This window comes from Osmia bicornis, chromosome 10 (assembly GCF_907164935.1).
Source record: "Osmia bicornis bicornis chromosome 10, iOsmBic2.1, whole genome shotgun sequence".
In the NCBI taxonomy this organism is placed as follows: domain Eukaryota; kingdom Metazoa; phylum Arthropoda; class Insecta; order Hymenoptera; family Megachilidae; genus Osmia; species Osmia bicornis.
In genome coordinates, this window is record NC_060225.1 from 4460407 (window position 1) to 4666651 (window position 206245).

Below are 206245 nucleotides of genomic sequence, written 5' to 3' on the forward strand. Positions count from 1 at the left end.
CCGACCACTTAGACGCAGAAACGCATTTAATAAAATACAATAAATGGCTGGAGAAAGGAATTAAATTAATTGAAAATTACACTATTTTTTTTGCAAATTACTTTTAATGTTAATAGCGTTAAAATTAAGATTAACAAATAAAGATAATTTATACAGAGTTGCGAAAGGCATAACATATTACTAAGAAAAATTGTATGCTACTATATTACTATGAACTATATTTTTACCTTATTATTTTTCTCAACGTAAATATAAATTGTTTATAAAACTGAAATAAATACACTTTATAATATTTGTAACTTCTCAATATTTATGATTAAAATCTTTTCAATCTCATGTAACTAGGAATAGAAATATCACAAATATAAAGATTAAACTTAAAAATTACAATAAACCTATATTAGTTTACTAAGTTTCTTGAAATCGATAAATATTGTACGTTTAAAAATTTCTCTACATTATGTTATGTTAATTATATTACATTTATACTGTAATATGTCTATTGTATATCTATATTATATTTAACAATATTAATGATATATTTATTTCTACACTCTGTGCTTCATTTTTGCATCGTTATACATTAGTTACAGGAATGATATTCATTGTACTATTACAAAATTGATTTGAAAATATATTTTTCACCGATAAAGATACTTGTCTCATTATTTTTTAACTCTAATTAAAGCAATCAATTGAACCCTTAACACTATTAATCACAAAAACCATTGCATCAGTTGCATTATTAAACTTTCTCTGAACCCTACCACGGTCGCCACATAGGATCAGTTTCATCAACGCGTTCCACATCAATTTCTTCATCATCTTCAGCTCTGACTTCCGTTTTGATCCTCTTCGCAGCGCGCTGCTCTCTCGAATCTTTCATTTCAGAAACATCAGCCCTATCTATCGTTTCATTCTTATCAATCATTCCAACTGAGTTGCAAGTAGTCGGAAGATTGAACGTTCCATCGCGAACTGCACCAGGATAATTAATCGCGTTTTGATTCGTGGATGTTATTCTACTATCTTCCACAGGATTTCCCAGGGGTGGTGTTACCAGGTCGACCGTGAGGTTCAAGTTTGCTAAGATCTGCGTTAATATATTTGTTTTTAGCTGCAAATTAAATAAAAATTTATCAATATAACTACATTTGAAAAAGAAAAGAAAAAGGAAGAATCATTAGAAATGCAAAGCAATACTTAAGAAAAGAAAAATTATCGAAATCATTAAAAATATCTGAAATGAATACCGTGTATATGTTGAAGTGAAAGGGTTAAAGGATGCATAGGAAGGCGCGATCGAATCTCGAGTGACTGGTCTCAGTCAGAAGTAACTTTCGCCTCATTGTCTCACGATCATCGATGAAGAGATAATTACCGATGAATTCGTTTGTCGGCTCTTCTGAAGACCAGCTGCGAGGTGTCTTGCTAACCTTTCCGCACCTTCACCTGGAAGAGCCGAGAGAAATCTGTACGCCTCAGCTGCACAGTGGCCGAAACCGGACAGCCACCGACTTTCAGCCGATACCTCGTCGTTAGTCGCGATCGTACCGGAAGACTGTGATCCTTGAAGCCTTTGTAAATGGCGCACGGTCAGCTCCAGAATGTCCGCTTTCTCCAGTTTACTGATGTCCTCCCCCTCCGTCTGTAACATATAAATCCTCTTTGATTTTCCGTTCACGCGTTCGACATGATTTCAGGTCACGCCCGAGGAATTCGACGAGAGAAAGGGTGATCCTTTGGGATGTTACTGATGAAAACGTAACATGCTTGTCGTACTCGAGGATGTAGATTTTAAAAGTGTTTCAACACCGATAACTGTTGTCAAAAGTTTCATTTAGTGGCGATTAATGTCTCAAATTTGATACTCATTAAATTATTGGGAAAAGAGTAATTACTAAGGATGCCCACCCTTAATTGAACACCATGTATATTAAATAATATTTGAGAATTTTATTTATTATTAAATATACTAAGGTGATCTATAAAATGATTGATAGTTTTCCTAAAAAAGTAAAAAATATAATACAATGCATTTCTTAGCCCTCGGGCGGCGGACCATGGAGAAAGTCAGAATTTTAATTCTAATTATTACAATAAAATATCATTTTCTCCCATAACCCGAATAGAATTATAATTTATTGTGTAAGAAATGTACACATCAATAACTGTATAATTTAAAAAAAAAATGATAAATTTTCAAACATAAAATTTTTAAATTTAAAAAGGAAAGATATTTAGGTACTCTCCTTATGACGGCACTTTCTGTACATTAAAATAATGTCATAAGGAAATGATGTACTTTGGCAGAAGCTTACCCGTGGCGCGTTTATTTGCGAATGAGGAATTATGTTTGATATTTCGAGTAAAAATTCCTGGTGGTCGACGATTCATGACTGATGCGAAATTCGAGGGTAAACGTAAAGTGTAATTATCAACTCGTTTCGAATTTATTATCGATAAACATACCGCGTAAACGTGACAGGAAAAATGGCATGGTCAAGCATCGTGAATGAAATCGAAGCTGCAATCTTTTTGCTTTCTCATTTATCGCGATTGGATACACCTGTTCGAACCGTGACAAATCTTCCATTCAAACCTTCCGCCTATCAACATCTTTTAAAAGGAATTGTTATTAACATCGATGATGTCAAAGAATTATTTTTCATCGTTACTAAACCGAAGAATTTTGTGAAACAAATAACATGTAGGGTTGCTAAAATTCATCTAGATTATTACCATTATTATTTGAAATTTAAATGAATGTTAATTTTGAAATTTTTATTTTTGTCATTATATTTTTGTACTGGAAAAATAATAAAAATATTGTTAGTGTTTTTAATTTGATAATTATTCTTTCCTACGATACCTCGTCGAATCGATGATTCTTGATCAAACATTCCTCCGAGGGATAAGAAACCGAGTACTATAGCTTCACACTAATTTTCCCAGACTTTTTCCACACGAAGTAACCGCTGGTAGACAAGTAATGGCACGAAGTATTATCAAAGCGAGCAGCAATCTCACGATCCAGGCAAAAAGGAGAAAATGTATTTGTTTAACGCGATCATACCGACAGAAGAACCGAGACGAATTTGAATTTCAAAGGGGAGCACGTAGGCGTCTGAGCGTGTACAGTTCACGCTTCGTGATTCCATGGAACGATCAACGAGGAATCTGATTGACCTGGCACCATGGACATTAAATAATGTTGGTTTTCTCGATAACATGGTCTGATTGATAATAAAAATATCCCTTGCAATTTGAGACATTTTTGATCATTATGAGATAATGAATTCCTAAGAAAGTTGACAATTTTTTAATTACCATTTTCTGAATTTTAAATTAATTCTCTAGATATTATTTTAATTATTAATTACTTATTAGAATTAGAGTTAGAATAATAATTACTAATTGAAATACTTTTTAATTATCGTATCATGGTAATTAAATTATTATAAAAATATTGATCCTTCAAGAAATGAGAAATTTCTTCAATTAGTTTTGAATATGTTAAAAATCTTGTTCAAATAATTAAAGACTTTTTTAAATTCAATTTCAAATTTTTTTCTTGATATGTATCTTATGATGATAAAGTAGAAAGAAACTCTGTTAGTATAAAGGTTGCGCACATCATCCAAAGAGGGCTCAAAATTCACCTGCTACTTTTTCAAAAATAGAGATTCCATTTCTAAACGATTTTCAAATTAATAGAATCATTTACAAAATTTGTTGAAACACTTTGGAAGCAATTTTAAAATTCCAATTAACGTTCTAAAGTTTCAGCTCCGTACGGAAATGTTACGTTCACCCTCGTTATCTCATTAAAAATAAAATTGAAAACAAAAAACATCCCGAAGTCAGTCATTACTTTTTGCGTCAGCTCTCGTTTCGAGGATAAACTGATGTAGAACGAATAACAAGAACGCGTTGAAATTTATCTCGATTCCTGATCAAACTCATCTCCTTACTTTCGAACAGCATTATCGGTCAGAAGACATCGGCAATTACGCCACGCACCGGTTGTAATGAGCACGTTAAGGCTACCGCCTTTCATAATTGCACGGTGTTGAACGTTTGACACTCAACCAAGAGAGACGGTTCCCACGGTCTAGGAATATATTTAAGCAGCGAATCGATTCCACGGCTAGTTGCAGGCCGAGAATGCGTTTCCTGCTGCGAGCAGGACTCGTGAAATTACACCAGGGGAAACGTGGTATCGCAAACGACCCGCGTGCTTGCTTGTAAGCCGAGCAAGAAACCGTGGCTTCCTTTTGCTAAGGTTTCTCCGTTCAACCGGCAGAGAAAAAAGCATAGCACGTGCTCGTTCGAGCAGTGTAAACTTGATTTAACCAACGATGGATCGAGCTAGTAACCTTTACACTGATCCTATTGCTAAAGATTCAGAGAGTGTCTTTATTTTCAACGTTGATGCTGTCACATGTGTCACACTTGAATTGGAAGATATTGTGTCTTTGATTATATTAGATTTTGTTAGTAAAAAATTGAAAAGGTTCAGAATTAGGATCTATGTTGCTATGTAAGGGGAAACAATTTTTATTTTTCTAGAAAGAAGTTTCAAAAATTTCATGCAACAAAGGGTTGTATAATGTGACAGAGATTTTGGTAAGAATTTTAGAATTTTTGGAATTTTTTTGGAAGCCTAAAACAGTGTAATTAATGCAGGGAATTAGAGTAATTAGGTAGAAACTAAGTTGAGCTTGCAGACTCTTCATCACTAAAATAATTTTCTCTCAAGTTCTAAATAAATTATTTTGTGAAAATTGGAAGGAACTGTATTTCAGGAGAATCTTGCTAATGTTAATTAATTTTACAATTACTGTATAAACGTTGATGAATACATACCTCTAATGCATCAATCATTAGACTTTTCAACTCGTCGAGGCATTTGTTTATTCGTGCACGTCGTTTTCTTTCTAACAATGGTTTTGTTATCTAATATAAACAAACAAATTATATCAATCATAAATTAATAAAAAATCATGCAACTGATGTTCTGTAGAACTAAAGAAAACTATACATTAAGTTTCATTTAATTACTCAATCGAAAGAAACAATAGAATTGTTATTCACTTATTTAACAATTATAGAATTGTTATTAATTGTTGAAATATAAACAAATTATACCAATCATAAATTAATAAAAAATCATGAAACTGATGTGTAGAACTAAAGAAAACTATACATTAAGTTTCATTTAATTACTCAATCAAAAGAAATAATAGAATTGTTATTAACTTTCTATATTTTATTACTCACTTTTTTATATTGATACGTCCTGGAAACTGGGTGAGGGTATTCGTATGACATCATTGCAGGTGTCGCAGTGTCTATTCAGTTTTTCAAAACCTAAACAGCAACAATACAAATCAATGTTAATTAAATTAATAGCACTTTGATAAGATACAATAATTGTATTTAATAATTAAATTTACTATGGAAATAAATATTATTTAGAATTATTTGAAGTTTATCAATTTTTTAAAATAACCCATTACCATCTACCTGACACTAGATTCCAATAAATCAACTCTATATTAATTTATAATATTTCTAATTAATTTTAATTAACGTTTCTTCTACCTTTCTATCGTCCAAGTGTCTCCAAACTTGTTAATCATACACGGAAGCAAACAGAACTTCAAGTCACATGTTGTAATAAGTAAAAGAATCCAAAGGGGAAAACTTCATCAACACTTTCCGTGCACGTTGATGTGAGAAACGTGAGTTAAATTGTGACAGCAGAGCATGAAATTCACTGACATTAAACAAGCGAACGCACCGCGTGCAGTCCCTGAACAAACTGACTCTCCGCTGCCATTCAAGCGGCAGCTACCCTCACCAACATCGAACCCTCTGCAGAAGCTACTTCTTCGGCAGAAGGTCGCTCTAAAATGCTTTGATTGTGTTGCACCTACACCTTGAAGCGTCCCGACGCTCTACACCGGCACAAAACGATCCCAAATACCGATCAAAAATATCTAACTTTATTACAGTTTGAAATATTCTAATGAAATTTTAAGAAATTAAACCTGCATTATGATCTACAAGTTCTACTAAAATTACAAGAAAAGGAGCTTTAAAATAATACTAAACACTTCTATAAAAAAATTCTATCGCATTCTGAAACATTAATTCAAAAGTCATAAATAATTTTGAGACAATTTAAATGAAAATTAATGATTTCTTGATAATTTTCTAAATAGAAATACCAATCAAAAATATCTAACTTTATTACAGTTTGAAATATTCTAATGAAATTTTAAGAAATTAAACCTACATTATGATCTACAAGTTCTACTAAAATTACAAGAAAAGGAGCTTTAAAATAATACTAAACACTTCTATAAAAAAATTCTATCGCATTCTGAAACATTAATTCAAAAGTCATAAATAATTTTGAGACAATTTAAATGAAAATTAATAATTTCTTGATAATTTTCTAAATAGAAAATGTAACAGCTACTTAAATTTTAAAATTTTGTTAAAAAATAATTGGAATCCTCAAAATATTTAAAATGCAATAATTTATTGAAAATCTTGATAATTAAGGCATGCGTTCAATAATGTATGAATTAATATTCCATTATAAAATACAGTGATTTACAGAGAAGTATCAAATTAAACCAGCTAATTAATTAATAACTTATTAACCAAAAGCGTACATATAGAAATTATCTCGAGCAAGTTTTTAACATTTTAATGAACATTCAAAAAGAGGAGCACCGGTGGAGAACTTAAACAGGACATTTTTAAGATCTCGTTACGCGATTTAAAATCATTTAACCTGTCGAAAGATCGTTTGCTGCTCGACTTAAACACCATTAAGGGCCAAACCAGACACGTTTTAAAGGGCTTTTTTAGGGACAATCGTGGTATGAAACTCGACAGGTTGTAATCAGTGAGCTTGTAGTGCCCTTTAAGAATTCTTCTTTCCACGGTTAGGGCCCAGGTTGCAAGCAATTTTTGTCGCTCATTAGCGGAACTCTGAACATTTATAATGTTTCTTATGCATCGTGTAATCAATAATTTACTGTATTACCATACATACTGACAAAAAATGTTTTCTTCTTCGTTTACTTTAATTATACAATAGTATAAAGATAGAAATTAAATATTTAAAATAAAATTATTGATTTTAATTTGGCAAATTGGATAAAGAAAAATTATTAAATATCAATGATAGATTATTCATTATGAACTGAATGTAAAATAAAAATTCCATCTTTTTTTTTTTCAAAGAAGTTTCACAAACAAGTGCCCCTAGAAGACGAAATGTAGAGTTAAGAGAGTCGATTCGATTAACAGACGCGTCGAGATTGAACGGAGCCCTTTGTGAAGAACCTGGTCCCTTTATCGTCGAATTTTCGAGCGGGTCTCTTCGAGCCACGATAAACCGGCAGACGAATCCCTCCATTAACATTATCTCTTGTCAACCGACCAGATACAGCCACGTGAGCTACGCAGATGTAGCTCTCTACTTGAAATTGTTAGAACTATCCGCTCCGAACAGCTCGAGAGAGTGCTAAGTAGAAGATAAAAGCGTGTTCGCGAGTCGACGGCTTCTTTGAAACTCGTGGAAATGTGGGAAGTAACGATAGTTTCAAATATTTTCCTTTTTTTCTGTTTTCGCGATATTTTAATTTTTGTAATAAAAATAATCTACTGAAGGAAAAAGTGCATAATATGCATTTCTCATATGCATCCAAAATGCATCATTCGTTACCCTTATAAGGAAAAATTGATATTCTTATTTCATTAAAATTCGTTTCATCTCTAACCAAATTTTAGAAAAAGAATATTACTGAAGGAAAAAGTGCATCGAAGAAAAGTGCATAATATGCATTTCTCATATGCACCCAAAATGCATCATTCATTACCTTTATAAGGAAAAATGGATATTCTTATTTCATTAAACCTCGTTTTATCTCTAACCAAATTCTAGAAAAAGAATATTACTGAAGGAAAAAGTGCATCGAAGAAAAGTGCATAATATGCATTTCTCATCGTTGTCTTTGTAAGAAAAATAGAATCTTCCCATCCCATTAAACTTCGTTCTATCTTTAACCAGATTCTAGAAAAAATATATTACTGAAGGAAAAAGTGCAACGAAGAAAAAGTGCATAATATGCATTTCTCACATGCATCCAAGATGCAACGTTATCCTTGTAAGAAAAATTGAATCTTATTATCCAATTTCACTTCGTTTTATCCCTGACCAAATTCTAAAGAAGAAATATACCGTTCCACTAAAACAAAGTGCAAATGCATTTTATGGATGCATCGTTGCACTTGTAAAAAAATACTTTTGTATGCTCCTGTAAAATAATTATATCAGGCACGTACAATTATCCTCTGATTTAATTATATTTTCCTATCAGTACAACCAAAACATTCTTAGCAATCGAAACCGGAAACAGTTAATAAGAATGTATAGGTATCAATATTATCAATATCGAGAATTGAAATGGTGTGTCGTTTTCTATCAATTAAAGTGAATACGTCGATTCTTATTCGGTCTCACAGTACTCGACTGGCTTTTCGTGGTACCAGAGGAATTACCAGGAAGGAAAACAATAATCAATGATGTCACCGTCGGGTAGAAAGCGGCATGGTATCGTGATAGTTTATCGTTTGTGCCAGCACGCAAGACTGTTATCACTAGAATGAAACGTAGAGGCCGCGGTTGGAGCGTGCGAATGTTTACGACTCGTGTCCGATCTTTGATACCGTCAATGGAGCCGAGAGACACGTTCGTCAGCCAACTTTTATTAAATGACATTGCGCGCTCGTATTCTATTGATAAGCACACGTTCGTCTCGCGTGATCGAGCAACAAATTGCAAAGGGACTTGGCTTTCAATGATCCTGGATCGTTTGAAAAAATCTGACACGATTTGTATTAAAAATATTAATAAACCATTTCTATAGCCATTTTAGTTAAAGTCTAAGCTTCAATTTCATGTGCCACAAATCCTATTCTGTGATACTTTTCCGGCATGAAATTACGTCAGACTTTCTATAATTTGAAATCCTTGCATTGTTCGTTGCGATCCACAACCTATCATCTTGTATTAGCAATATTCTAGATACGTTTATATCATTATTTTCGTCATACTTTAAGCTTTAAATTGATATATTACAAGTACTATTCCGTGATACTTTTCTGTCATCAAATTGCATTAAACTTTCTATGTTTCGAAATCAACCACCTGATACACGATAAAAAGTATACGAACGTTTAAATACTTTTTACATTAATTCGAAGCATCAGTATCGCAATCTCTTAGAAAAATTTCTTTTTACCCTGTAAATCATTAGAATGCATCGACGTTAAGTAACTTTTTCACGATTTACGTAATCCTAGTTACGGCGTGTGCAATTTTAATTTGAAATAAATGATCCTGTTAATTTTGCTCGCTCCGGTGAGTAGAGTTATGCGCGGACCTTTGCATTTCGTAATCACCACCGAAGGTGTCAACGTCATCGGTAAAGAATGAACGTTGGCACGTGTGCAAATAAGTTAATCCAATTAACTCGATACCCTCCTCGTGGAACACGTTAATAAACACGAGAAAAGAATGAAAGATAAATATAAAATATTTCAAGTATTTTTGGAGGTAAATGGTAATCACAAAATTAAAAAAAAATTTAAAGAATCCTAACTATGCAAACTCCAAAATTTTCCAAATGATTGAAAATTGAAATTTTATTAAAGATTTTCACAGGGAGACAATTTGAGAAAATGGTACCCAAGATGAGGTGCCATTTTCTATAAATAATTACCCATGGTGTAATTATTAATTACACGAGATTGCAAGTAAAGAAGTCTCCCAGGATTGGATCGAAATCATGCAGTGTAATTTGACAAACAAGATTTCTTTTCGGTCCTTTTGAAAGTTCACTACCCATGGTACAAAATGGGTGCAAAAATCGGTGCTCGTTTCCTTTCTCCCCGGCCTCTCGAACGATTTTACGAGCGAAGTCTCGCTCGCGTGCACGTAAAAAGAGGCAGCCGTGTTTCCTTCGTTTCTTTTTTCATGTTTTATTGCAGCTGATTGCGGGGCCAAGACCCCGTGCAAGATTTTATAATACGCGAATCCGGATGCCCTTTCCACCTCCCGAGGGAAAACCAGGCGTTGGTAAATACCCCTTAGAAGCGACCACGTGAAATTGCGTCCAACAGAAAAGGGACATATCCCCACTAAATTACATCATTCGAGGATAGTATTGTTCACGGTGGAGAAAGTATGCCAGCAAGAAATTGGTTGACAATAATTTTCTGCCGTCTGGCTCGATGGTATGCCTTCAAAATGCTAAAGGTGTGTCGAATCGTACGAAAAAAGTGAGAAGATATCCGAGGCATTCTAAGGGTACCTTATTCTTTATTTGAAATTAAATAAATGAAATTTGTTTGGTGCGAAAAATGAATTGCAAAGTATCCCTTCTCTATGAACGAAAATAGGAGATTCTAATAGTCAAGAATTATTATAAATTAAAATTCTAATTTTCGAGATAGGGCGACGTATACAGTTATTAACCCTTTTCCTGAAAAAGTAAGTAATATAATATGAAATACAAAATTAAATTAAAATTGGCTCTCTTCATGGTCCGTCATCCGAGGATCAAAAAATGTATTATATTAATTTCCTACTTTTTTAGGATAAGGGCATCTGTATACGTTAATTCAGGAGAAATTAATATATTTTCGCGAAATGCCATAAACAATAATTTCCATCTTTCAATTCTTTCAAAAATTGTAACAAACCACAATTCAAATACTGGAAAAGAGTGTCTTCGCGAGCGGAATGAAGCGTCTTCGCGACACCATAGCCAGTAGCAATTAATTTCCAGGGTCTCCGGAGGAAGGTCCAAAGAAGAGACATCAATCATTCCTTCGCGGCGGAGACTGGTAGGAGAAGAGAGAAAGAGCAAGCTAGTTCAGTGAAGAAAAGAAAAGAAAAGGAAGAAAAAAAGAAGCGCGGTTTGCGATCGCGGCTCGGCTCAGGGCCTGGACGTGTGCTAGTCGCGTGTGAGGCTCGCGCCTATCGTCGTCTCTGTCGTGAGCACGGGCCCCGAATGGCTGCCCTGTGGCCGGGGCCCGACCTGTCGTTCTCTGTTCCCCTTCCTCTTCGCCGCGTCTCGCAAGCGCGGCGATCCTCGTCGGACCTCGTGCCGGTTGAGGGGTCCGTCTGGGACATAAGGCCTTGCCTCGTTCTCACGGTAGCCTCCGATAGGGCCCTCCCTGCCCCTCCGCTACCCTATCCGTCGCACTCGTTGCTTCTTCAGCCGACTGTGAACCGATTCTTCCTCTTTTCTTTTGGGACCGCGCGATCCGCTCGCGTGTAAGGAAGCGCGTGCGTACCGTGGCAAGCACGCGTCTTCCTCTGCTGCGATTTACCGGTCACTCTCAACCTTCTCCGCTTCGTGCGGTGACTTGATTTTCAGGAGGATCGAAAAGAATTCGTTTCAACAGAATTTCTTATATTTTTCGATAGATTAAAGAGTAACTTTACAACGCTACTGTAAAATGTATCCAGTTAAAATTAAATTTTCAACTTTCCCAAAACCTGTCATTAAATGTTAATTTTAATAATTTTCTTAAAATAGCATCGATACGTGTGAAAATTTTTTATATTCATGGTCACCCCTGTCATTTACCGGACACCGTACGTGTAATAAACTGAAGGTGTAAATGCATGCATAAATGTATAAAAGGTGTCACGGAAGACGTGGTGAAATGGAGATACGCGGGGGAAAGCTACCATAACGTTTTCTTTTTTATTTTTTAACGAAGCATCACAGTGAGAACATTTTCGTGTATTCGTGTTAAGGTTGTAGCCTGCCAATATGTTATGGCTTAATTGGTCGGTTTCGTTTCGTAGATAAGTGGTTGAATCGAAAAGTGGCAATTATGTCGGTCGGTTTACATGGTGAAAAGCGTTTTCTGTAATGTAGCTCGTTTTTAAACGCTTCCCCTTTACGGTTCACAATCGATCACCGAGGAACTGTAACGGGAACTGCATCACATCTGCCTGTTTCTTTGGACAGATTCGTTCCACAGTGGTATAAGAGAGAATAAATGCTGCGTACTCACTTTTAATTAATTATTTGATGTTTGGCGATGACTTTTAAATGGATCTTGGAGATTTATACAGAAATTTCTTGGTAACTTATTAAAATTTATATAACATATTATGGAAGATAATAAATAATAATATTGGCAGATAATTTTGCTACAGATTTTACTAATACTTTTCCATGGAGCTCCATTTAACAAAAAAGTGCATATGCACTTTGGTGCATTAGGTGCATCACTGCACTTACAGAAAAATGCATCTTGTGCCATTAAACTTCGTTTTATATTTAATTAAATTTTATATATTATCAATTACAATCCTCCTTTCCCCAAAAGGAGATGCAGTTCTATTAAAAGAAAAAGTGCATAATAATCATTTCTTAAGTGCATCATTGCACTTATAGAAAAGATGAATCTTCTTGTATCGTTTAACTTCTTTCTATTTCTAATCAAATTCTACAGAAGAAATGCAATTTTATTAAAAATAAGAGCGTAATGCATTTCTTGGATGCATGGAAGAAAAAGTGCATATGCATTTCTCAAGTGCATTGTTGCATTCATCGACAAATAAATTTTCTTATGCTATTCAACTCTGTTCTGTTTGGAACCACATTCTAGATATAAATTCAACTTAACATTTGGACAATTTTATCCCAATAAGGAAACATCAGTTGGTAAATAAATGTTTTATCCTTGAATGGCGTGAACGATTGTAAATTCAAGGATTTAAGTATTGAAAACACTTCCGTGAACAGTCGTTCGAAATTGCAAGCCAGGCATCAAAGGAGTGCATATTCTCACGCGAAATTTCAATTTCCGGTCCGGCAAGTCGCGAAAAGGACGACCTGGTCACGGACCAAGGCGTGCAATTGAATGCCGTATTCCTTTTCATCCGTGTGCCAATGAATGAAGGAGAATTTCGTGCTCTTGTTCGCCGTTTGTCAGTGATACCGGCTTGGGTCCTTCAAACACGTCATTGAAACAAGAATTATTGTAAATCGAAATTGCCACCGCCAGTATGCAAAGAGAAAATATCGTGTAAAGTCTCATTAAACCGAAACCCGTATCTGTTGTTTATATTTTCTGGTTTAGTATCTTGTTCCCTTTCAAGATAATGATTAAAGGATCTCGTTAACGTTCTCATCGTACAACCTTGATTGTATTAATGAAGATGTTGTATTCAGCAAGAAGACGTTAATTATTGAGTGGGTCTTGTTAACGTTTCACTTGTACATATTTCTTTCTTTATTATATCGATAAAGATAATACCTTAATTATATTCAATTTCTTGTTTAATAAAAATTAATTTTAAATTCAAAGAAAATGTACAAGTATTTATATTACAAATTTTTCCATTTCAAATATAATTCATTCGCAAAATAAAATTCAGTTTAAAATGACCTGAAACCTGACAGTATTCCTCAGCAAAAAAAAAGAAATAAGAAAAGAAACAAATGACCTAAATGATAAAATTAAAAAAAAAATGAACCTGTCCAACCCTAATTACACCTGCCAGTGTTCATGAAAAGAGGAGCTACCAAACTGCGTCAATCAGTAACACAGGGTTATCGCAATCATGCGAACCGTCATTTATTTAAAATATATTCCCTTCCGCGTACACCTCTTCCTGTTTACCCGTCTCTCGTCCATTCATAAGAATAAAATTATCGTGAATCACTAGGGGTGGTAGCGACTGAATTGGCAGAGGGAGGGTCGGCCACTTTGTGCGACCGATTCATGAATGAAACGCGCGCGTACGCACGAAAGCAGAAGGAAAAAAGGGAGCGAATTGACCAGGATATAAGCCAAATCGAATCTCATTGTTGTTTCATAAATATGCATGAACGTACGAGTCCACGTGTTACCATATCGTGGGAATTTCGAAACGGAAAGTCGGTTACAGGTGGTCTCTTCGAAAAATCACACCATATATGGATTTATTATCAATTACCATGAATGTACTTATACGGCAATATATACAGAGGCTGAGAAAATTGATCAGCTCGTTTTCACCAGACTTGTTAATTAATCCGCTCCAATTAACCGAACACAATCGCGACGCGTCTCTCTGGCAGGCATCAATGATCCTATTTGGCAGTGGAAAGGAACGATTATCCGAATCAGAAACCACTAATTTATTGAACGAATCAGCCTGGATAGAGGGGAAGAAAGCGGGGTAATTTCAATGATTACCACGGTCAATTTCGCGACCTTCACCTTTTGATCGTTACGCTTCTTAACAGAGATCTATGGGGATCTTTTACGTTAGCCGTCGGTCGGAAAATAAATTTCAGCCTCGGTTTATCTTTCGTGGCCGGGGAGTAACGCTACCGAGATCTTTGACCGTCCCGAGGAGATCCATGATTTCCGTCAAAGTGCCGACCACGAACCGGCAGGTGCACGTTGCTAAAGGATCATACATCAACTTCTGCGATACCCTCGCGCGCATCCGGTACACATTCGGGCTCGTAACTTATTCGCGAGACTCGTTTCGTGAAGATACTTTTCGAAAAATTTTGTTTGCGTACTTCGCGATACAAGGGGAGGAGGAATTCTCGAAATTTTAACCCTTAAATGCATAGTGTCTCAAAAACGAAACACTGTCTTTAACTCCTAATTAAAATATTAACCATAGTGAAAGTTTTACTTTTACCTGTATGCCATATTACATTGATCCATTCAATCGAAGTATGAAAAAAAAAAGAAAACAGTAAAAATTAAAAAATCATGCATTTAAGGGTTAATTTTGATAAATTAGATAATCAAGGGTATGTACGATGACAATTTTTTGATTTCAAAAGTTATAAAATTTGCATATAGCTGTGTTTCTCAATTATCAGACTAGATTATGCAGGCCGCGCTTTTAATTGCAGATTTCCCGACGCACCGTGTAGTAAGGCAGGTAATTACGTTTAATTGCATGATTTTGCGAGGTTCATCGGCGTGCGCGTAATTATAAGAAGATCACTGTCCTCGCGTGGCTTACACGCTTCGTTTCTTATCCTTTTGCACGCGTTGCACGCCTGAGACACGCGAATATGTCGTGCTGGCACGCGAATGTACACGCATTGGAATTGGAAGAAAAGCAGAAAGCTTTTCAATTTTTTTTTGTTCAGAATCGATAAATAAATTCATATGTATTTTTAAACAAATCCTATTTTCGATAAATAAGAAAAAGAAAAGAAAATGTGTTATTTTTCTAATTCAAAAACTTTTTAAAAAATTATTAATTTTCTTTTCTGTCTAGAGTCGAAGAAATCATCTTAATTTAATAATTAATTTTTAAATTCATCATTTAAATTGTACTCACATATTGTGGGACAGCCTGTATATAAGCAACTGGTATCTGCTTGTAGCGAGGCGATGCAATCAACGGCGGAAAGTAACTAATTAACGTGCGACGCGTATAAAAGTAACCGAACGACATTAGGAGCACGTAGGAGAGAAGGTTGTCGAGCAAGACAAGCTCCCATTTTCCCGGTGGCCGATCAGGAAGCCGATTGGAGCGTGGGCGTCGTCGAGCCACTCGAGCCGACGAAGAAGCGTCGGGGCGTCGGGACGGAGGTACACGGAGCTGTTAAGGACGCCCTGGTGACCGCGGGAGCGGAACACCGTCAGCTTCCTGAAACGCTTCAGCGCGGACGGCCGCTTCGTTCCCACGAGCTGATGATCCCCGGCCTCCCGCTACACGCGCCGACAGACTCTTGCTGATGGACGCGGATAGCGATGGGAATGATTTTCGACACACTTTATAATTGTATTTTTCGAATTTTGAAATATAAATTTCTAAAGCTACAGTATTTCTAAATTTCTAAATTTTCGAATTTCCAACTTTCCAAAGTTCGAAATTTCCAAATTTCTCAATCTCCAAATCTTCAAGTTTCCAAATTTCCAAGTTTCTAAATTCTAAATTTCCAAAGCTCCAAATCTCCAAATTTCTAAATCTCCAAATTTCTAAATCTCCAAATTTCCAAAGCTTCATTATTCCAAATTTGAAAATTAGAAAATTAAAAAACCTTACACTTTCTATATTTCTAAATTTCTATCTTCCCAAAGTCCCAAATTTTCAAATTTGATACTTTCCATTGTAACCCAGATGCCCATGAACTATTCACTATTCAGCGGTCAGTCGATCTGCCCATCACTGACACAATTGTTTGAAAATGATGAACTACGATCATTCCCATCGCTACATGCAAATATGACAAAGAAGAAGGACAGAGAATCAACAGAACCAATAAGACAGAAAAAGATAGGTACTTTTCTAATCGTCGCCTCGTCTGGAGAAACTCTTTCACGATCGCTTGATTCTACTAGCTCTTACCTGGTCTCTGATGGTGCTGATTTACGAGCGGTTCGAAGCGTGGCCGACACGTGGAAGACTTTTCTCTGATCGCTCGATTCTAGCCCGGAGACGTTTGACCGCAACGTGGTAATGGACTGATGATGACTGGGTCGGGTTTGAGAATGGGAGTCGATCTGGCTGGTTGTTGCAAGGTTCATGGAGTGGGCTTACGGTTGTTAGGAAACATAATGAAACACTCTGACGATGGCTCCAAATTTTGAATTCCAAAATTTATTTCTCTTCATTCCATAGTTTGTCCAGAGTACCTGAAAAAATGACAAAAATGTTAGAGAGAAAAATAAAATGCAAAACGTACCCATGGATTACATTGCCCTGCAGACGTCCAAATAACAGGTTACTTTAAAAATAATTTTCTGCAAAAGTATAAATGCTAGAGAAATTCTATTTATATGCATTTATTAAGCAACCCTTTGCCTATAATTTGTACCTTCAAGATGTGAAAAGGGAAGCAAAATGGCGACGCAGGAGCTAAAACAGCAGAACACTATCCTACGTATAAGAATTGCAATTGTGATCTTCTCAACAAATTTATTTTCCAAATGTCCAACCCAATTGAAAATATCCATTTTATTTTCTTTCTGCCTGCCATGTGGAATCCAGGTGTACGGAATACCTTTATTCATCTTTCGGGGTATTGTCCTTTGGTGAACGTTGAACGTACAGAAATTTGTTTACTTCTGGAAGGTAGGCTAACGGGTGTAGGGTAATGCGAGCGTGGCAGTCGCGTGGATAACAAGTGGGACGAATCTCGAATCCGCCTGCTGGCCCGTGAGTCGAATTTCCGATCGAGGCCTCGAAAAGATTCCCACGATTCGGTAACGAGCCACTTGACTTCGAGGCGTGATCTGCGTGCTGGCCAGTCGCGTGGCCCTTTCGTTTCTGGAAAATCCAGGTGTTCGAAATTCGCCCCCTTCCCCATGATTTTTCCCATGCCCAGAAATCGCAACAGCTTGGATCCTTCCATTGTTGCCTCGGTCCTTTGGAAATTCATTTCCTTTTCCCTATTTTCCTATTAGGAAGTACGATTAGGATGTTCCGTTATTGGGAGTGGTATATTTCATGATTTTTAAACGATTCGATGACCAACTACTTCCTTCGTCAATGCGATATCGCGGACTCTATCATTAATAATTAAAACCGACTCATCTCTAGAGCTTCATAACGAATGTGTTAATTATTGTATTTATTGATCACTTTGATGGTCCAGAGAAACCTTACGATAATCCTCGCTTCACACCAGCGATGTCCAGGACCGTTAATCATCGAGGTTCGAATAAAAAAGGAAAATGAAGAAAAAAAAAAGGAACCACCAGACACAAGGTGACGGGACCACAAAGTAGGGGAACAGAGAGTCGAATCTGGCCGTTACAACTGGAGGAGCGTGGGAAGGCAGAAGTCGCGAATCCTTGTAAGGAACCGTTGTACTTCCTGAAGGAGGTCCTGCACCTGACGTCCTTCTCATCCGTGAGAAAGATTCCGGCTCGATGCACCAAAGACCCCTCCTCTAACGGCCACGCGAGTAGCACGCTTTCAGCACGTTTCGTCGACGTGGGAAGGATCTCGTGCCTCTGCCATCCGACCCTATCCCTTATTCTTTTTTCTTTTCATTTTTTATACTCCACCTTCTCTGTATACCCGCCAGAAGTTCTACTTTTTCTTTATGGAGAATCCCAGTAAAATCGAGGCTATTTTAAAAAGGGGTGGTTGGGGAGGATGATCGTTGTCGTTTGGGAAATTTTATCTGATGGGGTAACGTGTACAGTTATTTACCCCTGATATAATGCAATTTGTATATAATAAATTATCATTCTATTTGGAACAAGTATTCGGGCTACGAAAGATAATTAATTATATTCTATTATTCAACCCTTTAATAGTGGAGTCTAGGTCAATCGTGATTCGAACAAGTACATTAATCTAAAGTTAAATGTATAATTTATAAATAAAAGAGTTTCATGTATTAGAAGGATAATTTTTAAAGGGACAGTGTAAAATTTAGAAAATTAAAATAATATAAAGTAGAGAATTAAATTATAATTAGAAACGTATTATATTATATTTTCTACTCTTTTATGAAAGGGGTGAAACATTGTTCACATGGGGATGTTTGATGTTTGAATTTTCAATATTTTATAAAATTATTTATACACAAATGTATTGAAAAGAATTTCCGAAAATGGTTAAAAAATATCAGAGCACGGAATTGGAAAGATTACCTTCAACCCTTTCACTTATCCCTGTAACACTAAACGCGAGACAACCTTTGGAAAGGCTAAAAAAGCGGGTCAATGACGTCACTTGGAGGAAAAAGAATAAAGGAATAAAACGACGCAAGCTCACAGTCGAATTTCTTTGAATGCTAAATTGTTGGTTTCATGGGAACGATCCCCCACAGTGGATCCACACGATTCTTTGACAAAAACGTGTCTGCGACGACCAAAATGTACAGACAAAATAAAACCATTTTAATGATCTTCTTCCTTATTAAATACAAACATTTTTTACCATAAGAACATTGTTGGACACTGACGACTAAAATTAGAATTAGAAATAGATAAATCTAACGATATTGTAAAAATAATATACAATATAGAATAAAAAGTTGCCTTATTAATTCAGATGCCATAATTCTCAATTTATCCAATTTATCATTCTTTCAAATCTTCTCTATAATTTTTCCTACTTTCACCCTCTACCAACTATTTTATCCAACAGAAAAATTCCTCACCCCCAACAACGTGACGGGTCGCACTGGGTCGACCAGGATAATCTCGTTTCCGAATCACTTGTAAAAGAATCCCATAGGATTTGTACGTACACGAGCACACATGGAAGCTGCGTGTTGAAAATAGTATTGGGACGGCGCCAGGGGGTTTACGATGAGGTTTACATCTATTTCGAGGGGTGAAGAAGGAAGGAGGATGCACGCACCCCACGCTAGCCACCTGACGCACCCCGCTCGTGGGAACCGAGAAACTGTAGGAATTTTCTAACTCTCGGGATGCACACGTGTGTGGTTATGGGGCTACTTTTAATGTCCCCTTAGTTTCATAGACCTTTACTATTACGTTGTTCCATACTAAATGGCTGATTTTGAAACGATAAATATCTGACCAGATTTAATGAAATAAAAATATGACAAAATAGCACTTGTTATATATTAAATTAAAGCATAAAGTTTGCTGAAAATGGCTATATAAATGCCTCGTTAATATTGTTAACACAAGATGAGTGGTCGTGGATCGCAACGAACAATGTTGCAATAGATGAAAAGTTTAATTGTTTAGACAAGTTCATGACATAAAAGTATTACAAAATGGCACTTGCGATACATCAAATTAAAGCTTATAATCTCACGAAAATAACTATGTAACTCCCCCGATAATATTCTCAACACAAAATGACTGGTGGTGAATTGTAACGAACACGATTAAAATCATCAGAGAAAAGGAAAGCTAAGAGGGATAATAATGAGGAAACGATGAGTATCGAAAGACTTTCGGTAAGATTTCCACAAAGATGATTACAAGAACGACCAGAAAGTTATGCTGCTTTAATGGCAGTTGATGGAACATCCGGTTTACAGTCGATTTCCAGGGAGCACGCGTGCCGTATGCACGCGCCGCTATACTGCCTCAGCGAGAGAAGGCTGTGCCACATATACATATGTACATACATGGGAATATTGTGCGTGACAATATTCACCGTCCCAGCCGAGAAAACGAGAGATGGTTTATGAACGAGTATGCCGCGTGAAAGTATGTGGGAAGTCAATTGCGATTCGAAGTAGCCACCAATTTCTTCGAAACGCTATTATAATCATCAGAAAAATATTTCAAATAATAAACTTGAAAATTGAACGAATCAAAATTTCTTCAATCTCAAATTACCCCTTTTAATATATGAGAAAGTTATTCGTTTGAAAATTCGAGTGTCTAGTTAACTATAATTTTAACTTCGAATAAGAAATATAATTAACGATGTAAAATACTTGTTTTAAAAAAATTCCAAGAATATGAGGCAATAAGAAGGGTGCATAGCGTTGAGAATGGTATACAAGAGGCGGGAAGTAAGGTATACGAGCAAGAAAGCTGAGAACAAAAGAGAAAAACGAGAAAGGGAAATAAGAGGCAAGAAGTCGGGAGCAAGATTATTGTAATGCTGAAACAATGGCCCACTCTGTATGTAGAAGAACGCGGTGTGCTGTTATGGGGGAGAGCGTGCCATGTCGCACGAGCGCAGCGTGCACGCGCGAATCTCGTGTACACACTCCTGCAAAAGTTATCACCTTGCCATTTCCAACTCTACCGAATCAATCTTTCGATATTCTACGTAAGCTGTAAATTTTTATTAGATCATAATTTCTGATGATTGAATATTTTCATAAGTCACAGAAACTAAACGATAAAAGATTCTCGGAGAATTTGATAACAGAAAAGTATCGCAAAATGACACTTATGTTATATCAAATTAAAGATTAAGGGCTGATTAAAATGGCTACATAAATGGCACAAATTTTCAGTTGCCTTCCTTGCAGATTTCTCCATCTGGAATTCAATGACGTAAGCATACTTTCTCAGAGGATACGATTACTGATTAAATCTTTATGAAAAATGATTGTTCCAAAAATATTGTACCATTTTTGTATCGCTCGTGATTCGACGATTAAAATGAGTACACACATGACCTATCGAAAATCTCGTCAAAAAGTTGCATTCTAATTACTATTATTTAATTAAGCTGTTAATTGAGCCATTCCCTGCCTATCATCCTCCTGTATATGAATGGCTATAAAATTTCAAAATTAAACGACAATACCAAAGTACCAGCCCACCCTAAAACAGCCCCCATGCCTTAATACAAAATGATCCAAGAGAATGAGCACCATCTCAGTAAATCACGCAATCACAGTGTGTGATCTCGAAAGCGATGAAACTTTCAAACCGTCCACGAAGCGAGGGTAATTTCCAGAGATAGGATGGAAAATGGTGGAATGATGGTCGGTACCGCGACCGCGAGAATACATCATGGGGCACGTTCGAGCGCGAAATCTGTGGCGCGCAACGAATTCGAAATCGTCGGCCGTGGCGGCGCGCGGAAGCGTGGGAACGGACGCCGTTAAGCCTTCTCAAAACAAAACACGAGCTAACTGCGTGCCAAGAGTAGGGGGCACGCGACGCACCTGACTACCGGCCTGCCGTCCCTTCGTTCCCCGCAGCCGCAGCCGCAACCGCGCGTTGTACACGTGCCTTACCGCCTCCCTCCATCCAGCACCGGAACCGCGCGCCCACACCCAACCCATCGGCCGAACCAACGGTTTATTAAGTCGTTACCCGGCCCACAGAACGCCCCCGCACGCCGCCGAATTCCGCGCCGACTTTCTGACTTGGACTCTTTTCAATGCCCTTCTTGGATGTTTGCTTTATTTTTGTTATTGTAAAATGGGAAATGGTACCAGAAATTGAATATTATCGCTGTGCTCTGATATTTGATTATAAGGGGTGCTTGATAATTTATCACCCTTGGAATTTTGGAGGGGGGAGGCTTTCTAAGAAATGGGGAATTATCGAATGTCAATGGTATATGGTAATTGCCTGATAATTCCCTGTTAGGAATGCACTTTGTTCACTTGAAGATTCCTACCCTTTTGAGTGGATTTATCTAATTGGGACCGAAGGTGTTAATTGATCAGCTGATCAATCAATACTGTTCGATACTCTTTTTAATTAGACACTTTTATCATTTTTTTTTTTTTATTTTAAGAAGAGACTGGTTAATTATATTGTAAAAATACTGTAATTTTTTTTTATTGAAATAAAACAAACTTGGTGTCTTTAGAACTCAATCCACGTTCCTTATAAAGATTCCTCACACCTTTTCCTGGCTGAATAATGCTGCAGTTCAAAAGTGACTTCTGTTAGATGCGTATCGTGGCTTCACAGAAATCCAGCGGGGATCAATATTCTCGTTATCCGATCTATCTGGCGCAGAAATATTACGAGGCTGGCGGTCGTAAAATCCATTGAGAAATGCATCACGATACCTCGATCTACAGCTGACTTCGACGCGTGCATAAACAGTGTACACTTTAAAGGCGAACGAATACTCAAATACCGTATGGCCAGTTGTCTTAAGGCTGCGAGGAAACTTTACGACGGTACCGTGAAATAAAAACGGTAGTCGATGCTATTCAAATTACTGTGCTTTTCAGCTTTCAACCTTGAGCTTGATCACCGATACTGCTGGAGAATTTTAACACCTTGCCTATCTGCTAGCAAATGGAACAGGCACTATCGTTTTATAGCTCAAAATTAGGAGGAGTAATTTGTATTATCTAATCTTTCTTAATTAACACCTTAATTGGTACTAGATGGAATTTTTATTTTTAACAAATCACAGTATTCTGTTATTTCAACTATCTATCACCAGTGTTTCCAATTAGATAAATTAAGGAATTTCTAATTATTATGGGGGTGGATTCCCTATGGAAATTTTAACGTCTAGAATTTTCATAAAATTTTCAAAATATTTTATTATATGTATCATCTATAATTCCAAGTATTTATCTGGAGTATTTATAATTAGGTAAATTAAAGAATTTCTAATTAATTCGATGGATTTTTCTGAAAATTCCAATCTCACTCTCATATGGAATTCCATAGATTGATTCATTTTTACTACACACCGTATATTGTGTCAATTATGAATACTCGATCGCATTCAATTATACATATTGCACGTTTCACACGTGCTTTCTACATCTTGCTACGACATACCTGAATTAACATACGCAATCCACTAATGAATATGAATATCTCTCATTAGTGGGTAAAAAAACTGTTTCCTGTACTCGAAGATTTTTCAATTTAAACGGATTTTTAAATGGACAGCTATGAGAAACGATAAATCAGATTTCTTAAACAAACCGTTTCTAGAGTTCATAAATAATATTCAGCATCTCTGATTCGGAGGAAATAAGATAAATATTATTTAACTGAATTTATTTGATATTAGTATTAAAAAAAAAAAGGAAGAGCAAGCAGACTTTCAGAACTTAATTGATCAATGAATCGGTTTCTACGATTCGTTTTGACTCACAATTTTTCGCGACTTTATATTACACGATGGTCATTTAATGAGTTTCTTTATAACTCAAATAAAATCCCGCGGTAGCGTTTCATTTCGCACTCCGTAATCTACGTCCCTCATCTGGTTTCATTAAAAATCGTTTCACGCGCCGTGGAAAGGGATTAATGTTGCATTCTCGTTCTCGCGAACCATAAATTTCGCTTCAAAGTGTGCCATTTGCCGACAAAAAAAAATGTACCGCTTTCCCTGGCAAAGTTCGTTCAGGTAATTGATCGCAAACGCGTTAATTTGACCGGTGACAATAATCCTGTCTGTATTACACGTAAGAAAGTTGTCTCGCGTGTTTTACAATGATACTGTCTACCGTATAGTAAAACCATGATAAATGATTACACAGTGAATCGTAAACGTGCGCAGAAAGGAAAAATTTATATAACGAATTTGAATTATGTTAACAAATTTAAGGATAATAATATGAAAATAAAGGATCACTTATTAGAAATAGAAAATTTTCTATTTCCTGTTCGACTAATTAGACTACCTCGCACTTTAATTTAAAATACAATTCGAAGCACGACAGAGATAAGCCTCGTGGATCTTCTTTTTTATTCACCCAAATCTTGTCTATTATTATCATCCAACGACATACAAATTTAAGGATAATAATATGAAAATAATGGATCACTTATTAGAAATAGAAAATTTTCTATTTCCTGTTCGACTAATTAGACCACCTCGCACTTTAATTTAAAATACAATTCGAAGCACGACAGAGATAAGCCTCGTGGATCTTCTTTTTTATTCACCCAAATCTTGTCTATTATTATCATCCAACGACATGTAATTCCGACGGTGAATTAGACTGGTCACTCTGCTTTTGTCTCTGCTTCCACGAAATCTACTTTCATTTAATGACACCTCCTTCGGTCAATTTGAACAAGTGACAAAGCGCGATCGTAGATGCATTAGAAGGCGGCCCAACTAATGGATCCGGCAAATTATTTCGGGGATCCGTTCAGAATTATGATAAAAGGATTTTTATAACCGTGACAATGGAAGGTTTCTTTTTTACTCGACTAAAATTGGGAATGATTAACGTGGGCTAAGAGAAGAAGAATTTAAATCGAATTTACTATACCAAATTGATTTGCTTAATTTTAGAAATTTTCAAAAAATTCACAGAATCGGTAATAGTATTTATTTAATACTATCTCTTGTCCCGGGTAATTATAAATTGAATCAGTCGAAATTTGAAGCGATCTTCCAGTGAAAGACGGGGTCCTTAGCCTTACACAGTGTGCTTTTGTATTGGTCGGGTAACACATACGCGCGACACGCATGAATGAATGCATTCATAAAGGCGGCGCGCATGTTACACGTACAGTGGGCTGCAATCTCAATAAGAAAATATGTCTATTATGTTGTTACAATAACGATATCAATTCATTGACTGTCCTGGCACTGTGCGAGCCCATTGTCTTCAAACGACTGTTGCCTGCCCGTATTTGACAGGCCACGCTACCCTCGTGTTTACTTTTCTTTTAATCATACCAGTGTATAAACTTGCTACGGAATTTATTATAAATAACATAACACCGTTTTAGATCGCTTCAGAACAATTTAGAAAAATTATTTCGAATAGAAATTTATTAATATTGCTTGGAATGAAGGTTTGTAAAAATGATGGATCTTTTTAAAAGACAAATAATTAATGGAAATATACAAAATTTGATGAAAGATTCTTGAAACGATATTATACTTTGTAATTGATTCCCTCGTTTGATCGCGGATCGCACTTCCTCCGGACAAAACTGATACACGATGTTTAAACCGGCGGTCTGGTAATTGAATTTAAAGGGCGGAAGCGAAGAAATCTGGTCCCCTTTCGTATTAACCTAATCAAGTTCAGTTTGCCGCTACTGTCGCCCGTCGCGATCACAATAGAGACATTAAATCGTCAGTACGGATTTATTAAACCCGCCGCTTTTATAGCCGTGAAACCGTTCAATTCGTCGAAGGTCTGCTTTCCTTCCAATTATTACCATTCGGAGATATAAACAATTGAATATGAAGAATGTGAATCTGATCCATCGTTTCCTTCAAAGAAAGATTAAATCATTTTTATTGCGAATATTTATGAAATGTTTAGGTAGTTATTTTTGTTACATTTTAAGCTTTAAATTGATATGCCACACGTGGTATTTTGTGATACTTTTATGTCCTGAAATTGAGTCTGATTTGACGTGTTTCGAAGTAGGTCATTTGATATGTGAAACTCTACTGTTTGTTGCAATCTAGCCATTTTCTACAAAGAGTATTTACGAAATGTCTATACAGTTATTTTCATTAGATTCTAAGCTTTAAATTGATGAGTTATTAATAAATTCTTAAGCATTCAAGCTCTTGCAGAAATATTTCACTTCTAATTATCAACTTCTCACATCTATCAACTATTCTATTTATTTGTTTCATTAGCAAATAGCTAATAATGGCAATAATGATAACTGATAATCTAAAGAATTCTATAGAAACTCATGAATAATACGAAATCTGTATGTACATTATATTTTACAAGATAAGAAAGATACATTTATTTCAACGATACACGCTAATCTATTATTACTAATTAACTCTATTATTACTTATTCGTTACCGTTTCAGATATATGTTTAACAGAAAATCGTATAGAGATATACCTTTCATTTATTGAAAATAGTATCCAGGATGTTCGGTTAGGGGTGGATATCCATTCAGAGGGTGGCAGCTAGGGTGAACTCGAATAACTTTTCCCTTCACCAAAACACTTGTCGAGGTACAGTGTTTAAATTATTAATGAAAAGCACTGTCCAATTAGAAGCCCGGGTTCACGGGAGTGTCGGCTACGAGAAGCGCACTCGACCGCAGTCGCGAACAAACTAACTCGGCTGCGCGTCGGTTCGAAGCCGACACTCTTGAGCATGCGCACTGTGCGCGCGGGGTTTCCATTAATAATTCAAAAACTAAGCCTCAACAAGCACTTTGGTAAATGAAAAAGGGGTGTTGTCTGATATGGGTCCCATGCATATTAGGTTAGGTTAGGTTATATGTGATTGAAATACATTTTCAAAGAAAATTTTTATGTATTATGAAAGTAAATATAATATTTGTCTTATAAAATCATCAATGTAATATATCAAACACTCAACTAAAAATTGTTTCAATCACATATAACCTAACCTAACCTAATATGCATGGGACCCATATCAGACAACACCCTGCAAAAGTTGTTCAGAATCACCCACGCTACCACCCCCTCGAAGAATGCCATCCTTACTCGAACACCCTGTATATTATATAATATTCAAATAATATTTTCTACTTTCTCATATTTTTAACAAAGACTTTTTATTCATAAGATTCATGAGTTCAGTTATTAAATTAAACTTTCAATACATTCAAATGTTTTTTTTATATTAAATGGTAATTAACGTTTTATACGGATATTATAAATTTATAATCAAGCACCTATGTTACAAATAGAAATATTCACAGTAGTCAAAATTTTTTATACTTCTTATGAACTATTAATGACAACAATGTTACTGTTTCGTTTTTAAGACAAGTGATACTTCCTCCTGCAAAGTTTCCTCAATTTTTGAATACCTACTGATCTATTCTGCCCGTATTCCTTTTCCCATGCATCTAGTAATAAATTATAATATCTTACCTTTTCGAAAAATCCTAAATACCTATAGGTCTCGCTGGTAGGAAAGATCTTCTCGAAATCACCTGTCTGAGAGATCTCATCCTCGTGTCTTATCAGCACCCTAACGTCGTCCGGGGTGAGGCGTTTCAATATCGTCTTCAAGTACGTCTTTCTGTTATTCATCTTCTCATGAATGTACTGTTTCCGTCTGTCCTTCCACGATACCAAATTAGAGTACAACTGTCGATCATAGCAGACACCATTTTGCTTGCAGATCATCCTGAGGATCTTCAACTCCTTACCATTCAGCAGATCAGGCACGTGAAAACCGACCAGATTCAAATAGTCCTTGGCTAACTGTCCTTTCACCAATTTACAGAGAGGAGTATCTGGCTCCATGGAAGGATAATCGTTTACTTCTAGGAGCCACGGTCTGTACTGTCCGTCCAGAAGAACGTCGAAGCCAAAAAGCTGATAGAAATTGTAGGATGACAGTGTCGTCTTCTTCGAGGCATTGACCAAAGCAGCCTCGGCTGATATCATGGTTTTGATTGTTAAGTCCTTGATTTTGTTCCACAGTTCCAGGATGTTCACACCTTCCATAGTGGACAGGTAGTTCCATAAGGATTTCAAGGACCACATGTTACCTTTGCACTCGTCTGGGCTATCGTTTGGTTGAAAATTGGGACTGAATTTATTTACACTCGTGTTTGTAAGGTGCATGAATCTATTGGTTAGGTGTCGCACGTCGTGGATGTATTTCACCGTTGCTAGTCTAACCAGACCTTCTTTGTACAGGTAGATTCGTAGGGGGTCGATGCTGGTTAGTAAGACGTACAGGCGGATGTCGAATTTGATACCATCCAGGAGGTGGGGTCTGGAATCGGAGAGGAGGAATGTAGTTTATTTTGCAATTTTGGTATTTTAAAATTTTGGAAATGTAGAACTTTAGAATTTTGTAAACTAAAAATTTTACATCTCTAAACTTTCAAAATTCTAAAATTCCATATTTGCAAAATTCCAAAATTCTAAAATTCTACGTTTTCCAAGTTCCAAGGTTCAAAAATTCCAAAATTCTAAAATTTTACGAGTTTTGGAATTTTTGGAACCTTGAAACTTGGGAAACGCAAAATTTTAGAATTTTGGGATTTTGCAAATATAGAATTTTTGAAAGTTTAGAGACGTAAAATTTTAGAACTTTAGGACATATACCACTCCAAAAAAAATGACTCATCCAATTATACGAATCTTCTACCTGGTGATATAACGTTGAGCAACAAGGGATCTGCGATCAGGAATCTCCTGCAACCGGGTTACCACCTTGATCCCGTGTCCAGCGCACGCTCCCGGTGGCTTAACGATCCAAACGCCATCGTTCCTTCTCATAAACTTCCTCAAACCGTTCCTCTCTTCCGGTAGAACGAAGGTCAAAGGAATATAATCAAAATTCTTGCTACCAAACTTCCTCCTCATCTTTCGAAAATTCGTCCACAACGATATCTTGTCACCCAATTGTATGCAGCTAGGGAAACAGCTCACTTTGGAGAAGAGATTGGTACTTTTCAGTTTGGAATAAGCGTGATTGTTACACCAGGTGCCGCACCAATTACTCGTCGACTTGTTGCTCGTTCTGAATCCCGATTTCAGCACCGTCGACACGATGATCCGTGGGGTGTAATTACCTGGCCGCCACCATAACAAGTGCCTGGTGATCTCTGCTGGCAATTTCGAGCTGTTCTTCTGGTTCTTGAAAATAATGAACGGCGGAACGTGGGCGAACAGGCTCTTACGCATCGGTTGCTTCATCTTTTTGTCCCCGTCGTCCGGTGGATCGATAATGATTCGTGGTTTTATTGATTCACACGGCTTTGCTCTGATCGTCATTAAATGTTCCATGAACTCGATGTACTCTTCCAATTCGTCGTTTTCAGGTTGATCGTACGATGACAATTTGCTGGAACAGGTACCAGTGCTGGCGTCTTGTTTCGTTGGGAAATACATGCTGCTTTTTGGGGATGGTTTTGGGTTGTTGCTGGTGAGTCGGAGGTTTGTCATTGTTGAAGAATTTTACTTGGAATTTGAAGTGTTTGGCCGAAAAATGGGAGATAGGTTAAAAGGTGAATGAATAGTGAAGTAGTCTGTGGTTCTGTTTAAAGCGACCAGAAGTTGTCGGTTTTGGAGGGTTCTTCAGGGTGGTGACATTTTGTCTAAAGCTGATTTCAAGTGAGAAGACTTATTCTGATTTATTCTGAGTTGGATCTTTATTTCTGACGAGAGCTTATATTCCAATTGGGTGAGTGATATTATTTTAATTATCACTCTTCTTTCATGAATTCTGCAAATTTCAAAATTTCCTCAGTGTCGTTTATTTCTTTTCTCTTCGCTTATTTTCTTCCAGGTTAAAATAATTCAGTAATTCTTCCGCAGCTTCTTTATTTCACTTTTCAGGGGTTGAAGAAAATGTAGATACACTGTTGAAAACAGTTAGAAAATCGCTTTATATAGCAAATTTTTTTTATAATAAACGTTACACACTAGCAACAAAACGAGATGTTGCATTTTGGATTACAGTTTTTGATAAATAACCAAACGATACATTTGAAATTTCTTATCTTTAGCTCCAGTCCTTAAATTTATCAATTTATGTTGTACATAAGGCATTTCGCTCAACGATTAGTTGATTAGTAACAATAATTATTACTTTCATTTCAAACCTACAGGAACAATAATTATCAACTAGTTTCATATATCTATTTCCTTAAACAGTAACTCGCTAAAGTGTTTATAAAATCTTTGCAACAACAAGGTTCAATAAACACTATCATACTAATCTGTCTTTTAATAGTATTTTTATTTCGCGATATGATCACTGTCGCATAAATTGTCAGGAACGATTCTCAAATTGAACAAATCGACAATTTAGTAAAAGAAAATGAAATTACGAAATAAATGAATAAATATCCATAGCAAAAATCAAAGATTCCAATCTACTATAAACCTGTAACTTCTTTTCAGATCGACGAAAACATTTAGCAAACTGATCAAAACGTAGACCCTGCAATGATCATTGTAAAATCATTTATTAAACCAAAAGATTCGATACAATAAAATTGCGTTTTTCACAACTTTGACGCAGCAGAACGTTCCTAACAATACTTTATATACGACGGGGTTGGGTGTACAATTGTATACAAATGAAAAAAAAGAAGAGGCTTCACACTTTGATCGTTAGGTCTCTGAATAGAGGTCCTGAAACTGAAGACCAGACCTAAGGCTCCAAATGATACTTGCTTTCACAGAGTTCCTGCAACCTAGATATCCCTTTCTCCCTATTATCACCGTACTTCATCTCCCACGCATCGAACAGCATATTATAGTACCTTGGAATATCAAAGTACTGCAGGTACTTGTGGCTACTGGACGTAGGAAAGATTTTCTCGAACCTATCAAGCTGTGTCAGTTCGTCTTCATAAATGATTAACTGTCGAACATCATCGGGAGTGAGATCCTCGATGATGTCCTCCAGATACTCATCCCTATCCCTAAGATTAGCATAGGACGACTGTTTGTCCCATTCCTGAAGACTGAGACCAGTCCTGTACAGCCTGCAGTCGTGGCACACCCTGTCCAACTGATAGTTCTTTGCTACCTTATCAGTGTCCTCAGAGGACAGTGTGTTTGGCAGTTGGAAGCTAGCTATATTGAACACATTCCTGATCAACGGTCCCTTGATAGCGGTGTCCAACGGCGATGAGGTCTGCAACGAGGGCGAGATGTTCACCTCCAGTAGCCAAGGCTTCAGATCCTCGTCTAAAAGGATATCAAACCCGAAGAGCTCGTAGCAACAGTATCTCGACATCACGTTGGCAGTGGTTAAATTACTGATGGACGATTCGCCAGCTATGATGGTTTTCACAACGATGTCCTTCATCGAGGCCCAGAGATTCGACACGTTCACGTGTTCCCTTTCGAGGTAGGACCAGAGTGTCTTAAGCGACCACTTGTGACCCGAACAAGAGTCGACGCAGTCGTTGCTGGTGTAGGTGGAATTAGTCTTGTTGATGCTGTAGTTGGTCAGATGCATGAACCGGTCGCTGAGGTAGTTGATGTCGTCGTTGTACTTGACCGAGGCGAATCGGACCAGACCGTCGGGATAGATGTACACCTTCAACGGATTGAAACTGGTGACCAAGACGTAGAGACGAAGGTCGAATTTCGCGCCGCTGATCAGTCTGGGTCTGGACAGGTATCTTTGAACGACCACGGCGCGTTTCTTTGGTATCTGGGACCAACGGTGCACCACCTTGATCCCGCTGCCCCTGGCAGAGGCTGGTGGCTTAAGGATCCACTTCTCTTTGTGGCCCGACTTCTTCCAAACTTGTTTGAAGTAGTAGAGATCCTGCGGCAGCACGTAGGTCATCGGAACGAAATCGAACTCTCTGATCTCGTGCTTCAACATCATCCTGCTTAGGTTACGCCAAAGCTTGTCCTTGCGGCCGATCTGGAAGGCGCCCGGGAAATGATTGATCTTCTGCGTTTCCTTCAGCTCCTTGAAGCACACCGACTTCATGTACTTGCCCCATGTCCCGCCCCACTCCTGGCACTTCTTCATCAGCCGATAACCTGAGTTGACCAAGGTACGACGTACAATTAATGGTGTGATCGTGCTCAGACGCCATTTCAGGTGTCTGGTTACTTCGTACGGCATTATTGGTCCCTTGCTCTCGAACGACTGAAAGATGATGTACGGCGGCACGTTCGAGAATAGGCTTCTCCTGAACGGCATCTTGCATCTTTTCTCACCGGCCGATACCAATTGATCGATCGTTAAGAGGTGGCGATCTATGTCGATGTACGGAAGGATTTTCTCCACCTCGTCGTCCTCGTCGTCGACGCTGCTCGAGATGCTCGCGATCTCGCGATGATTGTACGCGATTATGTCCATCCCGGACACTCTGTAACATCTGCGATTAAATTTGATATTTAATGCGACTGATGCCTCGCGAATCCTACGGGACGGTTTAATGGGCGACGGATTTACGATGATTATCTCACTTTTGTCACCTCGCATCGTTCGTGCGATTAGGTTAAGCCAAACTATGGGTGTCCATTCGACTGTCGACGGATCGAACCGTGAATTATATCGAAACTTTTAGGCTACATTCTGATTTTACCTGCACCCTCTTTCAATTTGTTTATCAACGATTAGTGTTTCAATGGAACATGACAAATTAATGGAAAATTCATTCTTCGGTGGACAACTCGAGTAGAAAAATTACATAGCATAATTATTTATAATATTTCCCGTAACGATCATTGACATACCTATTTAAATTCTGTAAACGGCAGCTGTCAGCATTCTGTGATCGGAGTCACGCTACCTGCAACAGAAATCAATCATTTTATGTGCAATTTGTTCAATGAACAAATTGCATCTGTTAAATAGACAGATAATTGTCAGATGGGAAATGAACATTTGTAAGAAATATTAAAACACTGGTAGCTTGAATTATTAATACATAGACTGATAGTAAAAAATAAAGCTGACTTTGAAATTTTTGAAGATCCTCAACCTACAAAATCATTTTTGTGAATCAACATTTCTAATATTTCCACAAATGAAAAAGACATCTAAGTATCCTACTTCTTGAGATTCACCCTGTATATTATAAATCATCTACCCCATCCTCTCAAAAAATTGCAAAAAGATTTATATAAAAACCAGATTTCACTTAGGCAACTAAATCTCTTAAAAACATCGAATCAAAGGGATTAACGTTCTCGGTATGATCGGGATCAATTTAAATGATCGATCGTGAACAGTGACGGTGATAAAAAGCGACATAAGAGGGTAGAAAAAGAGCGTGTCGCGTCGACTTCCGTGGCACGTACCGGCTACGTTCCAGTTACGTAAAAACAGCAACGTTGTTGCTGGAAAGCTTGAAGGAATAAAAAGAAGAGACTTATGATCGATCGTCGTTAACGAACAAACCTTCGATGATTGCTTGCAAATTCGACGCCGATCTTTTCCAACGGCGAAAACATCTGCGCACGTTATTACGGTTTTTAATCGGACGATCTCCATACAACGGGCGATCGATTATTTATGGTGCGAACGAACAACGATGTAAGGTGTAAATTAAAGTTATCTGGTGAATTTACTTTGATAGAGAGCTTCGGGTTAATGAAGCATTTAATGAAAAATGAAATTTGTTTACTTTTTCATAAATAAAATTAATGTAACTTTAGACTGTGTTTGCAGTTTGTATATTATATTATTTTCTAGATTTTCATTTGGAAAAGCTATGATTCCATATGGAAAATTGAAAGAGTTAAATATTTATTATCATAAAATGTATAATATAGTATTGTATTTTAATAAGCAGAGGTTATACCAATTAATTAATAATCTACTGCATATGACTATTACAAGACTCTAATGAATTTCAGAAAATGGAGGAATCTAAAACTAAGAAAAGGACAATGAATAATGAATCTTACTTGAGAAATTTCAAGGAAATAAAATAAACCAGAAACAAGCGGAAATTGTCTTTTGAACCTTGATCATATTAAATATGTAAACTTTCTGCTAATGAGTCTAGATAATGAAAACAATAATAATAAACAGGTTATTAATGAGACAAATGACTAGGAAACGAGGGAAAGGAGATAAACACTATAGGATACCAAATCGCCAAATTCGACCAAATAGAATTAAAACAATCTGTTTATTGAATATCGCTTGACGTGCGATCGGTTGTAACAAAAATCACCGAATGTTTCATTACGTCTAAAAAAGAAAAAAATGAAAAACTGTCTCTTAAACATAACAAATTATAATCTATATAATAATAATCATTTTACATTATGAGAACATAGTTATCTCAGGTACAGAATTGAACCCTATCACAGACAGTCACTTAAAGCTTCGTCACCTATATTATTTACATATTAAAGTGAAAAGAAGAATAGAGAGCTTCTCTGATAATTAGAAAAAAAAAAAAAAACTTTCATCTCTCTCGACTAAACCATCGAGGTTAAACAATTTTCAACATATGGAAGACAATGATTCGTCGTTTTCCCTCCGATTCGGAAATCTACTCCGTCGTCGATCAGAGTTACATATCACCAGGGAAGGAATAATAATAAGTCCAATTGAAAAATTTCAATGTTTAAACAAAAACTTCATCTTCATCGGATCACCAGGGTCTCCAGACAGCGTTAGACGACTCCGTGGACTCCCCGGAAGAGCTGGCGACACTGACAGGACTCTGGGGTGGCGTGTAAACGTTTTGCGGTACGTTGACCATGACACTGGTGGCGGGACTGACAGGGACCACCTTGTTGACAGGATTCACAGTATTGGAAGAACTGTTGGTACTTCCGACAGGACTGGCGGCTGGTCCTTCGAGTCTTCTCAAACATCCACCGAGGTGTCTCATCAACTGTGCACCGGCAGCTGGATGAACGGCAGCGGCCACAGGGGTTGAGAGGAACGAGGACACTTCCTGTGCGCACTGGGTGAATCCATCTCTGAATCTATCCGCGTAACTGTTCTCCGGCGTCAGGGTGAGTCTCCTGGCAGCTCTGAGTGTATGGAGATGACGAACGGTAAGCTCCAATATATCAGCCTTCTCCAATTTAGCAACGTTCTCCCCTTCGGCTTGCAAAGCCGTCACCATAAGGTCCTTCAACTCGTCCAGGCAACGATTGATCCTCGCTCGCCTCTTCCTCTCCAGCATCGGTTTCATTACCTTCCTGTACTGGTAAGTCCTCGACACTGGCTCTTCGTACTCCATACCACCGACCGGTGTGTAACTGGTTTGAGGTGCCATATCGTGATATCAGGTATGATTTATCCTTCTCACTTAGGCACTTAGGTCACAGTATATCAAGCCCGATTGCGTGAATTGTATGCGTGCGTTTAGGCAGTTAGGACTCGGAGTGCCGAGACTGCTTGCGCTACCGTGTTTGCGACGGTTCTGAGTCCCTGGTGGGGACCGACCGGCTACTTATATCTTCCACGGGTCCTCCCCACCCGTTCAGCCCTCGCGATGCCCCGTCCGACCACTCCGGGGACTTCTTTACGGGAGAAGGGTGTCGGCCACATGGCGAGGGGAGCTGCGCGGTGGGGAGGGAGAGGCAAACAGTGAACCCCGCGCAGCCAGCCAGCAGCCGGAGCGTATCGTGGGAAGCTCGCGGGCCGAACAGTTCCCACAGATCGGGGGCCTGTTGGGCCCGGCACAGGTTCCCTCCACGCGTTCCCCTCTATCTGTGTATGCTCAGTCGAGTGGCGCAGGGGGACTCTTCGTTGGTGTCGGCGCGCGGGAGAGGACCATTTCGTGCACACCTGCACGAAAGGAGAATGGGCATCTCGATGCTGCCGCTTCTGCTAACGCTCCTACTACTCTGCCCTCTTCCCTTCACGGGGAACACGGGGGGAAAAAAGAAGCGAGCACACGCCATGACGCGCGACCAGCACGAGGGCGAACCGCGCAATCCGCTCTGATCCTCGCGCGCTCTTCTACTCCTCCTCTTCTTCTTCTTCTTCTTCTTGCTTTTCCAGCCATTTCGCTGCCGTTTGATTATTATGGGTGGTTGGCAGATCAAATGTATAACGTCTATGATTTTTCTTCACCTATTTCAGCAAACGGCTCAATTTGCACGAGCGAAATGTATATCTTCGCACGAACGTTTCAAATCGTCAACCAGCCGCGTTGTTTTTACCATCGACGCCCATGAATAAAACATACCGGGGCTCCATATTGCCCGAGAGAAACTTGTGAAACGCATTTCTTTCCGCGCACTGAATCTGATAATGCTCGCGGCGCGTAGGAGTGACACGCGTGTGCGAGTCGCACGCAACATTCATTATCAACGATTTTTAACGAACACCGTGTGCGCGCGAGTTACAACAGCGTGATCGATAAAGGCGACAACGAGGTGAAACGAGCCTCACGGCGGCGTATCGGTAGCGAAATTGATTGGAAAGAAAAATACGGCTAATTTTTCGTGACTTTCACGAAAACGCTTTCGCCGAGGAGGTTAATTAAAAATATTTTCATATCGATTCGTAGGACGTTCGTTTCCTCCGGCCATTTCCGATCCGCGCAATAATTAACTCGTCAAATAGCCTATCGATCGAGTTTATTGATCGCAAGAGATACGGTGTTGATAAATACCAAGCTTTTTAATTTACACCTTGCTCGGGGCGGGTGTACGCTGCTCGATAATTGCCTCGATGGATGGGAGGATCATCTACATACACAGCGGTTCGAATATCTCAAATCTTCTTCAATTTTGATAGCGGTCCTTCTCATTAAGGGTCCAAAGTTGGTCAGATTTGACAGGAGGCATCGGGCAGCACGCGACGCTCACAGAAGCGCGCTCGCGTCGACATCGAATTTCCGATAAGAAAACAAGTTCTCTCGGATGGTTTTTTCGCGAGGCAACCCTTGGGTCCGCTTTGACCGGTTTATTGGAATCCAGTCGTTCGCTGGGTGCATCGATGCAACTAGACCCACGACACTTGTTGATTAACTGGAATACCATCGACGCGACGCCGAGTAGCACGTGTACAAAGCGCGTGTCGCCGCCGCTCGGCTTCTCGACACGCTGAATCACGATCTTGGCGTACGAGCCGGGCCAGATCCTATTCTCCTCGATGTAGAACAATTGAAATAGCGCGATACGCGTATCGTCCTCCTTTATACGAGTCGTTTGACGAAAATACGCGAAGATCGATGGTGGTGGTGGTGGTGGTGGTTCAAGTAGTTAAGCGGAAGACTTCTTGTACAGTCTGCTTGGTTACTTGTTACTTGTGCGATAGAAAATGTGATTTTTCGGAAAATTAACCCTTTGCGGATAGTAATTTATAATTCCATACAAAGATTTATAATATTTGCTTTGAAGAATAAAAATATTACTTCCTTTATTTTAAATTAATAATACTCTGTGCAAGGTGAAAAATACTCTGTCCCCAAAGGGTTAAATTCAAATGCTTCCCAAATTATAAGTGATACTATAATAATTGTGAAACGATTAATTACTCATTTGAGACATATCGGTCATCAGTGATGCTCATAGGAGTCGACGTGTTAACATTCAAAGTTTTTCATAATCTGAATTGACTGGAGCTTTCCTTCCAAGGAGCCAGGGTATTAGAAAAAGGTCCCGGGTTTGATGGCGGGACAACCGGTTTTCAGATTGTCGCGATCGTCAGCCGATTTCTCGAATTAAGCGTACGATGTTAATGGGGGCCAGCCATCCCTGGCGGACAGGTTTCGCTTTGCGGGACTTAACGAGGTGTTTAGCCCTTTTGGAAGCCGATAGGCCAAACAAGGGTCCTCAGTGGGCCGGTCCGAGTATTTACGAGGCTTCACGAGCAAACTGGCCGGACAATCTCTCGCGGATCGAGCAACGATGTGTTCCGTTCGTTAAAGAATTCGATCGTTTCGGTATACGAACGCCCTTAACTACCGATCGGCTTCTCTTTTACTCTCGTCTCTACGATCGCCGCTAGAAATCTCTTCGGGATTGTTCGACGACACCAGCCACAAGGATTCCGTGATGTCTCTTTAAAGCAACAGACACGCCGATAGGATCGCACCGCGAACCTTTTTTCGGCGCCGTTGATTATGGGCCTCGAATAGGAACCGATACCATCGACCAGGCTACCGTGTGGAATTTATTTAGATGGCGTTATAATTGTACTCGGAGACGGCTGCGCCTCGCATTCGTTCGATTTTATGTCTCTCTTTGCTTTCTCGTCTCGAAATTCAATTTCTGAAGAGTTCAGAGAGACCAAATTGAGATTTTGATTCCTTCTAACCGTGCTAAGTGGGATCGGTAATTTTTTTTTTTTTAATTTGTTGCTGAAATATAGTGCTTGAGATGTAATATTTAAATATTTTTAAGATACAGTAATTGGAGATAATTTAAATTATTTAGAATTAATATCTGAAGGTGTTGTTTGCAGAAAACATAAAGAGTAGCTTAATAATTACCAGAATTTTTCAAATTTGCTAGCCAATAATATCACAAAAATATTTCAAATTCTCCACTCATGGTAGTCAAATGATGAATCCATAAATAATAAAATCGAATTAAAATTAAATAAATTAACATTACTAGAAAACTAACAATTTGTTGAGAATAATTTATTTTTACCTGTCTCGTGTTCCTTCCTAAATGATCCTCACTCCTCAAATTACAAAGAATGTAAAATAAATAAAAAAAGATATCACTGTACCAACACAAATATTATCTTTTATAAACATCAACTTTTATAGACACGTACACACACGATATCACGTTTGGGCAGACACAGTCAAGTACTCGCGAAAGAGTAATTAAACATGCACGATTCGCACAAACTCTCTATCTCCAACTCTATTATCTATGAGACACGGCTACTTCGATACAATTGTGCCGGAGCCGCCACAATATATTTTCGCGTTCGTTTTGGCATTGTGCCGGACTCCTCGGTTACGTTGAAATAATTTCGTCAGCGACATACTGATGTGTCATCCATTTATTATTAATGCCTCGACTGCATCGATGACCGCCCACAATTGAGCAATTAATAACGGTGGAATGGAATGGCATTAATAGAAATCTTTCGATTGTTTATCAAGGCTCGATGATTCACTTTCGTCTCGATTTATTGTTAGATTTGACATTTAGATGAATTTAAATGTTTCTTTAGCGTTTGAATTATTGAAATTGAAAATTATAGAAATGAGAAGATAACTCGTGAATGGAATGTTACATTGTGCATGATTGGTACACGATGACCTCAACCTTCAGATGTCGAATGAGTTAGATTTTACACGAATTTACATCTTAAAATAGCAAATGAATAAGTTGCAACAGTTGCATGATGCATAAGTGCAGAATATAGAAATTAGAGGGCATCATATTTTATTATTAATCAATTGTGAGTATAATTTGTAATTTCTGACAAATAAATTTGTTTAAAGATGTAACTGAATTTCATAGACAGAAAATTATTTCGATTCCTTCTGTTAATTTCATTAATTAAGAATTAAGAATAAATTGCAAATTAAAAATTACAATCTTCACTTCTTGATTCATCCACCCAGAAGAAGATTTATTTATCTAATATCATAATGTTCCAAATAACCATAATATATAAACTATATAACCAAGAAGAAAAAACCATCAGATCACAGTTATAGCTACCTATAAAATTATTTCTAACATTTAAAAAAAAAAAACCGACCAATATCCGGTCGCATCGATCGAACCACTTAAATCGTAAGACGGTTGAAACTCAATTTTCTGAAACATGAAATCCTGCACTAAGAACAGTTGAAGAACTTTTATTTTCATATATTTTCCCACAGGAAATCATAGACTCGGTTCATCTATCATCGTTTATAACTGACGACAGCACGATTCCAATCGAGCTATCCGCTCGATGAAAGGGTTAAACGTTCCTGTCGCGATAAAGCGTGATTCTTTTTTCCAGGTCGTTTGGTATATATATGGTTTCCAACGTTGAAAACGAGGCATTAGCATCAGTGAAACGCCGGTAGAGACCGGTAGGATAATTACACTGATTGGTCGTCCGAGCCGGATGCATTTGCTTGCTTGCACTCGCGCGAGCGAGCGGACGCGCGTGCACGCGACCGTGTGCCTGTTGAGCTGAAACGAGCGTTATCCGCGCTGGCACGCCGCTATCATCGGGACACCGGCTGCGATATTATTAATCGCGTTAACGACCCTACACTGATACACTTCCCTTACGATAGATTCCAATTACTCTTTACATCACTTTTTAATGGTCAATTTTTGGTTCTGTTCGGCGATACATCCAATAGTCTGTCATGATTTATAATAGGTAGTAAGATAGTAAGGTAGGATTTGTACTGTTTTAATTTGGAGCTTTTTAATATTCTAAATAGGCAGATAATTTATAAGATACCTGGGTAGGTCGCGGGTACTCGGGTATCACCCCTAGATATTCTAATTTGAAAATTCTAAATATCCTCAGTTTCAAATTTCAAATATTTTAAATGAAAAATTATAAATATCCTAAATTTCAAATTCTAAATATTCTAAATTGAAAATTTGAAATTTCAAATATTCTAAATTGAGAATTCTGAATTTCCTAAGTTTCAAATTCCAAATATTCTAAACTAAAAATTCTAAATACCCTAAGTTTCAAATACCAATTATTCTAAATTACCTAAATTATAAAATATATCCATTTGAAATCGTAGCATTACATCATGCACGCGAGATTGCGCAGAGAGGAACCGAAGAAAGTTACCTGAAGAAGGCCAATCAATATCGTCCAACGAAGCCAGTAATCCATATCCGACGATACCAAATCATATTAACCGAGAAAAAAAAAAAAAAAGAATTAACGTGAGATCTTGTCTCAACGTAAGATCTCCTATTTTCTTTGTCTCTCAGAGCAGAACAATGAAACAGAGACACAAAATCACGGCAGAGAAGATTGAATAATCCAGTTCGGCGAGGCTAATTCGGAACGTGCCGGTATACGAAACGCTTCCGCACTGTGTTCCACGTATCCCTCTTCATCGTCGATTTCACCACTTCTCTTTCTCCGGGTTCTGTTTGGCCCCGTTGTCTATCCTGGTCACGCGAACCCCCGGCAAGGTTCACCGGTGGGTTCTGTTCTGGCGCAGAACACGGGTAGCCTCGCCACCAAATTCCTCCTCGCTGTTGTGGCTCGTGCTACGAGAAACGTGGGAAGATTCTCAGGCCTCGAAGCCGTTCGTGTCCCCACCATGTGCAACGAACACGCGTTGCAACCGGCTGCATGTGCATGCAGAAGCACACGTTCATATTACCGATCAAAAGTCTAGTTATTGTCTATCACATGATCAAATCCAGGTCATCTATTTTAATACAATTCTTAAATTGAGAACAAATTTTCATCAATTTTCTCCATGGTTCATTAAATAAACTGATATCTGTTGATTGGACTAATTAATAATTAAATCAATATTCTTCATTTGATTAGAAGACAAATTAGCGATACGTTGATCTTGTCGATTAAATGTTATTTTCTCCATGGTTCATTAAATGAACTGATATCTGTTGATTGCATTAATTAATAATTAAATCAATTTTCTCCGTTTCATTGTAAGACTAATTAGCAGCACGTCGATCTTGTCGATTAAATGTTATTGTGGATAGCGTTTCTGGAGAGTCTACGTGAAATTCGATAAGTGTCTTAAGACTTTTGAGCAGTAGTGTACACGCGAACGCGCCTTCATGTGGGAACATAGAGGCGTCGTGGTCTCCTCTCGTCTCCCGATCGCATTGTGCACCGAGCCGTGAGTCCTCTTTGTGAAGCAGAAGAGCTAACCTGGACGGTAATGTAACCTTAGCGGTGGCCCCATTGCCGCTTGTTGTGCACATAATACGAGGCTATTGTACCGAGCACGGGCCATATTGTTGCCCACGTCTCGATCGGCACCCTGCAGACGCCAACGGCACCAAGGATCCCTTGCTTCCTCTTTCTTCTTTTCGCAGATCCTCTTTCTTTTTCAACAAACTCTTCGCTGAACTTCCTGATTTCAATCGGTGCGGATTTTCAGATAGGTTTTTCGATATTTTTACAGAAAATAGGAGCTGTACTGTTATTTTAAATAAGTAGGTCTGATAAAAAAATGTATTTAAATAAAGTTCTGTTTTTATTAAAATTTATGTAGATTTAAAATTTTGTAAAATTTAGAGAAATTATTCTTTTTATACTGTTTGTGTTTACAGTGCAGTTATTTGAATATAAGAATATTGGGAAATAAGGTCTCGTGCGAAACGGGAAGAGTTAGTAACTTGAACCCTTAAAAGCCAAGCCAGTTGGCACCTGAGTGAAAATGGTAATCGATAACATCACAGATTTCTGCTACCGGTAGGAGAAGTTTCATGCAGTACTGCAGATGGTTAACGTGAGCCCGTCATTCAGGAAATTAAGTTTCGTGTTGCCCTAAATTAATACCTGCTTCCTTCTTATTCGCGCAGGAACCGATTCTAAACACTTCCATGCTTTCGCAATTCAATCAAGACTTTTAATTAATTCTCTTGTATACGCTTGGAGAGACCAATTTCTGAATGTTAAATATTTAGAATATTTTGATCATGGAACTTAGAATATTTAAAACATGAAATTTGAAAAATTGGACCATGAAATTTAGAATAGTTGAAATATGAAATTTGGAAAATTTGGGCTATGCAACCTACAATACTTAAAATGTGAAATTTGAAATATTTTGATTGTAGAACTTAGAATACTTGAAATAGGAAATTTGGAAAATTTGAGCTATGAAATCTAGAATACTTAAAAATTGAAATTTGGAATATTGAGACTACGGAACTTAGAATATTCAAAGCATGAAATTTGAAAAATTGGACCATGAAGTTTCGAATAGTTGAAATATGAAATTTGGAAAATTTTGGCTATGCAACCTACAATACTTAAAACGTGAAATTTGAAATATTGGGACTATGGAACTTAGAATACTTGAAATATGAAATTTGGAAAACTTGAACTATCGAACGTAGAATATTCAAAATATGAAATTTAGAATATTAATTCCAATTAACCCCAAACAAAATCTTACCACAATGGTAACGATAAAATTCCAAGACACCCAGTACAGAAACCTTCCCCCATGCAAAAGGCTGAAACAAAGCACGCAAATGTGATCCCCTAGCAATAACAGCAAGGTAGCGATAATTACGCATGGATTAAAAGAACACAGGCAAGGTCAGCGTTTTATTCGCCAGTTATTTACAAGCACTTATCGGACAAATATTTATACGTCCAGATTATCCAGCTGGCCGTGGTCTGTGAACACCCGTGGTCACAGAGAACCATCTGTACAAGAAATCTGCTCATTTTTCCACATCTTTATAAAGATAAGGGAACGCTGTGTATATTGCAACCATGCGGGTACTAATACCATTCTTACTACCAATAATTGCTATCACGTAAAATGCCTCCGTCTGTTCGGAGTACTAATTTTTGATTGGAAGAGCCTCCTTCAAGGATTTCCAACAACCATGGACGGAGAACGTCGGGATATCATTACAAACCGGGACAATTCATTGAGCTTATTTAACATGTAAAATATGGATTACGAAAGTAATCGACAGGGAATAATCAATTTCCTTGCCGTTGGCGGAGTTTTTCATTTCGAAACGTGTTATTACCGACATTTTGCTTTTGCACCACTCTACGAACGTCCACGAGCGAACACTTTCAATCCTGATGATAATAAATATTAGGTGGCATGATCCTTGATTTCCTTTCTTCATTTTATTACGAGAATTCTTTTAACACCATAGGATGGCTGGGATCGAAAATAAAATAAAATAAAATAAAACAATGTGTTTTAATCTTACAGCTGGAAGAAAGAGCGGTTTTTGATCATTTATAAATTAATCAAAAAGTTTAATTTTCTACTTTCTTAAATTCTGCATTATCATCTTTATTCACTTTCACTCGATATTTCCACCGAGTAATTGTTCATTTATTTAACAAAATTTGCCAAATCATTTCCTATAAAGCAAGTTTCGCTTTGGGATACAACGAAAGGGTTAATGGAGTCGAAGTTTTACGTAACGAAGTGACGGATGCACGCGCGTGTTACTAAAATTTATAAAGAAGAATCGTTCCGAACGTGATTAATTCGTCTCGTGCGACTAGCATCCACTCTCGGCTCGATTCCGTGTGCGTGTACGGTTACGTAAGGGGCTTAAATGGGCTTCACCTCTCAATCTGGGGAGCGGTGAAAGTCAACGGGGCTCGAACAAGTGAATTCGACGTGGTCGAAATCGAATGGACGGCCTTTGATAATTAATTCGAGATACGCACCTTGGTCCCACGGAAGTGGACCGGTTCGATGGATGAAAAATTTCCTCCTCGTTTGTCAACCATCGTTCGACAATGTCCAATGGTCGATGGTCAAGGGAAAAATGGTCCAAATGTTGGCCACCCGTTATTCATTTCTTTTGTATTTTTACGGGGCTCTCTCCATGGTCCGCCGTTCGAAAATTGATATTCTCTAGTTACATATATTTCATTTTTGCCACATTTTTTTCTTTCCTCCAATCATCATTTATTCTAGGACCAAGGGAAATCTACCATGTTCGCTGTTGTACGAATATTATTATAACCCTTTTCGTTCGAAATGACCTGCTTTCTTCGACCACACAAAAGCCTAAAATTACTTCGAAACACCGTTCTCGATGTCTGTCAAAGAACACATACCGAGGACGCGTCTCATTCAATCAGAAGTACCATCACGCGAGGCCCTTCGGTAAACATATGAAAACGACCGCGTGACCTGTTTAGCCGAGGAATTACACCTGCCAAAGCGAGAGAAGATTACCACCGGGTCTCGAATTTTCGTGTCTCGCACGGGAAAAAGGAGATCCAAGAGGTCAAGGAGGGCTGCAATTTTCGCGGTTCGAATTTTTCGTCCATCAGAGACTCGTACCGTTACTTCTCGGTAATCGTGTCTCATCCCTTTGCTCGGACCCGGTTCCAGAAGCCACCTGCTTCGTGTACCTCGACTCGAATTAACGTCGATGTTAACTGAAAGATTACTCGTGCAACGGTCCCCTGCCGGGCACCGTGTTCGAATTTTATTTCTTCATTTTTCGTAATGGTCACAAGTTGTTCCTGCCCTTACCAGTGCGACAGATTTTTCAATTTTCTTCGAGAAATGAAATTTAGATAAATTAATGAATTAATTAGTAAACTAGCGTCATCTAACCCTTGAAAAATGCTCCCATTTTGATTATAATTATTTTGATGCATAAATAAAACGTCTTTGTATAAGAATTTGAATATTGTAATAAAATCATGTAATATTTTGTGTTATCTTGTAATATTTTTCTGTCATCAAATTCCGTCGGTCAATTTTATATACAACAACACGATACACCGTGCGCTATTCTTTTTTGAAAATGATCTCATTAACGCACCGAGGCTACAAGAAAAATGGCACCTGATCGCATAAAACGTAACCCAAGGCGAGGAAACTAATTAATACCCCTATACCGGCGAACCTTGCGCGAGCATCGATCTCGCAACGCACTCTAACCGTCAATCGTTCGAACGATTAATTAATTGCAAATTGGCCAAGCGAGCGATAAAGTTTCATGCGAAGCGAAGACCGTTCGAGTTACACACGAAACAAGTTGTCCTTCGCCCCTCTCGAGTGCCGTTGCTCGAGGAACTCTCATAGAGTGGTTCGTGTTTTTCCCTTTTTTTCTTTCTCTCTTCCTTTTTACCAAACGATCGGCAAGCTTTAAACGAGCAGCGGCTAATTAACAACCGCTACCGGTTAACGTTCTCCGAGGACCATTTCAACCGCAGGCGTTTCTACGTCCAACGATATTTCTCTATTCTCCAACTGTGAACGGCGGCGCCATATCTTTTTTTCTTTTTTTTTTTCATTTTCTTATGCTTCAACAGAACACGTCGGCGTCCCTTTCTTGGCTCCCCTTATCCGTTAACGTTTAATTATACCCCGATTTTTTTTTTTTCTTTAGTCTCTCCATTAAAACAGCATCCACGAAGACGAACGAGCCTTGGTTTCATTTAAATTTGAAATTTTCTTGGATCTTGCTGAAGCTTCTCTTTTTAATTCAATATCATTGTAAAATGTAGTTTTTAATAGAATAATTCAGTTAAGTAGAGAAGCGTTTAATTTGTACATTGTATATTAAAATAACACTTGAACAATATTAATCGTATGAAAAATGAAATACTGTAAATTTAATTAATTATGGTATCAACCTAATGAAGTTGAGTGATGTTAATTATGTAAAAGAATGAAATTCTGTAAATTTGATTAATTATGGTAACTTAATAAAGTTACAATTTTTTGAAAGGTAAAATTGTGTTAATTTATTGTTCCTTGTAAACTACCCTCGACGACCTCAAATCAATCACGTCATCCCAAAATGGTCCCAAACAAATGAACCCTCCCCTCACGAAAACATTCCATCAAGAAAACTAAAGGATCTCGAAGAGTCAAATAAGACCCACCCCCGTCGATTGTCTCAATCAAAGAAAAATCCCTCGTGACAGGCACGATCCGGCAAATCATTTAACACCCCTCGACGGAGGTAGCGCCGGCTGCGCGGTTCCTCGATCTCCGAAATTAGGGTCGAAAATCATGACACGTCCCCTTTGCACGGGGCTGCTGAGCCTCGTTCCGACGCACAGGTGGTGTCTCTGCTCGTGGGAACTGCTCGAACGTAGTCTTCCCGTGTTGGAAGAGGCTGCACTCGAACGGTCTGCCCTTCTCCTCTTTTTTCGATCTACCCTGTGGCGAAGGGGCAGAAAAGCCCTCGTGTAGCCACCCTGAATCGAACCATTCTTCTCGTCCTCGTTTGCCTTAGTCCAGGTCTCTTCCTGATGCTTGCGGATCGAAAGGTGCGTGCTGGCGAAGTGTGCTGCTCGTGTGCTGCTCGTGTGCTTATGATGGACACCATGGAATCGTTTAACGCCCGCTGATCTTGCAGCCGTTCGTTTCCATCGGCATGCTGGGGGATGGTTTTCGAATACATTCATGGCAAAACGATGGAGAAAATTTATTTATTCTTTATCTTCTGATTTTTGATGATTATATCCAAGATTTTTATATTTTTAATGGAATTTTCATTTTAATATTCCCGATTGAATTACTGTCCTCGAAAAGCGAACATCGAATAATCACTCGTCCTATCGAAGTTAACGATCTTCGCAATTTCCTGTGTCCATAAAAATCCTGCTTTCGGACACGTTGCTCTGCTCGACGTCTCAAATTTCGTGCAACATTCTTGCCAAATTTGTTGTCTCAATCGAATCGTTTCTCGCTGATCATCGATAAGGAATTCGTTAAAAGGAAGACGAAGAAAAATACTGGTCAGAATGATTCGAAAAAGGTATCTACCAATCCAGTTGCTTGGTATCTTTCACCTTACTCCGTCCACGGTGATCCAACCGCAATTCCAACGTATGATTTACGTTGCCTTTGGCGAATGAAGGGAAGAGAAACAGAGAACGGACAATCACACGATCTCCCCCAAATTGCCAGTGAAAATGCAAAGTCCCGGGTAATATTTGCATACATTGTGTATGCTTATGACCGCTCGCATCGTGTAATAAACTTCCGTTTTTAAATTCGTCTCAATGTTTGAAGAAGCTTGTTAAACGTGATGATTTCGTGATGCACATTGGTAAAGTAGGTCATGAAATTGTTATCGAACTGGGTTTCTTCTTATGAAACTTGATACAGGTTTCTTGTTGGATAAATTAGCTGTACTGTTTTCTGCAGTCTTGTTATTCATTGTTGCATAGCAAATTATTTATTGCAATTTTTGATAACGTAATTGGGTTGTGAAGGCTTATGCAAATTTATATTTTTGAAGATTTTGCATATTAATAATTATTGTTAATTATTGGAAATTAAGAAATAAACGTTGAGATCGTTACACAAAATTTTTAAGGAAGACCTTTTTCATCCACCTGTGCCAAATGGAGGAACGAAACAAGGTAGATCACACGAGAAGATAATTTTCAACTTTCAGACCTTATTACGTAGTAATAACTGATGATTATATCGTAATTAACTTTCTTAAAAGTTTTAAGCAAGATTCTTTCCTTCCCGTTTAAGATACCCGTGTACGCGACACCAGCGCACGGCTAAGATTAAAGGCAAAGATAAGTAATCAATTTTATAAACACAAGTTATTCAACAGTCGTTTCAGAAACTATTTTTATTTTTATAACATTTCCGCGTTCAAATTCTTTCATTAATTAAAGCTTCATTTGCCGTGCTCGATTGAGAAATTCGCAGAATGTTTCATTGATTACTTAAACCAGAAACACGAACATAAATTACAATTGGGGCTCTCCCCATGGTCCGCCGTCCGAACAGTTTTCCCACGGATGCCTACTTTGCATTGAAGTGTAATTTTTTAAATTAAAAAATTCAGTGTAATAATATGAATGTAAATTTACAAAGTCAGAAATTATGAAAAGGATCCGTATCTGTAGAATTTAAAATTACCCTAAACTGAATATAAAAATGAATAATTGCAGAAATGATCAAACATGAATTCAGTTCAAAAATAAACGAAATAATGAATGGATCTACTGATTATCAAACTCCATTATCAACACCTTATATAAATTAACAAAATACCGATTATTTATGCTCCAGAACCTACCAACAATGTGTAGCAATAAATTTACAGAATCTAAATTTATAAAATTCGATCTGAAAATGAATCAGATCATGAGAATCATCAGAAATGAAAAGAAAAATGAATCAGATTCTCAGAAATTAATAGAAAATTCTCGTGTGAACGAAAAAATTCCTTACAGGAAGCGAAGATTGTCTGCACGAGATGTTTTATATAAATATTCATGACCGGTGTATATCTTTCTTTTGTATTCGCGCTGACGAACGGCTATAAAATTATTCGGGCCCTGTTTTTCGGTTAATTGACAACCATTTCATGTTCGTAATGACGGAGCTTCATGACGCTTTAAATGTATCGCGATCGGTTAAAGGAAACGATAAGAATCTCCGATAAATTAATGTGTATACCTTGTGAAATGTTCAACGTACGCGACGATATTACAATGTGAAACCTTATCTCGAGATACCAGTCACCCGAACGATTTATTAACCCTTATTTTCGTCGAATTGCTCTCTCTTATAAGCATAAACTTGTAGAACGATTTCATTCCATCGTGAAACATCATCACTGACAAATTATAAATTTTCTTCGATCAGGTTTTTAATTTACTTTGATGACAAATTTCGAACCCATGTATCTCTGAAGCTTCAAGCTTATCATCAACGTTAAATAAATGTTACATGTATTTTTAAATATGCATTTCTATTTATCATGAAGTGTTCTGACATATAAAATGAAAAAATTCTTCTTGGAAAGGGTTACGTATATTTTTAGTATTTTATTAAACAAGTTTCTATATTTCATTTTAGTCTATATTTTTTAATTTGCATTTTTTAAATCTTAAATTCGTCTGAGTTATAATTAACCCGTGATTAATTATTAACTAAGAGTGGAAATATACAGAAGTGAACCTTTTTGAAGAAAAAATGGCTGTTCCAAGAAATTCAATATTCTCTGATTCGAACGAACAATATGAATAAAAATTTCTCTAAAATGCATCGGTGTCCACGAGCCAGTCCCATGCATTCCATCAATTCAAATGAACCTTCTCGAAGGCGACACCGAAATCTGGTTGCTTTAACGAGCCGGTAAAAAAAAGGCAAGGCGAAAGAGCAAGATGAAAACAACTTATCGTGGTTAATATCAAAGGGGACCGCGGTCTAGAAAGCGAGTAATCCGAAGTGATCCTTAATCCCGAGATTTTCAAAGGGTTACACTCTGTTCCCGAAGGATTAGAATGGAGATTAGTCGGATCAAAGGGACCGGACAAGTTCGAACGGTTGAATTCCATGCGTACGTACACGCATCGTTGGGAATCCGGTTGGTCACGCATCCTGTCCACCATGGTGGTTTCCTTTTGCCAGGCAAATCGACGATGCGAGCCGCGACACGTCCTCCAACGGCCTCGAGAAAACAACACATGCCTTCACACCACGGGTTCCCATAGCCCCGCGGTGGCATTGTCCATGCGGCAGCTCGTGCCTTGACTCTCTCGCCTTGTCTTTTCTCTTCCGCTGTTGCCCTCTTCCTCTTTTATATCTTCATCTTCATTGCTTTCGTCTTAACCCTTTGTTCTATCAGTTTCCCTCTGACCAATATCAGATATATTTGACATGGACATTTGTATTTGTCCATAGTAAAAGTATTAATTCATATCATAATTCCATGGGTATAGGTAAATGAAACTGAAGATTAATTAACGAGCTGATTGGTACAGTAGAAATAACTATATCTAGTCAGACATAGATAAAATATTATAGATTATCAAAGATATAATTAATTTTTTTAAATAGTTCTATTTTACTTTCTTAATTTATTTTTTAATTACTTAACCTGATTAAATTTGTATTTATGGGCACTACAATATGATTTTTTCAATGTGAATAATTGAAATGTAATTTTAAATACGTAACATAATTAGTACCTGATCTATAATATTAATTTAATAACTATGTAATATGTCATAAGTGTTCAGTCATTGGTCTTGACATTTGGAAAATATAAAACAAAATTCTTGGAACACCGTATAGATCCATGACGTACGGCGGTGACGTATGCACATTTAATTCGTTATATTTCCGCTTGATGCCTATGAAAGAATCTCACGAATGCAAATCATTATCCTGCTGCTAAAAGCCACTGTCATCAATTGTATTTTATATATAGATATGATACTGTGTTGTGCCCGAAAATTTCCTTCAGAGAATACTATATTAGGCCACGTGTCCCCTTTTCTTTTTAAATTTATTCAAACAACTTTAATTTGTTTTGATTTCTGTACAGTCATTCGCACTGTTATTATTATTTCCTTATAAAATTCTGAGAATCCCCATCGATTGAGGAAACGACTCACTGGGAATCCCAAATTCTCTTCATTGCAATAAGTATTATATAAAGGTTAACCTTGAATATAAATTAAAGAAATGAAAGTGCAGAAGGTGTGACGTCTTTTCATTCAAATCTTAGACCATTTCAAGAATCTTCATTTTAGCAGCATATGGGGTAACGTGTAGGTACAATTATTGACCACTAAGTCTGCTAAGATAATCGATAGGAATACGAGTTTAATTGGTAGTGTCACACTTAAGTACTTTCGGCCGTAATATATTATTAGCTGAAGCAATCACCATCTACTAATTAGACTTGTGTCAAATTAAAATTAAAATTAAATTATTGTCCCTGTGCCGTCTGGGTGCAAGATCGTGGATAAAGATCCGCGGTGCACAAGGAGTCCTAAGTAGTATTACCGAAAGGGAGTTGAAAAATTTCTATAGGGTAGAAGAGGGGAAAAATTCATCTTAAAAAACGCGGATGACGTAAGGGTTGACTTAAATTGTAGCTCTCTCCATGGTCCGCCGTTCAATACAACAAAATTGTACTGAACAATAAATATCGAATCAAAATTCATTTCTAAATGTAGCATAATTAAAGAGAATCCTATAAATAATAATTTAGTAAAATCATAGAAAAAAAGATGCAGAAAACCGCGTTTATGCACGGTGAACGTTCCCACAGACCCGTGCATGACGATGTTTGACTTTCGATGAATCGATAGGACAAAAAGTCGAGAGATCGACGCCACGACCCTTCTTTTTCCATCAGACTTTTTCCTAGTACACCGAATGGATCCTCTTGATCTCTGTGCACGAACCGTGACAAACGGTTTTTTTATTTTCCGTGGTCGGCTCTCTTGTATAAATATTAATGCGATCACTGGTAACCTTAGCAACGAGTTTTTCAGACCGCGCACGGTATTTATGGAATATACTGTTTTTTGCTTTTTTTCGGAAACCAGTGACACACTGGCTTTTTCGAAAGTCTGTCCAACGTGCACCTCGACACGTGTACACTAGCGATTCGATCAGACTTTTTTGAAGACAATAGTGATCTAGGAGAAGCAGGAATTCTCCAAATCTTAATTTGTATTTGATTAAAGGAGTGATTTAGCGACGATTGTTGTTCCTCGATTTTAGAGTCGTAAAGGCTGTATATAGCGAACGCCTACTTTTGCAACTGCTTTCCTGGCCCGGAATTGTTCTCACGAATTTCAGGGACTCGTCATGGGAATAACAAGCAGCGGGCACACCGCATGACGCGCATACGTATGCCCCGACGCATTTTTGTACACTTGTAACGTCCACGTTTCGAAGAATCGTCGATGAACCCCTCTTGTAACTCTTTCATGCCTAGCTTTTCGACTCTGATGCAAACGTACCCACGTCACTGGACCTCTGTATACCAGGTGTCCCCAAAATACCTATCCACCTTCTCTCAAATATGCAACTTATTCGATTCTTGAAAAAATTTAGGCTTGAATTTTTAAAAAATTAATTTGGAAGAAAAAGAAAATGAGAATGAAAATTTTTATATTAAAAGATTTGAAATTTTCTCCCCAAGAAAAATAAAATAAGGAAATTAATTTTAATTATTTCTGATAAAAATTGTTATCGTTATTGAAGATATAGATATTCTTTCACATCGTTTCATTTTTCGGAGAAATCGTGTGAGACGATTTAATGGGAATCTAATTGCAGCCGAATCTCTTATTACGAACGGTAGCAAGTGGTCTGCCACTGTTCATCAGGATTATTGCAATCCGTAGCAACACTGTCGATTACATGAAATTAATAACAATCAGGCGAATAATGGAGTTGGTTGGTTCGGAACGATCGAACGCTTTCGGATAATTACGTAAGTGAAAGCCAGTGCGCGCTTTTCGGGCGAACGAGCGCTCCGTGTAAACAAATTGGACGTTGTAAACACTTTGTGACCAAATTCGCTGTGCGAGTGGTACAAACGCGGACCAGAAGTCAATTAAAATATATTAATAACGAATACTTTGGTAAAACCGTGCCGGCGGAGGTGAAAGTTCCGGTTAAATCGTCGAAATTACACAGGAAGCTGGGAATTCTCGCACGAATTTCGAGGGAACCGATGTAGAAACATCGCCGGGTCAGACACAAGTTTACTGGATATGAAAATAACGGTGGATGCAAGAGAATTGAAAGGACAATGATAGCAATCAGTTATTTATAGAACGAAATATTTGCATGAAACTTGCAAACAGTTATCTTCATAATTTCGTCACTTTTAATTATTGAATTTAAATATCAATTTTCTGTACTATCAATTTTTAACTTTACTTATTGGACACCTTGTATAAAAATGAAATAAAATGAAGAAGTGGTAGAGTTTAGTTTCGTTGAAATGTTTGTTCGTTGTAAGGCACAGTAGGGGTAAAAGTGGCTTTTAATCGTGAGGTAAATGGTGAATTATTAAAGTGGTCGCATGACCGGTCAGAGCCCCACGAGGAAGTCTCTATCCAGCTGATAGAAATTTCTACTCACGTGCTATGCGATTAGAATCACTGGGGCCGTCACATGACGTATGCCGTCGACGATCAGTGTTACTCGACACGTGACACACGCAGTCATTCTGAAAATCACGGCCTCCAACGACCTTCTGCACTACTTTTCAACAGCCGTCGCTATACTACTTGTTACGCGACGTTTACAATCCAATCTGAACATGAATACCTACAGTGGCCCTCATTAATATTCAAACGCAACGATATTTCGGACTTTGAAGCTATAATTATCAAAATTAACAAAACTTAATCAAGCTTCGACTTTAAACTATTATTGTAATAATAGTGCTATTCGATGTTTGCAATTATATTTATAAAATAAATTTTTAAATTTATCATTTTTTATATTGTCTCATTCGATCACGAATATTTTTCAGATATAAGATTAAATCGTATCGAGTAATGCATATTCTGGAACTAAATGTAAGGAAATGTATGCAATCTTGTACATCAGGGAAGTGCAATTGCACTTTCTTCTTAATGCAACCATGTACTTTTGGATGCATTAATTTTTTGTACTCTCTACAAAAAAAATACTGAAGTACCTGTGCTTGAAAGTTGTCACTTTAACAGTTATTGCATCTTGAAATTTGCTGCATTATTCTGGTGCATCGAAAAAGTGCAACTGCACTTTTTGTACGCAACCATGTAATTTTGACAAATTAAATTGCTCATCCTTTACAAAAAACTACTAAGATAATATTTATGCTTTAAAACTGTTACTTTAATAGTTATTGCAGTTTGAACTTCGTTGCATTGTTGTGGTGCATCAATAAAGTGCAGTTGCATCTTTTTCTTGATGCAACTCTACACTTGTGCGTACATTAAATTTACCATTTTCTACAAAGAAAATATTTATGACTTAAAACTATTAATTCAACAGTTATTTTAACTTTAACTTCGTTGCATTATTGTAGTACATCAACAGATGCATATTTTCATTCTGTTGCACCCTATACAGTTTTCAATTTTGTTCATTATTTATTTTGAGAATCCATACAAAGTGTTGTATATAGAGGAATAAAATAATGTTTGAAAAACACGTGGAGTTTTATGGGGTCACGTATTGTTTCGTGCAATTAACGCAGCACAACGTGTAACACCATAAAAACAATCCCCATTTCCAGAGGCCGACGATTATCCGTGAAACCGGTCCCATTTTTTGATCCGACCGTAATCATGCCGATCGACGATCCTTATCTGGCGATTAATTAAAACTTACTAATCGATAATCACCGGATGCCGACGGAAATCCGTGATCGCTTTGTCGGTTATTTTCTTTACTAACCGGCGAATCGTAGACAGGAGATCGAGTCATCGTTAACTTAAAAATGATTACACTGCACAAAAAACTAAAACTTTCGAATTCTGCATAATATTGCATAAGAAATCTATCAAACTCAATAACAACATTCATGATTGATAAAGAGCCAAAATTAAATTAAAAAAAAAAAGCCTATTTCTACATCAAACGAAATATAAAATAAAGAAAAATATAACAGAATAAGCAATCAGAGCAGCGAAAAAAGCAGAAGGCCATAAGGATAATAAATTATGCCCAAAGTATTAAGAGCATATTAGCTTTCCAAATGCAATTTCTCATCCCTGACAACTTCATCCCTGCATGATGGCTTGATTAGAATGCATTAAGAAGGAGAGAAATGAAAATAAAAATCGGTAGGGCCGCGGACAGGCGAGCATTAATCGATAAAATCATGGGACGAGGGACAGGCAGTCGTCGCCTTTCGAAATCAGCTACCGGATGCATATTCATGTCAACCGAAACGTTGCGACAGACAGCCGACAAAAAAGTAACGATGAATATTTGGATCGTCCTCGGGGAGTGTTCCATCCACGTTGCCAACCTTGATCTCCCCTCGATCTCGATCGAACCGATTGTTTCCGCTGGATCTCTGCTCGAGTAATGAACGTATATAGACGCACCTGCTGGAACTCGTGATAGTCGTTGATCGTTTTTGATCATGTTCTTACATTTGCATCCTTGTATCTTTTATCGCGTCCATATTTAGTCAACACGACTCGTGATTCACACGATTGGAAATTATAGTAATTTCTTTTCTTAATATTAATATTAGGAGGACATAGAAAATGATCATTTTTCAAAATAAAAAAAAATTATTAAATAAGTAGGGTGGAGAATATTTCAAGCTTCCAAATTTTCATTTAGAAGCAAAAAAGAAAATGAAAATTTATAATTTTCATAGTTTTCATTTTCAAGTATGCTTGAAAATCTTTGTAGGCCAAATCACTCACGTGGCAATATAACGAGAGTCTCCCAATTTCAATCAGTAAAGCATCGATTAAATTTTGTAATATCTAGATTTTCAAAAATGGAATCAGAATTATTTGAATCTGGTGCAAAGAATCTCACGATAGGTCATCGCGATGAACGACTTTCCGCGCGGAAACGCCGCGCCAGTTTCGTGTTGCGCGCGGTGTCATTGACGATTAACGCGCGCGCACGTCGCACACGCTCGTCGCACACGCGCGTAACCGAGCGCCTACCTTCGCCGCGATCACCGACACGATCGAATCGCTCGGCGGTACACGCGGCAAATCGGTCGAGCCACGCTTCTGCCGCGGAGCCGAGAGTAGCATGTACCAAGAGATGAAGAGAGGCAGAGGGGTTCGCGATGACGTCACGTCCGGCGTGAGGGCAACGAGTGTGGGAACTAGCGGCAGGTGCGCTCGAAGAGTCAGTCAAAGAGTGGAGGAGGGTTGGTCGGGGTAAGGGACGAGCAGGCGAAATGGCCAGGGAAGACACACGGCACGGGAGGAAAGAAACGAGAGATGAGGAGGGAAGAAGCGGGGAAAGGGAGCGGGAAATGAATGGAAATGAAATGGAAAAATTGATAAAAGCAAAGAGATCAAATGCGTCGACATGCACGATTTTTGATGCAAATTTTCATCTTCAATTAGGAATTTAATTTTAAACAAAATTCAATTAAAAAATAATTTTGTAATTTTGAATTTTGAAAAATTAAAGAATTGAAATTCCTTCATGTAACAGGGAATAAAATCAATGCTGAGAAATTGATAATAACTAAGAAATAAAATGCTTCAACAGGCACGATTTTTGAAGCAAATTTTCATCTTCAATTAGGAATTTAATTTTAAATGAAATTCAATTGAAAAATAATTTTGTAATTTTGAATTTTGAAAAATTAAAGAATTGAAATTCCTTCATGTAACAGGGAATAAAATCAATGCTGAGAAATTGATAATAACTAAGAAATAAAATGCTTCAACAGGCACGATTTTTGAAGCAAATTTTCATCTTCAATTAGGAATTTAATTTTAAATGAAATTCAATTGAAAAATAATTTTGTAATTTTGAATTTTGAAAAATTAAAGAATTGAAATTCCTTCAAGTAACAGGGAATAAAATCAATGCTGAGAAATTGATAATAACTAAGAAATAAAATGCTTCAACAGACATGATTTTTGATGCAAATTTTCATTTGCAATTAAGAATTAAATTTTACATGAAATTCCTTCAAGTAGCGAGAAATGAAATCAATGCTGATGCATATATTATCATTGACATTTGCATGAATAAATTATTCATGAAATAAGTAGCTTTTCCACTTTTTTTGAATTTTTTTCTACTTGAACAAGATTTTCTCTTTGAGCTTGAAACGCGAAGAAGCACACAGAAGATAAAAAGGGACCAAGAAGAAGGTGTTAAAAATCTGGGGACGAAGAGGGACAGGAAGCGATAAAGGAAAGAAGGAAAGCGTGACGTGTGGGAAACGGATGTCGTGAGGAAGGGAAAATATCGCGAGCCTTGTAGAACGTTGGATGCAAAGCAGGAAGGTAAATAACGTGACGATGATAACAGCAGAAAGGTGTTATGGGTCGTTGCTGTCTTAAGAAACATACGGGCTATATCTAGAAAATAACCAAACTGGTTATCCAACTAGTAGAACATTTTGCAGTTAAATGAATAATTGAATATAATTTTATCAATTTTCAGAATTTTGTTATATTTATATACCCTGACATTAATTATATTCAAAAAACATTTTTAATTCTTTAAATTTTATCAAATTTAAATTTCTATTGCATTTTCTATTCAATTTTAAAAGATTGCAAATTTTCATTTTATTATTAAATTTTCTGAAATGGTATTATTATATAATATTTATAATTATAGTAAAATAAGGAGAAGTATAAAAATTGTTGATAAATCTTTCTTATTCCACCTGCTCAATTTGTTATACCCCATCAAGATGAGAATTTTTCTGATTCCGTGATTTCCCAGCTGCACTGAGTAAGTGCAACTCTCGGGATCTGAAAAATGCAATGATTCACTGACTACATACGATTTGCATATAAATCAGCACGTGTGCTCGTCCGGACACATCCAGTTCTCGTGCAATCTGCCTCGCGTATAAGTGCAACATTACATCTTTTTAAAAATAAAAACACATGCCTCTTTCTTTTTCAATAATATCTACTAAGAACAGGCGTATATATTCTACAGGTTGTTGCACAAATAATAACATGCAATTAAACGAATAATTTTATAAATAAAGAATGAAATATTAAATTTGCAATCTTTTAATTTATTTCATTTCAAAATCACCCAAATGTTTAACTCTTCCAAAGTCTTTTTTTTAAATAAAAAATAATGACTGATTCAGTGATTAATTTACGAAAATGAAATACAAATTGTTTAAAATGTGTAAGATGTATAAAATACTTGAGAAATATTCGTAGTCTATTTATTATTCAACGGTGATCAGCCTACAACCGGCAAGCTTCCAAATAAGGGCTCGTGACGAATACGTAAGCGCGGCGACGAGGATGGAGGAAAAAGAAAATCATAAACATCAGCCTTAAAGTGTCAAGAAGGCTCACAGCTTTGGTCGTATGAAATTATCAGTTTCTCACGACGCGATTGACCGATATAACAAGCCAGTTTACCGAAATTCCTTGCGAGATACCATTCCTCGGGACATTTTCCCGCGCTCACGCAACCATCCGACACGCGTGCCAGGCCTTAATGTATGCCGACGAAGCGTGTTCGTGCGTGTGCGCGGCGTGCGGCCTCCACTTTTTCCCCTTTCTCCTGCCTCGGATCCCGAAGGACGAAGGGCAGGGGAAACTTCATCCTACCGATACTCGTCACCCTTGATTCAACTTCTTCTTCCTTTTTTCGCTTCAGCTTCTACACTCTCTCCTTTAATGGCTCGCTTTTTTACTCTCATCTTTTTCTTCCTCGACCTTTGTTTTTGTATTAGTTTTTGTGGGAGTGATCTTTGTTGCATGATGGATCGTGGAACATGGAAAGTTTAAGATCATTTCATGACGTAAAAGTGTTTCAAAATGGCACCTATGGTGTATCAATTTAAAATTTAAAGAATGTTGAAAATGGCTATATTAATGCACCATAAATATTCATAATACAAGATGAGTGATCATGAATCGCAATAAACAATATTGCATAAAATAAAGTAAAAAGTCTAAGAAAATTTCATGACATAGAAGGATTTCGAAATGGCACTTGTAATATACCAATTTAAAGCTTGAAGGATGCTGAAAATGGCTACATTAATGCCTCATAAATATTCATAATACAAGATGAGTGATCGTGAATCGCAATGAACAATGTTGCATAAAATCGAGTAAAAAGTCTAAGAAAATTTCATGAGATAAAAGAATTTCGAAATGGCACTTGTAATATATCAATTTAAAGCTTAAACTTTCACGAAAATGATTATGTAAACGCCTCTTTAATATTCTTAACACAAGCTGACTAATTATGGATCGCAACGTACAATGTTGCTGAACCGTACCAAATATTCACTTTCGAAATACAAAAAGTTTAAAATGAATTTATGACGTAAAAATATGAGAAAATACCACTTGTGGCATATGAAATTAAAGCTCAGAGTTCCAACAAGAAGATAACCTTGTTCACTGAACGAGGAGAGGCACCGATTTCGAGCGGGTTAAAACTATTCCGCGGGCGGACGGGTGGAGGGATACTTAGCTGCCTACCTGTCCACGTTCTAACTATAAAATTGATATCGCTTGTAATTTCGAGCGATTACAGTCGGCCAGCAGGAAGGAGGATACTAGATTATTACAAGTTCCATGATTACAGGCCCGAGGGCGTGATCGTAGCATTGTTAGCGATCGACGCCATCACGGACGCCTTTACGATCGCTGATGAACCACCTTCCATTCCCATTCTTCTTTAAAACCCATGATTGCTTAGAAAGTAAGTTACAAGCTTTCGAGAACTCGGCAAGAAATGAAATAAAATGACGTGAATATTTCGAAGCTGATCCGCGAGGCTAATTGGAAGAGGAGACGGTTCAAACGCGCGAGTCCAGGCTGATTTAAGCATTCAAATGAGGAGGCAAGCAGGGATTTCGTTCGCTGGACGCGGGACGAGTCGATATAAATTAGCGCCTTCGATGTCTCCTTTATTTTTGGCCCTCTTGGAAAAGGGACCCGCGAGAGATACGTTCTGCTCGACGGAGCATATTAAGTGGTTCAAATTGATTCCTCCTTTTTTAGGGAGAACTTTTACGTTCGTCCGATGTTATCTCAGACAATTTTTTATTTTTTTTTTATTTCAAGTGAAAGGAAGTCCGGTTTTCATTTAACCTTTTAGGTTTATTTTAAAGTGAAATCGAAAGTTTAAATTGCAAAGCGTTTGAGTTATTTTATAGATACGCGCGTCTACGCTCTCAAAGTGAATCCCGAGTCATCCTCCAAAAATATCCGTCTATTTCGATCCGCGCCGACGCTCGACGCGTTCAGCTGCCATCGCGCGTTGCCTCCTGTTCTCCCGGTTGGGCGTCGCGACGCCCGCGCTTTTTCGGCGACCGATCCGACGGCCTACGTCACGGCTCCGACCAAATGCAGCTTCCTGACAGCCTGATAACGGGGGCTGCTCGCAAGCAACCGCCTGGATGCTTCGTCTTATCGAAAGCTCCCTGAATCACCAGCTTTTCCTCCCTTTTTTCCTTAGGTTTACGAAGGAACATCGACGGGTTCCGTTTCTAAGGAACCCGCCGCGAGATGATACAACCACCCCCGTTTCGATTAAACGAAAACATACGAAAAATGGCTTCCTGTCGATGCGACCAATACCACTAACGCGTGTGTAACACAGGGCGATCGCAACGTATCGTTCCACCCTTCCCACCCCCATACTCGCGCCTCGTCCAACCTTTGTACCGTTTCATAACGTTCTCCTTCTCGTTTCGTTACGTTTTATTATTGGCACGTCGGCTCGATATCGCGCCACGTGCTCTCCTGATAGGTCGCGACACGCCCCGAACGACACCCCAATTTCCATGTTCGCGATGGATGGCACGTCAAGGATTCTGAATGATTGGTGGAATTAACTCGGAAGTAGTAGAGCCTGGGTCAATCGAGACCCGAACTTACAAAATTAACCTAAAGTTAAAAGTAATATTTTTAAATAAAAAGCTTCCATATATTAAAAGATGACAAATAATATGAATGACAAAATTAAATTAAAATTCGGGCTCTCTCCGTGGCCCGTCGTCTGAGAGTTAATCCTTTAAGTTGGATGCTTTTTGTGCCTAATTGTAATTTAGTTATCTCTTCAAAAAATTGAAAATATCAAAGGGTAAATTTTTTCAATTTTTAATATTTAAATTTCATGTTAAAGCTTTGAGAGAATTTTGTTAGAAAATTCGTGTGTCCGTACAGTGCACTGATATTACGTTGAAAGGGTTAAAAATATGAAAGTAATACTTCCAAAATTAGGGAATTAATTTTTCAAATTATCAGCGCGATAAAACATCCCTGAATCTTGATTTTGGTAGGGACTAAACTCGCAGAGGAATCGACTACTCCGCTCCGTCTGATCATGGCGTTCTTATTCTACTGCCTTCTTTATTCTTTGTTACTGCGGAAAGGCAGGAGCTCATAAGGCTACCGCAAACGATAAAGCGATTTCTTCCCTTCCGACTTCCTGTGAACACCCTGGATGCATTTCATAGGATCCTGATAAAAAATTCTTTACAACGGCGCCAATGGCAAAAATGTTGCCTTCAGTTCGACAGACGTACAATATACAAATTCCATCTTCCAATTGTATACATATTAAATTTTAAAATATTCTTTTAGAAAGACAATCTAAGAATTGCCAATTATTATTTTTATCATAAATTTGCAAATTTTTATTTGTTTTGTTTTATGCAAAATGAAGAAATGGAAGGTAAGGGCGCTGGGTCTGTATCTTACGGCCCTGAGAAAGGGGTAAGCGTCGAGACGCCGACGCGACATGATAGGCGCCTGGTGCGGCGCCAGCTCGTCTCTCGACCTGCGTAACCACGGACGCACAGGTGTGCCGACGCTTCCTTCGCCCCGCAGGACGTCGTTTCGACGCGCCAGGACGTCGCGACGCGGTCACTTGACGAGCGACGTCGCGGACCGTTTGAAGAGTACGACGTGTCGATGATCTCGATGAAAGCTGCCCACCTGTCGCTCACTGCTTGTCGCGGCTCGGTCACGATGAGCTTCGCGAACCGGCTACCAGAAACGCGATAGAGCTTGGTGAACCGGCGTCGCGACGCTCAACAACGTCCACGTGGGACGGGACGTTTCATGGCGCCAGTCCTCGCGCGTCGCGACGCTGTATTAGGACAGCAGATTTCCAAGAGGATCGAACGAGACTTGAATCGAGAATATTGATTGATTGACATTAATATTTGTGCAAATAAAAATGTTCATTTGTTCTTATTTTGTGGATTTTGTTATTAAATTGATTCAATGTTTTGTAAGAAAATACCTGGTGCAATAAATTAATTTTTTATATATCTTTCAAATGAGTGAAATTTATTTAAAACAACATAATTATGTTCTAAATTTGTTAATTTAAAAAATAATTTTTTAACCGTAAATTTAAAGACTATTTATCCCCTGAATGTGAATGTTTATGAATAAAATGAATATTTTAAAATAATGTAAAATAAATCAATTATTAAAAGAATTAAAATTAATATTGAACAGTAATTAGTTCCAGAGCAATCAGCAGAATAAATAAACAAAAGACAGTAATGCAATAAACATTTCATCAGTGAAAAATTCCATTATAATTCCAGTCAATAAATAATTTCTTAATTAAATAATTGTCTCTAATTATGTTTCTAATTAATGGAACAAACTAATACTAAAATAAGTAGATAATTTATGATTGAAAATTCCAATAACATCTACCACTAACAATTAATTCCCTGAATAAATAATTGTCTCAGAATCAGACCATCGAACAAATCAATACCCAATAGCAATCAGCTTCAATTATCAAAATAAATACTCCAATAAATGCGATAAATATTTCACCCCTCAAAATTCAATTAGCAACCACTGGTAATTAAATCCACAAATAAATACCATCGAGAATAAAAATGTTATCCGATCTGAAAAGCAAAGCAAACATCTGTTGCCGCAAACCCTATACACACCCCACTCTCTCAAATCCTCAAATAAAAGCGGAAAAAAACTGAATCAATCCGTCGCGATCGAACAGGAAAAAAAAAGGCAGGGTGAAAAATAAATAATAAAAACAAAATAATCACCGATACCCTGGAACCACCCTAAATCTTCCTGAGAGATGATCGAAGAAATTCATTCGGAGAAAGCGCCCCTGAGAAAGCTCAGCGGCGCCCTAGCCTCGCGACGCTTTATCCGGCGAGCATAAATGAAAGCGACGCCCCGCGTCTGCTTCGACGACGTCTGACAAAGCTGCCCGTCAAACGGAAGACGTCGTCTGACGTACCACGGGAACAGGGTAACACGCGGTGAACGGAGCTCGAGGGAGCTTTTCATCGAGCTTTCCACGTTCCGGGAAAGTTTCCGCGAGGTGATCGCGAGCGGAGAAGCAGACGAGGCGAAGCGTACGTTCAGAGGCCGCGCCGCGACGTCCACCACGGCCAGGAGACCAACAGCCCTCGGAAGGATCGCGACGTCTCCTACGAGCGTCGCGACGAGCGTCGTTGCGACGAGGAATCGCGACAGGAAAGTATACCGATGGTGGAGCTGTTCGGCGTCGCGACGCCTCGGGGTTAATTTTAGCTACGGATCGATGCGAGGGTGGCGGAATACGGGAACGCCCACGTTTCACGCGAGTGCGCGTTCAGGCTACGATTCAATGGCGATTCTGATTAAATTCAGTAGCTGATACAAGAAATAGTTTAGAAATTGAAATTATTTTTTAATTGAAAATAAATTAGTATCGAATAGAAATGATAAAAATTCTCCCTACGAATTGCTGCGACAAAGAGTTACATGTTGTAAAATTATTGTGGAATGGTATCGTTTATTTTTAATTATCATCTTCGTTAATTAAATGAATAATATCTACAAGAAATTTTTGATTGGAATGAAATGAATAGAATTTCACGGTTGGATTAAATTATGAATTATTAAAAGAATTTTGCTTCTTATCGATCAAGTTTTCTTCTGTCTGACCATTTACCGTGTTATCCACTTCAAAAGTTAGGAGAGCTTTCCACCTTCACTATTTTACTAGGGACGCATAACGAGGCCTAACTTCGAGACGAATGTCTCCAGGAAGTTGCGAGCTTTCTGAGCTTGCGGTCGGTAAGCGTCGCGACGCCGTAGCAGGGAAGCATATACACTAGGTGGGCGAGGGTAACGAGGGAAATATTGATTCGTCTGCTTTTCACCAGGACAGTATTACCACCTATTACACATCAGTTAATTCAAGGTAATCTTTCTCGAAATCAAAGAACCATTAATTTAAAATCAAATTTAAAAATAATTTATAAAAAAATATAATTTTTAAATAGTATACAGAAATATGAATAATAAATGAATATCAATTAAAATTTTATATGCAAGTGATGGGAGGTCACTGACATATGTATGGGGCCTTTTCCTTTACATTGTCATTTTCCCCAGGGATGCCTATGGGGAAGGACGAGAACCCTGGGCTTCGCCATTTTTCTGGGGAAGCCTGATTTAATCGCGGGTGTACATTCCAAGTGAAAAGCATTTGATCAGTAACTTACGTTCTCAAGTAACAGGGGAACACGAAAAATAGAAACATTTAGGTTTCAACCCTTATATAACAAGAGATAGAAATCAATTGTTTCGTACTACAAGAAGCATGAATCATCAAAAATATGAAGGATATTAATTTTTTAACGTAAAAATCCCATTTACTATTTCGAATTATTAATGAATTTACACCTGAGCCACTCATTTGCCAAATCAATTAACTCCAATAAAAAAAAGGTAGGGAAATTGATAAAATAAACAAAGTTAGGCATCAATCAAATGCGAAGCATCAAAATTTTTTAAAAATTCAGAAAGTGAAGTTAATTACTTTAGCCTGTAAACGGCTTAATTACTGGTATTTAAAACAATCTTTTTAATTATTTTTAACAAACTTTTAAATCGTACTATTCATCATACGTTACATAAAAGTGTTTCAAATGACCAACAAATGACCTGAACCACTTTTCAGAGTGTTTTAACGATCGCGCGACAAAGGGAACCGTGACCGGAAATTGCTTCGATCGGAAGTTTAGTCTTCTAAAAGCTCGACGCGCCCACTATTAGCGTGCTAAACTGACACGCTTATTTCACTTCTATTTCTATCGACTTACTATTCACACGACATCCGGTATTTAAATTCAAAGTAGGTAGTTCTAGTGGATAGTGACTAACGCAGTGGAAATGGACGTATAAAGTCAGACAAAAGAAATTTTAATTATTACTTTTCAAATTTAGGATTTTAATTTTCTAATAACATAGTGATGCTATTTAAAAATAACTAACATTTATTTTTTATTTTATTTTGATGCTTAAAACAGGAACTTGAATCGTGAGACAAGATCATTTATTTTTTCGAGATATATCGAACTGAGAGAAATAAAAAAAGAACATCTTGTATCTCGTTCCGTATTTTCAGCGTGGCTGTTAATTAATGACATCATTAATCATTTTAACGCTCGCTAATTTGCAAGTCTCACAAAGTATAAAGGAACATGTTCGCTACTTTATATGCAGTAAGAACCGTAGCTAATTTACGCCAAGCTTCGTGATAAAGAGATATTTAAAAACCTGACTCTATGGTTTTTGAACAGCTGAGAGGAAAACGTGTTCCAGAAATATTAGCGAGAGTTGGTAATTAACTTTTTTCAAGAACATAATCGATCACCTTGATTTTTCAGTGAAAATCAATCCTTGGAATATCAAAGGAATACTTTCTATCCGGACGAAACGAAATTATAATTATTATCATTATTGATAAAATTCTAAATAAATCATTGTCATGCACACAGTTGATTGTATAAAGTATGAAAAACAATTGCTCATTTTTATAAGCATTTAAGAAATTCTTGACTCACCCCCTTTAACAGCACTGGTGGCGGTTCACCATTCTCCTGCAACAAAAAAATAATTATTAATTAATATTACAATCCTATATAAGCAATAAATATCGAATTCACATAACTTTCATGTTTTTGAAAATGTATCTCTTGAATTAAATTAACCCTTTCTAAAATAAAATTTTAAAATTTATACAAGTATATCACATGTAATAAAATATTTTGAAACAGAAATTAAATAATTTTCGTTTAATAAATGTGTCTATGGAATATAAGAACATGTTCAATACGGGTAGGTAACTATCATTGCACCTGCTATACCTGTACCACCATAAATTTTGTGATGGGATTTGCGTGTACCCATGTTAACGTTTATGCCATAATCTTGCGAAGGCTTATACAAGCTTCGCACGCATATCACACGATATCTTTATTTTATAGACTCGTTCGTGTACCATCAACGTTTATTTTGTTTAGGTACACCATGTGTTTCGAATTTATAATCATAGAGGAGCTAATGAAGGAAGCCAGTGACATGTTAATAAATCGGCAAACTTATGAATTATTAACTATAAAATCAATTAAAAAATTAAGAAAAAATAAGGAAGACAAGCCTCAAGATTAAATGCAAAGAAAGTGAATGCCGGCACTGATTAAATAAAATAACAAATGCGAAGCTGAAAATAATTCTCACCTGTCTAATTTATAAGAAGCATATATAGAATAGAATTTCAATTAAATTTCGATCAAATTGAAAAATGTCCAACACAATATAGTATGCGTTCCAAATATTCTTTTCTTCAAGATCTCGCATACTCTCTCGATTTCTTCTCTTTTCTCTTTTGGCTGGTTGCCGTGGGACGATATTCACGTCCCCAGAGTCCGGGGGCTGCTTTTTCCTTTTAATCGTGCAAATTCGCCTCGTACGGGAGAGCCGTTGTGCCCATAAATTTAGTAAAAAGGAAAATAACCGCATGGCTCCGGTGTAACACGCGCCTTGGGAATTATCGCAACTCGAAACACGCTGTTGCACATTTTTTATCCAAGTCCTTTTTAAGTCTCGTCCTCGCTGCTGGCGAATTTCGCTCCCGTATCCTGGTCATTGTTTCTCCTCCGGGCGTTCTGTTAACTTTTATGGAATCTTCGCCGCTTTCCGATCCATCTTCGGACAGCCAGATCCTTTTTCGTCGCTGCACATTTACTTAATCATCGTTCCGATGCATCGATACCAACGATACTCGATTATTATATAAGTTTCTCCGAGATATTGAAATTAGATATGGTAGGTCTTGATATTCTGATAATTTCTATAATAGAGACTCGCAAATTGGGGTAGAAATTTAAATCAGATGATAATTTATATGATAAAGTAATTACTTTTTAATTTATCCAAATGTAAACTCATTTTTACTCGTCAATTAGATGAAACGATATTCAACGCTCGGATGGCGGACCATGGAGAGAGGACGAATTTAGAGAACAAAGATTAATCGAACTACTCACAAGGATATCGAAAATGACAAATCTGATTAATTAAAAATAATCAATCATCATTAAATTATAATCTTCTTCGAATTGTTTTGATGAAGCCGGAGGGCATCGAAAGTACAGAAGGACGTGCCAGGTAATTACGATGAAAATGACGAGGATCACGTTAGCGGGTTACCACGCGTCGTGGTCCAGGGAAATAATGACGAGCAGGATAATGATGATGAACGCGACGGAAAGAGAAAGGCAGTCGAGCAAAGCAGGGACGAGGCCAAAGCCCTGGTCAAACAGTTTCAAAGTCGAACAAATCGAAAGAAAAGTGGAGGGCAATAGAACGCGAGCCGAGACGAGGGAGCAGAAAAAGGAGGGGAACAAAGGAACACGGGGGGCCCTGAAAGGACCCAAGTGACCAGCCAATCCCGTCTAAGCAACGATCATCGGAGGTGTGGTGAAACGGCAAGCACCGAACCTCTCTTCTTTCGTTTCGACCAATCGCAACCTCGCTTCGATGGGGCCCCAATTGCGTCGTCTCTTTCACGAGGGATCACAATAGTTTGCTGGCAAATAAGACTGCCATTCTGATGGGATCGCTTGTAAACCTTCCTCGTCCTCGATTTTAACCACAGAACGTTTTCGTCGACAAATATGATTTAACCCTTTGCAATGGAATTTTTTTAACAACATCTGAACATAATGTTTCCAATATATCAATACCATTGTGTATGTTTTGTAAATTTGGGTCATTACCGACCCGAGCTATCAGGATGAGGTAAAATATTAAGATACGAGGAAGAAAAATGAAATCAGCCTTTGGCGAACTTTCGTTTAAAAACACGCCGCGAAAGCCGTCTCCCTTTCTCCCCATTTAAAAGGGCCTTAATTTTCCTACAGAGAGGGCTCCTTGTCCATCTGTGAACACAATTTACTCTATCTCTCTCTCTGTTCATCCTTCACTCCCCTTCTTCCATTCACCGTTTTACATTATGCACTTTACGCAGGTCTGCTGCACCTGTGCACCACGAGCTCCCCCCCTCGGAACGCACAATGCCACTTGTCATGGCGTACTACCCTCGCGTGGGGTTGACGAACCACAATAGGGGTGATGCGGGATTCCTGTACTGATTTCGACCCATCGTCCAAGGGGGAACACTAACCATGGACAATGGAATGCCTGAATACGTGGCTTGTAGTGATTTTGTTGGTCGAACGGAATGGAAAGGGGGACCATCAGTGATGGAAATGAAATTTTTGTTACTTCCTTTTTTCAGGCGTGAAAGTTCCCATCGACCATATGGAAAAATAAATAACTGTATATTTATATATTTAGGTCGATTAATTAGGAATTATTGTGTGTTCGGTGTTAGGCCTTGCATTGATGTTCATTGTTCGTTGCAATCCACAACTACTCATCTTGTATTAAGAATATTAACAGAGGATATACACAGTCTTTTTTGTGAAGTTTTTAGCTTTAAATTAATGTGCCATAAGTGCCATTTTGAGATACTTTTCTGTTATGAAATTGTACTTGACTTCGTACACTCGTAAATCAACTATTTGATATGTAAGAACGATTCCAGACGAGTTAATTCGTCCGGTTTGTTTTCAAATGAATTTATTATTGAAATAAGATGACGAAAAAGTGATTGTCCCTGTTTCCATCCTCAAGAATCCGGATTCGAATATCGGTCCCATTGGTGGTTGTACGTCAAACAAAACGATCGTTCGACCGCGACCAGACGTCGTCAAAGTATTGGATTTCTTCGACGAAAGAACCCGTCAGAATTCCTAACCAGACATCCCTGTGCGTCGAGGTGTTCGTTTTCTTCGTTCCACTTTGCTCGTTGTGCCCTTTTATTTCTCTCGGTTCGCGTGTTCCCCACCGTCCTCCTTTTTCCCTCCTCCCTTGCAATCCGTTTTAACGAAACGAACCTAACTGCCGAGTTGTTCGCAGAAATCGATGCGAGTGATAATTGATCATTTTCCGCGGAAGTGGCTTTATAAACGAGAAAATTCTACCTTATTGATTTATAACACGATCACTGGCGAAGGGATGATTCTCAGTGGTAAAAAGTTTCTATAGGATTCCGATGGCATGGAATTATATTTCTGAAAGTGACAGCATAATCAAGGAGAAATTATAGTGATCTGTAGATAAATATCAATGGCACCGAGGTGAAATTATGTTCCTGACAATTTGATGGACAGTTGATGACTATCATTTGACCAGCATGTAAATTTAAATATTTTACCGACTAGGATAACGTATATAATGATTGATCCTTGCTGTAAAAAAGTAAGAAATAGAATATACGCAACGCGTTTATTAACCCTCTGACGGCGGACCATGGAGAGACCCCCAAGACGACGCGGCGTGGCGGACTATGGAGAGAGCCACGATTCTATAATTTAATTCTCTGTACATCATAACGTAACTCTATGAATAATTTAAATTAATTTATCATTGTAGAAAAAGAAAAGAGCGTCCATCGGCCAAGTGTCCTCCATTTAAGCGGAGCTTCGTGGTTACTCTTCAGGGTGCGTATCTCGGTCCGAAAATATCTAAAAATAAATAAGCGTGCCCGTTTCCCCCTCGTAGCCCGTGGTGCACACGTGTGCCGGCGTTGACGAGAGGGTCGAACGGGCCAGAGGGGGAGAGAATCGTTGCTGAAGACGAAGCAGCAAAAGGAGGTGGAGGAGTGAAGGGAGAGAGAAAAGAGGACTCGAAGAGAGAAACGAAGGGAAAGGAGAGGTGAGGGAAGCACGAACAGAGGAAAGATGAGGCGAAGGTGAGTCCTCGGCGTGGGAATAAGCGGCAGGTGCGCGACGGCGCTACCGGGGAGCCACTTGTGGGGGCAAAGTCCCCCCTCGATGACCCCCTCTGTGGCATGGAAAGCCACGGCACCGAGAGACACAGAGGGAACCCCACCATCTACACCTTCCCTTCCTATAGCAATCAAAAAGTATTGCACGTGTAAAATCGATCCGTATGCTCGACAGGCATCGCGGTCGATCCACTTCACACCCCTCCTGGCCCTTCTTCGACAAATCGAATTTCTTCTGTGCCTCGTATCGTCATTCTCTTATGTTTCTTCCTGCTTTTTAACCGGACAACTACTTTCAAAGATGGGCCCCGGCGAACGGGTTCAGGGATCATTATTCGGGTGGCACCGATGGGTGGGGGGGGTTGATAGAAAGACATGGCTGTCCGGATGATGGAACTCGAACATCCAAAGCGTATTGGAAACGGGGAAGCTGGTTAAGAGAATTAATGGCTTTTCGGGTAAGGATGATGGTACCCGGTGAGACATGATGGAAGATGAAAAATGGAGGATTATTAACCCTTTCGGTGAAGAGGATACGTACACTCTCGTGTTAAATTGCTATCGTTAAGATACCATTGTTTTATACACATAAATAAGAATTTATAGTTGAAAAAAATGAATTTTAATTAAAAATTTCAACTAATAATTCTATTTCAGTTTTTTAAAGATAAATTATTAAGATAATTTATTAGAAATTTATATGGGAAATAAATAGTGTAATAATATTTTCAGTATTTTCGTTCAAGTCTCACCCTCTCACTCAATCAGTTTCGCAATTATTAAACCTTCCTTTTACTCATCAAACTCTTTCTCCTGCCGAACCTATCAACGCGTCAATCTCCCCTCCTCGATTACCAAAATAAAGTTATCAAAATACGCTGCAATCGAATATAGATGATTTGCAAAACAGAATGTTTGTTCTGGCCTCCCGAAAGAGCTGCATCAAAACAGACCCAAGTTTTTTTTTCACTTTAGAAAAATATTTTGATGCTGGTGAACCATTTGTATGTAAAACTTTCCAATCCAGCTACCTGCTTTCAACACAATTCTATTTTCTTTTACACAAGTTCCTAAGTTAATTTCTAATTCGTCTCTATGACCCTTCATAAACTAATTATGCATCCATCAAGTTTACAATTAAGAATTATTTTCAAAGAGATGAAAATTACTTTAATGATTCTATGGCTGAAGCAGCGAGAATATGGCGGTCGACAACCTTAACAGTTCGTGACGAATCACGAACCTGTCAGTTTTTTCGGAGACAGTGCCGAATCGGATTGGTTTCTTGAAAGTGCGATGACTCGTATGAAAAACAACAATTCAGACAGATTCTTTTATTTTGGCAAGCTTCTAAATCTTACTTTCACACCTCATCAATTTCATTATAATATTATTGAAAAGTGTAACAGGTGATAACATTAGTAATTTGGATATTTAGAAAATCAATCAAATAATTATTTCACTTATGATATCATTAATGTAATTATATAATTTACAATGAGAAACAAAGCTTCATAAGAAATAATATTCCTTATTTTCCATATAAAACCACCCCTTCTCTAATTTTACCACCAGCTACACGACATCCTCTGTACATATAAATTTGTCCAGAATAAGTTCAATTATTTTAAATACCTGAGATATACATTTCTATCTTGAAGGACGTCGACTTTCCCTTACGACCTAGGGGTCGTAATTAATTCCAATAATCAAGGCGCCTTTACACCTTGTCCTCGCGATTCGTTTTCGCGTCATGCAACGAAACGAGTTCTTGGTATTAAAAGAATGATGAAGCGATAACAGGCGGGGCTCGTAGATGAAAAATTCGCGATTGGAAATGGGGCGGATGAGAAAACGAGATGCTGACACGCACATCGACGACATTGTAGCCCTAAAACGATCGGCATTATCCTTTTTTAATAAATTTTCATCGCGTACACACCTGTGCGCACTCGCTCGATGCATTGCAACGCAATGCGGGCGCGAATTCCGTCGATTTCTTTCGCGTGCAACCGCGCTCACCACGGACAAGGGAGAAGAACGAAGAGAGGGAGGTCAAGGACACCCAGGGCATGGGGAGGCCTTTTAAAAAAGGGCATCAGGTGCAGGACGCGTTCTCCGCTCAAGGTGGAGTTTAATTGTTGGCGTAAATTTCGCAGCCAAGGACGTGTCCATACGTTTCCAGGCTGAACGTCCAAGGTCGTCGCCTTCGGACCATCGTTCGATCCTTCACAATCTCTGATACGAAGATTGAATCGGAAGCTAATCGATGAACGCTACTCTCCTTTCGGTAGCTTTCCTCTTATTGCTGATGTTTCTTTTTAAATGATTCACCCTTATAAATATGGGCACAGATATTTCAGTTCACAATTAACCCTTCGCCTTACAATTTGACCCTTTAGAAACTTTACAAAATGAAAATGATGTGGAAGATAGAAATAGATTAAAATTGGGGCTCTCTCCATGGTCCGCCGTCGGAGATTCAATTCGGCATTGTTTTAAAATCAAACTGTTTATACAAAATCGCGTTGCTAATACGGGAAAAAATACAAAATTGAGTGTTTTTCATGTGGGGTTAAATTTGTTAAGTTATTGCATATTAAGGAATATAAATTGAGGAAGATTACCCTGCCACGAATAAAACGTGTCAAAATAATAATTGATGAGAGTGCACAAAAAATACAGCTCGAAGCAAATATTTCCGATTCCTATCATTATCTAAGTACCTTTTAATCCCACCAATTAAGCTCCAACAAAATTCAGGTGTATCATTTCAAAACCACCCTTCGTCAATCAATCATAAAAGCAGGACCATAATTAAAATCTCAGAGCAGAGGAAGGTAAGGAAAACAGTTTTGATGGTGTTGGTTATGTGATGCAATTAGGGTTACAGCATCAACTAACGATCATCTTCACTTTTTCTTTTAAATCAAATGGTGGGTTTGACGTAACAAGGAGCGAACAGGGGGGAATAAGTAATTGTGGAATCTGGAAATCATGACGTCTTGTCAGAGAATTATTCCTTGATGGAGTGCTTCGTATTTTTATATGCCAGAAGGTATTTTATGATGATACTTCAAAATTCAAAATTCCTTTCCCACTGATTTTTCTTTTGAAAATTAAAGGATTTCAATTAGGAACATTGACAGTGGACCATGTCAATTATTGAATAGCAATATCATAGAGAATACTGTTAATAATAAAGGCAGATTATCAGCATGTTGACTACCAAACCCTCACCGATAATTATTTTATATTATACCATAATTAATATTAATTATCTATGGTACCAGTTAACAATGACTTTTACCTAATTCAAAGTGCAACACAAAATATTTTACAAATAATTTATAATAAAATTCCTACTAATATGAGCCAGAACTCCATCGTTTTCTTTATCTGTGTAACCAGAACTTATCTACTTCTGTTAAGTAAATGCCCACACCGAATGGTGGATTCAGAGTGAGTACCTTGCCTTCAGGATACGTTCTATCATTAATGATAAGAGAAGCCTGCCCCGATGGAAACGCAGATGCGAATCTCGAGTATTCGAGACATAAAACGTAGCGGTTAATGAAAAGTTTCCTTCCCTGGTAACTTGTCGATTCTCATCAACAGAACAAATCATAGCAGATAAATAACTGATTTCCATCTTTGGATCAATAATTAATTAATGCAACATTTTATACGTATCAGGGAGTAAGAATCAATTTTATGTTTCATTTACTGATCCTGATTTTGTGATAATGGAAATTGGTTGCATTGAGGTCAGAATAAAATTAAGTCTTTTGTAACAGATACGATACATTATTTATAAATTAAGAGAATTTATAAAGTAAAGTGATATGAGAATGATAGAAATAGTAACGTTGTGTAAATTATTAGCTGGGAAGTTTTATGAATTGTTAATTTATTGCATAATAAATAGTGAATTTTGAAACATAGAAAGCCTAATATTTTGAAACACGTTCAACCCTTTCAGGTGGAAAAAAGGGTTTCTAAAATATCGAATAACTTCACTAATTTCTCAAAGAAATTCTAGAAACTTTATTTATTATTTGTTGCAATCCTTCATTAACATTTTTACATTTGAAAACTTTCACGAGAACGGCTATATTAATGTTCCATTAATATTTCTACTTGCTATAATTCGTCTGTTGCACTTGATACATCCGGTGCATCAGAGTGCAGAAACGAGTGCAGAGACATACAAAGTTGAAACTCATTAATTAAATGTCGCTTTCAATCTCTTTTTTCTGCCACCAGATACACGCAGAATATCGGTGCCAAGCTGGAATGCGCAGCAGGAATATTGTATGTCATTTGCATCGTGAATGTAACGTACAACGGGTGCATTTTGATGCAGTCTTATCGATCTCCGATTCAACCTTGCGATAAATACACAGTGAAATTTACATCAGTAGGACAAGCAGAAATTTTGTTCCACTTTTGATTAACAAAACGATCATTTCAAATAATCCTTTCATTATACACAAAGTGTAGTTTCGCACCAAAGCATTAAAAAAAAACTACTATTTTTATTAAACCAAGATCATTTGATTGGGGGATGAAAACAGTCCTCGAAATTAGAAATAGTATATTTCATCCAGGGACCTGGTGTCCCTGATTCCATAACGTGACGTAAAACCAATCAACGGCAAAAGAGGAAGATAAGAGTGGAAGGATTTCCACCAGGTCGGACGAGTCAATTCCGCCGCCCCTGGCCGAGTCGATGCTTGTCAGAGAGCGAAAGGAGCCAAGGGTGGCCGAGGACGTCCGAGGAAGGAGTGGTGGCTGGGGGGCAAAGCGATCTCGTGGGAAAAAGGAGCAGGTGTGACTCGAGCGAGACTCCGTGCAGAGCGACGCTTCCACACAGCTCTACAAGCACGCACGCACGCACCAGCGTGTGGACGAAGCGTGTGGAACACGTGGTCATGGACGCGCGCGGTGGGCGTGCGTGAACGAAGCCTCCTGTGGACGAGGCGAAACGCCAGCTAGCACGCGGAATCAACAGATTGCGACATAGACAAACCGTCTAATCATCATTCTAATAGATCATTTCAAAAGCAATCTTATTTTTTATGCAGAAAAATTCATAAATTTTCTACATTTCTATTTTACACAAATTTTTACTAAATATTATAGTAAAACTGTATGTACATTTATATTATAGCAAATTTATGTATTTTGTACTGTTTAACAGTGGGCAGTACTATAATTAGCTTCATCAAGGGTCTGGAGATGCACTGGTGCATCCAAGTGCATCATGTGCATTGAGACCTATGTCCACATCCTTCTCAGTTTTTTTAGTATATACTATCATATAAAAAGGGTATTTTTTACACCTTTAAATAAAAAAAGAGAAGGATGAAGATCATCCACCCCAAAGTATTTCTACCCTAAAAGTGACTACAGTCAAATGTCAAATTTTGCAATGATTAATGGCTGCAAATTTTACAATATTAAAACTACTAATAAGGAGAGTTACAACCATTGATTTACACTATTTATTATAAAAAATTTTTAAACTCCTCTTAATATAAAATATTGAAACAGTTAAATGATTAACGAAAGGATTAAGGGTAGTAAAAATTTGTATTCTAAAAGCAATCAGTCAATTATTTCCAAACTTTCATACTATTAAACATTCATTATTCAGTCGTTTAAAAATTCCCTAAAAGGAGTAACGAGCGATCGGTTATTACCGATAATCATCGTCTACTGATCGATGTATCGTTGAACGATGCCATTTCATGCAGTCCCCTAATTACTCTTGTCTCCCTGTCTGTCCCTTATTTGTTAATGACTAATTTAATAACCGTCTCCGAACTGGTTTACCATGAATCAGCATCGAGATCCTCAATGTACTGGTTTGCGAGGTTTCGTTTCAAGGAAACAGAGGGTCCGTGAGGTTTTGCTTCAAGAAGAATGAGAAACGATTAATGATTCTCCAGAAAATTTATTTCGAAGAAATTTCATTCGTCTGAAAAGTCGTCACAGACCAAATATAAATAAAACGTAATTTTTTAGAACGTCATGTTTTAAAATTTATTTATCCTACATATCCTTAAAAATCAAATTAAAATTAAATGAAACAAAGCAGAACAAAAATCCAAATCAGCCATAAAAGACCTGAAATCTTTAAACCACTTGAATTATCTATTTGTATAAGAATGATATACATCAAATATTTCTTCTGACATGTTGAAACATGTATCAAACATGTTTCTTCAGTATATCCATAAATTATGCTTCGAAAACTTTCATGTACCAATGCAACGGTAATTAATCAAGATCGTCGGTAATTAACCAAGTGTTTCAACGTTAACAATGCATCCAAGTGAATTAAAAAAAAAAACCCGTAGAACAACTCGATAAACTGAACCAGTTATGTAATTGGCCTCGTTAAATTATATTTTTAAACAAAACATGTAATTTCTATGTTTCTTCAGATATCGATTTCATGTTCGAATTCTTCGGTAAAATTTATCGCTACTATCGATAATTAATCAAACCGTAATCGTAATTAAATGCGGGTAATTTCGTGTACATACAGCCGTTTCAATTAACATGATCAATCGTTGCGTATTTTAAAATCAGTTGAACAGAGTATCGTGGAACAGAATCTAAATTTATAATGTGCTGTTTGGAAGAAAAGAAATGCAAGTTATCAAAGTTTACGAGGCAATCTTTAATATATAATTATTGCTTGATACTCGTGCAATTATTAATCGTCGAACCGCGAGTATTGGATCAATCATGATCAATACTTCTTCAATTAAATTTTTTAATAAAAGATTCTCATATATTGAAGAAATGTTTAATTACGAGTTTGTCGAGCATGCAATGGAACTGCAGTATTTTTTTTGGAATCGTTTAAACGAAGAACTGTCAAAATAAAATATAAAGGATATAATATAAAATATTAAATTCCCAATACTTGCTGCAGCTGATATTATAAATAACCAGTCATTAATATTTCCGTGATTCATTATGAGTTTCTTTAATTAAGCGAAATGTATTCTAAGAAATTAATTTACGTAATATTCAATAAAGCAAAGGATGCTGGTATAATCATTACCACTATCAAAAATCTCTTACATAAAGGTAGAGCAACCGAATGTAATCAAATTATCTCGCCATACCCATCGAAAATAATATACCCTCTCTCTGATATACCCGTAAAAGGTGGAAATTAATTAACTGACCGGTAGAAAATGTTTGCTTATCAATTAAACTGGACGTTATCCAACCTGTGGATCTGATAACCCCAAGGTTACCAGGTATTTGATCCAATAACAGAAGAAAAAAAAAACTGAAGTTTCTATGAATATTAAAATTTTTATTTGGAATGGACCAAGTCTTTTAACTTTGAAAATTTTTTCCAAATAAATACTGAATGAAAAATTCTAATTTTCTCAAAAAATGTACATATAATTTTCAACTTTATATCGTAATTTGTAGAAACTAAAAATGTTACCAAATGGAGGAATTATTAAGAAGATTACCACTAATTTGAAATAAAAAAATTTTGTGATTTCTAAAAAAGAATCCATCATAATTTGAAAAATTATAATAATTATAGAAACGATGATAGAATATTTATGAACTGATAAATATTTACATAATTCCCGGCAGGGTGTAAAATGAGGGGGCCAGGCTGCCTTAGTTACACGAATGACGTTAGTAGAAAATAACAGCACGAAAGGGTGATATCGTTTCAACGACTTAATAACACGTTCCTCTTTTCCCTGGCTATTTATAGCGGAGCAACAGGTTAACGCCTACATTTCAGGAATACGCGTTTAATCGGGCAAGGGCGTTTATTCGTGATAGCCGGACCGATTACAAGTGGTGAACAGAGAAAGAAGAATTTTTCACGGTGCCCCGTTGCTATAATCACGGCTCGCCTAGAGCAAACTCTGTTCGAACGCCGTAATTTCGCTTCAACCCTTTCCTTTCGCAAGATTATAATAGTAGCTGCGAGCTAACTTATGTACAGCCTTTTAAACCAGTACAGTAAAATTATTATTGAAACACCTATTTCAACACGTCTAGGTGGGCTCAGACTAACTATATAATTTTTATCACAAATACTGACAAATAAAATTTAATATTAACACAGATTAACAATGTGGATCACACTGGAATTCCCATAAAAATTCATCACCTATATCATTAGGAATTTTTTTAATTAGAATTTACCACTTGGGTGGTGAAATAAAAAATAATTAACAATTTTTAAATCAACGTGTTAATAAAAGGCTCAGGGGTGAAAAATGAAATCCAACATTTGATATTAAGACATTGGAATCACCTATATCATTAGGAATTTTTTTAATTAGAATTTACCACTTGGGTGCTGAAATAAAAAATAATTAAAAATTTTAAATCAACGTGTTAATAAAAGGTCCAGGGGTGAAAAATGAAATTCAACAAAATTTGATATTAAGACATTGGAATCACCTATATCATTAGGAGCTTTTCAAACTAATTAATTAGAAACGTTACCACTCGGTTGGTGAAATAGAAGATTAAAAATTAAAAAATCAACGCGTTAATCTTTTGGTTAAAAAAGACTGAAGGGTTAAAGCAGCAAAATTACATAATATATATCTCGAAGGTTCCCATGCAGTTAAATGTTATTGCTCGCAGGCAATCGTTTTCTCAAGGAAATCTCATCGCAGATAGGAACGTGTCCCGCGGGTATTCAAGCGTCTCCGCTCGTTCATGAGAAGCGACATTATTCCCGTGGTGGCTTTAACACGCGATTCGTCAGGATGAGAGACACGCCGGCGTGTGACAGGTCGACACACGAGCCGATATCCCCGTGTCGTTTCTGTTCGTCGATGGAAATGATGGTACGCGGAGAAGACCGGTAGAACGAGCTTCGTCCATGCATGGAAGTCACAGCACGCGTGCATGCCTTTTCTGCCTCGATTTAATCGACTTAATCTCCGTTCGCGGACCGTGAAAAACCGGGATAGTTATGCTGTTAGACCGTACAGGATAATCTGCGTGTCGTCGCCGGTTTAATATCCCGTAATATCGATGGATCGAGAGTCCGACTCGAGCCTTGCAATTTACAGTTATTCCGCGTGCCGTGGATATTCACTTTTATTAGGCTGCTCGGTTGGCTTTTAAATTTTGTTTACTTCCCGGCGACTTCGGTTCCGTCGGTTTGATTGCTTTATCGTTTAATAAAACGACCGGGTGATGTGTTCGGAAACGCGAAGAAATTCGTATAAAAATGAAATTATTTTTCAACGCCGCAACCTTAAGCTTCGTATTCCTTGTTCTTGAAAAAATTAATCTTTGAAACTTTCTACATCCACTATACGTGTTAATTGCGAGCGCGCCTCTGTAGCAGGAGGCATCAACCTTTTTCCCGCGCTTTTTTCCCGCCCGTCAAGAAGTGCCACTCTCGTCGTGGAATCTTTTAAATCCACTTAACCCCTTCCCTATCGTTGACCTCAATGACTTGTCATTGGCGCGAGTTTACACAAGTGGACGTAGCCCGGGTGGATCCCGAGAAATTACCACATCCGCAGGTAATTTACGGTCTCTCTGCTCCGAAATTACAGCACGATACGCCTTCGGGCGAAGGCACAATTTCCGTTTCTTCGGGGCCAACTTCTCATTGTCAGTTTCGGCGACACTGGTCGGTCGGTACCACTTCTTTTTCCCCCTGGTCCTCTACGCTTCTTCGTCGACCGTTATGAGGCCCAATTTCATTCGATGGGCCCCGGTGAGGTCTGAGAAAAGAGGGAACCGGCCAGGGTGCAACGGGGGATGCTGACGTGAAAAAGGCGCACACGTTTCTCGCACACGACCACCACGTTCCATGCACGCTTACCATTTTCGGGACCCTCCGGCTGAAACTCGAGTAAAGACCCGGCCTGGGACAAATGTTTCCAATTGTCGACCTCGAAATTGCCTCCTCGCTCAACAAACTTAATGGAGGCAATTGAAGAAACGAAATACACCAAGGTAGTCGATAAGATGAAGGAGTAATTTTGTTTTGGGATACTTATCATACTGCTGTTAATACGTCCCTGAGTCATTCTTTACCATACGCTCGCATGGCGGACCATGGAGAGAGTTGCAATTTTAATTCCAAATTTTATACGGTTGTTTGAAAAATTATTCTTCCACTATATGAAACTCGTTTGCTTAAAAATTATACATTTAACTTTAGATTAATATTCTCTCCGCTATTTAAGGGTTAAGTACTTAACAAAATCCTTGTAAAAAAATCAGACAAAAATTTAATTACGAAGGCCATGATTCTCAACTTTAAATCTCTAATTATTTTTTATCTAAAATTATATATATTTGGTACAAATTTCCCTTGTAATTCAATTAACTAAATTTCAAGTTGGAGTGTAAGAAAAATCTGTTCCCTAATGAATTAATGAGTCCTAATGGGCAGAGTTGAAGAAAGGGTGGACGAGCTCCTATAATATGAGCAATTATTGGTGTCGAAGGTATTAAGAAAAAATTAATGTCGGGCAGGTGCAGAATTAGTTAGCTCATCTAGTACTTATGAATCTTGGAGACTGGAGATTCATTAAAACTAAGAGACACGTTAAGCTGTGATTTTACATAATTACATCACGTTCTGACCGACCATCGATTTTTTGGTACTTTATGAATTACAGAGTTGAAATGTAACCACCCATAGCAATGAATGTATCTGACATCAAAAGATGAAAAGTTCTTGAAACGCTAAGTATAATATTTTACTTTGGATTTTATGATTGTTTTACAAGTGAAAGCGAATAAAAAAGTCGTATAAAATGAAATTAACTTTTTCCTTGTAACGTATATTACAGAATACGTTTACAGAACATGCATGGAGAAGTTCAATTTATTATCCAATAATTCTTATTCAATGCGTTTATTTCAGGAAAATTGTTGAAATAAAATGATTACCCTTCTGATGACCCACTTCTTAAAGGCAATATCACTCGTCTCGTAAATGTATCAATTTTAAGATCAATTTATTGGTCCCATTCGATCATTTTCTTTTAACATACTACAAATTAAGTATCCCTAATAAATCTTCTTACGATTTAACAAGAATATAATTGAATCAGTTATACGCTCGTTATCATGAAATTTGTACAATTCAACTCTTAAAAAATGTATCAATTTCATTTACTCCTGATTGATACATTCTTTTCATTTTTTTAATAGCCTATGAACGGGTTAAGTTTTCCACAACTTTCTACAGTTTAACAATGATGTAACTGAGTCTTTAATCATAAAATTTTATGAACGGTTATTAAACATTGAAGCTTAATTGTTTATCAGGAACATTGACAATAATTATCTTTTAAGATACTGTTTTGTAATTCAAGAGGGATATATTTGAAGTCAGATTCCTGCTTTTAAAAAATTAATTTAATTCACTCGTGTACTTTGTAAATAAATAATTCATCAAATCTTATTTGCAATGTAGTATTTTTTATCATCAAATTCATATTTAATTATACAGGGCTGTATTGAACGACCCTAGTATACAGTGATGAAAGGGTTAATGGGGGTAATAAATAAATAAATTAATTTTAGATTATTATTATGGCTCTTAATAATTTTTGCAAATTATTCACATGAGAGTAATGCTATTCCATCTCTTTCTACTCTATTTTTTTTAAGTATTTAATGCATTACATTGCATTAAAGATACCACATTGCAAATATTTAAAAAAAATTAAGTAATTCTCCCCAGCTAATATCTGACCCATGAATTCTCTCCCGCAACGACCATCTCGGATCGAAGTCCCTAAAACAACGATACCGACCAAAGCGCACGATCGTCCTTGGCAAATGGCCATCGTCATTCATCCCGCTCCCTCTGTTCCGTGGAACGACACACACGTGGCATTAGCATAACGTCAAAACATGCCGATACTTTCTCCCGTGTCCGCCCCTCGGGCCTGACGAGGCGTGATTACATTTCGCGAAGGGTTGCAGCGGGCGAGGGAGGTGGAAGGCGAAGGGACGAAGCCGAAGGAAAAGGAGGACGATGGAAAGAGGGTTGGCGGTCGCCTCGAGAGAGCAACGCGAGGACAGGTGGCGACGAGAAACCAGGGAACCTCGGAGCCACCGAGTTCTCACGCGCGAAACCTCCAGCTGCCAGCTACAAGAGATATACACACGGTGTTGGGGCCGATGGCAGGCAAGCGAGCGAAGCCGATCAACACACCCTCGAAAAACGCACCCGCGCGTTACCTTGTGCTGGTGCGTGCGTGTACACGCGCTAAGTGGTGGCTAGATAGCTTTACACGCGCGCGCCTACTCCCCGTGCGTATGCGTCAGGGTGAAATGTAAATATACGATACGCGGCTGCGTTTCGATCGCCAGTTTAGCGAATCTCCATGCTAATGCATACGATACTCTAATTAGCTGATTGGAACGCTTTTATTAAGTACAGGGATGAAATCAAGTTGGTTATTTATTACTGCCACTTCATTGGAAATTTTAAACTCCATCAGGGATTACTTATTTAAATTTTAGATGAGAGATAATCAAAGGTGCAAAAGATTTGTCATTTTGAAATTGTGTACCGACTTAAGATATCAAGTCCAAAATTATTTTAACTTAACATTGGACTTGAAATTTTTTGGCCATGAAACTTTTTGCAAGCTACCAAGTGCTCTAACAAGATATGAACTTATTTTAATCATTTCTAAACTGTTATATTAAAAACTAAATGATTTAGAATGAAATAATTTTGACCATCAGGAAGATTGAAGAATTTGATAGAAGAAACATGTAAAATGTTATTTTTTCAAAAAAGTGGACTTGATACATTCTGGCTCTGGAGATTAACCAATAATCAGAGTCTACGGACCTACGGTAAATATGCAACTGCATTCATTTGCATTTCTACGTAAATGCATACATTGCAATGGAAAAGGAAGGGAAATATCGAAGGACCGACAGATGCGTGCGGTTGGTCAGGAATCTAAATATTGCGACTGCAGGGACCCACTGCACCCCTTTACCACCCTTCGCGTCCCATTCATCTTGGCGGAGACTCGACCATTAGCGGAATACCTTCTTCCAAGTCTTTATATTCACATGTCTCGCTATTTCAAGCGAGTAAAATACGGATGCGTTTCGCATTGAACGCATATTTTCCGGCGATTCAGTCGCGAGCTGAATCCCATTTATCTCGGGACTTGATCCCATTTATGTTTCAACTAATTACGAAGCTTTAAAAGATGTTCAGTAAATCAGAAGTTAAATTACCTTGAATAATCCTAGAATAATTCACAGTGAATATAAAATAATTTAACAACTAGGATATGATTAGATAATGTTGATTATAGAAATTTTACATTTTGATAAGTAAATTTTGCATTTATTTATAATTAAAAAATTGGCAATTTCTGAGTAATAATTTTCTTCATTAATATTTAAACAAATATGCCATTTTATAATTAACGCTACCATAAATTAAAAAAGAAGTTAGAAAATTTATTCCTAAATGGACCATGAAAGCTTAATAGTTGTCTAAAAGGAAATAGTTAGGAAATCCTATCAAACAGATAAATTAAAATTAAAGTTGGACGTCGAGGTCGATGAGGCGTTAATGATCGATATATCGAACCAGGGCTATTCGAACGGATTATCCGCGCAATCGGTCGATTTTACCACTCATTCCATCGATAGGGAATCTAATCGAGCCATGGTAATAGCTTCTGGCTACCAGTTGTAATTCGAAGTTCGATTTAAGTAAAATCGACTGACGTTGGCAATACTGTGTATAAGAGCATTATTCACGCGTTTCCTCGCGCCACTTGCATTTAATACAAGCAGCCCTCAGGCGTTTTATTATCATGCAAGCAAGTTCCTTTTTCCTACTCCCGCAGAAGCTGTCATGTACGGAATCGAATTTCTTGCAACATTTCAAAATGAAAGCATCTAGATATGACTGTTTAATTACACGTTCGAATGGACAGCTAACTGTTTTGATACAAATTAAAATATAAGAACTTAACCTCAAATACCGTACACGAGAACATAGTATTTTTAGTTATTTTTTGGAGCAATAGTAATTATTGATTTGAGAATACGATAAATGTGAGATTTGCAAAAGAAACTGGAAGAAGTAAATAAATCACAATGGGGTTGATGTTCCGTACCATGTTGAATGTAAGGTTAAGTTCGCGGCAATACGACCTTCTGTGCAACAAGTTATCCTTCTATCCCCACCCTTTTGTCAAATCGACACGTGTCTTTGTCCCACCTACATAATCCTTTTCTCTTCGCATTTCAACGCACAGACGTGCCAGTATATCGACTATCAGCTCGTCTCTTTTCTTTCTTAGAGATATTTCAGCTCTTTCACTCACCTTCACATACGATGCTCTCCATCCTTTGTTGCTTCTCGATGTCGGCGTCTGTGTCTTTCTTCCTTCAGCACGAACCACGCTACATGCTTCTCTCGCACTCGTGTTGCTGATCCGAGTCCAGGCATGTGCCGCGCATGCGCCAAGTGCTACCGTGCGCAGCTCGTGCTGCGCGTACGCCGGAAACGAGCGGTCTTCTCTTCCTTGCTCCCGCCACGTGTCTTTTTCTCCTTCATCGTTCACGCTGCTTCCTCCGACAGCTTTTTGCCTTTTCGTGTGCTCTCTATCTTCCTTTTATCGTGTCTGCATCTTTTTCTCTGTACCGTGCGCAGCTCGTGCTGCGCGTGCGCCACCAAGTACCTATTTTCCCTTCTTCCTTCTTCGGTCACTCGACGATTTCTGTCCTCTTCTTCATTCACTATCCTGTATTCTGTCGACTTCTTTCAATTCGACATTTCATCTTCGTCTGTTACACAAGGAGCAGCTCGTGCAACGCGTATGCCATGATAAAACACCTACTTTCCCTCTTCTTTCTTGATATTATCCGTCCTTCTCATTTAGGTTACCCGACTCGTTCTATCTCCCTACACGGGTTCCGTAATCTTTTTTCCCCTTTTATTTCCTTTTTTCTCTCCATCGCTTTACTTTCTTCTGCTAACTAAGCCTGTTTCTTCTCATACGCGCGGGTTTTTGTCTTTATGTTGTATCGTGCGCAGCTCGTGCTGCGCGTACGCCACGGCTAACCTTTCTTTTCTCTTTTGCTCTCGTTCGTCACCTCGCTAATCGTTCATTCTCCTCTCGCTTTATCCTTCTCGTGTGTACCTGAGCTTCTTATTTTCTTTTCCTTGGAACACTTTTTGTTCCTTTAACTCGTCTTCGTTACGATCCACCTTTCCTTTCGAGTCGCGCGTAATTCGAGCTGAACGCAAATGTCAGTCCCGTTTATTCTTCTCTCCCTGGTTCCCGCTTTTTGTTCTTTTCTCAATTTACATCTTTATTGCAAGCACGTTTTATTGCTTTCGAGATACGAAAATTAAACGATTTTCTGAAGGAACACCGAACACTTATGCAATACTTGAAATATAAATTAATCACTCGCGATAACAACCTCCCTCACACAATGCGCCATTGTTACTAAATTTTCCCTCGCTAATCGCTGCGCGCGCATGCGCGGTGAGTCGAAAGTACAATAGCGCGCCACTAGGTGGATATTTAAAATGCATACGTTGATATGTAATAGATCAATGAATTTTATTCTTCTAAAATTTTATACTTGCAAATACGAATAATCTCAATATCATTTCCTATGTTTTTCATATTATAATTTTACCCCGTTTCCCGCAATGGGGGAAACGTAACAATACAAAACAAAAGAGTTTACCAAAGGAATCCAGTGGCAACACGTGAAATGCAAATTACATAACCGCCGGTTGCTCGCCCTTTTTCCACAGGGTGGGCAAATACCGAAGGGGTGGAAAGTACCTGCCCTTCTGCGCACACGAGCCCACGCACGTACCTGTACGAAAGAACCTTGTCTCCACCCTCGGCTCTCCTCGGCACCGCGCATGCGCCGCCCTTCGGCTATATAAGAGGAAGACTCCTCATCCTAGCTCACATTCAATCACACCTACTCAAACGTGCGTTTCACAACGGATACAAGCGAATCCACCAGACTCGTCCACGTGTTCCGTTTCCGTTCTCCTCTCTCTCATTCCTGTGTTAGTACCGACACACAAGTACTACCCGTCTATACAAAAACCTATACACATACATATAGATCCGATGCGCATTGACGCGAAAGATCTTTGATAAACAACCACCAGTCCGGCGGAGAAACGTGAGGAATCGCGACCGGTTTTTCTACTTCTTCGGCGCCACCATGAAGAGACAGATCTCCAGAGTGACCGTCAGTTCGATGACTGATCGACGAATTGACAGTACGCTGATCACCAGGCGAACTATCAAGAGGGCCATTCGACTACTTTGCGCCAAGTTTCGTCGAAATGGCAGAACGGAGGGCAGCCGATTGCAATTGAACGAGGAGGAACTGAGGAACTTGAACAACGAGAATCTGGAGAACGAGCTGAGGGAAATGGCGATGAAAATGAGACAATGACGTCGTGATGGATCCTGATCGAAGACGACGTCGTTTCGTGAGATCGTTAGATAAATCAATACCGTCTTCCACTTTGTACGACGAGTTTAAGGTAGCTTTAAGTTTCAATGTCTTTCTCGTAAGTTAAGATCTTAAGGTTCACGTAACTCCTGGTTCGGAGCTTTAATTGCATTAGTATCGGGATAGATTAATCGTAGATCTAAGAGGATGTTTGCAATGATACTTTTAAGATTCTTTTAAGTTAGAGAGTAACGATGGACTGACTTAAAAGCTGTGATACTAGGTTTAAGTCTAACGACAGAATATCGTAGATTTAATATCATCGAACTTCGTTCGACGACATAGGCCGCCCAGTGCATATTCTATAATATGAACAACTGTGATACGCGACAGAAAGATTGTATATCATGTAAGCGTAGAAAATTGTGATGAATCATGAAAAACTGTGATAATTAAGGTAGTAAAGGAACTGTGATAAGTGCTTTAAACAGAGGAAATTATTGTAATGTATCATTGATCTCAATCAATGTCTTCCGGAAAAATTGCAATATTAGTTTCTAGAGAAACACTGTGATAAATGTAGATGTAAGATTGATTGTAAGTTAGGATAAAAATGATTAAATCACAGCTCGAGCGATAACTTGTGATACACTGAATAATTTTCCAAGCAGAATCGATCGAGTTCTGCCAATAGACCGACGAAGTTGAATTTTGTGTGCGAAATTTTTTAATTTTTCTTTGTTTGATCTCGAAATTTTGTGTTTCCTTCGATTTTTTTATTGTGCACCTTTTATTCTTAGATTTACTCGCACTTTTATAATGATTGTATGGCGTTTTCGTTTTGTCTCCTTTCGTATTTTTGGACAGCATGCTCCAATTTCTTTAGCTTTGCGTTTATAAACTGCTGTTTCTTATAAGTATATTCGATAAATAAACTGTGTGAACTTGAAATTTTATTTTTATTCTTAATATCCCTTCCAAATGACTTATTTAGAAAAGTAGAATTTAAGGCTATGCTTAGAGAATGAAGCTATTGCAAATATAACAATTTAATAATAGTTGTAAAGTTTTTTATAAAGTTCAAGAGTTCTATTTTTTTTTTAAATCTACTGAAAATTTCTATTTACTTCACTTCTGAATTAAAGAATAATTCTTTACTAAAGAATAATTTATACTTCACCTTTTAAATATGTTATAAATTTTTTATATTATATAAATAATCATATTAATATATTAATTTATAAAAATTGTTGCTGAAGTACAAATTATTGTGTACTGATGACCAAGTGGTTTCCCATTTTCAGTAGTAGAGATCAATAAAAAGTAGCACATATCTAAACACTTAAGTTCTATTTCTTTATCTGTTCCTTTCTAAATACATTTATCCAAAAGTAATAAAAAGGTGAAATAATACTAAATACAATAATATTTTCAAAAAAAATTTTGATCTTTACTGTTGATTGCTATATAATCATTTAATGAATACCTAATGACGAATTGCATCCTTGCGATGCAATTTCTGCAACGTTCCAATGCACCATCTATTATTTGCCCTTGTTACTTCCCTAAACTGCATGGTTTGGCCCTACATCGCTAGATGGCGACCTTTCGAAGGACCATGCCCTTCACCCTCAGGGACTCCATAAATATAGATATAAAAAAAATGGGACTTGCCTGTACTCTATAAAATAATCAATTTTGAAACATGCAACATCTGACAGTCTCTGTTAATTAAATTCAAATATGTTTTTGGAAATTTTTTGAAAATGACTTTAATTTCATGGCTTCTACAGATCTGTTGTTTTCAATTAAATTCCTGTGTAATCTATTTTTTGAATTATCGTATTATTATTACATTTTTTATAATTTGAAAAGGATCGTTCATTGTTCATTTTTCTCTGTCATCCCTCTCCCTCTTTGTTCCCGTTTATTCGATCTCCACCGTGATTGCGTGTCTTGTCATTTAATACCGCGATACCTTGCTCCCCTTTGTGGTCTGAAGGTCTGAATGTCGACCGATGAATCGTGAACACCTTTATTAATGACAGGATTTCGCGAATTAATCTTATTTTCCTGAAGAACTTGTATGACAGCATTCACCTCTGTTACTATACTACCCCTACCACGGTGTAAAGTTTTCGATTAAACTTAATTACACGAAGGTAATTAAAAACACTCAATTTTGTTGCATAGAAAATATCAAGAAAAACAGAGCATCTAAATATTTTCATTCTTTATAGATAAATGAAATTAATTTATTTATAAAAATTACATAGTACTGAAGGGGTCATAATATTCTTAAATGGTGGATTTTCAGAAATTTTAATGTTGATAAAAACATTAATTTTGAAAATTTTTCAAGAAAATAATAATTTTATTAGAGGTGCTCTATTTTTTGTTATATAATAAAGCAAATGATAGGATGGAATAAAAATTCTCAAAGATAGTTAATCTTCAATTTTTCAATGCGAAAACAGAGACACACGCGCAACAAAAGAGGAACGATGAAAGGTACATTTTCAAAGAGGATCGAAAAAAATAGCTGGCACGTTTCGAATTACGAGCATTAACTATCATTATACGGGTAGCCAACTACCTGAAAAACTTTCATTATGTTGCTGCTGATTCAATACAATTTTCCATTTAGATTATCGTGCTGATCAAGTCGCAGATCTAACCTGTTGCACGTCCCTCAGGAAACGGAACGTGATACGATCAGCCGTGGCAACCGAACAGAAAACGAGCCTCTATCAGACGGATTTTTACACCGCATAAAAGAATTCCATTGGGCCGACCCTAATCTCGGCCAAGAGTGGTGCAGTGTTGGGTTACGTTTTCGAAACTTTTGAAAATATTGTCAAATATTTGATGCCGCTTCATCAGGGTGGGGGAGGCTTTTCAACGCTGCGGCCAAGCTCTTCCACGCGGGGATTAGATATCCGATCCTAGACACACTTTTTCCTCCCTTCGAGGGCATCACAATTTGGCTCAAAAATACCAATGATCTTTCAGTTTTTCTTGAAAATTTTCAAATTTCATTAAATGATTCTATTTACTGCGAAAAATCACAATTATATAGCATAGAAGTCTAAATTTTAATTAATCATTAAATCATTAAGTCGACAACTAAGTACCATTCATTTTTCAAGCCCTGTGCCATTACATAAATCTGATTCTTTTTTAAATTGTAATCATTTCAATGAGCCTAATAAAAGTAATAAAAATAAGTCCAAGGAGCCATAAGTTTTTATTTGCAAAAATGAAAAGGAGGAAGTAGATATAAGGAACCTCTCGATCTTCCAAAACTGGTGTTATTTTCGCCAGGGAGATGAATACATTTGGACGTCCCTTCAGTCAGTCACGAAGTTCTTAAAGGGCCTTCTATTGTTGGGAATCCAGTATTATGGAGTGATTTTCGAGTTATTCCGACTTATTCTTCACAAAAGGCGGTCTACCCTGTGGATCTCTATTGTAACAGCTTCCATACAGTGGCGTAAAGCAACCAGAAATATTTGCATTATTTGCAATATTTTAAATTAATGTACAAATCATGAATTTTTCTTAATCAAACTTTTATATAAGAAGGTTTTATTTCTAAGCTATTTTTTATTCTTAAAACTATTTTTATAATCTCAAATATTATTCAGTGAATTTTTCTAATAACTCGTTTGATTATTTTGCCATTAATATCTATAGAAAAAAATTAATAGAAATTTTTAAAATTAATTAATAAAAATGATTTTTCTATGAAAAACTGATTTCTTGAAAAATATAGCCAAGATTCAAAATTGCCACGCCACTGGGATGTCCTGAATCCAGGACAAAACTGACTCGGGCCTCAACAAGCCATTTTTCGACTACAATATCACCGGTTAGACAAATTTCTTAAAAATGTACCTTTTCGACTCTTAAAAGGGACAATTATTGTATTATTTGACGCCGTTTAAGCCCGGCAAAACGAACTTAAAGACTTTCCATTCCGAGTGGATCGTGCACGTTCATAAAGGATCAAGCCGAACGGACGAAATTTCGCGTCGAGATGTTTATTCCTGTTCAGGAGGATGGAAATATTCTTCGAAATAAAAGAAGGATCCGAGGAAGGAACGGCCAGGTGGTCGCATGGCTTATTGCCTTTGATAATAGACATATTAAGTCACAGTGAACGTCAAACTTCGTCTTCTTTCATGAGAATCAGCCAGCTTGAAAGGCATCGAAAGCCGAGAAAGATTCAATCTCTCCGACAATTTCACCTTTATTCAAATAAATAATCTTTGGAATATTTCTAGCATTCATTTCTCTAAAGGAAACACACTTTTATTTGCACAAGTGAAATTTGAAAGGTGTGAAATATTGTCATTCATAAGATTCGAATGAGAGTCATCAGTGATTGTCATTATATATTTAATATAACTGATTAATCAAAAAAAAAAAAGAAAGAAATAATAAATATCAAAAAGAAATTTAAAAAAAAAACCACCCCCCTTGTCTTCAGTGTCCAAATAATTTTATGACATTGACACATCTTCCACCAAATCACAAATATACAATTGAAAATAAATTGATGACATCAAAATATCTAAAAATTGCTAAAATTTGCTAAAAATAACTACATAAGCGCTTTATTAATATTCTTAATTCAAATGAATTAATTACCAATTACATCAACCACCTACCACTTTCAACAAAAATAAAATTTATGACATAAAATTATCACAAAGTAGCACTTATAATATATCAAAATAAATAAATAAGAATCCTTCCAAAATTCCAATTACCATCCACCTATCAATTCTCCCAAAATTCCCCCATAAGCAACCATCGGGTCCTCCCATCGAATTTTCCAAACGCTCGGCGATATACGAAGGCACTTAATGTCGAAAGATACTGTCCAGTGGAAGAGAAACGTTTAGCCCGATCAAAGAGATCCCTCGCCACTTAGGTAACGATTTTTCTTGCGTTTCGTGACAATCGTCTCGAACAAGGGCTGGGCTCTCCTTACAGTCACCCTCCCACCTATTCGTAGGGACAATTCTAAGGGAAAGAAAGAAAGAAGACGAAGAAGAAAAAAAAAATGGGGAAGAATCGATGGTGCCGGTTGCAGCGGAACGCCGCTTTTTGAGGCGAGCCATACAGTCCTGATTCTTTTGTGAACACGTGCACGAGGAATCGTAAATCTTAACCGAAGGAAAAAAGCCCGTAGAAAATGAAGAAGGAGAGGAATAGGGCGCACCCATCTACGGAGGGCTCGTGGAAACCTATACTAAGTGGATAATGGGCCATAGGCGTAGCACAATCACGAAGAAATCTTCGACAGAAGGGTTCCGTCGAGTGTTCCGGGTATCTTCTAGGAAGAAATTACGACTATGAAGGGCCACTGAACTTACGAGTCTAAGGGCCTATTGTTAGCCCACCCGCTATTGTACAAAGCGGCTGAACGATAGAAATATTTGTAACTTCGCGCACCCAGACTCCTCGAGAGCCACTTTCGAGGAATGTGTCGGTTATCTTTACGTTTTGGTGTTTCGAGCACTACTTCAAGAAGGTAAGATGGTTCTTGAGAAGGGACTGAGGTTTCGTTGAGTCAGAGATATTAATTCTTGACGAGGTCGATAAAATAATTAATTACTGAGTGATTGAACTTTGAATTTTTTTGAAGGGTAGATTAAATCTTTGCACCCCATAGGCGTCAATATAGTAGCAACTATAATTAATTATTTCAATGATTTATAGACTTCTTTTATTTTATATAATAAAATTTGTTAATGTGCACCAAAAATGCCATAAAAATCCTGACAGTTCATATAATAAAATTAATTTTGGTGAAAAGGTAAAATTTTGGAATCACGTTTGAACCATAAATCTTAGAAATATTCAATATCGAGAAGAAATCCTGATTTTTCCTTGAAAATTGTTGAAAATAATATCCCTGTTGATGCGAACACGCATCGAACCCTACCATTAAAGACGTAAGCAATTTGGTGACCGATATACCATCCTTCAGTAGCATACTTCAGAAGTCTTGAAGAAACAACTGAGAAATTAAATTTCAATATTCCATAATAAATAAAAATTTCCCCTCGTTAATATTCAATTTTATGTCCCCATAAATTCTCACATGGTTTTCATTAAAGTGGAATAACACATAAACGGATCTCCCGAAGATTACAGTATTTTTTATTCCACATATGCATCGTGTATTTAACACGTTATATAAAATCCTCGAGCAACGCTTAATAAGCTGATGGGCACAGGAAGAATGCACCCTGTGGTTACGCCCCTGGTAATAAATCCCCAAAGTGATTGGAACTTTCTGCCACTGTTCCAGAACCTACAATATTCGACTTCGCTTGCAAATCATCTTCAGACCATTCACGAAACGCCTATTAATAAACAACAGACTCTGACAGGTGGTATTTACAAAAATAATAAAAGAAGAAAAAAATTAAACTGAATTCCATCAATCAAGCAGCTTTACGAGATATAAATAATATGTTTTTAATTCGAACAAAAACGTCCTCTTCATTAGCGACTGTACCTGGTTCCTTTCAAACGACACAGATGAATCTTCAAGTTAATGAACTTATGAAGACGTGTCCTTTTTAAAAGGTTTCGCGAAAAAAGATGTAATAAATTATAGCTGGGGTGGAGAAAATTTCAGGACACAAAGATACTCGAAAGTATAATTACCTTGGTCATTAATATTCGTTAAACGTGGAAGGAATCTTAAAAAATAAATTATGAAATTTGGGGGACCAGGATGTCCATCATAACAAGGAGGAATACTTAATGGTACTAATTGGAGAATTTTCACAGAAATAAATTAATATTTAAAAATTTTTAATTTTTAAAATTTCTGAAATTGATTATTGACAATCAATTGAATTTTCTACCCTTAGCTCTAACCACCTGTTAAAAATAATATTTATTGACTACGATGCTTGTAAAAATTGATGGATTTTATAATTCTTTGTTAAAATTAAAAGAGAAAACCCCCTGCAAGGAGAAGATGTCTGAAGCAGGAGCATCCATCATCACCCATCTAACACTCCCATTAATTATGGTAGCTTCAGACGACGCGCACCCTCCTCAGTGTCTATCAGGCGACAATGACGAAAAGCTGACTGGAAACACGATCTTTCGTTCAAGTTTCTCGCCCCAAATGTTTTCAACGACTGTTCTAAATATACGGACTACAAACCTACCACCTTGCGACAGATATTCGATGAATGTGTTGAAGACAGAACACATGTGTCAATAACAGACAGGGTGGCATGTAGTCAGTGACGTGAACGAAAGAAGAAAAATTTTCAAAAATTTTTCAAATTATTCGGGTTGGAACAATTCTTCAGAATTTTAAACTAAAAGCACGATTTCAATATAAAATAAATTTTAAGGTCGAAAAGCCTAAGGGAATATATTTTTTATTTTTGCTCAATCTTCTGCAAAAAAAAGCAACCCTTTTTATCCCGCACACGTCACGACAGACAGAAAGGTTGATCGATCGTGTAATTTCCGGCAGGATTGAACGTTCCGTGTAATTTTCACGGTGCCAGTAAACAGGAAGCGCAAAATCCCCGAAAAATGGCAAAAAATAAGGGAGTTGGGCGATCGTGTTTCGACGTTGAAGTAGTCACACGGTTCGAGGAGACGCGGTGACGAGGACCGGAAGTGGTCACTCGAGGCCGACGATAATTGGCCAGAAAGAAGCGGGCACACTCTCGACGCCAGTGTTCAGGCATGTGCGCAAAATTTCATGGTGGGGAGGGGAAAAAAGTTCCCCATGTCCGTAATGCGAGACACACGTGGTCGAAAGTTGAAACTGCACTTCGTTACTCTCTCCCTTTGTCGCCCTTTCCTCCCAGCCCTTGACAAATATACTATGCGTCGGACACTTGCGACCCCCTAACGACCCCATACAAACCTTCTCGTTTTCGGTAAAAGGTTTTTAGAAAAATCGACTCGATACGTTGTCTAAGGGGGTCATAATGAACGGTGCTTGAAATATAATGTAATTGAATAATTTGTAAAATAAAGAAGGAGGGAAAAATTTAAATACTATTAGTGTTGCACTGATAAAAAGTTTTTATAACATTATATAAAATGGGTTATGCAATTGGATTTGTATGCATTTGCAGAAATGCATTTTTCAGAAATGCAACGCAGTTGCATATTTTTCCTTTCGAGTTATTTACTTTTTTATTTAAAAATGATTATTTTAATTGAATAATGTTTATTTTTCAAATACTTTCTTGAAAGACAATTTGCAAAAATGATAAAAACAAATTTTTTCTTTTTTCTTTTTAATTCTAAATAACACCCTGTATGATTCTTGGAACAAGAGGTTTCTGAATGAGCAAGGGTAAACAGGAAGAATAAGAAAGGAAACCTTGGCATAACCCCGATCCAATCAAGTGAAGTATCAAACACGATCCACCTGTTTTTCTTTCTCTTTTTTTTCTTGACAAGGGTATTTCGTGCTTCCTTGTTATTGGTCTCGTAAGATTATTACAAAAAAACTGATCAGTATCTGACGCAAGTAATTGCGTTTTATTACGGTACCTCGACTGGTGTTATTATTGCGTTAAACCTTACTTGATATATTATATTCCAATGTAATTGCATTTGAAAATTCGTAACATTTTATCGGGGAAACAATCAGTAATCATAACACCAATTTTAGATGATTATGTTTTAAATCAAATCACCTGATTGGATTGCATAAAGTAAACACTCCATCAATTTCTTTAATAAGGTTCCAACCCTAATTCATATAATACTAATGATCATGTAATATTATTACTGGTGAATTAGGGTTGCTGCAATTTTTATTAAAGAAATTTAATTCCATAAATTAAATCATCAATTAGCCACTTATCTGATAAAGGAAATGAATCCTAAAATTAGGAAGAAGATACTTGAAAGCAGCTACAAAAAATTAAGAAAACACATAAGTGTTTTTGACCCAGTGACTCGTGTTGAGATTTTGGTGTATCTTTAGCCGGTGTACCAAATTCAAAAAAAAGAAGAAGATCCATAAAACGAGAGCACGCTCGCTTCTATTAATAGATAATCTCTTCCAGCTATGTGGATGATGAAAAAACCTTTAGGAAGAAGCCTCAAGTGTCCATAAAAAAGCGACTGACCACGTGCAGCCGTACACGTGACGTCGTGGGAAAAATGAAAATAGGATGGAAAAAAATGTCCAAAAAAAACCGAACTTTCATGGTATACCTTAACCATCGTCGCAGCCAAAAATCTTCAGATTAAATCGTATCATCCCTCTTTTTTGCCTCTGGGTCAACCCTCCTTTAACATTATTGTGTTTAAGACTCAATTGCAGGTGCATTCTTTTAGGGGAGGGATTTCATTTCATTTTTAAAAATTGAAATATTATTTTTAGGAATTTGATTCATTTTTAAAATTAAAAAATTATTTTTAGCAACTTGATTCACTTGAAAAATTAAAGAATTATTTTTAGGAATTTCATTCTTTTTAAAAATCACTACAAATTGACGATCATCGAAGTCAGTATCGATAAGGGTAGGTTTGCAGTTTGTTACACGATCGAAAACACCATGGACAGGGATTCGGTGCAATAAATCGCGAGTTGAGTTTCACGGGGTTACAACGTGAGGTTTCGTCTGATTAATAACTCCTGTAACGTGATATTTACCTGCCTATCGCAATTTGAGAACGGAAAGGTTTCTTCCAATTTAAGTTTTTAACGATGAAACTGGATATTCCAGATGAATTTACGGGCGGGCCGATTGCGTTCGAATTTCAAACCGCGTGTACCATGCAACGCTGACAACGATTCCATGGGGAAGCCCGTAATGGGAAATTTGCAACCCCTTCTCGGTCAACCTACCAAATCTCAACCCTCTTTGAGTCACCCTAGAAATACTGCTTCAACAAAATTTTCATGTATTGGACAAATATCAAATAAAATAATTTAAATTAAATAATAACTTTTCATTTCCTAAAAAGATTAACACATAATTCACAAAAAAATCCAACAACTTTTGGGTGGCGGACCATGGAGAGAGTCCCCATTTTAATTTAACCTCGTATTTCATATTATCTTCATTTTCTAAATATTCGAAACATTTTTGTCTAAGAATGATAAATTTAACTTCAACTTAATAATTTAAATCACGATTGATCCAAGGGTAAGGGTTAATCTTCCTGTCCACGTATTCGATTTCGATCTCTTCACGCTACATCCTTTATATACTCCTTTATTTCCCAAAAAAGTGGGCTCCCAGAAAATCCATTACTACCCGTCCAAACTTTAGAGGCGATAAAAAAAGAATCAATGCACCCACCATGATGGATCCACCTGTTGCGCCAACCCAGATCCTGGTCTTTCTAATCTGCCCTAAAAACACCGTAGATTCACGCATTAGCCCGGCTACCGCTGTTACACCTATCCAAAAGGGCCCTGGCTCTTTTTTTTCCTCTCATCTCGGTAATATTATACGCGGTCACACCTGCGAGACTCTGTCGCATGGAACGGAAGAGGTCGAGGAGAAAAGAAAAAAAGAAAAGAAGGATGATAGTGTGGCCTAAGCAGACGCGACCATTTCGACCAACCACTCGGATTACTATAATTTTTTCTACTAATCTTCCAACTCGGTTGCCTTTCGTTTCTCATTTTTAACACGGTATCGGTGGACAGGAAACGTTGCACAATGGGAGACGCGACTCTTTTTCTCCGCCCCCTAGGTTGTCTGTTTCGCGGTGTCCTCCTCGAGATCTCTCAGAAATCTGTAATCCCAGCATCCGGTTTCACGTTTCTCGACGCTTGTCCGAGTTTCTATTGTCCTCCGCGACTTAAGCAACGACAAATGACTCGAGCCAGATCGCCTGATGGCACCATCACGTTATATGCTACCAATGGATCGTTATGGCGTGTCTTTTAATTTCCAAGGTTCGTTAATGTAGAAATAATTTTATCGAAGGTTAGGCAGTTTTGAATAAGTTCTAATGAACCAGAGGGAAGCTTCTTTATGGCATCGATTTCTTATGGTATCGGCATCAATGACAGATCGAAGAATGAGCCCATGGGTTAACTGGCCATTTGTCCCTGCGGCCCTTTATCCCGTCACTAGTTTAAATGGATTCCCATTCGTACACATGTTCGCGAGCGAAATAGTTGTCAATGCCGGGGACAATGAGTGACTCCTCGAAGAGAAGCAGTCGAAGGAAATGAGGGTTCGTCTTCCAAGCCCCGAGACGCCCCTATGTTTGCTTGTGTTTGCTCGACCTCGCGGAAAATCCATTGAGCCGATGGGCCAACAGTGCTGCGTGCTCCCCATTGTGGCAGCCCATGGTGGTTGTTATGGTTACCCGTAGTATTCCCGACCCGACCTCTCCTCCTGTAAACGTGCAGTCGATTCCGTCGACCCTCCGCCCTCCTTTGTCGTTCCAAGGAATTTATGGGGGTGGGTTCTTCGAGAAATCCATGCATTCATCCCCTTGCCCCGTTAAACATCGATTAACGAGATAAATATCCGAGATTCTAAATTGGCTCAATTTGGTGGCAGCTGGGTGTAATTAATACTCCGATGACGGTGTCACTTATCGATGACTTTGATTGATTAGATGGTTTCAAAAGGGGGTAGATATTTTTATGTATAATTTCTAAGGTGATAAAGCAGAGTACTTGTAATCATACAGTTTACTCATTGAACCATGGTCACTAATGACCACTCTTCGATGTTTACAAAAGGGCCATAAATCTCATTATTGGGTAATTAAACGAAATTCCTTGGCTGTTCGTAATCAGAGCTCCTCCAGCTGCTCGAGAAATGTTACGCTTCCTTAAAAACCAATTAGCCGAATTGGATATTCGTCGATACCCCGGGACAGCCGTTATTCCGACGCCTCGTTAGGAAGTAGGCATCTCAGGATTCCAGATTTCACAGCTTTAATTATAGGAAGCTAATTATCCTACAGATATTAACACCTTTTTAATGAAATACTATTTCTTTCCCTGTTTCACATTAAATGAATTTGAACTGCTAATTAATCAATGCACAAATGAGCTATCTCCTAAATTGAACAAAATTATAGAAATTAGTATTTTCATTAACCCATCCTATGTAACGAACGCCAGAGACACAAAAGGGGGACAGAAACCCTCGGTACAAGCAATCGCTTGTTAAGAGAACATTAAAGGAATTTGAACAGCTAAATTAATCAAAGTAAAAATGATCCATCTCCTGAATTAAACAAAATTATAGAAATTAATATTTCCATTAACAACCCCTAATTTTAAATTTGCAATGAATCTTCCAAGCTTTTACGTCCTTTTTAGAACCCAGCCTACATAAACGTCAGAGGCACAAATCTAAGGGGACAGAAACCCTCGATACAAGCAATCGCCCCCACAGAGCAGCGTACAAACTGGCTGACACACAGCGCAGCATGTAAGGAAAAGGAAGAGAACGGACAATGAAATCGAGTCTGCTGAACGAGTCATCTGCTCTCGCTTCAAGAAAACACGAGCATAAGAAAGGAGGCTCGTCATGGACACACGGATTGGTCACTTTCGATCCGAGCATGAATGGCACCGATCGTGCGTGAAGTAACCCAGTCGGCCCATTTTGGCCTGTCTCCTTTTCATTGACTATTTTTGCGTGCCTCGAGCTGGTCAGTTTCACAGAGACGTCCATGGGGATGAAAATATTTGCTGCTGCTTATTGTTCGCCATAGGCTGGATGGTGGCTGGCGAGTACAATATTAACGCGTTCCTACTTTCTATGGGATTTAAGGATTTCATCGAAACCATGGAAAGGTGAACTAATGCTGGATGACTGTCTTACTGACGTCATAAGTTGTCGAGTTTAAATGAAGACGATGATTTATTTGGAAATTTATATTTTGCATAGTTTAGAATTTTGTAAAATTCGCTGTTGGTTATTTGACGACGTGGGCTCGATTGTCGACGCTTAACATCCGATCACGCGATATCGCGGGTCCATCCACCGACATTTCGACACTGAGGCACCCAGCTTCCTTCCTTTTTTCTCTGTTTATAATTTTCTAGAATCAAAATTTCAACGTCAGCACAATAATTTGTGAAGCTTTGTAGCGAAGAGCATCTGCTTCCAGAAGACCGTTCTCAAAAATCACAATAAGGTCGTAAACACGGCGAGACTCGTTCTAAATAATACATAACAAGTTTACGAATCGGAGACTGCGAAAGGAGCAGATTGGGCAAACTTTGGCCATGGAACAGCGTGAAGCTGGTAAAATTCGCAGTTGGAAAGACATTTCCAAGGAACACCGCGTGACACCCCTCGTTGTTGTTAAATATTTTCATCGACGTGGACGTCTTTTTGATGGCGACCCATGGTGGATACCTGAGTGAACACAGGTGGTCCGAAAGTAGCTCGTTATGTCAGAGCCTTTAGATTACTTCCTGACGCCGCAGCACCTCGAATCGATTTTAAATTTCTGTATTTCATAGTTCAGAATTTCGTACTGGAAAAACACTCCAGTATGGAATTTTTCTTAGAAATTCACGCCTGGATGGGGCGTAATCTTGAAACGATCCTGATGGTTAAAAGCAGACTGCTCGGGGATAGCAATAGCGGCGGTGTCATTTCCAACGCCTCTGAACTCGATCAACCGCGATAATTCTCGTCGAAACATGGGCTGCTTGTTACCCTGGAGCATCGAAAGCAAGCTTGGCCCTTTTCACGGCCGAAAACAAGCCGCCCTTCACCGTCTCCTTGCCACACCTCGATCTACCCACTGGAGAAACTCCAGGCGTTAATAAAAGTGTCCTCGTAAAAAGGCCAAGAGTGTCAAAAGAAGTTTCTACTGAAGCTTCTACTTATGCTTGGAAGGTTCAATTATTTGCTCAGGGTGACAATTTTTATTTTATATCATCTTGAAAGAAAATAAAAATTCCAAAAAGTTTTCATTATCTTCATTACCATTTATGTTTGAAGAAAACAGACAATTCCCAAAGGGTTAAATGTGTCTGTTTAATATCATCCTCAAAGGTTCAATTATTTGCATAGGGTGACAGTTTTTATTTTATACCATTTTGAAATAAAATAAAAATTCCAAAAATTTTTCATTTCAAAACAGACAATTCCCAAAGGGTTAAATATGTCTGTTTAACATCATCTTCGAAGGATGACAGAAGTGTTCGTGTCGAAGAGTATCAAGAGTGATCAAGTATCATTATAAGACGTCTGCGAAGGGAATAAAGCCGTGGCCCTTTGAAAACAGGCCGCCCTTCAGCCACCAAGGTGATCTCGCCCATAAAAGTCCGCAGGCGTTAAAGTCTCCCCGGTCGAAAAGGAACACGATGTTTCACTCGGGCGAAGATAGTGAAAGCAGATTCTGCTCTGCTTCTCTAGAGGCCCACTTATTTAGATGGGAAGTGTCGAGCGCCGAAATCAATAGAAGCGTGAACCCGCCACTTTAAGTGCGCCCTGGCTAACCTGGATAACGTCAGTCGACCGTTTCTTCTTTTTTCTTCACCGGGAGGAAAATGCATTTCACTCTTGACGGAGTGCGAGAAGAACCACGTGTTACGTTTAATGGTTACAGAGGACCATGAAAGTACGAGGGGTGAAGAGTACTTGGAAGAATATAGAAGAGTTGAAGAAGAATTGTTTGGGAAGAAGACTATAGAAAAATTTAAAAAGAAGACTATAGATAATTTTGAGAAGATGATTATAAACAAATTAAAAAAAAAGAAAATAATTTAATTAGCGCAATTTTGAAATCAGTCCACCCAATTAAATCATGATAAGTAGAAAATTAACTAGCACTTAAAAAAAATCATTATAGAACCAATTACCGAGACAAGTGACAGAAAATGATCGAGCGAACACCCACATGGCGGTTAAATAAAAAAGTCACGAACAGGATCGCTCAGTCACGTCATTTAACAGCGTAGGATCGCTAATTGGCATCGGCCAAGACCTGCTCGAGATCGACCCCTGAAAGTTCGAAAAACTACTTCCGGTGGACGGTGGTCCTGGAACCAGTCAAATTAGTTTCGAACGGTAACCTCGTCCTTTCCGCGTTGCGGGATGAGATCTGGCATCGGGTAAGATGAACGGAGAACGCCGAAGGAAGAGACGAAGAGAAAAAAAGGGAATAGGGAACCCGTAAATTGGGACCGCTGCACGATTTCTATGGGGGCCCCACGGACTTGTGGGCGGAGACCTGGCCCTGGCAACCGAGAAAAGGGATCGTATGCGGGATCGGGGCTAACTATGCCCGACGAGAGGGTGCAGGTGTTCGATCTTCTTCAACAACCCCCTATATCCTTCAGCAGATATTGCGTTTCTTCTGAAAGCGTTCGATGAATACCATGGATCAATTCTATGGCGTGTACGTGTACTTATGGCTTCGATATACATAAAGCAATTACATATTCTATTATTTACAATTTCTGTATTAATTTTAATGAAAATAAAAATGATATGAAATATAAAACTAAATAACCGAAATGAATCATCAAATTAACCTACAGTTAAATGTACAAGGTTTAATATATTGGGGCTCTCTCCATGGTCCGCCGTTTGAAAGTTCAGAGAAGCATTAAATTTTTCTGGGATAAAAAGTCTCCAAAATTCAAATGAATAAAATTCAGCTTCCTATTTAATCTATAATCCTTTACTACCTTCCATCGAAGTCTGCTCAAAGCAGAAATTGTCAGATTACCGAATCAGAGCGGACTAAATAAGACCCAGCTGTACGAACACCCTGAATCTCAAGCTCATCCTTGAATCTCTTTCCATTCCTTCGTCTATTGTACGAATTTGTTGATGTTTTTTTTACCTCCGTTGGCACGTATGAAAGAATTTTATTGTCACGTGGCCAGCCGTGCGTCAAAGTCCACACCTCAGCGTTAGAATTTACCAGGGGTAAATCTTTCGAAATCGTATCGTTAAATTTCTCCGGTGGCGCGTGAAGATTGCCTGGCTAGAACTCGTGTTTTCCAAATAGCCATTCTGCCCTCGGGGCTCAGAAACGATCCTGGAGGTTATAATCGGCCCTTGATCTCCGATCCACCCAAAAGGATCGAGAACCGGAGTGAGAGATCGTCTTTAAGGGGGTTAAGATGCATCCCACGCGTGACCGAGTTTCTCGTCGCGTTCTTTCTTCGAATTTGGCAAAACGTGTGCTAAAGCTTTGGATTAGCTGCACTTAGGCGTTCAATTTCTATCCACCATTTTGTAAATATTAAGTTGTTACATTTTGCATGACTGAAAATGGCTGAATAAAATATTCATAGAAGGCTTAAGAAATAATGGATTTTTGAAATCTAGAAAATCCGATACAATTTCATGACAGAAAAGTATCTCAAAATGGCACTTATGGCACATCAATTTCTAGCTTAAAGCTTCTAGAAAAAGACTATATAAATGCCCCGTGAATATTCCTAATATAAACTGACTGGTTGTGAATTGCAACAAACAGTGCTGCTGAACTATATCCAATTTCGAAACCTAAGAACTCTGGGATGATTTCATGACAGAAAAGTATCACAAAATGGCACTTATGATATATCAATTTAAAGCTTAAAATCTTGCAAAAAAGACTATATAAATACCCCTTTGATACTCTTAATAAAACCTGACTGGTTACGGATTGCAACATACAATGAATGCTCGACACCGACATCCGTCGAACCCAGAATAATTTCTAATTAATTGATTTATTTTTATTTCAAGTTTCCTTTACATTCAGCCCATTTTACGGTAACTCCAGTCCCATTTAACCGAACCGTGACGATGTAACAAGGCGAGATATCGTTCGAAGCAGCCTCTCAATTCGGCCCGCTGCTCTTCGATCAGCTTCGAACAAGCATGAACTCGAGATCGAATAAGAAGATTATTCAGTCTCGGTTCTAGATCGAAACAATTCTCTACGCCGAGTAGACACGGTGTCGCCGCAGAATTTTCGCGGCTGTTTTCCGCGCTGCTAAGACGACAGTGGCAGCTGCACACCCTCGATTCGTCGCGGTAGCGAGGCCGAGATCGCTTCGAGGATTTATATCTAAGCATTGTACGCGGAATCGAGGCGTTCGAGCGAGTGTAACGCGGCCGAGAAGAGGATTCGAAAAGACGATCGCGTCACGCCGATTTCCGCGGTATACATCCAGCCAGCCATCAGCAGGATCCTGAAGAGGAAAGGTAGTCGGCCAGCGAGTCTTCAGCAATGGGACCACCGTTACGCCGCGTTAAACCGGTCGTTTCCTCGGCGTTTCTGTCTTTCAAATCGGCCGATACGCCGATTTCGAGCCTCGTTCTCCTTTTCTTATTCCTCTTTTACTCCCCCGTTCTACTGGCTTCTTTTATTCTTAAGTCTCGCCATTCAACTTGCTGCACCACTTTTGTCGAACCGCGTTCAATGTTGGACTAAAGGTACGTTTTCAATCGCTACTTTCGCTTTTGTGAAAATCAGAAGTCGACGTGGCATGATAGTAGATTTCGTATTATTATTTTTAGAATGAGATTTTTAAAAGTACAAGTTGAACATTTTCAAATTAAAATTAACGAATAGGGTAATAGAGTCTCGGATGACGGACCATCGAGAGAGACCATACTTCAAATTACTTTCATTTTCTTAATTTTACACTGTCTATTTTGCAAAGATCATAAATGTTTTTTAAATAAATTTTAATACACGGAAAATTTAATTTTTCATTTTAAAAGAATTGTTCAGGTTTACTTTTGTCTTTTCTTTCCCTACCTACATACCTTTCAAAGACCCCATCCATTAGAACACGTGTATCTAACGGCGCAACAAGTGCCCCATGGACGCTACAAATCCCCATAGGGAAGACAAAAAAAGGCACATGGTCTATCGAGAAACACTCTTACATTTGAAACGGGCTAATGACTATCGTAGATTTCTCCAAAGTCCACGATAGTGTTCCTTTTATCTCACACCAAGAATTTCTTTCCAGCAGAGATCTTCCGTGTTATTAGAAGGAGCAGAAAAGGTTCCCAGAGTGTTATTAGAAAAACAGAGTCAATTTTCTTTTTTTTTTAATTACGTGTCTTTTTGTGCATCCCTGATAATTATGATATTTTTAGAAAAGAAAGGTGAAATTTTTTATGTAAGTGTTTGTGAATTAAAAATATTTGTTTCCAGCATCAAAATACATTAAAAAGATGATAGTAATACACGGCCCAAGACACACAATCATCCACTTCCGTTTCAAGATTACTCGAGCAGGCCTTTTTCTGCTGCTCGTGAACAAGCACTTTCAGTTTGCACAATAATTTCCAAGGATGCGTAATTCTGTTTCCGCCGTTTACCCCTCGAAATTCCTCTTTTTATTTTCCTCTTTCTTCAAGAATTTCCGCATGGAAGAAAACTAGGAAGCGGTTCATTTCACCGCGTTGTTCCGTCTTTAACGGTGAACTAACTCGAGGAAAATCGGTTTTCTAGTAACGTTAATAGGTTCACTGTGTTGGAAAGGAACCACCAAGGGAAGAAAAATCATTATTCGAATACTTGTTGCGGAAAAAGCGACGTTCTTCCGGAAATAAATACACTGAAGAAATTATTGAAAATACAAAGAAACTACCCCAAACTTTAAAACATCCTTAGTTCAAAACACAAGAATATTTATTAAATAAAATATTCTATCAAAAATTGCCCTAAATTTTATCTTAAAACTCCCTCAATAAAAAATACAAGAATATTCATTAAATAAAATATTCTATCAAAAATTGCCCCAAATTTTATCTTAAAACCTCCTCAGTTCAAAACAAAAATATTCTATTAAAAACTACCCCACATTTATCTCAAAATAATTCTACCACCCTGAGAGACTAAAATATCCATAAAAAATAAAAAATAAAATATTTCCATGGCTACTCAGTCCACTCTAGATCTCTTTATCTTTTTCAAAGATCTTCGAAAGACCGGTGTACCCCTGCATCGTCAACCCCCTCTGTGCCTGGTCCTCCCAAGTCACCGTTGCACGTGTTCGATTTCAGCCCCTTTGAAGGCTCCTCGCTGGTCACGAAGCTTCATCCTGCTCCTTTTCTCGGCAGACCGCTCCGCCCACAGGACCCTTCCAACCCGAGAAAAGTATCCAAGAAAGACCCATCAAACAGTTTCTTCTGGCGCTTCCACATTGTGCAGGAGAAAAACCGGCGAAGAACGACCAACGTTCTTCCTCGTCGCGAAAAAGTCATTGTACACTTGATGGGACTATCTCGGACGTTGAATACAGCAAACGGCTGGTTTTTCGTATAATTGTCGCAAAAGTCGTGGAAAAATTGGAGGCGTTACGACGTTTGAAGGCGAATTCGAGGGATGAATAAGGACGGGGGTTGCGTCGGGCGTTCTGTGGGCCTGACACTCGAATCAGCCATGTTTCAGAGAAATCTGACTCATAGAAGGATCATTTCTGACCCTTTATAAAATTTTCTTTAAATTCAAGAAAATCTTTTCAAGAAAAATAATTTATCTAGGACTAATCAATATATTATAAAATTCATGAATATTAAAATCAAGCTACGAATGTTTCCACCCTTCAAAAAGCACCCCCCAGTCCACTTTTCAAAGCCTAAGAAAAAAAAAAGGAAAAAGGGAATTCGTAACAGCCGGCCAGGGATCGTATTTCATCCCCAAAACGCGAACGATTTCCAGTCTCGTCCCATGGAGAAAAAAGGTTGAAAAAAAAAATGCGAGGTCCAAAAGGGTCGATCGCGTCCGATTCGAATAGACAGGAACCGCGATGACACGGTCCGCGTTAATCCAACGATAGAAATCTCTAAGCTGCTACCGGTCATCCAGCAGAATGCCGAAGAAGAGGAGCAAGGGAAATGTATAATTTATAACGATAATCCTTTAAGAATAGATCCGTGCCCCGGAGGCAGATTCACGGTTCCACGAGCCTCAATGCCGCGTTGTCCCTTTTCAAAATCCACCCTCTTTCTTTCATTTTTTTTTTTCTTTCCTTCACCGATGAATCTCGGATCGATGGATCGTCGGGGAGTTCCGTCTCTAAGGCTGTGTTTACATAGCTGCAAGACTCGCGAGCGTGTTTATTTAGGAGCATAATGGAGAAACTCGTAAATGGAAACGGATCTCCGCTTCCACCATGGAATCTTTCTTCGCGAGGGTTTCCGTTAACGATCAGAGACAGGGTGGTTTCGGAGGGAGACGAAGAAACGCAAGGGTGTCTCGAAATAGTTTACTCGGTGTACGAAGAAATATTTGATATTAGGATCTGTTCTGTTACGTGGATGAGGGCTGAGTTTACCTTCACTTGAAAATCAATTGGAGTTCATCGATTCCGATCGATTCGATTGTCGATACAGTGTTAATGTTGACTGTTGGATTTGGAGGCTGCTTTTGGTAATTCGATTACGATCTTGGTAAATATGCTTGGATCAGGTTCATTTGGTAGTCTTCTTATGAACTCATGGGGTTTTGAAATGTGTCATTCTGATGAATTTATATCTCTATTGATTTCATGAAATTTTTCAGACATTTTGATTTTTAGAAATCTCTATTGATTTTGATGAAACATTTCAGACACTTTGATTTTTAGAAATCTCTATTAATTTTGATGAAATTTTTCAGATATTTTAATTCTTAGAAATATCATAGAAAAATATTGCTGTGGCTATAATTGATTTTGATGAAATTTTTCAAATATTTTTATTCTTAGAAATATCAAAGAAAAAGATTGCTGTGGCTATAATCAATTTTCATTTCACTCGTTGCATTGAGAATTCGCCATTGAAGGTAATACGTGTCCCTGCATCGAACTAGGGAGTTAGCATCCTGTCCCTTTGAACATTTTTTTTTCAGAGTCCTCCTGTACCCACCCACGTTAGATCCGTCTTTGAATCAACGCGGCAGGTCTTAAGGATCTCTGCATCCGGCAGCATCCTTCCTCGGGGCAGAAGATCTATGTCCAGTCTCCGAGGTAACTGTCTCAAAGCGAATTGAACGTTGTGCACATTGTTGCAGGTTTGGAGTCGATGGAAAGGCAAGCAGATCGATTGGAAATGCTATCTTCAGGTGTCTGGAGCTCGCATAATCCAGCGAGAAAAATGGTCCCTTTCGAATCGAAGGAAAACGTGACTAAATCATTGTGGACCAGCTTAGGACGATGCACATTTAAACAGGGTTTTTGGAAAATTTGAAAATCGAATGATTTTTATTTAAATTTCTTAGAATTATAATACTATCACTTGAGAAGTGAATAATAATTAAAAATCTGTGAGCAATATATATATTTCAAATTTTGACATAATTTATTTATGAGTAAATTTAAATTTTTATTTTCTAAATATTATTTTTCCAAATTCCAAATTTTTCATCAGAAAATTTCCTAAATTTTGTCTATGCACTATTATGCACATTATGCAATTTTGGGTCTCTAATGACCCAGCCACCATTGTTCTAAAATTAAATGAAAAATTTTGCAAAAGCAAAATGACTACCATAATTCTTTAGAAAGCCAAACAAAAAACGTCCCTAATTCGTGCACCTGGTACCTAAAGGGTTAACGTGAATTGCAAAGTAGGTTAGTAGGTGAATCTATGTTTCCGGAGTTTATGGTTCTGTTTTATATCCTTCGAACGAGCAAGTTCGAACACGTTCTGCTGCATCCACGTGCAGTTAAAAAGTGAATTGTGTGCCGGTTGCAGGTTCGAACCTGCAACGAGAAAAGCAGGTCGATTCGAAACGGAGCCCGTGTGCCTTTACACAATCTTCCGCATTCAAAGATCAACAGAAGGCGAGCAGAAACGTGTTCGAACTTGCACCAAGCTTTTTTCCAGAGCAAAATCCTGTCTCTTCCTTTTTAGCGCATCTTTTGTACTCTATTTTACCATTTTCTATGTACAGACGTCTTTGAAGCACAACTGGTCAGTTCTATGACGTAAAAGTGAAAGAAATTTAATAATAAAAAGAATAAAAATAACAAAGAACAAGGAGAATATGAATTTAGGGCTCTCTCCATGGTCCGCCATCCGAAAGCTAAGCAAATGTAGTTAGTTTTTTAATTTTCCTTTTTAAACAAATTAATTCAAACATTATTTACTTATAGCAAATGTTGTACTAAAGACTCTTTCACTTGTCTTTCAAATTTCTTTCAAAAAATCAAAATCCTCACAATCTACCCTAAATTTTTTCAAAACCAAACGCAACGTTACATATCGAACCGTTAATAAGACTAACCTGTTCCAACGATCCGCTAACCCAAATCTCCAACCCTTTACCTGAACCAGACCGAAAGGGTTAGCCTGGGTAACAATGAGGGAAAGGGTACGAGCGGAGAAAGGGTTCACCTGTGAAAGAGCAACTGGTGGAAAAAGAAATCACCGTTCAGCTTGAGACAAGTGCAACGAGCAGCAAGTAGAAACAAAGAAATATTCCAATCACGCTCGTTTAATCGCACCTGGCCTTTTCCATAAACTGGGAAACGAAAGGCTGCACATGTCGACAGCTGCGAAAAGTGTATTTTCTTGATGAAAAAAAAGGAGAGGAGAGAAGAGTGCAACCCTTGAATAAGAAACTCTGAAATCTCTTTCACTGGTCCCGATTCGTCCTACCCCGATCGACGCGTCATCCCCGTGATTGCGTCCAACAGAGTGGCCCACATGCACGTGTGCCCTTTGTGCACAGGTTTGACCCTTTTTACCTGAACACGGTGCAGCCTGCACCACGCTCGCTCACCCCGTACGTATTCATTCGTCGATGCAAGATATGCATCTAGAGGAGTGAATAGGTCAGAAAATAAGGAAATTCCGTCGGAGATTTTCGTGATTTTGAATAATATTGCATCCCCCTTACTTTCTGTGGATTTCAAAGGGATCGAAAGGGTCGGTCGTGTCGAGGTTATTGTTGGCCTATGGAAAGTTCCCTGGACCGGTCCACGGGACAAAGGATTCTGCGGGGTTTTCAAGGGTGGACAACCAGCCTGAAGGGTTCCAACGGTGCACGGTACGGAAAGGGAAAATCGTGGGTGGGAAAATGGTCCTGTTCGATATTTATCTATTGAGAGCGTTTGCATATTCTTTGTTCAATTTTGTTTAAATTTCTGGACAAAATATTTTGCAAATATACATTTGTCAGTGTTAGATTATTTTTCTTCAAATAATATTATGAATAATTTTCTCCTATTAATTCGAATTAAAATTTTGTAAATTGTTCTTTCACTCACCCCTCTGATGCCTGCTTCTCAAACGATGTTGTCACCCCTCAGTCGCTCACCTGCAACAAAATAAAAATAATTTGTCAATATTTTATAATTTATCTTGTGCTTAGAAAAAATTGAAGCAGGAAGATATTAGATATAATATTTTTATAACATTTGTAAATAGAATTAATAGTAGGGACTGAATTTTTTTTTTTTAAATAAATGTAATTCTTCTAATTAAATATGAATTTAAGTTTTTTTCTAAATGGGTTAGAAAAATCCAGGCGTTAAAGTCTCCATCGTCTAATCGAGAGCCCGGAAAGCAATTCGGCCCGATTGCGCACGGTACCGCCCTAATGACCGAAATTTCCTATCGACCGGCACCCCTAAAAAAATATTTAATAAGCAGGAAAAAAGCGTAATAGGGTCGAGCTACTATAAATTCACCCTGTCGTATACTTGGTCCACGGGGAGAGAGATAAAATTCCAATTACGAAGATCTCTATCTGAGGGCCGTTTGCCTACCTGCCGAAAACGATTACCAGCAGCGCGATGCAGAAGCGAGAAACAAAAAAAGGAATACGGTAGTCGGTATTACGGGTTATTTTTCGCCCCCCAGCCAAAACGGGGGACCATTTTTTTGTCTATCCTCACGTTCTTTAGGGGTTCCTCCCTCTGCCCTTCTTGATACGGTGTTTAGGATTCTGTGACGCGTTATATTTTTTTCTTTTTTTTATTATTATTCAGATTCAACAATTTCTTTTCATCAAATTCTCTTAGGAAAGATTTTGAAGAAAAGAATTTGATGGATCTGAATTTTTATACACCCTCGTGGGTTAAAAATAATTTTCAAAAAAATAAAACTTCTTATATTTTAATTTAATATTATGCACTTTCTGCTATATGCAGTTATTTTTTTGAAAAATAAGATGCATTAATCACTTCCATCTATAACACGACAGAGATAACGCTGCTTTAGCATATTAATTATTATTTATGCTACACTGTGATTATTAATAATCCGAAAAAGTTGATTGGCAGCGGCTAATTATAGCTTACACAAGTTGAACTTAACTTCTCATCTTTGGAAAAGAATAAAAGAAATTTCTTTCCTATCGTGCCACAGAAGCAGAGAAATACAAAGTCATCAAAATTTAATGAACCTATTAAGATTCCTCTTCACTTCATCCTTCAGATACTGTCTACTTGTTCAGTGATACGATGATAAGATACCCTACCAAGTATTGATGCAACCTTAATTATTATTTTTTTAACTCATGCTGGGTTCCAAATAAAATAAAACAATTTAAATTAACAGAAGTATTTGTAAATTAAATCAGAAACGTCAGAGTTCTAACAAATAATAATACATCAATTATGCAATTAAATAAATTTTTCATAGAAAATGAACAAATCCATCATTTTTAGTTTTAAATAATACCAAGAAATTCGAGTAAGCATCCTACTGAAAAAGCACCACTCTTTTTTTTTTCTTTTAATATATTACAAAGGGTAATCGTATCCTCTTTGCTCATAATAGGAAGGAGAGATTTGATCAGTGCGGGTTTAAAGGGTGGTGACGGCCTTGGCCAATTTTTTTCTTGGCGCCCCCTTTCATCATCGTTCTTCCTTCCGAAATACAACCTGGTACAATATTTATTACATAAAAAAAATTATTTAATACCCTATCTGTCGAATAATTTCATTTACCAAGGATCAAGAAAATATTATCAACTAAATTGAAAATTTAATATTAGAACGCTGAAAATTCTTAGATTGGGTTATCTGAAAAGCCGAAAAGATAAAAAATGAAAAGAGATATGAATTTTGTTTGACGGTTTGTTTGGAGAAACGATTTGAAAGCAGGCTGAAGAAAATCGAGGGTAGCAGAAAGAAAGCAGAAAGACACACGTCCGGACCAGACGTAGAGCCATTATTTTAATCTGAAACCGGCGTGGTCCACGGGTAACCCAGGGCCCTACGGTTCCTTACACCACCGTAAAACAAACACGTAAACAGGCAGCGTCATGTAAGCAGGTAACCAAATCCGTGGAGGGAAACCTGGTATCTCGATCATGAAATCAGTACGATTACATGGTCGAGTGCTAGAAGGGGACGTTGGACAGAGGATACAAGGGTAGAAGGAGAAAGAAGAAGTAGACGAAGAGGATAAACGAAGGGAGAAGGATGGCCTTCTGGATGCACCTGCCGGTGACGTCAGAAGGGACTTCTTGTTTGGTGCTGCACAGCCCCGGGGGTCACTACTACTGTTTCAGTTCAGCCTTCTTCTTCTTCTTCTTCTTCTTCTTCTTCTCGTCCTTTCCATGGACTCATCGAAGCACAAGCTACACGAACAAGACAGCCTGAACAGGCCATTATTTATATGCAAATGAAAAATTGTGAAAGGGTGAGATATCAACCTTCTGGTGTTGGCTAAGAATCTATTGATACTTCGATCAGTATGTTGTAACTAGGATTTTTGTGACTGACAGGGTAATAAATTGCTAGGATGGTAATTAATTATTAATGAAAATTTAACAAATAAATGAGTACCATCTGAATCCATAGTCTTTTATTATATTTGCAATAATTTTTTTATTATCCTGTACTGAATTTAAGAAATTTGATAATAAATATCCATGAAAGAGTATAATAATTTTTTCTAACAGAAAGGATAAAAAATTGCTAAAATGGTATTTAATTATTAATGAAAATTTAACAATTAAGTGAGTACCATTTGGATCTCTAGTCTTCTGTTATATTTGTAATTATTTTTATTTGAAAAATGTAATAATAAATATCCATGAAAGAGTATAATTATTTCCAACTGAAGCAATAAAATGACAGACTGAGAAAAGGAACTTGAAATTAATCTCTTTCGCTCGTCTGGCTGTAAGCTACTGCTGGACGATTCACGAACCCAGTCATTTTAAGCTTATTATTTCAAATGTCCGCGAAAACGTTCGTGAACGGATCGAGGAGAATCAGAATTCCTTGGACGGAGTTTTAACCAAGATCGTGTCACTTCGTTCGCCTAATGCCACCAGCAACGTCAGTGTCGTCGGCAGTCCAACCTTCTATCTGATCAACATTCGTCCACCAACATTTGCATAATCTAATATCTCTTGGCCAGGTTGAAACGTAAAACGAAATATTTTATTTTGGAAAAAAGGTAATCATTCTTGACACCTTCTCCTTCTGAGAAATGGCGACTGAAAGAGGGTTAATCTTTCCCTTCAACGTATTTTGTTAACACTATTCTAAAATTATTATTTTCTAACATTGAATTTTCCACAATCTTAAAAATAATATTTTTTAATACTGAACTTCCTACACCCTCAAAATTTAATTTTGTAGAAAATTCTAAGACAAAGATTTTCTATTATACAATCCTAAAACTATTATTTTCTAATACTAAATTTTCTACACCCCTAAAGTTTAATTTTATAGAAAATTTTAAGATTAGAAATTAGAAAGACTGTATTTTTCTAATACTGAATTTTCCACACCCAAAAATTGATTTTCTGTAGTAAACTAAATAATTGCAATTAGTTGGATTATTCTTTCCCAATTAAGAGCGTGATTCTAAATCAGAACGGAATGGACAGGCTGAAATCGATTAAAATTCGACGATCGTATTTTAGAAACCGGTTACAAGGGCCATCCGGATGGAATAATGAGATTGTGAATTCGATTTTTCAAGGATGCCCGCAAAAGACGTGGACGAGACCGAGTCAAGTTGACGCACGACATTTTAAACTGTATCTAACAAAACGTTCAGACGTTATCGAGCTAGTCAGACAACCGGTTTCTACAGAACGAACAGATAAATAAATAGACAGAAAAATAGTGAAATTGCTCGTTTCCTCAGTTTTCATAAATCTTAAAGAATTTGAGAAATCAAAGAGACTGAAAGAATTCAAAGAATTTAGATAGATTTTATGGAATTTTATAGAACTTCATCAATAAACCAACACACTTCCTTTCAACAATTTTTCTTTTTATAATGTTTCCTTAAACAATTTTAAAAACCTGTTTCCTTCGCATATTAATTAATTCACTGGGCTTATGAAGTGAAAGAAAAGAACTAGAATTTAATTGCTGGATTGCAAATTTCTGAGAGAATATTTCTAAAGAATTGAAGATAATTTCTGTATTATTAATATTATTTTGCAATATTTTCAAAAAATCTTTCAAATGCCAATATTTAAGGCAATAATTGGATATCGTTAAAAATAAATAAATATTTCTATGAACAGTGAAAGAAGAAAAACTCACTTGTCAACCGTGGCTCAAACGTTTCTGCAGACTTCCAGAGATGCTGAGGCGAGCAAATAAAAAAACAAACTGGCATTGCGAGAAGATAGCGGAGAAGAGGGAATGAGCAGGTCGCCTCTTCATGAAAGTAAAATCATTTCCTGTCGTAACTACGTGCAGTCTCCCTGTTGCTTTGACGAGCGAACCGTGCTCGCCTCACCTGTAGCTCCCAAGTGAAAACAAATACCCCACCGATGTACCTGTCCTCGAAGAGGGCAGACGGTACCCCATGAAGCGGTGCATCGTGTTAGCCCTACGGGATTTACCACGACCTTCGGGAACCCTCCTGACCTCGACAGGTTCCTTCGGGATGGTGCACCGCACTTGCCAGATTTCAAAAATAACGAAAGAATTTTTTTCTTAATTCACGTTTTAATTTTAATTAACCCACGACGGACCAAGGAGAGAGCCACCAGTTGAAAAATATTGCGAATATATTATTTTTCTTATCTAAGAAGTTTCCTGAACTTCTGTTCTGTTATTTCCTGAAGGAATAATTCCTTTCTTTTTTTAATTTAAAAAATAAATCGGCATTAGAAAATTCACCTGATTTCTAGTTCCGGCCAAAAGACTTGTTAATTCGACGAACACAAAGGGGGATAAGGAAAAGAGAAACAAAAAGTAATAAGAGAGACTCGTGTGCGAGGGTGTACGGTTCCCTGCAGGGATGCGGACAGGGCAACGTGGTTCTTCCAGAAGGAAAAAAAGGAAATGGAAAAAAGTGGCTGTGAGGCGTAAGTTAATGACTCCGAGGGGTGCCATGGCTATCCGAACGCGTCTAGACGCTCGACCCTAAATCTCTCCGGCACAGAGGAGTAATGGAGGAAGCTGGCGAACATTATTGCCGCGCGTTAATTACTATAACTTACAGCCCCTTGCGCCAACTTGTTGATTTAAACGTCGTCCCGTGCACGTTGAAGGATCCTCGCGACGAATGTTTCATCTAATTGGACGAATTAATCGCCCCTCCAGCGACATAAATATTTTGCGTAAAAAGTGGCGAAGGGGGAGCTTCGAAGAATTTTTGCGGGATTTATTTAATCCGATGAATTATCGCCATTGCGTTGGCGAAAGGAGAAAAACATTTTTGGGTAATTTATTGTAAAACACATGGAATATCAAGAGTGAACTTCAATCCTTCTTCTAAGGGTGGTATTAGCTCCTAAAATTTAACAACTGAATAAAATGGTATGGTGGCTCGCAAGGTGTCAAATAAAAACGATGAAGAATTATTTTTAAAAGGGATAAAAATTGAATGCTTAGATAGCACAGTTAAATAATCAATTGGAAATTTTCTTTACACGACACAGATACGTTTCTTCCTTTCATATGTAAACACACCATCTTCTGAAAGGATGTATATATAAAAATTTCGTGAGCTTTTATCGAATGATAACGAGTTATGGCGAAAGGAAAGGTAAAACGTTGCCGTGAGCAAGCAACGAGGAGATAATAATTTGACGTGGGAATGCGTACGAACGTTCGATCTTAAATTTAAAGAATGACAAGCGGCTATAAAGAAAGTTGGGAAAGGAGTTCTCGTGACAATTCTGTTGATGTCTTATCAGATTACACATCTGCAGATAAATTTAAACGAAAGAAAAGTCACTTTCTGTATTTGATGATGCAAGTTTCGTCACGAAACCGTCTGCACTTAAATAAAATTGAAATTGACACTGAGATTTTGAAAAAAAAAATCTTGGATCAAAAATAACCTAATTATTATCTTCACCCTTTCACTACGTTATTGGACTATAGTTCCCATGAGAAATATTTAAAAAGAAATTAAAAAATAATTTTAGATCAAACATAGTTATGGTCTTTAACCATTTAGTATTTTAAGAAGCATAAAAATTAATTATATAATGGAAAGGTTGACCTAAGGATTGATTAACCCCCTTATAATAAAAAAAAATTGCCTCCACCCTTCCACTATAAGTCCCATGAAAAATATTTTGAAAAAACTTGAAAAAATTAATTATGTAATGGAAAAGTTGAGGTAAGGGTTGATTCACCCCGTTGGCTAGAGGAAGCCTAAACGCTATAGACGATGAAATCTCATCCCCGTCGAAGGAGAGACTTGTCGCAACAGGTTCGAGCCGGTCCTCCCTCGATCCGGGCAAACATATATCCACCCTTTTGATGTAAAAAGGGCCGAAAGGACCCCGGCGGCTTCGGCTTTCTCGGCTGGAAATCGGAGAGCATGGAAAAGGAAAGGAAGGATCCACCGAGAGGAAAGAAGGTCTACGAGCCGAGGGGGTGATCGCGGGGGTGGGTGAGCGTAGGTTCTTCTCAACGCAGCTCGGGGTGGGTTAGGTTGGATTAGTGTCGGAGGGTGTCCAGAGGAGGGAGAAAGAACGGCAGATGGTCGGCGTGGACCCTGACGTGGGAAGCTCCGAATTCTCCAAGTTCCCACAGCCAGAGTGCACCTGCCCTCCCCACTCTGTCACCCCGTGCTGCTCGACCGGGGCTATATAAGGTCCGGGGTTGCTCGTCTAAGGCATCATTCGCTCACTAGCGCTTCGTACCAAAGCATTGGCACACGATATTCACCGAGTATCCAGAAAACTGATCGAGCATTGAACCGTTTCATCGGGAATCACCAAGTGTTTCGAGTTGAACGCGATAACAGAGACACGATATTGTGCGGTTTCGCTCCTTTAAAACCGGTTGTGGTTTCGCTGATCGGCAAGGTAACCAAGCACATCAAACATGGCCGCCACCACGATGAACCACGTGTTCGATTACGAGAACGAGCTGAACGACAACCTCTACAACCTGAAGATGTCGGGCAAGAACGGCGCCAACAAACGGGTCAGAAGCGTTTTGAAGCCGATCCTGCGGCTGCTGAAAAAGAGAACCGGCAGGAGCAAATACGGAAAGGGACAGAAGGCGGTGCCACAGGTGGAGATATTCACCGAGGAAGTGGACAACCAGAACAACGCGAACGAGGCTCTCGAGAGGAGGCTCCTGGCTGGATTGCAGGACGCCGAGGAAGGAGCTGCCATCACCGTATGTTTGGACGGACAGATGACCGTTGTCCCGGTTGTACCTGGTCAGTGCTACGTGCCCGTTCACTTCGCGCACACCCACGCCGGCGACTTCTACTGGACCACCCTCAGCATGGCCGACAGTGATCTGTGCTACAAGGAACGAGCCTTCTCCCAGTACCAGACGCCCGAGATGCAAGTCGCGTGAAACGATCGAATCACCGCGAACGTCGTCTACCTCATACGCCTGCACTACCGAGACCTTGAGGTTCTTCAACTGAGAACTGTCCACTCGTTGTCTTCGAAGAGGAAGGGAAAGTTCCAGCTTCCTGGCGCCAAAATACTGGCGAGGAGATTTTTTATACACCCCCACAAGACCAGCAGAGACTGCCCTTTAGATAAGATTCATTCGAAACTGTGATACGTAGATTGTAGTTTACAACGTTCCCTAACTGATCCTCCTTTCTTTTGCTAAAAAGGAAATCTTGGAATTTGTGTACGATCAGTTAGAAAGAATATTTTTTTTTTTTTGTCCATTTTTTCCATTTGTTTTTCAAACAGCGACACTGTAAATGAGTGGTCGCAGAATTGTGATATTTGTACCTAGTAGGTTTAATTGTATACATTGTGATATTGGCTTTAATGTCGTCGGTTGTGTACCGATAACACTTCCTATTGTCTTCCACATTGTTAAGAGAATAAATGAATAAATGTAATTGTAAGCATAATCAACCTGTCTCGTTATTCACACCTGTTCGTATGATAGTCTTAAGTTAATATAGATTCTTATCAATTAGTACGAATATTTCCTTGAGAAGATATATTTTTAATAAAGCCTTTTCAAGGGAATTCGTATCTTTCGATTCACCTGCGATCTTCGAAAATTGTCAGCCCTTCGAGAATATAAAGGAACAAAGACTTGGGGGCTTTGAAAAGGGTCCATTCATACCTAAAACTGGTTTGTGAAAGCCTCGAGGGTCTTTTCAGCCCTTCCTTGAGGAAAGATTCGAAAAATATCTTAAGATTTCACCGAAGATTCTATGGGATGCGAGAGGAAGATTTTGGGCAAACATTTTTCCATCCTAATTGTAGGGGTTTGGAAAGTTTCTTGACAATAGATAAAATGATCCAGGGTTTTCAAAATTTTTATTATTTAAGTAATTTTCACTGAGATATCAGTTGCATATTATGGTGATTAAATAATCCTCCCCCTTCTGCGACCGTCCCATTCAATTATCCTTTTTCATACGGTTAATCAATGCACACACCTGTGATTCTTGGTACAAAGTGAAACAGGTTCTTGCGTAACTAAGAAACTGATTGGCTTCCCCCATTTTCGCGACTGTGTCGTACACGTGCATTAAATGAAATTAAAAATTCTGAAAATATTTTCAATTCTAAGTATTGCAATTATAGTATCTTCCTCGTTATATTAATAATTAATTGTATACAAGAATTTTGTTAAATAATCATACAAATAAGTAATATGTTAATTGAAAAGAAATTCGTTTATTGAAAAGTTTAAATCTAGAAGGGATGCACACGTGTTGCCCATATGTGACAAGCACATGTTCGAAGGGGTGAATTAGGGTGCGTGAATTCAGATGATTTTCCGTGGCCAGTTGGGAGTAAGCCACCCTTGGAATAACAAAAGAATGCAACGTGTATCAGATACTAATACAATAATGCGAGGGGTGAATAATTTCGAGTATGGCCCATCGATGGGGTTAACCCAATTCTCTGTTTGTTTAACGGCCAGCAGACCGCGAATGTCCGAATGGCTTCAATTGGGGTTGAAAATGCAAATGTTAAGCACCGTGAGTTACAATGCTATCGTTTCATTGTGATTAAAGTGTATTAACATTGAAATAGAGCTCATTGATTTTTTTATATAAGGAGAAATGCAATGAAAATTAACTTAATTATTTTGAAATAAATTTTGTTAAATTAATAATACTTATTAGTCATTCTTTTCACCATTCTTTTTATAATTTTAATAAATTTTTATTGAATTACTATAAGAAAAAATGAACTATCAAATTTTGTATAAAGATATAAAATTTGTTGTAAATCAAAGAATAAATACCACAAAAGAAATTGTAATGAAATGTTTATAATTTATAATATTTTGGATAGAAAATCAAGGTGTTGAAAGGATAAAACCCTGAAGAGCAGGCAACCCTTCGTACAACCCTGCATTAGGAACCACGTTAAACCTGCACCCAATCACTTTCTCCATAAAACAAATGAAAAATATGCAACAAAAATTATCATTTAATTACTTTCAACCCTTCTAATTCTCGTCTATATTTTTTGTAGTGTTCAATAATTTCAAAATATATCTCTAATAAAATAATAAAAGTATTTAACAACTACTTTAAGTAATTTAATTTTTAACATTGCAACAATTTTCATTTACGTAAGATGTTTTATTCAAAGGAGTACAAAATTTCATTTTCTCCATTTCACTGTAACTGTATACCACATTTAATTCCTGATTTCCAATTTATTATACTTCTGAAACTTTTTCATTTCTCGATTTCTACTGCAATGATATTTCCTTTCCTTTTAATCTCTCGATATTGAAAACATATTTTATAAACGGCACTTGTCGGTGAAGAGAGAAAAAAAAAAGTTTCATTAATATACAATATTTAATGGGTCACAAACTCGTTGCCAATATAAACGCAAATGTCCTTAAAGGAAATTATGTCAATCGTGTTAAGCTGAATTAACCACGACACACCTCTTTCATGTTATCAACTGTAGAATATATTTTATTAATGACGGGAACTTATTTTCAAATTATACCTGCTTTCTGTTTCGTTCGAGCGGTTCCTTTATTTGTGGTAAATTTCCAAAGTGATCATCTTAAATTTCCCACGTTACATAATTAAATAATATAATAAAAAAAAATGAAGAAATATTTTAAATAAAATTAAATTTTAAAATTAATTTTACGAAAGACATAATTTAATTTATAAGTACACTCGCGATCAAAGTAAATATTAATTAAAATTTTCCTATACCATAATTTAGCTTAAATAAATTGAAGCTAATAATTTAATTAATCATATAATTTTTATTAAATAAATTTGCAAAAATCCTAATATTCTCTTACAACATTTGCTTCAAAATTTTTAATTTTTTACATACCTTTCTATTCTACAGTATATCAACTTTGTTTTTAATTATAAAATCTTTTCGAACACCCTGTATATTTCGAGGAAATAAACAAAACAGCCGTGTGAAATGTATCAATTATACAGCCTCTTTCCTCGTCGATCAGTTTAATCGGTGCCATTTCTGTCGGTGAAATTAATTCATTACACGCCTCACCGTTCCCACCTTCCCTCTTACTCTCTCTCCATCGGCGAAAAGTATTTCCATCGTAACACGGTAAAACCTTCTCTTTCGAGTAATTGCGACGATTACGAAGGTGGGGTGAGAAATTAGTTGTTCGATTGGTATCGGAAGGAAAAAAAGGAGTGTATCCTTAAAGAATCCAACAAAAACGCGACTCTCTCACAGTGTAAAGTCGGTCGACGCGTGAAACTTCTCCCGTTTGGAAATTGATTGTTTCCAGGCGGCAGCTGTCGTTCGGGAATTTTGTCAATGTTGGATAAAAATCGCGAACCTGACGTTTCGACGTAACTCGATTTCGGTAAATTTGTAAATTACACGGATCGTTTGATACGAAATTGTCCGAGTTGACGAAATGTCGCGTATGCTTCAACACTTTCACCAAGATCCGAACTATCGGGGATCATTTTACATATTATTATACATTCGTCATGGATTTCTCGAAAAATTCTCGATATTTCCAATAATTTACGTATAAGCTCACTGACTATCATTATCCACCTTTAACGCGATAATTTCTGCATGCAGATAGTAATTGACATAATTTCCAAATAACATCTTTTTTTTAATGAAAAATTATCAAATTAACACTGTATTAAATTAGAATTAACTTTCATCGTAGAATGATCAAAATTCGATAAGAAAGAACACCAATTTTACTCTGATACATAGTTTGTTACAATCTGCAACCAGCCATTTTGTATTAAAAATATCGATGAAACTTTTACACAGCTATTTTTAGCAATCTTCAAACTTTATATTGATGTAACATAAGAGGTGTTTCATGATACTTTTCTGTCATGAAATTGTGTCAGACTTCTTACCTTTCAAGATCGCTCAGTTGATATGGCACAATTTAATAAATTACCAGTCGCTGACGTAAATGTATATTATTTTCTTATGCTATTTCTGTCCCTCATTGACGTACATTTTTTTCCATTAATTATACTATTTCTAGTTGCCATTGACGCGAATTTGCATCGTTTGGTTAAATATTATTGACTAATAATACTGCTCCTTAAAGGGAACATGGAATTATTAAAATTAAACTTATTTCTTCATTTCCATTTGGCAAATGTAGCAGAATGTAACAGTAAATGGGCAATAACACGATTCGAAGATAATGCAAATGGGTACGCATACAGAAGCGACGGGAAATCGGAATTAAAAGATAATTACAGAATTGTTGAAATCGGATTAAACCGAGATACTTATGTACGTTCTGTAAGCCGCATGTGTCACTTTAAGCTGCTACAAATTATACTTCTCTCCGCGATGTAATACACCTGTTCCATAAATACTCATGAAATTCGACTGCTCTTTATGGATTTAATGCGAATTTATATGAAGGTTGTTTAATACAAATCTATAAATCGACTGCATATTTCTATTTTTTACTCAAGTACAAAGTAATACCGCTTTTTCAGCTTTAAAAAGAGTCTGGTGAGTTTAAAATAAAAATAAATTACAGTTATCGATCCCTATATAATGACCGACCCTTTTCCTAAAAAAGTAATGCGTGTAATTCCATAAACAAAAAGTATTTTTAAACGAAAATAAATAATATGAAATACAAATTGGGGCTCTCTCCATGGTCCGTCGTCGGAGAATTAAAAAACGCATTGTATTATATTTAAAAAAATAATTACGTTTCAATTTTCCTATTTTTTCCACAAAAATATTATTTTTAATACATCAAAATATAAATTCTGAATTATATTCAAAACAATTCTGAACAATTCAAAAAGAAATAAATAAATCGTATTAGCAGCTTTAAAAATGAAACACCAACATATATAGAAACTGAAGACAAACAACGAAACATCCAATTATCACGCTCGGCAAGCCCGCGGGCGGGTCGTTGCCGAGCAAGAAGCGGATACCTTTCGATCCGCCGCTACTTTCTCAGCAGCGTTTCTCGGGCGATTTATGGCCGCGGGAAAAGCACGTGTCGCGGAATCAGCGTGGTTTCCACTCGGCTTGTGGAACGGTAATCGGCTCCGGCGCTCTCTATCCTGTGCCAGCGTCCGCTTTCGCGTAGGTCGACGCTCGTCGCGTCGCGGCGCTCGCTCGTGCCAGAACGGTCGCGGTGCCCGCTCATTCCCACGGCCCCGAGAGAGCGCCGTATAAATACCATCGTACACGTGCTCGCGCGATGTAAGCGGCCGTGTACGCACGCGTGTCACGTGTGCCGTGTGTGCCACGCCGCGTCAGGTATACACACCTACGGCGGACAGGTAAAACAAGCACGCGCTTACGTACACGCGACGCGTAAAAACCGTTTCAACTTGGCATATAAGAGCGTTTGGAAAATTGAAAATGTTATAACAAATACTTGGATTGTGACAAATACTTGAAAATAACAGGTGTAAATAAATTTGTAAAGAAAATCAAATTGTATCTGGTGAAAATTATTTTGACCTATATACGAATTGAAAAGAACAGGAAGCTGTGTCTTTCGAACGCTCGTAAATCTATCAGCATTCGAAAGGTACATTTCACCTTCACCTGTTACCTTTCAGCTTAAAACCGACCCCCCTTGATCCTCAGGTACGCACACGTCTAAGTATCCCGGTTCTCTGAGCTGAGTCACAGCGACACGTCACCTGGTGCGCCGTCTTGTTTGGCAATTCGTTAGGAAAGTGGCAAGAAATCACGGCTACCAGAGACCGGTAGCAGACAGCTTGATACACGGTTATGGGGACTAGTGTTACTGATTTATAGATTTTGGATAAACAGCGGTTTGAAAGTTTTTTCAGCACAATAATTTGGTATCTGAATTATTCATGGTATTTTAAATTATTATCATGAAAAACGGAATGCAATTTTGGTCATTTAAAAATATTTAAATATCAATTACAGTAATTTTGAAACCATCAATAAAATCAGTTGAACGAGCTCACGATAAGTGCATGACATTAACGCTAATTAGTCCCGTGTGACGGTTAATATAGAATAAAAGCTATAGTAACACGAGCGGCGTTTTTGCGCTTGTTCCAGCCTAGATTTATAAGTCGGGTTTTCTTGTCGTGTGGCCAAGCCCCGTTTGGAATTCAAGCCGCTATTTTCCGTAACAGCAACGCTGTTGGCCACCGTTTTTCCCGCTAGTTTCGCGCGAATTAACTGCAACACGAAGTGGCCTGATCGAGTGGCCTGGTAATTGGTTGTACGATCACTGGAATCGTGCCGTGTTTCCAGATTCGAGAGAACCGATTAACACCTTGAACGCCGGAGTCGCCTTACCGTACCATTTATGGAACGAGCAGGTAAAAAGTGGAAAATCGTTCTTAATCTTTCGCTGGAATTTACATTTAATTCAATTCCGAATTATTTGAGATTTTATTTGAACCCTAGAAGTCTATCAGTGATGCTAGAGAATGAAGAATATGCAACAGTATGCAATTTTTAATTGTTTCTTGTGTAATTAATTATGGATAAATTTTTTAATTAAAAATTAAAAATTAATTGTATTTTGATATGTTATGATAGTGTTAAAATAGATAATACACTTTATTATTGATTTATGCATCTAAATGCATAAGATAAATGCAACTGCAACTGCACTGATATATGCAAATATATTTTATATTTATTATCAGTGGGTATATTTTGTAATATTACTGCCAAAAATAAAGGAAATCATGTATTTTGATATGTAAAACCCGACCATTGATTTATGCACTTATGTGCATAAGGTAGCTGCAACTGCAACTGCAGTGACATATGCAATTATCATAACTAGAGGATACTTTATATTTATTAGCAATATATTTTGTAATATTATTCCTAGAAATAAAAAATCATATATTTTAATACGTTATAATAATTTCAACCCCCACTATTGATTTATGCACTCAAGTGCAACTGCAGTGATACGTGCAACTATCCTAATCAAAAGACACATTATATTTATCAACAATATATTTTACAACATTATTGCTAAAAAATAGATATTTTATGAACTGCTCAGTCTACTGATAACCATACCGATAACCACAACCTCTGAGCAAACAGAAGATATCGTCCCTATCGATACAAAGCGACCAAGAGGAGAAGGTACCGTATCATCAGAAGCTCCTAGATAGAAAAACGACGAAGAAGAACGAAATCCCGTCGATTCAAGGATATACATACTCCTCGTACGCCTCTTCCCTAATCCGTGCATAACGATCAGGGTAAAGACATCGACGGGAAAGACAGTGGCGAATCTTAGCACGCCTCGGCCACGTGGACGATCGAAGGGGACGGACGAAACTTTCTCGACTGGCAGCTCCCGGCCACGGGCTTCTTCTTCGTGGTCGTTCTCGTGGGAACTCGAGACAGATGCGTCGCGCGTGAGAATCTCGGGCAGATGCGGACTTACGCACCTTCTCTCGAGTGCGCCACGCACTGTCTCGTATTTATAAGAAGCCCGTGTAGGTGTACGTGTACGACATGCCCGTTCGAGTATTATACGCGTCGACCGTAACCCGCTTACCGGCTTCTTTCTTGCTCCCTTCGCGTCATCCATCCGTTCGACGTGTTTTGCATCCCTGTTTGAAGTGCGGCCAGCTAACAGTGTATCTAACCCTCGACTCGTCTGATCTAGCTGCCCTCCACCCCCCTTGAGAGACGTGTGCACGGAACGTGTACGGAACGTGGCCCCCCTTTTCTTCCGGGGCCCCTTTTTCTTGCGCCTCCGCGCGTTTCCTCGTCGACACGCGTGGACCACCGATGGACCATGATATTTCTTACTACCACCAATGGATTTTTTCTTTAACCCAAAGGGTTAAAGAGAATGCCACCCTGAAGAATCGGGGCATTCTAAGTTGCCCTGAGATGATAAACAGAGCAACATTCTTGGATAATGAAGAGACATTTAGGGGTGTGGAAATTGTTGTAAATTATTTTTATATTTTTCTTCATTAGAATCAATTGTTCGTTTAATGTTATTAAAATACGAAGACACCGTCCTAGAAATGCCACCCCGAGGATTTATACTTATTACACCGATTTTCAAACGTTATCAATCGGAAATCTAATTAAAGGGAATAAAAGACCGTATTCGGAATTCATTACAGCCAATAAGGGCCATTAAACGCGCGAAAAATAATTTAGAGCATCTTTATTACCCGTCGTTTAATCAAACGGTCGTATCATCGGTAATAAAATTTCTCCCCGATTCACGTAACCGGCTGGAAAGTAAAATTTTTATCGCAAATGAAGTACATAAAAGGTCTATATTAAAGGAGATGATCAAATCGTTTATTAAGAGATTATGCTACTGATGATCATTCTGAAAAGTGAGGCTCGAATAATTTGCAAAATTATTTGAAATATTCAAATAGAATATTTTGCATATCAATCTTGAAAGCAATTTTTCAAAATAATAAGAAGACACGCTTGTTCATTCAGAATTTTTGAAAGTCAACGAGACGTTGAACCCTTTATCGTGACACGGGCTCCATTGAAAAATAAATTCGACCATGCATACAGAACACCTGAAATTATAGGGAATGCGAGAAAGAAGGACGAGTTCTCGCCGTCGAGTACATGAAAGCTTTGACAAGTTGATAACACAGTTTTACAATTAATGAGAACTGCACGTGTTATAGATAAAATGACACGTGGCTATCAATCATACAATTAATTACAGATAGCTTGGAAACGTACACGGCTCCTTAAACTTAATTGAAAAAAGTTTATAATTGCATATGAAATAGGTACAACGTGCATTTTACAGAAAAAATGCTCGTATGAAATATGCGAAAGTGTTGAAAATAAAATTTGAATGAAACACAAAAACAGGGGTGTGACAAAATTGATTCGTAGTTGATCTGTTTTTGGCTATAATTATAATCGTATAATAATTTCTCAGATAATAAAATATTATTGTAATATTATAGTATTGCAATATACCTATTATAATTATCTATCATAATATTATAATTATATATTACCTAATTTCTGATTATCATATCTACTCCAATAATTACCAATTCTAATTATAATAATTGAAATACCTATTTTAATATTATAATAATCTACTATAATATCATAAAAATGAATTTGAATATTGATATCAGAAATTTTGGTATGATTTTAAAATCACCCCCTATCACTTCATCTCAATGCCACTCAAGAATTAATTAAATTAATTATAATTAACCTCAACCATAAATTATCGCGACAGAGAAAATTATTGTAAAAATATTTGTTTCTCGCCGACGTACGTGAAAATTTTCCAACGCAACACTCGAATGATTTAATAACGAAAGAAGTATCTCGCGTTGACTGTTTACGATCGACTCGCCTGACACTCGACGATTTATTACGTCAACGTAATTACCAGACACTTCGAAAGCATCTTTCCAGGGCCAATGCGTTTTCATCCGACGAAAGAAAAGCCCTGCAGTCACGTTCGTCTCGTTTAAACTCGTCGGCAACGAATATAATTACAAGATAATTACTTCGTGCGGGTACCGATCACGTCGTTCATCGACGTTTCGACTCTGCCTGCCGATTATTCACCGGCTAACGAGAGAGAAACCGATCGTATTTACGAGTAAACCGTTTCGAGCCTGACCTGCTTTCTTTAAGAAATGCGACCCACTGTTAGGCGCCGATAATCTCCTTCGAATTTTATTGTCAGGTAAGAATGCTCATAATAAATGGGAAAGTAAACGATGCATCGTATATTTTTCTGCCACGATTTCCTGATCGGTAGAATATTTGCCTTTCTGCGACATTCTTCTTCACCATTCAAATTGTTTATTTTTTGGACAAAATTTATCAAATTACAGAAATACTGTATTCTTGTAAGTTTCAAAATAATTCTACGTATTAAATTTCAATATCGGACGTTTATGACGCAATAATTGTAATTATAATTACCTTCAAATTCTAGAAAACGCCTGATCACCGATACATGAACACCACACACGAACCGAACACAACGAGTCACTCTTAATAACTGAAGCGTTTGCAGATACGAACTGTTGTGTCCGCGTCTTACAAGGCTTTGTTTACATTCTCGCTACGACTGTTTGCATCCGATTCGCGATACACACTGGTGTTTAGAATGCGAAGATATCGCGATGAAAATTCATTTGAATAGCTCTGTCTACTATTTGCCATTGAGAATGTGTGAAATGAATCGGAATGCAGAGTTTCAAAAACAATGATAGCTTGTAAGGAAATATTATATCCCAAAATATGTATAGTAAATTATACATTGAAATATTGTAATTCTTGTGAATTATTTAAATATTACTGTGACAATGGAATTAAACTTGATTTTGTTTAACAAATGATTGATATTATTAATTTTCGGAATTTACGGACCATGGAGAGAGCCTAAAAAATTATTTTCTCAATACCTATATGTTCCATTTTTTTTTTTTACTCTAGGAATCTATATTCAATCACCATTGAATTGTTCAAACATTACTCTAACAATGGAATTACACTTGATTTTGTCTAACAAATGATTGATATTATTAATTTTTGGAAGGCGGACCATGGAGAGAACCTAAAAAATACCTATATGCTCCATTTTCTTATTCTACTCTAGAACCCTATACTCAATCATTTCCACATAAAATTTTCCACATTATCTACGTCATCAAAAATTATGCCACTATTCCAGTATTTAAAATAGACAACGTCGCACATGGTTTAACATGTACCGGGGGACAGTTCCGTCCAAGTGAACGGTACTTCCGTCGATGATTGCGATGGCCGTAGTCATCGGTGAGCTGGTTTAATCCGAAAAGTTGTCTGAGGCTAATGTTACGCCGACCAAACTAGCCGAGAGTCAGGTGGCTTCGTGGACGAGGTAGCAAAACGAATGACTCGTAGTAAAAAAGTTCCGTCTTCTGGATCCTCAGCTCGCATCCGTCCAGCCGGAGATAACAGAGTGAATGGACACCGGATAACCCCTTCTCCCACCGTCAACGATCCTTACATGGATGAGTAACGAAAGGCCACGAGTATCGAGTGAAACGTAAAAGAAAAAAGTGTATCCTGCTTAATGACCGTACATCCTACGGACGATCCTCCAGTAATACCGGGGACCACCTCTCGTCCAGGCCAATTACTCCACGTGAAAGGAAACAAGCCACGGATACGTTCGGATAAGTGTTAGTCTCCGTCGATCTCGATCCTAGTTTAATAAAAGCCGTATTTGCAAAACATCGATCGCGAGGATAATGAAAAGCTTGTACGGCCCAAGGTGCGCCTCGTTTCGATCGGGTAAAAACTGGTATCTATCGTTCTATCTAACGCAGACGATTCTGAAGGAGAACGATTGAAACCATTTCGTTGGTTAATAATCACGACCCTGAGTAGACGAGGATATCTGTAGTCGATGTTACAAGGTTTCAGTATCATTCGACTTGATTGCTTTTTCCACACTGAATCGTACAAGTATTTGTAAGAGAACCTACATGATACTTTGTGCGAAGAAACGTGAAATGCTGATCATCCCTCGGTCTACACATGTGTAATTAATGCTGCTACTCAGGCACTGGATGCTACGTGTTCAATCACGCGATATTGCATGTTCATTCAACGGTATTCCAATGTTACAGCACACATGGAATAATTATTTTTTGGAAATTATTGTAGTTGTAAGGCGGTTAACGAGAGGGCACTGGTGTCCAGAAGTGCCTTTAATCCTTTTTCTGATTTATGAATTTTTTAACAAGAGATAATTTTAAAATTTTGTATTTCTGTAAGATGAATCGTAGACTTCAAAGTAAAAATGAAATAAAAATATGTAAGAGTATGTTATCATATAATCTTCGATCTCTTTCTTTTTGATAAGATATAACGATCCACTTTCTATGTGATAAAGGAAATTGGTTATCTGATTGAAGAATCCATGATATTGGAAAATAGAGAAAAATTACACGTGATGCGATATCGATCATCGAAGATAAAGATCAATTTTCTGATAGAATTCCCTGCTTCGCTTGATCGAACGAGAAATCTGAAGAAAGATCAGTGTCTGTGCAACGTGGCACATTCGTGGCATTATATTTAGCCATATAAAAAAAGATCCCTGGTAGAAAACGTGGTATTTGGAAACACGCCAGAGCATCATGTACCTCGATGAACGAGAATGAGTGACCCATGAAAACTGGCAAGACAATCGGTGGACTCTTCAGCAGAAATTCAAGAGCACATGCCAGTGTTCTATTTGAATGATTCAAAAATATCAATTGACATTAGGTAATATTTTAATACAGATACGTTAATTTAGAATATCTTTTTTTAGAAGGATAAAAATAGAGAACTGCAAATTTATAGTGTAATTAACCCTTTGTTGCGTCTCAATTTGTATTTATTTTAAATCAAATTAAGTAAATCAAAGGGTTAATTTTACTCCAGCTATCAATATAAAAATAGTACAAATTTTTCATACGATTCTCCCTATAGCACAATCATAAGACCTAACAAGCTTACCCGGTAAGAAAAAAGAGAAGAAAAAAGAACACGAAGGGAGGCAAGTCAACGAGTCGACACGCGGCGACCACGAGCTACAGGGGGTCGGAAGGACAGAAGGGCGAGCCACCCTGGTACCCTAAGGATCCACGTGTTCGGGAGATGGCCGAATGCACCAGGTCACGGAATCCCATATAAGGAAGTCGAAGAAAAGAAAAGAAATGAAATAAGGGTGGCGAGCCACCCCATAACTCGTGCAGCACACGAGCTGCCCAATGCACATGCTCGATATTCCCATGGATTCCTTGCCTTATGGCGGCCGACGTGCCGCGGACAGCAAGCATAGGTCCGGTCTTCCCCCTTCCTTCTTTTTTTCCTCCTCCTCTCTTTCCAAACACCATGAGAGATTTCCCCCCTCGTGTGTGCGGACCACGAGCACGGCGTGTGTAGGCACGCACATGTCCCGAATTCCCACAGTCCCGAGGCATCGGCGTCACCTTGTGGGAGAGCCTGGAGAAAAGACGAAGGATGCGCCTCGCCCGTACCGTAACGCGTCCCCTCCGACCCCCCGGCGCCCCTCTTTCAACGTGCCCGCCCGAAAAGCCCATACACGAGCTATCACACGCTTCAACAGGACCAGGACGAAGGACGGCCACGTGCACTCACGTGCACGCGCGCCCTTTTGCCGCGCTTTTTCGAACGGCAGCTCGCCTTTCAAAACACCCAGACGGCTAAGTGCTCCGTTGTTTACCCGGGGACCACGTGTGGACCGGCAGCCGAATTATCAGGTGCGGTGAAACGAGATAGACGGAGAAAATTATATCCTTAGACTATTTATTTTATTCCGAGTGAAGCTTAGACACACGGTGACTCGAAACTGTCAATTATAATAAGAAATATTTAAATTAATTTTTTTAAATAATTATAGTATTAATTCGTAGACTGAAGTACAGTCTAATTAAAATTTGAAAATTATTAAGCTTGTTGCTAAAATTCCTACTACCCTAGATAATTTATTCGAAACTGTTAATTTTATAATAAATATCTAAATTAATTTTTTTAATAATTACAGAAGTAATTCTCCGGCTAGGTATAACCGAATTAGAATTAAAAAATTATTTAGCTTGTTCCTGGAGTTTCTCAAGAAATCTAATATTGCCATTACCTAATTCATGAACACAGTCTTTGCATATCTGTCAGTTGAGAAAGCTGCGAGTTCGGTAGAACTGGATACATAAATTTACAAGTGAAGTTCATGTAACAGCTTCAGTTAAGAAATGTTAAACCATGCAGAAAGAAAATTTCTCTTCCTGGGTGTTCATTTCCAAGGACGTATCGCAAAGAACACGATGTAACTTACTCCCTTCTGTGTCAGGTTTCAAATTAAAGTCAATTTAATTATCATTATGTTTGTGTTTGATCAAAATATAAATGCAAAACCCGTTTCACCGTACGAGTAATCCTATATTTAAAAGATAAAATAATTCAAGATCGAGAAATCATTAATATTCAATCACAACTTATGAAGTTTATTCGATACTTTCGTACGAAGGTAAGTTTCCGCGAAACGGTTGCGAAATTTATTGCAAATTGAACCAACATCGAGATATCTCTTTATCAAACATGACAGAGACTCGCTATTGATATTAATCTATGATACCTTTTTTATTCCCAGCATCCTCGAAACGTTCAAAGTTAATTAACGAACACGTTCGCCGTACGGTTCGACATAAATTTTTATTAGCATCGTGCAACGGAACAGTGACGGCAGTCTCGATAAAATAACACGTTCCCAGAATCATTTATTCCCTATTAAATGAAACAGAAGCTACTATCGCCCTCGTATAAATAACGTTTGTCAGACGTTGATTAAAAGCACCGCGAGCGATGATAATTATCCGCGGGATTTTCATTAGCTACCCTTCAATTACTTAACGAACGCGTCAATCTCCTAGCTTTTTCATGAATTTCATTTTCGAATTAATTATTCAGGTGAAAGGCTGGGGACTGGGTTGATTCTTTGGGTAGCAGGTGAAAAATTTGTATGGAAAAATGAAATGGAATATGATGGTGCAAAATGTTCCGGTAGAAGAGTGATAAGTTGAAGAGCGAAAGGGGTAAATGAGAGGCAATCTTAGCCACCCACTTAATTCCTCGCTCTCCTGCACGAGCCCACGTGTTCACGCGTGGCCACATACGCTCCCTGCGATGCAACAGGTTTCGATTAACACCTACTGCTCTAATTTATTATGCATCGTCACTTGGAATTTCTGTTGCAACAGACAAGTCATTCGAGGTGTAAATAACTCATCGATATGTTTATTCCCTAATTTTCCTAAAATTGCATTCGAGAATTTTAATTGTTAACCCTCGGAGCGCGGACCATGGAGAGAGCCACAATGTTGATTTAATTTTGTAAGATTGAGTCCGAATTTTCCCAATTTTCCTAAAAATAATAACCCTAATTTTCCTAAAATTGCTGAAACTGTTAACTCTCGTACGACGGACCATGAAGAGAGCCACAATTAAGAATACGAAAAAGTACGGACGGGCGGAATAACCGTTTCAAGGAAAAGACGGAACCTATCGATGAATCAAGAAAGGGTAGAGAGACCTTCCCCCTCGGCGTACGGTGGAGGAAAGAAACGACGACGGTGGAGCGAGAAAGAGGTAAGAGAAGAAGGGAGGGAATCCAGGGCACATTCGTGTAATACGGCAGATGAGAGGCTGCAGGAGTCCGTGGGAAACATCCTCGGTGGTTCCTTCCTTAGGAAGGCGTGCAGGAATCCTTAGTGGTCGTGTGCACGTACACGCGAGCGCCGTGGAGGAGTTTCAGGGCAGGCCATCTGCCCGAGTCTCTCACGATTCCAGGCCAGCTGCCGATATCTTCGCATAAGCGTGCATCGTGAAAGAGCCTCCAGGCGCTAAATGCGCGCCGCGCACACTTATTCGCGACTAGGTGTGTTAAACTTCTCGGATGAACCCTTCGCGATTTCTCCTCGCGTGACCAGCATCCCCCTCGACAGCCCTCTTTAAAAAGGTAAGACCCGGAGATTAATCAGCGACGAGGGTTGTCAAACCTCGTGGCGACCACGTGCAATCTACCCTCTCTACCTGTTCTGGGAATTTCCATACACGGTATAGATTTAAATTCAGGGAGTAATGGGCAATAATAATTAACCCTCTAATCACTGTAATTTTAAGGGTATACGATTATTATTAATCCCTTCGAAAATATTTCCACTTAGCTGGAAAGGGTTAATCCCTGAGGACCATTAATGTTGATTACCTGGATTTCCAAATTAAAGCAAGCTAAGAAATTTTCCAAAGATTAGAACCTCTATTAAAATTTATAGATGAATGTTACCTAAAATTCATTTTAAATTTTCCAAATAATAAAAATCGATATTATTACAGTTAACGAAGATTCGACGTTTCCTGTGTATCCAACTAATACAAACACGACAGGGTCGTAAGTCAATAACCGGAGTATGGTAATTTGCATATGCATACGTAGTAACAGAATATCAACCCTAACGGTCTTCCCTCCCCTTCGAATACAAAGTAGAGGTTGTCGTAAATAGATTCCTGACGAGACTGGACTACCTGTTGATGGAACGGTGGGTGTTCACGCCACACGTGCACCTCTACTTCGGTTTGAATTTTCCTGGAACACCTGCACGCACCCCCCGTTGAAACGCAAAGGACTTTTCCGACCGAGTAAATGCAAATGCACCGCCATGTTCCTGTCAAAGTTATCCTTTATATACAATTGCAAATTTTTTAGATTCGTGTGAAATTCAATGTCTGATAAAATGAAGAAATAAATAAAAATTCAATTTTTCATTAATTAATCCTTTTCTCAAATCTTTCGGTATTTTCGTAGGAGAGAGATGGAAATAGGGAAGCAAAAGAATTTCCGTTGTATCGGGGTCAAGTTTAGAAAATGCGGAAACGGTTCGGTTCATTCAATTTCGTGTCCAGCTCGTGCATTGCACGCTTCCACTGAAAGACTTCCTGAAAGGGGGGTGCTTTTTAATTTCTATGGGTTCCAAGCTTTCTAGATCCCACCCTCGTGGTATGTATAGGGGTGAATTCTTCTGGTGTACGTTTCAATGGGGCAGAAAGTGTGGGAACGTAGCCGCACAAGAAACGGACCGAGGAACACCCGTATGGGATCCTGTTACGTTTATGGGGGGCTCGTGCTAAGAAGCCGCATTCGGGGCGAATAAGGAAGCCGCGATTTCCAGCGTATGCGTCAACTTTATCCATTGCAAAATATGAAAATATTATTAATTTAACAACAAATAATTATAAGACAAATATAAGAATAAGAAGACTAGTATTTTCAAGAAAATTGAACCAAAATTAAAATGCAGAATATCTTATTTTCAATAATTATAATAAAAAATAAATACTGTACTATAGAACTTCTTTCTTCTTTTTGAAACAGTTTTATCATTGCGATGGACACCAGTCTATGGGACTAATGATACTTTATTTGTTGTCAAACCAGGTATAATGATGTTACGACACGTGTTTCTATAAAGATATTTGACTATTCTAAGCCAGATGAAGCGGTATTTCTTTCATATTTCAAATGAAAGAAGAATTCCTGGTGGTATTAGTTAATCATCTCTGTGCTAACGGGACACACTTCTAACGGAATACTAAAATATTCTAATGATGGGAAATTTCCTGAAAATAAAAAGTGGTGGGAATACGTATATTACTATAGAAAGATTACAAAACATAATTTAAATAAAAATTTTAATTACGAAAGGAATTACGCAAGAAATAGCTATGGAATGATTGTCTCGTATTGACAATAAAATAAGAGAAATTGCAACAATCATACGGTTGGTAACAGGAACCCATGAAAATGGTGACGGAAGCAGTTGAACGACCGTGAAACTCACATTTCCCAACTCGTTAATCAGTCTGAAAACAGTAATATAGGCAGGCAGCCGGTGTCAAAGAGGGACATTCGCCACGTATAAGTGGCTCGAAAGCATCCTAATTAGGCAATGAAAGGACTCTTTGTGATCCTCGAAAAGGGACTGTCTAAAAGGCCCCGATAACACGTGCGTCAGAGACTTTCGAGAGACAAACCTCAGAGTTACTTCCGACCGTTTCACACGGGACGAACGCGGGAATCATGAATGTGGCTTTGTGTCAAGCCGCTCGTGAAATCACGTCTAAAAGCCACCATGTGGAATCCCGGTACAAAACAGGATCAATTAATAATGAACAAACACAAAGAAGCTGACGTGTCATTTTGTTAATATTAGGACAATCATTATTGAAACGGTTCTGCTGCTCTTATTAATTTCCGAGTTAATTAAAAAGAATTTTCAAAAATTATTTCAGAATTTCTACTAGTGTTTTTTGAAAAATTGTATAATATTGCGAATTGCAGTGAGCAAAATAAAATATTTTTGACAATCATTTAAAATTTCAAAAATTATCTTGTATGCGGTTAAGAAAAAAAAATTTGAAGCTTATTAAAATTGTTCGTTAACGAAATGTGTTACAAAACTCGATCATGTAGCAATAACAAAAATAAGAACGTCGAATTAACGTTAAGTGACGATGACAAGCAGGACGTGTTGCATACCGATTGCATCACGAATAATTAGTCCTGGTGTGTACGAAGCAATTAATCACTACTGGCTACGATACATGTAACCAACATGGCCACACATTACACTCTGAACGAAAGATTTTGCTCCCTGACAGTCGATGCATCAAACGACATTTTTTTTTTTCATTCGCGTTTTGCCAAAACGGTTGCAACTTTTGCCAGGCAATGACTTGGTAAGAAATTGAAATCATTTGTCTCGATCAAATTTTACAAAATTGTATCTCCTTATTTTAAACTGTATCAAAGTAACTCTTGAAGGAACAACCAGCGAATACTACAATAAAGTAATTTCAAGGAACTTTCTTTTCATTCTCGCGACATTCGACGATTATTTATCACGCGGGTTAGTTAAGGGATAATTAATGTGTTTACAGCATTCGAGATTTTAAGCAGCTGCAAATGTGAAAGCGAAGAAAGCAACGCGGGTACAATTTAAAGAATCGCGATCAACAATTTTCCAGTAGGTAATTCCAAATTTATTAGCATTTTCATGAATAAATAAGTGACCAATGGCGTTTTCTTTCATAACTATCGAATTTTATTAACCCCTCTGGCTCTTGTTTATGCACATCATGCTTCTCTTATCGTTCACGTACATCGTTCTTTTTTATGCAGTTATTTTAATATGTAAAATTAGCCAATCAATATCAAATTAAGAAATAAGAATCATGAATTTAATAAGAAATACTTAAAAAAAATTATAACTTAAAATAAAAATTTGTATACCCCTAATTAGTTTAATTATCGAATTTTCAAAATAAATTATTTTTCTCTAAATAAACCTTTCAAAAATTATAGTTTTCATTTTAAGACCCACTTGACACTAATCATTACTAATCCTCTAATTCATTATCCTAATTAATTATCCATTTAATTATCCGCCAAGGAAAAGATCCCAAGTGGTCCAAAAGGAAGTACATATTTTCAGATGTAGAAATCGAATTTATATACGATTGCAAGTGTACAAATGTGAAAGCGGAGAGTATGTTTTGCAAAGAATCGAAAGGGAGCATCTTAACGATTCGTAAGACCCGTATGAATCAGATACCTATCAATGGCGGGTTGTAGAACGATAAGAATCAAAAGAGAGTTCTGATTCCGAGTAACGTAGTGCGACTTTAATTCGAAGATACCGATTCGGACAACAGCAATTCCCGTCTACTCACTTCCCTTCAATTATCCTCTCTTTGATAACAGATTGTTCAACAAATTTTCATCCCTGTTTTCATTAAACATGCTTCAGTCAGATTGAAATGATACCAACGAATAATTATAAATCACACATCAATTAAAAAAGAAAAAAATGAAAATATAATAGAAGAAAGAATACCTGCGTACAAAACTGATATATTATTACGCAGATATACTTTTATCAATTTTGATACAAGCAAATAAAAAAATTATTAAAAATCTCGTAAACTCGTCCATTTGAAAATTATCGAGTACGGGATATCAAGAAAAAGTAAAATAATTTCTAATTTTTCATCATGCAAAATTAATCAATCAATATGAAATTAAGAAACAAGAATCATCTATTTAATGAGAAATAAAATATATAAGAAGAAAAAGAATCATCAAATTATACTTTAAAATAAAAATGTGCAAAGAAACTTGTGTACCCCTAATTAGCCCTAATTAGCCTAATATGAAATTTAAACAAAAAATGTATTTTTTTCTAAATGAACCTTTCATTAAAAAATAAGAATTTATACTTTCTATGAAAATTTGAAAAATAATAGAAGCTTGAAAGATGACTAATGATACATGTTTGAAAACACAATAAATTTGAAAAGTGTTACCCTTATTAATTGCAAGAAATTTCCTGCCTCAACCGTATCCATCGATGATCAGCGGTTCCCAAAAAGCGTTTCGCAGATTTCTCGCGGAAACCCAAAATGAAGGAGAAGAAAGCAATCGAGCGGAAGACAAAGGAGAGAAGCAAGAGAGAAGAGATCGTGTTTCGATATTCCCGCGAGTCTGACTCACCTCGTGCCAGCACGTGTTCTACCTGCCCGCTTTCGAAGGATCCTCACGAGTCCTCCGTGTCCATCCCTCCGCCGCCCTTCTTCACACACGTGCTCACACGTGTATACGAGTATCCCTCTCTCCTCTCTTCCTTTCTTTCAATTTCCCTATGATTTCTCCACTACCTCCATCTTTATTCCCTTTCAATTAAATTGTTAATTATCTTTCATCTTCACAACTTTAGACTATTTTTTAAAAATACTAACAAACACCTCTGAAAATATTTCATCGTTAATTTCCTAAACAAATGTATTCCCTTTCCATTAAATTGTTAATTAACTTTCATCTTCACAATTTTAGGCTATTTCCTTGAAATATTAACAAACACCTCTAAAGATCATCGTTAATTTTCCCAAGCAAATAAAAAGATCCTTACACAATCAAACAGAAAGTCAAAAAATTTCATTTTTCCAACCCTTGAAAACAGTGAACCCCTTTGACCGTGTATCCTGATCGGGCATCTACTTTTTCTTCTTCCGTCAACCGAAGGTAGCTCACTCCCTTCGATGTTCCTGTTTCTCTTTGACCCTGTTTTTCTCTCGCTCCTTGCGAGTGGCTCCCTTTTCAGCATCGCTGCTGTCCTTCGAGTTTCTGTTCGTGTAGGAACGAGGCAAGGCTCGTCCTCGTCTATCTCATCGGTATTCGAGAGGTTCGCTCGGAGCTCGTGGGAAAATGAGGCAGGTGGTAGTTAGATCTCGGAGTCCAGAAACGAGAGATGCGATGCCTTCTCCGCCCGGCAGCGCCATTCATTCGTGTGCACACGCACGTGGGGGCACACCGATCACGTATATTTTCGTGGCGAACCAGGTAGAAACGTATGTGTGCGTAGATGTACGGGTTGTGTCGTAAGAAGCTTACAAGTATCCAGCCTGCTTGTACATATTTTTGTTCGATGACCGAGGTGGAAAACGCCAATTAACGGCCGCCCCTTAACACGGCTTCCGGCTCGATTAAAAAGAAATCAACACGGCGACACCTTTTTACGCGCCCGTCGCGACACACCTTCCGTCAGGAATGATTTTTATAAAATTACAAAAGCTTCAGGAAATAAATCGAACAGAATGGTGATTCTTAAATTTGGAATAATTTATATTTTTCCTGAAAATTTGCAAAATTATGAGAATTTCAACAACGGTCCATAATTGTGGACGAAACGCAGACGAGTTCTGTACAGTCATCGCGATGACTTCCTTCTAGGGTCTCGTCTCAATTTCGAAGAAACTTATGAGAAACGTGAGTCAGCCCTTCTGGAATTTCGGGATAAGAAACGGCCACGTCTATCAAGTATACCTGTGGACACGTCCAGCGTAGGTGGTCCCTGCTAACATTTCTGAAAGCTGCGTCACGAAGAAGGTCGAAGAAAAATCAACCCTAATCTACCATGGAATAACTGGGACCCTTCAAAAGCCATAATTCTTTGCTTTTTAACAGCAAAGTTTTCAAGAAAAAAATATTATATTCTAAAGTGATGTTCCTTTTTACATAGGGAAATTTTGATTCGTTATATAAATTGATAATATTATTGCAAGATTTTCCAGAAGGAAAATTAATGGATTTTATTACCTGGCTACCGGCAATTTGTATTGGTCATCGTTTACCATGGGTGCAAAGGAGAAAGCCCTTAATTTCCAGTGTCTCAGACCCGTGCTCGACACAATGCGCCCTGTCCCTTTTCAGCCTGGCTGTTCTCCCCTTCAACGGGGACCGGCTGCGTGCTATACGCGTGGGAAAACCGAGCACGTGCGCAATCTTCAGCCTAAGACCCCACAAAGGACCCCTTTGGGCTCCTATCGGGGCCACTTCCCCCTTTTCAAGACGCCCTGCCATAGCCGAGACCCTCGCTCCTTTGGCGATTTTAACTCCTATCGCGACACCGGTTCATCTGCATTCCCTTGTCGAAACGTCTGATTTTCTTATTTGCATACGTCTGTTCCTTTTTCTAACATCGTGTTTTTCTACTGATATCGTGTTGAGAGATTTCGAAACCGATTTCGACACTTGGGAAATTATATTATAAAAAATTTGTTATTTTCTTGGAAAATAATATTTTCATAGAGAATAGAATTAATTCTAAATATTTTAAAATAACATAAGGAGAAGAAACTCTAAATACTAAAATTTCTGCACTCCTAATTAACCCTAATTACCCTAAATATGAAATTTAAAAAAAATTCTAGACATCTATTTTATATTATATTTAATGATCACATAAGTTGAAGAAGATCAATGAATTATACTTTAAAATAAAAATTTACAATTAGCACTGATTAGCCTAAAAATGAAATTTTTAAAAAATTTGATTTTTCTTTAAATGAACCTTTCAGAAATTATAGACTGGACACTAATTGTACGTAGATTGATTTTAAATAATACAATATGAACAATGGAACTAAGCATCGGATGTCTGATATAATCAATAAACGATTCTACCTGGCTGTTACCTGTGACCCAAAGCACGTGGTAAAGCCTTCTCACATTGCCCTGCCACTTAATTCCTATCTAACTATATTCAGTTGATATAAAACACATTTTACAATTAGTGAAAAATTATTCTAAATAGAAAGATTTAATTTAATCTTGAACCACGAGTGAATGCAATGACCTATAACCAAAAATTTGATGATAAAAAAGAAAATTTAAAGTGGTATTAATATCACGTCGCTTACGCAAGGTATCGGGTGAAAAGTTTAACTGAAAAATAAAAGTATCTTACTCTGAATAATTGCAATTTTAGAGTGCCATTCCGTATACGATCATTTTCATTGCGGTATTCAACGCGTTAAGCTTCAAATTAATATGCCATCAGTGTACTTTTACACGTTTCGAAATCGCTCATTATTAGCCATTCTATATTAAAAACGTTAATAAAGGGCTTACGTAGTCATTTTCGTTGAATCTTAAGCTTCAAATTGATATACCATAAATACTACCTTACGGTACCTTTTATATTTCATCAAATCGGTGGCAATCTTTATACCTTTCAAACCAAACTAACAGAACTTCCTATATTGAAAAATGTGTTTTTTTTAAATAATTAAAAGACCGAAAAAGCTAAAGTATGGTATCGAGAAAACTACCCCATTAATAATATTAAAAATCAAAAATAAATATACTATTAACCCTTTCGCTATTGTCATTTCCGCTAAGACTTTTATTCCAAATTATATTTCCTTCTTCAAATTTTAATTATTTCAATATTCGATTACCCAAAAATGTCTACCCTTATAAGAAAGGGCCTCCTGTATTTTGATCGAAGGAGGTCGCGAAGGTCGCAGGAAGGAAGTCAAGCTATTCAGGTTTAACCGGAAGATCCTGAGGAAGCGGAGCGAGGTCGTGTTCCGTACACGGAAGCGATGACGTGTGTCGGTATTGTGAGCACGTGCCACGAGGTAACGTTCAATTAAAAAAAAAAAAAGGAGGAAAGAAAAGGGAGGACGAAGGGGGCAGAAAAGGCCATTTAAATAGAGCGAAGTGCACACACGGTGTGTGCACACAACGCCAGGTGAACTCGACATTCCGTGAGAATGCTCTCACTTCTCCTTCTCTTTTTCATTCTCTTGTTCTTCATGGTTACTCTGCCTCGAACAGTAGGTCAGAAGGTCCGGTAGATGTTAACGGCACCGCATGCAAATTTCAGCTCCTCTAAAGCCAACCAACAGACTACGTGTTTGCCTCTGAATTCGCACAGGAAATCGCTTCCATAACGTGTAACGTTTTTGTTGCAATTTTTAACCCTTCACTCTTTGCAGCAGGTCTTAACCACTTAGCGTTCAGTAATATTACGGGTCAGGATATGTCAGTGTATTCATCAGTATGCTTTCAACAAAAGTGGCTTTCTTTGCAAATTTTTTGCTTTTTAACTGTAGAAAACCCGTGGGGTTAATAGCGTCTCATTTTTGTAGGTATTTTTAAAGGTACCATCTCACAAAATGAAAATTAATTAAAATACAGAGTTCTATATCGTACTCCATTTATTCAGTTTTAATGATAAATAAAATTTCTATATAACTTGGGCTATTTTGCATACTAAAATTGTTAAGGAACTTAACCCTTTAACAGTGGAGCCTGGGACTCTCTCCGTGGTCCGCCGTTCAAGAGTTAAATATTGAAATACAATAATTAATAATTCTACGTGTAATCAGGTACTGTAAGAACCGTGAAAGTTATAACAATTTATGTGTAATAAAATTTCCATCGGTTTGATGGAACGCCAGATCCAAAAGGGTTAATTTAAAGTAAAAGAAATTAAGTTAATCCGACCCAACAAGTATTTATATTCAACAGGTATTTTATTTAAATCGAGAATGATACCGAAAAGTCATAAACATGGAATTCTGATTAAAATGGAACCGATACCTTTCTAATCTCTATTATTTATAACACAACCTCGATCTTCGGTAAATTGTATTAACGGAACATTCTATTATTCGAAAAGGAACTGCCCTGTGTTTACGTTCTAAGTAGTATTTCCTTGAAGCAGATGAAATTATGGTTAACGGGAAACAATATTGCAATCACAGAATTGAATTTGAAATGAAAATTGCACTACCCTTGCATTAAAATTGAATAATAATCAAATTTACATAGCTCTGTAATAATAGAAAAATGAAAAATACACGATTCTCCCTTAGATTTTAATTATAATTTCATCTGGTACGAATTTATGATAAGCATTTATCAAAGAATCCAACAAGAGATTGTAAATTTTTTGTTCGTGAAACGTTGTTAGAAGATAATAAAGAAGATGCATTTCTCTATTCTCTTCGAGACCCTTCAACATTTGCATACCATTTGTCCCTGATCCTAACAGCATCGTCTTAATGAACGTCAAGGCAGTATAATGAAAAATATTAATGATCCAACCGAAACAGCAGCTAAGAAACAAGGAATATAAAACCTGAACATACAATGTGAACTTTTTCGTGCCATAACCGTCATGGTCGTAACGCCAATAAGCCAGCCCTTGATGAGCCACCATAATATTTAAGATGTATACCTTGTCTACCTTTTTTGGGATCGTGACTTTCAAAGGGTTCCAGATACAATGTAGCTGCGGTATGCCTTTCTGATATCTGATCCTCGGCATCATGCAGAAAGAATTTTTCTTTACAGTTTTAATAATCAAATTTGAGAATTTCATTAATTTCATAGGAGCTTAGAAGCATAAAATTTCCAAAAAACTCAATTTTCTTTCCAATTTTCAAATCTATGTATTATATTAATATTCATCTGTGTACAGATAATCTAAATAAACCAAATGGTTATTATTAAAATTTTAATTCCAATATCTACACCTAAATCCACACTATCAATTCTTAGTTCAAACAAAGGATGACACATTGAGGATCAAATTAGGCAATGTTTCAACCAGAGGCAAAAAAGTTCTCACGAGGAGGAGTTATTAGAAGCATCCGGTTGTTATCTTTCGACAAAACCCCTATAAAAGCCCCTTCGATATTACGAAGGAAATCGACGCGTGCGAACCGATGTCACAGGGGTTGATATTCGAGATAGGGGAGAAAGGGGATCATGATTTCGTTGGCACGAGCCAAACGGCTCGCGACATATGTTCACGAACAGCTGATGTACTTGCTAATAAGCCTCCCTTCCTGTCCTCATAAGCGATACTCGATAAGTGTACACGAAACATGGGAAAACTGATGAGAAAATTTGTTAACCTCGCACGTGTTTCCTCGTTAAAATGACACGCTTTATAAAGGATATTATAAGTGAATCTAATATATAATAATAGTTAGCATTTAGGTCTGAATTAGATTTTCTATAAACGCTCGAACGGCGGACCATTTTGTTTAAAAATTATACATTTAATTATTGTATGTTTTGTACAAAAGAAAAATAAATTTATTCCCTTACTGTCGAATAGCTCTGCAAGAAATATTATGCAACTCGCGAGTCTGTCTCTTGACTGCGCTCACTTCCGGTTAATCCGTGCATCGTTTCAGCACGTGCTAGCTTACGCGTTCTAACGCGTGTAGCAGTGCACGTGGACTAACAGAGGCATTGAATTAAGTTTATATTATTCCACCAACACAGTCGGAAGTTCGTGTTGCCCTGCCAGATCGTGCAAAAACAGCGAACAATGAACGACACGTGAGAGGAAGCTGACTTGGAAATCAAGTCGACACGTGGCTGCATTAAGTCTCATTCGGTTTCCTTTTTAATGAACTGTCAATTATATTACGATAGTCCTCGTGGGACATAATTATCTTCAATATAAAGTATTGTAAATGAACAGTAATGGAGGTTGAAGAATTTTTAATAATTTCATGGCATAAAAGTATCATGAAATTTAACTTGTGATATATCGATTTAAAGCTTAAAGTGTAATTAAATTTTATGCAACAATTTAATATATAAAAATTATTACTTTGATTATATCTATAGCTCACTCATTTTGTACTAAGAATATTATGAAACTTTAAGCTTCAAATTGATGTATTATAAGCGCTATTTTATGATACTTTTCTGTCATCAAATCATATCAGAGTTTATCAATGCCCTTTGGTGCATCAGCGATACGGTTACTCGCTATTAAACACGCGAAAGGCTTCCTTGAATCTATCCAAGGTTTTTCATTTTCATTTTTTGCCCCAGGAAACCTTGCAATGTATATTGTTACACGCGAAGAGCCTGCTGAACAATCGAAGCAAACTCCGCAGAGCTGAAACACCGTGATATCCCATGATTTTTATATCGAATTTCAAAAATTCTTTAAACATGAAAATATTCCATTAAAGAGACATATCATTGCGAGCCGGATTCAATCCGCCTCGAGTCGATCCAATTTAATTCCATCGAGCAGAAGGGAAAAGCGAATCGAAGAGAGCCGAGAGAAAAAGGGGTAAAACGAAGAGGAGATTCGAGTTATCTGAGGATCACGTAAGCTCTACGTGAAGGTGGCGGCGTCGTTAAGGACACGTGCAATTGGCCAGCCTGAAGGAACAGGGGAAAAAAGAGGAAGCCCGAGAAAGGCAGGGATGAAGAAGGATGGCTCGTAAAGTCGCGGTAGCAAGAAGAAGGCGGCCGGACGGGACGTGGAACTTTGAGACAGGGTAAAGAAGAAGGATGAAGCTGACGCGCGTAATTATTCGGTGCGAACGATGTTTAAGTGCCCCTACTCGCGATGAAATAAGCGAGCTCGGTTGGCAGGAAGAAACGAACTGAGGTTATGGAAAAAAGAAAAACTTGACGGCGAAGGATAGAGAAGGGATTGGAAAGATGCGAACGGGAAGGATATAATTCAGCAAAAGCTTCGACGAAATTAGTATCTGGAAGTGCTTCCAGCAACAGACAGGATGTACACGTAAAGCGTACCGGAGATATTCATTCCGTACGATGACTATCCGAAGCGGGGAACGGTTTTACGAGCATCTTCGAGAAATTAAACCTCGGTATTACGAATACTCCTCCGGGCTACTTTCCAACGATTTTCGACAACGACCGCGAACCGCCTCGGGTGAAAATTTTTAATAGTTCCTAAATATTCGGGTGATCACAAATCATACACGTTAGAAATTGAATCCACGTTTAAGATTGACCTAAAATTACTTTCATTTACGTACGAGGATACTTTCGAGCGGTTATGTGTACTCGTTGCCGTTCGAGCATCGAGAACGAGAGATGGAAATCACTTTCGGCTGGTTGTTACGTGTAATTGCGGCGCCGTTTGAGATTCCAACACGAATTTCATGGCTCCGTGACTGCGGCAGAAAAGAATTACCAACTCCATAATACGAGCACCTTTTGGCAACTCTAAACTTTGCAATTTATAACCCAGTAGTAAGCTTATCATTATAATGCCTCTCTCCATGGTCCGCCGTTCGAGAGTTGATACAAAATCTAATTAATTGGAATTAAATATTAAGAGCAAGGGTGTTAGTAATTAACGGAAATTTTAAAACGTTGCAAAATAAGTTTTGAGTATTTTCGATTTCATAACAGAGTCAATTTATTTGGAGCAAATAATTTGCGCCTAACTGCGTTTCAATAAAGTATCCCCTATTTATAATCCTCCGACCCGGCAATATAATCCCCGAATGATATAATCCCATTTTACAACCTAATTATTACTTCCCGAAACAAGTAGACGGAAACGCGCGAGACCCAGCTTAGCCAACTAGTCGCTCGGCAATTAAAATACAAAAGCATAGAGTGGTAACCGCGGTCTTTCATCGTTGTAACAAACGAGCTCCTCGAAACGTCGTAGAAGAAAAAGAAAAGCAAAAGAGCCTACGAAACGAAGGACGGTTAATTATCGCGTGGACTATTGTCCCTGCCCATCCCCCTCCGTACCGAAGAGGAGACCCGGCGCCCACACGACAATCGTAATAAACGATTCATCACATCCTTTTCATAACGTCAAGTTTTATCGCGCAACATTTGTCTCCGCATCCGCGGCGGGTGTATCTCACGCGTGGATTTAATATGCGCGCCGGAAAATGATTGATCAATTGCGGAGAGGAAGCTGAGCGTAGATGGTTAGGGTACGGGAGGGTATCGCGTCGCGGTAGCCATAGACACACGTAGCCGTGATTCGGTTAACGTGTAACTAGTGGGATTGCGATCAGGGAGAACGTCGGACTTGTGCCCAGCACGCTCCACGAGGTTGCTCTACCAGAAGAAGGAGAGCGCGATGGATGAACCATGAAAGTGGGAAAGAGAGAGAGAGAAAGGGAGAGAGAGGATCGCGATAAGAAGACGTAGCACGAGTAACCACCTTTGGGTCCGCTAGAATGGGGAAAAAAAGGAGGAAGAGAGCTAAGGGGGGTGTAACAAGGAGAACGAGCAGCTCTCTCTCTTGATTTTACCTGAAGAGAAAGAAAAAGGAGGTGGATAGGTTCGGGGTCCTTCCGTATGATCGCACGTTCGTGAAATAGTAAGCCGAAAGGAACCAAGATAGAGAGAGAGAGAGAGAAGGAGAAGAGAAGGTTAAAGCCGTGCATACCATGGCACGACCAACAGAGAGGATCAGACGAGGTAGGAAACACGGGCCCGGAACGGTAGGTGCAATAAGGACGAAGAAACGGTGACGATGCTTGGTGTGGGCGCGTGTCTGGCAGCTGCCGCTTACAGGTGGTGTGCTTGCTTGGGAACCAACCTCTACGGACCGTTCCCACGGAAGGCCTGTCCCCCACTCCCGGACCCTGACATCAGCCCCTCGCCCCACCCAGCCGAAGGGTCCTTGACTATATAAGCTACAGCCTCGCCCGACAGCCACCACAATCACGGTGATCGTTCACGAAGTTCGAGCTGGACACGCGTACCCACTCGTTGCGTTTCCATCGAATCGAGCGATACCCGGTAATCGTAGAGGAGATCATTTCAAAACTGACCTTAACTATCTGTGCAGAGACTTTTAAGTGTGATTAACGCGGCTATCAGTGCAGTTTATCGGTGTGTGATCATCTATTAAAGGATTAATCATGCAGATGCACGAGCAAATGATGATGATCGATGGACAGGAACAGCCTATATCCAGGACTTATCAATACAGAAAGGTAAGCGTCTTCAGAAGACATATCCACTTCTCATCATCCCGGCAGATTCGATCTTGAGTTCCTTAAATTCTTCCCGCCAATTGGAGATTCTTCAATAGTATTCTACAATGGTTCCTTATTTTCAAATTCTCAGGTGATGAAACCTATGCTTGAACGCAAACGTCGGGCAAGGATCAACCGGTGCCTGGACGAACTGAAGGACCTGATGGTGACTGCTCTAGCTGGCGACGGTGAGAACGTTGCTAAACTGGAGAAGGCTGATATCCTGGAGCTGACCGTGCGTCATCTTCACAAACTCCAAAGGCAGCAAAGACTTTCCGCGAACCCGGTGATCGACGCTGATCGCTTCAGAGCTGGGTACACGCATTGCGCCAACGAAGTCAGCCGTTGTCTAGCAGCCACTCCCGGAGTCGACGTAGCTCTGGGTACCAAGCTGATGACCCACTTGGGACACAAACTGAACTCAATGGACAAAACTGGACCTTTGACCATCCACGTGGCAGCGCCTCAATCTTCTCCATCATCCAGCAGCGAACTGAGCTCGGACGAATACTCCATGCCTCTGACACCGGCCTCCAGTCAACCTTCTCCGGTTCGAACGGACGTCGAGGGCATCTCGCAGAGCCACCAAGGTCTTCTCCAGGTCGCAAAACCCAACGAGCCGATCTGGAGACCCTGGTAATGGGTATCGGCCAAGGGACTTGAACGGGCAAAACCGTCGTACCCGGTGAACCGAGTTCTCAAGACCGGTGCAGGTTTGATCGCCGGTCGCGAAGAGGGAATGACCATTGATGGACGAGAGAACTGGTCCGTCTCGTGGAAGAACCATTTACCGGTGTTGCAATTTTCTCTGTGATCTGAGCGAGTTACTCGCGCATCCTCGAGACGAACGTCGTGACGGAGAAGAGGATTTCGATTCGGACGAGATGGTTCGAAGGATAGACTTAAAATTTTGCTCAAGACACTCGAAGTGAAAGAAACTTATCTGTTCTCTTTTTTCTTTTTTTCTTCTCTCTATTGTAATATCTTCGTCCGTTAGGGCATAGATTGTACATGTTAATTGAGCGTTGTATTAGTAGGATCTCGATGTAACGACACGCCCGCATACAAGGATGCGGCTCGAAGCTTTAATTTACTTGACGGTTAGAGTTTTCTATTGTTTATTTCATAAGTTCTATCGAGAAAGTTTTTATTTTGTCCATTTTGGCGGCAAAGGGATTCGAATACAAACGTCGATTCGTTTTCCCGCCAAATGCGTTGTTATATAAGAATCTTCTCGGCCAATGAATTATAGATTCGACGCGATTGTTTAATGATCGGAAACTGACGACTGCTTGTGTATATGGCCGAGCAGAGGATATTGTGATAAAGAAACGTGGTACCTGTGATATTTACTGTAGACGTAGGGAAATTATGCTAGATTTTTAATAAACATGTTTCATTGATAAAATTTTTGTTCTAAAATTTATCCTATTTACCATTTCCTATTACCATAATCAATATAGATATTCCTACATTTGTATAATTAATTTTTTAATATATTCTGATAATGCATAGTTGCAAATGAAATATTGCGTCTTTGTAATTGTATCAGTTAATCAGAGTTATTAGGTGATAAGTATTTCATGTTTTGAATAATTTTGCAATTAACAGGTTTGTTAACCTTGTGGAAGAATTGAAAGTTAAAGATCACTCACCCTATCAGGACCTCCTGAGATCAGAGCACCACCTTCCTTCCCCTCCAATCACCTTCACCTGAAATATCAAGAATATTAATGTCATTAAAACAAATCAGAACACTTTATTAATACTAAAAATATTCAAACACCTTTCATGTATGCCATTTCATTTTCTACTATTACAATTTTATCAAACTATTTATTCAAACAGGTACTCATAAAATATAATTTGAACTAATTCTTGTAAAACAATCAAAGTTTTATTTGTATTAAACAAAATACGAATTTTATAGTATATTTGCAGCAAACGAAGAGTGAAATTAATAAAACGATTAACTCTCGAATGCGCGCACGAGCAATTGACACAACAGTCGCAATCGATAAGAGCAATCGATCGCAATCGATACGTAACTGCGATACACTGCCGTCACCGATTGCCGTAGAATAATGAAAATTATAACAGAACAAAGCACTGAGATAATACACATATTGTTCCTTACACCGTATTCCTTGTATTCAAATCCTCTTTACGTATTATGGCGTGCCAGTTAACGATGCTCCGACATACGTACACGGATAAAGGGTTAGGTTAGTATTGAAAACACAACTACGCTCCGTTTCGAGCGATGCTTTAACGAAGAATGCTTGCATACGTAGCTGGAATACGATTTCCCCAACGAAACGTTTCTATGTTATGCGTGATAAGCGTCTCTTATCAACAAACGCAACTCTCTACCAAGGTTAATTACCGATCTACAATTTATTATTGCAGCGTTGGCGGCACACGTGCGAGCATCGAGTAAATAGAAAACAACGCGGTAACGCGTTGATAATCCGTGGCTTTTCACGTAACGAATCGCAACACATAATCGTCACGACAATAGATGAACTTTAGGTATATCTGGAGAAACCGTAAACACTTTTATAATGGTATTATACTCACTTTTCCGAGAAGGAAACCGCCACTCAGCTGTAGCACGTGCTGTCATCACAGGTGCACGACCGCGCTCCGCGGCCATCTTGCGGCGGTTTATGGACACACTTGAAACGGAGATTTTTCAAATTAAAATAAAATATGCAATAAATAAAATGAAATATGGGATATTATAACATAAATAATATATATTATATGTATTCTCTTATTCTACATGAGAAAATAGAAAATTTATTCCACTTGCAGAGAACTGCATTATCAGCAGAGTAAAAACTGCATCGATAATGCAATTTAAAATTACAGTACCTAAATGAGTATTCTTCTTTTGTAAATTTAAAAGTAAATCTTATTTCATCTTTGATTTTGTCAAAAAATTAAAGCAATTAAAGGATTAAATATTATCGATCGCTTTCAATTCAGTTTCCAAGACAACGATTGCGGTGTGTACAGTAATCTGCAGTTATTATCACATCAGCAATGGAAGAAATTGTATTTCGCATTATTAAATATTAAAACACACATTGTTGGAGTTGAATTGCAATTATGGTGCAAACTCAAGTCATTCAGCACGTGGTGCCTAATGTCTGTTGCCGGAAACCAAAGAAACCAATGAAAAATGTTAAAGTATGTCAACCATTATTAACTTTTCGAATTAATTATAGAAATTATATCTATGGAATTATTTTAAATTTAGTGATGTTCTTTGAGTAATATTTTTTGTAAAATGTCAATATTGTTAATTTATAAATAATTATTATATAGACAAATTACAAACAGATACAAAAGAATTGCATGAAAAAGAAAGCACCTGTATCACACCCTCAAAATACAACTTGTGAGCCTATTTCCTGTACAAAGGAAAAGAAAACCGAGAACGAACATAAAGAATCAGACGAAGTTAAAGAAGAGAATCACGAAGAAGATAAAAAAGAGAATCATGAAAAAGTTAAAAAAGAGAATCATGAAGAAATAAGAAGATTTACAACTGCTGTGGAGGTAAAAGAACAAATTCCATTATTTCTTGTTAAGGTTTAGAACAATTTAAATTTCTTTTCCAACAGGATATTAAGAAGAGAAGAAGAGAAGAGCGACTGGCAAAGCAAAAACAAGCTGACGAAGAAAGAGAACGGTTCGTTAAAGATGCTGAAGAAAAGAAAGCTGCTGAAAGAGCAGAAATAATAAAAGAAGCGAAAAGAATAATTTTTTACCGGAAACCAATGTGTCGGCGAATTAATCAGGGTCTCGTAGTTTCCGAGGTACTTGAATTAAATTTGAAAAATTATAATAGAATATTCTACGCCACAAAACTTTTGTTTTATTTTTATTTTTTATCTTATCCTAATAGTGCTTAAAAGAATTGGAGGAACAACTTAAATTTCGGGAAACTATTAAAAATATAGATAAAGAGGCGGAAATTGCTTATGTGAAATCGCTAAGGGATGATCTGGCAAAGTATGAAGAAGAAACGAAAAAGAAAGCGGATGCTTATCTTGAGAAACGAAAAAGTTATGCTACAGAATTAAGGATGCAGTAGGTATACCAATATTTAAAAAAGAGTTCTTGCAATTGTCTAATAAAAAATACTTGTTAATATCCTTAGAATCGAAGAAATTCAAAGATCAACGAAAGCTGAAGAAAATAGAAAATTCCAGGCTGAAAAACAAGAACTATTAGATACAAATAAATATTTGATCGATGCTAAGGAACGCGAAATGCAAGAAGTTAGTCTTCGTGATTTTATCATTTCTGAATTCTTTATTTGTAAAAATCTAACGTGTAAATATGTTTATAGTTGTTGAACAAGAAACAAAGACTGAGTCAATTTTTCAAAGACGCGATCGAAGAGAAGAAGCAATTCAATTTGAAACTTAAATACGAGGAGGCATTCGAAGATCGAGCGATTGAAATTTATCAAAAGGCTAAAGCACGAATCAGAAAGGCACATAAAGAGATGATACTGAAGGAGAAGAAAGAAAGAGAACGTAGAGGAGATGAAACAGGTGAATGAATTCTATTTATTTGCAGCTATATTTTAAATAATGGATTACGATTGTTTAAATAGGTGAAAAATTCCGGTTATTAGTACACGCTCGGGAAGATAATTTCGAGAAGAATTTCAAAAGAGCCGTGGAAGAGCAAGAGGCGGAATTCCAAGAAAAGGAGAGGATTCGAAAAGAACGTGATCTAAGAATGAAAAATGAATTGCAAGATTTTAAAACGGAAACAGCGATCGCCAAATCGAAGCTTCTTCAAGAAGAAAATGATTTGAAAACTTGGGAAGTGATGCAAAGATTTAAGAAGGCTCAGTGCGACAAAGAAACGGAAGTCGAGGAACGGAAACGAAATTGGAATAAAAAGATGGAATACGCTAAATCGTTGAAGAAATACATCGTAAGTATTCAAAATATGTATCGTTGGTTTTTATTATTTTTTAATATATCTGTAGAGTGAAAAGGATGCTGAAAGGGAACAAGAAAAGCTTGCTGAAAATAAAGTTAACGACATGAGTGAAAAAATTATTGATAAAGAAAATAAAAGGGTTCTTGATTATGCTGATGAAGTGTTAAATGAATCCAAAGGTGTTAGACCATTGTTTCCAATTCTCAAAGCAGTGGAGGTATTCAAAATTTGTTAATAAATAATTATCGAGTCCTATTTTCACTTTACTGATTTTCTTCTTAATGAAGGATTGCAAGAAAGAAATGGGTCTATTGCCAGCGAAAAAAAGAGAAGAAACATTGGTTGATACAAAGCCTAAAAAAAGAAGAGTTCCACGTGTTTGCACAAAACTTGTTCCTGAAGACAAGATTTGTTACTTGTAGAAGAAACGTCAAGAATCACTTGGAACATTTTAATGCTAGTCTCTATTAACATAAAATTTTCTGAAATAGAATTATTATCAACATTATAAGAAATGTAACCTAACAATATTTTATAGAATATATTTACACTTTTTAGATGCTTTAATGTTGCTAAACGATTTTAATAAATGATCATGTTTTTGCAATTTTATAGGGCGTTACGTTTAATAGTGTATTTTATCAGAATTATATTCGAAAAATGTAATGTTGTAAATTGTATTGAATAAATTGAATTGAAACAAAAGAAGATGAAGTTGTCGATCTTCGGACTTTTCCTTTTAATCGATTTATTTTAAAAAATCAAATTATATATACAATTTTAACCTCAAGATAAAACCGTTATGTTAATTTATAACTACTGGCAGATCTTGAAAGATATTCTTAAAAAAAGAACGAAGGATTTCAATTTTAAGAACTATGGAGTTAAGTAATTTTTGAAAATTAACACGTGTTATCTTCCTGTAAAATAATTATATTTTATAAGCATTTCTTTATCTTCACAGATTCAACGCTAAAGAAATATTAAAAACCTATATTCTGAAAGCTTTTAAATATTCAAAATGTCTGACCAAGGTGATGATGAGAAGAAGAAGAAGGCAAAGCTGCCCCCTTTATTCACTTTTCTAAATGCTGGATTTTGCGGGTATTTAAAATACAAAATTTTTCTAACTAATTACTCTAATTAAATTTTAAGTAAAAGCACAAAATTTAACAATTTCTCCTAATATTTTAGCATGGCTGCAACCTGTTTCGTTCATCCTATGGATGTGATCAAAAATCGAATTCAAGTACAAAAAGAGAAAGCCTCAATCGCGTCCATAATTAGTTCAATATATAAAAACGAAGGAATTTTGAAATTCTATTCGGGCTTAAGTGCTGGTCTCGTACGACAAGCAACGTATACTACCGTCAGACTTGGTATATATAATCAATTACAAGAATACTGGAGGTGAGTGAAATTATTCTAAAACTATAATTAAAATTTTTCTGCAAGTACTAATTAAAAATTATGATTAATAATTTGATTGTATTACCATTGTTGCTAGACACAATTATCCTGAGAGTCCTGGTTTCGGAGTATTGGCACTAATGGCGGGAACAGCGGGAGCTACTGGAGCATTCGTTGGTACACCGGCGGAAGTGGCCCTTGTACGGATGTCAGCTGATGGCAGATTACCAAAAGGTTATTATTTCGATCACCTCAAAACGTTTTACCTACGTTGCATAAAAATTATGTCTCTGTTTCGAAGTATGTTCGAAATATATTATTTTCCATAGAACAAAGAAGAAACTACAAGAACGTCTTTCATGCATTTAGTAAAATAGCGAAGGACGAAGGAGTTACTACTCTTTGGAGAGGAAGTGTGGCTACAATGGGGAGAGCTGTCGTTGTTAATATATCTCAGCTTGCAACTTACAGTCATATCAAGATGTTGATAGCCACAAAACGTATTTCGATATACATATGCATTATTTCGTTTTCTTTGTAAGTCATTTTATAGACGTTACTTACTTAAAATGTTTTGTTCCACAGTGCAGATGTCGGATGGTCCTTTACTCTACTTCTGTGCGTCAATGTTATCAGGATTCCTCACTGTTCTTAATTCCATGCCATTTGATGTAGCTAAAACCAGGTAATTAGCTGATTATTCTTTTTTAAGCACGAAAGAGCGTCTTGGTGCTAATGGCGCCAAAGAACTAGCCGCTCTACCTGGTGGCAGAAATGGGAACTAAAAGTCTGGGTAATTTTTGCGCCTCTATTGGCAAGATCGAAAAGCTCATTTTTAGCATCAAACAGTAGATGGCATCGCTTGTTTTTTTAAATAATAGGAATTCGGATGAATTTTCAATATTGATTTATTTAAAAACAAAGCTTCGTAGGAAAAAATATTACTCTACATTTTTTATTCATTTTTTCATATAGATTCTCCTCTCCTTTTCCGATTGTGCTATGAGGTCGAAATTATCTTGTAATTTCATTCTAAATTGTGCTAATCTTATAGACATTTTATGAAATAATATTTTCAAATTGTGAAAATGATTTTTATATATTTTCAGGGTACAGAATATAAAAACAACGAAAAAACCACCTGGTCTAGTACCAATGATGGTATCCATTGCTAGAAACGAAGGTATAATGGCACTTTGGAAAGGTTTCTTGCCCACCTACTGCAGAATAGGACCGCACACAGTTTTAACGTTATTATTCAATGAACAAATTACTAAGCTGTACAGGCGATACATGATGTAGTCGTTTAAAAAAATCGTAGCCATTATTGAATATCTAGAAATTTTTGTAAAAAATAAATTATAATTTAAAAATTTTTTAATTATATGTACTTGTATGTTTGAGAATTTTCTTGATTTGTATAAAATAAAGCAGAGCTAAAAATTCTTACCTTTCAATAAATTTACACTCCATTAAAATATGAGATAATAAGACTTTATTCAGTGGACGGTTTAAAGAATTCACGGTACATACGATGCAATTGATCCATACATATCATAGTTATTACAGCATTGGGTGCTGCTCTACAATAATAAGGTAAAAATCCTCTCCACAACGATGTTACTCCTTCATTCTGCACGATGCTAATCATCATACTCACAATTCCTGGCGGTTTTGTTGGTAAATTCCAATTTTGTATTCTATTAATATTCACATATGAAATATTCATTTAAAATATGAGATAAAGAATTAATAATTAATAAAGCAACGAAGTCTGCTTTAAAACTTTACCACTGATCCATATATTAGCATTGAAATCAATCACAGCAACTGCTAATTATCAATACTATTAATTAGATTCTAATTACCTAGTTTTGGCTACGTCCACCGGAAGTGAGGCTGTGCACATCACCAGGCCGGATATCATAGCCGCAAGAAACTGCAATATTACACCCTCCTCGAAATGACCTACCAGCAATTTAAACATAATTAGTAAAACTGAAAATTAAATGGAATAATTTACGTATACCTGTATCAATCAACATCATCTTAGCTCTGCTGTATGTACCCAGCTGTGTTCCATTCACGATCGCAGCTCGAGTCATTGTTGGCACAGCTCCTCTCCACAATCCACGTGTACCTTCTGTTTTCCAAATGTCTATCAGCCCGACAATCGCGTTGTTATAATTCCTTCGTTTCTCTAAAATATTCGTCGATCAATCCAATCGATTTTTCCAAATTTTATCAAGGTTTATATAATTTCCCTTTTACCTGGAGGCAAGTTTACATCGGCTACCATACGAATCAGAACCAAATCGGTTGGTGTTCCAACAAATGCGCCCACGACACCAGACAACATTCCAATACTGACCATCGTTGGATAATTCAAACGTCCAAAGTATCCTCTGAATGATTAAACATTCAATTGTGTAACATATAAGTTAAATATTAATAATCTACTAAAAGTTGTCTCATCGTTGATTGTACTCACTGGGCAAGGTCGTACAATGTGGTATACATTCCAAGCCTAGCAGTACTGTATGTTAATTGACGAAGAATACTAGCAGTCCAACCAATGTAAAAACTTTGTATTCCAATGTGTTTCAAAGAAACGCGTATCGTTTGACTCAAAGAAGCTTTCGATACTTGCATTCGTACCTTGAACACATCGAACGGATGGGTGGCAGTCTGCCCTGCGGCACTGTAACATTTACTTCAATATTTTTCATTGCAAATTTTTTTTTTAATATTGTCATTTACCCAGATAATCCACCGATGATAAAGTTGACGAAAGTGGATACTTTCTGATCATCATTGTTTGCTATCAATAACATCGAATCATATTTTGATTATTAAACTTCGTCGGTTGAAAATAATTGTCTACATTACACTTTTAAGTTATTAATTAATCACCGTGATGTCGTAACCTTATGTTCCATTTTGAAAATACTGAACGTAGCAGCATTCAAGACTTTTTTTTTATTAATACACTATTGACAATAATTTCGAATTTTTGTTTGAATAGTTTATTATTTATTTTTCTTAGTAGGCTAATGAAGTAATTACAGATGGTAATTTATATAGCGGGTATGCACTCATCGAGAGCTAAATTTTCATAATCAACAGCCAAACGACCAAAGAAATCAATAAGCGACGGTAAATTCGACTCATATTTCCTCTTTGATTTCGTAGCAAGTGCTTCGTTTAATTTTGCCAAACGATTATGTAGCGTAGATAATGTGACTGCCATGCTAGGACTAGCAGCCATCATCAGACCGAAATTTCGACTTTCGTCGTCGTGTAATATTATACTGGAACCTTGCTTCTTTTTTGCATCGAACGTGATCTGGAGCGAAAGAAATAAATAGAAGTTAATTTAAAAATATTTTCCCCTTTTGATACGGAACAATCTTCCGAGACAATTTCATGACAGAAAAGTATCATGAAATGGTACTTATGGCATATCAATTTGAAGCTTAAAATCTGCTGAAAACAGCTACATAAATGATTCGACGATATCCTTAACTCAAGATGAGTAGTTGTGGATTGCAACGAACAATGTTGAATTACATCAAGTAAAAAGTCTAAGATAATTTCATGACATAAAAGTATCATGAAATGGTACTTATGGCATATCAATTTGAAGCTTAAAATCTGCTGAAAACAGCTACATAAATGATTCGACGATATCCTTAACTCAAGATGAGTAGTTGTGGATTGCAACGAACAATGTTGAATTACATCAAGTAAAAAGTCTAAGATAATTTCATGACATAAAAGTATCATGAAATGACATTTATGGTACATCATTTTAAAGCTTAAAATTCAATGAAACTTGCTATTACATAGCTAATAAACGTACATTACATTGTTCGAAAATATTTCTAAGTTGGTACCATCGATAACCAGAGAATCTTGTATCGTATAATAGTCCAATTATGACGCCACATCTTTCTTTGGTTTCATTCCATTCAGGCGATTTATGTGGATATAAAATTGAGGATTTTCTTCTTTGAGAATCTGGGATTACAGGTACGTCAGCGATGAACTGATTTGTCTGGGAGCTATTTCAACATTCACATCTTCAGTTCAGTATCGTTATTCAAGACCAAATAAATTTGAATCATTACTTGTATGCTCCTCCAATCGCAAATTTCATCCAATCAATGTAACTTTGCACAAAAGAATAACATGGACGCACATTTTGCATCAAAACCACGAATTTATCATCAAACTTGTTAGTGTAGCAATAACAATCTACGGTTAAATAACCAAAATAACCCTCGTCCTGTATTCCCATTGCAAATTTATTAACGCTGCTTTCTAGTTTCTTGATGTCCAACGAACTTTGTGGCACCATGTACATGAAGGTCGAAATTACTTCTAAACCTGTCATGAAAAATCAATAAAGTATCAGACAGTAAATTTTTAAATAATTCAAGGATGCTCGGTTTAAAAATTTAAGGATTGTAATTCCAACATGGTTTAAATTTCTTCTATATTTTATAAATTAATAATGATATATGAGTTTGCAATAATATACCCATATTTAACTTATCAGCAGTTCCAATCCACCTAGGCAGCTTCCCAGTGGCTCTCCCAGAAAGGAATAGCGATACCGAGATGGTGTTCGAATCTTTCTCCATAGGAATCGCTTGCAGCAAGCACCCATACTTTTGAATTTGTATATAGAACTCTTTCCAAGATTTATAGGATTTCATCAGTCGCGTGACATAGGAAACAACCTTCGGTAGATGTACCATTAATTTCTTATGAAACTCCTCCCTCAGACTGGGACTCTCCATCCAAGCGTCACCATGTTTCTCCCTTTCCTTCCTCAACAATGGCATAAACGGTACACTTATATGATTAATTAAAAATATCCCAGAATGCTTGTCGAGAATCGCGTAATTCAATTTGATCAACCATATGCAGACCTCCGTGTGGCGAACAATGAAATCAGCCATCGTCGAGCAAAGAGTTTTATAATCCTTTATGTCCCTAGCGTGTATAGGCTGAAGTAGTCCAAGTTTCTCGATCATCTCGGTCATTTTTGATGAATTCAACATCGTACGTTGCAGTTCCATGTCAGGGCTCAACAGAGGGATGCCCAGACTGCCAGCTAGCCTCATATCGCATTCGTCAACGTGCCAGGGTAAGAAGTAAGCTGATTTCCCGGCTATCTTTCTTCTGATCTCTTCCAAAGTATCTTCAGAACAATGAAGGATTCTGGATGTGTTTATGGAACGATGCTTGAAGGTTTCTAACTGAGACAGAGCTATGAATGTGATTCTTTTAGCAACATCTTCAGAGGGAGACATCGATTCGATGAAGTCGCTGTACATCATTAACAGGTCTTCTGTGGGTTTCACCGGTAGAATGTAAATTATTTCTGTTTTTGGGTTACGAACCATGGATATTCTTAAGCTCGATATATTTTGTACAATTCGGAAGGTTATCGGATCGAAACACTGACGCACCTCCAAAGGATTCCCTATGGATGGTAAGTGGATGACCACATGGGGTTCTAAGATCATGGAATCAAATTCTTTGCTCAATTTTAAGGAAAGTTCTCGTGTGGTTTGTAAAGAGATCAACATCTTTTCCAAGTAACGTTTATGGATCTCCTTTTTTTGCTTCAGGTTCATCCAGGTGAACCATAGGTAACTTGCTGCTATGTAGAGGCGATCTGATTCTCGTTTCATTTTGCGTAGCTGGGGAATAATAAATGAGAGATTTAGAATTATTCTTTTTATATTTTTAACCCATTTATCGTTTTATTTATTAACAATGAAATTTCATTTACCACGTAACCACGCCATCGGGCTTGTATCAGGGTCGCAGCTATATGCTCCCCTTCGATCATACGAAATTGCAATTCCCAGCTTTCCAGCCAAAGGGCTTCCTTTTTATTTTCTAACAGATCGATTAAATCTTGCCTCTCCAATACAATGTCCGTTTCATTTCCCTCGATGCTCGATAGAAAATTGAAAGTTTCACGCGATTTCAGATGTAGCACCGGTATCATACGTCTCTTTATTATACGTTCTATTTGAGGTCGAACAACTAAACTCCATCTCGATCCGTATTGATTCCCATAAACGTCCAATATCTTCAACCAAACGTCGGAATTCTTGTGATGGCCGTCGACGAATTTCAAGCTTCCCACCTTGGATAATTCCTCTAGGATAGAACGATGTACTAACTCTTTTCTGTTCAGGACTTTCATGAAACCTTTTGGATGCAAGGAAAGCTTGACGGCTGATGGGTCTTCGTGACCGTCGATCGAGTCGGAAATGATTTCATTACCACTTCTAGAAATATTATGTTATTTGTATTTGAAAAAATTTGAATATTGAAACATTATAGTGAAATGTTTGAATTTCAGCCTGTATTCGACATTTTGGTTTTCAATGTTTATTTTTTCTGAGAAGGGTTAAATGAAATTAGAAAGAGTTACCTACGAGTTAATTCGTTTTTTCGGTAAAGAGAACATTTTCGACCTAAGGTAGACCATTTCGTGTTTGAACTTCAAATCGGACTCGTCGAACTCAGTCCTCATGGGCTCTCGTGGTTTCAATATGATATTTCGAGTGTCCTCGAGTTTCCACTCGGGTATATTTTCCCAAGTATAGCAGGACACTTTGTCGTTAGGCTGGTTAAATGCGTCGCAACATATTTCGTAGCTTCTGTTCATTTCCTTGCTGGACATGTAGGACGGTGGTTGCATGCGATCCCTCGTTGCAGTTAATAAATCAGTCTTTAACTTTAGAATGCACTCCTCGCATGCTTCTTCCATGCTCATCAATTCCTTCAACGTGTACTCGTAGAAGGCTCGTGTACATCCTAACGTGTACTGCTCGGATTTATTAGCCTTTGCACTATTTAGAAATAAAGAAAGCTTAATTGGAGAGCATTTTGCGCGATGGTCCTAAACAAACCTGAACTTAATGATTTCCTTTTTACGATCACCGATGAACTTTTTAATTGGGACAATTTCTTGTCGGATTCTTATGACTGAATTTTGTATCATATCTATACAATTAGCGTACACTTCGTCAGTTTGCAACAATTCGTGATGACGATCCATTTTAATAACAGACTGTAATTTAAAAAACATATAAATTGTAGTGACTGTTAGTAAAATGTTTGATTATTATTCTTCCTGATTCGAATAATCCTCCACTTCGCAATGGCTTCATTTTTTAAATAAATGATTTTATTTAGTATATTTAAAATATATTCAGGATTATTAATTAAAATTAAAATATAAGTATATTTTATTTTATACTTTAAAATCATGCGAATTTGACGTTGTCAAATTTTTAATAATTGATTGCGTGTAATTAATTGATTAGAAATAATTATAAGGTCGACGGTTCGAACTTACAGGAACGATCACTTTAAAAATTGTTAATAATTTGGAACTTGTTTTTATATCTTATATATAAAAGCTGAATTTTACCTATTTTATTAGGTTTTCATTACATTTACAGTAGAATTGAATCTAATTGCAAATTTGTATATTCAATGAATTGCGAAGATGGCGCTCATTATGATTTATCTATATATTCGGAAAGTACTTGGTTGACATGCGAAGAGGTTATATTTCTTCGTATCTGATGATATTCACGTTACTAACAAACGGCTTGTAAAAGAATTTTGTAATAATTTTTCCACGCAAAAGACATAAAACTATAAGAGCGATAGTGTATAAGACCAATCTCCATTGCTAGTAACCGTTATCCTACTATTGAGCTTCTATGACAGTAGGCTGTCAAAGTATGTTGATAAGTGTTTTTATACGATTAAAATGCTTCTTTGCCTGCTTCGATACAATCGATCATTGAAAATTATAATTACATATCATTTATGAAATAAAAGTTTATACCATAATAACGTAAAATTATAAAAAATGTATTCTTAGTGTAAATATAAAATATTGTGAAAGTGAATAAATATATTTAATTATATTAATCATTGGAAACATTCAATACATTCTTTACTTTCAGGAATTTAAGGGAAGGCAATGGGTGCAACGCCAAGTCGATATGATGACCTGTCTAAGAATGTCTATTTGGAAAAATTTTGTGGGAAAAAGAGTATTCTTCCAAATGATCCATTTTGGGATACTTTCTTATTGTATAATATCAAACCACCTGTTACCAGAAATGATCAGATAGAGTTAGATTCTAGATTGGATTCTTCTTGTCAGCAGTTACTTGCTAACAATTTGACCACTGGCAATTTTGGTAGTCTAATACAGGTTGCCCTTGCGCGTGCTAGCAACCTGTTAGCATCAATGCAAAATCAAAAGTATGATATCCTTTGCTTCAACATTCTACAATCAAGATTAGAAATAAAAATGTAATCATATAATGATTTACAGAATCACATCAGCTTGGCAGACATACCAGGCATTGTTTGCAATAAGATGTATACTAAAGTATTTGATTGAAACAGTCGGTGAAGAAGAAATGGTGAAGCACATAGAAGCACCACAGTTACCTGTACCAACACAATCAAATTCTTCTTATAGATTAGAAGATCTATTTGAAACATTAGTAGATATCATAACAGAGGTACCACTGTCGTAAGTACCTTACAATAAATTTATATTACTTATTCTGTTAATTAAACATTTTCTTAAGGTTCTAGTTCAAAGGATGATTATGAAGGGTAGATTTTGTTTTATGTACATACATAATGAGATACAAAAAATTTTGTTTTAGTGCTGACTTCACGTATGTTGTTCACCTAGAAGCAATAAATTGCTTACTTGTACTGCTCTCTGTGCAACTATTTTCACAAACTGCAGCTGAATACAGCTGCATCTACAGAATAGCAATGCATTCGCATTATAGTGAACATGCACCAGCTGTGGTGTGTACATTATTGCATAATTTTGTACAGCAAGAACATGCTCCTCCAGGTTTTCTTACACAACAACCAGGAGGAAGCATAGTTTTCAGTATAGCTGGTATGTTTAATAGTATTACATTATACCATCTCTATGTTAGAAATAATAATTATATATTTCAATATGCTAACTGTTCGTGTATTATAATTTTCTATTGTAGAGCAATTCAAATTAGAAACTGTGTAATAGTTAAATTGATATGATTTTAATATTATTTTATTATTCTGTTTATAAAAAGGACACGTTTTATGTTGCTCTATTCTATTAACTTACATTTCAGTAATATGCAATAAAATATTACAGCTGGATTATGGAATGTAATTACAATGGGGATGGGTAGTAGTTTGAAAAATGTACAAGTTACGAGTAATGGTACTTCGGAAGACGAAGAACGAAAACGTGATACAGAAACACCTCTTGCTAGTCAATCGCTATTATTGTTACTGGTTCTAACAAATCATTGTACCGCGACGGAAAATCCTTACAGAAATGCCCTTTTTTCATTCGTTGATATGCAAGGCTAGTATTGAATGATTGATCAGCTAATATCGATACAAATTCATTATGAAAACGAACGTATATTTTTTTATAGAAGACTATTCTACAATGCAAGGAAAAAACGTGTTTGCGTTTAATTTGAATAAATTGTACAGTACAATATGTAATATACCAAATACAGACGAAGTCACGTTATTATTATACATGTTATTACATAGGAATTCAAGTGTAAAACAATACATTATGAAAAGACCAGATATACAATTATTGGTAAGTATATAATTAATAAATAAAGGAAATATTTTTAGGTTGCTGCAAATACAATTTTAGCAAAAGGTGAGGTGTATCATAAAATTTCTAATTGATATTTTTATTCAGGTAACACCGATACTTCAAATATTATATCATGCTCCAAATAATACATCCCATCATATTTACATGTCCCTTATTATTCTTTTAATTTTAAGTGAAGATGAAACGTTTAATAAAAGAATACACGAAATAGTAAGTTATTTTACGAATTTTATTGAAAAAAAAAAAATGAAAATAAATCTATTAATTATCAATTTTCAGATGCTTAAAGGCGTAAGTTGGTATACGGAAAGATCAATAAGCGAAATATCATTAGGGGGTCTTTTAATTCTCGTTGTTATAAGAACGATACAATATAATATGTTTAAAATGCGGGTAAGAAGGTGTACTATATACTCATAAATAATTATAAACATAGATAATATAATATTTTTCATACACCATAGGATAAATATCTTCACACAAACTGTTTAGCAGCTTTGGCAAATATGTCAGCGCAATTTAGATCTCTGCATCCTTATGTTAGTCAAAGATTATTAAGTTTATTCGAAACTCTTGCAAAAAAGCATTCTAGATTGGAATCGAAAATACGCGCACAACCTTTCGTTTCTTCCGATAGTACCACTGTTACAATTAACGGAACCACGGCAAATACAGACCTAGTAAGATCTTACAGCAAACTATGTAACATAATTAAATAATTTATAATTTACTACAAATGAAATTAATCGTATTTCAGATCCAAGATTTAACAATACTCGAAGAAGTTTTACGAATGGTATTGGAAATTATAAATAGTTGTTTAACTCACAGGCTTGCACATAATCCAAACTTAATATATACACTTTTATATAAGAAAGATATTTTTCAACCATTTAGAATGCACACTGCATTTCAAGATATTGTACAAAATATAGATTCTGTGAGTTTTAGTTTTACTTTATACATATAGCTTGCTATTAAATCAGGTAAGAGTGAATATATTTCTCTTTTAGGTCATCAACTTCTTCTCTCATAAGTTGGAACAAAAGGATCAATCACAATTAGGTGTTAGCCAAGTATTAAATACAATTCAACAAGGTACTAGTGAATGGCCCCGTGATCGTCTAAGGGTACGTGCAATTTAATTCTTATAATAATAATTAGGTACTCTATAATTAGGTGATTCACTGATTATGGTATTAGTTATATATAACCGATTAGTGGTCATTGACTCAATTGGAATTATCTTGGAATAAATAATATTGTAGCAATAAAAAAAATGATTTTACAGAAATTTCCAGAGCTTAAATTTAAGTATGTAGAAGAGGAGCAACCGGAGGAATTTTTCATCCCCTATGTGTGGAGCGTGGTGTGTCAAAGCGCGCTGTTATATTGGAGTGCAGAGAATATTAAATTATTTTCACCTAATAGCAGTGAACAAACGACAATCATCGTTTGCTGATACTGAGACACAAACTGCTGTCTGCAGTAAATACACGGCATAGAAATCAAGTAAGAAAATTTCAGTGCGGTATTTCTAATAATGGAACACTTGTTTGATACAAAAAGGAAACAATAATATTAATAACATTCTTATTTCATGTCTAAAATCAATCGAGCAGTACTTATCGTTTTGCATTTTTTTCAATTTCTTATTTAAATACATTAACATTATATTTTTAAATTTTGATATCGGTTACTTTAACAAATCAATCGAAAAACTGTTGGTATGTTTTAATGACTTTTTAACGCATAAGCCTAATTAACAAGGATTGTGAATTATAGATAATACCAATTAATTCATTCACTGTACAGTAATGAGATTAAATTTAACATCATAAGATTCTGTATTACTAAGACTGCAATCATTCAATTATTGTTTTATGGGAGTTGCATTATTTTCTATTATTTTCATAAATAAAAATATTAAAATATTCGACTGGTCTGAATATCCAATTGGTCTTTAGATTTCCACTTGGATATTCAGACCAAAATTTCATTAACACATGGATAAAATTTTTTGTCAAAGCTTCTCGAAAGAAAATATGCTTAAAAATAATTTTTAAAAATAAATAGAAGCTTATTATTTATTGTAGTTTCGATTATTAGAATTTTGCGAGAAAAATTAATTAATGATTAAATACCGTTCCAAATATTATTTTAAAAATTATTTTTAAAGGGTAGAAGTAAATAAATGATTGAAATATTATTTATAATAACTGAAAAAAACGTTCGTTTACGTTTTATATGTATCGTATTTAATTGTAAATATATGATATGTATTAAGCACGTGAAAAAGATGTTAATTGATAATTATTTAATAAAAATTTTAAAAATGCTTATCTTTATAACGAACATTTTTTTATTCTCTTAAATGTTTAATTTATACAATCAAGTCCTAAATCAAACTTTTATAAAAAGCAAGATTTACTTATTAATCATAATTTAAAAGCATGTAACAAAATAATTGCTAAATGCTTAATTAAATAATTTTATTATTGTAAATATAAATAAAATATACATAAAGAAATCGTAATTCCTTCGACGTTATTAAATAAAAACATTTAATAATTACAGATCGAGAAGGGTAGAAATAAATATCAACTATCTGTCAGCCTATAGGAATAATTGAAACGTGAAATGCTTGAAACTGAAACTTAATCAATATCTCCCATTTTATCTTGGGAAGTTACCAAGTTTCCTTAGCGTGTCCCATCGGCTGTAAAGATAGTTGGTTCACCTTTCGAATGTACATCTTTATTAAACAAATACAGTTGACGTCTTAATGTTATTTATAATATGTCGTTATAGATAGTATTTCATTTTCCTAGCCTGTGCAGCGTGTATATGCGGCCGCGCGTGTCCTCTGTTCTGTCGTGTCACCGTGTATGTACGTGTTTCGTATGAGTTATCATCTCTGTTTACTGTCTGTATGTTTAATTCATTTTCTGTGTACAATATACTATTGCTAATATTTCTCTTGTCGAACGATCTTCAGTTGCAGAATAACAATTTAATTTGACGTTTCTGTGCGTCGCGTGCAGACGCGCCGAGTAACTCAGTGTGTCACGTGATTAACTTAGAACTCATATTATAACCATTTTTATTATGATTTTTTTTTTTTTTTTCATTTTTCTTAGCCGTTACTTCACGTCACTTGACTTTGAAACTGTGCTTAGCGTACAGATAGTATCGGTATCCATAATAATTAAATTCCTTAACTGTACTATATCGTTACTTAATCTTATTAGTTAACACACAATCAATCTGCAACGGGAGGGAATTTAGTCGGTCCGTAACCTCTCGTGTACGGCCTAGTCGTACAGGGTATCCCAACAAAATAGATACAACATTCGAGTCGTACAATTTTCTTAGGTCACACTGTACAATCGGTATAGTTGATTACTTTTAACTTCTTACAACGTTACCGTAGGATTGGTTTATCGTTTTCTTTTTTCTTTTTTTTTTCTGTTGCCTTTCTCTGAACGCTTAATTATTTCACTTACTTGACAGACACGTACCTACGCACGTAATTTATCTGGTCTTTTCTTCTTCATCCTCATTCATACGTACGTAAGTACGTATAAACATGTTGCGATACGAATCAGAGGCGAGAACATACTATTGTGTATCTGCCGTGCGTCCGAAGTGCTCTAACAAGTTCGGACCAAGCGTTACGATCGGAACCGAACGTTCGCGAATCAAGGACGATCACGTGACCAACCCGACGCTCGCGAAGGAGAGTTCCGGTTCTGCCGTAACCTGGGCCGGTGTAAAATTGAAAATATTCTGCTGACTATTTAGGCGAACGGTACGTGTAAATGTCGAAGAGTATGTATATATATAATTTTTTTTTTATATACGTAAACATACATACACGGATACATGTGTATATGTGTACGTACACTAGCTGCCTACAAAATACAATAGTACATTACAAATTCATAGCTTCATTTCTTTCTTGTATCTCTTCTCTTTTCGCTTCCCCTCTTAAATCAATCATTTGCAAACAGCTTAGATATATATTTTTTTTTTTTATGTATAATATATATTTATATATTATAATAGTATCATCTAGTTGGTTTTGTTCTGCGTAGTTTCTTTCCTCATTTTTTCTTCTCTTTCCATACAATTAATAATAATAATTAAGTACATCTTTAGAGCGGGTGAGTACACCTTTTAGTTAGGTTGCAAACGGTGTCGTTCTCTCTGTTCAGCAGTCAAGGAAAACGCGTCATATGGATACATATATGTATCTAGCTTCAAACGACTCGTTAGACCAAGTAATAGAAGAGTGATTCTTTCCTGTACTCGTCGATAACGACTTCCGTCACTCAGTGTACAGCGATTCAAATTTTCTCGCTCTTGATATCTCGAAAGCCAGCGTTCTTCTTTTCTTTCTTTTTTTGCCTCTTCTTTTGTGCAGTTATCGGATTTCGTACATTTCATTTTTTTTTTCTTTTTTTATTTCAAATGCCGTGTAAAAAAGACTCGAGAACATGTCTTTCTGGCGTTGCATTGTGCGATCGAAAAAGGAATCGGTCAATTGTGGTCTTTGATGAGTGTATATGTGTATGTATGTATGTACGTGTATATATATATATAATATAGACTATAGTAGTCCCGTAAAAAGGAGTCGAATCATTCGAATAGGATCATTTTACACCGTACACAAGCAAAAAATGCGTTCAGATCGATCTCGTCGAGACTCAATTGCGTTTATACGAACAACTACGAACCGAGGATCAAGAAAAACATATGAAAGATTCGAAATTCACGAGATAGTGTTTCAGCTGGTCTTGCGAACGAAGTGCGCATACACGTGTGTCGCATGTGAGCGAATTCGAAGAACGGAATAAAAACAATAAAATACCTTTCACGATTATCATTTCTCTTTTACATCGCGACACTTCGATCGGAGCTTTTCTGTTCTTTATCAAACAGAATCCCTTTTTCTTTTTAAATTAAAAAAGAAAAGAAAAAGAAAATTAAAACTGCGTGAAGATAGCGCGCGTACCTTAATAAATCGTGATAAAACAATAGAACAGAATTCGCGATTATATGGCAAGTAACATCACGATTAAAGAGTTTCTATGTAGGAGCTCTTACGAAAACAGTTTTCAAACGTCCGACGAATCTCTTATAAAAATGATATGATATGCTCGTTGGAAAAATAAATTGTTCATATAGTTTCTATGAATATAGATATCCGTACACAAACTTTCAGTACTAAATATTCGATCGGTCGGTATAACTCTAAATACATACAACAACATCCTTTCATTACTTCGTAGCGAGTATCAATGCGCAGTAATCGCGAGATCATTCGTCCAAGAATTAATTACCCTGCGGATCATTGCACGTAACGGTCATTCGTTTCAGCAAAACCGATCGTTCGTTTCAACTAAAAACCATCACCAAGATTACACGATGCATATTTTTAGTTAAATATTAAATGAATCGTTTGATGAACGAACGACCCGTTCTCTCTCCCCCCAAATGCGTATGTCTCTTAACATCTATGCCATTTATCAACAGTCACTGTTTCAAAAATACAACAACGGTAGAGCAGTTACTTCCCGAGAGAATCTCGAGAGTTGTACGCTTAACATGCGAGATACTGACACGGTATAATCAGCATCGAGTGTTCGCTATTAAAATATAGAGTAGAATTCAACATATACATAGTCGCGTAAAGGCACGTAAAAATATCAGTTTCCCTATAAAAACGAGCATTGATTGCACGATAATCCTTTTCGGAAAATAACAAACGATACCAGCCGGGCCCGATCGAACCTGCGCGTTTATCCATTCGAATAGAAATCATCCTTTCAAATCCGCACGGTCCTATCTATCATTCGCTCACCACAGAATAATGATCGGACACTGTATGTATATTAATGTAACCACGCGTGTCTCATGCACATACACATGTACCTTCGCGACGAGCTCCCAATACAAATCTATATGCATGCGCACACATGTATACGGATATGATATTATACCGTACTTAATGGTGAAGCACTATCATAAGATGCGCGACAATGTCCTTACTAAGAGCTAAGAGTTTCATATTTCTTTTCTTTCTTTTTTTTTTCTCCTTTGTAAATTGATCAGGAAGGAACATTGTGCAAATTATAATTAGAGGTCTCGCTTAGAAAGAAAAATAATAAATGGAAAATTGGGCAAGTGTGTGTGCAGGTACAGCCTGAGTTGTGGATTAGAAATGTATCTTTAATTAATACTGAAAGGATCTATCAGTTTTAACTTTCTTTTTTTTAAATTTAAAAATATACATTTCTGAGATCAATGGTTCAACTAGAAAAAAAAAAGGAGAGAATTATTTTGTTCAGATCAAATTATCGGGCTGGGCCTGCGTTGTCTAAAAGGAAATTGTAATCGAATTATAGCAGCGAATACAGTCAGCATTAGTAAAATTGATAACAATTAATTGAATAAAAATAGATGAAGATAATTGAGAGTATAAAAAAAAAGTTCCCTCGTCCTACTGCTACCGATAATAAAAATAATAATGCTCGTAATAATAGTAACCGTAATAATAATAATAATAATAATTAGCGTTAATGAGTGACAAATATAAATTAATTGCTTCCAGACGTTCACCGGGATACATCCCGGTGAACTTAAGTATTTCATTCACGTGTGTATCCTTCATCTAACAACACCAATGACGTGTTGTAGATAGAAAGTGTTTAACTATTCGATAAAGCGTCCCGCACTCTCTTACAAATTTTGCTGGCTTTTAAGGAGAGTACTAACTAGTTGGTGCGTTAACATTTTACACGGTACCAATGTCATCTATGGGGACGGATATAATACGACGCTTTCGTGTTTATATGTATATGTATATATATATATATATAATATATTAGGAATATATCAGATTAATTGGCGAGAAAAATATTCATTGAAAACGCGGTTGAATATTAAAACCGTTCAAGCCCGATCGTTAAGATCATATCGCTGATCGAATTAGCGGTATAGATATGCTGAATGCGATTACGAAGCGTCACAAGTAACGAAACAATAATGATCGGTTTAAAGGGAACACGATGATAAACGATAGTAAGTTAGTACTCCACTTAATCACCATACGAAGAAGGGATTGGGAGGGGGGAGGGATGGTGAATGCAGAGGAATAGTAATTTAAACGTCACGATGATCCCATTCCAAGTCATGAGGCGAAGTGTGATGGCGATGCCGACCGTTGCTCAGCTCGCAGTCGTTCTCGCAATCGGAGCTATCAAGATCGTCGTCTCTGTATGATCCGTCTTCGGAGTCGGAACTTCCGGAATCGTCTACGTCCTCGTCTCTCTGGCTCTGATGATGGGCATCCTGTTCGGTGAGCCTCTCCATTGGATTCACGGTTATAGCCAGAGCGGAATCGTCCCAGGCCATTTCGGTCTCGGCAGCCAACTCGTCGCCGGCCGATGATCGCCTCTTCGCGGCGCCTCTGACCCTTGCCGCACCGACCACCGCCATCAGCAGTAGGAAACAGATGCAGGCAGCCGCGACGATGGTGACAGCGTGGCTACCTCCCGCTCCCCCGATGCTCCTGTAGCCGTCGCGAAGAGCAGCAGTCGCGTATTCTTCCGGCAGGTCCGCGTGATGAGGGGAGAGCTGCACGTGTCCGGGTACTGGTTCCAGGATTCTAGCTATCGGCGGGTCGTCCGGAGTCGAGTGAGGAATCGCGGTGGTCTTCTCCTTCGGGTGAATCACGGCTAGGGTCTGCACGTACTCGTTGCTGGCGAAACGGCCGCTTAGCTCGGAACAGGTCAGTTTGAACACACGGTCGAGGTAGTAAGCTGGCTTCCGGTTCGTATACATGATCAGACGGATCAGCTGTTGATAGTTGTAAGGCGTGTCGGCGCCCGAGAGAACAACACCGTCTCGATCAACGCGAGCTGTTATAGAGCGGAATCTACGCAGAGCATCGCCAGGTAGACCTAAGCTCTCGTGGTCGGGATTCAGGCTCGGGTACACGCTGACCGCGCACGCGTCCAACCTGGCAGCGGAACCGGCGGTGACGCGGGCGTCGGGGAACACTCGCACACCTAGACGAAAGTCTGCGTACTCCCTGGCCACGTAGCCGGTTCCGTTGACGGCGATACCCGGACGCGGTGGCGGTAAGACTGTTACGTAGGACTGAACGGTCGGGACCGGGAGGGGATTGTTCTCGCTACCCTCGCATACAATGGTCGTTTCTAAACGGAAATTGCGACGGCCCGGGGTTGGGAACCGCCTCGAGTTGGAATAACCGATACGACGGAGAAGCGTCTCGACGTTGGTGCGATTGTCCCCGTCGATTCGTACCTCTGTTAGGTCGGAATTGGTGAGCAACTGGGTGCCCGGTTGCAGCAAGTCCATCGACGGCACGTGGATACCTTCCTGGCAGCGACGCAGGCAAGAAAGTACGTCTGGTTTCTCGTTTCGTCCTACTAGAACCGACAGGCCGGCTAGGTAGCCACGGAAGTGATGCTTGGTTTTATTGTCGGATCCCTGCCAGCACGCGCCGACGACCAGGGTCGTGTTGACTCCCTTCGCGGGATGTAGAGGCCAGTCGTCGATCACCTCGGGATTCTTCTCGTCCGAATGCCACTCTTCCCCGTCCACGAACAAGGTGACGTGAGGGAAATCGACTTGAACGGCGTAATGATGCCACTTGTCGTCGCACACTTGTGCGAGCTTCCACCGCCATTCGGCGGGCCGGAAGATGTTGGGATCGCCCTCCGAGAAGTCGCGTCTGAGCAGCAAAATTAGCCGGCAGTTCCTTACGAACAGGGCGTAATGATGTCTATTCATCTCTGCAATTCAGACGTTTCGTATTCGATCAATCGTTCGATGCGTCCTCCTGAAAAGGAATAAAGGAACGTCCACTTACTGTGATCATCGGCCGCGCAGAAGATGTGCTCCTTCACGTGAGGATCCTGCCTTGGACGAGGTCGGTGCTTCACCCAGACACCGATAGTGAACTTCTGCGCCAAGGTGTGCTCGAGTACGTCACTGGGTATGATAGCAGCCGAGTCAACGCCGTCGAACTCGAAGATCTCGTCGGCCTCCCTGCCCTCGTCGCGAGACAGAGACGCTGTCCAGGATGTCGTAGGCCCGGGGGTTGGCAATAAATCCACGCTGTCCCGCGATGCACCGCACAATTTACGTTGACTTCGCACACCGTACGTGTCACGGTCGCATCCTTTCCCTATATGGTCCGTGGCGAGAGTTAAGGTGGCTCTTACATTGCGCAATATACAAGGAGCATCGCAGAGATCCAATCTGGCGGAAGGAAGCAAAGGTTGGGAACCGACGCCGGCTGCGTAGTCGACCCTTTCTGGGATTCCTCTCCATCCAGGCGCACAGACACGGTTGACCTTAACGGTTACCATGGCCGGTGCCGATTGCTTCATGCCACAATCGTACGCCACCACGCTCAGGATGTAGTTATGGGAACGCTCGTAGTCCAGGGGCTCGGTGTTTCGTATCGCTCCCTCGTTGTCGATTATGAACGGCTGATCTGCTGTTAAAATCTCATATTTGCATACGTCACCGAATTTCGGGGTACAGTCCCTGTCGGAGGCCTCGACGCGGACAACCTCCTCGTAGAGCCGACCCTCGTCCACCGTGCTGACATAGGCCGGTTGCAGAAACTGGGGGGCGTACTCGTTCACGTCCACCACCGTGATGTGGACCGTAGCACTGGAACGAAATTAAATAAATGAAAAGATTCGACATTAAGGACATAAAATCTATGAATCTTAACACGTTCGAGACTGGGTTAAGTGCCCTAACCCAGACACTTTATGAAATATGTATATTTCTGAAGCCCTGGTCTGGGGATTCAGCTTCTTATCTTCCTTTTGAAAATCAGGTTTTGTGATCTTACTATCACTTTGATCCTTGCCCCTCTTTGGAATGGATAGATCTATCCCAGTGGACCCCAACGTGTTAAGTTACCACTTCTAAGGGGAACATATAAATTTGAAGACATTGATTTGATCCATATCTTGCATCAAGTGATGTTACATTCAATGCTATTTATTTCTATCTATTTTCTACTCTGCTTTAGAGGCATAGCTTGACCCCTTTTGTGTAGGACACATTGTGTATATAACTTATCAGTCTATGTTACTACCTATTTCGGGACACCTTCTATTGAAGGTTGATCGAATCAGATTCGATGGAGGTTCATACTTTTCCGATAGCGATCCGTTGCAGCCGACGGCTTCGATATCGAACTTGTAGTTTCGCCGCTTCTCGCAGTTCAGAACTCGAAGTGCTCTCAGCTCGGCGGTTCCTTTCTCTTTCAAAACGATCTCGAACGGCGCCTCGCCATGGTGTTTGTTCGCGATACGGAAGGAGCATACTTTAGCACCTATGGCTCGTATTTGTGGCGTAACCTCGACCAGAGTTTCGTTTTCCTTCACCAGGCCATGGTATCCGCTTTCCGGACTGTCCAAATCCAATCGTGGAGCTGGGAACAAACGCCAAAGGGTAGATTAGAAACTTTCCAAAATAGAACTTTAGAATTTTTCAACCTTCAAAATTTCTTATGTATTTTTTTATTCATGATCTGATGTAATTTCATGACGGAAAAGTGTTGCAAAATATTTGAAGCTCAAAATTTAACAAAAATGGCTACACAAACGACCCCTTAAAATCCTTGATGCAAAATGGCTGGTTGCGGATTGCAACGTACATAGTTGAACTATATCAAATAAAAATTCAACAATGATTTCATGACATAAAATTGTAACAAAATGGCACTAATAGAATTTAAAATTCTATTTTTTATTCCTAGAACAATCAAAGTGTTAAATGTGAGAATTTTAACAATCTCTTCTCTCTCTCCATGTAATGAAACCAATAAATCAGCAAAGTAACAATAGAGCCGTTGTTTAGTTTCATTTAGGAAGGATCTACAGAAATTTAGTGGTCACTGCAGGGAAATAAAATTTCCTTATTCAGCGATAAGGTCAAAAGCTTGGGAATTTACCTAAATCCTACGAGGATTTGTGTCAAACTCTGATATTTACCCGAGCATGTGGGCCACGGAAAATTAAATAAATGGTCAAGAGGAAATGGAAATTTCTTTTCCGTTTCAAAAGATTAAATCTGATGAAAGCTGGTTATAAAATCGACGTTTTAATTCGTTTAAAATCTACAAGAATTTCTCTGATATTATTTCTCTGATATCTCTGATTAAACGAACGCTCTCTTTGCAAAAGAACGCAAAACGCGTACACGCATTCCCTGATAAACAATGTAAATATGATTTTCTGCCGGAACAGAAAAGCTACACCGATAACAATTAAGAACGGCTGATAAAATAACTCTTAATTTTATTTTAAGGAAATTACAATCTCTCGTTTAATTTCATTTCTGCAATTACAATAATTATCAAATATATCTAATTAATTAGATATCTTCCTAATTAATATGTTTCTTTTGGACATTGTCCGCGTACAATCAGAGAAATATAATTAATTTATTTCCACCCAATTATTGTACCTGCTGGAGTTGGGAAAAAAATATAAAATAAATAAGTCAGCAAGTTGTATCGAGGAAAAGTAACGAACGTCGGTTACCGTTAATTAATACCCCAGAAATAATGACCTACTTTTGCTAAATTATTAATCCCCCACTACGGTTCTAATAAGGTAGAGAATAATGAACATTCGCAATTTTCGTTAGCATCCTGCACGCTGATGAAAACAGACGGTGAAGATTTGTCTAGAGCAGGCTGAAATTTTAATTACCGTGTGTTGCGTCAGGTTTCGAGATGCCACGCTCTCCAACTACTTTCCAGTCTATTTTTATGGAGACATATGCTTTTTTTGTTTTCCTTTTCAACGAGCTTTCGAAAATTCTCAGGGATTAAGTTGCGAAATTGAGCCGAATTGACGTGGTATTTTCTACCCTCCTCGAATTACTATCAAATTTCTCCGATCGGACACCCTTTATCGATCAAATTATTATTCTTCATAATGAATTCTGCAAAATCATTAATCGTCGCCTTTCGGAGAAAGCTTCGCAACAAGCGTTATCAGGCACGGTAATTTAATTACAGGTAATCGAAATTCTTTACTTTTCGAGATGGCGATTTTACCGCTGCTCGCTTTAATGGAAACTCAATACCCATTTGCATGCTAAAAGTCGTCCAGTAAATTACTAAAATCGAGCACTAGAAAATCCAATGAATAATTATCTTTTTTCCCGAAGAAAGCAAACGAAATTAAAATCAATACAGGCCTGCATCTGCATTAATAAATTTTTGGAATCCTTTTTTTTAAACATGTAAACAGGAATTGAAAAAGCATCAGTATTTGGTTAATTAACAGATTCATATATTTTCAAATTACCGAAAATGAATTTTTATCTTGGATCAATTTTATCAAATTTTTGGTATTTTTCTGCATTTCATGGAAGAGATATTTTATGAACGATATGTAAGTACAAAATTCATCAGCAAAAATGACATAACGAATACACATGTTTAACATATGTGTATAATGAAAACTACATACAAAAACCTTTAAAATCTGACGAACTGATTGGTCGTTTCATAGCGTGACTCATTATCTGACACAACTACAAGAATAACCCGAAAGGTTTCTCTTGAAAATGTGACAGTCTAATTTTACGAAAATAACGGTTGGTCATTTTGTTCCGAGGCTATTGTATTACCCTTCTTTTAAACTATAATGTAATTAACTAAGGTAAATCAAAATAATTAATCAACCAACTTTAATTACGAAACGTTTATGTAGCCTTTTTCATCAAATTAAGCTTGAACCCTCGTACGACGGACCATGGAGAGAGTACTAATTTTAATTTAATTCCGTACTTTATATTATTTTCATTTTATAAATTCTATATTGCTCTTCTAATACATGAAATTCTTTCGTTTAAAAATGGTACATTTAATTTATTGTATCTTTAAATCCGTATTTGATGCTTTTCATAAGTAGAATAAAAGATCAATTCAAACTTGTTAATTCAGAAGAAAGAAAATTGTATTTCAATGTTTTCGTTAAACAAAAGTACCTCGTTTCTCTCCGAATAAACAGAAAGTCAAAGGAAAGTTGGTTGTTTGAATATTCTGTAAGCTAAAGTCTAATATCTTCCGGTTTCTTCGTCTACTCGCAAAGTTTCATTGAAATTGGTGTGTAGCGATTCCTTGGCAGGTGTTAAATTGAACTAAATTACGTTTCCCCTTGCTTTTCGCCAAGTTTTGACAATTTCCACGTTCCTCTTAAGAATAGGGTCATATTACGTTTTGCAAAATCTAATTAACGTAAATGAAACTTGAATGAAATTCATCTACAAGAATAATTGAAAAAAATATAAGTTGAATTGAATAGCCATTTTGCCTTAACTTTATTTTAAATTTAATTTAAAAAGCGATACAATGAACGAGAAACTTGGAGTAAAATTCATCTGGAATAATACAAAATAAATTGCAAATAACAGAATTGTTAAAATAAAGAATTATTCGCCAATTGAATATTTTGTTAACTATACAATTGTTAAAATCAAAATATTTTTATTTTAATTAAAAAAGGGCACTATATATCATGCATTCGATTTTGAAGTTAACCATTTAATTTCAACTTTATTTGCTAGGAATATCTGCACAGATGGATGGTTTTATGAAAATCAATTGCTAACATGATTCCATGCTGAAAATTAATATTTGTTTACGCGATACATAGTAAACAAGGCTTGTTTAAACTACAAACTCGTGATGGAATAAAATCATTTATATTTATCCATAGCAAGCATGAAAAAACATAAATAAATTATTTCAAGCAAACAATTCAGAATATTTTGAATGTGATATTTATATTATTTAACATTACTTACTTTTTATTTATTTAACCAACGATACGAAAATTAAAAAAATTCCCAAGTTCCTCAAAATCTTAATTACAAATATAATATTTAAATTAAATGTAAATAATAAAAACCCTTTTTTACAAGACTGTGGAGTAACAATAGATAAGAATTTCACTAAGAATTAGAATTTTAAAACCCTGTTGCATGAAGTTTGAAAAAGTTTATAAAGTTTTTTAGAAATATGTAAATAAGTTTGTAACTCTGAAGAAACATCAGAAGTTATGCTTCTGACAAACTTAGTGGGTCATCGATGGCCCACGAAACAGGGATGAAATTTGAATTTAAAAGTCGAACAGCGAAGAAAAGAAAAAGAGGAACGTTAGTACAGCGGACATCAGTTTTACTCTCGCATTATAGTTTATTAATGCTTCGTGCTGTTACGCAAGATATTTTGCGAAATATCAACGAGAACAGGTATCATGTTATACGTGATTATCTCGCACGGTGCTTTTGCATCTACAGTAGAAAAAATCACGTCGAAACATCCTGAAATGATTTACAAAGATAATCAATTCAGCAACATTCTATTATATGGCCCTTAATTAAAGCCCTCATCATTTACAAATTACCTATATACTCTCCATTGAATTTATTGTATTATGTTATTGAAATACCTCTGCCTGAATGATACCACTAATACTTAATTAATCCATTAATAAAATGGAACCAGTTTTGTTTGAAGTGAATTGCTCCAGCTGGTAGGTGGCGATTGACTAATAAAATTTGTATAAATTTCAATGCTGTGATTCACTAATGTTTGTTATTATTTGGTTAGTGATAGGTATGAGATTTGCAATTTGAAATAATTAAATTAATGATAAATACATGGAGGATATAATATTGGTAAGAATAGTATGATCTATTAGTAGATGATACTGTTATATGATATACAGAGCTGAGATTATTGATATCACTTCTAGTTTTTTCTTACGTCTAATCTACAGTTTTTTCACCTAAATAGTAACATAGTGACACTAATTAGTTTTAGATAAAATGTTTCATAAAAACACAAATGTATGTGGTTCTAAAGTACATATTTATTTTATGACACGAATAAAAGATAATACATGAACTTAAATATGAAATTCTACCTTCAGGGATTAATTTAAAAATTCGTATTAGAAAAACATGTTACATTACACTGATACTACACTATATTATGCACTGAATCTACATACTCGTAAGAAAAATTGTATTAAAATATGGATGAAAACATATGTTGTATAATCAAATGAACTGCTGTTTACATAAGAATGCTATGATGCTGGTAAAGTAATAATTAATTAAAAAAAGACCTCCAGCTTATGCGCTTTGAATTAAAAAGTGTCTAGTAATAGATAAATGAAGATGAAAAAGAGTTATAGTTTCAATAATTATATAGATTCCCTTTGATCAAATGAACTGCTGTTTACATAAGAATGCTATGATGCTGGTAAAGTAATAATTAATTAAAAAAAGACCTCCAGCTTATGCGCTTTGAATTAAAAAGTGTCTAGTAATAGATAAATGAAGATGAAAAAGAGTTATAGTTTCAATAATTATATAGATTCCCTTTGAAATTGATACATCTGAAAATTCACAGAAAATGTATGTATATTTGGAGCACCTAAGGATAGACGTCGCTGGATAAAGCGTATTTCAAGATATACTCGTTAGCATACTAAAAGCTCGTTATTCCGATTTACGGTTCGATAAAATGTACGACAAAAAAGCGGATTGGTATTCGAATTGGTATTCGAAAAGCATTTACCAGCGCGCTTTTGAACGCGAAGATACGACTATCAATTTAGCCGTATCAAAATATTATGGCGCTTCCCCCAACGCGGACAATAACGAGAGATAAAAACATCGAATTTTTGACAATGCATTAGCCAGTATATCTACCGGTCGATAGAGACCATAAAGCGTCGCTTCGATTTTCTTCCTTGAATCGAGCCCATTTTCAACGCTACCTGATCCAATCTGACTCGCATTTATTTTCTTATCACGAAGCGTGACTAATGCTGTCATAAGCGGAATCGTAACACATAATCCGCGTTATCCATCCGAGATATTTTTTCTGCATACTTTTACGGCACATCGAGCGATTCGTATGCACTCGAAACACGGTATGTATCGTAACGAGGAGACTGGGTACCAGTCAATGAATTCGCCATAACAGTTTCGGTGACTGCAGGTGCTCACGAAAGGAACAATTGCACCTGCGAGTTACCCGTTCGACAATGGGTCCCACCGTAAAACAAAGGGTGGCTCGATGAAAGAAACAGAATCGACCATCTTACAGAGGATCCTTTTTCACCCGACAAACAATGAACAGAGGAGTTAGGCGAATGTAGGGCACGAGAAAAGAGAAATGAAATCACCTCCATGATTGTTGAAGGAGCTTGGTGTCGACTCGAGGGCTGGGATGCTTGCGTGGGAGAGACCGAGGGTCAATCCGAGAAGCACAGCACTAGCCGCCAGTAACATTGTTCCTCTTTTCCTCCCGTTTCCAGGAAACTTCGTTTATCAGTTCTCCGACCAACAGCACTTGACTTATCACTCGCCAGAACGCGCTTTTTAAAAGAGCATCGCCGTCTACTGCACGACTCGCTTGCGACACCACGCACAATCGCGAAGTCAATATTTGAGCAGAATATCGATTCGCCAGAGTGAATGGTGTCGATTCTTGCCGCTAGTTGGCGTACGAGGACAACGCTCCGAAGCGAACACGGTGGCGCGGAGGGACGCCATGATGATTCAAGATCGAGAACTTCGAACCAATGAAGAATTTTGAGTTCCTGTTGTAACTTTGAGTTTCGCCCGCTCATAATGAGTAAAGCTACTTGTTTTTGATAGACTGGAAGTTTCTTACAGACTTTTTCTTTGACTGTTGGTATCATGATAATGTTTCTTTAATTTATAATGTATTGAACTGTACAATTTATATTTGGTGCGTTCGGATTGGCGGGATTCATACCACGGAGAGTCACAAGAACTGTACAATGGACTTTTTAAAATTTCGCCGTTGTATCTACTACTGGATTCATCAGTAAGGCTTTTCATTTTTGCTTCGGACAAGTTATAATAAGAATTATAATTATTCCAACTCTGGGTAAGTACTTACATACATATTTAAGTTACATAGTAGCGAAAAATATAACCGCCAATGAAAAACTGAAACACCGACAGGATTGCACCTCGGAGTATAAAAGATTCTAAATTTAATAAATTAGAAATATGGTACTGTGTTAAGAGCTAATATACAATTAATATATTTTTATGTATAAGATATATAGATATATAAGATTATGTTTAATTTAATTATATATTAGAAATATAGCGCTTTTCTTCTACGCCATTGGTACACTGTTACATCTTTCTGTTGTCGCTACTGAGAATAAGATGTTATGTAATTAATGTTAATTTATTAGCTTTGAAAAGATAATGAACAATGCTTCTTTCAGTATTTATATTAATATAGAATATTCATAGGGTTTTATATGCACTTCCACATAATTACAGTTGAAGAAAATTTTAGTTCGTGAAGTGGTGAGGATGCGTCAGTATTGAAGGCAGTAATTAAATGTTAATTATTAGTCTTTATATTTATTTTTAACATAGGAATTTTTGTTTTTCTGTTATCTCAGCTGTATATACAATATGGTATAAAAATACGAAATTATTGTTACACGAAATAGAAATATATTTTTCAATGCACTTTCTAAGAGAATATAGTTTTCCCCTTACTTCCGTCGTATGCATACGACATAGTTAGTAGTAGCGAATTATGGGATTCCCTATTTTTACACATAATGTTATATATAGTATTGAGCATCCCATTATTACATCTTTGTGCCTTCGTTACCCGAACGTGTTCCAGGTTATCAGTGTAATTTTGTAAAAGAATCTGTGTTATACGTAAGTTATTTTTAAATAATTTTAAACATGAAATACATAGATGAAATGATAATAAATTACTTAAATTCATATTGAAAAATAGAAAGTAGAATTATTATTCTGAAATAGTGTTCACATAATTGTATAACTGTGTTACATTACTTCCATAAATGTGTATTTTGTAGGCAAGGTTTTTTAAATATATTTTAATAATTCTTTATTAATTACAATAGAGAAGATGGCTGGTAACAGCTCTGAAGATCCCCAAACATCTAAGAACTGTAAAGATGAATCAGATATTAATTGGGTAAATATAAACTATTACATTAATCAAGTGTTTATAACTATTGCCATCAGAAATCTTAAGCGCATCATATTTTTGTATTATATAGAATTCAATGCTGCAATATGCTGAATTACAACAACAAGAATATTATGAACTTTTGGCAGAATGGACAAAATATTCAAAACATGAATATAAATATTTAAAACAGAATATTGGTTTTGCACTTTTTGGTCCACCATCAGATGCAAAAGAAGCAAATACCAAATTAAATGAAGTATGTAAAACAGATGATATTGTTGACCTATTTCATTATAGACCTCGAGCTCAGGAAATTATAGGTAAAATATATAAAAAAGTATGTGAATATGGGGAAGGACAAGTGGAAAAGGAATGTATTCATTTTGGGATAATTTTTAATATAACATTTCGTACTAAAAGAAACTCTACCAAAGCATCTAAGTCAGATAAAACAAAGGAAAAAAATACTAAGACGGTATCTAAAACAAATTCGAAGGAAGAAAAGAAGGAAAATTCAAAAAAGGAAAAGGAACAAGATTCTAGCAACGAATCTGAAATGAATTTGCAGGCAACACCTATTTTTAAGATAAAAAGACTTATAAGTGGCAAAGATGAAAGGCTTTTACATAGCGAATGGTATATCGATGCATGGGGTAGAGTATACCAAAACTGGACAGCTTATAAAAATAATAACACATTACCGCCATGCACTATGGTTATTCCAATGCATGGATACTATCAGCCTGATCCAAGTTATGAAATAACTGAAGAATACTCAACAGTATGGTTAGAAGTTTTGGAGTCACCTGAATGTTCCACTACATCCAGTATCTTAAATGCTATAGATACAACATCTAATGTAGTAGGTGTAGTTAGTTTGGGCTTAGGTATTGCATCTATGTTCACGCCTCTTGCGCCAGTAACATTAGGTAAGTCAGATTAAATTGTATGTACATACCCATTTGTATTATAAATACCATCATAAGGATGAAAATAGTTTTACTAAAATCGATTCAGATAGATAGTAACAATATGCACGAAGGCACATGATTGAATCCTAACAAATTCAAATAATAAAAATATAAACAAAATGGTATTTAATGTTATCATTATAGGGGCAGTCGTAACTGCTGGAGTAACTGGTGCATGGACAGCCGGTCGATCAGTACATAATCTGGTGGACAGAAGCAATCATATGGAAAGTATTAGTGTAACAGACAGGGATGCGTTATGTTCGTGGTTAGCTATAAGTGGCAGCGTAGTTGGTTTAGCTGCAAGCACAGGAACTATACTTCTGACAAAAGCTGCTCAGAACGGTAGTAATATAAGTAATATTGTTAAACTTGCTTATAATACAGTAGTTTTAAGTAATTTGGGCATCAATGGTTGTGGGGTAGCGTTCAGAGCGTATTCTATGTATATGAAATATCAGGAAGAGCAAACAATTAGAGTCATAGATGTGTTGTCCGTGGGAACACACATTTTGTTCTTTGGCAATGCAGCTTTAAATTTCAAATTCGCGGGAGAACTGATCGAGACGACCCAAGGTAAAATCTTAGATGATTATAGATCTACTTTACGCTCTAAACGTCTTCGTAAAGCATTCAACCGCACGAAACGTGCTGCCGCAGCAAACAACCAAGATAAGATATCCGAGAATGCCGAAGTGATACGTTATATTAATAAAAAGATGGATTTGCAACTAAATCCTAACGCGCAAAGTAATTTTACTTCATCTTACAATACCGTGTCCTTTGAAGGTGGAAAGATAACAATCAATGGTATTACACTATTAGATCCTATGAAATTCGTTATGATACTAAATGCGTTAGACAAGAATCCTACCGTACGTAGAGCTTCATCAATGCCGGAAGATAGGGACGCTGAAGATACGCTTACCAGATTAAGAAATTTATTAATTCGTTTATTGACAGATGCATTTACAAAAAATGACAGTAAAGATGTGACTGTCCCCAATGTTGAAGAATTCGACGAAATTTGTCAAGATATGAAGTATATGAAGGACGCAACAAGCCTCTTTCCTCTAATATTTCAAATAGCTATTAGGCTGTTAGAACGTGTATATGGTGTGAATTTTATCGACAAGGCAGTTCATTTTATATGGTGTTACGTGAGAGAGAGTTTGAAACAAGTATGTTTCAGTATATCTTCTTTTATCAATGATGCAAAGATACAAAAGAAAGTTAGTAAAATTATAATAGCTCTTTTTGAACATATGGATGAGGTAGTAGATGGATTGTTGCCTGCCTTTACGAAATACATGAGAACCAATTTAGAAGAAACATTTAATTACTATTAAATGTTTTTGCACATATACATCTATTGTACAATGTACCTAGTAGTATTCAGTGAATGAATATAATATTTATTTTTTATAACTCTTTTAAGGTATATTAATAAGGCAATCATTATTTTATTCAATCTAAACCTGAACAGTTTTTATATTTCGGAACGCACATTTAATAATACTAATTTATTTAAAAAAAAAAACATAGGTGTGATTAATCTAACGACATGTACTGTTCAGGTGTTTATCACATTTGTGCCTTAGATTAATTGTCTGACTACAATTTGATAACATTGTATACTGCAGATACGTGAAGATTATTAATCGTAAGATAAAAATGACAAGAAAATAAAAGAACATTGGTATGCAAGTACAATTATTAGATAAGCCTCAGTGCGGATTCAGAAACTTCGATTGGGGTTGGAGAGGGCAGCGAAATAAACTTGTTTATGATTCATTTGTTAGTATTTTTATTCGATAACAACTATTTTATTTAATTATTTTATAGATGTTGTAATGAGTCATTTTTTCTGGATCCGTCACTGAATAACTTATGTTACAGTATAATTAATTGGTATTATGTTACTGTAGGACTTGGGTTATTAAGATAAAACAAATTTTATGCATATATCATTTTACAAATATATGTACTATTGTATACAGATTATTAAATAAACATATTTCATGAATTTTTCAGTGAATGGATGATATATCGCTTTGTGTGCATGGTGCTAAAAAATGATAAATTCTGCAAAGAGTATTGGAATTTTAAGACGACATCGAACTTTAAATATGCAGCATAAAGAATATTCTGGTAAATTGTTTCTTCTAAATTTATAGAAATATATTGAATCGTTTATTCCATTACGAATATGATAGAAATAGGAGGATTCTAATTTGAGCTTCATTTAGAATTTCATTTGCAACGTCATCTCTCTCTATGCACCTGTCTAATTTATTAGTAATTAAATGTCTGGCTAGCTATGCGGCCACAAAATTTCACCTAGGTCATGTTTTATAATTTAAGCGTTTTCGAGATTATTGTGCGACGATAAGGGTGGATTCCTGCTGAGGGGTAAAAATGCCCCGTAGTGTTTCTTGATATCTCACAGATGGGGTCACAAGTTCATCAGTGATAGAGAAATTAATGTTTTAAAAATAATTTATTTTTAATACAGTATTATCAATTACAAACAAAAAGTAAATGTAAATAGATAATCCAGCAAAGCATTTACTTATAATACTCCAAGTATCCACTTAGGACAAAGAAACAGTGAAACAAAAGAATTGTGATCTCAGAAGACACAGTATAAAAGTTTCAAATAAGGAATGTTAGATGTTAATCGATTAAGAATAAGTCCAAGAAAAGAATTCAGCTACCATTTGTTTTTAATTTTGAGAGAATTCTAAGGAAACTTGGGGAGAGACTAGGGAGACCCTCATCTGAATCCTCCTGTGTCTTCAGACAAAGGACATGGATAAACGAGACCAATGTTCGAACAGTTCTTCTTATACACATCTTTTCAACCCTCATTCATCGTTTCGATCAAATTAACCCAAGTTGAAGATCCAATATTCAATAATATGTAAATTACATATCAGAGTCAGGGATTCATGTTGCTGGTCACCAAAGTTAATATCAAACCTACGTCTCTTCGGAATGAATTCCTTTTTTGAGTACAACTTTTCGCTGTTTTATCAACGAGAAACGTCCATCAAACGTGACACCCTGCTAATTAACATTCAGAAAGCAATGAACCAGCTTTTGGAACAGATTAACAGCGGCTTCTGATGGAGAATTGGAGCGCTGTACAGAAAGGTCGTGCACGGACAAGCTGGCTAACGTTCCAGAAAGTCGATCAAGCTTTAAGGACCTTATTTGAAATTGATGCGAGCGGTCGCGACCAACCGTGCCATCCATTTACCATCCAGTATCTTCCGGACTTCTTGGTCTGCCATTCTGTCAAGCGATGGCTCAAAATAGTTACTTGGCCTAATTCGCGTGGAACTCGTCATATCACATAGATACCGGCACAATTACACCCGGGTCAAGTGTATTAGACATCCACTTGTTAGAAATTATTTGATAGAGAAGAGAGCTCTTCAAGATTCACATTTATCCAGTGTTTCTTCATTTCTCGAAAAAATCTGTAATGGGGGAAGAAGATGTTGACAATTATACAAATGAAAAATTTCACGTGAATCATGAAGAGAGGAGCAACGAGAAACTTATCGCAACAATTCATCCCTTGAACCCAGACCGACTCGTTTGAAGGTTCCTTTCTTCTTTCACAACCCTTCAGTCCCTTGATGCTGGCTGAAGAGGCTCTCTTTGCCAGGACGAAGGGCGTATCCGGTGAAGAAAAAAAGACTGGATTCCGTCGTCTAGTGGGCGACCCTTACGCGTGAATGGTGAAGAGAAAGGGCACGCATCGTGCGTGGAACAGTAGACCGCATTGTCGAAGAAAATTGCCTTTGCAATCTTCAGGAGGCTGCTTCCATTTGCTCGCCACCCACACGTCACTGTATTTTGTCTGGGCGTAGGCTGAAGAAAAAAGAAGAACAGCCGAGTTGGCTGGCTACCCTTAACCTACGACCGTGTCCTTTGAGGATAGAATGTTATCTGGAAAGTTTCTTCTTCAGCCTCCAGTCAAAACTTTAGAACAGACAGCAGGAAACTGTTTAACTTCGCCAATAGAGCACAATGATAGGTGATTGGAATACTGATTTAATCAGTTCTGTGACAGGAACAGGTATGACATTTCAACGTTTGTTAATCAGAGTAGTGGGTAGTTTTATCAAATTAAAAAATTAGCTATCATTCATTTTTTGTAATAAAATAATTTTCTGCTATTTATCTTCAAAGAACTAGAAAATGTAATAAGATATTTTGCAAATTTGAGTACCCTAAAAATTTAAAAAAGAAATGAAATTGAAAATGGAATTTTTTGAAGAAATAATATTGAAAATAAGCGTCACTTAAATTTATGTGTATCTATTTGCAGATGATTCGAAATCGAAATTCCAGTCCCGTTTGAAGTCGCGCGAAGAAACGAAAGGAAATGGATTTTCTCCTGTACACGTTTTTTCCTATACGCGAGAGACAAACGACGACTATGCTTGATGATTGTAGAAGCTCCTCTGCTGTATCATAAAGACCCCCCACACCCAGAACACTTTCATTTCCACGGTTCCAGATTACAACGTGCAGGTAAAGCACTTTCTTCCTTCAACGATCGTTCCTTTCGCGAATACTGGAAATATACATGCCAGTGAAACACGATTTACTGAATCTTTCACTTTTATCTTTTCCCCTTTTGATGCAGGATAATTGATTTTCTATTAGCTGTTAAATCTTTCAGAAAGCAATCAATTTCATTAAATGAAAAGAAAATTAGATAAAATTATTATAAATTAAATTCCTCAAAAATTCAAATGATTGATTTCCAAACAAAAGACAGACAAAATTATTATTTTATTTAATTAAAATATTAATTAGCCCATGTCATAATTAAATGACAAAAGATATTTTCATTACTAGTTAGAGAAATTCATTTGATTTGATTTTTGCCAGTGGATGGCAGACCAAATAAATTGCCAGATTTAATTCACCCTTTTACTTCTCTGCACAATTACAGTCCGCGAATTTTCCCTGTCGCTGTTTCCGCTATGGAAACAAGAGCGACTGATTCGAGAGACACGAAAGCGAACAACTAATTCGTTTATTTCCTGTGTAAAAGTCGACTCGTGATTTTTATCAGCGCGATCGTACACGAGAACAATAATGGCAACTAAAGGAGCAACGTTCCTTTCATTTGCTCTATGATATTAAAACCATTATTATTTTCTTCAATCAAGCAGACGTAATTTTGGAGACAAAAGTTATCTCTCTTTAAAAGATTTTAAATATTAGAATTTAATCTAAAAATAAATGTATCATTTTTAAAAGAAAAAGTTTCATATCTTCAGGTCTCTTCATGGTCCGTCGTCCGAGGGTTAATAGAATTTTTTTCAACCCTATAGAAAATTGTCTTCAATTCTTTTCTCTTGGTGTTTCAACAATTTATTCGTTTGCTATTGAAAATATTCTGTTTAAATTGAAACATTCTCATCCTCCTGTCTCAACAAAGAAAATAGGCTGTTCGAAGGTTCGAACGGTAAAAAACGAGAGGTGATAAGTTGAAGAGGGTCTGAAAAGGTGTCGATTTATGCTCTCCACCTCGAGATTTGACGGTCCGTCGAGTTTCACAATTGGTCCACTGGATTTTTATCGTCCAGGGAATTTATTAAAGCTCACAACTCGTACATTTTTCCGATTTTATCTCGTCTACGATATAAGCTCGACACTTATTGTTTCACCTATGAAAGCAGTTTCGATTCGGTCACTTTACGCTTTTTAGTTGGAGGTGCATTCCCAGAGAAATGAAACAAGAATTTATTAATCAAAAATTTTCTCATCACTTAAATTAAGTCTTCTATTTCTGACATTCAATATTTTATTTTCTTCATATTACAAAGAAAAATTAAATACTTCCTAACGCTCTGAAACGTCTGCTGTTTGAAACAGCAGCAGTGTTAGATCCGTTCAACAAAACAGTATTATGTTTCTCGGCAACGTGCGAGGCAGAAGAAGATATATACGTCATGTTTGTTCCGACAGGATGCTCGACCATTCACAAAAACAATTCGGAATGGTCCCTTGGACTGATCTACATTTCTAAACCTCCATCCATCGAGAGCTGGAATTTCTTACATTGATTTCGAAACGTTTGTAAGCTATCCTTGTTTTTCGCTGCTTTAGGTGGAGGAAACTTAAGATCTTTCAATTCCCATTCTTATACTAGGTATTCGAATGAATATGTTTGTCATTTATTGAATAAAATTTGTAGGTTTGTTAAATTAAATTCATTTGGTACCCTTTGGTAATTGCAGATGTCATTAAAACAATCAAATTTATAAAGAAATTAATTTAAAATGGGGAATATACAATTAATATTCTACTTTCTCTAAATATTATTAACAATTTTACAGAATTGCACAAAATGGAGTCGGCTTATTTCAACGATGGACGAAAAAGTGCTGACAGGGATGAAAAGGAGAACATTTCAGCAGGAGTGTCTCCAAAAGTTCGTACTATCAAAGCTACTCTTACAACCTGCGTTCTGCAAGCTGAGAAGATCACAAAGTAAGGTAAGAAGATAGTTAATTATTCTTATATTTTCCGAGATGAAATTTCTTCAGGGTGTAACCGACTTAGTAATACGTGGGCTGTTTCTTCGAGCCGGGGGATGGTTTGGCTTTTAGCGACGTACGAGGAAATAAAAACAGTCGTAATTAATGAATTTCACGATGCACATTTTTCCTCCCCCGGGGTCACGGGAAAAACCACCTGTAATTTCATGTGAAAAGAGTTACATGCAACGTAGTTAATTCACCGTCGCGCTTTATGGTCTTGCATGTACGTCGCGACGAGTTTTGTCTCGGGATGGAATAGTAGATTTACATTCACGGCTCGTCTGTCAAGAAAATCATTTCTTTCAAAATTTTGAATAATTTCAAACAAAATTAAATTTAAATATTTAATAATTTAATCGCTCGAAGTAGAAAGTGATAGAATTTTCATTTCATCCCGGAATTTTTCCGTATGAGAAACAAGCTCTACGAATTGATGAATCGAACAGAAGATTCATCATCTAACGGTGTTGCGCATCATTAACCCGTGACCTAGCCCAGATCATCGAGGAAACTGAATTCCCGTAGTAATGAGAGCAACTCTCGTTTCGTCCTCCCGGTTCGCTGCCGTTTCTTTCAGAGAGATTGCTCTTCCTTTTTCCTTTTTAATTATGCGAATGGACGCGTTCACGTAGCCACGAAATTTCACGTTCTTTTTGCGATCACCGGTTCGCTGATGACCGCGAAAACCCAGGGCTCTCGGTTTGCCAGCTTCAATGCGGACCTTTACTACTCGGAGAGCCGCTCGGTCACTGCAGTTTTGTGCATCGACTGCACTCAGGGATCATCAACGGTAATAAGCGTGTTTTTGCTATTCGATGGCTCGTTTTTCTCCTTTCTCTTCGGGAATTTTTTTATTAAATTTTGAAAGGAAACAGAAATTAAAGGAAATAGAAGAAAATGTATTATTTTATGTAAATTTGCAATATAATGCATTTCCTAGGTGTAATTAGCTATTAGAAAAATTAGCTGTTAGAAAATTTCTTATTAGAAAAATTAGCTACTAGGAAAATTCAAAATCCATTTTCATAATAATTATATTCAAATCTTCTGAAAATATGCTGATCTATAAATGGATCATAAGAAAATTCAGTGATTCTTAAATTATCTATTGTACTGCTTTCACCTCGATGGTTTCCCTGATTGAATTACCTCGTTAATTGACCATGGGAATGTCAGAGTTCAGGGTATAATTCGAACAAGATATGGGTAAAATGAGAAGGATAGGTAGCAATGTTTTGAGATAGGAAGGATATAGGAAACGTGAGAGGAAGAAGCCATTGGATTACCAGTAACCTGGTCGTGTTTTGATTTATACGAGAAATTTTAGCCGAGTTGGTACTGGTGAAACCCGCATGAATAGTTTGCTCCTCAGATATTTATGCAATTTGAAAAATTATGTTAATTATTGTTTCATCTTTGCAGAATTAGAATATGATGATTTTTTTAATGAATCTTTCATAAAAATGAATATTTTTGTTGAAGAATTGTTAATACGGATTTGTGTTGTTTGCATTTTAGATATTTGATATCTGATTTATTTTAAAAGTAATTAAGTTTTCTCTGCAAAATGTATAGAAACGTGTTGACAGGCGATGCCGTAGAGTATTTTCGATACCAGTTTTGCTTTAGTTACAAACAAAAGCGCTTGCTTTTGTTCACTTGGATCGACGTTTTTTATTTGTTTAGCTGAAAGGTTTCTGAAAGTGAACTTTGATTAAAACTGCAGTGTAATATTTACGGGAGATTTCGCTTTTTCTTTTTTAACATATATATTTCTACGATTCAGATAAAGCCATTGAAATAACATTGATAAAGTTATTGATATTATTGATCGTATAAAATAATACGATTGAATATTTATATTATTCAATTGAAAAATTGAAAATTTTAGTCGTTGGGTTAAAGTTAATTAATTTAACAGATTAAGAAGTAGGGTAGACGAAAATGAATAAGGTAGTGTCACTTGTCGAGAAAGTTTACAAAGTTGTTTTATGTGCATGCCGATGAAGGGAACGAGTTTGGTCATTGTAACTGGTTACACGTAGGAGCTCGTAAAGTGCGCGTTTACGGCTCTTTAGCCATTACCATGCATTTTGATGCAACTGCCATGCTGTGCAAATTATAGCAAAGGAACAATAGGCTAGCCGTTGCCATTTCCCTGCAGACCGGTGCATTAGCTCGTTCTAAGCTAAAATCTCGAGTCCTAAAATTGGCAGTGTATTTTCGGCTGGGATAAGTTTTATAATTACAACTTCAAAGAGTTCTAATACCCCAGAGTTCTAATATTCTAGAATTCTAATACCCTAGAGTTCTAATATCCTGGAGTTTTAATATTCTAATATTCTAATATTTTAATACCAACAACTTAAATTTATAGCATCACGTTTCGTACACCGGGTACATGTTGCATAGAGACAGAGAAATGGTTAAAACGGTCGGCTCTCCATCGTTATAAACTACTTGAACCGCAGGACAGCAGAGTTGCACTCGGTACGAGTGCCATATATCTTTCCCGTGCGCGAACGTGATGACTTCCGTTCGCCAAAAACAGGTAGCTATAGGAGGACGCGCGGAAATTCGTGAATCACTCGCGTTCAGTCTTGCCTATCCATCAGAATTATAGGCACGTATTATCCGTCGGTCGAATCTGTCTGTCGACGCATATTCCATCGAATATGCATCGATGCACCCGTCTGCACTGGGTGCAACGTATTATGCAACATTCACTCGGAGGATACATTTTGATCCCTAAAAAGAATGCCAATATTTTATTATTATATTACTATAAATTTTATTTCATTTTTGAAATTTCACATAATAAAATTTTACATAAATAAAAATTCAAAAGATCACAAGATCGGTTAGAAATGCATTTGTCATAGAATACTTTCCTTTTTTAATCAAATAATTAACAGGGTGGGATTTTCATTAAGAAAATTATTGTTTTCTTTTTCTAATTAAACATTATTTCTTATTTTGATGCATCTACTTTAACAGGTCAAGTATCTTCTCTATTATTCAATTAAATTCCATCCTGTATGTTTCAATTCTATCGCCTTTCAAAGTTTCTTTCCGAAGCTTCGTATTCTCGGATCGTGACGTAGCTGCGGTTTTCTACGACCGGTGTCTGTCGAACGTGATCATAAAAAAATTTGACGAGCGACATTGCTTTCGACGCGGATGCTAGGAAGAACCGGAAACGCGGCCGTCGTGAACGGCACACCGAAGAGCGTTCCAATTTAACGCGGGGAGGGCCCGAATTCGATTCGGTATCTCGCGTCGGCATCGAGTTTCGATACTCGATTAATTTGGCGAATTTTTTACGCCGCCGTTCACGGATTTTCTGCCAATTATTGATTACATCCTGGCTCGTTTTATTCGCGTCAAGGATCTTTCATTATTTCTGTTCGATTTCATCGTGCTTTGCATCCGAACGAAACGAAGAATTCAGGCCAATATAACGAATCAATCCACCATCCGTCAATTTATTACATTTCGAAAAATGGTAATTTTGTAACTGGAAATTTAATAGCGACACAGGAAGTTGATTGAAAAACCTTGTTACGTGAAATATATAATTAATTAATTATCTCGGTGATTATTGATAAACGATATTACATATCAAATTTAATTAAAAAATATTAAAAAATGAATATTTGAAGATATGAAATATTATCGATTTTCAATTTTCGCAATATTAATAAGATGAAGTTAATTAAAAAAAAAAAAAAAAATTATCAGACAGTAATAATTACTGAAGCAACATCGTCTACATAGAATTCCAGAGTTCCAATGACAAGTGTCTTAATTTAAAAAATCATATTTGAAGATATGAAATATTGTCGATTTTCAATTTTCACAATAATAATGATGAAGTTAATTAAAAAAAAAAAAATTATCAGAGAGTAATAATTACTAAAACAACATCGTCTACATAGAATTCCAAAGTTCCATTAAACATGACAAGTGTCTTAAGACTTTCGATTGAAGGGGGTTAGATCCGATCCCCAGCATTTCCGGCTGTTACAGATTTTACACGATCCAGAATCACGGTTCGAGACATCGGGGTACCTCAAGCTGGCGAGTTCTTGCTATATTCCGACGCTGAAAACCACACATACCGGACGTTGCATGCAAAGCCTGCATTGCAAGCAATAATCCGGGATTGTACCAGTTGCACGAGTCGCCGGTAGAATCGTAGGCTAAATTGCGGCGTGCAGTTATGTAGTAATACGTTGTGAATTATCGTATCGGACCGTGATAATGGTGTCGTATTATTTCTGTTCCATGGCGGTCGTTAACCGATCCGATTATCATCGAACTACATCCCCTTTGATTTTTACTTATCCATAAACGAGTTGCACGAACGATCGTTTCGTATTCTTATTTCTAAAGGTGTAATTTTCACTTTCAGTCCGATAGGGGTTCGCAACCCCTGTTCATAGAAAGCTTCCCCATTGTTCCCGTGTCATGGAAAAAAAAAGGAAAAATTGCGCAAACAATCGCGCCTAAGCAGTCAACAACTCGGCTGCAAATTGTCGCGTCACCGTCAGAACGACGGGTCAGCGTCGCGATGCCAACAATCGTCGAATCAGCGCGGCAGAAACGTAGCGAGCATACGTTCAATAGTTCCCGGACCACCTTGCAATTCAACGCGGCTGCGATTCGTACCCGAACCACTTACACACCCTCGCGATCGACTCTGTCTCTCTTTGTTACCCTCCGCCGCCCCCTTTCCGACCGATGACCATCCCCCCTCTCTGGCCCTTGTCGAACAGGGATGCAACTACGGACGATACTGGATTATTGTTTGCTGCCGTCGGTTTTGTATCGAAATCACGGCGCATCGTTAGGCCGTGGCAAGAACTATGCTTCGATCGTAGAAACACCGTCGGATATTGTGAAAGTTGTGTTATGCAAATAACAATGCAGCGGGGGATCGTCTCGCATTTACGTGCTCCCCGTTTACAGTCGACGAGAATTTCGAGGCTCGATGGTGTGTCGAATGATTAATCAAACGTATTACTGTTTGTTGTTTCCGGGTCAATAATCGATGAAAGTTGTCGGGTATTATTAGGATTGTGTACTCTAAATGTTGAAGTACACATTGGAGCATAAGGGATATTTATAAAAGGCCGTTAGGGGACGAAGCGATAAAATTTGGATGAGATTTCTGTACTTCTTTTGATCGCATTTGAAGAGTATTTTTATTCTCTATGAAAAAGTATTTAGGTATCTAGGTCGAAAATTGATCAGTTCAAAAATGATCATAGGGAGGCTCTCCCTGTCTCTCCCTAGGATATCTTTTTAATTATTCAATCTTCGACCCAGGTATGTTTATAATGCAGAATTTGTTGTCAGGGAAAGTACACAATTTCAAAAAAAAATGTTCAAATTGGTAAATCCCTTATCTCTCCCTAAGACATCTTTTGAATTAATCAATTTCCAATCTAAGTGCCTTAATACTTTCTCGTATAGAAATTAAATTTTATTTTTTTAGAAGAATAGAACCATCTTCTCTTTACTTTTATCTTGGATCCTCGATCCATAATAAAAATTTTCAAAATTTTCTTCTTCCATAAACATTTTCTAATTACATTCGTAATTTCGACATTCCATAAAAGTTTCTTTGTGCTCTTACAAATCCAACGCTCCTTTTATGCAACTGCGCCGCACAGAAATGCAGGTGCAAGCATTGTCCTTGTTGCGGTGGTCCGAAGGATGCAGCGGCAAGGACACAGGAACGCTATGCCGAGTTTCTGGCCGCTGCACGCCGCATTATGGACCTCTGGCCATACGTCTGTATTCCATTATGTAATGGGCCATTGTACCGCGCAATCCTGCCACGGAAGAGGAGAAATGCCACTGGGTGTCGTATACATCGGGCAACTGGCAGACGAACGTGTCCTGGCTTTCGTAATCAAAGGAGACCGCGAATGAAATTATTGATGTCAGGAGGTCACTGCTGGACGCTCGGCTATCGATTCTTCTTGAACCTCTCCGTTCGCTCTAATAACCGAAGCTTTTTAATTTATGCCAGGCGTATCGACGTTAATATCGTTCAGAAATGATGGACATGAAAAAGAAATTCTAAAAGTATTCTTCTTTTATCACACTCTGATATGTCAAATTCATAATTTATTAGGATATCCTTGGCTATTTTTAATTTAATATTAATAATAAAATATCGTCACAATAGTCAATTTCGAATCATCGATGCATTGATATCTTGTATCATTTCAATTGGCCCTCTAGACAACGAGATCTGAAAAAAAAGCACGTTTTCCATTGAAAATAAAGGAAAGAAAGTAGAGAAAGGTAAAGAGGTAGGAAAGAGAGCGAGAGAGGTTGGAGAGAGGGCCAGAGAGGTGACAATTAAAGGTAAGGGAACGTGCACGGGCGCGTAAAGTCATTAGCCTTAATTGGAGTGCGCCAGTCGGCTGTCAGTTGTTGAACAGGTGACATACGTTTTGCGATATGTTCCGTCGTTCGAGAGGGAACATCCAGTATCGTCCAGGGCCATCGATTTTGTCCATATACAGTATATGCATCGCCACTATAAACGTGGATCTTCAGTCGTTGTTGCAATTCTTCTATTTTTCAAAGAAAACTTAAATTCATTCGACGTTTCAATTTCAACACTCGCAAAATTAATTTTTTCATAATTAACAATTTCCAAATCATTACTCCGGCAAATAGATCTTCGTTACTCGATATTAAACGGATGATTGCATAGGAACCAGTGACCTGACCACTCAACTAAATTCTGTCAACATCAATTTACATATTCCGCTTACTATACGCAAAGTCTCGTTTACATTCGATCGATTTCCCTAAAATTTCGTCAACATACATTTCCTCTCGTTTACATTCGATCGATCCTCATGAATGATCCGGTCTGTTTATCAAAGGAGACTGGCTGCGACTAAACGAAAGCGAAAACACAGAGGGCTAATTCGTAACCAGAAACAACGAGCCAGCTCGCGTCAGCCGTCGTACGTGACACGAATTCCGAAACACTTTAGCCGACAAACGTCGACCGGTGCCACGATCATAAATTACGTTAATCGCGTTCTGATGCACGGATTTCCGATTATGTCGCGAGCAATCGTCCTAGGCACGCATCGGATCCCACGGATCGTTGCGCAACGGTGCAGCGTGCATAGGATGCTGGAGAAAAATTTGTCGAACGTGGGAAAAATAAATTATTCGAATATTTCGAATGAATTTTTCGACCGTCTATCGTTTTGCATAGCGTTCGCTCGTCGACCGATTACAATCGCAACCATTTTATCCAACCATCCGTTGAAAATCACGGCTCAACGTCTGAAACGTAACCGTGAGCAATTGCTGTTGATTGGCGCGAGCTCCGGTACAAAGCGGAAACTGCAAACAATAAGGGCGAATCGGGGGAGTTGTCGAGAATTGTCTGCGTTATACGTAGCCGGGATCGTGTAATGGTTAAGACAAGCTGTAATCGTCAGACTGAATCAATAACACCGTTGGTCTCCTTTAATTCACCGTGCGACGTAATTTCGGCCGGAAGTGCGGTCGTGTTACCAAAACCGACATCATTTCTTCAAAATTCATATTCATTGATATTTTAATAATACGAATGATGAATTAAGAAAAAAGGGAACGAATGGCGATGTCCCCAAAGTCGACTGGAAGTGGTGCAATTATCGCGAACGATAAGCGCAATTATCTGTGCCTAATTGCCGTGACGATCTCGTTCCAACCGAAAACGAACCTTCGTCCGCGCTATCAAATTCCATTGACCACCCTGACAAAGCCACCATGGGCAGCCGCCTACATCCGGTGCTCGAGCTGCTCGGCTTAGGGTGGTCGTGTCGCCCTCGTGAAAAGTCACCCTTCGAAACGCCGACAGCCAAGGGTCTTGGAAGAGAGAGAGAGGGAGGGGAGAAAAAAAAAGTGCTTGTACGCGGTTGACAAATTGGAGTATTCCTCACCGGCGGCGAAACGAGGATGTCGACGTGGGTCGATGGTTTCCCACAGGTAAACACTGCGGACGGATATGCAAGGGGGTGGAATAACGGAGGGTTGAAATGGTGGCTGGCGAGAAAGGGGTGCGAGCACGAGCCACTCGAAGCAAAAGGAACAGGAAGTAGAAGAGAAAAGGAAAGGAAGGGGTTGGAGAGGGATGAAACACTGGGCCGGCAGGATGCTTTATTTACTTATCCGTAGTTTCGTGTGAAAAACAAAAGCGTTCACATGCCACGTTAGATTAACCCTTTCGTAACAATTAGGGGAACTTATTATGGAGGTTTTAATTAACTTGGCAATTAGAGAAGGGGTTCAATACAAATTTATAATCATTTAAAATTCTGTATTAAAATTTAATTTAGTGAATTTCTCTGTTAAAATAAATTGTCATATTTGCTTGGTACATTGTCCCGATATATAATGTTTTTATTTTAACAAAAACTTCACTGAATTGTTTTTATTCGTTGAAATTCAACAAACGTTCCTGAATCGACCGTTTAAATTATTCGGAATCGTCCGTTATAGAATGGTGAAATATAGAAATCGTTTCAACGTCGATCCGGCACGATAAAATATTTCTTAGCTGGTCGGATTCCGTGACAACGAATTTTGCCTGAGGCGAATGATAAAATCGCGTCGTGTCATTCTAGAATGAAAGCAATCGTATTCTCCTGACAAATTGCTTTTTACACGATGCGAATGCGACAGAATTTCTTCTCTTAAATCACATCCTATAAATTGCAGTTCAACTTTCGTAAACAATAAACGATTCCATTTTTAGACGCAACGCATCGGTAACTTTTGCAAACTGACGCTTATTAGATTCAATATTCAAAGAATCGGAAACACGATTCCTGCAAACGCATCCCGACGCTAATTGATCTAATTAAATTCGAGCCTGTGAAAAGGCACGTCTAGGCGGGTGTATAATTGAAATTTCTGTAAACAAGCCAAGATTTCAAGTTGTCTTCCCGTCTGATACTTGTCAGCCCGTTGAAATTTACCCTGTTTGGTAATTACCGAGAAATACGAGCATCTCCGACTAGTCTCTCGAATGCAACAAACGTGATTTTCTTACCTAAGTAGTCTGCCGTCATAATAGTAACTCTGCCAGATGGAAAAACTTTTAATAAGCTTTCGATAACAAGTTACCGGTTTATATTGTATCGTTCGTGCATTCAGATCCAGTATTGTATTTCACAGGCATGGTTTCCATTCAAATATTTCCAATTATATATTTTTTTTTTTAAATAGGAAGCTTGAAATTTTTAATTGTCACGTATAATTGATCATTTATAGAGTTAAAGTGTTAATTGACTGCTATGGAAATTATTCATAACCAAATTTTTAAATTAGAAAATAATTAACAGGTTGAACGCCATGGGGGTCACCGGTGACCGGCTCCGCAACTTACACAAGTCTGAATAATTAAAAGAAAACAATAGAAAAACATTATTTTAAGTAATATCGCTATGGTACAAATAATGTGAAATGACAAATTAATTATTACTGTTCTTAGTAATTAAAGCTTTAATACGTTCCACAAAAAATGCCCCATTTCACTGTGCTGTTCAACGTGTTAATCAGGCTAATCATATTCTTAACCCTAGGACGGCGGACCATGGAGGGAGACCCAATTGTCAGGGTTAATATTTGAATGTAAATCAAAGTCTTCCTACATCTTACAATTAGACATTCTATTTCCAAACGAGAATAACCGAAACAAGATGAACACGATATAATTGATCATTTACCCTGCACACTTTCAAGGGAATTACAATGAAAGGGTTAAAAGAAATATTTTCACCCTTAGTTTCTAGATTAATTTTTTTTTTTTGTTCTTTAACTATTTCTATAAACTATTACCATTGATTCAACCTATGTAGATGCACATAGGTGGAACGATGTGCATGGACACGGTATCGGGTGCGGTCGCGCCTCTTGTTTGCGATTGGCTCGTTGACTTAAGCCGATGATGCACGGCTTCTGACTGTGCCGCGAATATAAATCCCAACCTCGGTACCGGCTCTGGCGGACGTTAGCCGCGTCGAATAAATCTGATCGCGAACAGATAACGTCCGCGAACGAACTTCCTGCCCTGTGACGGTTTAATGCAGCTCAGATCGCCCGATCCGAGATTCCGAATCATCACCGTGTAAATTGATACCCTGATACCATCTAATCTTATGCAAAGTTTCATTCTAATGCAATTCTGGAGTTCGAATTAACCCTTTCGTTAACCATAGTCACCGCAGTTAAAGGGTTGTCGAGTACCTAGGATAACTACGGTTAATTGGTACCATCATAATTTCTTTTGCAATTTTCTAAGGATTTTTTTAAAGTTAATAGACATTGAAATTAGTAGTACAATCATAATTTTTTATATATTGATAATAGTAACTTTCGGATGGCGGACCATGGAGAAAGACCCAATTGTGTATATTTTGTAAATTTGGGTCACGATTGACTCAGGCTTCGCTGTTCAAGGGTTCAGTTTAATTTTCTTCATTTTTAAAAAAGTATTCTTATTAAAAATGGAAGTAAACTGACTTCTAATTTCAGTCACTGAAACGAATTATTCTGAATTTACTTTATTTTATAATTCGTTTACGAACGATGCGATCTCGACAGTTTTCATTGTAACGTATGCACTTTTGAATAAGGTGGTCCCTTACTTTTAGGCAATGGCGTATACCTGCATGCATATGCATGCGTGTTCATGGATATTTACGCGCCGTCCCGGATAAATGTGTATGAATTTATGTGGTGATTCGTAGGTACGCGCGAAATGGGTTGTACATATGTCGCAGCATGCGAATGTATGGATTCATCGTAAACGGATTATGCGCGGTTATGTGTGGGTATTTACACGTACGTGCGTGGGTGCAACATTTGCACTCTGATGTATTTACATGCGTGCGTTAGCGATCACGAGTTTCTGATGAAGCCGTAGGGGCTTGGTGGTTCTATAACGTAGGAAATTCTTGTTTATTTGTCTGCTAAAGATGATATGCAATATTATTTACACCCTTGATGTAGTATGATTGCAGTTGAAACTTGAAGTGTATTCAAACTGTGAAAATTTTTAATAATAATATATAGTACAACAAATCTATGAAATTAAAATTAAGAATAAATATTTTTGAGAATCAAGCAAGGGGACTGAAATAAGACTAATGGCCGTAGTTATAAATCAAGGTAACGAATGATCCATTCTACTACGGCTAAGAATCAACATAGTATTCATAGCGCTCGCAAATTATGGCATTTTCGTAGCCGTAATCGTAGGATTGATGTCGATCCCGTTGAAACGTTCAGGGTTCAGCGAAATATTTGTAAACGCGTCAGAGTAGCAATGAATCTACGCAAACAGAGGACAAAGCGTAAAGAGGAAAAAATAATAGGTGTGGTTCTTTCGTGTCCGGATATTCTCCGGAACAACGTTACCAGCGAAACACAATGGCATCCTCATGGGAAACTCTACGAGGACTCGTGTACGATAGTACACGCACGAGACTCGAAATCTCTGGAAAAACTGCGTGAAATTTGCTGGAAACAAAAATTTAACGCCGACAAACAGCGTGGAGGCTTTTTTGAAACTGACCTGGTCGCGCGTGTGCGTTTGTATCCTAAATTGATGACATAAAAGCAGCGCGAAATGGCACTTGTGTGACATCAATTTAAAGCTTAAGGTCTTAGGAAAATCACTATATAAAGGTTTCGTTAATTTTCTTAATTAATATTGAATGCAGCGTATCAGAAAGATCAGAGAATGTAAATTCAGTAGAAATGTAAAAACAATGATAATTTAGAAAGGAATTAAAATTCCTTAAAATTTGATTAATCGATAGAAAAATTAATTAAGCAAAGAATAAATAATTGAAAAAAGAGTATACTATTGTTTATAAAATATATGACAAAGTCGAAATTGGGTTTCTTGGAAATTAACCCTTTTTTCCTAGAGCACGTCACATGTATTATTCATAAAAGTATGAATTTGCATAAACACCTGGTCTAATAACACGAAATACGTGGATGTTTCAATTTGAAAGAGATGAAGCCATAGGCGGACAAAAGTAGGCGTTAAATTGAGTGACACGCTTGTCGCGAGGGAAATAAAGAAGCAATGATTTCGTGACTGTATATGACATTTTAACAGCTACCGAGGAAATTTATTCGAAGCAATTTCTTTTAACCGATGTGTTACGCAAGCGGTTTCAATATACCGTAGCTAAAACGTGTATTAAAATAAAAACAATCAGCTGGTTGTTCGCGACAATTATACCATCTCAGCTTTTGGTTGTGTTTAAATTAAATTAAAAGTATAATTTCGTAAAAGCCTCGACCTTCTGTCGAAATTTAAACGAGATTAAAACATTGTTTTTCTGTATTTCATTTAAAATTGAACAAAAGTGAGCCCCAATTAAATTATAATTTTAAATCACTTCTATTGAAAGAATTGTACATTCGTTCACCTTGGAGGACAGGGAAAAAAGGAATCAATACGTTGATCCTCTGCCATACTTCACGTTTACTGAAATTGAATTTTGGCGTACAAGACGTCTTTCGCGAAGACGTATAAATTTCGCAGTGACAAATGGCACCGCTGGGACTGGAAGGGTTAAACTACCTTAGAAGAGCGAAACAAAAGGCAAAGAAAAGTATACAGTGACGAAGAATTCCGACTGTTCGCTTCAATAATGTTGAAAATCTTTCTTCCTGCAATATCTCTTCGAGAAATGTAATGCAATAAAAGAGAAATTAAAATTTTGGCGAGAATCATGGACGATCCCTTTTCGAAATGATCGATTCAATTGTTAAAAAAATAGGAGTTGGTCGCACACCTTTTGATTATTACACGGTAGTCGAGAGAAAGAGAGAAAGGAAATAAAGGAAACGAGAGGTAACAGAGAGTTTAAAACGTTTACCGTCGACGTTTAACGACTTCACCGAATGGGCTTAGGTTTATCTAGGGACTTTATATTGCTTCTTTCCGTTCCACCATCGAGTGTAATACGAGGTTAAGAGATTATTGGATGAGACCACTACAGGAAATTACTGAACGCTCTGCGAATCAGGGTTTAGCCAAAATTTCACTTCGCAGACACTCTGCGCTAGAAAATACACTTGGATCTCTTCAACCCTACGAACGGCGGACCATGGAGAGAGACCGAATTTCAATTTAATTCAGTATCTTCTATTATTTTAATCTTCTGAATCTTTCTCGTGTAAAAACATCGATTTGACCGACGAAGAACTGCAAGTAGAACAATTTCAATTTTATTACAGAAAGATCTTCTGTTCCGGCGAATGTTTCCGGTGCTTGCCGCAGTATCAAAACTCCAGTTGCATTATTAACAGTAAGCTTGTTGAAGTTTCGGATGCAATTCCAGCCGCGGAACAATTTAACTTTCGCCCATGGCTAAATTAATTTTAAGAAAAACACCATGAAGCTTGATACTGCCGGCAATATTAGTTTAAACTTCACTGACGAGGCACCGAGTTGCTAATAAAAGTGTTCGGCAACCTTACAATCTTCTTCTGTAAACGGTTGTTTCAAGGAACGCAATTTTCAATTGAAATACTATCGTGACCAAGAATAATTTAATTCGAATTAAATTTCATAATTAAATGGAACCTCCAATTATTTGACCGTTGAAAATGAATTTTCACGAGGAGAAGGAAATTTCAATCCGCGTTATCTCTTTTAGGGTGGAAACGGAATGACGGTGTCCGCGTTACAGAGTCGTAACGCTCGCTAGCTGCTGTTGCGAAGGAAATTCTATCCGGTTGTAACGCGAACGTGTCCATGATCACGGTGATAGTGTATCCTGATGACAAGGATCATAAGGTGTTCAGCGAATACGATAGAGCTCTGTTATAACTAACACACGATGATGCTGGCAATAGCTGATCCTCATTACGTCGACCGATCCAACAATTTCACCAAGTATTCCCTCGTACAAAGTACAAATAGGGATATCGGTTTCGTTAATTAAAATCGAATTCATTTTGTAGTTGATTATTTCAATTCTCTGTTGATCAAACGAATTAGCACTTTCAATTTGAACCTCTCGATTCGGTCGTAATAATTTATTTCGAATTTTTTAAAATATATCTTGGATGGGAAAATTCGAGAAGAAAAGGGTTAATCTTGGACACTCGGGTCGATAGCAGAGGAATTTCGGGAGTCACGAATTCCAAGACGGAATCCATTGGATAAACGATATCATATCCGAAAGCTCATCAGCAGTTCTGCTTTATGGGCTGAAAAGAAGAAAAAAAAAATCCTTTCATTCTTAACCTTCAGCCAGGAAAATTCTCCATCCTTCGTGCGATGCCCCTGAAATTCACACTTTCCATAAATTTTCAACGCTCTCCCTCGCAGGACGAACGACGATGGAAGGTGAAAAAGCGAGGAAATTGGAAATGAGAAGGATAGTTACGACACGCTGTTACGTACTCTCTTCTGGTGGAACGAAAATGACATAGCAAAAATGAGCGAGAAAAATTCTCTGGAATATTGAAAACGTCGTATCTCGTATTTATTAGACCGTTGAAAATCTCTTAATAATTATATTTTTATTAAAAATTATGTGTTTTTTTACAAATTGTTCAAAATTATAGATTTTATTTGACTACAATTGCTTAGACTATCTTCACTCTGATACATTATTTGATATAATTAATTATCACCCATTTTGCATTAAGAAGATTGATGAAACCTTTGCATAATTATTTTTATGAAACTTTAAACTTTAAATTGATACATACTACATATTATTTTATAATACTTTTATGTCATGAAATTGTCAAAATTTAACAGGATAAATAACTTTTATATTAAACTTAGGAACAAGGGCATACTGGGCTAATTAACTTAATTAATCGATAATTTTCGGCAATTTTCCTAAATATACTGTCGTAAATGGGTTATTGCGGTGTAGTCGTTAGTCAAATCGAATTCTTTGGACATATATCATCCAGCTCGGTTTTTGGATACTGCGATAATGAGATGCAGTCGGCCAACGCGTTAAATCAATATTTTCCAATCGCGGAACAATGACTGCAGTCCGAACAATGATATGCAACAAGTACACGTCACTGTGTCCAAGTGGTGCACGCATTTAAATGGCCTGATTACTTAATTAATTGTCCGATTGTCCATGGTGATTGGTCGAAGTCGAATTGAAAATTCCCGTTGTTCTCTGCGAATCCCTGAATAGCGCTGACATTTTGTTCGTTCTTTTGCTGACAAGTGATTTGTTACTCTGAATACAGTGTTCTAAATCAAACAATACAATCTGAATTCTAAAAATAAATAAAAATTGCGTAATAAATTATTTTCATATGTAGCTTCATTTAGAAAGAAATTGCTTCATTAAAGTATAATTATTATAGGTCGAATAGATTAATTAAAAAACTGTTGCAATTTTCATTTCGTTTTTATAATTACGAAATTTATTATGTTATCAAAATAAATATCAAATAAGTGAAATTTTGCAAACCAATGAAATATATAGAAAAACAGATGATTTAAGGTCTTTGAAAGTTGAAAATCGAATCCCTTTAGTTCTCGTTTAAGAAAATAAAATAAAAAAGTAATGAAAGGTAGTTCGAATAAGCTGTTCCACTTTTATAAATATAAAAGCAGGCTGGTGTAAGTGATCATGAAGCGAAGTAACAAAGAAAGTCATGCAAAAAAAAAATTCCTTCCAAAGGAGCGAACGAACTGTCGCTTAGCTTAGTTAGATACTTAAAATAAGTATCCCTTGTCGACGTCGTTCAACAATTGCTTTGGCCTTCTTCCACGGAAAACGAGGGTAATCGTATCTATAAATAATGGTTTATCTTAATTAACGACCCTTCTTTACGCGTATTTATCTTTTAGTGGAGGGTCGAAGGAACCTGTGCACGATCAACCCTATCGATTCTTATCGAATTGGTAATTATATTAACACTTTGACCGCCACTGATGAACCAGTCAATCAAACTAATATAAAAACAGTAATTTTCTTTCTTAGCAAATTTCTCTTGATTCAGAAAGGGCAATTTTCCAAGCTTCTAAACTTTCAATTGAAAGGAAAAAGGGAAATAAAATTGTATTTTATCACACGGCGATATAACGAGAGTCCACTATAACATCATCTCATCGCATTTCCTTCTATCTCCGTGTATTTCGAAGGTACAATCTGACCCAGTTACCCGAGACTCCTAAGCATATACGTGTATGTAACGAAGGTAGCAACATTTTCTCTTTTTTTTTTTTTTTTCACACATGTTTGCACAGAAGCAGTTTCCTTCACGGGATACTTCTTCAAAACGCAGGCAGTAATAAGCTCTGAAAACCAGTCCCAAACCTCTCGACGATCGTTGTCCAAGAATCTGGGTCACAGAGAGACAGATTCCAGGAAAAAAAAAGCGTCGGATTATCAAGCAATAAATTTCTCTCTGTATAGATATTCAATAACCGTTCGAATCGAGGGAGAAAATTCGCGATCACGACGGAAATGTTTTTCTCTGGTCGGGGAGAGAAAAAGAAAGAAAAAAATAATAATCGACGTTCGGGGGGGTGAAAATTCAAGCCGAGGAGGCAGCGGAGGTTTGAATTACCCGTGGCTGTGTGTAGCCGGGGCCGAGGTAAAGGGAAAAATAAGGTCACGATACAGGATACGCGATTTCAGCAATGCACCAGTTCAAAGCTGTGTTAGCGGCATACAAAGTTACAAAACTGGCGAAAGGTAGCGCGGCCACGTAAAGGCCTCGGTTGTTCAAATTGAATCCATAAATCTGACGGCGACCTCATTGCGTCCCGGGAATAATTCAAAATTCTAATTTCTTTCGGCTGTAATTTTGTCTGCGCACCGGGGCTCGATGGTCAGCGAAATATTAAATGACCGATATCGAAACATCGAACTGGTGATCAAATTAAATGAGCATTTTTATACCATCATCACTTTAGAATATCTTTTCAGAGATTAAAAACTGTGGAAAATTACGTTTGAAAAATAAGGGTGCTTTCGAATTGTAAATATTGCATGTTGCAGTTTAATATTTTAGGTTGGCAAGGTTCCTTATATAGTAGATGGCTAAGTGACAGCAGAAAATGAAAAATTCTCCTAGACAATATTCTGTTTCAATGTTGAAAAATTTTCTTTAAAATTTGTATAAACTTCAGCTATGATTTTTTATTAGAGTATATAGGTGCTCCAGTTAAGAGCTAAAACCGTGTCTCCTCTAACAAATATCGTTTAGCCAATAGTGAATAACAGAGAAAGATGGATATAATTTCTTAATGACGTCCAATTATATTCCATCAGTCGCCACTTAAATGTCAGACTTATTCCAGATTGAATTCCACGAATCACTGTGGATTGCGAAAGGTCGAATTGCTAATCAATAACACCTAGCCCAATCCCTATTCCCTCGATTTTAAATTATCTTTAACCTTTCCACTATTGGAATAATATTCTAGTTTAGATTTAGGTGAAATCAACCTAGCCATTCACACATTCGTTTCCTAAGTAGATGACCCAATCGTTGGTTCATGTT

At 37.3% G+C, this 206245-nt stretch overlaps 13 protein-coding genes across 22 annotated transcripts; 6 read left to right on the forward strand and 7 right to left on the reverse strand.

The window, feature by feature from the left end:
* Positions 1-210: 210 nt before the first annotated feature.
* LOC114873889 (enhancer of split mgamma protein-like) lies at positions 211-16617 on the reverse strand. 3 transcript variants are annotated; one of them, XM_029182659.2, is made up of 5 exons: positions 16427-16617; positions 5284-5373; positions 4870-4959; positions 1382-1648; positions 211-1117 (listed from the first exon to the last, which is right to left on the reverse strand). In XM_029182659.2, the coding sequence occupies exons 2-5, from the start codon at positions 5335-5337 to the stop codon at positions 764-766; spliced, it is 765 nt and encodes a 254-aa protein (XP_029038492.2). In that variant the 5' UTR covers positions 5338-5373; positions 16427-16617; the 3' UTR covers positions 211-763. The 3 variants fall into 3 exon arrangements, with proteins under 3 accessions (XP_029038492.2, XP_029038494.2, XP_029038493.2); XM_029182661.2 differs by lacking the exon at positions 16427-16617 and adding an exon at positions 15413-15827; XM_029182660.2 differs by lacking the exon at positions 16427-16617 and adding an exon at positions 5608-6048.
* A 22-nt stretch (positions 16618-16639) lies between these two features.
* LOC114873886 (tubulin monoglutamylase TTLL4-like) lies at positions 16640-29625 on the reverse strand. The gene is made up of 3 exons (XM_029182649.2): positions 28498-29625; positions 26254-28119; positions 16640-16713 (listed from the first exon to the last, which is right to left on the reverse strand). The coding sequence occupies exons 1-2, from the start codon at positions 29295-29297 to the stop codon at positions 27150-27152; spliced, it is 1770 nt and encodes a 589-aa protein (XP_029038482.2). The 5' UTR covers positions 29298-29625; the 3' UTR covers positions 16640-16713; positions 26254-27149.
* A 96-nt stretch (positions 29626-29721) lies between these two features.
* On the reverse strand, positions 29722-149601 carry LOC114873887 (tubulin monoglutamylase TTLL4-like). 7 transcript variants are annotated; one of them, XM_029182652.2, is made up of 6 exons: positions 149537-149601; positions 148612-148669; positions 109656-109705; positions 65706-65741; positions 32568-32623; positions 29722-32206 (listed from the first exon to the last, which is right to left on the reverse strand). In XM_029182652.2, exon 6 carries the CDS (start codon positions 32185-32187, stop codon positions 30511-30513), a length of 1677 nt encoding a protein of 558 aa, XP_029038485.2. In that variant the 5' UTR covers positions 32188-32206; positions 32568-32623; positions 65706-65741; positions 109656-109705; positions 148612-148669; positions 149537-149601; the 3' UTR covers positions 29722-30510. The 7 variants fall into 7 exon arrangements, with proteins under 7 accessions (XP_029038485.2, XP_029038484.2, XP_029038488.2 ...); XM_029182651.2 differs by lacking the exon at positions 149537-149601 and adding an exon at positions 149094-149505; XM_029182655.2 differs by lacking the exons at positions 148612-148669; positions 149537-149601 and adding an exon at positions 127175-127292 and having other exon boundaries at positions 29722-32197.
* LOC114873890 (enhancer of split mbeta protein-like) lies at positions 34000-35214 on the reverse strand. Its single transcript, XM_029182662.2, has one exon. It carries the CDS (start codon positions 35075-35077, stop codon positions 34442-34444), a length of 636 nt encoding a protein of 211 aa, XP_029038495.1. The 5' UTR covers positions 35078-35214; the 3' UTR covers positions 34000-34441.
* On the forward strand, positions 116661-117605 carry LOC114873892. The gene has a single exon (XM_029182665.2). The coding sequence runs from the start codon at positions 116661-116663 to the stop codon at positions 117144-117146; it is 486 nt and encodes a 161-aa protein (XP_029038498.1). The 3' UTR covers positions 117147-117605.
* LOC114873891 (enhancer of split m7 protein-like) lies at positions 146175-148364 on the forward strand. The gene is made up of 2 exons (XM_029182664.2): positions 146175-146914; positions 147048-148364. Exons 1-2 carry the CDS (start codon positions 146840-146842, stop codon positions 147594-147596), a joined length of 624 nt encoding a protein of 207 aa, XP_029038497.1. The 5' UTR covers positions 146175-146839; the 3' UTR covers positions 147597-148364.
* A 469-nt stretch (positions 149602-150070) lies between the features above and the next one.
* LOC114873888 (vicilin-like seed storage protein At2g18540) lies at positions 150071-151535 on the forward strand. The gene is made up of 6 exons (XM_029182658.2): positions 150071-150151; positions 150290-150523; positions 150589-150783; positions 150873-151057; positions 151128-151248; positions 151320-151535. The coding sequence occupies exons 1-6, from the start codon at positions 150071-150073 to the stop codon at positions 151533-151535; spliced, it is 1032 nt and encodes a 343-aa protein (XP_029038491.2).
* Positions 151536-152948: 1413 nt separating this feature from the next.
* Positions 152949-154657, forward strand: LOC114873853 (mitochondrial 2-oxoglutarate/malate carrier protein-like). The gene is made up of 6 exons (XM_029182590.2): positions 152949-153031; positions 153122-153337; positions 153453-153571; positions 153667-153837; positions 153923-154022; positions 154447-154657. The coding sequence occupies exons 1-6, from the start codon at positions 152949-152951 to the stop codon at positions 154637-154639; spliced, it is 882 nt and encodes a 293-aa protein (XP_029038423.1). The 3' UTR covers positions 154640-154657.
* On the reverse strand, positions 154580-156171 carry LOC114873838 (mitochondrial 2-oxoglutarate/malate carrier protein-like). The gene is made up of 7 exons (XM_029182571.2): positions 156098-156171; positions 155829-156038; positions 155609-155742; positions 155367-155537; positions 155206-155305; positions 154788-155037; positions 154580-154672 (listed from the first exon to the last, which is right to left on the reverse strand). Exons 1-6 carry the CDS (start codon positions 156169-156171, stop codon positions 154833-154835), a joined length of 894 nt encoding a protein of 297 aa, XP_029038404.2. The 3' UTR covers positions 154580-154672; positions 154788-154832.
* A 241-nt stretch (positions 156172-156412) lies between these two features.
* LOC114873844 (IQ motif-containing protein H-like) lies at positions 156413-160427 on the reverse strand. The gene is given in 7 exon segments (XM_046287417.1): positions 156413-156683; positions 157200-157401; positions 157468-157833; positions 157871-159051; positions 159144-159651; positions 159802-160211; positions 160275-160427. Coding segments are annotated over 7 exon segments (3090 nt in total). The 3' UTR covers position 156413.
* A 488-nt stretch (positions 160428-160915) lies between these two features.
* Positions 160916-165170, forward strand: LOC114873851 (dymeclin). Its single transcript, XM_029182589.2, has 12 exons — positions 160916-161119; positions 161350-161653; positions 161727-161930; positions 162070-162317; positions 162561-162776; positions 162850-163025; positions 163134-163259; positions 163329-163442; positions 163514-163729; positions 163807-163989; positions 164063-164179; positions 164341-165170. Exons 2-12 carry the CDS (start codon positions 161367-161369, stop codon positions 164509-164511), a joined length of 2058 nt encoding a protein of 685 aa, XP_029038422.1. The 5' UTR covers positions 160916-161119; positions 161350-161366; the 3' UTR covers positions 164512-165170.
* A 620-nt stretch (positions 165171-165790) lies between these two features.
* On the reverse strand, positions 165791-179623 carry LOC114873839 (calsyntenin-1). Its single transcript, XM_029182572.2, has 4 exons — positions 179327-179623; positions 173259-173538; positions 171952-172763; positions 165791-171874 (listed from the first exon to the last, which is right to left on the reverse strand). The coding sequence occupies exons 1-4, from the start codon at positions 179430-179432 to the stop codon at positions 170217-170219; spliced, it is 2856 nt and encodes a 951-aa protein (XP_029038405.1). The 5' UTR covers positions 179433-179623; the 3' UTR covers positions 165791-170216.
* A 737-nt stretch (positions 179624-180360) lies between these two features.
* LOC114873850 lies at positions 180361-184138 on the forward strand. 2 transcript variants are annotated; one of them, XM_029182586.2, is made up of 5 exons: positions 180361-180504; positions 180593-180863; positions 181076-181149; positions 181235-182075; positions 182262-184138. In XM_029182586.2, exons 3-5 carry the CDS (start codon positions 181081-181083, stop codon positions 183464-183466), a joined length of 2115 nt encoding a protein of 704 aa, XP_029038419.1. In that variant the 5' UTR covers positions 180361-180504; positions 180593-180863; positions 181076-181080; the 3' UTR covers positions 183467-184138. The 2 variants fall into 2 exon arrangements, with proteins under 2 accessions (XP_029038419.1, XP_029038418.1); XM_029182585.2 differs by having other exon boundaries at positions 180361-180863.
* Positions 184139-206245: the final 22107 nt, after the last annotated feature.

Coding starts and splice junctions, on each gene's coding strand:
- LOC114873890 (XM_029182662.2), bottom strand. CDS start 35,077: ATGGCACCTCAAACCAGTTACACACCGGTCGGTGGTATGGAGTACGAA.
- LOC114873839 (XM_029182572.2), bottom strand. CDS start 179,432: ATGTTACTGGCGGCTAGTGCTGTGCTTCTCGGATTGACCCTCGGTCTC. Junction 172,764..173,258: donor AACGGATCGCTATCGGAAAA/GTATGAACCTCC, acceptor ATTTCGTTCCAG/TGCTACGGTCCACATCACGG. Junction 171,875..171,951: donor CTGCGCGGCCGATGATCACA/GTAAGTGGACGT, acceptor TCTGAATTGCAG/AGATGAATAGACATCATTAC.
- LOC114873892 (XM_029182665.2), top strand. CDS start 116,661: ATGGCCGCCACCACGATGAACCACGTGTTCGATTACGAGAACGAGCTG.
- LOC114873887 (XM_029182652.2), bottom strand. CDS start 32,187: ATGGACATAATCGCGTACAATCATCGCGAGATCGCGAGCATCTCGAGC.
- LOC114873889 (XM_029182659.2), bottom strand. CDS start 5,337: ATGATGTCATACGAATACCCTCACCCAGTTTCCAGGACGTATCAATAT. Junction 4,960..5,283: donor GGACGTATCAATATAAAAAA/GTGAGTAATAAA, acceptor TGTTTATATTAG/ATAACAAAACCATTGTTAGA. Junction 1,649..4,869: donor TAATGATTGATGCATTAGAG/GTATGTATTCAT, acceptor TATATGTTACAG/ACGGAGGGGGAGGACATCAG.
- LOC114873851 (XM_029182589.2), top strand. CDS start 161,367: ATGGGTGCAACGCCAAGTCGATATGATGACCTGTCTAAGAATGTCTAT. Junction 162,777..162,849: donor TTCATTCGTTGATATGCAAG/GCTAGTATTGAA, acceptor ATTTTTTTATAG/AAGACTATTCTACAATGCAA. Junction 163,990..164,062: donor TTGTACAAAATATAGATTCT/GTGAGTTTTAGT, acceptor TTTCTCTTTTAG/GTCATCAACTTCTTCTCTCA.
- LOC114873838 (XM_029182571.2), bottom strand. CDS start 156,171: ATGTTATTGATAGCAAACAATGATGATCAGAAAGTATCCACTTTCGTC. Junction 156,039..156,097: donor ATCATCGGTGGATTATCTGG/GTAAATGACAAT, acceptor TAAATGTTACAG/TGCCGCAGGGCAGACTGCCA. Junction 155,538..155,608: donor CGATGTAAACTTGCCTCCAG/GTAAAAGGGAAA, acceptor CGAATATTTTAG/AGAAACGAAGGAATTATAAC.
- LOC114873853 (XM_029182590.2), top strand. CDS start 152,949: ATGTCTGACCAAGGTGATGATGAGAAGAAGAAGAAGGCAAAGCTGCCC. Junction 153,338..153,452: donor CAATTACAAGAATACTGGAG/GTGAGTGAAATT, acceptor TTATCCTGAGAG/TCCTGGTTTCGGAGTATTGG. Junction 153,572..153,666: donor TGATGGCAGATTACCAAAAG/GTTATTATTTCG, acceptor TATTTTCCATAG/AACAAAGAAGAAACTACAAG.
- LOC114873888 (XM_029182658.2), top strand. CDS start 150,071: ATGGTGCAAACTCAAGTCATTCAGCACGTGGTGCCTAATGTCTGTTGC. Junction 150,524..150,588: donor GATTTACAACTGCTGTGGAG/GTAAAAGAACAA, acceptor CTTTTCCAACAG/GATATTAAGAAGAGAAGAAG. Junction 150,784..150,872: donor AGGGTCTCGTAGTTTCCGAG/GTACTTGAATTA, acceptor TTATCCTAATAG/TGCTTAAAAGAATTGGAGGA.
- LOC114873891 (XM_029182664.2), top strand. CDS start 146,840: ATGCAGATGCACGAGCAAATGATGATGATCGATGGACAGGAACAGCCT. Junction 146,915..147,047: donor GGACTTATCAATACAGAAAG/GTAAGCGTCTTC, acceptor TCAAATTCTCAG/GTGATGAAACCTATGCTTGA.
- LOC114873850 (XM_029182585.2), top strand. CDS start 181,081: ATGGCTGGTAACAGCTCTGAAGATCCCCAAACATCTAAGAACTGTAAA. Junction 181,150..181,234: donor ATGAATCAGATATTAATTGG/GTAAATATAAAC, acceptor TGTATTATATAG/AATTCAATGCTGCAATATGC. Junction 182,076..182,261: donor TCTTGCGCCAGTAACATTAG/GTAAGTCAGATT, acceptor TTATCATTATAG/GGGCAGTCGTAACTGCTGGA.
- LOC114873886 (XM_029182649.2), bottom strand. CDS start 29,297: ATGACAAACCTCCGACTCACCAGCAACAACCCAAAACCATCCCCAAAA. Junction 28,120..28,497: donor GCTCAACGTTATATCACCAG/GTAGAAGATTCG, acceptor CTCCGATTCCAG/ACCCCACCTCCTGGATGGTA.